Source organism: Saccoglossus kowalevskii, chromosome 2, assembly GCF_978046115.1.
Source record: "Saccoglossus kowalevskii chromosome 2, keSacKowa6.1, whole genome shotgun sequence".
Lineage (NCBI taxonomy): Eukaryota > Metazoa > Hemichordata > Enteropneusta > Harrimaniidae > Saccoglossus > Saccoglossus kowalevskii.
Genome location: NC_140642.1, coordinates 36,090,464 through 36,328,691, shown reverse-complemented (window position 1 = coordinate 36,328,691; position 238,228 = coordinate 36,090,464). Strand labels below are relative to the sequence as shown.

General features: G+C 35.3%; 4 protein-coding genes and 35 pseudogenes across 4 annotated transcripts; 37 read left to right on the top strand and 2 right to left on the bottom strand.

Annotated features, from left to right (window-relative positions):
- Positions 1-9,012: 9,012 nt before the first annotated feature.
- Positions 9,013-16,359, top strand: LOC100374906 (extracellular tyrosine-protein kinase PKDCC-like). The gene is made up of 7 exons (XM_002731208.4): positions 9,013-9,922; positions 12,683-12,796; positions 13,372-13,479; positions 13,876-14,125; positions 15,073-15,183; positions 15,493-15,669; positions 15,798-16,359. The coding sequence occupies exons 1-7, from the start codon at positions 9,248-9,250 to the stop codon at positions 15,878-15,880; spliced, it is 1,518 nt and encodes a 505-aa protein (XP_002731254.1). The 5' UTR covers positions 9,013-9,247; the 3' UTR covers positions 15,881-16,359.
- Positions 16,360-20,636: 4,277 nt separating this feature from the next.
- Positions 20,637-43,110, bottom strand: LOC100374359 (DNA-directed RNA polymerase III subunit RPC6-like). The gene is made up of 8 exons (XM_002731204.3): positions 42,963-43,110; positions 41,266-41,383; positions 27,587-27,654; positions 26,924-27,104; positions 26,178-26,321; positions 25,050-25,157; positions 22,652-22,825; positions 20,637-20,868 (listed from the first exon to the last, which is right to left on the bottom strand). The coding sequence occupies exons 1-8, from the start codon at positions 43,019-43,021 to the stop codon at positions 20,791-20,793; spliced, it is 930 nt and encodes a 309-aa protein (XP_002731250.1). The 5' UTR covers positions 43,022-43,110; the 3' UTR covers positions 20,637-20,790.
- Positions 43,111-43,130: 20 nt separating this feature from the next.
- LOC100374213 (histone acetyltransferase KAT5-like) lies at positions 43,131-63,371 on the top strand. The gene is made up of 12 exons (XM_002731203.3): positions 43,131-43,205; positions 43,315-43,372; positions 43,942-43,965; positions 44,753-44,821; positions 45,031-45,179; positions 46,952-47,080; positions 49,897-50,169; positions 55,757-55,846; positions 57,054-57,194; positions 57,610-57,703; positions 62,000-62,159; positions 62,806-63,371. The coding sequence occupies exons 1-12, from the start codon at positions 43,179-43,181 to the stop codon at positions 63,020-63,022; spliced, it is 1,431 nt and encodes a 476-aa protein (XP_002731249.2). The 5' UTR covers positions 43,131-43,178; the 3' UTR covers positions 63,023-63,371.
- Positions 63,372-68,551: 5,180 nt separating this feature from the next.
- LOC144357728 (5S ribosomal RNA) lies at positions 68,552-68,671 on the top strand (annotated as a pseudogene).
- Positions 68,672-69,122: 451 nt separating this feature from the next.
- LOC144357737 (5S ribosomal RNA) lies at positions 69,123-69,242 on the top strand (annotated as a pseudogene).
- A 5,719-nt stretch (positions 69,243-74,961) lies between these two features.
- Positions 74,962-75,081, top strand: LOC146748976 (5S ribosomal RNA; annotated as a pseudogene).
- Positions 75,082-75,177: 96 nt separating this feature from the next.
- Positions 75,178-75,297, top strand: LOC144359531 (5S ribosomal RNA; annotated as a pseudogene).
- A 96-nt stretch (positions 75,298-75,393) lies between these two features.
- Positions 75,394-75,513, top strand: LOC146748975 (5S ribosomal RNA; annotated as a pseudogene).
- A 96-nt stretch (positions 75,514-75,609) lies between these two features.
- Positions 75,610-75,729, top strand: LOC144359530 (5S ribosomal RNA; annotated as a pseudogene).
- Positions 75,730-75,826: 97 nt separating this feature from the next.
- LOC146748974 (5S ribosomal RNA) lies at positions 75,827-75,946 on the top strand (annotated as a pseudogene).
- A 96-nt stretch (positions 75,947-76,042) lies between these two features.
- LOC144350575 (5S ribosomal RNA) lies at positions 76,043-76,162 on the top strand (annotated as a pseudogene).
- A 96-nt stretch (positions 76,163-76,258) lies between these two features.
- On the top strand, positions 76,259-76,378 carry LOC144359529 (5S ribosomal RNA; annotated as a pseudogene).
- Positions 76,379-76,475: 97 nt separating this feature from the next.
- Positions 76,476-76,595, top strand: LOC146748973 (5S ribosomal RNA; annotated as a pseudogene).
- Positions 76,596-76,691: 96 nt separating this feature from the next.
- On the top strand, positions 76,692-76,811 carry LOC146748972 (5S ribosomal RNA; annotated as a pseudogene).
- Positions 76,812-76,907: 96 nt separating this feature from the next.
- On the top strand, positions 76,908-77,027 carry LOC146748971 (5S ribosomal RNA; annotated as a pseudogene).
- Positions 77,028-77,123: 96 nt separating this feature from the next.
- Positions 77,124-77,243, top strand: LOC146748970 (5S ribosomal RNA; annotated as a pseudogene).
- Positions 77,244-77,339: 96 nt separating this feature from the next.
- LOC146748969 (5S ribosomal RNA) lies at positions 77,340-77,459 on the top strand (annotated as a pseudogene).
- A 97-nt stretch (positions 77,460-77,556) lies between these two features.
- On the top strand, positions 77,557-77,676 carry LOC146748968 (5S ribosomal RNA; annotated as a pseudogene).
- Positions 77,677-77,772: 96 nt separating this feature from the next.
- LOC146748967 (5S ribosomal RNA) lies at positions 77,773-77,892 on the top strand (annotated as a pseudogene).
- Positions 77,893-77,988: 96 nt separating this feature from the next.
- Positions 77,989-78,108, top strand: LOC146748966 (5S ribosomal RNA; annotated as a pseudogene).
- Positions 78,109-78,204: 96 nt separating this feature from the next.
- Positions 78,205-78,324, top strand: LOC146748965 (5S ribosomal RNA; annotated as a pseudogene).
- A 97-nt stretch (positions 78,325-78,421) lies between these two features.
- Positions 78,422-78,541, top strand: LOC146748964 (5S ribosomal RNA; annotated as a pseudogene).
- Positions 78,542-78,637: 96 nt separating this feature from the next.
- Positions 78,638-78,757, top strand: LOC146748963 (5S ribosomal RNA; annotated as a pseudogene).
- A 96-nt stretch (positions 78,758-78,853) lies between these two features.
- LOC146748962 (5S ribosomal RNA) lies at positions 78,854-78,973 on the top strand (annotated as a pseudogene).
- A 96-nt stretch (positions 78,974-79,069) lies between these two features.
- Positions 79,070-79,189, top strand: LOC146748961 (5S ribosomal RNA; annotated as a pseudogene).
- Positions 79,190-79,285: 96 nt separating this feature from the next.
- LOC146748960 (5S ribosomal RNA) lies at positions 79,286-79,405 on the top strand (annotated as a pseudogene).
- Positions 79,406-79,501: 96 nt separating this feature from the next.
- LOC146748959 (5S ribosomal RNA) lies at positions 79,502-79,621 on the top strand (annotated as a pseudogene).
- Positions 79,622-79,717: 96 nt separating this feature from the next.
- LOC146748958 (5S ribosomal RNA) lies at positions 79,718-79,837 on the top strand (annotated as a pseudogene).
- A 96-nt stretch (positions 79,838-79,933) lies between these two features.
- LOC146748957 (5S ribosomal RNA) lies at positions 79,934-80,053 on the top strand (annotated as a pseudogene).
- Positions 80,054-80,149: 96 nt separating this feature from the next.
- LOC146748956 (5S ribosomal RNA) lies at positions 80,150-80,269 on the top strand (annotated as a pseudogene).
- Positions 80,270-80,366: 97 nt separating this feature from the next.
- LOC146748955 (5S ribosomal RNA) lies at positions 80,367-80,486 on the top strand (annotated as a pseudogene).
- Positions 80,487-86,556: 6,070 nt separating this feature from the next.
- Positions 86,557-86,676, top strand: LOC146748954 (5S ribosomal RNA; annotated as a pseudogene).
- A 96-nt stretch (positions 86,677-86,772) lies between these two features.
- On the top strand, positions 86,773-86,892 carry LOC144357751 (5S ribosomal RNA; annotated as a pseudogene).
- A 313-nt stretch (positions 86,893-87,205) lies between these two features.
- LOC144357761 (5S ribosomal RNA) lies at positions 87,206-87,325 on the top strand (annotated as a pseudogene).
- A 96-nt stretch (positions 87,326-87,421) lies between these two features.
- LOC144357723 (5S ribosomal RNA) lies at positions 87,422-87,541 on the top strand (annotated as a pseudogene).
- A 95-nt stretch (positions 87,542-87,636) lies between these two features.
- LOC144357726 (5S ribosomal RNA) lies at positions 87,637-87,756 on the top strand (annotated as a pseudogene).
- Positions 87,757-93,254: 5,498 nt separating this feature from the next.
- Positions 93,255-93,374, top strand: LOC144357744 (5S ribosomal RNA; annotated as a pseudogene).
- A 96-nt stretch (positions 93,375-93,470) lies between these two features.
- Positions 93,471-93,590, top strand: LOC144357727 (5S ribosomal RNA; annotated as a pseudogene).
- Positions 93,591-103,810: 10,220 nt separating this feature from the next.
- Positions 103,811-150,294, bottom strand: LOC100374060 (alpha-actinin-like). The gene is made up of 20 exons (XM_002731202.4): positions 150,030-150,294; positions 134,466-134,700; positions 123,930-124,016; positions 121,818-121,905; positions 120,168-120,246; positions 118,971-119,052; positions 118,212-118,297; positions 117,276-117,368; positions 115,604-115,834; positions 115,381-115,457; positions 115,062-115,191; positions 114,764-114,855; positions 114,384-114,492; positions 112,087-112,227; positions 111,663-111,821; positions 110,931-111,015; positions 110,189-110,442; positions 109,820-109,966; positions 108,650-108,889; positions 103,811-106,129 (listed from the first exon to the last, which is right to left on the bottom strand). The coding sequence occupies exons 1-20, from the start codon at positions 150,141-150,143 to the stop codon at positions 105,971-105,973; spliced, it is 2,688 nt and encodes an 895-aa protein (XP_002731248.1). The 5' UTR covers positions 150,144-150,294; the 3' UTR covers positions 103,811-105,970.
- Between the last annotated feature and the right edge of the window lie 87,934 nt (positions 150,295-238,228).

Genomic DNA, 238,228 nt, shown 5'->3' with positions numbered 1-238,228 from the left:
ATGGTGGAACTTATACGTGAGATATCTTGGTTCAACGAAAAATTACCTAAAAATGTTCGTCTATAGAGGGGATGTGGGGGAACTTTGGTTAAGGTCCGCAGGTGCTCGTGTTCGACCGGGCCTGGTTGACGCCAGGATATTGCCATATGATAGAGAACTGTCGCAGGGCATAACAACATTTAAAAAAAGGAAAACAACTATTCATTTCAAATAAAACATCGAATGAGTCCCGCTTGGAAGACTAGAGTTCTGTTAGTTATACATGTGTCATAAAATAAGGAGGTAGGGCTCAAAACGATTTTCGAGTCATTGCGTGACTTATCATACCGCGTTACCAGTCTGTTGCATTACTAGTCTGAGTCTAAATTGAGTGATAATTTCTAAAGGTCGCATCACTCTACAAACTTATTAAGACCAGTTTGCAAAGTGTGACTGTCAGTTGGAGATGTAATAGACCTATAAAGCTTGGTATCGTCAGCGTAAAGTAAGATTGGCAGAGATATCAAGGTGGGTGATGTCACTAATATACGTAACAAATTACAAAGGCCCCAGGAGTGACCCCTGAGGTACACCAGACAATGCGGGAAACCATTTAGACACGTAACCACCTAAAACTACTCTCTGCTGCCTATGACTTAGGTAAGATGATAACCAATGATGTAAACTACCACAAATACCAAGTGTAAAGGCCTTGTGGATGGCAATAGCATATGAGATGAGAATGGTTTGGCATGGATGACTGGACGATGAATACATAAGCCATAAAATAAATCACTAATAATCAAACTCATTATAATGGTATATTTTCTACTTTAGAAAAAATATTACATTAACACTGTTTGTTTGCTTTGTACACATTCCAACGATGCTACCAATGGAACTAACAGATCGACGAATGAGGGCGTGATTTAGGCACGAGCCGAGTGGGTCCCGATGTGGATTCCGACTAACGTGAACGCAGCAGATTTGTCGATCTGTTATTTTATACCCAAACATGGCAAGCAATACGCATATGATGATAATAATAACAACTTTATTGAAATCATATCCATTTGCTTTTATGGTGTTTTTTTTTATTTCAACTACATAAACCATTACATAACACAAAAGAAAAAACACACACAAGGTACATAGCTATTTGACGTCAGATAAAGAGAATTAACCAATAACTTAGTGTAAGCATATTTAATATCCTCTTAAGAGGTATGCACTATAGATTTATGAGTCTTAATTTTAATCAACAACAATTTAAATACTTAATTTCGAAAACCTTAAAAAAAATTCTAAAGTTATTCTCAACCGTTACTTATGAAATTTGCAACATGTAATAAAGTTTTTTTTAACTATATAAACAATACAAAACACAAGGTCAAAAGAATGAAGTACATACTTTATTGGCAGATAAAGAAAAATTACATTTAAGAAAATAATCAGATTTCTTTAAATTTAAATTAGTGTGCGATTTTAAAATACAATAAAGCTTTCTTCCATTTATCTATAAACTCTCCATAATGTTGGTTTGTTTTTGCCATACGTTTCTCCAGGACTATTATTTGTTTTATACTCTCAATATAAGTATTAACATTTGGTTTGAGATTGTTAAATCTTACTCTGTACAATTCATATTTTCCAAGTAGTATTAGATGCTCCCACAAGGCCTTTGATTGAATTCCTTCTATAGTATTGAAAATAACATAATTCTTTCCAAGTGCAGTGTCTATAAACGTGATTTTTGTCCATAAAGTTTTGAAAGAGTCCCAAAATGTTCTACTCTTCTTACATTCCCACAACAAATGTTGTAAATCCTCTGTCTGGTCACAGTGATTACATTTATCATCATCATTCATTTTAGAAATGAATTTGTTGCGAGAATACGATGGAGTATTTTATATTGAAAATCGCACAATTTTTCTTGAGCAGTTATTTGCTTCACCTTAAACAAATTGCCCGCCATTCAACGTGTCCCACATATCCCCTTCTGTTGAAAGTGTCTATGGCAGATGCTTTTTTCAAATTTATTAGTTTTCGGATCGTTATAAAAATGTTGACATTTATATTTGACAGTTTAGAGGTCACATTCTCTTTCTGTCGCACGGGTAAGATATCACTTTTTAAATTCTTTTTCCATTGACTGGGTATAGCAGCTATAATGCTATTGTAAGTGAGAAAATCGACTTTTATATTATATTTACTTTTAAGTTGATTGTAAGTCAGAATATTTCCGAAATTGCTCACGGATTTTACTCCTCTATTTATCCAGTTGCGGTAGAAAACAGACTTACCTCCCACGAGTATATTTTTATTATTCCAGATAATGTATTGATTAGGCCGGTCATTCACAGGATCATTACATTTTTTGGTAAATTCTGCCCAAAATGTAAGAATTTCTTTGTAAAAGCTAGGGAAATTGACTGGAAGACGATCAGCAGAATAATCACAGTTCAAAAGAAATTTCAATCCGCCCAATTTATTAAAGAAATAGTTTGGTATGTGCGTCCATGGTGCTTGTGAGTCTATGATTGTGTTAATCCAAGATAATTTTAATGCCTTGTTCATTAGTTCAAGGTCCATCATTTTTACACCACCCTGTGAATCGTCTCCAATCATAGTTGAATTTTTAACATGATTCTTTTTACCTCCCCACAGAAAATTAAATAGAAAAGAGCTGGCTTGTTTAACTACTTCAAGTTGGATTGGTACTGATAAACTATTCATAATGTAGATTAAAAAGCACTTTCCTAAAATAGCTTTTCCTTAGATGGTCAAGTCCCATGATTTCCAAATGTTTAGTTTATTTTTCATTTTTTGTAGATTATCCACAAAGTTTAGTCTTTCATTTTCTACTTTATTATGGCCCAAATAAGCACCTAGGACTCTTACCGGATTATTTGTCTTAGGCCCCGTGGAAGCTCCCATACCCCTTTCTGGTTACCAAGAAGTACAAGTTCTGTTTTATCTAAGTTAAGCGCTAAACCAGATAAGTTGGAAAAAATTGACAAAATATTCATTTAGAGAAATTTTAATGGAAGAACTATCTCTAAGAATCAGTGTTGTATCATCTGCATAAGCAGATTATTTTTGTTGATGACCAGAGGGTAAAATAATACCTTTAACAAGGTCGTTACTTCTAATATGGGATAACTAATAACTCGATCGAAATGGCAAAAAGTGCAGTTGACAGAAGGCATCCCTGTCTTACATCTTTATGCAGATTAAACCACCCAGTACTGGTACCCCTATTGATTACACAACTTTGGATGTTTGTATAAAAAGTCTTAACCCATCTAATTAATGACGGGCTAAAACGAAAAAGTTGTAAGGCTCTAAAAAGAAAGGGCCACTCTAACGATTCGAAGGCTTTTGCATAATCTAAAAACAGTAGTGCACCTTTGTTCCCTGTTTCTTCACACCATTCAATAATGTCACTTAATAAACGAATGTTTTCTGTGATCCGCCTACCCATGCAACGACTTGCTAGTTTATAATTTGTGTTTAATAATGAGATCGGCCTCCAGTTATTAATTTGAAGTAGGTCTTTTTCAGGTTTTGGTAGTAGAATTACCACAGCCTGTCATTGTGTAACTAAGAGAGAGCCATTATTATATGCATAATTTAACGAATTTAGGATCGAGTCGCCAAGATCTTCCCAAAAGAAAAGATAAAAAATACCATCACTGCCAGGAGTTTTATTTTTAGGGGTATTTTTTAAAGCCTCCAACAATTCCGTTTTAGTGATTTCACCTTCACACAAATTCAGTTTCTTAGTATTAAGAGTCGGTATAAAAGATACATTTAGAATGTTATCATAACTGTCTAAATTAACTTCTGATTTTGATGAATAAAGCTTCACGTAGAAATCGCGCAAAATGGTTGTGATTTGTCTGTGGTTTGTGGTTTCTTTACCTTCATGATTAAGTTTTGAAACAGATTTCTTATTATAATTTCGTTTTTCTAGATTCAGAAAAAATTAGTACTTTTTTCTCCTTGGTACCAATCTCTAGATCATTTTTTACTCCTTCGTACTGTGCCAAAATATTCTCGTCTAGAGTTTCATCGATCTGCTCTTCTAGTCGGTGAAGTTTTTTGTTCAGATCATTTTCCAAAGTGAGGAGCTGTTTTTTTTCTTACTATAAAGTATTGTTTTTTTCTCTAATGTAATATTTCAAATATTCAAAATTTCGATGAGCATTATATGCTGAACTTTGGCTCTCTTTCAGTACATCAGATATCAGGGCTTTCATTTCTTCAACAAAGTTTTCATCAGTCAGAAGGCTGCAGTTAAATTTCCAAAACCCAGGACCTCTTGAGGTGTCGGGGGTATCAGATATAATTGTAACCATACTATGATCTGTACGGATACTGAGAACACTGTCACATTTTTTAACGAGATTAAGCAAATATTCTGGTATCAAAAAATAATCTATCCTTGAACCAGAATTTCCCCGTCTCCATGTCAAACGAAAGTTTGTTGGATTTAGCTGTCTGTATGCGTCAATTAATTTTAAATTATTCATAAGAGTGTGGACTGCTTTCCTAGCCGGACGTTTATTGTCCAAATAAAGTCCACGTCTATCAATAATTGGGTCAAGGGGAACGTTAAAATCACCTGCAATGATTACATTTGAGTGCGGGAAATTCTGGTTCAGTATAGAACCTCAGACTAGTTATATTGTATTACTAGTCTGAGATAGAACTGAAACACGTGTAGAATATTTCTTGTTCTCTACTACCGTTTGGGGCATATACATTAGCGATGACAAATGAATAATTACCCTTACAGAGTTTTAAAATAACATATCTACCTTGCACGTCTTTAACCAGTCTACCAATCTTCAGATCATCATTATTTTTAAGCATGATAGCTGTACCAACACTGTGGGTTGTACCATGTGATAGAAATAGTTCTCCCTCCCAATCAGATTTCAATCTATTTTCGATACACTGATTAGAATACGTTTCCTGTAATAACATAATATCTGCCTTTTGCCTACGCACATATTTACAAACTTCTTTTCTTTTTTTGCTATTCTCTAATACCTCGTACATTGAGTGATATAGTTTTGACCTTTGACATTTAAGACACGATATACAAAATCAAATGGGTACAACAAAATATATTAAACACGAAAAAAAGCAACTCGTTTAGTTTTTACAAGTTGCAAACAAATGCAGCATATGTGCTCAAGATAATATGTGAATATAGATATTAATAAATATAATTGTTCCACGTGAACGCAGCAGATTTGTCGATCTGTTATTTTATACCCAAGCATGGCAGGCAATACGCATATGATGATAATAATAATAACTTTATTGAAATCATATCCATTTGCTTTTATGGTGTTTATTGTGAGTGCATATGGACGTGTAGATAAAATTATTCGAAAAACGGCCATTTTATCACGTCGATGTAGCATTTTCAAAAAGAAACCGGTTGCAGCACCACATAAATATATGTCGCCGACAACGTCCTGCTTTCCTTTGATTTCGTTCATTACATTTTTATGTTCTCTTAAGTTCAACACCGAGGGCATGATTTCGGTTCGTGCTCAGCGTCCAGACAGCAAATCTCGGCACGTGTCGAGATTCAGTCCCGACGACGTGAACGCCAATAATTAGTCGGACTTCATACATAACTTCCATGTGTACACAACTAGAATATTGAATTTTTTGTAAAATGCTCAGGTTTTGCCGCTGAAGTGTGGGAAACACGATGCAATATGGACCGTGACGAGAACATGTAACGCAACAGTTTTAGACAAAGCATAACCCGATCGTATTAATAGTATGGATTATAACAACAACAATATTAATATTAAAATGAAATATTTTTCATGATAGAGAAAAGAAGGTATGTATATAATTTTCACGCCTTTGTTTGATAAATTCTGAATCTTAACTTTTTACTAACCTCATCAGTTACACTTGGAACTTTTCGTTCATGACGTCATAAATAACTTTTATACTCGAGTAAATCACATATACAATACAAGAAACATCATATAAAAAATCTAAAACCGCCTAAAATTAGCCAAACCTCGGAAAAATCATAAAATATGCAGGGAAACACATGTTGCAGCATTCAAGTTCCAATAAAAACGAGCAGAACAGATATTCAAACACGTATTGAAAAAGTATTTGGTAAATTTGAAAGGTTATTTAATGTTAAAATTACAAAGTTTATATATAGTTTATAAAATTTTGAAATTTTTGTGTTATTTATTTAGTTTTTTTTTGTCTTTTGTGTATGCATTTATTTAATAGTATTTATCAATTAACGAAACAATGCAAATTTATTTCGTAATTATGTGGCATACCAATGTACCCATGACATACTAAGAATGATATTGTACATAAGCATGTATGTACACACTGCCAGCACTAGTTTAGATAGCCCGAGGAAAAGCACGAGAAAATGTGCGAGCCCTCCAGTTTCACTCATACTTAGTCATCAGCAAATTACGGAATTTATTTATACAGTTGAGATTTAATTGGACTTCTGTAATCAAATATAAATGATGAGTTAGGACAGAATAGACACACGGTAGTAGATGATCTCACCCAATTATATTATCGATTTCTTCAAATCGGTACCCATTGCGAGTTGAAGAGTTCCGAGTGGTGGCGCTATTGAACTCAGTGATGGCACCTTTGGGGTAAGTGGTTTATCGTGTGCCTTGCTGCACAGTGAACAACCATCTGATTAAATTCCGATGTAGGCATAGGCTCTAATTTTTGTTTATTGTTATTTTTTAATTGTTGTATTTACGGCGACCAGTGACGATAAATAACAAACTTAATAATGACAAGTAAAACCAAAAGATATTCATAAGTAACAATAAAAAAATATAATAAAAAGGTTAACTACCATTGGGAGAAGGCCGGGTCAAACAGAAGCAACTCATTTTTTAACTTCCAATGAGTACAATATGAAATTCCCATAAACGCAGTAGGGATTACTAGTACTACAGAATACTAGCTCAATATGTTATTAAATTTCTCTCCGTTTTGATTTTTTCACATGGTTTTTAAAGTTTACATAGAAATGTGGACAGAATGCATTACTGGTACATTGGACAATATTTAACATTGAATGAAATGGATGATATGAAAGAATTATGTCTATGAATCATTGCCCTTCATTATAACTTTTTCATCCAATCAGCTTCAACCTTGCACATTGTATGAAACAATTGTAACTGTAATTTTGTTCCATTAATATGTTATTATTAGCTTATCTCCTCTTCTGGGTGACAATCAACTCACTCCACTTCTCCACAAATGAAAACTTCTTCACAACATTATCACAACATATATTTATCTGTCACACACCCCAGCCTACCCCCTCCACTACCTGGGTAAAATCGCACTCATTTGGTAGCTGTTTTTTTCATCATGAACTGGGTTACTAGTTCCATGGTTTTATATTGCAAATTTATGAGAATATAATTAAACAAAGGCGAACCATTTGCATACTTCTGTCTCGCGATTTGAGGAATTTGACGTACTATCTACACAGAATTAATACTAATCTCAATTTTCCAGATTGAATATGGAACAAATACACTTTTAGAATTTCAATAGAAATCAATGGATATAAATCCAAAGTGCAGTGCACACAACGCGGGCAGTAGGGAAAGGCGAATAATTAGAATTTAGATCGACACTTTCCTTGATCGCGCCATTTATCTAAATTAATAAACGATACATAGCTTTATATGTATGTTACATTTTCCACGATTTCCACGAGACCAAATAATCACGTTTTAAATATAGTCCCTAATATATTTCATTCGAAAACATGTTATAGCGCCCCCAATGTTCACTAATAATTCTAAAACGAAGCTTATGTTCTGATATAAATGACCTTCAATACGTTCTTGTACATCAATAGCATTGAGTAATTAAATACGTACAATTAGTTTTGTCCAAGTTTACGTAAAGTAACTGCCATACAGTGTGAATTACAGTAAATTTTACTAAAACATTTTTCAAGCAAAAAAAAAAAAACGATCTTTCGCAGCTTAGAGACTACATTAATAGTTAGTTGAGTATATGAATCCATATTTATCTGAATTCAAAATTCACAAATACTTATAGTCAAAATTTAACGTCAATGCAAGCATACGTATTTCACTCATTTTGTGCAAAGTCCACCGCAATTGTGTTTTGCACTATCTGGTCACATACTAGTACTTGGTGTTGGTTAACAAGAATCGACTATTTTCTTCAAACATTTTCGCAGTAGCGTTAATTTTGTGACCATTTTAAGATTTACGCCTATTTCTGCAAGATGGTTAAAAGTTGAAAATCATAAAATTAAAAACATCGTGTCCACCATGATATCGTATAACTTGAATGTCAGACCTACACAACCGTGTATAATCACTGCAGCGCTGTAGTATTGTTAAGAAGACCTATAAATACCCGTGTAGTGAACATAACAATATAAAGATGGCTGTAATTAAGGACTGGAGTGAAAGAATAATGATTAGTCAATACTTCTTTCTGTTAACCAATTGTTCGCATTGGCCGTAAATGGGTGTTCTATATTGTTCCTTGTTTTGTGAGGATCGACAAAGGAAATGAAAGGGAAATGAATAGAGCATTTTATCGCGCAAATAGAAGCAAAGTTGTTATTATGAACGCTAGATTAGCATGGCTTTCTTCCCAGGAGTAGATTACTCTACCTGAACCAGGGATGACGCCAGAGAGAGCACGACTAACGCAGACACAGGTAAGGTCATTGAATAGCAGCCATTGACCCGAGGCTAAAGGCAACCTAGCAGTGAGAACGACACCTACTTGCACTCATTCATCACCGGCTTTGGATACTCCACCCTTACAAAGGATTTAATGGAACTTCAGCATCTTGGAGTGTTGGCATTGTGTAAGTAGTAGCGGCCAGCCTTACTGCCGGTCTATCACCAAGTCTGACAAGGCCATTGCTGCAGGTCTTTAAAACGACGCCCTCTATACGTCGTATGTTTATTTTATCAATCACCATTCACACCAAAGCTTCTTTTAATAGCCGCAATTAACGAGCGTTGATGACGAATCAATTTGTCCTTATTTGTCACGTGTGTTCATTATTTAATGTCTGATAGAAGAAGTGAAGTTATGGTATGAAAGGACTGTTCCTGTTGTTTGTCACTGCTGTTTATTATTCAGTCAATGGGAGGATCTCAGTATACCTGGTATACGCACATCATGTTCCGAGACAGTGAAAGGAAAGCCATGCACTAAGATGGCGCGATGCAATATTGGACTACCCTTGCGGGTGTTGGCTCGCCACCGTCGTCTCATCACTTTCCTGTTCATGATGGTCTCATGGTTTATGTACGCTGAGAACTATCTTGTATGGCCAACGAACAGATCTAGATTCTCTATGCACAGTTCGTTGTTCTCCGTAACGAAAAACGGCGACAGGCACTCACCGATAATGGGATTCGAGACGCGACTAACTAAACATATAAGGGAATTAGAGACAGACTTAAACAACTACCGACACCAAGTCAGTGCTTATAAAAACTCTGTGGATCAGTTACACATGGATGCTATGGAACCAAATATAAGACGCCTGATGGACATCAAACAGTTTAAACTAACGGGAGAGGACACGCTCTCATCGACGTTTCACAATGGACATGACACTGATACCCACGACGGCTATTTGGGATGTTCTCATATTTTCAACGCTAGCACCAAAGAACGACTTGGGATGGGCTATACAAAATATGTGGAAAGAGCGGAATATAATGGCAATGAAATTGCCATAAAATCTGTAGCGATGAATGGACGCGATGTGAACGAATGTGTAGCACGATATATGAGCAGCGCCGATTGTCTAAAGCTAGCCAACTATAAGCTACTGAAAGAGATCACTCTATTCAATGCGTTGAAACACACAAACGTTTTGAAGGTAATACATTGATTTATTTTTTTTCAAAAGAAATATAACTAACAGTTTGTGAGTTATCATAGTAATTGTGTCGAATATTATAATACTTTTATTGGGAAGGTTGTGAGTTTAGGGAGAATTTTGTCTTTTTTGCGTGGCGTTAACGCGTATATGTTGGTCTATACATGGCACTGCAATTGATACCCCGTCATACTAAGAGGGCAACTCGAAAGTATGGGAGCCTCTGAGGCGTGCAAAACGCCTTTATTAAGATCAACAGCTCTTTGTCAGTTTATGTTCACTCAATTTCTCAGCAATATTCAACGAAAAATATCCGTGTATAAATCGAAGGTCATCAAAGGAAGGAAATCTCGTCGCGTAGGGGAAACCTACCACTGAATTGTGTATGTGCCGTGTTTTTTTGAGGGGGTCATATTTAACATTCCGCGTTGAGACGATGACAAAGAACCCAAATCGCCGACAGATGGCTAGTACATGGTGCCGTTTTCACCTTTAACAACCACCCGATAGAACAATAAACTATGCTGATATATACCTCAATACCATTTCTAAATTTAATAAGATTCCCGATGATACACACCCGAGTTGACGACTTTTATAGAATACCTGAGATATTACAAACATACAACGGTATAAGTTGTTGACACATTTCCACAGTTTTTACTGTGCACCAATTTCCCACAAATTGCCGCAGTATGATGCAAGTTTACTTAAAATTAATGTATATTATATGTCAGAGTTGAACTCTGAATATTCAACGTATAAATTCATAGAAAAACAACAGTTTGAAACCCTTTCGTCACGGTCGACCTTCGCCCCTACATAACCACACCAGCATGCTACCTCGTAATATCATTGCTATAGTTTCAAATACTGAATTACCATTTGATATAAGTTGAATATCATTTTTCAACCGTTGTCATTTCCCCTCGCTTCAAATAACGAGCTTAATGTACATACTACATCTGAGGCAGAATGTAGTGTGGCCACCCATTATCATGGCCAGTCTTCAGTTTAAACCGCCGTGCTCGCTGACAGACAAAGGCATTACTATGATTCAGCTTACATTTTAACTAACGGCGTTTTCCGCCTCATGAATTTTTAAAACACTATCAGAAAACCATACCATGGAAGAAAATCTGATCTAAATCTTTTTAACAAGATTTTCTAGGCTGAAGACATCGCTAATAACAGTAAAACTGTATTGTATTCCTAAATTAGTCAAATTCTGCAACAAAGAAATATGCGTGCCACACAGGGCAGGCAGATGGAAACTGTCTTACATTAACGTTATTTATTTATTTTTCTTCTGGGGTGTGTTTACTACTGGGCTATGCAATGGACTACGGAGAATGAAACTTTGGTGTAAACAAAGATAAAATTTCTTGTAATTTGTTAACCCATCGCTGTCAGTGCCCCGGGCCCTATATAGACCGTGGCATCTCCAGCCCACATACGGGTTTAATTTATAAATGATTGGGTTGGTGTTTAAAACGTTATTTTTAGCTCTAGTATTTCACCAAATTGCTATCACTCACACTGGGAACAGGGATTCTCCATATTGCACCGCTTACACTGTTTACGCGCTAATCGACTTGTAATTAGACAGAGAGCAAACCGACTAGTAATACCTGATATGGCGCTTGCTATGTGATTGGGTTGCCTGTATTGAACTCATCTAACGAATCAACCTCACGTCTCGCTCTATATAACATACACGTGTAAACTTACAACATATTACTCTCCAAAAGCAACTTGAACTTAAAGAAAGAACAGCGTACACAAGTAAAACATAATAATATGGAATATATTCTGTTCGTTGTTATTATTTGTGTGAATAACGGCGTAATAAACGTATTGAATTCTTGAGGTTAAGGCGAGTGGAATGACGAAGGCAAACATACAGTGTCTATTTACTATCATTAAAATCCCATCTAAAGTGGCAATGTCAAATAAATGGTCTGACGTTTAAACAAAAACAGTACGTACAATTACAAGAAACAGTGCGTTTTTTAAGATTATATCTCCAATGCGATCGCTTTCATCTATACGCTCACCCGATTGTAGCTTGCGGATATTTAGCGTAATTATTATTTCTGCATTAGACAGCGAGGTCAAATCGTGTATTTCTGCATTGCTAATCCTGTGAGTGGCGTTTTACATTAGGGACAGTGAATTTCCTTTCTAATAGGTCAACGGATAGTAGGCTGACAGTGATCAATAATATCAGAGCGACATTCATTGTATACCGAGCAATGCATCATTCCGGATTAACTGAAATGCCACAGTTAAGCATCGAAAATATCCACGGATTTGGTTTATTTTGATTGTCAACGATTATGACATTTTAGTGGAATCATTACTTCGTGACTACTATAGGGAATCTAATGTAATTCCGAAATTGTGGGAGATTGTTGACATGGCTATCAGCATTGTATTGCTTACAAATGAAATGTACACCGCATAGTACACACAGTGATGCGACTATACTTTCAAGGGCATTCAGAAAAATCCTGAATTCCTACACGAGTACAAAGTACCCAGTGTTAAATCGGTGAATTTGCTATGCCGAAGAATATACAACTATGTGTACCGTGAATATGAAACAAAGATTAGAAGTTTTATTATATTATTATAATATCTTATATACAGAATGTCACGTTCTTTACTATGAGAACTACTATGTTCTTTCTTTTCTTTGTGAAATTTGAAATGATATAAAGAAAAAAAAAAACATTTATATTTCTCTTTGCTTACTAGGTTCTAGGCTCATGCCTGGGCGATGTCGATAATCAGGTGAAAGTAATAACGGAATTGGGAAAACCGGTGAACATTATCAATCTTCTACAGCTTTCGTGGGAGGATAGGTTCCGGGTAAGGTTTGATTCATGTACTACGATAAGATAACGAGTCGTGTCATCGAGTCTGGTGACAAACGTTCTTCTATTACTCAGTAGAACAATATTGGACATTCCCCAGGGCACGTTCGTTTATCACAGCAAACAGTATCGTATACGTATATTCACACACACTGCGTTTTTCAGATATATATATATATTATAAATGCAGATGTTATCTTTAATTCAATTACTAATTACCTAATGATAATTTCTATCGAAATTCGCAATAAAAACTGTGTTTATTGTCTTTAACAACCGTTGCCATAGCAACCCTTTGCTATCAACGGAGAAACGATTGATAAGTACGAGAAACACCGTTTTAGAATTGACGTTACATCTAACGTAGCTGTCAGCTTACATAATTTTATAAATCGTTGAATATTCAAATAACGTTGATATATTAACATATTCCGCGGGTAAATTAGTGTACTTTATTTATGCATTCTGTATAACATGATATTTATGCTAGGCGATTTCCAATCATATTTGTTCTCAAGGGAATTATATTTGTATATTAACTCGAATTCTTCCTCCTAATTCTGTCTTCAGATTGCCTTGGGGATAGCCCGGTTACTTCATCATTTAGCTCGCTCTCCCATGGGCTCATTGGCTATTCATGACTTCAAACTGGCTCAGTTTGTAACTGTTGGCGGCGAGGTAAGTCTCCTCTCAACTCTTCGCCTTATAGTCTATATTCCCCAGTGAATCGGTTGCATTTCTCAGATTTCTGATGATATCTTCAGCGAAGGCATGTCAAATGCTCGCTTTTACGCTTCGTCTGATATAGCGGAAACTCAAATCCCATGTGATTCGATGCACTTCTCACACGATTGTGCGGCTCTTCCAAGACATGTCAGTACCCTGTCAAGAATGTATACTGACGCTAAATGTTGTTTTTGGACCCTAGGTGCGGACGGAGGAAAGGAGTAAATGCCTGGACGCCAGGGGTCTCTGTCATGTGATGCATATCGAATTTCAAATCTCAATTTATTTTTTTCTGTCTTCGGGCAATTTGCGTAACTATTGTTTAAAAATTCTATTTCTAAACACCAGATCAAACTAGCCGATATAGACGATGTGGACAACGAAGAACCAGTCTGTATGACATCGGAAGACTGTGCGAAAGCAGCGACATCTGCCACTTCAAAGAGCGTACACTTGCCTTGCGTCAATATGAGGTGCCAGGCTTTCTCAGAAAAAATCAATATCTACAACAGCTATCGCTACTTCTTCAGTTATCTTTTGCCATTCGATGTCCCGAGCACCATTAAGCCAATCGTTGACCAGATACTTAATAACAGCGGTAAATACAATGATGTATATAAGCTCAGACTAGTAATTTACTAGTCTGAGCTGTAATACACCGAGTTTATGGAGGACGGTGTGAATTTGTTTTATATAAAATATTTATAAATTTCAAATGGCGATTGAAAACAACTTAACCATTCACAAGCGTTGGCGGCATTCATGATTTGAATGAAGCGCGAGGATCTTTCTTTTTTTTTTACAAATGTCCATAAAACAAATTAACGCCTTCACGAAACTCGGTGTATAAGTAAGGTTTTATTGTGAAAACAACTTGAACGGAACGGAGTTAACTGTGACATCATGTGTATTTCTAAATGTCTAAATTCGCCAGTGTATCGAGTTACACTTTAATCATACAAGCTGACCTATACAGAGACATTCCATTTTGAACCACGGCTCTTGATTAGCGAGTTAATTATAAAAGCTTTTTTCTCTCCGAAAAAAAATCACTCATCTTTCTAACCTTTGAGCCAGACTTCATGTAATCATCACCGCGGCGTAGTCGTATGCACCATGGCGCGTAATGCGCTTCTTCATCAAATTTTGATTTTGCTTCTCGGCTTCCGGTGATCAGACAGACATGCTAGTAAATACACGCCGACAGCGGCACAGATGGCTCGTCCTTGTTGTCGTTCCTACGTAACCATACACCAAGTCGGCGTGATCAAAGAAAAGGAGGACTCACAGAAGATTGTTAAATGTCAAGCACCCTATGGAGGTGGTGAGAGTGATTGATTATGGCATATCATACGTCACAGAGACGGGGTATCGTGTTACCATGCATCGATCACGTGATCCATTATGTTGAACGAGTGATGAACTCTCTCAATTCAAAGGATCTTTTGCAAGGACGTGTGCTTTAAATCTCACTTGAAATGTACACCGGAACATGACCTAAAATGTCACATACTAACCGTACGCATTTAATTTTATACTTAATAGCAAATTTCAATTGGACAGCAGCAATGTTACAGAGAAAAATGGAAGAGTGTCTGCTCTTCTACACAAGCGGAGAATACTTGGCACGGAATGAGAACGCGGACCAGACAACCGGTGAGAATCAGTTTAAAAATGAATAACTGGACAGGAAATAAAATCAATAAAGACGACCAAGACGAACAAGACGCCCACGCAACCTTATCTAAAGTTCTTGTCATAAAGTACCATACTTTGTGATGATAATATAGCAGGAAAACGTATTATCGTGGGATATGCATACTAGTATGTTTTCCTGCTATATTATCATCACAATATCACACATTTCGTGCATGAATGAAATAAACATGGACAAAATAATTCTATTTGGAAAAAATAAAGTGTTTTAACGGTGGTCTGAAATAATAGAGTTTACTTCATTCACAGTGTATCGTGCAATACCTGGCCATGATCTCCCCGGAAAACACGACTACCCTTGTCTAATATCACATTCCGGTAATGGATGTACGACATCAGCGTTTGATGTGAGAGAAGCGGAAGAGATATGTACACGTGACAAGGAATGCCAAGCAATTGTGATGACGTCACGTTTAACCTGGTCTGGTACGTATCAGTGTTTCCCCCAACATAGAAAACAATCACAGTAATTCTAATATAGTACACAATTATTTATATTAATTCTTGTGGCGGGTATTAATTCTGTTAATTTTTCGTTCTCATACTTTCACCAGGTCGTGTTGTTATTTATTTAAAAAACAATTCCACTGATCCAGAGCCGAACCCAAACACGACACTTTACGTGAGAGTCACGTAATGACTAAAGAAGCTGGGAATCGACAAGAGTCGTAGGTGACCAACATAACCAAAGACAGGAGCTGAAAAATACTATTATATGGGTTTTCCGCTGTAATGCATCCGTGTCATTAATATACAAATTACGCCATGATAAAATGTCAAATTCTCTATGCGAAAGATGCTACAGACTCTAGTTTAGCAAGCATATATACGAGGCAGAATTTGAAACACAAACTGGAAAAAAACAAGCTACTCTCTGATTGGTCCGACTGTTACGACTGGATAGCCAATCAGACACAATCTTGCAAGTAGTTTTGCAATGAGTGTACATTTCAAATACAGGGTATTGAACAGAACCAAGACCCAGTCTTGATGCATATTTAATTATTTATTTAGGGGAAATATCCCACATTGGATTGGAAATCCACAATACTATATGCTATATTATTTATAATATTTGATGCATATATGAATAAATTATTTTTATATTATTATAAATGAATCGAGCGATTATAACTACATAGAACACTAAGTGAGGGCTAAGTGAGACAGACAATCCACAACCATATCCCAATCCACAACGGGTTCCATGTGAACGTTGAAAGGGATCGGTTGTCAAAAACCGTTGTTTTATTTTGTCATCGAGAATTCATGATTACACAAACCTTATGTCTGATCAGTAGACCAGATACATCTCGTTATTTGCTGAGAACGGGGATCATTTGGGCCATAATCTGCTGTAATCCAATTAGTAAGCAGTTATTACCACTAGGCGAAGAACGCAGGTAATTGGCGACACGAAAATGTGCAGTAAATTAGATTCCCGTTCAATCGTACACTAATTGCTTGACTACTGTGTCATAGTGACTGTATATTAATGACGGTCATATATATATGGGTATTATAATAACACGCACACATACAGTTAACGAGAGAACTTGTTTTTATTAAAGACATGAGAGATTGAAAAAGCTGCGAGAATATAACAGATATTTAATAATTTTACCGTTCTATTCGTTGTTCGCTGGTGTAAGGATCGAAGTATACAGTTTAATTCTCAAAGACGGACCGGAAGAGAAGTCAGCAGAAGACAACATATTTTTTCGTTAACGCGGGGAAAGCTGGTTAGCGTGGGGGAATGAGAGCAGTGTAAGTATGTAGCCAAACTATCATTTCAGAGGCGTGGATTTAGTCGACGAGAAACTAAATAACAAAACATGATAATATTGACGCGTAATATTTCAGTAACTGTTAAATGTAACTTCACTGCTACTAGTTAGATAGGACGGTTAAAGGGCGGTGGTCGTTGCGCAACGCGTGCACGAGATATGGGTCTCATATAAAAAAAAAGATGGTGAGTTTGACTGTTGCGCAGTTCAACAAGTACAAACTGGGACGTTACCGAGCCTCAATTAGGTATTTTTTTAAGTGGAAGGTATCGAAAGTGTCACCGATGGTAATTTGTGCAACGACGACCATCTTTAATGCAATACTTATATTCAGCCCTGTACATCATACAAGTCACTGAGACTAAAAAGCATGTACAATTACAACATTCACCAACATGCATGTCCAATAATGTGACACAAAATAAAATAATAATAAACGAAACAAGAAGACAAAAACTAATAATATACCTAGCAAAGCCTATGCTAACCAAGACAACCTGAGACTATGCCAGGAGGTACATCCGGGATGTAAGCTTTTCAACAGTTGACAAGAAAAATAAAGTAGACATGTAAACTAATGTAGTCATATTTGATGGATGCATTTGTCCAATGCACGGGCATGGTGAATACACAAACTGACCTTCAAATTACTGCAATTTATGGTCAATTAGAGATTTAATAACACGGACCATTACACTGTTTTTCATCGATATTACAATTAGACTTGACCTTTAAAGGAATACAATTCTACAGGTGAATCAGTTCTCCAGACATATAGGAACATGTTTTATTGAGAAGGGTCCTATCATTCAGTCTATATGTTTGTTTAATGAGATGCAACATTCTGATTGTTCCCGCAGTTGTTTCGCGTACTTACATGATCAACGTAGCGACGGATTTGGACACGTTTAAAACAACCCAGTCGTCGTATTTGATATGGGTCTCACGCGACATATACAGTGCGCACAATGTTTGCTCGAATATATATATTATATATACCGTGCATGACAAATTGTGCGAATTTACAACGTAACTGACACAATAAACGAAATGATGACTGTAATTTGAATTATTCAAATTTAATATTCTACTACATCAAAATATTACGTAAAGCGCTATAGTATTCGGAAAAGACTATATTATCCCATTTATACGCGGGATAACGCGAACAAAATCTAAACTTGGTTATGAATCATTTTTGGCATAGTTTGTGAACAAGCTTTCTTTAAAAAAAATGTTCGTTTAGTTTCACGATGTGTTCACAGAACAATTATTTTCAGAAAGTTCGTTTAATATCTGTCAATGCTTGTAGGCGTGTTAACGAGCGACCGCTGGTGGCGCCATACACATCAACTACTCACTACTCGACTGGAACTCGGACCACTAAACCACTAATAATTATTTATAAGTGGTCTGACTGGAAGTAGAGGCAGGGTAGCATTGTCAGACTTTAACGATGGTGGAATATGTTTTGTTTACTGGCCAGATTTTTTGTGAGCAGAGTAATCGTCAATGTTATGGAGATTAGAACATGTAATTGAATATCCGATACTTATGGCTCAATGTTTGCCGATATATGTAATCTATTTATAGCTTAGTGCATCTGGTTCGTCAGAAATACAATTGTCTAAAACAGATACACTATATACATGACACACTCGAGTGAATCTAGATGATGTCGACTCGCACATTTACATATGATGTAGGTCATTATTTCAACATACATGTAGTATGGTACACGATACAAGGTATTTGTTGAGTACATTTATCTGAAAAAGGGCAAACATTGACATCCTTCAATACGAACTGCCGTCAGCTAGTAAAGCATGGTGTTTAGTTACAAAACAAATATTCAGGTGAAATAGAATGGCAGACGAACATATTAACATGCACCCAGGTGAATAGCATTCTCATATAGATCACTGTGTATAGATGTGGCAGGCCAGATGAAAATTACCATTTTTTATAATCTCCATAATTTCACACCACATAAAAAATATGTTGCAAAAATGGTTAACTAATTACCAGCAAGTCCACAAAAACGTGGTTTATTGTGCTGAACGTACAAAATATGTTAAATATTTAATAACATTTTATTTTCCAACTCAACCAAAAATCGGATTTCAACAACCAGACATGCAATTTTAACAATCAATCCAGTAATAATATGCGTGACCGATGAGGGCGCTACATTTAGTTCAAACGCAATTTTATTGTGGGGAGGGGGGGGGGTTGATTTCACCAATGACTGTATTGAAGCTTACCCTAAATCACTATAAAAAGTTTCTTGATATGGCATTTGTAGTTAAGTAATAATTTTACATTTTACCACAAAATACTATCATCACCTTGTTTGTGGTATATTTCTACAATAAAGAAATATTTCCACACCAGGGAAAGTAAAAGTTTGTGGATGAAGATATTTAGCATGGTTTATAAAAATCCTTGGCTGTTATGTGGTATATTTGTCTATAACAAGTCATATGAAAAGCCCTCGCAAAATATAAATATCACATCACAACTTGACAAAAAATCCTGATAAACTTTTTATCAGCCAACATGACATAAATAATCTGTTCAAGAAGTTTTCTGGTGTTGTATAACAAGAACGCCATCAGAGATGGCAGTTCTCTAGATAGCCTGGTGTGACTTTGTAAAGAGATTGCGTTGAGTATGTAAACATTAAATAGCATACAAGTATGCATTCAAGTTTCAGGCAGACAAGTTTACTTAGGAAGTACTTACAACTAATTAACCCAACTAATATTATAAATGTGTATTGTGTCCCAATCTAATGAGACCTATGAACTCAGTGTGTTATTAAAATGTAAGTTTTTGAGATATAGCTGAAAGTGCATAACATAATTAAGAAAGTAATTAATCTAATTATTCTGAAACTATTTGAAGTTTATGAGTTCAATAAAGCACTGATTGAATAGCTTTCTGCAATAAAGATCTTGATACAACATTTATAATGAGGTCACATAACCATATACGGTCATGACATATGTTGATCCGATATAGTGTGCACTGTCTTCAATATTACATGAAGTGAATGTTTCTATCTTCAATAGTGCTCCTGATATGAATCCAGATGGACGCTGATAACCAGTATATCTACTGCTGGCAACATACTGGCAATATTTTTTTTATTGACTGGAATCAGACTGCTTTGAAAACGAAATGATGATTTTCTTGAAACATACAAGACTTGATTTTGTGATTGAAACATACAAGACTTGATTTTGTGATTGAAAGATTGTAACAGATTGTATACAGGCACAGTTCTCAAAACTTGTAACTGATTTTATTATATTCACTATTCATATTTAATTAAACATATTGTAGATTTTTTCAGAAGAATTCAAAACTTTCATAAATCCTACCAAATATTATGCAGACTGTGAAGAAACTGTCTGTATATACAATGTGATAAGTATTTTTGAAACAAACACATGGTGTATCTTGAAAAGCAACTGTGATTCAAGACATATTCAAACTAGAAATATTACATTGTAAACCCAATAGCTTATGCTCTATGATTTCAAGTGCACTGGATTAAAACAGGGAACATCGGAACGATATAGTGGTGTAGTAGATGGTATGTACAAAAAATAACAAAATATCTTTTATTCAATAAATAAGCATTCAAGGCAGCTTTTGTGCCTACCCCGGTACATTCAAATTACACCCATGGAATCCATTCCCTGTGAGTCACTAAATAAATGTTTAGATATTGATAGTTGCATTAAAACAGAACTTAGTAATCCAACCATTCCTTCATATAAATACATGTAGTAGGTGATATAGTACCCCCTTCTTGACACTCATTAAATACCTACAGGTAGGAACAAAGTATATTAGAATATGTGAATGATAAAGACGACATGATATGTAATGAACAGTCAAACAATACTTGATATGCACATGAGACTAAACAAATGTCACATGATATTCATATGAGGACAGCACATGTCATACTATTCACATGACATTCACGAGGAAGGCACATGCTATGCTATTCACATGCAATAAAAAATGTCACTAGTATATATACAAAGAAAGCACATGCCATGCTATTCACATGACACTAAACAAATGTCACATGATTTTCATATGAGGAAAGCACATGCCATGCTATTCACATGATACTAAACAAATGTCACATGATATTCATGTGAGGAAAGCACATGGCATGCTATTCACATGATACTAAACAAATGTCACATGATATTCATGTGAGGAAAGCACATGGCATGCTATTCACATGATACTAGACAAATGTCACATGATATTCATATGAGGAAAGCACATGCCATGCTATTCACATGATACTAAACAAATGTCACATGATATTCATGTGAGGAAAGCACATGGCATGCTATTCACATGATACTAAACAAATGTCACATGATATTCATGTGAGGAAAGCACATGGCATGCTATTCACATGATACTAGACAAATGTCACATGATATTCATATGAGGAAAGCACATGCCATGCTATTCACATGATACTAAACAAATGTCACATGATATTCATGTGAGGAAAGCACATGGCATGCTATTCACATGATACTAAACAAATGTCACATGATATTCATGTGAGGAAAGCACATGGCATGCTATTCACATGACACTAGACAAATGTCACATGATATTCATACGAGGAAACCACATGCCATGCTATTCACATGATACTAAACAAAAGTCACATGATATTCATGTGAGGAAAGCACATGGCATGCTATTCACATGACACTAGACAAATGTCACATGATATTCATATGAGGAAACCACATGCCATGCTATTCACATGATACTAAACAAAAGTCACATGATATTCATATGAGGAAAGCACATGGCATGCTATTCACATGACACTAGACAAATGTCACATGATATTCATATGAGGAAAGCACTTGCCATGCTATTCACATGATACTAAACAAAAGTCACATGATATTCATATGAGGAAAGCACATGGCATGCTATTCACATGACACTAGACAAATGTCACATGATATTCATATGAGGAAAGCACTTGCCATGCTATTCACATGATACTAAACAAAAGTCACATGATATTCATATGAGGAAAGCACATGCCATGCTATTCACATGACACGAAACAAATGTCACATGATATTCATATGAGGAAAGCACATGCCATGCTATTCACATGCAATAAAAAATGTCACTAGTATTTATACAAGGAAAGCACATGTCATACTATTCACATGACACTAAACAAATGTCACATGATTTTCATATGAGGAAAGCACATGCCATGCTATTCACATGACACTAAACAAATGTCACATGATATTCATATGAGGAAAGCACATGGCATGCTATTCACATGACACTAGACAAATGTCACATGATATTCATATGAGGAAAGCACTTGCCATGCTATTCACATGATACTAAACAAAAGTCACATGATATTCATATGAGGAAAGCACATGGCATGCTATTCACATGACACTAGACAAATGTCACATGATATTCATATGATGAAAGCACATGCCATGCTATTCACATGACACTAAACAAATGTCACATGATATTATGAGGAAAGGATATTTAAATGCTACATGATTCAACATGATACTCACTGGACAAACACCACATGCTGTTCTCATGAGACCTGTTGGTTCAATCAGCAATTCAATAGATCTATATAATTTTATCTGTCCACTTTCAACACTTGCAACCACTGTTACTTCCACTTTGTTATCGTATATTAATGTATTCAATATAGTTTCTATGTCTTCTACTGAAAGCTGTACCTATAGACATCAAGAAGAGTTATATTGTTGAAAATGTTTTAAAAATTTTAGGATTTATAACAATACTGTGGAATATTTTATTTTAATTTGGAATTAATTTTCACTATTTTCGCTGAAGGAATGATTCAGTGAAGATAAAATTCAGCGAATATACATTTTTCCTATATACATTTTTCTTATTTTTCCTTCAACTTGTCAAAAATCAGTGAAAATAAATTCCATACAGAACACCAAATAGTATATTTTACAAAAATTAATTCCAGTATTTCACAGTAATGATGTACAACATTTTCATGCAAAAAATGCAAATTTTTATAACATTTTTTTTTATTTTCAGAATCCTTGTGGCATAAGGTTATATTTTTATTTATTTATTTTATTTATCTTTATTTCAGACTGTCAAACATTTGAAAGTCAGAATAAAACTAGTATGAAAAATAAATAAATAAATAAATAAATAAATAAATAAATAAATAAATAAATAAATAAATAAATAAATAAATAAATAAATAAATAAATAAATAAATAAATATATGTATATAGGTCAACAGAAATGAATGAAGAAAAAAAAAATGTCACACTTGCCAACAAGTGTGCGTATGGCAATATTAATAATACAAAATATTATTCCAATGCTGGAACATGGCAGACTTCCAACAGACAACAGACTGTTATTCGAGGTGTATATACACTTTCTAAAATTTCAAAATTTTGCAAAAAGACTTGACATGATTGTACACAAACATATGATTTTATACACTATAATAACGTGGGTAATGAAAAAAGCGGCGAAACAAGTTATTATAAAATACATGCAAAGCATTAATAATGAGAGCATCAAAGATGACAAACTCTTCAAGTCAACCCAAACCTCCTTATTTTAAATCAGTGAAAATATGTGACATGATGTATGTAAGGATTAATTGCAATCAGTAAAGGCATATCAGTGATAGCGGAACAGCATTTCATTAACACAAAATGTTTTTCAGATGGTCATTTTAAATCCGATCAAAAAAAAACAAAATGATGTGCAGCAAGGTCCCATTATGTTCAATGTGTGTACAAATTTTGAACAATAGCTGTCCATGTATGACCCAAATCTGGGTCTAAATTGCAGAAATTATTGACTTTTATTTTTGATTGAAATGGTCATCATTTAGCCATCTTGAACCTGATTATCAAAGAAATATATGTGAACATGATGGATCACCATTTTTTTTCATTAAAAAGAAGTGGTGACCAGTCAGCCATCCGATCTGAAAACCAAAATGACATGTACCAAATTGACATAATAAATCAGATCGTGAAATGAATGGATGTGCACATGTAAGATATATTGTTGATTGCGATTAGTCAAGGCATGTTCGAAAGTCGTCATTTTCAAACTTCCTTCGAGTAAATTGAAAATTGTACAAAATTGAATTGCAAAACAAAACAACAGCCGCCCACCATGTGTGACTTACCGGTATATACTACCGGTAAGTTTGATTGAAATCTGCCAATGAACTGCCGAGAAATCATTGTACACAGTTACACATGGACATGGGTATATTCCAGTATTTCATGCTATGCAAAAATGGAGGCTGATAATAAATCAGATTATGTTGTTTTTTAGGATGTTCAAAGCAAGCAGTATACAAACTAAGAAATCTCAATGACATTCAACATACATCTCTGAACTTCAAATTCAAATTCCCACATGGTTTCGTTTTAGTGGCAGGAAATGTCCAGAAACTACCTACTACTAGTAGTACTTAACATTGCAGGTACTGTATTAACATGTGATAACATAAAGGCTGAGTTTTCAAATTACTGTAAACTATTTAATTCTCACTTTTAGAAATTTGGCAATCAAGAAGAAAACATTTCCTTACAGTCATTGTTACTTCATGTTGTATAGCCCCAAAATAAGAAATGTTCGCGGCTACAAAATTTCAGGTTTCCATGGACTTGTGAAATTAAAGCAGTTTACAGTAAGTCGCATGTGAATGATCCAGCATAAACAAAAACGCAATTTTCTGTGCCTTTCTATTAGTAATAAACTTTTAATACGGTAGAACAAATATGGTATTATATACATGTATGTACATGGATATATATATATATACACACACATATGGATCCTGGTAATCTATGTGCATTTACTTAATTGATTTTGATCTCATTTACTATGCACACAATAGATGAGAACACACATACTCATGTTGGCAAAGAAAATACTCACTTTACTTATTCCTAATTCCGATATGAATTTCCAGACTTCATTGGACGATGCATATGATGCATTTCTTTTAGTAATAGGATCGTGTTTGCTATTCTCGGCATTCACTCTCTGTAGACGCAACACACAGGAAAATAGTTCAGAATATAAGAATACATTTATAAATCAGTTAAGGTGACGCTGCACTATGATTTAAAGCAATTTTAAACAACAAATTACGCTACTAACCATAGACCTTAGAAAGAGAATAAATTCTCTTTCTAAGGTCTATGTACTAACAAATACGCTAATTTTGTCATATTATGTACTATATGAAAGCTTATTTTGCCAGCTTTTCAACATTATGATGCATATTTTTTTGGTTGTTAGCGGTATCGAAAATGGGTTGAAAATGTTAAAATGACCCATAATTAACGCTATTGCCGATTGTCAATGTGGTTACTTTTTTTCTTCTCGAAACAATAAATCCACACGACACACTTTGAATGTACCAGACAGGAACAATTGTTCCTGAAAATTTCAAAGGAAATGACAAAATAGTCTAAATAGTTTTGAAGGACCTGGTTGAAGTCGAAAATGAATTTGAGATAATCGCCATTTTGTACAAGTTCACACAAAACCACGAATATTGCTTCGCCTAGCTTTTGGACACTGCCGAAACATCCCAAAAAGATTGAGTACCACAACCGGAACGACATTATTTTTAAATGAGATCGTTTAGTATTACCAGTAACTCCTTACATTACGATCCCATAATGAGTGTACGAGTAACCACGATTAAAACAAATGAACATGGTATACAGGTTTTAAAGGCTTGAGACCTGGTGAATTTTATAATAAAATGATTTTTTTTTAATTTAATAAATGATAAGAAACATTAGTTAAAGAGGTTTTTACACTTTTGCTTTCAGAAATGTCATTTTAGTGAGATGAGTGGAATAAATATGACATTTGATCTTGTCTGCTGTTTATATGGGTAGCATAGAAAGTGGTGCAAAAGATACGTTTACAAACTGGGTTTATAGGTCTACAATTATTAAGCAAATAATTTTGCATAAGTTTCCACAAAAATAAAAAAAGTGGTAAGTTATAAATGCAAAATAAGCTTCAACAATAACTTGAAATACAAACCGTTTGATGAAGAAATTTCATACATTGTTGATTTAAAACTTCTACAAATTCTGATTCAAAATCTTGATCACTGTACCAAGCACCACCGGTCACTGATCTATCTGGGTCTATGTTATATAACATATAAACTTTTTTTTTTGATGCCTGCAATCAAACATTAAGTGTGTTTGTTTAATAATAATAATAATATATTCACATGACATATTGAACAAGATTTATCGAATTGCCATAGGCATCATACTGCGTTGTGTTTGGTGTACCTCATTCCATGTGACACCATACAAGACAAGTAAAATATGGTGTTGCTTTTTTGTTTACATGAAAATTGAACAGAGGTGATGAATGTGGTGCTATGAAATATTTTAATAGTACATGTAATATTACCCTTCTTGCGACTAGAATGTTAGTTTAAATAAATGAATGACTGATTAATCATTGTGTCACTCTGCATGTTTGATGGCCTGCTGAAATAGCAGGTAATGTTAATGGAGTCAGTCCTTTGAGAATAAAGTTGTTTTCAAAAATCAGATTTATGATTACCATCAACATTTATTATGTTTCATTTACTTCTATGTAAATAACACTAAATGCACAATATGAATGATTTTCCATAAATTAACCTGGAAATATTGAATCTTGAATAAACAAGCAAAAAAAACAACAACAATAAATAAATCTGAAACGTTGGATATTTTGTTTTTATAAATATCACATATATAAATAAACAATTTACTAATTGAACTTACCCCAACAGATTTGATAGCTTTAATGAGTTTTTTACTCTCCAGATTACGAAGAATCTTGCTGACTTGTGTCATGAGTAAGTTACTTTTATAACGAATATCACGGATCCATATTCCTTTATTTCCTGCTTCTTCTATTATCTGGTATATCAACTTCTCTTGATTATCAGATCCCTTCATTTTACTAAAATATATTTTTAATTATCAGCTTTTGAGAAAAATAGTTATGAACAAAAATAGTAGATTCATGAGCCAAATAAAGTACAATAGTCTTTATATAAGAGTGGTCACTGTATAAGGTAGTCTTTATATAAGGGTGGTCACTGTTTAAGGTAGTTTTTATATACCCGGTATTAGCCTGGGTTGAAAAAAAACACCATTTTTTTGGTAGGTGTGGCTATTCCGGTTCTCACAAGACGTACAATTCCAGGCTCACTCATACCGTATCCCAAGGCTAGCTTGGTTGGTGCGATACAAGCCCAGGCAATCCTTTATATGGTTACTATATAGTTCCCATGGTAAAGGTGCAGAACTCATGACAGTATAAATTACATACCCTTAGCAAAATATGCATCACATAATTTCAATGAATTTGTATTGCATACCACCATGCACAATTACAGCCAATGCAAACCCTTATCTGATTATCTAGCTTGTTAAACATACCTAGATGTCTGTGGATCTTTTAATTTGTAAACTAATCCTGCAGTAGTTTTCAGTAAATCAATGCGACCCTAAAAACAATAAAGATACCAATGTATGTGTACTGTAATTAATTGTATTATAATAAAGTCAGAATGTGTAGTGAATACCTTCACTAAAATGGTCTTTACAGACAGGTGGTCTTTATGTAGATGTTAGAATATTTTTTTAATGATTTGTTAACTCATACAATTGACATGATATTTGTCCACAAAATAATGAGATGGTACTGTTGTAATAAAAATACATTTATTAGAGTTGATCAAAATCAAATAAGTGTGACTTGATGAAATTATTTGACAGACAGAATTCTAATTATTATTTTGGCCTGCAAAAATCTGTGCATCTACAAACTAGCAACCTGTCGGCTGAGATAGCTCCGCTGTTATCAATGCACATTTCAATTAAAAAAACTGAAGATATCATCAGAAAATGAACAATATGTATAGTATTAAAGCAATCAGACTGGCTGTTTTCAACAAAAATTTGAAAATATAACTTTTTATCAAAAATATTCATTAAAATTAGATAATTGAAGATATCACCATGAAATTAACAAATCTGAAAGAGGTACACATGTAGTACCTATATATGTAATATAAAAGCAATGGGGTTTTCAACAAGAAGTCGAAAATATCACTTTTTACCAAAAATGACAAAAATATTCATCAAAATTAGAGAATTAAAGATATCATCACGAAATGAACAAATCTGAGAGAGGTCCACATGTAGTACTTACATATGTAATATCTAAGTAATCGGACTTTGAAGTATCTATGTAATAATTTCATAGACTTTATAGAGGTCACTGTATAAGATAGTCTTTATATAGAAGTGGTCACTGTATAAGGTAGTCTTTATATAGAGGTGGTCACTGTATAAGGTAGTCTTTATATAGAGGTGGTCACTGTATAAGATAAATTTTATATAGTGGTGGGCACTGTATAAAGCAGTCTTTATATAGAGGTGGTCACTGTATAAGGAAGTCTTTATATAGAGGTGGTCACTGTATAAGGTAGTCTTTATATAGAGGTCTTCACTGTATAAGGTAGTCTTTATATAGAGGTGGTCACTGTATAAAATAGTCTTTATATAGAGGTGGTCACTGTATAAGATAATTTTTATATAGTGGTGGGCACTGTATAAAGCAGTCTTTATATAGAAGTGGTCACTGTATAAGGTAGTCTTTATATAGAGGTGGTCACTGTATAAGGTAGTATTTATATAGAGGTGGTCACTGTATAAAGTAGTCTTTATATAGTGGTGGTCACTGTATAAAGCAGTCGTTATATAGAGGTGGTCACTGTATAAGGAAGTCTTTATATAGAGGTCTTCACTGTATAAGGTAGTCTTTATATAGTGGTGGTCACTGTATAAGGTAGTCTTTATATAGTGGTGGTCACTGTATAAGGTGATCTTTATATAGAGGTGGTCACTGTATAAGGTAGTCTTTATATAGAGGTGGTCACTGTATAATGTAGTCTTTATATAGAGGTTTTCACTGTATAAGGTAGTCTTTATATAGAGGTGGTCACTGTATAAGGTAGTATTTATATAGAGGTGGTCACTGTATAAGGTAGTCTTTATATAGAGGTGGTCACTGTATGAAATAGTCTTTATATAGAGGTGGTCACTGTATAAGATAAATTTTATATAGTGGTGGGCACTGTATAAAGCAGTCTTTATATAGAGGTGGTCACTGTATAAGGAAGTCTTTATATAGAGGTGGTCACTGTATAAGGTAGTCTTTATATAGAGGTCTTCACTGTATAAAATAGTCTTTATATAGAGGTGGTCACTGTATAAGGAAGTCTTTATATAGAGGTGGTCACTGTATAAGGAAGTCTTTATATAGAGGTCTTCACTGTATAAGGTAGTCTTTATATAGTGGTGGTCACTGTATAAGGTAGTCTTTATATAGTGGTGGTCACTGTATAAGGCAGTCTTTATATAGTGGTGGTCACTGTATAAGGTGATCTTTATATAGAGGTGGTCACTGTATAAGGTAGTCTTTATATAGAGGTGGTCACTGTATAAGGTAGTCTTTATATAGTGGTGGTCACTGTATACGGTAGTCTTTATATAGAGGTGGTCACTGTATAAGATAGTCTTTTTATAGTGGTGGTCACTGTATAAGGTAGTCTTTATATAGTGGTGGTCACTGTATAAGGTAGTCTTTATATAGAGGTGGTCACTGTATAAGGTAGTTTTTATATAGAGGTGGTCACTGTATAAGGTTGTCTTATACAGTGGTCGTCCCTGATTAAGGTATTGTACTTCCCTGAGTATAAGCCCCTCCCCAAGTATAAGCCCACCCCTCTGTTTTTAGACATTTAACGAGTTGAGGGCATCTCCGAGTATAGGCCCAGGGTGTTTTTACCAGGTGTCAACAACATTTATTAAAATACGCATGTAAAAATTGTATTTCATTGCATAATAATCATGATTGGTACGGTAGTTTGGTTCCAGCTTTTACGAAAAAACTCGTATTAATTTCAGAGTGCATGGCGGGCGAACGCACAGAACATAGTTCGCACCTTTTCTATTCTGTTATTTACTCGGGATGAACCCGGGTGTAAATGAGCAAAATACTAGTATTCTTCAACATGACTTGGCAGTCGTGAAAGGTATAAATACTTCCCCCACTCTCAGTTTACCTTTCAAAAATTGCGGATCAACAGCTTTTAGGAATCAAAGAAAGCTTAGAAAGAACTCCCGTGTGCTGAGAGTATTGGAGACACATTAATTCAAAATTACTTGAACTTGAGATATTGATGGAAATGCAGAAAACTAATTATGCAAATAAGGTAACTAATATGAACACATTTAAGTGTAAAACTAATAAGGTCTGCGCAATGTAAAAGTAATAAGATCTGCATAATTTAATATCTATGTACCAAGTTTCATTGAAATGTGATTAGAACCAAAAAATTATTAATTATTGTGCTAATTAAGAGAATTAATATGAACAGATTTTAACCCAAAATTAATCAGGCTGTCTATTGTCCTAGAGCATTTATGTACCAAGTTTTATTCAAATGTGATGATCAATACTTGAGATATCAGTATTAATTAATTATGTTAATTAGGTGATTAAGAAGCATAAATATTTACCAAAACTAATATGGTGTACAGTCCTACACATGTAGGTTCATTGAAATGTGATGAGTACTCTTTAAAAGTTTCATTAAAATTCAATGAGTGGTTCTCATGACAAATTAACTAATTAAGCAAATTAGTACCGTAGTTAATATGCACAATAATTTATCCTAAAATTAATCAGGTCTCTGCATAGTTCTAGAAGATCTATGTCACAAGTCTCATTGAAATGTGATGATTAGTACTTGAGATATCAGGTGAAGGGCTGAAAATTAACTAATTATGCTAATAAGGTGATTAATATGCACAAATATTTCTCCAAAAACTAATTAGGTCTCTGCACAGTCCTCAAGTAACTATGTACCAAGTTTCATTGAAACATGATCATTACTACTTGAAATATCAAAAGCTGAAAATTAATTAATTATGCAAATTAGGTAATTAATATGTACTGATATTACCCTAAAAACTATCAAGTCTGTGCAGTCTCATATGACATCTATGTACCAAGTTTTATTGAAATGTTATGATTAGTACTTGAGATATCAGTGGAAAAGCCGAAAATTGATTAATCATTATGCAAATTAGGTAATTTATATAAACAGATTTTTACCCAAAACTAATGAAATCTGTGCATTAGATCAGAGCATCCATGTGCCAAGTTTCATCAAAATCCAATGAGTGGTTCTTCAAATATCAGTGGAACAGTCATGGAACAGCTTAAAATCAGGTAATTATCATGCAAATTAGGTATTTAATATTCATAGATTTTTACCCAAAACAAATCAAATCTGCGCATTAGTTCAGGGCATCTATGTACCAAGTTTTATCAAAATCCAATGAGTGGTTCTTCATATATCAGTGGAACAGTCATGGAACAGCTAAAAATCAGCTAATTATCATGCAAATTAGGTAATTAATATTCATAGATTTTTACCAAAACCTAATCAACTCTGCGCATTAGCCCAGAGCATCTCTGTACCAAGTTTCACCAAAATTTGATTAGTGGTTCTTGAGATAACGGTGGAACAAAAAAAGTCACACACACACACATGCGCGCGCGCGCACGCGCGCGCGCGCACGCACGCACGCGCGCGCACACACGCACACGCACACACGCACACACGCACACACGCACACACACACACACACACACACACACACACACACACACACACACACACACACACACACACACACACACACACACACACACACACACACACACACACACACACACACACCTCTTTTTTATTACTCAAGTATTAAAAGTAACAATTATTTACAGTTTAAAAACTCACACGTAGGTGAGGGGAAAGGAACAATTAAACTAATATTAAATCGAATAATAATTAACGAGTGAAGTGATGTCGATTACAATTGTGAAAGTTACTGATAAACGAATGTCTATATAAGGTAAATGCGAATGAATAAAGCGAGATTGAAATGTGCGAAAAATGATGATATGTTGAAATTAAACGGGTACATAAACGAGTTGAATTTTGCGATTGTTCCTTTGCCAATGCCTATTTTGCGTTGATCTTCTGTAGATTTGTTACGTGATAAGTAGTCTAGCCATTGTCGATGACATCCGAAATTCTTAGTGCGTCCCCATCTAGTGTAGCCACTGCACCATTAACACACCACTGTAGTTCAAATACGCCCAATGTCTTCATAAGTAGATGGTAGTTGTAATCGCACGTTTTTCTATATTTCAGGCGAGAAAAGAAGCACTGTACCACACTGACTTGAGCTGAATCTTTCAGTTTGTTGTATCTGGTTATATGTATAGCTGTTTTGAGTGATGAAAGTAAATAGCACAACAAGCGATGTGACTAAGTGGTGGTTTTCCCCCTCGGTGGACCAAGAACATAGTAGGCAAGAGGTACATTTTGCCAATCAAGTAATTTATAGATAATTGTGTTGAAAATATCAAAAAGTGGTGTAAGCCGTGGACACTCGACAAAAATGTGAGCTATATCCTCCTTTTGTTTACAGAATGGGCAATTATCAGTATTTTGGAGACCAGATTTCAGTAGGAAGCTGCCAGTGGGGTAGGCGCCATGTAAGAGCCGCCACTGGAGGTCGCCTTCCTTTTTGGTAATAGGTGAAATATAGCAGTCGTTGTAATTTGGCCGATGTTCATCTGTCAGAGAGAGTACATCTGACCATATGTTGTAACGGTAAGTAGTGTGTTTCAATAGGTAATTTGTAGAAATGATAAATTTGTAGATGGAACCTTTCTGTAACTTATAAAGTGGGCAGTTGAGTAGTATATTATTGTCATCATCACGATAAAGAAGCTCAAGATGATAAGATGACTCAGTGACTTGTGTGCTAACATTACTGTAGTTGTTGATAATTGTTTTCATTCCTACTGGTATCGCCCGGTGTGTGATGTCTAGTGCCATTTTAAGCAGCCTTTTAGAATAACATGGTACTTTGCCATATAAGCTTTCTGTGTCTAGCCATTTGTTGTTCGACAAGAGATCACCAATTTTAGTTATACCACCTTCACAAAAATGAGTAAGAACAAGTGGCACTTGTTGTATTGGATGTAGTATTAAGTTGTTGTGAAAGAGAGGTTCCTGGCAGACAGCATTGTATGATGTTGGCTGATCTTTTCGTAATGTTTTCAAAGAAGCCCATGTTTTCAGTAACTCGCAGTAGTATACTGGAATATTGTCCAGAGAAACTGGTACATTTGTAATCAGTAATTGTTTATCATATTTCAGATTATTGGCTTGACGAAGAAAGTAGCTGGTAAAGTAGAAACAAGGGTGATTAAGATTGGAGTAGAGGTAGTGTTGTATATACTGCAAATGAAACGAAGCAATTCTGGAAGGTAAGTGTATAAGTCCTTGTCCACATTGTGAGGGCGCTAGATAGATTGTCTCGGCGGGAAGCCAGTGGCGTCCTTGCCAGAAAAAATCGACAAACATTTTCTGAATTTTATTAATAAATTCACTAGGGGGACACAGGCAAACTAGCCTGTGAAGTAGTTTTGATGCTATTAACTGGTTTATGACTAGTGATCGGCCTTTGTAAGACATGGTTGGAGCGTATTTCGCCCACCATCCAATCTTAGATTCAATTTTGTCCCCGATGTCCTGCCAGTTTTTGTCCATCCAAGTGGCGGTGTTACCAAGAAATGTGCCAAGGACTTTAAGTCCTTCATTGTTCCAGTTAATATTGAGGGGTTTATCACTTCTGGTTTTCCAGCGCCCGACCCATAAACCTTGCGACTTGCCGTAATTAATGCGGGAATTACTTGATTGTTCATAAATGGAGATCCATTCTTGAAGCCTGCAGAAATCGTTGTTGTGAGTGAGAAAGAAGCTGACGTCATCAGCGTATGCCGTCAAGCTAGTCTTTTCATTTGTTGGTTCACTGACTTGGAGACCGTGTACACCACTCTCAGTTCTAACCTTGTGTAGTAAAGGTTCTATGCAGATAGCATATAGTTGTCCCGACAACGAACACCCTTGGCGAATACCTCGGGCAAATGACAATGGACTTGTGAGGGCATTGTTGACTCGAACAAGACACTGGGCTTGGGAGTAGATAAGTCTAATATAATTAATAAACTTCTCACCAAACCCAAAGGCCTGCAAAGTTTGAAACAAATAATCGTGGTGTACACGGTCAAACGCTTTTTCCTGATCTAAGCAGAGAATGCCTAGTGATATGTTGTTAGAGTTAGCATACGTGATGACATCACGCATCAGGTTAATATTGTCAAAAATCTGTCTGCCTGGAATGCAATAACTCTGATCAACATGGATTATGCTACCAAGTACTGATTTTAAACGGAGAGAGAGGGCTTTGGTGAAAATTTTGTAATCACAGCATAATAGGCTGACAGGGCGCCAATTTTTTAACATGTTATTATCCCCATTTTTAGGTAAAAGGGTTATAATAGCCCTTCTACAAGAAAGCGGCAGTTTACCATCCTTAATTGAAGCCAAGAAAACTTCATGCAAATCGGCACCAATGCTTGGCCAGAAGTGTTTATAAAACTCCCCAGGCAAGCCATCAATACCAGGGGAAGTGTCAGTTGAAATGAGTTTTACTGCTGCTGTGAGTTCTTCGTGTGTGATGTCCGCATCGCAGTTGTCTTTTAGTGTAGAATCAAGTTGAGGGAGATTGGAAAGTAGTCTTTGCTGGCAGTCTAATGAAACTGGGTTTGGCGAAAATAAGTTACAATAGAACTCCCTAGTTAGCTGACGCATTGTATTGGGATCATCAGTGATATTGCCATCATTCTGTTGTAACTGAGCTATAACTTTTTTGCTACCCTTTTGTTTTTCCATATCAAAGAAAAAAGATGTAGGGGCATCATTTTCGTTGAGTATTCTATGTCTGGAGCGGATAGCAGCTCCCTTTGTTTCGTTTTTCACTAGTTTTTCAAGTAGCGACTTTTTCTCAGTCAGTTTCGTGGCAAGATGAGGATCTGACTGCAATTGTTGCTCAATATTATTGATTTCACATTGTATAGAGTGCTTTGTTTGTTTATAGCTGTTGCGTAATTTTGTAGTGTACTGTTTAGTTAGTTCTTTGATTCTAAGTTTTCCAATCTCCCACCACATCTGTATATTGTCAAAGCGTGCCTTTTCCCGACGCCATATAATCCAGTACTCGTTGATTATTTTACAGAAATGTTCGTCCTGGAGAAGACTGGTGTTAAAACACCATACTGGATTTCGGTTATTGATGTGTTGAAAGGTAAGATTTAATTTAACTAAACAGTGATCTGAAAAGTTAAAATGTGGTTGAATAGAGACGTGTTTGATTCTGGATACAAGTGATTTTGATATATATATTTTGTCAATACGACATTTACTATCATTCCGCATCCAAGTATATTCATTGGTTGTGGTGTTAACATGGCGCCAGGCGTCAGTGAGTTTAAAACGCAAAACTGTGTTTGAGAGAAGACTAGCTGACCGTGGATGAGGTTCAGGGCTGTTGACCCTGTCAATATTGGGATTTGTAGTACAGTTAAAATCCCCACCAATGACAATTGGTTCTTGTCCAACCTCATTTAAAAAGTCTTTTAAAACCTTAAAGAAAGCCAGGCGCTCTGTCCCATCAGTTGGGGCATATACATTTATCAAGTTAACCAGAGAGCCATCCAAATTAACAAGCACATGCAACAACCGCCCTGGAACCACATTATTAACACTTAGTACTTTAGTATTTGAATTGGGTTTTATAAGAATAGACACACCAGCTGAGTGTGAGTTACCATGTGAGAAAAGAATAGGAGCTCTCCAGACTATTTGCCATTGGGGCTCATCAGAAAGAGTGGTATGGGTTTCCTGGAGGAAATAAAAGTTACTTGGGTGGTTTAGCTTGAGAAACTCAAATATTTGATACCTTTTCATAGAATCGCGGCATCCGCGAACATTCCATGAGACAACAGACAAGCATACCATAATTGCAAGAAAGTGAGACATTGTGCGCATGTCAGAAATGTCATAACAATCTATGTCACAATTTATTTACCTTATTTTGTTTTACCGTGGAGATCGGAGGGAATCCCTCGTTTTTTGTTTAACAATTCCTCCTTTGTGGTTTCTTCATTTTGGGTTGTGAGTTGCAGACGTGACCCCTTGAGTACATGCTTACCCAGCCGTAAAGTCATGCGTTGAATCCGTATTTTTTCTTTGCTAGGCAACTCATTATTTTTTCTAAAATGATTTAGAGAGTGAATCAGTAATTTTAGATCCGGACAAAACTGCTTAGATCTTTGAACCAGTTTTCGGGAATTGTAGGATTCCTCCAAAAATGTAGCCACGGATTCATGAGATAGCAATGTTTCTTTTCCTTTTTCTAATTCTGAAACCTCTTGCATGATGGTAGACAAGTCAGACATGTCAGATGCCACTGAATCCATGTCATCTTTTTCCTCTGCAGGGTTAGGTGGCTCAAAGTGCTTTCTGTCGAAGACATCCAAATGCGGCTCTATCACAGGAATGTAGGGTGAGTGGGGGGTTAGTACCCCCGCCTCGTCAATTACAGTGACGTCTGAAGGCAGGTCAAGAGAAAAGTCGCAAGTGGAAGGAGTAGCAGTTTCAGTGAGATCGTCTTTTGTTTGAGTGAGTGGTGTATTGTTGCCAATGGTTACACTGTTTTCAATGGGTTCATTAACATCACAAACTGTGACACGCGTGGCTAATTGTTTATCATTTGAAGTAGTGTTTTCATTTGAATTATCGTTTGTCTCGATTGTATCTAATGTTTTACTAATTTGATTTTCAATTAAATCGTGTGTTTCATTTGGTTTATCATTGTTTTCTGTTGCGGAAATTCTTTCGTTATTGTCAGTTGATTTGTCATTTGTCATAGGCACAAGTGGCGGAAAACTTTCGGTTTCACTTTCCATTTCTACACTAGTGCTTTGAATATTTTGATGATTAATGAAGCGTGTATTGTTGTCGTTTTTTTCACGACAGTTCCTCTGAATATGGCCTTTTTTATGGCAGTTATGACACACAATGTCATCAGTTGAAAGGTAAATCTTGTATTTCCTTTCTTCATAATCTACGGTAATTGATCCTTCAAGTTTTTCATTGGTAATCATGTAGACTTGCCTACGAAATGATTTCACGTGTTTAAAGGTAGGATGTTTCAAGCCCAAAGGAATAATGCGAATGGTTGACACCACACGACCATAAGATGCCAGTTCCCGTTCAAGTAAGTTATTCGGGATGAATGGTGGAACTCCTGATAGAACGACTTTAGTTGCCGGTTTCACAAGCGGCTCAACATAAACAAAAGAATGACCAATTGTGCTCAAACCAGCTGCACAACATTCCTCGACTGATTTTATGGAGTCCAGAAAAACAATCACGCTTCCACTAACCCTGGAAGCAGCCACAATATTTTTTGAATCGATTACCTCAGAAATTGCACGAACGTAACTTTCGATGCCAACACCATCGATGGATTCGCATTTAATGCCATGTTTGCGGGTCAAACCCGCAAATGGATTGCCACGTTGTTGACTTGTGGGGGCCGCCATCTTGGCTGCACCGCCACGTCAGTCAAACTGAAAGCGGAAAATAAAAACTGAGAAAAGCACGGCAGATTTTTGCCAGAAAACCAAAATACCACAATAAATGAAGGCAGGAAACGTTTATAAAACAAATTAAACCACAAAAAGTACTCACGAAAGTCTTTGACAGGTGAAATTCGCTCGAAAATCAGGAGCTCCGAGACAAGCGTGTGTATGCTAATTTACATACATACATACATACATACATACATACATACATACATACATACATACATACATACATACATACATACATACATTTGAATCTTTTATTCTCGAGTAATAAAAAATCAGTTAACAATCACTGTTTAAATACAAGAATTGGACATATAGCGGTAAGTATAAATCAAAGGCGAATACAAGTGATACAGTACAGAAAAGTATACAATATAATATGTTTGAATATAAAACGATGAAAATTAATACATACATACATACATACATACATACATACATACATACATACATACATACATACATACATACATACATACATACATTTCTCTTTTTTATTACTCAAGTATTAAAAGTAACAATTATTTACAGTTTAAAAACTCACACGTAGGTGAGGGGAAAGGAACAATTAAACTAATATTAAATCGAATAATAATTAACGAGTGAAGTGATGTCGATTACAATTGTGAAAGTTACTGATAAACGAATGTATATATAAGGTAAATGCGAATGAATAAAGCGAGACTGAAATGTGCGAAAAATAACATACATACATACATACATACATACATACATACATGGTTTTTGTTTATTCTCGATTATAAAAAAAAAAAAAAAAAAAAAGTTTTACATTTCATATCTTGCTATTTACAAATAAAATAATTTAAATTGAGCAACAATGGTTATAGTTATAGTACCAATGAACAACACACACACAAATAAAAAATCGAATTATGAAAGCATTAATCGTGTAGTCAATCGCGTTCATGGGATGTGCAGATTAAGTGTCAGTTATTCTATTTTGAACATCCAGTTTTTCATCAGTTGGGGTATGGCGAGTTTCAGCGTCATATGCATCTTTTTGTCTTGGCTGAGTAGTCTTCATAAAGTATTTTCCTAGCTTTGAAGTTAATCGTTGGATTCGTATTTTGTCCTTGCTTTTTATGTCAGTGTTTTTGCGTAGATTTGTTAGTGATCTTATAAGCAATCTGAGATCAGGGCAGAACTCAGTCGCATGATCAAAAATTCTTTTGGAGTTAACCGATTCTTCCACGAACAACATAAGAGATTTGTTAGATAGCAGATTGTCAGTTTCCTTAGGATAGTCATCTTGTATAATCTGTGATAAGTTCGAGACGTCTGACGCAATAGACTCCATGTCGGTCTACTTCCTCGGCGCAATTGGCAGATGTCTGATTTTTCTTGTGGAATATATCAGCTGGTGCACTGGACGCTCCTTCTAACCCCTTGGAAAAGGAGAAAGAGCTACAAGAGATCGCGGACAGCAGTGTGAAAACGGGAGGTTTCCGTATTTTCACTTTGCTAACAGTTCTTTTTGTAATTATTGGCATTGTCCCAGTCGTCGTTTGAGGTGCAGTCACTGTGGTGTCGGCGTCTGTATTTTTATTACAGGAGAAAGAACAAGAGAATCCGGAAGGCATTGAAAAGGGAGTCGGTGTTTGTAATGTTTCTTCATCAGTAGTAGGCTCGATTTGCATTTTATTAAATTTACCTGTGTTGTCGTCACTAACATCATGTTCGTCTGTTTTAGTAACCGTTGCCATAGTTTCACCGTCTTCAGCAGTGGTGTTATTTTTAGCACCTTCATTTGCATTGCTTTTTCCGGTGCACGTGGCGTCATTAGTGGCAGTATCAGTGTCGGCATGTTCATTGATCAACGGCTGTTGTTTAACTGAATTGTTTATAGTAGTTTCTTGTGAAGCGTCCCTGCAGTTGCGCCGAATATGGCCTTTCTTGTGACACTTATAACACACGACTTCATCAGTAGTTAAATAAATGCGGTATAATTGTTCCTCGTATGAAATATTAATTACGTTGTCTAGTTTACTTTCTTGGCTTAGCATGAAAACTTGTCGGCGGAAAGATTTGACATGTCTTAGTTCAGGTTGTTTACAACCAAGGGGTATGGTGCGAATATTGCTGACGATACGTCCGTAACGAGATAGTTCTGCCACGAGAATATCGTTTGGAATAAAAGGGGGGACTCCGGACAACACAACTTTTGTGGCTGGTTTAACCAGCGGCTCTGTATAAATATGGGAATTTCCGAAAACGATACCATCTGTGCACACTTTTTCAACAGATTTAACAGAGTCAAGGAAAACGATAACGCTGCCGTTAGCTCGGGAGGCAGCAACGATATTGTTTGGTTCAACAATATGAGCAATGGCTAGTACATAGTCTTCAATATTCATGCCAATAAGTGATTCACACTTTATTCCATGGTTCCGTGTTAGTCCATCAAATGGGTTGCTCCGTTGAGATCTAACCATGGCGGCCGCCATATTGGATTCAAGTAGTCGCGGGCCTGAAAAGGCCCACGAACAGAAAAACGAAGATTAGCAGGTAAAATAATGTCCGATAACGACGGTAGACCTACCAGTAACTTCACAAGGTATTCACAAACGAAGTAGTTAACAGGTTTCAGCTCAGACGATTATGAAAACGGAAAATATGCAATTTTTGCAGGAGCTCTGCTCAGTGACGTGTACGCACATACATACATACATACATACATACATACATACATACATACATACATACATACATACATACATACAGACAGGGTAACTGCAAAGACTCCCTTTTGTGCTTTGCACACGGGAGTCAAAAAATTGGGAAAACTTCGTCTGTATGACACAGCATTTTCATTGGTTAACGAAAGACGTGACCTGTTAGGTCAATGGAAGTTGTTCAGGTCAAATCATGATGAAAAACACCATGGCGGAAATAGCTTTGTATCGAGAGTTTCCGTACGATCGAAAACATTCCACAACGAAGATAAAGATCTTGCCTTTGATTGTTTTTCTACAGACCCTACCAATTTTTGCACCATAAATTCAGAGGGTATGTAAACCGTATTGTAATAAAATATGTGTATTTTTATGGACATGTTTGTTTCCTCATTGTAAAAAGTGTCCTGGAAATCAGTGACGCATTTTTCCTCAAAAAGACGTACGATAATATTTCTCGACGCTGTGAACGAAAAATGTAATTTGGTAATTTTTCGAGGTTGGGAAGATGGTTACAATTTTAAACCCACTAAAAAAATATAAGCCCACCCTCTATTTTTCCCGATTTTACATGTTCAGGCCCCTGGGCTTATATTCCGGGAAGTACGGTAGTCATTATATAGTAGTGGTCACTGTATAAGGTTGTTTCATTTCATCTGAAAATTATGACTGGCACACATGTTCAGTTAGAGTACTTGTTGCCATGACGTTACCTTCAAAACATTTAACAGAAGAATTTCTAGGAGAAAATAAAAAAACAAAGTATCAATACTTACAGCAGACAATAATCGATTAATGGCTGTAGCTCGTTGTCGCACATCAATGTGTGGCATATCTTCCTGTATAATAGCATCACCGATTCCTTTGGGATCTGACCGACATAATTCAATTATCCTGTTGATTGATCATAATAACTGACTGTATATATATATATATATGTGTGTAATGGTACTATACTAGTCTTTCTTAAAAGGATTCTGAAAATTGTAATACCTAGATGTGTTTTAACCTGCTTCATACATGTACAATGTATGCTTGTATGTACCGGGTACATGTCAGATTTTCAAACTTGCTATGTCCAAATATGCTACACATTGTATGTCCAAATTTGCTAGGTTCAAATGTGCTAGGTTCAAATGATCACAATAACTTGACCATTTAAAGTCAATCCTCATATTTTAAATTTAATTTCTTATATTTCAAACCATATTTCTCATATTTTAAATTTAAATACTGAACTTAATTGCTCATATTTTAACATCTGTTTTGTCGTATTTTAAATTTAACTGCTCATGTTTTTAATTTAAATTATCACATTGTAATAGTTTTAATTATGACCCTAATGAGACACAATAAATCTATTGAAGAAAGTAATTGGCATCACCAATCGGCTTCTAAAGCTGATGGATCTATTCTTTAGATTAAAGTTCAATGATCTTCTGGGATACATATTTTATAAATTTCCACAAAAAAAAAATTCATGCCTTCATGAAATTCAATTTACAGTGAAGGTAGAAAGCTGTACCTTAATTAGTTTATAAACATATTTGTAACAATTTGTAAATACTGATCAACAGCTTTCATTCAAATTCAAATATTTGTATTTAACAATGATTGGCTTCAAGTGATAATAATTTGCATGGTATTCCACAATGCACAGCACAACCAATCAGGGCGTTTCAATGATTTCAAATTTATAAATATTTTGTATTCATAAATACAGATATTGACTTTCCTGCAAGCTCATAGTATTGACATGAGCTCATACTATCAACAAGAGCAACCCATCCCCCTGCAATATTCATAAATATCTATAAATTTAAAGCGCGGTGGTCGGCGTGCTGCGCATGTGCGTCATTTGGGTTGATAAACATTGATTTTCCCATAATCCAATGCACTCTTCAAATGGTAATCACAAGTATGAGAGTTGACCTGGGCACGACTTGCACTGAATACTGCTGGGGACTCTTTTGATACCTTCCAATCACCTAATTAAAGCTTGGAAACGTCTCAGTTTGTACTCCCTGTTCTGCGCAATAGTCAAAGTCATCTTTGTTTATACAAGACCCATGTATCTAGTGCATGCGTGGGACGACGACTACCGCCCTTTAAATTGAAATGATTGGTTCCTACTGACAGATGAAATAACATTGGAACATTTTCAAACTCATTGATTGGCTGGTTGGATTCAACCAGCATTGAAAATTATAAATATTTATGAAGATGAAGGGAGCAGGTTCGTTGTGTTGATAGTATGAGCAGTGACTTTGGCCGTTTTAATTTATTCATGAGTGATTAACAAAATGGTCTCTTTTTCATGTGAATGATACTGATTTTAAAATGAAAACAAGTGGATTTATAAACATTTACAAAGTAAAAGTATATACCCGGTACATGGGTTTGTTGTAAGTTTGCATTTTTTTTTAAAAGTTAATTTTTTGAGGCAGCTACAGTTGGTCGATTTCATATCTACCTGTTTTCCAAATCAGTTGCATCTGTTGGTTCTTGTTTTACGGGCACATTCGAAGCCATGGCTCTATCTGAGATTGTGGGTATTTTAGGACATATGCAGCTCCTCCTCTTCCGTGCGTCGCATGCACTGACCTAACACTGAGATGACATGTGTGTAACCTTTGACCCCGAAATTGTAAAATGGGAGAGAAGAAACAACAAACACATAACATTCAAAATGGCGACTGAAAACGGTGTTGATGTGGTAAGTCTTCAAAAAATAGCAATTTTGCACAATTATTTGGCGCCTTTAATATACGAATTATACCGTATTTGATGTTTTATAATTCACTCTTCTATATTTTACCCTTCAGCTCGACATGGTGTCAGAGGGTTGTCGTCTCCCCGTCTTGATGACCAACTCAGACGAGCGTAAGTTTCATTATTTATGTTGACATTGTTCGCTGTCCTCATTGTGTGTATGTTTGGAATTCACACACATGTTTTGTTCATGGCTACCGTTCCCACATTTCTACCAACATTTGATTAGTTCATTCCTGTGTCGAAGGTAACCTCCCCCAAAATGGTATATTCAATACGGGTAATCAAATTCAGGCTACTAAGGGGTTATCCACTTGTATTCATGGGGGGGGGGTGGCAAGCTAGACACCGAAAAAAAAGGCGCAAGGTGTTGATGCAGGTACATGTTCAATGGATAATAAAAATGTACAGAGAAAAAAATGAAAAAACAAATGTATTGGTCAGATTTTCTAGCCACCCGCCATGCGTTGAAATGTTTGACCCTTAACTGGCTGTCTGTTTTTAAGTGTTAAGACAGTGCAAAACGGGACAAAAGCAAAAAAACAACAATAATAATTATTAATTTCTGATTAGAGATGTAGCATGAGAACCCTCCCACTCTACAAAAGTTTTTTCTTTCACTCTGTCTTTTTAAACTGTTTATACATATTAAACAGAAATTATTTAATTTTATATTTCAGAGTCAAGCTCACAAAGTTTCAAAGGTGAGTATACATGTTGGTGTAACCTACAATTTCACAGTTATGTCAAGTGGTATCACAATTGCTAGTCCCCGTTCGGACAGCATTTTTTTTTTTTTTATGCGTTATTTTGGACGTGCTCTGTCAGTTTACATTCAAATTTGGCACTTGCATGTACTTGATACATGTTTGGATGATTGTCCATGACAATTTGTTTCAAAATCTGGTCAAGGATGGCCGATTGACAGCCATCTGACTTTTTGGCCTTACTACTATATTTCCACAATTTATGTACCATTTTCATTTGTATTTGGCACATACATCATACATATCAGTGTGTATCATAATCAGATCAAAGATGGCCGAATAACAGCTGTTTTTATTTTTGGCCATATTACTACTACACTGAACCTGTGTTTTGATGTAAATAAATAATCTATTGAATACGCCACTTGTAACTCAAATTTCAAGGACACGCTCGCGACGACCCCTCTGCTTTAATATGACGAGCACAAAGAGATCTTTCAAAAATTTAATAGGGACTGTGTCATTTTCAATGACTTGTTCATTCACTGTCACATTCTATCAGAAGTTTGAACATCATTACCATGATTGCTCTATTAGTAGTGCATTTGATTATGTAAATTACAGAGGTGTTTATTTAATGAAAATAAGTAATATGTTAATAATTCAGTATAAAGAATAACAATTTTTGGTTTATATGTGCTTCTAACAGAGCAGATACTTTGTGTGATATGTTTACCTCAAAAATCCCACAGCTTACTCATAATGCTATTTTTTTCGTTTCCAGCTATTGCTGAAGTTCTTAGTCGAAAAGATGGACATGGTTCGCCACGATTTTATGTTCACTACATAGACTGTAAGTTTTTTTTTTTGCATTCAGTCACTAGCGTCACTTCTGTTAGATTTGTAGTGTAATATTGGTGTATGTTACAAAAAATAATTCATTCATTCATTTTGATAATATTTGAGTTATGTTTAATTCTCTTTCTTGGGATTGTAATGTTATAATAGTTTTGTGTATTTGATATATAATAAACTAATTTGTTTTCCTATGCATTCTTCCAGTTAATAAAAGACTTGATGAGTGGGTAACGCCAGATAGATTAGATTTAGAAAAACTACAATTTCCCAAAAAAGATAATAAAACCCCAGTCAAAGAAGGCAAATCTATAAGTTCAAGAGCTTCAACGCCAGAAAAAGAGATTCCATTTCAGGTAATGATGATGTAATGTGGTTTATACAACGTGTACCATAAAAACTTCATGACATTTAAATAATATATCAATTTTTACGAATTTTGGTCAAATTTCGCAAAACACTTGATAAGATGCATGATGCATCATTTGTTGTCAAAAAATCATTATTTCCATCAAAAGACAAAGTTTCATGACCAAAAAAAAGAAACAGTTGATATGATAATTGTACAGGCATTGTGCATACTGTGTGGTATTCTTGTAATAATCTTGTATTATCATACATGGAATGTTCATGTTCAGCCATTTCATTTTAGAATGAAACTTTGAAACTAGTTTCACTGTGCATTACAAAACATTACAAAATTTGTAGTTTATAGTTTAGTTTATAGTTTATTTATTGCAAAGCAAAAGGCCATTGGCCCAAAGAGCAAATACAGTTTCACTTAACAGTTGTAACAATAGAGAAAAAAACAACAACATTGGAATAGCTATAATACAGTCCATTTTGTGAACGTCAATTTTTTTACTCGCTACATGATTATGAATGTCACAGTATTATTTTTTGGCAGATTTGCATACTTTCTATCCATCAGAATGACACGTGCATATTTATGTCCTATTTAGTCCCTGTTCAGGCGAAGCCTGAAAGGGAAGTACTAATTTTACTTTCCTTCTCATTTTCAAGTTGTGCAAGTTATCTCTCACATTTTCTCAGAGACTCTGCAGCAGATGTCAATGAAACTTGGCAGGTTGATGAACAAGTCTGTGTTACATATGCACGTAATTTTTTTTCCAGATAAGAAAATCCTAAGTGGGTCTTTTCAAGATTTTCATCCAAAATTACCTCTCTCTACTACACTGACAGCAACTGAGCATGCTCAAAATAATTGATTTTGTTAAATTCAGATTCAGATTCATGAATTCCTGATTTCTGATTCACAAGTTTTACCAAATGTATTTGATCGGTAGTGTATACTTTTCAGCACTCAGTACCAACTTTGCAGAACCTCAAAACCTAATTTCAAAATAGCTTTCTTATCATCGGAAGTCATCTTTTAGGTTATTATTAATATGACCACACACTATCCAAAAAATATGCAAATTAGCTAAATCCAGTTATTTCCTTTGATCTCAGCAACCATTGAGCCGGTTTCGTTCATATTTGGTAGGATTGCACCTTGACACAATTAGATGTGCTTCTGACAGTAATGACCACGCCCTCCCAAAAATATGCAAATTAGATCAATGCAGTTATTTGCTGCTATCTCTTACCACCACCATGTCGATTTTATTCATATTTGGTATAACTCCACCTTGGCACTAGTAGATGTGCTTTTGGCAATAATGACCACACCCTCCCAAAATATGCAAATTAAAACAATGCAGTTATTTGATCTTTGATTTGACCCAGGTCCTGGTAATATACTAAGACCTTAATTAACAAAGAAGTCATGTACATCAAGGTTCACTCGATTTATAAATGCAGTTTCTTGAGCAAGTATACATGTATGACAAATAGTTTTGTTGCACTTACTTAGTAGATTCTGAACATGGGTCAGTGGAAGTTTTTAGTTGTCAGTACAAAAGTAGATTATTACCTGTTGGCAGATGTTCCTTGTACCACTTTATAATCAAATAACGGGGACTGTGACATTCATGTCTTGTAATTTGTGGTCTTGAAAAAACAATTATTTTTACTACCATGTTAGTTTTTTGGTATTTGTTTTTATAGCATCAAAAGATTATCCAGTGATTCAGATAAATACAGTAGTATCTTTATTTTCTTACAGAATGGGGGCATGGGTGGTGGCATGGGTGGTATGAGCAGTATGGGTGGAATGGGCAGTATGGGCGGTATGGGCATGATGAAGACCAAATCAAATGCAGGAAGAAAACGTAAAGTACCAATAGATAGTGAGGTATGTGTAATACAGACCAATGTGTCAGTTCTTGTATCTTTGTGATTTTAATAATGGGGTCATGATTTTTACATGTTTGTGTGAGACGGATCTACTGATAAGTTAAATGGTCCAAAAATGTCTTGATGGTGATATTTTGGTTGAATTTCACTCACAAAGAAGACAAGTCTGTACTGTAAAACCATTTATTTTCACTGATATTTAATTTCATTTAATGTTTTGAGCATATTCACTGTGTTTCAATTTAATGAATTTGGCAAGGAAACAATGAGTTTTATTGTTATTTTTACATGTTCAGATAGATTTAATTTAGCGGATTTTACTTTAAAAATGGGTCCTTGTGCGTACATTATGTTGTATGTATTATTTTAATAACAGAAATGCATATATGCAATTTTCAAATTATCAAATACTACCGAATTCTGCCACAAATTCGCCCATCATGGGGTTCAAAATTTAAAAAAAATGATCATCAAATATTTGTTGGAGACTTATATTTTCATTGAAAAATCCAGCTTCGCCGACTTTCAACGCCGGCAGTTGTAAGACCCAAAACGAAAGAAACTATAGCAGAAGCTAATCTAAATTTTATACATTTTTTTTCTCGCTGGATTAAAAAGTAGACGGCCTAAAATTTCATTACGATGTATCCCAGCGCACCTTTCTCCCAAAAAAATCACATTAATGAACCTTGTGGGCCAAATACAATTACTTTTATTTTATTAGTAACGAAAGTATATTCTAAAAGAAGTAAAATAAAAATGAACACAACTGCATTGCTTAGTAGCAAATGATCTTGGTAGCGCAATCCGGTCATGCTGCATTTCACAATTGTTGATTATTACCTAAAAGAGGTTATAATAACGTACAAAAATTAAATTTGTTGAATAATTTATGAAATGCAAATAAATTTCAACTTATTTCATCGTAAGCAGTGTTCTCCCCAAAGCGTTTTAGCGTAGCGGGGCCGCTACTCCATTATTTATGCCGCTACTCTGAGAGATTGCCCGCTACTCTGTGGCATTTCCTGTTACTCTTTCTTTTAGCTTGTTAATACACGTGCGAATCTGTTAGTCAGCGTCCGGTACTGTGAGCCAAATCAGGTGTGAATGGAAACATGTCAGTGCTTACGCAAAGACAATGGACTAATACAGCTTCGTACTTCGACAATAAACACTTTCGCCCTATTTAATTGGGGTAATAGCGAGTATTTTCTCAGTAGCATATTTGGCTGGAAGAAGCAACGATGTCAAACAGCAGAAATATTACGTTGTGGTTCCGCGTAGAACGCCCTGCTGGGCCCCTGGTTGCGAGCGATAAACCCACCAGCAACGCGGTCACCGGTACCCCTGTCGGCAGTGGTACTAAACGTGTCCAAGATGATGTTACAACGAAAAGTGCAAAAAAATAAACTCTAGATTTGATGCACAATGGACAACAAAATATACGTGGCTGAGAGAAACATCCGATGGCAAAGGTAAAAAAAGTATTTATTTGTAGCGTTTTACTTGGAAGCGAGTTTTGACCTAGTTTAGTAAATTTTTGTATGGCTTCATTTTTTGCCGATCGTCGAAAAATTTTTTTGGAAACGACCTTCTTTCTGGAAGTTCAAAAATTGTTGGCTACGATTTATCAAAGTAACTAATACTAGTATTGTGTTTTGAAATAGTTGGGTAAAGTTTATCGTGGCAATTTTTAAGTTTAGCGACTTTTCAAAATGGCGGCAATTTGTTTATTTTCGTGTTGATCGTGACGATATTTTTTAAATACAAGTATTGATTCGCTCCTATTTCTTATCTTTTAGGAATGCTGTGTCACATATGTGGAAAATTCAACTTAAAAACATCCAGAAATAGTTCTTTGGTATGGAATTCTATGCCATGTATAAATATTACGAAATATGCTATCAATAAACACGCACACTCGGAGATGCACAAGAAGGCCATGTCATTTAATAGAAGTGGGAAGCAAAGAAAATCACGGCGTTCTCAAAAGCTGCAGATCACTGGGCTTCCATGAAAGTCCGAAGAATCAACATTACATAGAAATCACACAGCAGCAGATTCATTTAATCTTCTACATAAATTTGTTAAAAAATAAAGACACATTTTCATCCATGCAAGCCTGTCATTATTGTTTTCTTTATCTTCAGACAAATGCTAATGATATGTAAATTATATGCAAATTAGCCGCCACTCTGATACATTTTTCTGGGGAGAACACTGGTAAGCAAATGATTCCGGTCGCATTTTAAACGCTTGATGCTGTAGAAATGAATATCCGCCATGTTTTGACCTTGGACAGTGTTCTTTGACCTGACAGGTCAAATCGCTAATAAACCAATCAAAATGATGGATAATGCCAACATGTTCAAATTACCATAGCTCATTTAAATATATTAATGTTATTGAAAACGCAGAACTGAAGAGATTTGCAAATGCTGTTGTACAATCTTTTGTCTTGGATTTTGATGGGAAAGCAGCGTGATTTAGTTTTTAAATAAAAAAAATTACCGGTAGTTGTTTTCAAAAGATAAACAGGGTGAATTTATGGCAGAATCCGGTAGTATTTAAGCATTCTTATGCTATGAAATAAGTAATATTTATTTGGTTTGATTGTCACAGATTTTGGGAATTTTTACTGAGTTAAAAATGTTGTCTTATATGCTTATTTTTTGTATCTGCATTCAGTTAGAGAAATCAAAACCCACTGAATAATTAAGTCTTATATTATGGATTGTGCAGATTTATCTTTGATGGGACTATATATAAAGTGTAGTTTGTGTGTTTGATATTAAATGTCTAAATTCGTTGTAGGATTCTCAAGATAGTCTACCACCACAGTCACTTGTTGCTGCTAATAATGTACCTCCCAAAGGACCCAGGCAAACTGGAAGTCTAGTTGATAAAACCCATGATGATGTTGTGACACGAATGAAAAATATTGAAATGATTGAATTAGGACGACATCGTATAAGACCGTGGTATTTTTCACCATACCCTGTGGAATTAACGAAATGCAGTGTGATCTATTTATGTGAATTTTGTCTGAAGTATATGAAGAGTGTTAAATGCTTAGAAAGACACAGGGTAAGCTGCTGTTCTTGTAAGTGCTCTTTACGACCATACACATGTACAGAGTTTGTCTATATTCATATAACCAAGCCTCATGCAAACTTCATATAGTGATTTTAGTGATTTTTTTTTGTAAGAAGGGCATTACGTGATATATTGGTACCCATCTTTGATTTCTTTGTCAGTGCAATACACTCAAATTCTTTTTTCTACTCATATTTTTGGTCTTGAGTGCCGTCCTGATTCGATCTTTAAATCATGGTTACTTAGTCGAGTTCAACTTTTTTCATTGAAATTAAGGTAGAGATGTAGGTCCGTGGGCACTCAGAGTGAATTTTTTTTTATTTGCTTGTTCTTACCCAGACAGTCTTGGCTAGATAGTGTTAAAATTTCGGAGCATTGTCAATGTTGTAACATACTCAAAAAACGATTTTAAAATACAGTGAACCGATCATGTGTATGTGATTAAAAGTCCCGAAAGTTTGTTTGTGTTGCTCTTTGATTGACAAGTCACTGTTGATGTTATGTGCAAATGATTCCTGGCCTCAGTTATGAGGCAGTGGTGTGCAACTTTCTGTCCTGGCTCTCTGTTTACATACCTCAAGAGTGATCAACTAGCAAACTACAAAAAAAACAGACAAGACATGGACGCTTCCAGCATGCAAGTGGAATGAAACAAAACATACAGTTGTAAATGATAAGTAAACTTATTCCCCCTTAAACAATTTGATTTATTTTCATGTAGGAGAAAGCCCCGATAGGGCGATTTAATTTTCGCCCAAAACAAGGCCAGAATTTTTTTTGTTTTCTTGGTGCATAGATTTCAAGCTTTTTCACATTGTGAGCGAAACTAAAACATGTTTCCACACATTTTTACTCCGAAGGCATTTTAACACTGAAGTAAACATTTTTCGGGTCGCTGTAACAATCACCGTGCTGATAGAATTGCGATGCAATGTACAAACAACACTTTTGTTGCTGTCATCGATAACTAACTTTTCAGTGTCAAAATAGACAAACGTAAAATGCTTGGATAACTAAAAATAAAAAAAATACTCTTGAAATTACCAAAAAAATCAGCAATGAGATGCTGTTTTTAAACAGGAAACAGAAAGCGGAAAAACCATACACTCTGCAATGCCATCATGGTTACCTTAAACGGAAACCTTGTCAGCTAGCATGCACCGATAGAGATGTCGCAAAGTACGTTGTATGGTTGTGCTCAGCGACCTCTGTATTAAGGTACTCTATGAATGAGGTATTTCCAGAGGGCAGGGTTAGTTTAATTTTCATCCACCTGTCTCGTCTATAGTTGAATAAAACCTGCCTCAATTTTCAATAGTTCCCCTTCCAATGACTTCATTTTGAATTTGTTTCACCGGCAAAGTATTCAAAGAGCACTGTGTAAAAACTTTTCAATGGAAATACTAATAAATAAGCCATTTTGTTCCTGGTAAACATAAATTTTAAAATTTTTTTATTAAGTGTTTTTAAATCAAAATCAGGGTATGCATTCAAAAGTTAAATAGTTTTAAGTGCACTCTAAAATGCATGATTTTAACCCCAAACCCACACCACCTAATATGGTATCATAGTACATTATTTTAAACCATAGAACTCGAAAGTTTAAGTAAAACTCTTTCGAATGATATATAACTTGATGGGTAAAAGATATATTTTACTCATGTAATTACAGTAATTAGAGCCAATTAAAAATAATGTCTCCTAACCTACATCTCTACCTTAAGGGGTTAGCATATGTTTAATGTGTTTTTTTTCAATATTTTTTTTTTATTTTAAATTATTGATGGTTATGACAGTATCTTTGACTGTGCTTTTATTCTAAACAAAAACTCCATTTTATAACGCTTATTTCGACGTTTTTTCTATTTCAAAACATTGCCACGTGTGATTGTTTATAAACACCACCAACACAAGCACAACACTCCCATGAAAGTAATCCTAATTGACACTTGATGAAAGATCTGATTTGCATATCAATACTACAAAGTTTACGTAATTACGGTACTCATTTCGCCCAGCTTTCCGCTTTTACACCCACAGCTTATTGCTTGATTTCCAACCGAACGGTCTTGTCAGACCGGAAATCGACAGTATTTTAATCGCTCTTTTTTTCGCTCGCTCGCTTATTGAAAACATTGACTGCTAGCCAAAACACTGATCACACATGAGTAGTCGAAATGGTACTTTTTCAAATCTAATAGTCGCATGACAACCAATCGTCAAAGCAACTTAACTGGGACCTCTTGTTACGTGTTTTGGGTGCTTGTTCTAAATCAGTAAATGTAATATTTTATTTTAATCAGACAGTTACGTGAAAAGAGCATAGGTAACTTCTTTCGACAGAGCAGAGAAACGAGGAAAATGTTAATGATTCATTCCAAAAATAACGATACCAAAACCACGTTGGTCCACAGGTGGGCGATCTGGTATAATTTGACATTCAATTTTCAAAATTAAGTCACGATCAGTGAATGAGCTCGATCTATACGTACCGTAAAAGTGTTCCCACAAAAAAATATTTTGACTAAAACGGCCACCGTGACATGCTCTGGAAAAATAGAACAGAGCTTGACATAAATGAATAATTCAGAAAAAAAAACGTGTCAAATTTAGTCAGAGCCATAAATATTTGGTGGCCAGATGATGAACAATTTGAAAATCAGGATTCACGCGGAAGTCCTTCAGGGCTGAAAATCATCGACCCTACTCTGGGTTACCTTATTTCACAACTAACAAAGAAAACTGATTCGCCGTGGACTCAGCTTAGTTTTTCTTCTTTCTGAACTGAGGTCAAATCCCCTCCGTTAGTCAAAATATACCGATGTTTTTCAGTGAATAATTTTGAAGCCTGTCACAGAACAAAAAAAAATATGTGAATCGAAGCCGGAGATTGGACGGTACGACGACCCTTTAATTAGCGTCAAATATGCTTTGTTACAACATCATTGATTTGCTGAAAGTCACCTGTTTGGAGCACGACCTGGGTCACAGAACCATATTTGTCCGTATTGTCAACAGGATTTTGCGAAAGAACCACACCCACATTTTTCAATCATTTTCAGAGCGGAAGTTGCCAATAAATGTCGAAAATCTTGTGCATTCCATGTGTTCGGATAAAATAAATCTAGCGATTGCTAAAAATGGTTATTAATATATTTCCCCGATGCTCTTGGAATTTTTATTTTTTTTTTTTATTTCAAGGTAATAAATGGCTAGTTGAAGTTGTATCGACTTCAAGGCGACTGTTTCACCGCGAACAACCAAGCTCTGTTGTAGTTTCGCAATGTAAAATGAAATATATAATAATAATAATACTTGTTTAATTATTTGGGTTTTCAGCCCACAAATTACGGAACATGATCCCCATGAATTACGGTCAATGTTTTGTCTCGGCTGATTGTAATGAATGCCGGACGTCGGGACCGATGCCCGTCTTCAACTCAGTATGGAGAAACCAACGGGAATCGATTTCCGGAACAAATTATTGGGGCACGGTCAACAGACATTCCAAACAATGGAAATTATCAACGAAAGAGGAGATTTTTCTAGATATACTGCCATGACAAACATGTACAATTAACAAATGCACAAAGAGGTGTAATATTAGGTTTTATTTTAGGCTTATAATAAATATTTTCTTTCACTCAGCTCATGCATGGAACTGGCATTTAGCTTCATTGTCCTTCAGCTTGTCTTCGCCTTGAGGAAAGCAACAATAATTATACAAACCGTAAACACATTGCAAAGACTCAACAATCGGGAAAGAAAACCCAGACAAACATGTCATACTTGTGTTGAAATAAATTTTGTATTTCACGTCAGAATATTGTTGAAAATAAAATATTCAATCCAAGCCAAATCAAAGTCAAAGGGTCAGATTGCGTGCATATAATTATAGATAGTTAAAACGAAAAGTATTTGATCTTTTGTCGGCTGTTCAACATTTATAAAAACCAGTAAGACAATTATAAGACAATGTGAACCTCGGAAATTTTCTGCGAGAGAGCGGGCGGTGATATTTCGGGGTTTTCACCATCGAAAATAAAGATTCCAGTGGAATTCAACAAGCGGTCACAAAAGCGAGCGGGCGGTGATATTTCGGGGTTTTCACCATCGAAAATAAAGCGGAAATTGTCCAGTGGAATTCAACAATCGGTCACAAAAGCGAGCGGAAAAAGGCAAAGTCATCGCTCTTGTTAGCACCACGGTTATTGAAAAAGAAACAGTGTTCGCACGCTTGCGACGACGTACCTCACTATCAGTTTTACAGTGAACAGTAATCAAAACAAACTTGAAGATATCTTGTGCACACGGCTTAAACCATTTTCTTTATTTGGAATAACTCCGCCTCCACACCATATTAGTAATATGCAAATCACTACGTCACTTTCGCGGGAAGTCATCACATTGTCGGTTGACACACGGTAGGGCCGTTCTGAGATTTCGAAACATATTTCATCCTGTCTTTAACGCGTATAACATTTAGCCCCGACATTAGAAGGCATTATTTATTAGTTGGTCGCTAGGCAGATATGTTTCAATAATCATAACTTCATATTTTTCAAAATTTTTAGGCCTAGTTTGAGATTCATTGACCTTGGACGTTTTTTGCGTTTATCTTGAAATTGATTTCTACGTAGTTCTACAGATTCAGTACGCAATTTCTAACAAACGAAAGGTCAGATCGTCATCATTTTTGGTCAACTTTACCGCTATATAGAGTACTGGAGGAATGTTCCTGGATTTTTTTTGTCTGCCTTCGTTTTTTGTTTATTTTTATATAGAGACATGTTGTTTTTACTCATGTATTAACGTCCAAACATTTGAAATAAGGCTACATAAAAACAAATTATAGTTGCAAAAAAACGAAGAACATTGTACATGAAGCACTTCTCTATAATATTTACATAAAAAAATATATTCAGTTGTGCTGTAAATTAATTATTAATTGCGTCATTAAACGTTTTACTCCATTTTCGCGTATTCTTGTGATCACGTGACTTGGTATTTGCATAATTTAAAAAAATTGTCATATTTCCAAAGTTTGAAACAAGATCTTTATTATGGTATATAAAATGTATGGGTAAAATGTATGTTTCAATCTGTAAATTGAGGCCAAAAAAATGGAACCATCGAACGTATGCTAACCCCTTAAGTCGGTTCCTAGTTTAGGCAGAATTTGAATTTTCTGTGATTTCTAAGTTTATTTTCATTATTAATCTCATTTAATTTCTTCATTCCAATGATCAATGAATTGTACCCGAGTAGTGGTATGTCTCACTGTGTTACCAGTATATCATTGTTAGTTTTTAGCCAAAAAATATGTCTAATTCATCAATACTCTTTGGCTCACTGAAGGCTATGACTTAATTATAGGGGAAATTTTTATATGAACCTTTCTGTTCATTAGCCATACTATAGACTTGATCATTCCTTTGTTTTTGTGAACTTTTTGTTGTATAAAAATGGTCCACAACACTGTAGTAAAATAAATTTATATGTAACCTAACATGAGTAACATAATATTTAGTAGATTTTGTACTTGACTAATATTTACTTTGTGTACATACATTTTTAGGCCAAGTGTATTTTTAGACATCCACCTGGTAATGAAATCTACAGAAAGGCTACCATATCCTTTTTTGAGATAGATGGAAGGAAAAACAAGGTAAGAAAATTCATTGTGACAAATACAAATGCATAGCATAAAATAATCTTTTTTTATCTAATATCCATACAACTTGAATAAAGATACTTCTAAAGCCATGTTGGTCAACAACTGTGATACTGATTGAAAACTTTTTGTATTATATAGTGTACATATAATAAAAAATATTTGCCTTCATACTGGGGGAGGAAATCCAAATTTTCTAATTATTATCTCGGACCTGTAGTTGTCTGGGTAAACACCCAGGGTCCTGCACATGGAAAATTGCCAAAAAATAGGAGTGGGTGTATTGAAAAAAACAAAAATTCGCGAAAATTGACAACACGCAGATCGAACTGCGGCAAGGATAGAATGGCAAATGAAAACATGCAATGGAAATAAATGAACAATATGCACAATTAGAAGTAAAACAAAAATAATTTATTGCTTATAATGTGACAAGTAAACCAGAAATAATTAAAAGCGACAATGAGGAATTATTTGAATAAGGATTTCCCCACCGCAAACATGATCAATGCGCGTGAACTAAAATGTCAGGGGGTTGAACTGCGTAAATTTATTTCCAGTTTTGACAAATACTGGACCAACTGTCATACTCAACCAATAATAATTCATGAATTTACACAGTAAAAATTACGAAAGTTCATAGTTGTTTGAATAAATTTCTCAGATTTGCACTTTCATTAATTACCATCGTCGTCAAAGTCAAAACCCTCAAAGTCCCTACAGCTTCATCCTGAAGTTTGTTGATGTCAACAATTTGGACTTAGTACTTTTAATCCATGGATTTCGCTGTCTGTCAGCTTGGCATGTCTAATCACAATGAAGAGGCAAGAAAAATGGGGTCGCAAACAAACGACTCTGCTCTATCATCTTTGACCTTTAAGCATCTGCATCTGCTTATTTCGCATTCACCCCCCGTTTTACGCAATTGACATTTATTTTTCAAGGCTTTTTTATCAGAATCACAACAGGCTGCATAGAAGTCAACTGTTAATACAACGAACAAAAATAAGATTTTTTAAAATTTTAGTGTAGAAAAAGACCCCATGGGCGTATACCCGGACATGACCTCAATTTCTTTATTGTATCAAAATTAAGGTGGCTGTTTGCCTGGGCATGGGCACTTACCCGGACAACTACGGGATTATTTTTTTTATAATATTTTATAACTAATTTATTTTCAAATCATTATATTCATTCATAGGTTTATTCGCAAAATTTGTGTTTGTTGGCCAAGCTATTTTTAGACCACAAGACCCTATACTATGATACAGATCCATTTCTCTTCTATGTTATGACTGAATTTGATTCAAGAGGCTATCATATTGTTGGATATTTCTCTAAGGTAAGAATTTATATGGCCACCACGAAATCGGTGACAAAACCATATTTTATTGCCAGCTAAAGAGTGGGCAATATCTAGATAATGGTGATACAATATCATAATAATGGGAATATTGCACTAGTGCTGGTACAATATGTGGATATTGTACTGGTACAGGTACAATATCTTGTTATTGCATTGGGTGATTATCAATATATTGATATATTGCACTGGTGCCAGTACAATATCCTGATATTGTACTGTACAAGGATCAACAAAGATGTAATTGTATGGATAATACCCCCTTCCCCCAAGAGAACAAAAGGGTCAGGAAGGCCAGAGCGTTTTAATGAAGAAGAATATCAGAAACATTATGTATTATGGTTGCATCATGTAGTTTATAAATCTCCAGGTTTATTCTTTATTATTTTTGCAGGAGAAAGAATCTACTGAAGATTACAATGTTGCTTGTATTCTAACATTACCACCATATCAAAGAAAAGGATATGGAAAATTACTTATTGAATTTAGTAAGTTGTCTTCTTTGCTGTAATTGGGAGAGCATAAAGTAATATTGATTGTATGCAGTTTTCTTGAGATGTTTAACATGTATAAATGTTCTTGCATGTATAATGGGTCAATTTTATGTCACCTGTGTTCTGCCAAGAATCATCACCCAAATGCATATGTAGGAATGTTGTATAATTTGTGGTTATTACGAAGATACCAAAATGTATGCACAAAGACAGTACAGTGGAAGTGTCAACCAACTGATGGCGTACTATTCACTACGTACAATTACCCACCATAGATTCCGGTCAGTCAAAATGACTATTTTGAACTGTAGGCACTAATCAGCGATTCTGCCGGTGACGGAGAGATAGAATCTAGGTCAGTGGAAGCCCCATGACCCCAAGATTCTTTTTCCCTTACGTCACGAACCACGTGACTGAGCCCATATGACAACGCCATAGACGGCTGTACAGACACTCTTCTTTTTCTCCGCATCGTATGGAGATCAAGTCTAGCACCCCCCTCGCAACTGCCGAATCCATGGCCACATATCCCTGTCGTACACAGATTGTGCCGGTGTAGTTCGGTTTGGAGACAGCGGGTGACGGATCCCTGGACCTTTCCAGGTGGTGACATTCTGTTACGGGATACCGCTGAAATCTCCATTTCCCCCGTCAGTGTCTCCCCTGTTGAGCACTGCCAGGGGACTCACGCAAGGCGGAAGCAATCAGACACGAAGTAGCAGTTTGCTGGGAAAAGGCGCCATACACAGGGTACATCAGCCGGAACTAAGTCCAGGCTTCTACCCAAATGTGTTCGTAATACCAAATCTACAAGTGGCGGGCGTCCAGTTCTGGACCTAGGCAGACTGAATCGGTACGTGCTCCTCGATCAATTCCACATGGAGACACCATTCAGGGTTCTTCTCTCCATCCACCGTTTCGACTGGCTAGCCCCACTAGACTTAAGCGGGGCCTACCTGCACATACCAATGCACCCAGCGAGTTGCCATCTTCTTCGAATCGTCCAGCTGGGCCAAGTAGTCGAATTTCGGGTGCCCCCCGGTTCGGGTTAGGCACAGCGCCCTACGTGTTCACCAGAGTGATGAAACAGGTAGTGCTGCTGCTTCACCAGATGTCGGTACACCTCAATCCGTACTCAGACTACTGGTTACCAACAACCCGGACAAGGGGTTAATAGCCAAACGCGTCAGGCTAACACAGGATTAACTTCACCAGTTGGGCTCGTTAGTAATGTCCCACCTCGATCCATCACGCAGTTGGTGTCCCTGGGCATGGAGTTTTGACACAGAGGTAAGCTTGGCTTAGCTACTTCAAGCGTATTGCTTAGCGCTAAGCAGCCTAGCCGAATGCCTAGTCAGCGTTACCTCGGTGTCCCTCCGTGAACTAATGCGGATCATCGGAATGATGACCTCGGTTCGAAGGGTCGTTTCCCAGGCCGCACTACGCAGCCGCCCGGTATAATGCTTGTTATAACGCCGAGCTCTCTTATGGGAACTAGATAGACGGGTTTCGATCTCGGACCAAGTGAAGGAAGCCCTGCCCTGGTGGTCGTCACTGGCCAACCTCAGGCAGAGGGGCCCCCTTGGACCCGCTCGCCGCAGGAATGACTCTGGTAACAGATGCCTCCCCCCAGGGTTGGGGAGCGCATCTATTGGACGAACAAGCCCAAGGATATGGCTCCCGCATTAGTTTCAGGACTACCATATCAACCGGCTCGAACTGAGAGCAGTGTACTAAGCACTACCACGCTTTCTACCCGTAGTTCAAGACCACAGAGTCCTGCTCCGCACAGACACCGCAGCGGTGGTCTCCTTCAAGAAGGAGGGGGACGCATTTCCCATCATTGTCAGTCTTAGTGGAGCAAAATCCTCCTTTGGTGCCTGGAATACAATGTGGAGCTAACCGCACACCACCTTCCAGGGGTGAGGAACAGTCTGGCGACGCCCTTTCAGGGTGGCTCCGTCTTCAGAACACGTATTGGCTTATACCCCAGTGGGTAGCCTCCAGGCTGTTTCGGCTGTGGACGGTCCAAGGTTAGACCGGTTTGCCTCACCCCAGAACACCAAGCTCCCAATGTATGTAACACTCCTGCTGACTCCAGCATACACTTGTTAGTGTAGCGGAAGGGAGATTGATCGATACCATCCCTCTATTGACTAGGTAGCAGGCTCCTTCGTCCACCTGTTTGACGAAGTGGGTTTGTCCTACGCAGCGATCGTTGGCTACAGGTCGGCCTTGTCCCCCACCATTCAAACATATGGGAACAAGACTAGCCGATTGTCCTATTATTAGGAGGCTATTTACTGCTTTCCAGACGCTGAGACCCCATACAAGGGAACCGCCCAACTGGGACTTGTCGGCTGTGTTGTCCGCTCTAAGCAGACCGCCCTTTGAGCCTCTCCGATCAGCACCACTCAAATTTTTGATGTGGAAAATAATCTTCCTACTGGCCCTCGCCAGAGCGTCGGCCAGAGCTGGAGGCATTGTCCTTCTCGAATGATGTACCGCCATTATGGACAATCAAGTTGTGCTAAAGACACAAATCGGGTTTCTCGCCTAGAACCAAATCCCAGGACACGATCCTCACCCGGTCGTCATCCCCGGCTGTCAAATTTTGTCTGCTTGGAGGGTCAGGACGAATTGCTTCTCTGCCCGGTCCGGGCACGGAGTCACCACCAAACTGTACCAAGGATTTGGGATGGGGTGCCAGGCACATATCTTTGTGTTATGGCCCATGCAGGCAGGATAGGCCGGCCTCCCCAACTTCCATAACCAGGTGGTCTACTGCGATTGTATTAGAGGTCTATAATACTTTGACTTCCTCGACACAGAGCTTGCAGAGACACCAAGTACGAGCGCATGAGGTATGTGCGATTGCTAACTCGGCAGTGCTAGCGTCAGCCCCCCCCCCCCTCGAGCACACATGGAGGGCAGGCTTCTGGAGAACGCAGAACGTTTTTATCAACTACCACCTAAGAGACACCGAATCCATTGAAAAGGGTCTCTCTAGGTTGGGTCCCGTCCGAGCGGGTCAGTCTTGGTTTGCTGACCCAGCCCGAACGACCGCAAGAGTCCCTGCGCATAGGCAATAAGTTAGTCTTTGCATTTCATGCGGACAGATTTCTCTACCGTCAGCACTCCCCTGGAAGCTTCCAGGTCCTGCTTTACGGCCTATGCCCCCATGCAGAACTGTTTCGGTATTCGAAAGCTTACTACCCCCCAGAATTGGGTTGGGGTCTAGCTTTCTTGGGCACACCGAATCCTGTCACCGTAGCAGCATTTTGGCTTCTTGCTCCGGGACAGCACAGGCAAGGTAAGACACAACCCTTTTTGGGCCTTAACCAGGGTGTTGAGTGATTATTGTATTTCATCCCAGACTGGGAAGAGACTTTCATCTTTGCTCGGAAAACCCGCCACCTAACGGCGTCTGACTCTGCCTACAGTTCAAAATAGTCATTTTGACTGACCGGAGTCTATGGTGGGTAATTGAACGTAGTGAATTTAGGCGAGGGTTCTCCGAAACCACCTATTCACATAGTTCATACCCACCATAGACTCCGGGTCCCCACCAACCACCCCACTCTTTCCGTAGTGTTGGTCTAAGTCCTCGATGCGGAGAAAGGAACCAGAGTGATTGTACAGCCGTCTATGGCGTTGACATTTGGGCTCGGTCACTTGGTTCGTGAAGTAAGGAAAAAAGATTCTTGGGGTCATGGAGTTTCCCCTGACCTAGATTCTATCTCTCCGTCACCGGCAGAATCACTGATTAATGCCTACAGTTCAAAATAGTCATTTTGACTGACCAGAGTCTATGGTGGGTATGAACTATGTGAATAGGCAGGTTCGGAGAACCCTCGCCTAAGTCTGAGTGCATACGGTATCCTTGTAATAACCTTATTACAAGGGAATGCAGAAATCTGGTCAAACCCTGGTGGCAGCCATGTTTGTTATTAGAGGACGCTTACGCTCGCAATCATTCCATATTTGGAATTCGCATTCCCTAATATGGTAAGATGAATATACCCTGTAAAATACCGCAAACGTGTGACATGCTGTAACTTATGGCATTACCGTGACAGATGTATAATAACACATAATAAGTTCATCACAACCACTCTCAGGATTGATTGGCATTACGTAAAAGGTATGAACCTGATTGGTTATTTTATTTTGTTATCCAAGTGTAAGAGACATCCATGCTTACAAAGTGTTAAGTTTTGTGTAAACAAACAATTCATTTTACATGTGTCAATCATATAAAGCCAACATTCACCCTTCTTGATTTTCTAGGTTATTTATTGTCAAAGTTTGAAGGTAAAACAGGCTCTCCAGAGAAACCACTGTCTGATTTAGGGTTGCTGTCATATAGAAGTTATTGGTCGCAGGCAATTCTTGAGATCTTAGTAGACCTGAAGGATGAAAATGGAGAGAGACCACAGATGACTATTAAGTGAGTAGGGTTCATTTCCAAAAATATTGAAAAATAATGTGTTCAGTTATTTGTTAAGTACCTTTTCAACTGTATAGGATACAGGCCTGCGGTTCTGTAATTGGCGATCAGAACATCTTTGTTTAAATAACAGAATGTATGCATAATTGTTGTAGCTTGTTGTCTGCTACAAGAATAAAAATATTGAATAATATAAACAGTGTGCTGCAAGGGTCATTCTCATTGGTTGATCAGTACCATAAGCTATCCAATTATCAGACGATAACTTAAGGACAACGCATGAACGCTAAAAATATGACTGCACATGAATCAACAATACCCAATGTGTGCCCACAATTGTAAGAATTGTTCTAACAAAACCATTATGATTTGTTTCTGTTAAGAGATCTTGAAAAAAATTCATTGTTAGTTTGTTAACCATCCATACATTTGTTATTTAATCTAGGTTCTAAAATGGATAAGGTTGTAATAGTTACGTTATGTTCTTGGCTCATTATAACATACTTAATGGGCAGTGCATCCCAAACTGCCAATCCAAAATGTGTGCAAGTTTCCTGTTCTTCATGTAATTAAAATCCTATTATAATTGTATCACCATCTATTTTTGATAATTCAAATATATGTCTTAACACTCTTGTCATTACAGTGAGATATGTGAGATGACTAGTGTTCGAAAAGAAGACGTGATATCAACGTTACAACATTTAAATCTTATAAACTACTATAAAGGACAATATATAGTAACACTATGCAAGGAAATTGTGGATAGTCACGAACGTGTCATGTCAAAGAGAAAAATTCGAATTGATCCGAAAAGTTTACACTGGCAGCCAAAGGATTGGTCAAAGAGAGGAAAATGGTAGTGGTTGTTACTGCACTGTGAATACACTAATACAGACACTGCCTTGTTTTGTGAGAATACAACGAAATATATAATGTTTGGATGATGCTGTATTTGACCTAATTTTCACTGTGATTAATGTTTTTACAATTTTTCCAAGAATCTAGCTTCAATGCTAGCATAATGTCTAAAGTTCTGTGATGAATACTACCCGGTACATATAATTGATTGTTTCAGTGTTTGTTCATCCTTCATATATTATCATTTTAATTATTTCATGCAACAAACTGATACAAAGTAAACTTATCAATATGAGCTTGTACTATTACTGGCTATAAATGTTATGTAATAAATGTCATGACTTCACTAGATTCGTGTACAGTTGCATGTGTTTTTTTTCTGTTGATTAATCTTCAGCTCAGAATCTTTTCTGAGAATGAGAAATACCCATGTGTTACCTATGTGTGAGATTTGTGTTTAACATAGATTTTCCAACAATCCAAAACACACTTCTAGTGGAAAGCACAAACATGAGTTTTGTTCTGGATATGATGTGCATTAAATATTTACTTTGACTTGTTTGCATATTCTTTGATGCATTCAAATTATCCTAGGAATTACCTAGTTACATCTTGGTAATGTCTTCTTCTGTATTCATTGTTTTGTGCAACATTTAAAGTCCTATTTTTGTTAGCATATGTATTCACATCTCAAGCTTGCTCAGCTTTAAGAATTTTAGTTGGATAATACACAAAGTGCTTTTTACTGCTTTTGGGTAATAAAACACAGACTCTAACAAGCTGCGTAAATTGTTTAATTTCTCTTAACTTGTTTAATCTTGTTTAATCTTATTCTTGAAAATTGGTGCAAAAAGCTACTCTATGTAACTGGACACAAGTATCCATCTGTCTGATCACCCAGATCTAATGTAGGCAAAAGTCATTGTTTCCACTACATCTGTCTTGAAAAGCAAGAAACCTACTCCATAACTAGCACCAAATCCTAAGTTAAGAGAGTTTTGAAAGTGTACTGTTGTCATTTTTTGCTTGCCAATCTTCATAAATGAATGAATGAAGGTTATTAAACAAAAGGCTTGCTTGATTGTTGATGTATTGATTTTGACATATTATTCACCCAAGCCACCTCGTGTTGAAATTGGTAAGCTCCCATTGGAAGAGCACATTGCATTTCTGCCTGAGCATGCAGTCAAAGCACTACTACCAGGGGATCTTTTTGGGGAAAATACAACAAAACTACTTCAATCTTTACCAGCTCAACTCCAAGAGTTCTCATTCAGAGTGAGAGTGATTGGTGTGTAGTTAAATTTAGTATTATTCTACCTGGCCTGCCTTCAATTCACTCTAAGTTTTCTTGCTTTTCAACGACTGTTTTCATCTGCTTGATACATACATACAAACATACATATATACTGTAATTAATAACTCGCATTACACTGATCATGCACATTTATTCAAGCAGTCTGTCAAGTGAGATGAGAAATGCTGTCTTGTCTGCCTTGTACTTTGTTGGCAGCATCACTATTGATTGAAACGAACATCTCTGATTACATAGACCCACAGCAGGGCCTATCCACTTGCTCTGTACACTTATGTTTTAACTGGGTGCATTGGCAGATCACGATTTTGAGTAATTTGTATATGTAGAGAATTAAACTTGATTCAACTGGGATTGAGTCATGTTGTCTGATGTGAATGTGCCTATCACCAGTGAATTCCAAAAGCCTTAGTATTACAGAACTTGGGTGTTTTTGTCATGTTAGGTGGTGTTACTTCTATGGAGTTGGATCGGTTATTTGCTTGTTTGTGCTTCTATCTACTCAATGTTTAAACTGTTTCATGTGGTTTTAGCAAACCAACATTATTTGATGGCACAATAAAAGCTGTAGTTAAATCACTGGTTGTACCAACAGTTTACATTAAAGTTGTATGCTTATAACAAAGACATTGTGTGAATACACACCTACGTGGAAAATTATGTACAAAGTTTGCAATCTTACATTTAAAGTCTCTATTGCTAAGTTACTCTGAAACCCTGCATTCTGTCAATGTGCATGTACAGTTGGTGAAGTTACGTGAAAAATATGTATTGCCAGTCAGTAGAGTAGCGTGCAAAGTTGGTAAATTAACATAGTAAGAGTATTAGCGAACAAAGTTATTTGGAAATTCTATAGTGCTAAGTTGCAAGTCTGCATGCAATGTTGTTGATGTTACATAGAAAATCTGCACAAACTTGCGAAATAGTTGTTAAATTTGTGCACAGTTGGTAAAATTACACTGGAAAGTCTTTATTGTTCTGATACAAATGCGAAATTTTGTGCAAAGTTATTGAATGTCTGCAAAGTTGCCACCAAATTTGGTAGTTTTGTGGAAAAACAGCAAAGTAACATGTAAAGTTAGGAAAGATATTTTGAAAGTCTGTATGACTATGTCTGCATGTTACATGTAAAGTTGGTAAATTTACGTGAAAGAACTACGTTTCAGGTTTGCGTGCAAAACAAGTAAAGTTACAGGCAAAGCATGCCAAAGTAAGTGGAGCAAAGCCTGGAAAGTTGCGTGCAAAGTTTATAAAGTTAAGTGAAAAAATGTAAATTATATATGCAAATTTAATGAGATTACGTGGAATTTCTGTAGTACTTCTTTGCAAGTTTCGTGTAAATTAAAGCTGTTAACCATCGTGCAAAGCTGGGCAAAATTGTACAAATTGCAAAGTTGCAAGGTTGGTAGATGTATTTGTATATTTGTCCTAAACCCCGCAGTTGTAAAATCGAAAAAATGAATAAAAGCCAGATGAAAGCAGCTTATATTAGCAGATTGTCACATGATCTGACTGTAAAATGTTAGAAATCAGCGTGCAAATTTGGAAAAAGCGATTGAAAAGTTGGAGGAGTTGGTTGTATATATGATGTTATATTAACAAGTCCCGTAGTTAAAAGTTCGATTGAAGAAGTTACGTGTGCATACGATATTAAGTTAAAAACATTTCCAAACATGAAATAGCGACCATTCGGATCAATTTCAAATTACTTGTGCAGCAGTGTGGTTAGGTGATTGATCGAGGTCTAAAGTAAAGCTCAATTGGGCGTGGTTAATGATTTCATACGAGACTGTACGAGTAAACACACTGTTGGAGTTTTTTCGTTTGGTTGCATCACACACATTAAAAAGATATAAGGCAACGTTTGTTCGTGCATTCTTTCTTACTGTGATGTCAATCATTTATAGTAGAGAATCATGTAATTTTCGTATTTTTTTAAAATTCATGGAAAGTTTGCATATTTCTTCTAATTTTCAAAGTACATGTTTTTGATTATGTAAAGACGTAGTGGGTTTTAAGAAACCATGCAAAGTTGAGCAAATTTTGTAGGTATATGTTTATTTGACCTACGTTGTTGGCATATAAAACCCCGCAGCTGTAAAGTCGAGAAAAAATGAATAAGTAAAAAGCTGGGCAAAATTGTACAAAGTAATTGCTAAGTTGTTCAAAGTAATTGCAAGGTTGGTAGATGTATTTGTATATTTGTCCTAAACCCCGCAGTTGTAAAATCGAAAAAATGAATAAAAGCCAGATGAAAGTAACTTATATTAGCAGATTGTCACTGGAGCTGACTAAAAAAAGTTAGAAAACAGCGTGCAAAGTTGGAAAAGAGCGATGGAAAAGTTGGTGGAGTTGATTGTATATATGACCTACGTCATTATCATACTAATCCCGCAGTTAAATTTCGAAACCATGAAGTAAATATCTAGAAAATGCCACATATATAAATTATCACAACAGCGAACCGAAAAATCGAAGACAAATTGCTTACAAAGTTATGAAAAACAATTGCAAAGTTGGTAGATTCATTTGTGTGCAAAGTGAGAAGTAGCATAATAGTGTGCAAAGTGAGGCATTAGTGTACAAAGGATGGAGTAGTGGTTCAAAGTGTGAAACTACAGTGCAAAGCATTGGAATGTTTGTGCAAAGTGAAAAATTAATGTGCAAAGTGGTGGATTAGTGGCGCAAAGTGGGAAACTAGTGTGCACAATCGTGGACTAGTGGTGCAAAGTGCGAAACAAGAGTGCAAGGCAGTGGAATAGTGTAAACAAATGCGAAAATAGGAAGCAAAAAAGTGAAATAGCGGTGAAAAAAGTGAAACTAGTGTGCAAAGTAGTTGAATAGTGGTGCAAAGTGTGAAAGTAGTGTGCAAAGTAGTTGAATAGTGGTGCAAAGTGTGAAACTAGAGTAAAAAGTAGTGGAATAGTAGTGCAAAGTGGGAAACTAGAGTGCAAAGTAGTGGAATAGTGGTGCAAAGTGGGAAACTAGAGTGCAAAGTAGTGGAATGGTGGTGCAAAGCGCGAAACTACAGTGCAAAGTAATGGAAAAGTTGTGCAAAGTGAGGACCTAGAGTGCAAAGTGGTGGAGTAGTGGTGCAAAGTGTGAAAATAGACAGGAAAGAAGTGAAATAGTGGTGAAATAGTGGTGCAAATTGTGTATCTGTAGTGCAAAGTAGTCGAATAGTGGTGCAAAGTTTGAAACTAAAGTGCAAAGCAGTGGAATATTAGTGCAAAGTGAGGAACTAGAGTGCAAAGTGGTGGAGTAGTGGTGCAAAGTGTGGACGAAAAGCAAAGTAGTGGAATAGAAGTGGAAAGTAAGGAATTAGCAGAGTAGTGGTGAAAAGTGGAAACTAGAGTGCAAAGTAGTGGAACAGTGGAGCCAATTGTTAAAAATAGAGAGGGAAGAAGTGGAATATTGGTGCAATAAGCGAAACTAGATTGTAAAGTAGTGGAATAGTAATGTAAAGTGTGCAACTACAGTGCAAAGTAGTGGAAAAGTTGTGAAAAGCGAGGAATTCGAGTGCAAAATGTAGGAGAATAGTAGTGCAAAATGAAAAATTGGAGTGCAAAGTGGTAGTAGAGTGTATAATAGTGGTGAAAAGTGGAAACAAGTGTGCAAAATAGTGGAATATTAGTGCAAAGAGAAGAATTATAGTGCAGAGATGTAGAGTAGTTGAACAAAGTGCGAAATGAGAATGCAAAGTTGCGGAATAATAGTGCAAAGTGAGAAATTTGGGTGCAAAGTGGTGGAGTAGTGGTGCAAAGTGTAAAACTAGAGAGCAAAGTAGTGGAATAGCAGTAGAAAATGAGGAATTAGAGTGCGAAGTGGTGGAGTAGTGGTTCAATGTTTGGAACTAGAGTTCAAAGTAGCGGAATAGCGATGCAAGTGTGAAACAAGAATGCAAAGTATTGAAATAATATTAAAAAGCGAGGAACTACAGTGCAAAGTGGTGAAATAGTGATCCAAAATGTAAAACTGGAGTGCGAAATAGTGGAATAGTTGTGCAAAGTGAGGAAATAGAGTGCAAGTGTGGGGGTAGCAGTGCAAAGTGTGAATACATCAGTTCACTGAAGTTAAGCTGCACCAAGCATGTTTAGTGCATGGAATACCACGTGCAGCGCATCAACATTTGTATTCCATCGTACATACCAACTTTTTCCCGGGATGTTTTGCCTAGCCGAAGCATTAAATTCCATACAATTCCGACGAATATTCAGGCTGCTGCCAAACCATTGCAGAATACACCAGTTCTCGTCTGATCACAGAAGTTAAGCTGCATTGCGCTTGGTTAGTACTTGCATGGGAGACCGGCCGGGAATACCACATGCAGCAGGCTCATCAACATTTTTATTCCACCGTACATACTAACTTTTTCCTGAGACTTTTTGCCTAGTCGAAGCATCAAATGACATCCAATTCCGACGAATATTCAGGCTACTGCCAAACTATTGCAGAATACACCAGTTCTCGCCCGATTACTGAAGTTAAGCTGCATCGGGCGTGGTTAGTACTTGCATGGGAGACCGGCTGAGAATACCACTTACAGTAAGTGCATCAACTTTTTTATTCCACCATACATGCTAAAATTTTCCCGAGATGTTTTGACTAGCCGAAGCATAAAGTTAAGCTCCACCAGGCAGAGGTTAGTACATGCATGGGAGACCGACTGGCAATACCACGTGCAGTATGCTCATCAACATTTTTTATTCCACCATGCATACTAACTTTTTCCCGGGATTTTTGCCTAGCCGAAACATTGAATGACATACAATTCCGACGAATATTCAGCCTACTGGCAAACCATTGCAGAATACGCCAGTTCTCGTCTGATCACTGAAGTTAAGCTGCATCGGGCGTGGTCAGTACTTGTATGAGAGACCGGCTGGGAATACCACGTGCAGTAGGCTCATCAACATCTTTATTCTACCGAACATACCAACTTTTTCCCGGGATGTTTTGCCCGGACGAAGCATTAAATGACATCCAATTCCGACGAATATTCAGCCTACTGCCAAACCATTGCAGAATACACCAGTACTCGTCCAAGATGGACGCTTCAGACTGGTGCTCCTGAAATCCGCTGTCATCTAGCGTTCTGTTGGACATTTATTCGCAATTTCTTCCGTATAGGAAGCCTGTCTGTCTAGCTCCTAAGCTAGACATCTATTTTTGTTTGAACTTTTGCGGACTAGTGTTTTTTCGGCGTACTTTTCCACCAACTGGGTGTGCTAGCCAATATGGCGGCCACCCAGGCTCGGCGACCTTCGCCTCGGAAAGAAAACACAGTCACAGTTATTGACGACCATTTTTCTGCTATAGATGTCATCAACGGTGTTCACGCAACTGCGGGTGATAACAGTGTTCTCGCGTGTGTAAACATAAATGGAATATGGCAAGTTTCGTTGCAAGCACAGGAGAAGGCCGACCTACTACTACTACAGGGCCTGATTATCAATGACAAGAACTATGAAGTTCGTGGCGTGAGTAGACACCTTGTAACCGTGTCATTTTTTCAGTCTTCCTGCCTATATAAGCGACGAGGACGTTAAAATAAAGCTTGAACACTTTGGATGTAAAATCCGAAGTGCTGTTATTCGCAAACATTATAGTGAGGCATCGGACATTGAGAACGGGACGCGATTCGTCCGTGTTGAACTCCCATCCACTGTAAAATCGCTCCCCTATGCCGTCAAATTTGAAGAAAATGGACCTTATACCAGATTACTACATAATAACCAACAAAAAGTATGCAACCACTGTTTAAAAGACTCACACACAATTCATGAATGTCCTGATTACGAGTGTAAAATTTGTAAAGAACAAGGGCATACTGAAAGACGTTGCCAGACACGTAAATGCTTCAGTTGTGGACAGTTTGGACACACAGCAAGGGACTGTCCTTCCGATGTTCAAGATAAACAACGCACCCGTCCCCAACCCAATGATGACACGACCCCAACCACGGAAACTGAAAATGATACGCAAAATATGACAACCGATGATTGCAAAGAAGATGATGAGTCCAAAATCACTGAGCCAAACCCCACTCTGGAAATCAGTGATATTATTACCACCGAAAATACAGCTGACGTGCCCATTTTGACAGACCCAGAAAAAGAAGATTCAAAAAGCTACACTGAGACAGCTGACATGGATACCAACTCATCAACACCTTCAAAGCGCCAACATGAATCCACAAATAGCAACACTGAAACCGAACGTGACGACAAATCCCCTCAACGACGTAAAAGAAAATCAACAAAACCAAACGTTAAACACTCTCGTAGTAACTTTACCCCCAAATCTATGAACGAAAAGAAGAAATCAGAGGACACATGTGATGACGCAACAGACATATCTAAATAAGGTTAATGGCTCTGTTATGTAACTTCTTCTATTCTTTTATTGTACTGATGGTTTCCCTGATCTCCATAAATGCGAATGGCTTACGTAATTATGACAAGATATCCAACACCCTGCAATATTTTAAAAGCCACAAAGTCGATATAATCGCCATTCAAGAAACATTTTGGCAAGACTCGACCTTTTCGAATATTAAAAACTATTGGGATGGTGAAATAATCACGAGTAATTATGGAGATCAGTGTGACAGGGGAATGCGAGGGGTTGCCCTTCTATTCTCTAAAAATTCAGGTATTTCTGTATCATCCTTCTCCGATTGCCGTAAATATCCCGGAAGGTTGATACAAGCCACTGTTGAGGCTGATGATAAGACTATAAATATAATTAACATATATGCACCCAATAATATTAATGAGCGCCGCCAGTTTTTTCAGCTTATTGGCGACTACTTAGACCCCAATAACATGAATTTAATTATTGGCGATTTTAATTGTGTGTTAGACACTAACCTTGATAAATCTCATAGTGTGGTTCACTATAGAGACCATTCAAGAAACTACCTAAGAGAATTTATTAACCACAATTCCCTAATTGATATGTGGCGTTCCCAACACCCGTCTAATCGTGAATTCACCTGGCGGCGCTCAGTCAGCAGTCGACTGTTACAGAGTCGCATCGACTATTGCTTATTATCATTAGAATATGCACACTACTGTACTGATAGCTCGATGAAAACCTTTCCTTTTAGTGATCACGACGCTATATTTTTTAGGTTCGATTTCTCTCAGATTATACGAGGACCAGTAGTCTGGAAATTTAACAATAACATGTTGAAAGATCCCAGTTACCCGTTAGAAATTAAAAAGTTGATTAATAGCGCCCGTGAGCAGCCGATTCACAGGGAAAATAAATTTACCTGGTGGGAACAATTAAAGTCCGATATTAAAAATGTTAGTATACGTATCTCGAAACGCAAGTCTAAAATTATACGAAAAAGGAAAAAAATACTAGAAAATAAAAATTAAATATGAATATGAAAAAGCAGCAACATTTTCAGATTACTGTTGTTCAAACCTCCACAGACTAAAAGATGAACTTGATTCCATAACTATTACCGAAACAAGGGGAGCCGCAATCCGCAGTAAAATCCAATTTATCGAAGAAGGAGAAAAAAATACAAAATATTTTTTAAACCTTGAAAAAATTAAACAAAATAATAAAACCATAAAAACAATAATAAATGAACGTGGCGAAACATTAGACACATCTGAAAAGATAATTCCTAACATTACCCAGTTTTATTCCAACTTATTTTCTAACGAACCGACTAACGGCAACCCAGACTATGTTCAACATTTAGTGAAAACAAAATTATCAGATAAAAATAAAAGCTATCTAGAAGAGAAACCAACGAAGGAAGAATTGAATAACGTGCTCTCTGAAATGGTGAACGGGAAATCACCAGGCTCGGACGGATTGACAGTCGAGTGGTATAAATATGTTTGGAATGACATTTCAGAGGATATTTTAGATCTTATTATTCATATTTTTAATGTGGGCATGTTACCTGATAGTCTCCGTAAGGGAATCATTGCATTAGTTCCTAAAAAGAACACTGACAAACGGTTTATTAAAAACTGGCGACCCATATCACTCCTCAATGTTGATTATAAAATTATATCCAAATATCTGGCATCGCGATTAAGATCCGTTATAGGAACGATAATATCTCAAGATCAGTCTTGCTGTGTACCCGGTAGAGACATCGCCGATAATGTGTCATTCATCCGGGATGTCGTTTCTTACACAAATGAAACAAATCAAACTGGCGTAATATTGAAATTGGACCAAATGAAGGCATTCGACAGGGTTGATCACAATTATCTATTCGATGTAATGAAAGCTTTCAATTTCGGTCCTAAATTTATAAAATGGATCACTATTCTTTATCACAATATACAAAGTGTTGTTAAATGTAATGGTTTCATTTCGGATCCATTTTCTATAACTCGAAGTGTGAGACAAGGCTGCCCTCTATCTGCCATGTTATATGTAATATCGATAGAACCTCTGAACAGCGCCATCAAGGCCAATCCACAAATAAGAGGTATTCCGCTACCAAACACGGAAGAAACATCTCTTATGTACCAACATGCGGATGACACAACTCTTACCTTGTCTGATGATAACTCAATACAAGAATGTATCACAATCTTTAAAAATTACGGAAACATATCAGGTGCCAAAATAAATATAAGCAAAACGGAAATTTTATGGATTGGAAGCAACCAAGGTCGACTCGACACTCCAATTCTAGCAAAATATCACAATGACCATATTACTATTCTTGGCGTCACTGTTGGCAACAACGAAAACACTACTATGGAATCCAACTGGAACAACAAAATAACAAAATGTGAAAAAATTCTTATCCAATGGAGACGCAGAAAACTTTCATTCAAAGGTAAAGTTATTGTTGTAAATTCCTTGGTTTCTTCCTCACTATATTATCTCCTCTCAGTCGCTCCAATTTGTGAAAATATTATAACCAGATTTAAACACATTGTCACATCCTTTTTTTGGGACAGTCGTAAACATCTTGTAAATTATGATACTATCACCAGTGCAGTCAACTTGGGTGGTCTCAACCTGGGTGATCTAAAAACAAAAAGAAATGCATTTAGACTAAAATGGATAAAAAAATTGCTAGATACAACTTTTAATCACAAGCTCAAATACATGATGTTATACTATATTAATAGTACTGCGGTCTTAATTTGGGAACAGATACATTTAAAATAGAAATCGATCCCCGAAAAATATTTCATGTACCAAGTTTTTACACTGAGTTGTTAATGTCCTGGAGCCAAATCTCACCAGTACTGGACACGACACCACAGACATTACGTGACATTTACAACAAGCCTTTATTCTGTAACAAACTTGTACTTAGAAATGGTAAGCCATTGTTCTTTCGTAATTTCATAGATGCTGGCATTCGCCAAGTCAAAGACCTATTATACGAGGTAGTTCCAGGTGTCCTTTCCGGACATGCCATTGCTGAAATACTGAGTAACGCATCTGCACCACAGGCTCGTAATGTGAATAGTCAAATTGATACTCTATTTCACTGTATACCTAACGATTGGCTACTTGAATGTAAATTACGAATCCCAGAAAACGAAGAAAATGAAAGCTCAACAATAAAAGTACAAATCAATGACGCGACATTCACTATTACTAGCCTCAGCACGAAACAATTAACACAACTCGTAAGTTCCATAAACAAATAGAGTCTTTATGCATAGCATATTGGGGCGCTATTTCTCTGATTTGGACTTCAATGAAATTTGGAGTAGAATTTATGGCGGAATTAAAAACAATTTTTTAGGCGATATCGACTACAAAATTGTTCATAATGCCGTTTTCACAAACGATATCATACACAAAATAGACCCATCTGTTACCAACATCTGTGATTTCTGCCATGTTCATATAGAAAATATTGTACATATGTTAACACTTTGCAGTACAGTCAAACCGCTCTGGGACTTTGTCTTCAGTCTTATATCTAAGATTTTAAACGGGACTACAATACACAATACTGACAAGCCTGTGTGCATGATATTTGGATATTACGAGCACGCTGAAAGAGATAAAGTGAAACTAATTAATTATTTACTTTCATTAGCACGTTTTATTATAATACATCGTCGCAGATTATATAAAAATGAGAAACAAAACATTAATATAGTTCTTACATTTACATCTTGCAAGTAAACTTGCAACAGCTTTTAATATTTGTAATTACCGCAATACTATATATATATTTAAAGAACGTTACCTTTGTCTTGTAAATGTAACTAGTGACAATTATGAGTCACTATTTTAAAGTCAAAATATATTTATAAGCTGTTAATTACATTTAATTGTTAAACTCGTATTGAGTGCATATTTTAGACACGCAAACTTTATAATTGTATGAATATTTTGAAAGTATTGTACATATTCACTGCTAATAAGGCGGGCCAGTGGGCATCGTCTTTTAATAAAAGAAAAAAAACCGAAAAAAAAACCAGTTCTCGTGCGATCACTGTAGTTAAGCTGCATCGGGCGTGGATTGTACTTGCATGGGAGACCGGCTTGGAATACCACGTGCAGTAGGCTCATCAACATTTTTATTCCACCGTACATACTAACTTTTTCCCGGGATTTTTTGCCAAGCCGAAGCATTAAATGACATCTAATTCCGATGAATATTCAGCCAACTGTCAAACCATTGCAGAATACACCAGTTCTCGTCCGATCACTGAAGTTAAGCTGCATCGGGCGTGGTTAGTACTTGTATGGGAGACCGGCTGGGAATACCACGTGCAGTAGGCTCATCAACATTTTTATTCCACCGTACATACCAACTTTTTCCCGGGACTTTTTGCCTAGCCGAAGCATTAAATGACATCCAATTCCGACAAATATTCAGTCTACTGCCAAACCATTGCAGAATACACCAGTTCTCGTCCGATCACTGAAGCTAAGCTGCATCGGGCGTGGTTAGTACATGCATGGGAGACCGGCTGGGAATACCACGTGCAGTAGGCTCATCAACATTTTTATTCCACCGTACATACTAACTTTTTCCCGGGAATTTTTGCCTAGCCGAAGCATTAAATGACATCCAATTCCGACGAATATTCAGCCTACTGTCAAACCATTGTAGAATACACCAGTTCTCGTCCGATCACTGAAGTTAAGTTGCATCGGGCGTGGTTAGTACTTGCATTGGAGACCGGCTGAGATTACCACGTGCAGTAGGCTCATCAACATTTTTATTCCACCGTACATACTAACATTTCCCGGGATTTTTTTGCCTAGCCGAAGCATTAAATGACATCCAATTCTGACGAATATTCAGCCTACTGCCAAACCATTGCAGAATACACCAGTTCTCGTCCGATCACTGAAGTTAAGTTGCATCGGGCGTGGTTAGTACTTGCATTGGAGACCGGCTGAGATTACCACGTGCAGTAGGCTCATCAACATTTTTATTCCACCGTACATACTAACATTTCCCGGGATTTCTTTTGCCTAGCCGAAGCATTAAATGACATCCAATTCTGACGAATATTCAGCCTACTGCCAAACCATTGCAGAATACACCAGTTCTCGTCCGATCACTGAAGTTAAGCTGCATCGGGCGTGGTTAGTACTTGCATGGGAAACCGTCTGCGAATACTACGTGCAGTAGGCTCATCAACATTTTTATTAAACCGTACATACCAACTTTTTCCCGGGATTTTTTGCCTAGCCGAAGCATTATATAACATCCAATTCCGACGAATATTCAGTCTACTGCCAAACCATTGCAGAATACACCAGTTCTTGTCCGATCACTGAAGTTAAGCTGCATCTGGCGTGGTTAGTACATGCATGAGAGTCCGGCTGGGAATACCACGTGCAGTAGGCTCAACAAAATTTTTATTCCACCGTACATACTAAGTTTTTTCCGGGATTATTTGCCTAGCCGAAGCATTAAATGACATCCAATTCCGACGAATATTCAGCCTACTGTCAAACAATTGCAGAATACACCAGTTCTTGTCCGATCACTGAAGTTAAGTTGCAACGGGCGTGGTTAGTACTTGTATGGGAGACCGGCTGAGAATACCACGTGCAGTAGGCTCATCAACATTTCTATTCCACCGTACAAACTAACTTTTTCCCGGGATTTTTTGTCTAGCCGAAGCAATTAAATGACATCCAAATGCGACGAATATTCAGTCTACTGCCAAACCATTGCAGAATACACCAGTTCTCGTCCGATCACTGAAGTTAAGTTGCATCGGGCGTGGTTAGTACTTGCATTGGAGACCGGCTGAGATTACCTCGTGCAGTAGGCTCATCAACATTTTTATTCCACAGTACATACTAACATTTCCCGGGATTTTTTTGCCTAGCCGAAGCATTAAATGACATCCAATTCTGACGAATATTCAGCCTACTGCCAAACCATTGCAGAATACACCAGTTCTTGTCCGATCACTGAAGTTAAGCTGCATCGGGCGTGGTTAGTACATGGATGGGAGTCCGGCTGGGAATACCACGTGCAGTAGGCTCATCAACATTTTTATTCCACCGTACATACTAACTTTTTCCCGGGATTTGTTGCCTAGCCGAAACATTAAATGATATCCAATTCCGACGAATATTCAGTCTACTGCCAAACCATTGCAGAATACACCAGTTTTCGTCCGATCATTGAAGTTAATCTGCATTGGGCGTGGTTAGTACTTGCATGGGAGTCCGGCTGGGAATACCATGTGCAGTAGGCTCATCAACATTTTTATTCCACCGTACATACTAACATTTTCCCGAGATTTTTTGCTTAGCCGAAGCATTAAATGACATCCAATTCTGACGAATATTCAGCCTACTGCCAAACCATTGCAGAATACACCAGTTCTCGTCCGATTACTGAAGTTAAGCTGCATCGGGCGTGGTTAGTACATGCATGGGAGTCCGGCTGGGAATACCACGTGCAGTAGGCTCATCAACATTTTTATTCCACCGTACATACTAACTATTTCCCGGGATTTTTTGCCTAGCCGAAGCATTAAATGACATCCAATTCCAAATAATATTCAGCCTACTGCCAAACCATTGCAGAATACACCAGTTCTCGTCCTATCACTGAAGTTAAGCTGCATCGGGCGTGGTTAGTACTAGCTTGGGAGTCCGGCTGGGAATACCACGTGCAGTAGGCTCATCAACATTTCTATTCCACCGTACATACTAACTTTTTCGCGGGATTTTTTGTCTAGCCGAAGCAATTAAATGACATCCAATTCCGACGAATATTCAGCCTACTGCCAAACCATTGCAGAATACACCAGTTCTCGTCCTATCACTGAAGTTAAGCTGCATCGGGCGTGGTTAGTACTAGCATGGGAGTCCGGCTGGGAATACCACGTGCAGTAGGCTCATCAACATTTTTATTCCACCGTACATACTAACTTTTTCCCTGGATTTTTTGCCTAGCTGAAGCATTAAATGTCATCCAATTCCGACGAATATTAAGACTACTGCCAAACCATTGCAGAATACACCAGTTCTCGTCCGATCACTGAAGCTAAGCTGCATCGGGCGTGGTTAGTTCATGCATGGGAGTCCGGCTGGGAATACCACGTGCAGTAGGCTCATCAACATTTTTATTCCACCGTACATACTAACTTTTTCCCGGGATTTTTTGCCTAGCCGAAGCATTAAATTACATCCAATTCCAAATAATGTTCAGCCTACTGCCAAACCATTGCAGAATACACCAGTTCTCGTCCGATCACTGAAGTTAAGCTGCATCGGGCGTGGTTAGTACTTGCATGGGAGACCGGCTGGGAATACCATGTGCAGTAGGCTCAAAAAAATTTTTATTCCACCATACATACTAAGTTTTTCCCGGGATTATTTGCCTAGCCGAAGCATTAAATGACATCCAATTCCGACGAATATTCAGCCTACTGTCAAACAATTGCAGAATACACCAGTTCTTGTCCGATTACTGAAGTTAAGTTGCAACGGGCGTGGTTAGTACTTGTATGGGAGACCAGCTGAGAATACCACGTGCAGTAGGCTCATCAACATTTCTATTCCACCGTACATACTAACTTTTTCCCGGGATTTTTTGTCTAGCCGAAGCAATTAAATGACATCCAAATACGACGAATATTCAGTCTACTGCCAAACCATTGCAGAATACACCAGTTCTCGTCCGATCACTGAAGCTAAGCTGCATCGGGCGTGGTTAGTTCATGCATGCGAGACCGGCTGGGAATATCACGTGCAGTAGGCTCATCAACATTTTTATTCCACCGTACATACTAACTTTTTCCTTTGATTTGTTGCCTGGCCGAAGCATTAAATGACATCCAATTCCAACGAATATTCAGCCTACTGCCAAACCATTGCAGAATACACCAGTTCTCGTCCGATCACTGAAGTTAAGCTGCAATGGGCGTGGTTAGTACTTGCATGGGAGACCGGAAGGGAATACCACGTGCAGTAGGCTCAACAAAATTTTTATTCCACCGTACATACTAAGTTTTTCCCGGGATTTTTTGCCTAGCCGAAGCATTAAATGACATCCAATTCCGACGAATATTAAGCCTACTGCCAAACCATTGCTGATTACACCAGTTCTCGTCCGATCACTGAAGTTAAGTTGCATCGGGCGTGGTTAGTACTTGAATTAAAGCTCGGCTGGGAATACCACGTGCAGTAGGCTCATCAACATTTTTATTCCACCGTACATACTAACATTTTCCCGTGATTTTTTGCCTAGCCGAAGCATAAAATGACATCCAATTCCGACGAATATTCAGCCTACTGCCAAACCATTGCAGAATACACCAGTTCTCGTCCGATCACTGAAGTTAAGCTGCAATGGGCGTGGTTAGTACTTGCATGGGAGTCCGGCTGGGAATACCATGTGCAGTAGACTCATCAACATTTTTATTCCACCGTACATACTAACTTTTTCCCGAGATTTTTTGCCTAGCCGAAGCATTAAATGACATCCAATTCTGACGAATATTCAGCCTACTGCCAAACCATTGCAGAATACACCAGTTCTCGTCCGATTACTGAAGTTAAGCTGCATCGGGCGTGGTTAGTACATGCATGGGAGTCCGGCTGGGAATACCACGTGCAGTAGGCTCATCAACATTTTTATTCCACCGTACATACTAACTTTTTCCTGGGATTTTTTGCCTAGCCGAAGCATTAAATGACATCCAATTCCAAATAATATTCAGCCTACTGCCAAACCATTGCAGAATACACCAGTTCTCGTCCGATCACTGAAGTTAAGCTGCATTTGGCGTGGTTAGTACTTGCATGGGAAACCATCTGGGAATACCACGTGCAGTAGGCTCATCAACATTTTTATTCCACTATACATACTAAATTTTTCTCGTGATTTTTTGCCTAGCCGAAGGATTAAATGACATCCAATTCCGACGAATATTCAGCCTACTGCCAAACCATTGCAGAATACACCAGTTCTCGTCTGATCACTGAAGTTAAGCTGCAATGGGCGTGGTTAGTACTTGCATGGGAGTCCGGCTGGGAATACCATGTGCAGTAGGCTCATCAACATTTTTATTCCACCGTACATACTAACTTTTTCCCTGGATTCTTTGCCAAGCCGAAGCATTAAATGTCATCCAATTCCGACGAATATTAAGCCTACTGCCAAACCATTGCAGATTACACCAGATCTCGTCCGATCACTGAAGCTAAGTTGCATCGGACGTGGTTAGTACTTGAATTGGAGCTCGGCTGGGAATACCACGTGCAGTAGGCTCATCAACATTTTTATTCCACCATACATACTAACTATTTCCCGGGATTTTTTGCCTAGCCGAAGCATTAAATGACATCCAATTCCAAATAATATTCAGCCTTCTGCCAAACCATTGCAGAATACACCAGTTCTCGTCCTATCACTGAACTTAAGCTGCATCGGGCGTGGTTAGTACTAGCTTGGGAGTCCGGCTGGGAATACCACGTGCAGTAGGCTCATCAACATTTCTATTCCACCGTACATACTAACTTTTTCGCGGGATTTTTTGTCTAGCCGAAGCAATTAAATGACATCCAATTCCGACGAATATTCAGCCTACTGCCAAACCATTGCAGAATACACCAGTTCTCGTCCTATCACTGAAGTTAAGCTGCATCGGGCGTGGTTAGTACTAGCATGGGAGTCCGGCTGGGAATACCACGTGCAGTAGGCTCATCAACATTTTTATTCCACCGTACATACTAACTTTTTCCCTGGATTTTTTGCCTAGCTGAAGCATTAAATGTCATCCAATTCCGACGAATATTAAGACTACTGCCAAACCATTGCTGAATACACCTGTTCTCGTCCGATGACTGAAGTTAAGTTGAATCGGGTGTGGTTAGTACTTGAATTGGAGCCCGGCTGGGAATACCACGTGCAGTAGGCTCATCAACATTTTTATTCCACCGCACATACTATCTTTTTCCTGGGATTTTTTGCCTAGCCGAAGCATTATATAACATCCAATTCCGACGAATATTCAGTCTACTGCCAAATCATTGCAGAATACACCAGTTCTCATCCAAGATGAACGTGTCTGACTGGTGCTCCTGAAATCGATTTGAATCCACTGCATCCTGTGTCACAGAACTGTCAAGTCCTCACATCTGCTTGATTTCTGGTTAACTGACAAACCTTGCCTATTATTTTTAAATTTGAGCTGACAAATTCGCGTTTCTGAGCTGTCTTCGCGAGTTGACTCCGCCCAGCTGGGTGGGGCCAATATGGCCGCCGCCTTTGAAAGCAACCCCAGACGTGCTGCATTGAAAAACCACAAGGTATGTATTGCGGACAATGAATACAAGGCAATCGATGTTATCGCGGTGCTGCAGAGAATTTTTGGAAATGATTCACTTGTTGCATGTGTTAAAATGAACGGATATTGGCAAGTGACCTTGTCTAATTTTGATGACGTGGAGATCTTACTTGAACAGGGGCTGTCTATCGACAGTAAAGAGGCACATGTCTACGGTCTCGTGAGGAACTTTACAACTGTCTCCTTTTTTAGCGTTCCGGCTTACCTTGACGACGATGTCATTATTAAAATGCTTGAATCATACGGATGTATTATTCGAAGTAAAATGGTCAGGAAACATTACAAAGATGCCCCTGAAATTGAAAACGGCACTCGTTTTATTCGTGTTGAAATGCCTGCACATGTAAAATCGCTGCCGTACGCAGTAAAATTGGAAGAAAATGGTCAATACGTAAGACTATTACATAGTAATCAACAAAAAGTGTGCAACAAATGCCTGAGCGATGATCATTTAATTTACGAGTGCCCCAAATACAGGTGCAAAAAATGTCAAGAACTCGGGCACACGGAACGGTATTGTCCACAGTCGCGCTGCTTCAAATGTAAAAAAACAGGTCATTATGCTCATCAATGCGAGAGTGTGGGTGCTGACTCCATTGAAAACAATGACAGTGATAGAAATGAATCAGCGCATGAGACAAACATTAACACTAGCTCACCACCTAATCATGATACAACTGAAATTGAATGCGAAACTACAACATCGCGGGATACAAGTGACGAACCTCGCGACGAACATATCACACCTGCACAGAAATCGAAGGAAGAGATTATAGAAGAAAGTACCGAAAAAATGGAAACTACAGATACACATAGCAATCTTGATCGCGCCTCCACCAATGAATCCGGCAACAGACAGAAACGGCATCTTTCAAGCGAGGAAGAACCAAGAAATAGCCAAGACGAATCTCGACAGCGAAAGAAACAACCACGGAAGCCCAACTTAAAGAACACTGCAGTAAGACAAGCGTTTACTCCAAAAAAAGGTGATAAAAAGGCGGAAAATAAAGACGGACAGAGTAACAAATGTAAACAATAAGAACAATGTTTGTGAGTATATCGTTATTTATGGTGATTTTAGTATCACTTAATGTCAACGGTTTTGTAAATAGTGAAAAGATATTGCAAACAATTAATTTGTTTAAAGCAAATCATTATGACATAATTTGTTTACAAGAAATATTTTGGTCAAATTGTAATGTAAACGATATCACAAAAAAATTAGAAAATGACTTTGAAATATTTTATTGTCTGTCGTCAGATACAGCTTCAAGGCGAGGTGTTTGTTGTCTTGTTAGGAAAAAATCGGGAATTGAGGTCATAAATACAACTTGTTGTAATAATGGAAGAATCGTTCAGCTCACATGTGACATTGATGACCAACAAGTTAATATAATCAATGTGTACGCTCCCACTGTAGTTAAGGACAGGTGTGATTTTTTCGATGGCCTGGGGCAATATCTTTTACCCGACTGCGCTAATCTGGTGATAGGCGATTTTAATTGTAAACAGAACTTTGAAATGGACAGTGGAGGTATTGCAACAGCGGGCGACAGATCACGTGCCAATCTTTTAAATTTAATGAACCAAAATTCCCTCATTGATGTTTGGCGACGACAACATAAACACGCTAAACAGTTCACTTGGCGTAGATATGATAACGTAAACAATGTTTTACGACAGAGCCGTATTGATTACCTGTTAATGCAATCCTCTCACATACATTACTGTGTATCATCAGAAATTGTAAAATATCCATTTAGTGACCATGATCTACTAAAGTATAATATAAAATTTGATAGGGTCAATAGAGGCCCGGGAATATGGAAGTTTAACAACGAATTATTACAAGATGAAGAATACACCAATAAAATCCAAGAAATAATAGAAATAATAGAAATGTCCAAAACCGCAAGTGCATACTCTGAAAATAAACTTGTCTGGTGGGATGCTCTAAAAGAGCAAATTCGGCTTTTTTCCATAAGCTACGGTATTAAGAAAAAGAAAACCCTGATAAAATTAAAAAAATCATTGGAAAAACGTATCGCCCATGAATACCACAAAGCAGCGAAATATGTCGATTATAATTTAACTAAAGTATTTGAACTCGAGAAAGAACTTGAATCAATTACTAAAAGTGAGATCAATGGTGCAATTATAAGAAGTAAAATTAAAAATTTTGAAGAAGGCGAAACTAGCTCAAAATATTTTTTTAATCTAGAAAAATCTCATCAAAACTCAAAATTAATTACGAATATAATAAGAGATGACGGAAGTACGATAAATACAAACGATGATATACTTGCTGACGGCGTTTTGTTTTACTCCGACTTGTATAAGAAAGAATATCACGATCAAACAAATATTGATAACTTCCTAAAATTTGTAAATGCTAGACTTGATGACGATGACAAAAATAATTGCGAAAGTCAATTGACAATTGATGAGCTTCATTGTGCACTCCAAAACATGACAAATGATAAAAGTCCCGGATGTGATGGGCTCACCGCTGCTTGGTATAAACGGTTTTGGGACGATGTTTCGCATGACCTGCTCGACTGTTATAATTTGGCACTTGAAACTGGTTCCCTCTCATGTAGTATGCAGCGGGCCTTTATTACGCTCATACCGAAATCAAACTGTGATAAACGTATGTGGAAAAACTGGAGACCTATTAGCCTTTTGAACGTGGATTATAAAATTCTGTCCAAAACACTGGCAAATCGCCTTCGTAGCGTTATTGGAACCATTATATCCACTGATCAGACTTGCTGCATACCCGGTCGCGATATTGTTGACAATGTTGTATGCATGAGCAATCTCATCGACTACGTCAATGAAACGAACCAGTCAGGTATGTTTTTAAAACTCGATCAAATGAAAGCATTTGATCGAGTCGATCACCAATATTTAATGAGTACCTTGAAGACCTTTAATTTCGGACACGATTTCATGAATTGGATAAATGTATTATACAATGGCGCGAATAGCAGCATTAAGTGTAATGGCTACCTGTCAAAACCATTCACTGTAACTCGCGGCATAAGACAAGGGTGCCCAATTTCTGCAATTTTGTATGTATTGTCCGCCGAACCCCTTAATGCTGCTATCAAAGCTAACTCTGGAATCACAGGCATTGGTATACCTGGCTGCCGAGATATTTCTCTTGTTTACCAACATGCTGATGACACAACGCTTAGTCTCCGGGATGACAAATCAGCACACAGGTCTTTCGAAATTCTAAGTGACTATGAGGGCGCATCAGGTGCAAAATTAAACTATGATAAAACGCAGTTGTTATGGCTCGGAACAATGCGAGGGCGCACTGACAATCCTTTCCCCATAAAACACTGTGTAAATAAGATTAACTTGCTAGGGATTACTGTTGGAAATGAAAACTGTAATTATTTGGAAGACAATTGGGAAAAAAGAATTAACAAGTGTACCAAAATTATGAAACAGTGGTCCCACCGAAAACTGACATACAGTGGTAAAATCTTAATTATCAATAGCCTAGTATCATCAACTCTATGGTACACTCTCTCCGTGTTAAGTATTCCTGATGTGTATGTAAACAAACTGAAAACAAATATTACAAACTTTTTCTGGAGCGGTAAAAAGCACCTTATTAAATATGACGTTCTAACTAGGCCAGTAAGTCACGGAGGGTTGAACCTGGTTGATATTGGTACGAAAAAGGCTGCATTTCGTTTAAAATGGGTAAAGAAAATGATGGACCCCGAATGTACTCATAAGTTTAAATATTTTATGTGGTATTGTTTAAACAAGTATAGAAATATGAAATTAGACTCCAGTATTTTCAAAATAAATATTGACATTTCAAAATGTGGGGATGTCCCCCCTTTTTATCAAGAGATACTAAAAGCTTGGAGACTGGTTGTAAATAACAGATGTGCGCCCTCTACAGTCAAATAATGAAATTTGGCATGAACCATTGTTTTTTAATTCATACATAACCAACAATGGCGTACCTCTTTTTTTCAAAGATTATATTAATGCTGATATTGTGAAGGTTAAAGACCTCTTCTATGAAGTCGTGCCTGGTATTTTAACATGTGCGGCTATTGTAGAAATAGTTTGTGGTGCGTCCCAATCTGAACTGAGTGAACGAATGATTGCCAATCAATATCAACAACTACTTAATTCGATACCTTCGGAATGGCTTAAATTTTGTGCATCAAACACCCACTCTGCCACGTGTAACGCAGTAGTTGCGTTCGAAATTGATGACACTCTCGTGAATATCTGCAAACTTTCGATAAAAGAATTAACACAATTGGTTCACTCATGCCAGGTGGATATACACCCACAACAGTTTAATCCTGTCTGTACAGAATATTGGTGTAACAAATTTAATAATTTACAGTTTAGACAAATATGGAATAATATCCGTACGGATACCAAAGAAAAATACCTCAGGGATCTAGATTATCTGATTGTTCACAATGCTGTTATTACAAATGTATCGTTATATAAGATGGAGAAAATTGATTCTCCATTGTGTAATTTCTGTAAATGTGAAAACGAAAATACACTTCATTTATTCACAGAGTGCACTACAATACAGCAACTATGGAAATACGTTTTTGACATAATTGTTAAAATGTGTCCATCTTTTAGTGGTGACAAACAACAAAGTATAATTTTTGTGTTTTTAGACAAACATGATAAATATTTTTGGAATACAATCAATTTGCTTTTATCGCTGACAAAGTATTGTATATATATTCGAAGAAAATATTATATCAACAAAGGAGATCACATTCCCCTCAAACAATATTTTAAATATCAATTAAAAAACAAAATAAAATTTGAATATGATCGCTTCCTGCGAAGGGATGACTTAGCCCACTTTGAATGTTTGTATGCTTATAATAATTCCATAGTTACAATGGTCAATGGGATAAATTATAGATTAACTATTCCTTGAAGACTTATATTATGCTACTATGTATCCATATTCCCATAGTAATTAGAAATTGCACCACAGTACCTAACTGTGATTCTAGAAACGTTTATACATTACAATCCGGAGAATTTTTAACCGGATACTTGTAAATGATAAGCAATTTGAAACGTAATATTAAGTCTTTTATTTTATTAGTTTACGCATTTGATGCAATTTATGTAATGTAAATGATCCTTTGACATGTAAATTCTTTATAATGAGGCAGACCAGTGGGTCTGTCTTTAATAAAAGAGAAAAAAAAAAAAAAACAGTTCTCGTCCGATCACTGAAGTTAAGCTGCATCGGGCGTGGTTAGTACTTGCATGGGGGACTGGCTGGGAATACCACGTGCAGTAGGCTCATCATGATTTTTATTCCACCGTACATACTGACTTCTTTCAGGGACTTTTTGCCTAGCCGAAGCATTAACTGACATCCAATTCCGACGAATATTCAGCCCACTGCGAAACCATTGCAGAGTACATCAGTTCTCGTCCGATCACTGAAGTTAAGCTGCATCGGGCGTGGTTAGTACTTGCATAGGAGACAGGCAGGGAATACTACGTGCAGTAGGCTCGTCAACATTTTTATTCCACCGAACATACTAACTTTTTCCAGGAATTTTTTGCCCAGCTGAAGCATTAAATGACATCCAATTCCGACGAATATTCAGCCTACTGCCAAACCATTGCGGAATACACCAGTTCTCGTCCGATCACTGGAGTTAATCTGCATTGGGCGTGGTTAGTATTTGCATAAGAGACCGGCTGGGAATACCACGTGCAGTAGGCTCATCAACATTTTTATTCCACCATACATACACACTTTTTCTCGGGATTTTTTGCCTAGCCGAAGCATTAAATGACATCCAATTACGACGAATATTCAGCCTATTCCCAAACCATTGCAGAATACACCAGTTGTCGTTCGATCAGTGAAATTAAGCTCCACCAGGCGTGGTTAGTACTTGTATGGGAGACCGGCTGGGAATACCACGTGCAGTAGGCTTGTCAACATTTTTATTCCACCGTACATACTAACTTTTTCCAGTTTTTTTTTTGCCTAGCCGAAGCATTAAATGACATCCAATTCCGACGAATATTCAGCCTGCTGCCAAACCATTGCAGAGTACATAAGTTCTCGTCCGATTACTGAAGTTAAGTTGAATCGGGCGTGGTTAGTACTTATATGGGTGACCGGCTGGGAATACCACGTGCAGTAGGCTTATCAAAATTTTTATTCCACCGTACACACAAACTTTTTCCCGGGATTGTTTGCCTAGCCGAAGCATTAAATGACATACAATTCTGACGAATATTCAGCTTACTGCCAAACCATTGCAGAATACACCAGTTCTCGTCCGATCACTGAAGTTAAGCTGCATCGGGTGTGGTTAGTACTTGCATGGGTGACCGGCTGGGAATACCACGTGCAGTAGGCTTATCAAAATTGTTATTCCACCGTACATACAAACTTTTTCCCCTGATTTTTTGACGAGCCGAAGCATTAAATGACATCCAATTCCGATGAATATTCAGCAACTGCCAAACCATTGCAGAATACACCAGTTCTCGTCCGATCACTGAAGTTAAGCTGCATCGGACGTGGTTAGTACATGCATGGGAGACCGGCTGGGAATACCACGTTCAGTAGGCTTGTCAACATTCTTATTCCACCGTACATACTAACTTTTTCCAGATTTTTTTTGCTTAGCCGAAGCATTAAATGACATCCAATTCCGACGAATATTCAGCCTACTGCCAAACCATTGCTGAATACACCAGTTCTCGTCCAAGATGGACGTCTCAGACCGGTGCTCCTGAAATCCGTTGCCATCCTTGCGTGTGTAAGGCATACCACGTCTATACTTTTCGGAATTTTATGCACAGCTGTTTTTCTAAATACCCAGCGCAGAATTTGGCGTAATCGTGCTCTAGGAAAGCTATTTCCAGCCTGTTCAGATATTCTGTTCAGGCTGGGTTTTCGGCCAAGATGGCCGCCTCGCCTAGTGTGAGACACGATGTGACTAAGGATAACACTGTCAGCCTGATTGTTACCTGTTACCTATCCTCCAGATGCCTAGTGGCACATAGGGCCTCCACCGAACGTCTCCATTCTGTCCTATCAGCTGCTGCAACTCTGGCTTCCGCCCATGACTTCCATCCAGCCTTGTTTCTTTCCTCTAGAAGTAATATTGTCAGTTGAATTAGCAGCATCAAAGGGATCTGTGACCGGGTACATGAATATTAATGGGATCTGGCAATTGACATTGAAATCGCCTGAGTGTACTGAGCTGCCATTGGAACAAGGTATTTGTATTAGAGATAGCGAGGTTGAGGTTCGAGGTATTTCTCGACACTTCACCACGGTCTCATTTCTAAACCTTCCACTCTATATCGACGACGACGCTGTCATTGATAAACTCAAACATTTCGGTTGTACGAAAGAAGCTCCCACTGTTGAAAATGGTATTCGTTTTGTACGAGTTGAATTTCCGGCCGGAATCAAATCTCTTCTGTATGCTGTCAAGTTTGAGGAAAATGGACATTATGTCAAATTAATTCACAACAGCCAAAGAAAGGTGTGCAACAATTGCCTCAGTGACGAGCATATAATCCAGCATATAATCGAATGTAATATATGCCATAAACAAGGCCACACTGAACGCAAATGCAAATCACAGAAATGCTACAGATGTGGTCAATTTGGCCACATTTCACGTAATTGTATTACACCACTTAATCAGAAGCGTGAAGCCCCTGTCTTGGAATCTATTGAGCCGGGATCTATTATTTCTGTTGCGGCAACGACCAGACTCCACCTGACACCATCACCGATCCAGACTGCATGACCAATGAAAATAAAGAAGACAAGACTGAAAACAATGAACATTTAGCACTTGACCTAACCTGTTTTACAACAACCCAACCCCTGGATAATAAAGCCATTGAAATATCACCACAAATGGGAGGTAAATCATGCAATAAACGGCATCACGACTCCTCATCAGACTCCACTTGCACCGATACAATAAACAGACGTAAGAAACTCACTCCAAAACCCAATACTGACAAGGCGAGGAACGCATTCAGATCAAAAGACACTGCAAAAACCATGCCACTGGATCAGAGTGAAGACGGTAACATGGAAGATTCAGGACAACCAAAATGACCTGTTACGTCATAATAATCATGGTAATTATCACCTCAATCAACGTGAACGGATTATGCAACCCTGTCAAGATAACGAACTCACTACATCTCTTCAAGATACGTCACTATGATTTAGTATGTATTCAAGAGACATTTTGGTCCGATGATAATGTAGCTAAGTTTGTATCTTGTTTTCAAAATGATTTTGATGTATATTTTAACAACTGCATAGTGCCCCATGGGAGGCGGGGTGTGTGTTGCCTAGTTAGGAAAAAATCGGGAATCAATGATCATCAAACTAATTTAGATCGTCAAAGGCGTGTTTTACAGCTCTCTTGTGATATAGATGATCGGCTTGTGAATATTATCAACGTTTACGCGCCAAATAACGTCAGAGACCGCTGTAATTTTTTCGACAGTCTTGAGCAGTATGTTGACAGAAATGCCGTAAATATATATATCGGTGATTTTAACTGCAAACAAATGCCATCAAAAGACAATTCAGTAACTATTCGTACGACAATGATTTGTCACGTAGGCACCCCCAAAAATTTATGTGCAACAATCATTTTGTAGATATATGGCGCTATCAGCATCTTCATGTGACACAGTTCACATGGAGGCGATATGATAGCATAAATGATACACTACACCAAAGTCGCATTGATTACGCCCTTTTAGAAACACATAATCTACATTACTGCATTTCAACCGAAATACTAGCTTTCCTTTACAGTGATCATGACGTTATAAAATACGCGATGAACTTTGAAAATGTTTCTCGAGGACCGGGTTCTTGGAAGTTTAACTACGCACTTCTCGATGACAGTATTTACGACTGCGAAGTCAAACAATTAATTGCTCAATCTAAAAATCACGAACTCTATGAACAAAATAAAATTGAGTGGTGGGAAACCATCAAAAATGAGATTCGAAAACACGCAATTAAATTCGCCAAAAATAAAAGCAAATTAAATAAAAAATCAAAAAAGAAGCTAGAAAAACAAATCAAGTTTGAATATAAGAAGGCAGCAAAATACACTGATTATGATATAACAAAACTAAAACAATTAGAAAATGAACTAGAATTAATACCAAGCGTGAGATCGACGGCGCTATAATTAGAGGCAAGGTGCGGTTTTCCGAGGAAGGAGAAAAAAGTACAAATTTTGTCTCCAACCTAGAAAGTATGAAAACTTTAATAACTGACAATGGTAATACACTAAATACCAGCGATGATATTATAGTAGAAACTGCATTATTCTACTCAAATCTATACCGAAAAATCCCCCCTCACCAATCGGATATTGATAATTTTATAAGATTCCTTACAGCTAAACTGACCACGGATGACAATCATGCGTGTGACAAACCCCTTTGCTTAAACGAGATTTATCAATTCCTTACTTGCATGGACAACAATAACAGCCCCGGCACTGATGGCCTCATAGCAGCCTGGTATAAGCATTTTGGGAACATAATAGGACAGGATTTCATGAATATTTACAATCTATCACTTGAATCAGGTCTTCTCCCTCCCAGTATGCAAAAAGTTGTTATCACACTCGTCCCCAAACTGGGCCGCGATAAAAGAATGTTGAAAAACTGGCGTCCAATTAGCTTAATGAACGTGGACTATAAAATTCTATCTAAAACACTGGCTTGTCGTTTGAGTAATGTAATTTCCTCAATCATATCCACTGACCAAACGTGTTGCATACCGGGAGGAGACATAGCGGATAACGTTCTTTGTATAAGCGACGTAATTAATTATGTTAATGAACAGACAAAACAGGTGTCATTCTTAAATTAGATCAGTTAACATGTATCTTAATAACGTGCTGAATGCCTTCAATTTCGGACCCGTTTTTATTAATTGGACTAATGTTCTTTATAACAATGCTGAAAGCTGTGTTAAGTCAAACGGGTTTGTTTCAGATTTGTTTCCTGTTACTCGTGGAATTAGACAAGGCTGCCCAATCTCTGCCATTCTATTTGTGCTATCCGCTGAACCGTTAAATGCTGTCATTAAAGGTTGTAGTGATATACATGGTATCAAATTTCCCGGTTCGATTGACACTTCTTTAGTATACCAACAAGAAGACGACACCACCCTCACAATTATGGATGACCGACCCGTTGACCACACACTTGACATAATGAAATAGTGCGAAAAAGCGTCGGGTGCTAAACTAAATATCTATAAGTCTGAATATCTCATGAACGACAGTGATAACAACCGTTCAGAGAGTCCCTGCCCTTTCAAGCGTTGTAACTTTAACTTTTCGCGGCAAAACACTTGTTGTTAATGCCTTGATTTCGTCGACCCTGTAGGTACACATTATCTGTTTCGAGCATGCCCGAATATTACACAGCGAAAATTAAAAACAGTATTGTAGATTTCTTTTGGAGTAACAAGAGGCCATCAAATAAAATACCAAGTGATCACGTGTCCTATCTCTGAAGGCGGGTACAATCTTGTAAATATAGAAACTAAACAAATGGCGTTTTGTTTAAAAGGGCTTAAAAAACTCATGAACGCCGATTCACAACATAAATTTAAACACTTAATGTTATTCTACTTAAATAAGTACAGAAACTTGCAACTTGGCAAAAGTATCCTGACGATTAATTTCGATAATAATGAAATATTGGATATTCTATGCTGAAATTCTCAAGGCATGGGGAATGGTCGCCAACGGCAACCGTAGTCAACCTGAACCTTCACAACTAATAATGTACGAGCCATTATTCTGTAACCCTTTTATTGTTCACAATAACAAGTCACTATTTTTTCAAGACTTTATTAAGGCCAATATTGTTCAGGTTAAGGACTTGACATATGAAGTTATACCGGGTTTTCAACCGTTTTCTCCTGTAACATCAACTTCTGAAGCGAGTGGACAAAAACAAGTTTATGATAACACCGAGTTCTTCTAAAATCATTACCACATGATTACATACGTGTTCAGTATTATCGCAAAAAATTGTAGAAAAGTAGATAATGCAAATAAGCAAGAAATAATTATTTTTGATTTCCTTGATAAATCCGACAAATACGAATGGGCGGTCATAAATTTTCTAGTAGGTCTGGGTAAAAAAAAAAAAAAAAAAAAAAAAAAAATTAATTAATGCACGGCAGGTGTTTCAGCGAAAGCACAGTCCAATATGCAGCTCATTCCATAGTTTAAGTATAAGCTAAAAGCAAAGCTTAAATTCGAATACCACCGTTTTTTTTTCATCATGATGATCTGTTCCAGTGCCTCTTTCAAGACACTCACATAGTGAAACATGTCGATACTCTAGGCTACGAAGTAAACATCACATATCTTACCCACAATGCACAAATTCAACAGGTATTATTATTGGTTACAACATGCCGATTCCACGTTCCCATCGTCGATAGGATTTGCACCACAATTTGACATTGTATTATTTATAATCCGGAAATTTATTCACCGGAATCTGTATAGAGTTGACTTATTATTTACTAATGTTATTACTAATTAAAATTATTGTAAACGCTTCGGGTTATGAAAGCAATAACACATAGTGTATCCACACTGTACTACTAGTAAAGTACAAATCAACACCTATTATTAATGATCGAAACACGCTCAGAATGATTCCACATTTCCAACGTCGATAGGATTTGCACCACAATTTGAAATAGTATTTCTATTAACGTTTATTATTAATCCATGAATTTAACCAATGGAACAAGCACTAAGGTGTGTTACTATTAATACAGTTTTTATTAAAAATCATGTCATAGTTATGTAAACTTTATATTCGCTAAGAATAACAGAATGTGCAATATATCTTTTTAATAAGGCTGTCCAGTGGGTCAGTCTTTTAATAAAAAAAAAAAAAAAATACACCGGTTCTCGTCCGATCACTGGTTAATACTTGCATGGGAGACCACCGTACATACTAACATTTTCCCCGAGATGTTTTGCCTAGCCGAAGCATTAAGTGGCATCCAATTCCGACGAATATTCTACCCACTGCCAAACCATTGAAGAATACACCAGTTCACGTCTGATCACTGAAGTTAAGCTGCATCGGGCGTGGTTAGTTCTTGCATGGGAGACCGGCTGGGAATATCACGTGCAGTAGGCTCATCAACATTTTTATTCCACCGTACATACTAACTTTTCCCCTGGATTTTTTGCATAGCCGAAGCATTAAATGACACCTAATTCCAGCGAATATTTAGCCTACTGCCAGACCATTTCAGAATACACCAGTTCTTATCTGATCACTGAAGATAAGCTGCATCGGGCATGGTTAATACTTGCATGGGAGACCAGCTGGGAATACCACGTGCAGTAGTCGCATCAATATTTTTATTCCACTGAACATACTAACTTTTTTTCGGCATGTTTTGCCTAGCCGAAGCATTAAATGGCATCCAATTCCGAGGAATAATCAGCCTACTGCCAAACCATTGCAGAATACACCAGTACTCGTCTGATCACTGAAGTTAAGCTGCATCGGAAGTGTTTAGTACTTGTATGAAAGACTAGCTGGGAATACCACAGTGGATTCTGGCAAGTAACATTGCGTCAAAATGAACATGTTGTTTTATTATTGGAACAAGGTATTGATATTGATGGATCAGCCTATGAAGTTCGAGGACCGATCATGTGTGACGTCTTTTATTGATGTTCTGGTCCTGGAAGACAAACTTTTACAATGTAACAAACGTAGCGCTGTTATTAGAAAACACTATAAAGAATTTCCGGGTATTCAAAATGACACACGTTTTGTGAGAGTCGAATTACCTTCCATACGCAGTGAAAATTGGGGAAAACGACCGTACATTAGGTTTTTGCATAATGACCAATCTAAAGTATGGGCAACGTGGACATATTTCACTTGATTGTTCATAGCAGAATTTCGAAGCCGACAGTGAGGATGGATCCAATAAGACAGCCAAACGTTTATGTGACAGCCAAACTGAAATACCGGCAACGGACATTTTTCCACATCAAAAACAAACATCAACAAGACCAGACAAATAATTGCAAAAAATGACAAGAAATGGCCAAAGATACCTGATCAAGAAACTGACACACTACTGTACTATGATTAAATTGTTTTTACGTATCTGTTGACCGACTTATTTAGTTGATTACTAGCGAATTGCTGTGCCATGTCTGTCATCGTTTAGGCAGGCGAGGTTTTGGATGGAACTCGACTCAGTGATTTGGAACTAATTACGAGATAACCGTCGCTATTCGGACTACTGTTTCTGTCAGTTGGTATTCGTAGTCATTAATGTAGTGAACGATTAATCAAAAGAAATGACGTGTTCAGTGCTTAGTGTGATTGGCTTTATGATTGAAGGTTACGCACTAGAGTCTTTTTACTGCTTTGTAATTGGTTAATGTTTTGAAAATGAATAAAAAGTTGTTTTAATTGGTCTTGGCGAGTACGCCACGACTGATGCAGTTCAGTCCTGGAGAGCCTTGGGGCAAGCCTTGAGGCAGTCCAGTCTTGGGCTAGTCTTGGGTCAGCCTTGCGATAGTCTTGGGGATTTTTCCCCAGGGCGCTGTGTCTTATAGAGTGCTCGACTGATCGACTAAAACGAAAGTTGAAATGTATTCTGGTGTATGCGTCTTATTTGACTGTAAAGCTAAAGTGACTTCCCGATCCCGTACCTCAAGGGGACGCGAAATAGAGACAGAGACGAGATTCCCCCCTGGCAAGTGTGGAGACCCCAGTGAGAAGAATTTACCCCTGATACGTGAGTGGAGATCCCGGGCAGGTGTTTAACACACATTGTGATCCTGTGAACAAAAGTGAAATGGCGAAGAAGTGTCTTTCTTGTGAACCGAACTAACTGGCTCGATGGCAGAGACGACTCGGATACCGCACTTGACGACTAACACCATTAATAGTATGGCACCGATGTACAACGCCGAAGAGATGAAGATTGCAGAACCCCTTCGGCAGGACGAATATCGAATAGGACTGAATAATTAAGACTTGAGCGACATTAAAGACAAGAAGATGATAAAGAACGACCCGGACTAACGCGACAAAAAGAGAAAAGACGCTTATAGACTTTGATTAGAACTTTAGCTATTTGTATAGAGAACCGCTCGCTGGACACTGTAACTGACACTGTGTAACTGAAAACGTTGAACTCTTTTCCAGAATCCCAACATTATTGTTCAGTATGTAATGTATTGCTTGCTTTTCCTATCGTTTTTTTTTCTTAACGTTTTTTTGTGATATCGAATTGTATGTTATGTAAGCGCCCTGATCTTTGTTTGAACTGATATTTAGTGACGTGCGAGGTCCTTTATAACGATTTAAGCACGCCTCAGTGGACAAGTATTTGCAACACAGTGTTACAATTTTTGTGAAGTTTTATAGTGTTTTAATGAGTTTATGAGTACGGAATATGATGGGGAAAGTGATGCCCCCACGAATTTTTCAGAGTTTTGAGATTTGTCGAGTACAGAGATACCGACGTTTTACGAGTTGTTTTTGTTTACGTGTTGTTCGGAATACTTTTGACGCTTTTTGAGTTGAGAGCACCTTTGTAACGTTTTTTAATGTCTTTTTGAGATGAAAGCTTGGTGCGCTTATATACATATTGTTTGATAACGCAAGCTTTTGTTCATGATTGACAGGATTATATGTAACTTAGTTGTGTCTATCGTTTTAGCCTTTTCCCTTCTTTTTGTCAGAGGAGTAATGTGTTATGATAGCTTTGTTTTTGCATTCCGTCTCCACGCTGTATGACTTTTGTTTAGATTAACGACTTATGGGTTCAGTAGAAGTTTATAAGCGTATATGACAGGAGTTTGATTAATAGTTTGTTTATTCATTGTTTATTAGTTACCGCTTTGCAATGCTTGAACCGAGAAACGCATCCCTGGTAATCACATGATCGTGCTGTCGACTGCAGCGATTGGCTGATCGCATGGTTACACCGCCACGCCTTAGTTTTTTTGACCTTTTGATATAGAGTTTGTAACCTTAGTAACGAGAGACAGTGCAGCGAAGGATTACCTCGGCGGACTGTTTGGGAAAAGCGAGTCGATTGGTAGCCTTTCGCTTGTTTTTTGATTTATAACCATTGATATTTGTGACTTTATAACCATTGGATTTAGACTTATAATCAGTTTATTAATCAGTGTGTTTTACTCTTTTTGATTTATATTTTTTTATTAGTATTGTATTTAACCCATATGACGATTAGTAGATGACGGTATCTTTGATTTATGAACATGTTATGCGGGAGGCATGGCTTAGTTTGAGTGAAGGGATGTATGATGAAATTGTTTTTGCGTATCTGTTGACCGACTTATTTAGTTGATTACTAGCGAATTGCTGTGTTATGTCTGTCATCGTTTAGGCAGGCGAGGTTTTGGACGGAACTCGACTCAGTGATTTGGAACTAATTACGAGATAACCGTCGCTATAAGGACTACTGTTTCTGACAGTTGGTATTCGTAGTCATTAATGTAGTGAACGATTAATCAAAAGATATGACGTTTAGGCAGGCGAGGTTTTGGACGGAACTCGACTCAGTGATTTGGAACTAATTACGAGATAACCGTCGCTATTCGGACTACTGTTTCTGACAGTTGGTATTCGTAGTCATTAATGTAGTGAACGATTAATCAAAAGATATGACGTTTAGGCAGGCGAGGTTTTGGACGGAACTCGACTCAGTGATTTGGAACTAATTACGAGATAACCGTCGCTATTCGGACTACTGTTTCTGACAGTTGGTATTCGTAGTCATTAATGTAGTGAACGATTAATCAAAAGATATGACGTGTTCAGTGCTTAGTGTGATTGGCTTTATGATTGAAGGTTACGCCCTAGAGTCTTTTTACTGCTTTGTAATTGGTTAATGTTTTGAAAATGAATAAAAAGTTGTTTTAGTTGGTCTTGGCGAGTACGCCACAACAGACACAGTTAAGTCCTGGAGAGTCTTAGGGCGAGCCTTGAGGCAGTCCAGTCTTGGGCTAGTCTTGGGTCAGCCTTGCGATAGTCTTGGGGATTTTTCCCCAGGGCGCTGTGTCTTATAGAGTGCTCGACTGATCGACTAAGACGAAAGTTGAAACGTATTCCGGTGTATGCGTCTTATTTGACTGTAAAGCTAAAGTGACTTCCCCGATCCCGTACCTCAAGGGGACGCTATATAGAGACAGAGACGAGATTCCCCCCTGACAAGTGTGGAAACCCCAGTAAGAAGAATTTACCCCTGATAGTTCCATTCCAGCACTAATAAAGAAATCGACAACCAAATGGATATTAACTAGGATCAAATAAACGAAACCACGAAACCTCGACGGGCGAAACGAATCATACCAAAACCTAACACTTCAATGTCGCACAGCAGCTTTGCGCCAAAAAGAAACAAAAACCTGTTTTTGGACAATAATAAACCTGGACAATAATACTTATGGTAAATCTTAAATTTATGTCTCAAAATATTAGTATCAATGCACTTTATTTTTCCTCTAACTGTCATGGTTTCTCGCGTCTCAATTAATGTTTTTGGATCACGTAAGCATGACAAGTTGAACAACACTATCCATTTTTCTAATCTGCATAAAGTCGACATTTTGTGCTTGTAAGAAACCTTCCGGAAAGATTCTTCTGTCCAGACTGTTGATCATATGTGGGATGGTGTTGCAATTATATTTGGCATATGCACCACAAGCGAAATAAAGAATTTACGTGGGCTGAGTGGTCCAAACTAAATTACTTCAAAGCCGTATCGATAATTGCTTTATGTCTGCTAACTACACTCATTTCTGTACTAATAGTTATAGTGAAACTTATCCCTGCAGACGTTGTGTGAGTGACCCTAGGTTCAGGTATATCGCATTTCAACAATAGTCTTCTCGATGCATGTTATGTTGAACGTATTCGTAAGCTTATTAAGGAATCTCGCCAAAAACCATCTTATAAAGAAAATCAGAAAACTGATATTAAGCACTTATTAATTTTTCAAAAAATAGAGCACGTCAAAAACGCAAATGTAAACAACATCTGGAGAAAAAAAATAAATATGAATATGCTAAAGCAGCCAAATACCCTGATTATTGTCTGTAAAATATTTACCAATTGAAAGTAGAACTAGATCAAATTATCATTGGTGAAATTACGGGTGCTGCCATATACAGTAAAATTCAATTTGTTGAAAGTGGGGAAAAGAATACTTTTTTTTTTACTTTTATTCGCAATTGTATACTAGACAGTGGTAAAGTCGAAAAAATGAATAAAAGCCAGATTAAAGCAGCCTATAATAACAGATTGTCACATGAGCTGAATGTGAAATGTCAGAAAACATCATGGAAAGTTGGAAAAAAGCGATTGAAAAGTTGGCGGAGTTGCTTGTATATATTACCTAAGTCATGCCAACCCCGCAGTTAAATTTCGAAAACATTAAGTAAAAGTCTAGAAAACGCCCCCTAAGCTGATTATCACAACAGCGAACGGCAAAATCGACGACAAACTGCTTACAAAGTTGTGAAAAGTGATTGCAGAGTTGGTAGAATCACCTGGGATTGTTACCAATTTATAGTAGAGAATCGTGGAACGTTTTCAAATTCCTACTAATTTCAAAAAACATGTTTGATGCTGCCGCAACGTAGTGGGTTTCAAGCTTTTAACACACCGTGCAAAGTTGGGAAAAGTTGTGAAAGTGATTGAAAAGTTGTGCAAAGAGATTGCAAACTTGTGCAAAGTGATTGCAAAGATGAAAGATGTATTTGTATGTTTAACCTAATCTAAGTTATTGTCTGCAGTTAAATTTATAAAACGTTAAGTAAATGTCTAGAACATGCCTCATATATAAGCAGATTAACCGAACAGCGAAGAGCAAAATCGAAGACAAACTACTTACAAAGTGTGTAGACTGGCCACATAACTTTTCTATGCAGTTTGTTGATATTCTAAGTACTATTATCGACTTGATACGAAACTTTGTATATTTGCCACGTACCTTTGTCATCTTTGCACGATAATTCTTACACATTCCGCGCAAATTTACAAACTTTGAATGCAACTTTCTTCACTTCCAGTGCGCGTAACATTACCAACTTTGCAATTAACAGTGTGGACTTGCTTCTAACTTTATTTGCTTTGCAGACATTCTACATGTGTCGAACATTACACGCAACTTTGCAAGCTTTCTCTGTAACTTTATCAGCTTTGCAGACTTCCTACGAAACGTTACCGTCCTTGCATGTAATTTAGCAGGCTTTTTCGTTACATTAGCAATTATGTGGCATTTCCCTGCAAATCACCATATTTATTTATTTATTTATTTGTCTGTCTGTCTGTCTGTCTGTCTGTCTGTCTGTCTGTCTGTCTGTCTGTCTGTCTGTCTGTCTGTCTGTCTGTCCGTCTGTCCGTCTGTCCGTCTGTCCGTCTGTCCGTCTGTCCGTCCGTCCGTCCGTCCGTCCGTTCGTTCGTTTGTTCGTTCGTTCGTTCGTTCGTTCGTTCGTTCGTTCGTTCGTTCCTTTGTTTGTTTGTTTGTTTGTTTGTTTGATAGATGCCTACAGGTTTCTTCCACTACGCCGCCGAAAATTTCAACGTATATCACAAGATACAATCAAATGTGCAATAAATACAATAACGTGATATTTATAAAATGTCAAAGCCTTAAAGCTGAGTGTTTAAATCACACTACTTAAAAATAAATCTGTTACGAATATCTATATTATCAAAGTTTTTAATATTGTTTAAATAGCCGAGGCACCTAGAGATGAAAAAATTATTCACGTAAGACGAAACGTGCGTGACGGTTAATGGAATTGTTATTCAGATATTCGTGGATAAAACGACGTCAAGAACCTTTCTCTGAGACTCAAGTGTTTTAAATTGCATAAAACAGCGTAGTCAGAAGATGTATATGAAATGGAAAATGTTCTTTGAACCAGTTCTATCTTCTTGTTCAATGCGGTGATCGGGTTTAATAACAATATTCTAGTTGGCTTCTGGTGAGCTACTTAAATAAAAGTAATTGGACAGGCATAACTGTTGGCTTCATCAATTTCGTTTGATCAAGCCAAGCTTTAGGAACGCATTTGACACAGTTACATTAATATGGGCGGTAAAATTTAATTTTGCTGTGAGAATGATTCCAAGGTTTTTTACTAGGGAAACGCGTTTAATTATATCGCCGTCAAATTTGTTCTTAACGAAGCTTATAATATTACATTTCTTTTGATTTAACTTTATAATCAACGCCTTGTGCCACTCATGTAATCGTTACGGGGGTTGGAACAGTTAAACAAATTTATGATACTTCTGAATACTTTTGCATTATCGGCATTTATAGAACACTGTGACGAGCTCTTGTTTTCTGGCATATGATTGATGAGCATAATAACAAGTAACGACGAAGAATAGAGCCGTAGGATTACATCGGAATACGTGTTGCCTCAGAGAAAAACTTGTTGACTACGATTGCTCAAATACGAGAACAAATTATAAACATTTCCATGGATTTCGCAGTGTTGCAGACTGTGTACCAGTAATGAATGATTTACGCTATCAATTGGCTTGGAGAAGTCAAGATATATTGAATCCACTTGTCTATCAGTTGTAATATAATAACAAGACCGAGTTTTTTGCCCGTTTAAAAGTAAAGGAAATAATGGAATGGTATGCATAAATTATTAGCCCATTTCTCGAGAATGAAACCAGATATGCCGCCAGGACCACATGTCGACCTAGCGTTTATACAAGCTTACTAGCTTGATCGGTCGTTGTTATTGTGTGATTGTGTAAATGAACGACATTTCGGAAATTGTTTGACATAATGTTTTATGAAAGTGTTTTTTTTTTGTTTTTTTTAAAAGGACATTTAAATATATCTGCGATGTCGGAGGCTAAATCAGTAGTCAAATTGCCATAAGATATATTGTTTTAATAAAAATAGATTATTGTTCTGGTGTATGGTTTGTTGAATTTCAACTATATTTTCTTTATAGGCTGATTTCTGCGGGGATTTAAATTCAGCACGAAGAACTCATTATAGTCAAAAGGATTGCCTATTTGACGACAATTACACATTGCTGCTTCCTTTGAGACGAGTAATGTATTAACGGATTTAACGGACAAGATGGTGATATTCCATGTGTTGTCATGGTAATACATGTTCAGAATATTTGTTTTATAACGTATACTGTTAACAAACTCTCGTGACCTAAATAAAACAATAGTGCTGAAAGATACACTTTGCATATCATTAACGTCATGGTAACTGCTGCCCAGGGATATCGACGAATTTTTAGTGAATGAACAGTTTACATTTCACTTACTTTGCACGCAAGTTGAGGGCTTTCCATGCAATTTTACGAGCTTCGCACGCTATTTTGCAGACGTACTAAATAATATTACCAATTTTTCACATATCTTGACATGCTTTGCACATTATTTGCATGCTTTTGCAGGATTTCAACGTAAATTTACCTGTTTTTCACGCAACTTTGCAAGCTTTCAATGTAAATTACTAATTTTGCAAGCAACTTTGCAGATTGCTGCGTGACGAAACTTTGCAGGCTTTTCATATTACAGATTCCACGTTATTTAAATTTGCAAGCTTTCACGAACATTCAACAGGTTTGCACGCAACCTTCCAAGAAACTTTCCAGACTTCCTCGTAACTTAACCAGTTTATTGCACAACGTTACCAACTATGCATCCAACTTTGCCAGGTATCTCGTAAAGTTACCACATTTTCACGTAAATTTACCAACTTTTCACACAACTTTATAGACTCGCATAATTTAGCATCTTCCCACGCGATATTGTGCACTTCCGCGAAACTTGCGAATTTTGCGCGCAACTTTCCAGGATTTCATGTAAATTTTCCAGTTTTGTACCGTAAGGCAACTTTTCAGGCTTTCCGCTTAGCGTTAGCAACTTTGCCCGCTACATCGCTGGTTTTCAAAATTACTTAACAAATTGTGCATTTCAGACTTTCCACGTAAATATATCAGTTTTGTGTACAATTCTTTAGGCTTCACACGTAAATATGCATGCAGCTTTGTTTCTGCTTGGAATTTATTTTGGCTGTATTTCACTTTCAACTTATCAAGAATCAGTGAAAATACAAAACTTACAAAAGCCTTTTTAAATAAAATAAAGATTTTACAGTACTTTAAATGTAGACTTGTCAAGTAAGTTTGCAGATTTGGTACGCAAGCAAATTTTACACTTGCCACTAAATTTTACCATCTTTGGCTAGCAATTTTGAAGACATAATACTTAATGTTATCAAATTTCACTCGGTGCGCATGTAACTTTCTATCAATAGACTATCAACTGAATGTGAATAACTTTACACGCAATTGTACAATTTCTTCTTGTAAGTTAAAAATTGTAACAAGTTTGCACGCAACTTTGTAGGTTTTCCATATTATTTTGCCAGATTTGCCCAACCTTTCGGGCTTTTCACGTAAATTACCAACTTTGAACGTAATTTTGCAAGCTTTTCGTGCAACTTTACAGACTTGCTAACACAGTGCAGGCATTCCATATTACCTTATCGGTTTCCATGCAACTATGCAGGTTTTTCGCGTAACATATTAGCTTCCCACTTTACTTTATCAACTTTGCAGACTGTTATGTAACGTTGCCAATGCACGCACGCAACTTTGTTGATTTTTCTTTTTTTCTGCTTAAAATATTATACACTAACTAAATGATCATTAGAAGGCAACTGTCAACACTCTGGAAATGGCACTACATCAAACAAGGATAGCTTTGTATTTTTTAAAAATTGTCATTGCGTTCTTTAAACTATCACGTTTCAACCTATCATTGGTACGACAAATTAAACTTTAGTAATCGCTGTATATTTTGGGAGACATTAGAAATATACAGACATTGTCTTCCATCAACAGAAACAAGGGAAAATTGATTAGAGACAAGTATGTTTTTTCCCACGTATTTATGATTCAGGTGAAAAGGAGCCCTAAAGTTTTTTTTAGCAAGGTGTAAAATATCTTGGTAAGGTGTATTTCAAAGATACGCATGAACTTCCATCAAGGTGCCTCAAACCATCGAATCTTTGTTTATATATTGAATGCGTTACATGTTTTGGAGTAGCGCCCCCTATGGCAGATTTTAAACAAGAATTGTATTTGTAATAACTCAACAACGGCTACATGATTGTGGTAAAATTATAGAATCGTCTAGCCACCTCACACTAATTTCAAGAAATAAAAAATAGAATAAGCAAACTGAATGTGAGTAGTAGTGAGTAGCTTGATTAAGAAGGAGATCCAGAGCACATCTCTAAAGCTCTGAGCTTTAATTTGAAGGGTTATGCTGGTTCCCGAGATATGAGACTCGTACAAACTGAGATGTTACTAAGCTTTATATATATAAACTAGATAATTTCTTTGAAGATTGGAGGCTATTGAAGGATTCACTGGCAATAATTAGTGCATGTTGCACCCAGGTCAAAACTCGTACAAGTGTTTTTCATTTCAAGACAATTTTCACAAACGTGTGGTATGACAACCAACGTCTTTTAAGAATAGACTACAACATGAACAAAAATGGCAAGTCTTGTCAAATGTTTTATTAATCATGTCAAGTACAGGTGAGGAAGCTTGAACACTAAGTTCCATCTCTGCTAATAGACGAATACTGCATAAATTCAATGATCATCATGATGATTAACAACAAAAATGCTATTTTGTTTATTCAAGAAACAAACATGCATCTGGTAGCAAATTTCTGTCCTTGAACTGATATAATCATTTACTGCCTATTTGGAGTATACAGGCAGGACAATACAAGGTTTTTTAAAAAAAAAAGTATAAATTATTAATATCTAGGTATGCCTGAATATACAGTAGCTGAAAAATAAACTATTCTTTTAAAAACAACCATATTCCCATGATGCATTTCCACATTTTGTCAGTCATGTCAGACATGGACAGATTTCAAGACAATGAAGAAATGCTTTATGGGGATTAGTTGAAGTTAAATGTGCAATCAAGTGAATTTTGGGTAATTTAGGTTTTCCAACAAACTAGGGAAGCTATAAATCAAAAGCATAGCTTGTACATATGCAATCCAAAAACTGAAATTAAAAAATATTTACTTTAAACGTATATCAAAAATTTAGAGCAACTTAAAATTCTATCAAATCCAGTTTATAATGAAGCTGTCTTGTATAGCTGAACATAAAAAGCAGACTATTAAGCAGACATCTGCCAGTCAGGCACAGTGAGCAGTTTTAAATATTTATCTTTTTTTTCTTACATTTTGCAGTTTGTAAAACCAAAATAATTAACTTCACACAAAAGCACCAAAATAAAATACTCTCATGCAAAACTTCCAAGCAAACCACCAGCTGAACTGGCATCAAGTAAATTAGCCAATCACACTCCTGCATTCAAATTGCATCGTATATTTCAATTGATGGGTTATTTCTATCAACTAGTTACTAAATAATAAGCTCTATTAAATGGAGCTTTTCAACTACAAACTAACAATTCTATTTAATTAAATAACATGAAATTTAAGCCTAAAAATTAGTATACACATTGGATTGGAGATTAAAAGTTCGGCTTCTAAAGTTGCCATGACAGTAGAAAGATTGTTTGCAGAAAAGAAAATCCACAAAAGCTGTTTTTTTTTTTGTAAATTGTATAAAATATGGTTGATAATGCTGAATTCTTTCTGAATATAAATGGTTGGCTCAGTCTATTATTATTATAGACTTTACCATTTTTAATGGGTAGGTAGGGTTTAATTAGTGCTGAGGGGCAACGATGTGCTTAAATTTTCACATTTGATGTTATTATATTTATTAGATTTAAACAGCATCATTACAGATGAAATATTATTTAAAGGAAAGAATTAGTTATAAAGCTTTCCCCCTCCCAGCCTCACTTCTTTCACTTTAAAATACAAAACATTCCAAAACACTCATTTCAATGGCATCATTTCTAGAAAAAAAAAAAAAAATATCAAGTATTTAAGTACAAACACCGATCTTTACTCAGCAAGAAAATGAAAGTAAACTCACTTCACTTGACGCAATGGTGGGTTTTAGTTTACACAGAAAAATAAGTAGATAAATGCCATTGATCTCTTTGCTTTCTTTCTTGCATATATGCCAGCCACCCCTATTTCACAATCCTACAGTCCACTTTTCAATGCTCTGCTTTAGTACACTCAGTTGCACAGGGGGAGTGGTCAGGTAGGGAATGTAGCTTTAGACTATCAAATCCACACTTCTGTTTTGATCACACATTTGGCTAATTCTATTGGTTTTGTTCAAATATCTAATAACAAGTTATGGTGGGAAGATTTTAAAGAAGAAATTCCAGTCGCAGCCTCAAAATGTGTCTGAGCAAAGTGTGTGGGATTGAGTGACATCGTTATCAAATCATTCTGGAAAGTTTGTTCTTTACATAAACTGGAGCAAACCAGTTATCATAAAAAGAATACAATTTTCATTATAAATTCTCACAAAAATACATTTTTATTTTGTCTTTTAAACACCACAGCAAGTTAGATAATTTTGTCAAGACAACAACAGATTAGTTTGTGGGCGGGGATGTGATAGGGAGTTTGTACGGAAGCAATGATCCACATCAATATGGTGGACATTCTGGACTTGTTCTGCCTGAGACTAACTATACTGACTGTGTGTTAACTTTGACTAACTGCTACTGGCAAAGATTTGAAAACCTCTATGTTCATTTTTAAAGATCTGACTCTCCATAGAGAGACGCTGAGAAGGACAAATAATCCAACGCTCCTGGTACAGCATCATGGCCACGGTATGGTGCCATTCTAGCAATACAGTATTCAGCCTGGTCTGGTGGCAATTCACGACGCAATTCTTCAGCTGTTATGCAGGGCTGTTGAAAAAAAATCAAATTTGTGTTATTAGCAAAAATAAAAATTAAAACCGTTGAGTGTTTATAACACAAGGAATATATTATACAGGGCTAGATGTTAACTTTTAAATCCACTTGTTTAAATACTTGAGGTATGCTAAACATGACATAGGAATTACACAATGTTTGATTTGTACTTTCTAATGGCTGTACAGCCCAAGTATCTGGCATGCATGCACCTGAGAATAATTTTAATGGCAAATGCTTTACACAGAATACTAATTTTAAAATATAGTTCAGTTTCGATCATATTCATATTCAAATTGGAATTCCATGTGCAATTTGGTGAATTGATGATGAAAACTCAATCAAAAGTGAATTTTAAGGATCCGCTCGGCTATTGGCAAGAAAGTTCTGTTGCAGATATCTTCAAACTATTTCATTATTATATTACATATATTACTTCACACCTTGTATCATTACACTTCACTTCCAACAAACACAATATTGGAAAGAATACATCTTTAAGGTCTCAGACCATCAAATAACCAATGAGCAAAGCGAAAAAATATAAACACAAGTTGTAGGCACGTTCACTTAAATTACATCCTGGGTTAGTTGTTGAATTGTTTGAAGTGAACTTTGATCTGTCAACTGTCACATCTAGTGAACAGAAAGTTTTGAGTTGTTTGTATTTTTTTTTCATACATTTTGAGCTTGGCAACACATCTTTCACCATAAACCCAATGACATTAGCAAATTAGTTAAATTTGAAAATTGCTTATTTTTTAATGTGATTCTATAAAATATTAACATTGGTCACCATAGAAACTAGTCACTGGGTGGAGAACTTCAGCTGCCTGGACTATGTCAGTAGGCGTGCATAATAAGAATTTTATTTTTGTGTTTAAAATAAGTAATATTTTTATGATATAAAAAAAATGTTGGTTTATATGCAGCTTATAATAGAACAAACAGTATTAGCATTTGTTCAAAACATTTGAGTAAACAAGCCATGCATGGCACAGTCCCAGTTAGTTGTCAAATTTAAGATATATAGTTTTGTTTATAGTAATATAGCTGGAATATAACCATGTCAGGATTATGATTTTTTTAACATTAAAAAGATTGACATATATATATAACATGATGTATAACTAATATATAAAATTTCAATATAATCAGTCAAAGCATTTATGAGATATGACTCTAGAAGCCCAATCATTAAAACAAAATAGCTGCCAGGCAGCCATTTTGAATCCAATCTGAAAAATAAAATGATGTGCATCAGGAACCTGTAATGTCTAATGTTTGTTATAAGTTTGAACAAAATCCATCCAAAAATGCAAGAAATGCTCGATATTTGAGGAAAAACCGAAATTGTCATCTAAGTGTAAGGCTGTCGCTGATTGACTGCTGAGCTGGAATGCCAATTTTTAGTTTTAAATACCCCAGGAAAGTGTTCTAGGTTCTTCGGGTAATTAGGTGTTCGTATGCAAGGGATTTTTCCACACAAAAACGGCGAATTCGGCCGAATTTTGTTATCGGTTGGCTTAATATAACCCCCACGGACCGTATTTTTTTGAAAGATTGGTATTTTTGTCCTGATTTGTAGGAATCTGAAAAAAAAAAACACGTTTCACAACTTGTCTCTTATATACATGTAGTTTTATGCGTCATTCAAGATGGTGACACCCATATAGTAAATATCGTATTTATTTTATTATCACATGTGCGTCAGCTGACTGTGTGTCTAATGTATGTACCAAGTTTGAACAAAATCCATCCATAAATGCCAGAAACGCTTGATATTTGATAATTTTTTATCACACAAATGGCCACCATTTAAATAGGATCGTCAAACCAATATATCTGTCTATCTATGACATGATGTATAATGAATACTTAAAATTTAAACATAATCAGTGAAAGCAAGTCAGACATATGGCTCTAGAAGCCCATTCATTAAAACAAAATAGCTGCCAGTCAGCCATTTTTAATCTCATCTGAACAAAATGATTTGCATTAAGGTCCTATAATGTCTAATGTATATACCACGTTTGAACAAAATCCATCTGTAAACAGCCGAGAAATCCTTGATTTTGATGATTTTTCAGTACAAAAATGGCTGCCATTCGGCCATCTTGAATCATATCGTGAAACAAATTGACGTGCATATGTATAATATCATGTATGATGTATGTGTGAAGTTTGATTGTGATTGGTCCAGGCATTTCTAAGATACAGGTCCGGACACACGCACAGACATGCACGCAAGCACGCACGGACACACAAGGGTCAAAACATCGGGGACTAACACTGTCATCAACATTAAATTATTGACGTCACATTTGAGCACTTTACTTTGTTTTATATTGAATGTAGAAATGATATAGCATGCAACGATATTAACAATTCAATCACTGAATGCGAATATTTGCTGCTCAATTTCATTATAAGGTTATAATACGTCAATTGACATAATCGCTGTAGTTTTATTATATATTATTCGCATAAGAGCATACTGAAAATATTTCTTACCTTGCCACCTGCCAACACTTTAAATGAAGCCATCACTTGATCAGCTGTATCTGAGTCAGTCATCTCTCTGGTCATGAAATCAACAAATGCTTGGAAGGTCACGTAGCCTGTATTGTTTGGATCCACTATGCACATAATTCGTGAAAATTCCTGATCACCGATCTTATCTTCACGAATGTTATAACCTAAGCTTACGAGACAAGCACGGAAGTCACGGGGCTCAAGCTGCAGTGTACGTTTCTGCAAAAAAGTACAAGAAACTTTTCTAAGTATTTCAATAATAACAGAAAACACTGGATTCTACCTGGGCTCTATTTCATGTTTTCAAATTATTTATACACCAAAATTGTTTTTGTTCAGACCAAACATAACAACCTTGTCCTTGTCTAGATTAAATAACAAATGGATGGGTGTATACAAACTAGCAATGCACAATCTTTTCCTTGCATGGGAAAGACTGACTAAAATTTTGACCTAAATTGGATAAGAACACTTAAGTTATCATAATAGCATAAAAGATAAACAAATCCCATGAATTGTAGAAAAGTTACAAATAATAATGCTATATAGAATCAAAATTAAAATACTAGCCAGATTTGAAAAAAGCCAATAATCTTTTGATTTATACTCATACATGTAATGAAAATATATCAGTTTACTATGACAGATCTTGGAGAGCATATTACTAACAATTTGAATATCATTTATTCCCTGCACTTGTTTCTAAACCTAACATATGTTTTACTTTAGTTAAATTACACCAAAATTGAACTTGGTTGACATTTCATAGCAATTCCCAAATTTGAAGATGATAAGAAGAAAATTGGTTGGGTTATTTTCACTATAAGAAGTCTATTTTTAAGTGAAATTTAACCACTATCTTGAAATATATATAGAACAAATACCTAAATCAAAGTTGGTCAAGATATCAGAACTTCTGTGTACATATTAAAAATTAATTCAAAATCGAAGATTAGCCTTCCAAACAAGAAGCTTGGCAATTAAGTCTTAATTTATTCCAGAGAACCTCTACCACAAGTTGAATTTTGGCCCTGAATTGCATTTCAATCTATTAAGCCATGAAGTAGGTTCTCTAGGGATTTCAACATATCAACCTATAATTGGGTGCTCTGATTAGTTGAACATATCATATCATACCCTGAATCTTACCTTATCAAAGTGGTTAAAGGAAGCACGGAAGTCAGACAACTGTTCTTCAGTGATACCCTTAGCATCTCTAGTAAGAATCTGGTTCTCTACTTCGTTGATGTTTCTAGAAATTGCAGTCATTAGCTGCTCCCATCCAACACGAATAGTCTATACCAAGAAAACAAAATACACATTATATAAACAGGTTCAGGTATTAATCTACAAGGACAACATTACTTGAAAGATACATAATGAAAGACTAATGTGTCAATATTTTTATCTATGATTATTCATTCATCAAATCTTTTTGTCTTTTGAGCAGTTGTCTCATTTTGCAGCATTATGTTGACACAAGACAATACGAACCCTTACAACAATTAGTAAGATTACCTCCATAGTGTACTGAGTATGTCTGTTTTCAAAGATATACGCTTCTTGACATGCTTGGTTATATGTTTCTAATTCATCCATATTTGGTTTATACTGTGTTACAGCCTGTTCATATTGTCGTAATTTACGTAATTGATCCTCCAATGTTCCTGTCATCTGAGTTCCAATTGTTGCAATAGCTTCCATTTGTCTTTCGATCCACGGCCCAACAATATTTGCTTTCTGTGCAAACTGGCGCCTTAAACGTTCATTTGCTAAGAATAACGAGAGACATAAAGGTTTCATAATATGTTGTAAAGTTTTATTTAGTTACACATTATTACAATGGCATATCATTTCATGGACCTTGGGTTTGCTGTCTATTTCAAATCATTTATGTCATATATGCATGTCAAACAAAAACAGGTGAGCCAGTTGGGGATGGCAGTCTCCAGCCTCAGTCTGCAGTTAAATCTGCCCAGTGTTAAAGAGAATTCAGGTGAGCTCAGCTAGGCTAAAGTTATCTACAATGTAGGACAAGACAACATTTGGAGGCGCTATTTGACTACTCAAGCTCAAGTCCAAGTCAAAAAGACCTACTTTATAGAAAGATGAAAATAACAGTAAATCTCAGTTCCTAACAGACCTGAACTTGACACAGGAAGAAAAAAACCAATAATAGGATGGCGTCAATAAGAAAACCCACATACAACATGTACTGGTCTAGTCACATTCTACTCTTTTTTTTTTTTTTTTATCTCACCTTGTTGTTTAGCTAATTCATCTTGTAAAGATTTGTCTCTCTGTGGTACTAATTTCTTAACATCAGCCCACTTTGTGGTTATATCCTGTAAATACCAATTAACAATGAAATTCAATTTAAAACGAATTAACGATCTATGACAAATATCTAAGACATCTGACTGTAGCTAAAAGCAGTTAATATTAAAACCAATCACTTGAGATATAATAAACAGCAAAAGCTCATAATGGGCCATTCCATTTTATATCTGCAAAATGCCAAAAAAGCCTTTTCAGTGAAAATTAATTCCAACAGAAATAAAGTATTCCACAGTATATTTGGAAATCCTACTCTGTATGGTGGCCCAACGAAACTCATCAACACCATAAGTAGGAACTATAGTTTTGGATTTCCATCACTGTATGGTGAATGGTGATTTGGAAATAAAACTTTGTATGACTTATACATCCATGGAAATTATACCCTGTATGAAGTAATCACACAAGCTCATCAACAGGGGGGGGGGTGCAGATATAAACTGGAATGGCCCAATTAGCATAGTCGTTTGACTATCCCAATTTTTGGAAATTCTGTGTATATACATTTACCCAATAACCCTAGGAAAATAGAAACATAGCATCAGTTGTTAGATACATCTTGAACAAAATAAAATAAAATTCTGAATAATTTTACAACTAGACAACTATAGCAAGCATATATATTGCATCTCAGTATAGTAGCCATCACACTTACCTTTGAAACTAGTGTAGTGTAGGGATTATTGTTGGCATTAGGGACATTGTATTGTGCACCAATACGCTGTACTTCATTGACAAGCTGTACAATAGCGTTGAATTCCTTATCAGCTTCACCCAATGTCATCTTGAACTGTTCGTGAGAATCCAACAATCCCTACAGTACAAGAGAAACCATTTTTACATCACAATTGTCATATTATACATAAATTCGGATCATTACATTAAGTAAAATCACAGTACAGTTTCACTTGACCGCCAAATGTAATTGATGCCACTAATATACCAACTTCATATTACTTTATAGAGTTTAGGATACGTAGTGCATACAATAGAAGTTACATGGGAATGATGAGCTTACTTCAAAGCACCAAACTTCATTTTAACAAAACTCAATATTTAGATAGTGTTTGGGTACATACCATAATCTCTTCCACTGTATGCACAATAAACATATCTTGAAGATCTTCTCTTGCACCATCCATCCAGTTATTGAATGGTGCTGCTCTCTTTGCAAACTCCAGATGCAGGTGATCAATTCTGTCCAAAATAGCTTCTGCTTCCTAAAAAAGTAATTTTTATTTGTTATTATTATTATAGGAAAACTCAACAATATCACCGAGTCTTGAGTATTCCCCTAATGCACAGAAGCACAGTTACTAGAAGACCGGTTAGGAAACTCTCTACATTCAACGTTTAAAACAAAGGGAATTAGCATACTGCCGAGGTTGTGGAGATTGTAGTTTGCATACAATTACATATTCGTTCAAAGACGATTCTATCGATTAGGGTTTTCTCTAATGTTATTTTTACAGTATTGTCAGGAGTTGGTATGAATATGTACAAGCAGCCTGTCGGCTGAGATAGCTCCGCTGTTAGCAATGCACATGGCAATTAAAGAACAGAAGATATCATTAGAAAATGAACAAATCTGAGAGAGGTCCACATGTAGTACATATATGTATAATATATCAAAGCAATTGGACTTGCGGTTTTCAACAAGAAGTCGAAAATATCACTTTTTACCAAAAATTACAAAAATATTCATCAAAATTAGAGAATTGAAGATATCATCATGAAATGAACAAATCTGAGAGAGGTCCACATGTAGTACCTATATATGTAATATCAAAGCAATTGGACGTGAGGTTTTTAACAAGAAGTCGAAAATATCACTTTTTACCAAAAATGACAAAAATATTCACTAAAATTAGAGAATTGAAGATATCATCATGAAATGAACAAGTCTGAGAGAGGTCTACCCAAGGTACATATACACCAAGTATCAAAGCATTCAGGCTTGTAGTTTTCAAGAAGAAGTCGAAAAAGTAAAACATTGACACAGACGACGACGACGGACAATCACTCATATGATAAGCTCCGCTCGACAAAGTCGACAGCGGAGCTAAAAAATATATTAAATATACAGATATATTAAAACTGTACTATGAAACCATACAACTTCCTGTATCACTGACACTGCCAATGACAGCGATCAGGGAAAAACTGGCTATTTTGGAGAAAAATGTCTGCAAACTTCTAGAAAAAAGAAACATTGTTTAAATTATCATAGTTCTCTAATATAAAACTCAGATTGAATGTACAAAAAAAACTTTCCGAGATACATTTTTGGGGTAAAAAATGTCGTCACAATATTGGACATCAGCAGACGCAGACTTACAATCGCCTTACTGAAACGATGAAAATTGTCTACAACAACTTAGTATCTAACTTAAAATTACAACAATGTAAACTATAAATACTAATTTAACAATGTGTTGTACTGAAACATAGTTCCTTCTGATTTTTCAACAATTTTCTCCAACTCTTATGACAAACGTAGACAAAATGGCTGACGTCACTAACAAAAAAAGTTACGATTTAAATTAGTTATGATAATCACAGTTCCACATTAAAATACCAAAACATTAATATAGTAACGAATACTAACATTTCAGAACATTCGCAGATAATAAAATGTTGGGTTTCAAATGCCATGGTTAATTTTGATTCACAGACGGCAAATTTGTCAACAAACTATCAAAATTTTTCTCGAGAACAGCGAAACCTTGAGTATCAGAAAACTTTCGCACACTAGTCAGTGATGCTTGTACGTTGATCTTTCGGCTTATTGATTTCTATTTCTTCAATTCAGTGGACACGCACCGAAAACAAATGGAGATAGCAATATAAGCGATGACGTCATAGTGGTTTGACACACATTAAACTAAAGTTAATGGATAATTAGTATATCTAATAATAGAGTTTCCTAACCATTCTTCTAGTAACCGTGACAGAAAGAACTAATCCAATAAAGGTCTATGAAAGGTACACATATATCAAGTACCAAAGCAATTGGAGGAGCGGTTATTGCAAAGATTTTGAGTTCACACAAATTAAAGGATAATCCATAAAAGTTGCTAATACACATGTTTACATAGTATCTCTCATTGTGTTTATGCACAAACAAGAACTATTGGTTCCACCACACCATCAAACACCGATAATCAATAACCATAAATTCAAGCAATCTGAACACAAAATGGCATACAATGCATATCCTATTATTGAAGATTGTCTGTTCCTAGCGACATGTAAAGGCATACAGTTGTACGTACATGTACATTGTACTCACGGAAAGACATCATGAAGCAATAGAGAATGCAGAGAAAGAAATACAGATGACAAAAGAATTGAAGCAAATGAACTGAGAACTTACATCCAAGGCACTTCTCCTTTTCTGTGTCAGTGTACCCAAGACGTCCCACTGGTCACAAATTTTCTGACAACGTGTATTTACGGAACCAATATCATGATAATCTAAGTCACTACAAAATAAGTACATCATGTGGTTAATAACTATGAGTACATCTTCATAAAAACTTGGAGGTTGGCAGAAGAATGCCATGGTAATAATACGCTCTCTATGCTGTATCTCAGCAGTTTGTTTTAACATTTAATTTTTTCTTCAAGTTTTTTCAAGTCAACATTTTAATCAATATCACAAAACGTGGACTGATCATAAAGGACCATAGTCAGACATATGAGAATATTTGGCTACAAGCTACAAGTACTGGCATACTAAACATCAAGACTTACTTGAGTTCCTGGGCAATGGCAGCAATCTGTTCTACACGGTCTTGATGAGCCGCCAAATCGCTCTCAAACGCTTCATGTTTCCTCTTCATGGCCTGCAGTGAAAAACATAAGTAATTTATGTATTGGCAAATGAGGGCGCCCTCCATAGGCCAGTAATGAAATTATGCAGGTTTATTTTGAGAAAAGAGACAAAAGACGACTGTCAACTTGGTTTGGTTCATACAAAATTACAAATTAATGATTTAATTGGATAAGTATAATATACATATACAGGCAATAAGTGTAAATGGAAACATACCTTAAGTTCATGCAGTTTACAGCCTTTGAAATCATTTGCTTGTAACATTTGTTCCTTACCACCAGACCACTCTTCATGAATATTACATTTATGTCGGAATTTCTGAGCCAAGTGATCCAAGCGTTCAAGTCTGCAGGCAATAGCAACGGGACAATTATTGGTATATTAGCATACATGATTAGAAAACTAATGTCAGTTTTGTTTAGAATAACCCAAAGAAATTACATGTGTTCAATGCATTGCATGGAACCCATAACCAAAATAATGTGTTCAATATGAATTTGCTTTAGTATAAAACGGTGAATAGAAATATTTTTACCTTCTCATTTCTGCCAGCAGCCACTCTTCAAATCCCTTCTCAACTAATTCCAGTCCCTTCCATGCCTTAGCGATATCCTACAAATATAAAAACTACTATAATACTAACATTTCCTATACAATGTTTGTGAATTACAAAAACATTAACTTTAAGTTTTCTAAACCCAAAGTTGACTTTGAGGAAAGTAGAAAAATATTGACATCATAAGACAACTGTGACTTACCGAAACCATTTTACCATCTGTGGGAAGATATGCAGGTCTGTTGCTGAGACGTAGTTTAGTTTGTAGTGTATTGAAATTGGTCTCCAGCTTTCCTTTCTCTTCAACTCTTGGGGGTTTATGATGGCGGCGGTAGTCACGGAATTCCTGTAGTTTATCCTGAATCCCGGGCAGTGTATTGTCTGTAGTTCTGTCTTCTAGCCAGGGGGTGGTACGACGAATCCACTCCAAAAGCTATAATTTCAATAAATAGATATTTAGTACCGAATGAGTGATACACAGGGTACAGAAAATGCTAAATATATGTGATACCAATTTGGAGTACTCTTATACAAGTCACAAAGTGAATGACATAATTCTGATACCACTGTGTTTTCAATCAATTAAGGAGTATTTAGGCATTCAGCTTATTTTTTTATACTACATTACAGTCAAACCTCGTTAGTGCGAATATCAAGGCCCCAGGTGAATATATTCGTTATAACCGGTGTTCGTAATAACCGATCACCACTAGAGGGCGCTTTACAGAAACAAACTAATTACCATAAGTCAGGGTAAACAAAACTATGGCGCCATTTTAAACACTAGACCAAGCATTAAAAACACACAAATAGTATTGAAATAAACGTTGTCATGTTTATTAAAATAATATTAAAATGGAAAATACAAATGTTGAATTCGGAATGCTTCATTCTCTGTCCTAAATCTTCGGCCTTTGCCTGGAGGATAGGACCGCTGATTGGGACATTCATAGAACGGGCACTGGTAAACCATTTCAGCAATGCCTGCTCAACGTCGTCGACTGCTGAAAACCGCATTCGCTTCCGGCACGGCTCAATTTTGTTGTGTTCGAACATCTTCAAAACATCAGTTTTTTTCTTTAAAATCGTTGACAGTGTACTGGGTTTAACATCAAATTTTCGACAGACATCGCCGTGACGAATGCCCGACTCAATCGCTTTGATCATTTGGACTTTACAGTCCAACGACAAGGCACGCCGTTTGACACGAGTTGACATTTTGAAGTCGGGACGGAAACTGGCATCTCACTCGTAGTCGCCGTAATTTATCTAAAATTTACAGCGTCCATGCTTCACACTTTTTTATTGTGAATCTTAAAATTAAAAACTCGAGCAGCAAGGGCGTCGAAAGTGACTAGACACTGGAAGTCACGTACACAAAAGATTTTCACGCCCAGTGAATGGCTACATTGTTTTTATTTTACGCTGCACAGCTCAAGCCCACTGCCAACAGCGGAAGCGTAACACCGTGTATTTGGCGGTTCGTTTTAGGATTTCGCAGCTGTTTGAGCGAATGAAATGTTCGCTAGAGGTGTTACAGACCATTGTTTTTCAGAGAAAATCCTTTCGTACTAAGCGGGTTTTCGTAATAAACGAGTTCGTTCTAAGCGTTGTCAATTACCATAGGGATAATGGATTTTCAAACAGGACTTCGGTGTTCGTTCGTTGTAACCGGTATTTCGTTGTAACCGAGTTCGTATTAACGAGTTTTGACTGTATATTACATTTAAAAACAAATTTGATTAAATCAGTCAATGAATAACAAGGAATAAGGAAGTTATCAGAACCCAAATTAATAGTTTCCATTTCGATAGTACTTTCTAAAAAATGCTACTACCAGTGTCGTAAAAACAAAACAAAAAAGTGATACTTACATCACTGGCCAATCTCTCATATTCTTCCATGAGACGTTCGTTATCTTGATTGACTCTCAGCACCTTGCAGATACGACCTGCAGCAGTTTCAGCCTAAAGCAAACAACATCAACACCAAAATTACTTTCCTGATACCTTTTAATATAAACATCAATAAACTAATCACCAAATACACATCCATTAATGATAAAAATAAAGAAATGTTATATTAAGCAATAGTTATTGACCTAATGAATCGGAGTACACACATTACTTGGTGCAGCAGCAAATCAAAGATACAGCATATCCAATGTATCACGTAGTGGCCACAAAATACTTTTATTACAGTATCATCTGCCTTGACTTTCATGTGCTTAATAAAGGCAAAATCATATTGAATTTGAATTACACTTCAGCGACAACCATCAGCTTTTAAAAAATCTGTGGAAGTCATATAACAATGATACTTACAACACATTTACAAGTTGTGATGATTAGCCTGAAATGTCTACATGTTTGTTGCTATAGTAGTAGCAGTTTGAGTGAGAGTAGTGTTTCACAGGTATTACAACACATGTGTTTCATATTTGTTGTACAGATATCAAGTGATAACTTCATAGTGGACATTCATTCATAGAAAAAAAGACACTCCTGTTAAGGTAGAGACACAGGTTCATGGGCATTTGGGAGTGAAAGTAATGACGGGATCTCCATATTATGCACTATATTTAACTTTTTACCAAACTATAATACATTTAAATTTGAAACTGCTACAGCCATTTTAATTGTGAGCAAGAGCAAACTTCTTACTGAGTGAATTGTTATGCAAATTAGCAATTATCTCAGCTTCTTTTTTGTGCACATCCCAGAAATTAAAAAAAATAGCATCTCTACCTTAAATACATAAACTGGGAAACATTACATTATACACAAAAACACACATCATATACTCTTTACCTTTTGGGCACCAGCAAACGCATGGTAATAAGATGAAACGTATGTCATAATGGATTTCTCATCAGGTTTTGGAGTGTTAATAATTTCTGGAAAAAAACAAACAATACAATTATGAGCTAAGTAAAGTTTGATCCTTGAGGACGGTATTTAATTTGTATTACTCTTGATTTCTACTGATCTATTTCCATATTGTAGGCATTTATTTAAACACGATTTATTAATGATATGTGATTTATGTATTTTCAATAATTTAACTTATTAATTATGAAATTAGCCCGAAAGAGTGCAAAATGTGTAACAATGGAAGTCATTTGCATATTTCCCACAATGATCTCCCCCTTTACCTCTCTGACCCTTGATTATGCACAATTTTGATACATTTTTCATTTTAAAATGGCTGCCATTCGACCATCTTCAAAAGAATCATGAACAAATGTGCATATTTCTGATCAAGTGCGAGATACAGCTTGATACAGAGAGAATGGGAACTAACTAATACTAGTAATATTTATTCTTTTCATAGTTTATTTGTCAGTACAGTTCACAAAATAGCACTCAAAGACATCCTTCAAAACAAATTAAGCATATTGTTTGTAAAGCAATAGTCAATAAACCATCATACAATTATAATAATAAAGTCCTGGTCAGTTTGGGTTTAACAGTGAATCACACTTAGACAAAGATAGAGCATTGAATGTATATTGTGTGCCATGTGACTGGTACATTTTACACAGTGGAGTCTTAGGTGCAGGTACCTACCTTCTGGGTCCAACATCCTTGGAATATCCAGATATTTTTCAGCCACATCAAAGGCAGTGTTCAAGTTGGTCAGAGGATCATCCTAGTATGTACAATATATTTAGAAACTGACAACATTATAACACCCCCCCCCCCCAATTAATCTCTCGATTCGATTCAACTCCCTCCGTTCAACCATTCATATGTAGAAAACATTACTCATCTTCTGATCTCCCTTCTTTGAAACCAACTCCATGATGAGACAGAGGGATTACATGATGCATGGTAATCAAATAAAATGAAAAACTCGTATACACAGTTTTAATAAGTGCAGTGCAGGTGTATGCTAATGTGTAATTACCTCAAAAGGAACAACTTGGTCATGTTCATAGCATGCACAAGAGCAGAAAGTGGGACAGGAAAATAGTGGGTAGACATAAAGTTATACACATGACATTAGTTTATCAGATATTCAGAGGTGCACATAAGATACTATCAGTGTCTTCCAAATCAAATCAAAGTACATATAACACTCATTATAACACTGTGATATTGCTATATATCTGCTTGATAACACACACTGTGCATGAGAAGTTTAGTATACGTGGGTGTGGTTTCTTATCATAGAATCTCAACTCATCTCGAAGATACAAAGAAGAAAGATTAAGAAACATATCATGCTGCGTAGGTTCTCCATACTTTATATTACCACCTAAGGTACAACATGCATACCATGCTGTACTGAAAACCCTAAAGAACGAATGCTAGGCTTTCCTTATCCATTATGCAGTAAAGCAGACTAAACGCGCAATACAACTGGGATCATGGTTATTCACATAAATAACAAATAAGTCATGTGATGTAAAATTGAAAGTTGTGAGTCAACTCATAAAATGGTTCAATTAATTGTTATAGATGGTGAATATGCAAGAAACAAAAAAAAAAATTGTGTTAAAACTTATATCAATACTCAAATGAAAAATAAATATTTGGTACCACATATTGAAAAGACAGAACACAGTGGCACATTTGGCACACCAGAATCAGATTCACTTTGCACATCCCATAATATGACTAGCAATACATGAGTTGAGATGTAAAGTTAACAAAGTGATATGTGATTCTAGAGTGTTCAATGTTAAGATGATAGTTAAGTGGATGGTCTCCAGTTGTTGCCTTGTCCATTTCACTGCATAATGATTAGAAAACCCAACATACCTTCTTTAGTGAATGGTAGTCTATCAGATCAGGACGATGTCTATGGATCAGGGCACAAAATGCCAAACCATCTTTGAAACTGAGGAGAAAAAAGAGAAGGAGAATACATTAGAATTTGCAAATTAATAACGATTGACAAGTTTAATTGTACTATGATCAAACTAAGTCCTATTTTAGTAGTTTACAAAAAATGCTGTTTTAAGTTCATGTAGGCCCCTATTGGAGATGTGCTGCTACTAGAGCAAATACGGTATGTGCATATAACAGCAAAGTCAATAACAAGCACACTAAATAATACCATACTCGTATGACGTACCAGGGCATTGAACATCAGTTATACTTTTCTGAATAATTGCAGTGTCCATTGTGATTAACATGAATGTGATATGAACAGGGAAACCACAATTCAACGTGACATGTTAAGTGTTCAGAGGTACCGGTATTAGATACTTCTTCTACATTCAGTTTACCTTTTTAAAATTATCACCGGGTTTTGAAGAAAAAAAAACTCTTTTTGATAGAAATTGCTGCCATAAAAAAAGCATGTTTTTAAGCTGAGAATCCTGACTGCTACCAGTCAGATGAGTATGGTAATACAAATATTCATTCCCATGATACACTTATATTAATAGAAAATAGAAGCCATCACTTTCATTGGATGACATGCACTGTGATCCTAAAAGGTTCCCAACAAATTTTTACTGTTGCATGCATCAGTATAAAATGGGCCACTCACACAATTTTTTTTCAGCACATTTTGTAGAAAAAACGAAAGAAAGAGGCCACTTGACGTACAATTCATGCCTAGAATGCATGTACTGAATATTCTTATTGGAATGTACAGGTTCACTATCAAAATGCTGATTTTTTTTACAAATAATGCATGGTTTAAATTGATAAAACAGTGTATTCAGATGGCAACAATGATGATGAAGAAGACGAAAAAATGTTTGTTTTTACCAACTAACCAGAAACATGGCCTAAGTTGGACAACCAAATTTCTATTTTCCTCTAATGATTCTACTGCATTCAGCTACATATACATGTATCTATCTTGACGTTTTTTTGTTTTGTTTTTATCTTATTGGCAATAAATAAAATTGTCAATCAAACCTTTGAATCTTTGCTACACAATTTCAGATTAAAGTCATACTACAGCTGACTAGACTAACATAATTTTATTACTCAAAACGTGTAATTAGAATTTGTCCAATGCATCACCTTCTCTTCATTCTATGAACAAATTATTAGGTGGTCTTCAGATGAGGGGACGAGTGTATAATTTGTAATAATATTACTACTTGCACTGTAAAACCATTTATTTTCACTGGCATTTAATTTCACTATTTTAATGCTTTGAAAAATGTTACAGTAGTTCTATTGTTTCTTTACATCTTTATGTGTTTTTATTTAGCAGATTTTATGGATCAGCAAAATCTGTGAAATTAAAACCCAGTGATTAATTAACGTGTCTGCAGTGAGTATGTCGTCTGCAGAGGCCGACATGGTCAAACTTATCTCATGCTTGATTAGACAATTACTACAATCCACTGAAATGGTTCACAACCATTATAAGCAAACCAAACTATGTAACACACTATGTCACACGTCACTTTGTCTGAAGAGTATTCACATCTTAATTCGTCTTACCTGATATGGAAGTTTTGAACATTGACATTTTTGTAAGGAGCCGTCTTTCTTTGACACCACAGCAATAAACCCTCTTTTGCTGACAATTCTGACATAAAATTAAAACAATACAGTAAATGACACAATTGCAAATAAGTCATATAAATGCATCATTGGATATTTAATTCCATCAATTTCATCTTCAATACAACTTTGGTTAACAATAAAGTTAAACTCTTACCGTACTAGTAAATTATTAAATTACCTCAAAACAAAAAAGAATGTTAAAAATTGAATAGCATTGAACTATTTTTTAGTTAACGCCCTGTGGCTTTCAAAAATGCAACTGTTTAACAGAAAAGAAAACATTTTAATATAACAGTATTTATGTCATACATATTACATTTCATGCACTATTTTTACCATCAACCATTCCAATGAAATACCAACCACATTCCTGACATACCCAAATGCTCCCATTTTACCAGCATGCAACACTTCATTCATTAAACCCCTTTCTTTGCAATGAATACCGCACAGTAATACAATTCAATGAAAAAAGGTAAAAAAACTCAGTAATAAGATAATACAGTGCTTCAATGGAAGTGGTTCGAGCTCATACAATATATTCCCATACGAGTTACAAGACATATCCAGGAAGGCAAACGATGGATGTAAAATTAGAACACAATTTATACCACACATGCTATGTGAGATTTGCTCAGCCTTAGTTTGAAAATTAATTTATTTTATTAGTTTTGTATTAAAAACTAACAAGTATCAATATCCAAAAATCACAAATTAGTAATTTTTTGCTACGTGATCCAGTTTCATGTAACATTAGTAAACCAAAGTTCAAAGGTAAAGGTCAACGTAAATAAATGAACAGAGTCATTGCAACAATTGAATGTTAGTAATGTAAAGATTGGACAGAGAGAGATATTGTACTAAGCATGCATGTCAGAATCACTGATTTTCACAAATTTTCAATTTTTACTAGATCTAGAACTTTAATTGAATTTCAGTTTTGCATTTCTTATGCCTTGGATTTCAACATGATTAGAGATCTTTGCACAAGTCGAGCATCTGGACAGTGTTGGCACAAGCTAAAATGTGTGTGTGAAGTTGTGACTGATTTGGCTTGATGTTGACCGCAATAGAAAGTCAGGATCAAGCTCAGCACATGCCAAAATTTCGTTGACTGAAAATTCAATACAAACCAAAAATTGCGCCCTCAGCAATGAACTGAAGAGAATATAATATTAATTCTTAAATTGTCATTATATGACAGCTATTTGTTGTTGAAAACTACCCACTAAGCATATTACCACACTAGGAATCACCACAGCGGTTTGAAAAACATCAGACATATATGCAAGCAAATAACACCGAATAAACGGCAAGGTAAAGACTATGTCTAATTATAGTAAATACGTACTGCGTGCGTGACTCGAACCGGCGCTCGCGTACGGCACCTAATCGCCTAGCTTCACGCCACTACACGTCTTCCCCTCGGCCACCGGGCATCCCCAAAAAAGGATGCTTAATAACCGAGCTTATTACGTGCAGAGAACGTGAAACCCGTCCACGCGATACGCAGAACATGCAGAACATGCTTATCATCTGCCATGTTTGGGTAATCAGAAGTAAGGGTGTGATTTTGGCACAAGCCCAGTGCATGGGTCCTGAAATGGGGTCTTATTAACATGCCATAATTGCTTTGCAAAAATGTAGAATTGCACGTGCTGAGATCTTGCAATGTGAACATAGCTAGAGTCAAAATTTTCGGTTTATGTTTACATGTGCTTATATCAGATCAAGTACCTTCTCTACCAAATGTCACAATCAATTTATCAGTTCAATAAATATGTTATATTACATAACATTTTCTTAAGCCTGAGGTGTCAGTAGACTGTCTTTCAATTGGTAGACAGACAGAATTACAGTGTTTCTATGTGTAAAGAAATACTGATTGTGTGTGGTTATTACAGTGGAGTCTGGCAACCATCAAACACACTGTGAAGATAACAATAGTCGTAGAATTGATAAATTCCTTACACCTAAACCAACAAAGGTTTTCATGCAGTGTGTAGTGAAAACTGTAAGCCAATTATAAACACACCAACCACTTACCTTCAACAGATATGTCCTGGATTGCAAATCTCAGAATGATAGTCCAGATCATACCCAATGTCATCTTCAGATTACCATCCACAATTTCTACAGATTAAAATCATATTTATTAAAATACAAATGAGTTATTAATAGTTACATTGTTTCTTGACCAGATTTCATATGCATATTATTATAATGATATGTACAACAAAACGTGTACCAGTAGCTGTTTTTGTTTATGGAGTGATCAATGTCAGATTATTAGCCATGTGCTCAGAACATGATTATACCAGACTGATAAATGACAAGTACCATGTAATTCACACCAATTACAGGTTATAACTTACTTATCAGTATTTATAAGAGTTAGTTGAAATAACTCCCAAGAGGCAGTCAGATATGGTGACTGCTATCACCAGATAGTTCTAGACTGTTATATGCAAATTACACTACCCTAGCATGCTATAAATCCTATAAGTTACATGGTACACTGCAGTTTTAAAAACTAAATATACCGTAATAGAGGGCGTTTAGAAGCAATTTCAAGTGTTAATTAATTAATGCATAATGGGAGCGAAATTTCCAATGAATATAACACAAAAAATATTATTAATCTTGCTAACTGATCAAACTTTCATCATTGTTATACTACAATCAGCCATGTCTTTCAACAAAGTTAGACGAATACAATACAAACTAAATTTTGTATTAGAATTCAGAGCATATTCTTATGTAACTCATTGGTATGGACTCCTATTGAAAACCAGTTGCTAACTTGTACACAGATTATAGAGGTAGTTACTCCAGACACGTACATTACATGCCTTGCAATACATCAATTGTTCTCCACGTATACATAGGTCAATCATAGTTACTTGGATCCCAAACAATTCCCTCTGTTCTCTTTTCAAACTCCTGCCACAATTTCTAATAAATCAATTGTATTGTTCTTCATGTGAATGCATGGCCAATAAAGTTCTTTCTCAGTTTTATTACTAGGAAGTATGTGGGGAAAATTTTTTTTTGTTAGAAGTAATGGTAAAATTATATATTGATCAATCAGAATTTCTTGCATGAATTATATTAATTCATCACAAATTAGGAACTTTTGATTATCATATTTGACTAGAATGCTGTTCAGTACCTGCAATTCCAAATAATAGCAGTGGCATTTTTTTTAAACGCAAAGTGGAAGTGAATTACTGATGTTGAAGTGTAATCTGTTGACAATAGTTTGGGGAGGGAAAAAAAACAGCAAAATGGGATTTGATGATCATTTGAATCATGTTATGATTGGCAATAAAGCATATAAATACAGGTTGTTAAATCAACCATCCTGTAAAAAGATATTCCAGTAAATTTTTTACATGACACATTGAATATTTTTTTTTTTTAGGAACAGTTAAACATCAAAAAAAATCTGTGAAGGTTTCATAACTAGTAAGATAGATTTTGACATTTTCGAAAGGATAGGTACTTTGCTGAACATCAATATATAAATTGTGTAAAAGTAGGGGTTTACCGGACATATGTGAATACAGTAAAAGCCGGTTTTACAATAGCCTAGGGTAGGAATTAAGTAATTCCATTATATGAAACAAATTACAAATGGTGTTGGTTACTACAATGTTAGGAACAGATGGTAGACCGCACAGGCTGGAGGCCCAACTGTGAATGCTCGAACAGCTGGGTTCCCTCAAAGGCAGACTGAAGGCCTGACCACAAGTGATAGAGCAGCTGGGTTTCAGAGATTGAGGGCAGAAAATATTATATATATTCCAGTTACGATGTACAAGACTCAAAAGTTTTCTACAAAAAAACCAATTATTGTTGGAAATGACTAGAATAGTATTGGTGGATTGGCAGCAGGTGAGACAACTCCAACTGTCACATACCATGATACTTTATTTCTGTTATTTGGGATATCATCTGAAATCGATGCATTATAGAAAGCCATGATGTAAACACGTCATGAATGTTGGGTTCCATATAATAGTGTTATGTGCTATTTAATCATAAAATATTAAATTCTTATGTATGCTGTTGTTTAGCCATTTATTATCACTATTTAGATATGCTAGTCAAATGTAATTTTTTATTTTTAAAATCATCGACATCACCTTAAGTCACACTGATAACATATACAATGGCTATGAACAGTGGTTTTCAATCCAAGTATTCTACTTGCTGGGTATATCACACCCATTCACATCAAATGAATGTTGTCAGCGATGATCGATATACAAGACTAATGTTCTGACATGAACAAACTTGCATATTTACATGTAAGAGTGACTCACATTACATCATATAATAATATTCAAATTGCAATAATGACTGATCTTAGTAGAGGTATTTTTAACAAAACATGAATGTCATAGTTCCCATGTTTGAAACAGTACAAAGATAATTTATACTGAGTAAAGAATATCTTCTTTATATACAGCCATCTTGTGTAACATTTAAAGTTAGTCCGCAAAGAAACAAATATATTTTTGAGTATTTTAATGAGCAGAAATCAACATGAGAGCACATGTAGTACTAGAGTGAGAATATTAAATTGCCATTATGATAGGTAGATGGTTACACTAGTCCATAAGACTCGCCAACAAAAAGTAAAGGGGTACTAATCATGGAAAGCTCTTGGTGTACTATTTTGAAAAATGTTTGCTTATTCAATATTTGGATGGATTAAAGTTTAATTATTATAAGTTCCAATTTTATTGGTTAAATCCACTTATATATTTCAATTTATGAGCATAATTATTCTACTAGAGACCTTAAACATTTTAGAATAAATAATTAAAAATAAGGCATGCATGGCACAGTCCCAGTTAGTTATTGAATTTAAGATATATAGTTTATAGTAATGTAGCTGGATTATGATGATTAGCATTAAAATGATTGACATTTGTATCTGATTGTCAAACGAGTACTTGTTCATATTGAGAGATATTGCTCTGGAACAGCATTAATTAAAACAAAACCAGCCATTTTAAATACATGTATATATCTATAACATGATGTATAATGAATATTAAAAATTCATTAAAACAAAATGGCCGCCAGTCAGCCATTTTGAATCCGATCTAAGAAATAAATGATGTGCATCAGGAACCTGTAATGTCTAATGTATGTACAAATTTTGAATGAAATCCATAAATGCCACAAATGCTCAATATTTGAAGATTTTTTTTAGCACAAAAATGCCCACCATTCGACCATTAGTCCAACAAAATAAGTGGAAATTATGGTTCCTATAACTACTATAAAATAAAACAAGTTTTTCTTTGCCAGATTTCAATTTTACAAGTCTATTGCCTTTTTATGTAGGAAGTGTCTACCATATTAATAATCTGATATTCATAGGCATGATATTTTGAAGAATTGTCAAACGTATATACACCTAGAGTTCTATTGATATGTTATATTACTTCTTAGAAATATGGGGAAGATTTGAAATCAATTTCTGTGATATTAATGGCAACGTGTAACACACAGAGAACACAATGTTGGGAAATAAGTGAATGGAATGCATAAGTTTATTGACCGAAGTAATTGTGCTCATCATTTCTCCGAGTCAAAATATATTTCAAAGATCTAATCTTAACTTTAAGCCATTTTGGATTTAAGTTGATTAAAATTTTTGAAATTGTAATGGAAATCGATCATATAGACAGATCTATCCTTAAAATAAGTCAAAATATAGCCATTTTGAACCCAATCCAAAAAATATCAAAGAAAGCTTAGAAAGAACTCCCGTGTGCTGAGAGTTTTGGAGACACATTAAAAATTAATTCAAAATTACTTATACTTGAGATATTGATGGAATAGCTGAAAACTAATTATGCAAATAAGGTAACTAATATGAACAGATTTAAGTGTAAAACTAATAAGGTCTGCACAATGTACCAAGTTTCATTGAAATGTGATTAGAACCAAAAAAATATTAATTATTATGCTAATTAGAGAATTAATATGAACAGATTTTAACCCAAAATTAATCAGACTGTTTATTGTCCTAGAGCATTTATGTACCAAGTTTTATTCAAATGTGATGATCAATACTTGAGATATCAGTATTAATTAATTATGTTAATTAGGTGATTAAGAAGCATAAATATTTACCAAAAACTAATATGGTGCATAGTCTTAGGTTCATTGAAATGTGACAGGTACTCTTTAAAAGTTTCATTGAAATCCAATGAGTGGTTTTTAGACATCATAGAACAGCAAAAAATTAATTAATTATGCAAATTAGGTAATTAATAGGCACAATTATTTATCCCAAAATTAATTAGGTCTCTGCATAGTCCTAGAATATCTATGTCGCAAGTCTCATTGAAATGTGATGATTAGTACTTGAGATACATGTATCAGGTGAAAAGCTGAAAATTAACTATTTATGCTAATAAGGTGATTAATATGCACAAATATTTACCCAAAAACTAATTAGGTCTCTGCACAGTCCTCAAGTAACTATGTACTAAGTTTCATTGAAACGTGATCATTACTACTCGAAATATCAAAAGCTGAAAATTAATTAATTATGCAAATTAGGTAATTAATATGTACTGATATTACCCTAAAAACTATCAGGTATGTGCAGTGTCAGTGTGCAGTATCACCTATGTACCAAGTTTTATTGAAATGTTATGATTAGTACTTGAGATATCAGTGGAAAAGCCGAAAATTGATTAATCATTATGTAAATTAGGTAATTAATAATATTAACAGATTTTTACATAAAACTAATCAAATCTGCGCATTAGTTCAGAGCATCCATGTGCCAAGTTTCATTGAAATCCAATGAGTGGTTCTTCAAAAATCAGTGGAACAGTCATAGAACAGCTTAAAATCAGTTAATTATCATGCAAATTAGGTAATTAATATTCATAGATTTTTACCCAAAACTAATCAAATCTGCGCACTAGTTCAGAGCATCCATGTGCCAAATTTCATCAAAATCCAATGAGTGGTTCTTCAGATATCAGTGGAACAGTCTTGGAACAGCTAAAAATCAGCTAATTATCATGCAAATTAGGTAATTAATATTCATAGATTTTTACCAAAACCTAATCAACTCTACGCATTATCCCAGAGCATCTATGTACCAAGTTTCACCAAAATTTGATTAGTGGTTCTTGAGATAACGGTGGAACAAAAAAAGTGACATACAGACATACAGACAGACAGGGTAACTGCAAAGACTCCCTTTTGTGCTTCGCACACGGGAGTCAAAAATGACATGCATCAAGTTTTCATTGTGTTTAATGTAAGTACCAAGCTTAAACCAAATCCATCTATATATGATAAAATGACGTCACAATGACAGTGAAATGAAAACAACAATACAATGTAGATAGTTTGGATAAAACATATCAAAGAAAGCTTAGAAGTCCCGTTGGCTGAGAGTATTGAAGACGCATTAAAAATTAATTAAAAATTACTTGTACAATAAGATAATGATGGAAAAGCTAAAAACTAATTATGTAAATCAGGTAACTAATGTGAACAGAACAGAACAAAAAAAATATGAATTATTATGCTAATTAGAGAATTAATATTAATCAAAATAAATCAGTCTATTGTCCTAGAGCATTTATGTACCAAATTTTATTCAAATATGATGATCAGTAATTGAGATATTGGTGTTAATTAATTATGTTAATTAGGTGATTAATAATCATAAATATTTACCAAAAACTAATTGGGTTTCTGCATAGTTCTTTTTAAAGTTTCATTAAAATCCAATTTGTGGTTCTTTATATATCAGTGGAACATTATGCAAATTAGGTAATTAATATCCAATTAAAACTGCAAATTAGGTAATTAATATGCATGGATTTTTACCAAAACCTAATCAAATCTGCGCATTGGCCCAGAGCATCTATGCACCAAGTTTCATCAAAAACTGATGTATGGTTCTTGAGATATCAGTGGAACAGACAGACACACACATATATACACACACACACACACACACACACACACACTAACTGCAAAGACTCCCTTTTTGTGCTTCGCACACGGGAGTCAAAAATGACTGAAAAAATCTGATGTTTTCTGTGCCAAAAAATGCAGCCAAATAATACTTGTAAGTATTTCTACCAAGAAAACAAAATGAATTTTGTTTTTGTATGCCTGGTTGAACTTCCTGTTTTCCAAAATTCCAAACAGTTGAAAACTTAAAAGAGTATTCAATGAGGTTTGTGACGTCACCCGGTAAATACAAACTTGCATTGAATGGTGCTCCTAAGTACTACTTTTGGTCTCTAGTTCTTCCTTTTTTTGATACCCTGATGCAAGAACTGTTTTTGCATGGTAATGACTGATGCTAGTTCAACTTCAAGTGCTAGCAGTTCCGACCAAGGAATCAAGCATAGACTCAAAAACTTTAATTTGATTATCATGAATGTACATTACTTGTGTTTATATTATGTCGGTAAAATATTTGTTGTCACAACAATATAATCATTGTTTTTCCGCAGGATGCTTGCATTCAGTTGATGTAAATTTGCTACAAAAACCAGGGCACAGCCTGTATAAAAAGAATGCATGTGTATCACATTTCTCAGGCACTCTAAGAGTTTTAAAATTAAGCCACCAATCTATGACATGACTTAGTTGATTTCAGGATAATATACCCCGGTACATTTGTACACAAGTCCATACTCGCAACAAGTATTTGTGCAAGAGAATTGTGAACATATGACCTGAGAAAAAAAAACAGAGCAGAGGGAATTTTGAAATAAAAGTCCACAGGAAAAGGTTACAAAAAACTAAATCATTTTTATTAAATTAATTTATTTACAAAATTAATGTGAAAAAAAATTGCATTCGTAAGTCACTAAACCCTATTTTTAGACATGTTTGGGCCACTTTGTTCCACACTCGGTATGATGTTTTATATATTGATTGCTAGATACATATCCTAGCTCTTTATTTTCTGATTCAAAAAGGATTGTTTTTGACCTAAAATCAACCGTTTTAGTCATTACAAATTTTGAAAATACACTTTGTACATTTATACTAAGGTATACAGCATACAAATTCACATGCAGTCACTTTGCAATAAAAGATTGCTGCTGTCACCTTTATGGTTTTTAAAATGTACTACAATTGGGGCATCATGAAGTGTCTGAAACCATGTGTAATCTTATTTTTAAAATCACTGAAAGTCTGCAAAGTTAACCAGGGAAAATGTGCTGCACATAGCTTGTGGCAAGTTAGTCATTCATACTATCCCACACACTCTGTATTATAAGCTTTTAATTCTTTTGTCTTGGCGGTCTGAATATAATAGTGTCATGACCATATATAAGGATGTAAACAAAAGAAACAATAGTGCAAGATGGCAGCATTGAGTGCCGGCGCGGCTGTCCAGCAGGAGAGAAAACCCTGACGGAATAAATTTATTTACACATGTGAATTAACAATCTAAGCAACTTATCTTTTCTCTGATATAATTTCTGCCTACTGTTTTAAAAGGCAAATCACAGAGGGACTGTGGGCAAATATTTGTTTTGTTATATAGTCACGCCATCAGATTTGTCATCATGCCTAGCCACCTGTACAATCGCATCAGTATTTTGAAATACTGACATTGTGAAAGGGTTTTGAAAACACATACTATTGTGTTCGAAAACGCACATAACTGTGCTAGGTATTGTCATGAAATTTCATAGTATCATAGAGAATTAAGCGGTCATGGACATTTTCACCAGAAGCATTCTATCAAAACAACTCAGCACACATGCATACTAAAGATGACAAGATGAAGCATTCTGTGAAACTCAGTCCTGACATGCATTTCTTAGAAGAGAGGGCGCCACAACAACAAACAATTGCTGAATTTATTTTTCAATTTAATTATTTGTACAACTTGACACTGAAACATGGCATTCTGAAGTTTGTGGTCATTATCAAAACAGAAACAGTTACTAGCTACATTTTGGTGTTCTTGTTTAGATTATTTGAAATTTTTGGGTATGACACACTCATTATTGAAATCAAGTGAAGTACAAATACAGACACTATGTTTTATTATCAATGAATAACAATGCATGTGCATTCAGGGCAAAAATTGAGAGCAGACTATATCAAAGGGTTAATATTCATAGAAGTGCTTATATCAATTATCTGACATCTTGTTTTCTGTTTCTGTTATGTTTCTGTAAAAAAGTTTATATGGTATGTTTGCAAATGTGTATTAGACTAACAATCCTTTCCATGAATCTATTGAAACCTATTCAGTCTATTCCTATGGGATTTGGGAGATAAATAATTTACTTCATTGAACACATATAGCATTGCATATTCTTACTGGGACCAGTGATCTTTGAAGGTGTCAGACCAGTATTCAGTCAAATAGAAACAGTCAAAACAAACAATTTTATCAGATTTTGACTACTACTTTCTCAATTTTTGCATGATATTTGCACACAGGACATCTGTCTTTTGAACTAAGAAAAGATGAATTTGGTGACCAAGTTTGAACAAATTTGGAATAGAATTAGTAAAGTTATTGTGCACACAATAACAATTATTGACGACAACGACAACAGGCATTTTTCCTTTGACATACCTTTCCCTTTTAATGAGTGTTAAACTACGTACTAAATTTGATAAAAATCATCTCAGAAACTTAAGAGATTTTGCTTAAATAGGTTGAAATAAGACAACATACAAATGAGCTACTAAATATGCACAAACGTGGCTCCAAAATTAATCATGTCTGTATTTACCCCTAAGGTACCTATGTATTGAATCAGCTCCAATTTTGCTTACACAGACATACATACAGACACATCAAACTCATTACCTCCCTTGTGTGCACAGGAGCTAACAAATATTACGTGCACCTGTAACCCAATATGCATCATCCTGATTAGAATACTCAGCTTCAGAAGAAAATGTCAGAGCCACCCAAACACATTATTCTAAGTCAACATGCAAAATTTGAGTTATATGCTGTAGAATACATGAGAAAATGTTGTAAGTGCACAGATGGAGTGACGGACTTCAAAACTAATAACTTAATTTTCTATCTGAATTTTTACATTGTACAATGGTATGAATACACACTATGGGTATGAAAATTTATCTTATCATTTGACAAATGAATGTCATTTATTTTTAATATCTCACAGGAGACTAATCATCTGATTGATGACTATGGGGCCATTATTCAGGTTATTATAATATAGACTTGTTATACAAGCAGTGCAAGTATTATTGACCTACGAGATGACTGATCACTTAATTATCATTATGCAATTAAAGCACTGAATCTCACTAAATCATGGTATTCAGACATAGCCCTACAGTCTTAGACATTATATGCAGATAACAAATAGCACATTTTAGACACCAAGTAAGCTATGGGAGGAGTACACTTGAAATGATGTAAGTGCTTGTCTGGGTGCATTTTTAAGTTTTAGAATTAGAAATTCAGATATTGTCTTGAAATAAAAAAAAATCTTAAGAGAACCAGTCATGTCAACTGGTGAAAGAATTGTAGTAGTAGCATTATAAGCCTTTTTTTAATATCAATGTAATCACATGATCATACAAAACTACATTACAAAGCTCGTCAAACTTACTCATCTTACCTTCATTGTTAATAAACTTTTCCTAGTACATAGGAAAACTCCATGCAATTAGGAAGAGACCATTCATTAGTAGGGATGGTGGATACATGATGCAGTACAAGGATGTGTCCATATATGCAGTTGATTTGAATGTTAGCAGACACAACACAAGTACTACATCATCTACCATTCATTACTTTAAGGTAGTTACTCATATCCAGTGGTGCTGACATGCCGTATTAGTAAAGCTTGCCATTTTACAGTGAAATGATGTCTCAGTAAGTGTCCCATCAGCAAATTAACACATTGCTGGTCTGAAAGTTCCCAACAAGCATGGGAATTTAGAACCAGTGGCCAATGATGCGATAGATTTCTCTGTTAAGTTCAAAACCTTTATTGCTATCTGGCATGGGTAACAATATTTTATACTTAAAACAATCGTAGTCAATGGTGGAAACTGGAGATCTCCACATCTACTGCCATCATTAACAGATTAGTTAAGAAGGTTCAAGTTCAATTGAATGTCACGTTCATTGTACTTTTATGCTGTCAGGTTATCAAAAATGCCAAAAAAAAGTTAAGTTCACAGACAATGTTTCAAGATACAATCATCAAAATTAGCACTTTTTTATGACAAGATTATTTCTTCATATTTTAAAATTTTGATTACTGACATGCATCCTAATATTGTGAGAACATTTCAAAAATATTGCATATAATTTAGTGAGGTTCCAGCTTTCTTATATATGCAATGGGTGTTAAGGTCCCATAATGCATTGCACATATGAGTAGCAACATGCTCAGTGGTGCAGAATTTGAACTGCATTAAGAGGTATTGAATCAAGCCAGTTAAGATCATGCAATACTACATAAATGATTAAATTGTGTAAATATAATGGGTAGCACACAAACCATATATGGGACACTTACTACATCGACTCATCATCCACCAGCACCTTACCTTCAGCACCAATGGATATCAGTTTCACGCCTTTTCTCTCAATAAATTCCAAAGCTTTGTTCACATTTGCAATCTTGTGGAACCTCATTTTCCCTCTGTCTGGTTTAGGGAGTCTTTCACCGGATATCACCTCTAAAAGTAACATTAGCTTGAGTCCATTCCGGAAATCTTCTTCCATGTCTTCTATGGCAGTGCCAGCTTTTCTTAAGTGGGAATTGCACCATGCTGTAAAGGTCTGCAAGATACCAGAAAGTAGAAATAAATACCTGGTAGATTTGTTTATATACTGCCACATCAATTCATTGTTTGCATAATGACATGCTTTAATTATTACCAATTTATCTCTGTCATCTCCATTAATTTCTCCATGACTAGGAAAATTGAGCAATACTGAAATTCTTGGTGAATAACCCAAATCAATCACGATCGTTTTATTCCAGTTTTAATTTTAGATTACATCATATTACATCATTGAGTACTTCAAGGCATAACACCATTATATCATGCATATAAAATTATTGCTGAAGGGTGAAATAAGTACTGCAATTCATCATGTTCTCTGCCAGTGCATTAGGTATACTTACCTAACCCTATGTAAATTAGACCCTCGTTATTTTGAGTCATGTAGTCATTTTGCAGGTGTATGTTGGAGACAAGCTGTGCACATTCACATATTGTTTGAAAATCTAGAAAGTACATGTTAAAAGCTGATATATTGACAAATTATAACATATTTATCTGAAAGATTGCCCATGGGCAGTTTTTCAGCACATGGGCAGTTTTTTAAAACAAAAATAAATACAGTCGTTTTTTTCAAGAATATGAATTGTAAAGTTGTATTATAGCATTTGGTGTATTAAGTAGTACATGTATGTGTTGTTCACCCAATTGCAACAGTTATGGTACTGTAAAAGGATTAATTATTCACTGGGTTTTAATTTTGCTTAATTCGCTGACTGGAAAATGCACTAAATTAAAACCCAGTGAATATGCAAGATTTAGCATAGAACACATTATCTAAATGATAAAACCGTGAATTTGACACCCACTGAATATGCCTGAAATGGTAAATCAGCAAAATTTAAACCCAGTGAAAATTAGTTGAAATATTTGGATCAGAATTAGTAAACAACCAAACATTGCTGAGCATTTATGATTGAATTTTGTGGTGAGTAAACAAGATTGCAGTTAATATTTTGTTGAAATCGTCGCTGCTATGTTGTGTTGCAATCTCCGATAGGAATCACCGAAGATGCAAGATTATCAGGATATCGCATTTTACAATATGTTTTTTTTTAAATGCTTGGCAATGATTTCCATGCTACGTATCGATTAAATGGATACAAATTTAAATCATTTTTGAACACAGCGAATAAATTTTAATAAATTGAAACAGGAGCATTTGAATAAGTAGAGTCAGCTAATTAACAGTTTTTGAGTGTGGACGTACAAACAGTTGATTGTACAATTTTTGAAAAAAGTGCCAAAACATGTTTGGTTCCAAAATATCGCCTGGGGCAATCTTTCAGATAAATACAATACTACAACAATTGAATGAATTGCTAAAAGTGCAAGCTATCATTTAATAACATGTACAACAATAAATATTTTGTCAGCTTAACTTAACCACTATATAGGTTTTAAGACTATTTACTATATAACATGGTGTAGTTGTACATCAGAAACCACAAGGTAAATAAAGATAACCCGCTACATTATGGGAAAATGTAGAATAACCATGCTGCTATTTGTGACATGTTTAGTATACATGCATAAATTCCTATGCATACACCTGGATAAGCCATTCAATTAATACTATGCTTTCATAAACAATAGCCCTGCCTATATGTTCAAGAGAAACTTAATACCAGCTGCTTTCTTTACACCTTTTTGCTTTTCCAGCAGCAGAATTTGATGTCAACGCTTTCTCTCGGCGACTATATACTAGGTTTACATAGTCTTCAAATTCCATCCATTGAAACGATTGCTTTAATCTGAGCTGGGTTCCCCCTTTACACAGTGAGTTTCACTGTTCACATAGCACATATGATTCACTCCATTACACTCTAGCATATTGTGGAGAATTACCAGGTACCGGACTGCACCAATAACAATCACAGGAAGCAGGAGCATAAACCAAGATTACTCATAATGATTACAGTCAAAATTAAAAATACTGTGGATTATGACCAAGATTAAGATTTTATAGATTTATTGAAGTTTATGAAGCTTAATTTTGGTTGGGTAATCTTTATTACCAATTGTTAAAATGCACTGGAATGACTTCTAGTAGAGAACGACAATAAACCCATCACAGCTGAAAGCCTCTACTTTCATTCCAAAATAAATGGGGAAAAAGATGTGAGCAGGTGATGTTTAAATACAAGGTTCAAAACATTACAGTCATGGTATTGGATTAACACATTTCAATTGTCCAGTGTTCTCACGAAAAAATAAATATGTGGGTGGGATAATTCTATCAGTTTCAAGTATGATACAAGCATAAGATTAATTATGAATCCTGGTAGACATAGAAATGAAGCATTATATAGTAAAGAGTGTACTTGAATATTTATAAATTGTTGATCTTTTTTGTGAGACAATTTGTCCTATGAGAGTAAAATACCCGAGATAACAAGATACCATTTGACAAAAGTCTCATGTCTAGTGAGAACACTAAGTGTCTTAGGAATTATTGTAGCCTAACTACTTAAGAATACATGTACAACACCAATAACACATTTGGTAATGCTCTAGTGTGACCAATCATGAGGAATAATAAAGTATGATGTCATCGTCCATTTAGGATTTATGCAGGCTTTACGGCAGCAAACATTATACAGTGTTTGTACTACTTCATATATAACCGTTTATTATTCACAAGGTATTCAAAAAATGCTACAGAATTTGTTGAATCTATATATCAACAAATCAACAAAACACTCCTCATTGACTAAATTTATTTCATTGCCTTATATATTATGCATTCTTGATAGCCAATCAAAATATATAAATCAAACTGGGAGATGCTCCCTAGCTCAGTTATATTTAATTAGGAATTGAATGCTGTGTTGTATGGCTGTTTATTCTGTATTATTATAGTAGATTAAAGTACATAGCAGCCCAAATAACTGGTCTGACTGAATTTACATGAACATACATCCCAAACACAAATAAAGCTTTATTTACAAATAACATAGCTCATTCTGGACTTCACAATCATGAGATTTTTGTCCCCATTTTTCACATTATCTTTGTATAAATAAATTCCAAAGCTTCGAAAGGAAATAACGATTTGGCCATTTTGAATCAGATAGTCAAACAAATATACCTGTATATCTGTGTCATGATGTTTAGTACAAAAATGGCCGCCATTTTGAATCAGAATGTGAAACAAATTGATGTGCATATGTACAAGCAGCCTGTCGGCTGAGATAGCTCCGCTGTTAGCAATGCACATTGCAATTAAATAACAACAGATATCATTAGAAAATGAACAATAAGTATAGTATCAAAGCAATCAGACTTGCTGTTTTTAACAAGAATTCAAAAATATCACTTTTCACCAAAAATGACAAAAGTATTCATCAAAATTAGATAATTGAAGATATCACTATGGAATGAACAAATCTGAGAGAGGTCCACATGTAGTAACTATATGTACAATATCAAAGCAATTAATTGGACTTGCGATTTTCAAAAAGAAATCGAAAATATCACTTTTTAGCAAAAATGACTAAAATATTCACCAAAATTAGAGAATTAAAGATATCATCACACAATAAACAAATCTAAGAGAGGTCCACATGTAGCACCTATATATGTAATATCAAAGCAATTGGACTTGTGTTTTTTTAAAAGAAGTCGAAAATATCACTTTTTACCAAAAATGACATAAATATTCACCAAAATTTGAGAATTGAAGACATCACTATGAAATGTACAAATCTAAGAGAGGTCCACCCAAGGTACATATACACCAAGTATCAAAGCATTCAGGAATGTAGTTTTCAAGAAGAAGTCGAAAGAGTTGACATGGATGCCGAATGTCAACGGACAATCACTCATATGATAAGCTCTGCTTTGTCGACAGCGGAGCTAATATTATTATGATGTACATGTATGTGTGAAGTTTGAATGTAATTGGTCTAGGCATGTCTAAAATATGGGTTCGGACGCACACACACACATGGAAACATGGACGCACAGAGGTCAATCTATAATCATTATTTGATGTTAATGCCACACACTAAATGACAAATAGTATCATCACTAAGTCACTTCATTAAATGGTTCCTTCCTCACTTGAGGTAGCACCTGCTCAATTGATATAGGCCAATACACTAGCAGGTTGACCTATGACCCCTCTGCATAATTTAGTTTAATTCCCATAAACGCCACCTGTTTCATTTTATTCTTCAAATATATATTTAACTAATAACTGGGTCCTATAATATCTTTTATGAATGAAATACTATGTAAATTAAAATATCATTGACTAGTTAAAATGATAGAACACTATTTAGAAGGTGATATGGAATATTTATAAGGTGTTAGTTTGTACACTTGTGTGATCGTTAATTCATTGCACATATACACTTTAGTTGACACTCCTTCCAAAAGCTTCACTACTAAATGGTCTCTGTCAAAATGGCTTCTGTAGAAGTGGTCACTGAAATAAAGTTCCTGTCAATTCGGGTTTCAAATATTGCATTTTTACTATTTGCTACTTTTGTACCACTTTGTTGTTGTGGTTGAGTTGACAAGCGCATGAGTACCAGGATTTATCTATCAAGTTTCAGTTTGTGAATTTACAATCTATTTCAGCAATAAACTTGCATTAACCTTCCATATCTATCCATTAATAAATATGTTTTCATATTTTAGAGAATACAGACTTATGAAATTCTTTCCAATCACAGAAAATTATAAACCATGGACCAAAGTTAAGGAAACACATCTCTCCTCACTATCACTCAGTTTTCAGGAATCAACACAGGCTGGATTGACAATTAAATTTCAAATGAACGTTTGACCTTTCAAACATTCACTGCAAGCAGCTACTGTGCAAATTCTGTGCAATAAATAAAGAAGGAATTCCATGCAGGAATATGTGACAGCACATGAACACTGTATCATTTACAGTGTTAAACAAAAACGGTGTGACACTCATTTGATATGAATTACATAATAAAGTACACCAGTGTGGTCAGTAATAAAACAATATTGCCCAAAAACCACAAGATGATATGAAAGTTTGAGGGCAAACCAAAAGAAATAGATCATTCTATTTTACTCCTACTGGCATGCAAGTGGAATTCCAGATATTGGGGTCCCAGACAGGGAGATATCTAAGAAGAGTATGTGAGAAATAATGTGATATTTGGAAAAACATAATAAAGGTTCGGTTGTTGAGTCAAAGGTAATGCCAATGTCATATTATATCATTTTAGTTTACTGACAAACACCCTGAATTCAATAATTATAATTTAACTTAAGCAAAAATTATCTAATTTGCATACACTACACAAGTAAATGTCAAAGTAAAATTGCCATTTGGACAACTGAATAGCAACTAACTTAAAGACTTTGGAAAATACGTAGGCAACATACAATTTGGACAAGCGAGTTAAAAAACAAAAAGTTAAACCATATCAAAATTAAACACTTAACTATAAATAAATTTATTTTCATTATTTTCATTTTTAACTTTCTGAAGTTTCTTACATTAATGGTAAACTGACATTATGTATGCAAGGACATGTGTGGAGAGGAGAGAAGAAATGTTATAAAATGTCGCATAAATTTTGAACCATCCCAGGGCAATGACTGTCTGTCTGGAATACGGCCACCAACAATGGAGAGTGAGAGACTGGACATCAGCCAAGTAGGCCAGACTCAATTGATGCCTACAGCAATATGTACTTTACTGTCTTGTGATGTATAAATAATGAGTCAACATAAAAATAAAACTGAACATGGTAATTGTATTCACTACTTAAAAGTGGGTGGTAGTTGAACTGTACCTTCTACACAATTATTACAAGTAGGCAAGGATTTATATACAAGTCTAATGTCTCAGAAGTACATGTAGGTAACAAGCCTGGATATTGTCAATGAAACTAAAATGTACCAGTTATTAATTTAATTTTAACAACTAACTCTTTAGTTTGAGATGATCCTTTTTTATATCTGATGTAGTCTTGTTTTTTATGTTAATTAATTTTGTTTATTCCATTTAGAGTATTACTGCTCAAACATTGCCCTCTGTTCAACAATTTAGAAACCACCATTCAAGTCAGAACATATAGTATAGTTGCATGTGTATAGTTGAATTGCAATTCCTTGACCACATCTCCTTCAATATATATATATGTATATACAGCAATACAATATCTAAACTTCTATGTCATAAATCTCCTTTTTCTCACTTTATGGATGTTAGTAAACAGTTAAATTCACATCCGATTATTAAGTCAGTTGGAATAGCATACCTATAATTCAATCCAATGCAAGAATCTACTTAATAAAATTACAAAAAATCAAGGTTAAAAATAGTTTCAAAGAGGCATGCAGTATACTAGTTTCTTGACATGACTGTGTACGTGTGGAAGAAGATCAAAGGGCAATAAATGTCAATAAAAATAGTTTTACATGTGTTAAGGATCTGCACGCTGTGAACTATTAATAACCTTGAATGTCTTGAAAAATGGTTGATCCCTATTTTTCTCCGAACACAATTAATATAACCATTGGTTCAAAGTGCTATACATATCAACATCTGAGTAATTAAATTATAGGTATTTCATGGGAGTATTCCTATGTCAATCGTACATGAATTGAACCCTATACTGTCTTTGCATTCATGTCCACAGCACCAAATAAAATGTACTCTACACATGGATCATATTGTACATTTACATATTTACTGAAAATCTGTAAGTAAATCAATCACATTTCAGAAATTTCAAATACAGAATTGAATGAATGGCTAACTCTTCACTCCTACCGGGGTACTCGATTCTGACTGATGACGTCCAACATTTGTTCAACCATTACACATTATAGCACAATTTAGCATAACTGTTTGAATGACCTTTCACCTTGGAAGGGCACTGACCCACTCCTTCCTATCAAACACATACAAGGGGACATGATACCATCCTCATCCTGTTTTGAATATTTATAATCTTGTATATAATTGTGATAAAAATATCAACTATTACTAGGCCCGATTAACTGACAAACTGAGGGGACCAGGCTCACTTACTCACTTATTTATTTATTTTTAAGTTTAAATAAACAAACACTTCTCTTTGCCTAAAGTTGTATATTCATACTATATTTTAACAACACAGGAAGTGTATCCCACATAAAGCACTTGATGAGGTAAGCACTTCCATATACTGAGTTAAGTCACATATTACCAAAATAGGCAGTTACTAGCCACACATTCCAAAAGACATTCCATTGTACAGACAATGGGTTATTGTTATTGACCACCTCCCTTCACCTTCACTATAATAGCTATGCAATAAAATAGAACTAATCAGATTCTGTCCTTCAAGTCATAACATGAGGTGCATAGGCGAGGCATTTACAACTCACTTAGTTATTTGGCAGGTGGATACGCATAGTTTAAAAGGAACAAGAGGTACAAGTAACCCTAGGCTTGGAAATTTGCCAATCCTCAATCAAAAACAAAATTATATTACCGTGTTAGCGCCCATGCTCAGTCAAGCCCCCCCCCCCGACACACACACACACACACTTTTGCACAATTTTTATATTTGGGGTCACATTCAGCCAAGCACCCACCCCTTCAAAATGCCACTAATTTAAACTTGGTCTTTGATCATTGCTTAACAAATACTGGTAATCATTTTCATATGATACAGTGTGTATATCGACCACCGAGAATATGTTGTGAATGCGTAGACCACAGTAAACGTGCATAAACTACGCTTCGACAATGACCTGTTAATAAAAGTAAAATGCGGTAAATATTACATGCCATACACAGTTTATCTATCAAAAATTACTGGTTACAAGTTTTTTTGAAAAAACCATGTCGTTTATTTGACGAAATCAATTCCAAAAGATCTTACTGCGACAGTAACAATTCACTTCCGCATTGCGTTACCGGAAAGTCTTCAGGAATATCCAAAGAATTGCGTTACTGCAGGTCAAATCATCCAAATACATCATGGCAGAAAGTGTTTGTCATTGAGAGTTTGCATACGACCCAACACATTCGTCAGTGGAGATAGACTTTAATATTTTTAATCTCGTAAATTTGGGTGATACATTATTAATATTGTAATTATGTATTGTAATTTTGTGATCATTTCTTCTTCTTCATTGTAAAAGTCAATGACGACGCAACGTAATATCCCCCTCAAGGTGACAAATGATGAATTAAAATTGTCATTTGCATTCTTTTCTGAAAGGGGTGCTCGGGTAAGCATCCACCCCTAAAAAATCATGATTTTCTGAATTGAGGACCCTGGCCGCTAACGCGGTCCAGTACCGTAATAAACAATCACATAAAGTCTTGGTTCCTCACAAAGGTTGGATAAGTGGTGAGCAAAGTTAAAGTTAAACAAAAGTTAGCAGCAAGTCGGAAATATTTTACTCACCAAATCAGATAAATGGTAAGCAAAATTTTCTCTTGGAACAGATTAAGTGTTCACCAATCTTTAAAATAGCGGACAAATCTTTGCAAACACATATGTATACTGAACAATATTTTTACACTGTTTTTTATTTAATATAATTGTACATGTATATGTACTTGCTGATTCTGAAAACATTCTGCTCACTTTTTACAACAATGATTCGGTAAGCAAAACTCTTTAAAAGTTTGCTTTAAAAGGACAACTCGCCAAATTTATACCCACTATTCACCTAACCTCTCGACCCAACTGACTTAAACACTTCATAAATATGCCTTTGCAAAGGAGGTTTAGAATTTACAGGCAAATATTCATATGATTCAATGTCAAATTCATCAAGAGTAAAGCATTATGGGCAACAAATCCCTGGTTTTACTAATACACAATCTGCAAAACTTATCAGAAACTGAGTCATCCAATTTCTACATACTTTTGATTAGGCCATGATCAGAAAATTCCAATGTATTATCATCTAATAAGAAAAGATGACTGCACACATGACAAGATGTGAAAAAATAACTATAAATAAAACAGTTACATTGTGTAATTTTTGCCTTGGTACTCTCTGGTATTCCTTATATTATTCCTGTATGCTAAGCCCATCTTATTATTTGCAAACAAAATGCATGCCCTTTAAACTTTGAAGATCGAGTCCTGAATTAATATTCCCATATCTGCTCTATGATAAGCACATATACACCTAAAATTTCATTTATTGTATTGTATTGTATTGTATTGCAGTCTTTAAAATAAGACTTATTTTGACCATAACACCTCTGTGATTTATGTAAGCACATGTGCTACTAATAGAGCAAATACAGTACTAAAAACTTTCACATGCCTGGAATGAACTTCAGAGTATATAGTTGTTACACAATGCATATATTCAAATGTTTTATTAGGAAAGGTTTGGACTTGTGCCAAAGTGTGTGGAAAGCACTCTCTTTCGTTGCGGTCTATCAACTGACAACCTCCACCAACAAGCCAGGTCTTCCATGAAACAAGACTAGTCAAATACATAGTGATTCAGACTGCTTCATGACATATCAACAGATACAAGCCTTATCTGAATACTTTCTAAACTGAAGTGGAAACCATTCACCAAAAGTTAAATTTCAACAGAATGCAAGCTTAATTATGGCATCTCTGATAACCCTTGGTGGGGTCACAGAAATGCCATGACATCAGTTCTAATTTAAATAGTCAAATATGTCAAAAATGCATTCTGAATAGAATTACTTTCAGGCAATATAATGGAAAGGTGACCCCTCTGTTTAACAAAACTATTTACAAATAAATATCTTGAAGGAAAGACTTTATTTACAGTAAATAATAATATTGTATTTTATATTTTTGGATTTTATACAGATTCATCAATTTAAACATATATCAATATTATTTTATTGACTAACACATTATTTTCTTTTTTTTTCTAGTAATCCAAGGTTAAATGTATTTTTAAAACTACAGTACTCTTATTATGCGAGCCACCTCACCTTACACAATTTCCAGAGTTTCTTTTTTAACAAAAACTACAAAACTGGAATTATTCAACTCGATCGGGAGTAGGGAAGAAGTTGAATGATTTTTAAAATCTTTTCAGTAGGATGTACTGATCATGCAGCCTAACTATCACCATACCACAGAAATTCTTGCATCCCATAATAGGTGATGGTCAATTTTTTTTAAAAAGTTGCTCATTTTTCAAACCAAATCACGTTCACATTGATTTTTTGATTGAATGAAACAGTAAATCACCCTATCACTTGGATGTAGGATGGGTAGTACCTTATCGAAACGCATTGGCTGGTTTTAGTGATTTTTTTAATTGCCACTTATTTATCACCACTTTGCCATGCTCATACATGTAGTTTATTCAAAATACCTCATAATACAGACTTGCCTGATCTCAAAAGCACATTTTGCCAGATTGACAAAATCACTTGATGCAATAATATTGACAAAGGTTCACTTGCCCAGTAGATTCTTTGCGGTATTTACGGTGCTTCCCACAAACTAGGCAAACCAACTAAAATGCATCATTATATTTTCAGCAAGGGGCAAATCAGTACTGTAAACCGTTTGAAAAGGTTTTTCAACAATCCTTTGCAAAAGGGTGATCTAATAACCCACAGACAAGACCCACTAGGATCAGAGGGCAACCTACAATACCGCCTGTCTAACTTGTGCCAATAAAGCAGAATTTATGCTATTCTGCATCGGTTTTCTAGCTAGCTTTTTGTCGCCAAAATCTGTGACACTTTTTACAATTTTGACATTTCTTAGTATCATATTTTGTGTATGAGAAATATAAATTTGGTAAGGTAAGAATTAAGACAATCAGATTACACAGGTTAATATGGATTTGAAAACATTCCATGCTCTCGCCATTCATCAAAGGTCAAACCTTATTACCTCCATGGTCAAACATACTGGCTAAGAATTAACTTATAGCTATAAGATTACACAATTACTTAATTAGAATAGACATAACATAAACATATATTCATATAACATAAACATATATTCAATTAACATATTCATAATTGACAGCATTGCTATGGTCAACCACCATGCAGTAGTTAGTGGTTAATTAATGCCAGGTCACAGCAGTACAGTGTTATTTATAAGTACTTTATTGTGCTGAACAAAACCCAACCTGGCAAACACTGACATCCCTTTCACAGAGTTTACAACATGTTTACTTATACTACCTATATCTCAACAAACAATGACTGGTATGGTGGGGTGAGAAGGTCTGCCATGTTTAACTTTATTTGAAAGCCAAAAAGATCCTTTCATACTCGAGGTGTCTATACAGTCAACAAGTAAAGAGCTAACTGACATAATGTAGAAAAAAAATATCTTACTGATCTTACAGACCAGTTTTAAACTTACTGGTTTGTGAAGAAAAAATTCACTTCAATTTTAATACCTGCTTACTGTATTAACAGTACTAGACACTGAAAACACATTCAAATTCAGACAGGAGATCTGTCTTAATACAGACTAGCCATATGCTAGTAGAAACCAGATACTGGAGATGTAATGCTACACATGGGGCAGGGTCACCCATTACCTAATATCATAGTTTTTCCAGAATGAAGCAAGTTGCACCTCAACGAAGTAGCCAGACAATTTGGCCAGTTACCGATCTCATGAAAAGCTGCACATATAGATATATTGTAGGATATCAAGACTACAAATTCAGGAGAGATATGTCACTTAAAACTGTTCAAATGTTATACAGACTAATTGAAATATCCAACTATTTTCAAATGTGTAAAGGGCAGTCAGTTAGGTGGAGTATCTGGCCAGTACGGAATCTGAATAAGTTACATTATATATGCATGAATATAAGTTACATATATATTATATATGCATGAATTAAATGGTAATATTTTCATTTCATTATTCAATAATACGTAATCTCATTATCACTCATAACCAGCTGAACAACAAATCAAAATATTTGTTCATACACAGGTTGTTCATTTGTGGTTTAAATGAGCAGTTCAATAAATGAAATGTTGGACAAATACAACACTTTAAACAGCATTCGGATAGAATTGAACATGTGAAAACAATATTCAAATTTTGTTTTCTTCTCATAAACAATTTCCTGGAGGATAATTTTTCGAATATAACATTTGTTAAAAGTAGCATTTTTTTTTATTTACCAAACAATACTTTCAAATTAGTGGGAGGTGGTATTTGTAGAAACAAGCTAATTTTACTAACAAAAATCTGTTTTTTTGTTTTGTTACCAACATTTTTTTGACTTTGCAAAAAAAATATTTGGTTAATCAGAGTACGCAGAAAAAATGTCAGGACTTCCACTGAATTCCCTATTGTAAACAACTGAAAATGTCTGATAGTTTTACAGTAAAATCTACATTATTTTTTTTAAATGAACTTGAAAACTCCCACTCGTATGCCATTTAAAACAGTTTGTAAATACCAGCATGGAAATACAATCTTTAACGCAAGGTCATGAGAGATTGTCACAATTTTGACAATTTCCCTTGACCTGGGCTAATCTAAAGTTGAACTGTAAAATTGAGTGCCATGATTGGACAAGTGGATGGAGTGTGTTTCGGAAGACCAATAACTGCCACTAACGCCACTACTTATACAAAGTCATTAACAAAAATGAAGCTTTAATTATGACAATGCCTGGAAACTAACTCAACAAGGATGTTCACTGATCAACATTATGACATGACAAGTCTCATTATAATATCCACTGGCAATCATTGTCCTTGTTTACCCTGTGGTACAATGTAGCATTATTCCAACATTTTACTTATTACAATACATCCCTAGTAATAATAGCACATGGTGCTAATACTCAACAAAAGAATCAATGGCTAATCCATTATTGACTGCAATAAGTACATTCCCAATTTAATTGTACAAGGAATACTAGTGTGACATTTGGTAAATCAATATTCTCTTTTTAAAACTATCACTGAACTTTAGTTACTTAGAAAAGTACTGCCTATAGTATTTTGACGGAATGTGCTGATATCTGAGAACCAGTAGAACAAAAATATAAGACCTATATTCTAGCAAGCATGTACATGTACTGTAGACTGCAAGTCAGTTATGATTCTTACATCAATGAGACTGATATACATATCAAAGATATTAGGATGGGCCCTCTACTAAATGTTCACAAGCTGGGAGCTTCTCTTCTGGAGGCATGTCAAAAATACAGGAAGTGCAACAACCATCCACATATCTAGACATGTTCTCTACACCCAGGCTACTCACTGTGGTGAAGGATATTTCAGATGACACCAACTTAAATACCAGATAAGGCATGCTTTTAGTTAGGTGATCTAAAGTAGTGACAGCTGATATGGACTGAAAATAGTCACAAAGCACACAATTACTGCTACAGCATGTATCAAATGGCATTTAATTATTCTGTTGCAAGGACTACATATATAAAATTACTTTTTTTATATACAAAGCTACCTTCATTTGAACCTAATTAGTGAATGGCTAATTAGTAGCAATTCATCTTGATTAATTTCTGGATATACAACAGGAAAGGCTTCTAGGTTTACAAGCAGGGGTGAGCATATTTATCATGGCGTGTAACCAGTAAAGCACACAACACAGTTATTTTAAGAATTTCCATAATAAAAACAGCTCAAACAAAATGGTGATGATTGAAAATTTCAGGAAATTGAAGGATATACATGTATTTTAATAATAAGGTTTAGAAAAAGAATAACCATCTGGACTGCTGGTCTAACGAATAAGAATACCTCCAGCTTCCACTAAGAATAAAACAGCTTCATAAACAGTGGCTAATATTAAGACACAGAGACAAATATAGCATTAGACGACAAATATTTGTCAGATGCATGTAAAAATTGTAAATACACCACCAAGATATAGAGATATAATATGTTACTGGATGTTTTGTTTGATTTACGATGTGTTTTTTAAAATGATGGCCATTTTCTCAAAATAACTCATTAAATTGGTGACATAATTTATTGGAGACAAAAACAGGAATTAATTTGCTATAGGCGACTAGTTAGCTAAAGCGTGGAATGTGATAATTCAATGAACTTTTTAGCTAACACAGAGGTTGATTATTATTTTTGCATTTACATAATGCAAGTATAAGATATTCTTCCTTGCAGGGAGCCTTCCAGAATCCTCATTCCACAGTGTTAACTTTCAACTCAATATTATGTAACATAAGCTATTGTTATTATTAAGTTCTCAACTTTCTCTTCTGTACCCCAAATGCAAATTAATGGTGATTTAAACATGTCAGTGCCTGCTTACTGTAGTTTTAACAGTACTAGACACTAAAAACACTTTCAAATTCAGGCAGGAGATCTGTCTAATACAGACTAGCCATATGCTAGTAGAAACCAGATACTGGAGATGTAATGCTACAAATGCAGGAAGATCATCCATTACTTAATATCATAAAAAGGCAAATTATAACACCATTATTTTTTTCCCCCACAGTGAACCAAGTTTTGCCTAAACAATGTGCCACCTGTGAGAAATTATGGTTTATTTAATGATTACAATGCGTTGTACGCTAAAATGACTCATCCTATTAGACTGTCAACCATTCTGTGGTTACTGCTGATTAGTCACAGGGGTTTGCTGTTAAGGTCGAGTTGCATATTTTACTTTATTAGACCATGCTTCCCTAGGCCACAATGCTAAATTAAGACAAATTCCAATATAGGTTACAATTTCAACAAGGCATTTGCCAGCAGGATTACTATTTGGGCACAGTTCACTGATTTTACTGATACTCAAAAACAAAGTTGGTTCCCAACGACCCCCCCCCCCCAAGATTCAGGCGAAATGTCATCAGATAAAATGTTTACAAATTACAAATAATGCGACGAATTCAACATTTCGAATGACAGAAAATGATATTTTCACTTTTACTGCATATTTCGATTATACTCAAGTTAAGAAAATACGTTGAAGAGAGGAGTATTCTAGCGCAAAATGGATCTAAAAGAGAGGGGGCCGCTCGGTATACAGGGATGACAACTGTGACACATGTTTGACATAGCGACGAATAAAATAGATAGTCGAAGAGGTACTTTAATATTCCAGGGGGAATGATCTCTGACCCGTCCATAGGCTCGGGAGGGATGGGTGGCAAGATGGGGGTCAGGTTAACTCTACGCTCGCCCACCTGATGACATCAAGCTTCGATCGACGAAAACCCCCAAAATCAAAGTTAAAATCAAATGCATGGTTCCGGCATACGAAATCGTTCATCGCTGGCAGGCCTAGAAGACATATGTGTACATGTCATGGCTGAGAACATGATGTTATTTGGCGTATGCAGTAGATCTCCCCCCATCAGATGGCAAGGTTTTACTAGTACCTTCTTTTGCTGTCTCTCCCAAGCTGGATCTAATAAACTATCTCGGTCCCACTCATCCTCTTGAGTCATATACTCATCCCAGTCAACGTCTGGCTCCATCATGTTGTAGTCCATGGCTGTGGTTCCTATTCCGACGGTTACGGCACGCGAAGGAAGGGACGAACGCTTGCTAAAAACTTTGGTGCAATTTTCGAGAGGCCTCCACGGTGGAAACCAACTGATTTCACTGTGTACGACCCCGCCACTGGATGACAGTCACGTGATTTCAAAGCAAGTAAGGAGAATAGCTATCTTGGTCAGCAAGATTTTTGATGATCTGTCCAGTCGGGTTCCTGTTAATCTGTTCACACCACCATAATAACTGTTTCCATGCGAAGCGTTCGTCGGAATTTAAGGCGACAGAGGGAATTTATATAGTCAATTAATTTTCTTTTCCGGTTTCGTTGTTTTAAATTTGAAACACGGTGACTCTGAGGTCACATCGGAAGGTCACTTCCGGTGGTTTCATCAGGTGTATGTCGGGTTTTAAATGACGCATAACTCATTGCATATGAGTAAAACTTGTTAACTTTTCAATGTAAGCTGTGTATTTCTGTTGTTTTTTAATTATATGAATTCATGTAAATATACAATGTTGGCTACTAAACACTCTGAGCGTAGAGATAAACTCAAAAATACGTTTTTCTTCTGTGAGCTAGGCTTACCTTTCGTGTCGATGGCGTAGGTGAAATTTGTGTTTGTTTAGAATTCTTTCTGGCATTTGTTTCTGCGCGAAAAAAAAAAAAAAAAAAACATTCTCAGGGTGTACCCTATAACATTACGATTATTAATTCACAATTTATTTAAAGTCGTTCGCGGGTTCAACCTGATGAATATGAGTGAAATATCTATCATATTGTTGTGTTTTTAAAATGTGACATATTTTATATCAACACACGTCATCGCCTTTTCGTTGTTTATCAAGCACGAACTATTTGTTATGAAGAGAAACTGCCAAAAAAATGTAAAAATGGACATTGTTGAAACAATCATTTTCTATAGCAATCCATGTTGAAGTATTATCATAAACTAATTTCATAATAATTCAATAAATGATAAGTACATATTTTATAAGGAACATATAATTTTTAAACGAACGATATTTTCAGAAATGTATAGACATTTTTATTATCGGAACCGATTTCAAATGGCTCAAAAATCACAATTTTCATTGATTTCTTGGCACGCGTTTTGTGTGAAAAGTGCTAGTTATATTCATTTTTATTTTAAGCCATACTGTAAAAGTCAAATACTTCGCCCACGACTTGATTGATCATAGACCATGCCTATCACTGGTAGCAACCCATGTACTCGCCATGGTCAATAAAATAGATTCAATTTCCAATAATATTGAAAAAAAAAACAATAAAAAATAATCATAATCATGATGTTCATATCGTTATAGTTTACACATTATATTTTTTCCCAACATGAAATTTACTTCAAATAACGAGAACATGCCGTAAAAATAACTTTGCATAGTTTCACCAATCTTGTTATAGTATATATATGATTGGTCTGTTAATATCACGAGTAAGAAATATTTGTTCATTTTGGGACTATCCACAACTATCCGAGATTGACACACATTAAGCGACGAAGAACACAAGTGACGGTAGTTGACTTAGGTGTTACGTCTTATTTATCATCACTAAAACTATAAAACAATATGCGATCAAAATAGAAATAAACAAAATAGTTATTAAACATACTGAACTACTATTGACTATCAATCGTGAAATTACTTCACGGTGTTAAGTTGATCGCTATTGCACACAGGATTTAGTGGTATCAATCTGGAGGTATTCACAAGATATTGAATAGCACTGTTTTTGTAACGAAATATAAAAACGAGTGAATTTAAAAGAAGTAAATAGTGCAGATCGAATAATCGACGTTTGGATTATTGAACTGTAGCAATCATTTAATAGATTACACAAATACTAACACGCTTTCTCTGAGTACTCAGTACTGTAAATTACTACTTTCACTTTCGCTTAATTTATTTTGGCTGAAAGGATGATTCTGGGAAAATAAAATCCAGGGAATTTAGTTTCCCCCCTATATTTTACACTCAACCCAACAAATATCAATGAAAATAAAAAACACACACAATTTTGTTTTCAGTGAAGATTAATTCCAGCTAAAATAAAGTATTTTACATCATGTCATATTTTAAATGATTCTTTCTCAGACATACTAGTAGCCAGTTTTTTTGCCTGTATGGGCCAACATCTTACATGATGAGAACACATTTCATTCACGTTAGCCTGTGATTGTATAATATTATATGGGAATTTGAGTTATTTTTAAAACCTTTCTTCTTTAGTTTTGGTAAAATCACTACGTTATCTATGTATATTAAATTATTATATCATTACTCGTCTATCCTCTGGACCAGGCGCCAAGTTTAAAATCCCCCAACCTTCACTGCCCTGTTGAATGAAGGCCCTGGCAGTCCCATATATGGCGACTAATTCAACAGTTCAATTCCGGATCTCATCACATTCCTGTACTTCCACGCATGCGTAGACAGTTTACTATGTGTAATTTGTTTCGGAAGTTGTACTTCATTGATCACCCCCATAGTCTTGGTCATATTGGAAGGAAATAAGAAAACAAAAATTCAGCGGCGCGTGCATATCAAATGGGGCATTGCTCCCTGACACATACAGTATACGTTGTTTCAAGTCATTATATAGCAGTACAAAATGCAAGGTAACCAGTTATGATTCACATACAGTGGAAGCGAAAACCGCCTTGACATTCCGCGTGATTCAGAAGTTTGTATCAAATGTGAGCGCTGCTTGAACCTCAATTTAACCGATTTAATGTATAATCGTTTCACGCGTCCATCTTCCACCACAACCTTGTGTTATTTTACCACCAACGTGGACGTCATTATCGCAGTCTTTAAGTACTTGCAAGCAGTTTCCGATGGGTAAATTGCGATCACTAGAGGGCGTTTATAGATGAACATCAAGTCAAAAGTGCTATACATTATAAACTCATATATACTAGTAATACCTTTCCAGTCACGTGAGTCTTTTCTGGAATGTGGAAATAATTATTGTCGTACAAAAAACAAACGAGCTAGTCATGTATACGTCATTAAGAAAACAGTTTAAATTTACGGTTGGTCACACTAACAAATTAGATTAAATTATGGGTTCATGAAAAAAAAAAGATATGATTAGTAGGTATTGGGAACGTGTCGATTAAATTGGTCAAGTTTTTGGAAATGTTATTGTAATTATGATTGGTTCTTTACTCGCGATTTGAAATTGTGATGCATTAAATTGCATGAACAAAAATAAAACTCCAGGCAATGATGGTCTGACTGCAGAATTTTATCTAGCTTTTTGGCCCTTATTAGGACCCTATGTAATTAAATCACTAAATTTTGCAACAATTAAAGGGAATATGTCTAACAGTCAGTCACAGGGGGTAATTACACTTAAAGAAAAGGCAGGCAAAGATAAAAGGCATATATGTAATTGGAGGCCAATAACATTACTTAATGTTGATTATAAGATTGCTGCTAGATGCATTGCTAAACGCCTGGAACATACTCTGGATAATTTAATCAATGAAGGTCAAACAGCATTTATTAAGAATAGGTCAATTGGTGACTGTGTTCGTGTCATTGGGGGAATTATGGAATACACAAAAGATTATGGAACAAATGTGGTGCTCTTAGCTATAGATTTCCAAAAAGCCTTTGATAGTCTTGAATGGGATTTCATATTCAGTTGTCTACGTAAATTCAACTTTGGCCCCTCTTTGTTAGGTTGGGTACAGGCCTTTTATTTAAATCCATCTAGTTGTTCTATGAATAGAGGGCAGTCAACAGGGTATTTTTCCCTCTCTAGGGGAGTCAGACAGGGGGATCCCCTATCACCAATTTTGTTCATTCTGTCTTTAGAAATACTTTTGATAAAGCTGCAATATGACAATGGAATCAGGGGGATTAATATTGGTGCTTTTGAAATAAAACATTCTGCGTATGCTGATGACCTCACCTGTTTTATGTGGCTAGGAAATTGGAGGCAACGGAAAGATACCCCGCTTGGGGTAAAATGGCCTATGTCACCTATCAAAATTGTGGGTGTATACTTTTCTTACAACTCTATAGCTGCATATCAGAAAAACTTAATTGCTCCTACTAAAAGTCTTGAAAAAGTTTTAAACTTCTGGAATATGCGAAACCTCACACCAATAAAATACAAATTATTAAATCTGTTGTTATACCCAAATTTCTTTATATGTTAAATCTGATTAATATTAATCAATCTGATGTCAAAAAGATTAACTCAAAAATATTCTCCTTTATTTGGGGGGGGGGGGTCGAGATAGAGTAGCGCGTAATACTATGATAGGTGACATAGGCCATGGTGGGTTAGGGATGTTGGATATTTGTGCTATGCAGAAAGCTTTTAAAATTAACGTTATTGATAAGGTATTTGTCATCATATTGTCATCCATGGAAACGGTTCCTAGATCTTTATTTAAAACCACTTGGGGGAAAATTAATTTTTAGATGTAACCTCTCAATAAACGCACTACATATTAAATTACCACCATTTTATTGGGAAATGCTAAATGTATGGAGTAATGTTATACAGTATGAGTATATTTCCCCTGCATACGAGATTATATGGAATAATAAAAACATTCTTATTCAAACTAAAAGTATATTTTATTCAGATTTACAGGATCTAGGAATTGTTTATATAGATGACATCTTTAATGAGGAGGGTACGGTTAAAAATTGGAATGACTTAAATTCATTGGGTTTAAACCGCATTCAGTTTCTAAGATGGCAGGGTCTCATTGCGGCTATCCCTAAAGACTGGAAAATATGTAGACCAGTTACTGTGCGGCCAGATCCTCCAATCTGTGTATATGGTCGAAAGCAAATGATTAATCTCTCTAACTGTACCCCAAAATTCAGCCGTAAACTCATCTCTTCTGATTTTGTTATTATTCCATCTAGTCAGTCCTTCTTTAGAGACTTGTTGGGGGTAGAAACTGGATTGGATTTTTTCTATTCAATGCCATTTCTTGTTACAATTTGCAGTACTCTTCGTGAATTTCAATGGAAATTAAACCTGTACACAAATGCTATGCTATATCACTTTCAATCACCTTTAGTTATTTCTGACATGTGTACATTTTGCCATAACTTTAGTGAAACTCTGATTCATCTCTTTTGTGACTGTCATGTGGTGCAAGATATTTGGACAAGGTTTTATGATCACTGGGGTCAACTTTTGCAGTGCCCCCGGCCACTTTCAGCAAAACATATTCTCCTAGGTGATGAAAGTTTTTCGCACCTTTTGAACCATTTAGTTATTATCTTTAAAAAATGCATATATACAAGCAAAATGAAGAAAGAATTACCATCCTTTGTTGCCATTAAAGCTGAAATTAGTTATTATTAAGGAAGATAGAAAATATGATTTCCATAAGAAGAAACACCACGATTCTGTTTCTAGAAAAATGGGCCAATTTTGCACCATAAGACAACGTCACTTTATGTTTTGGTGGTGAACCAGTTAGTGTGTACAGCCTTTTTCTTTTCTTGTCTGTGTATTTATTATTTTGAAAAGAAATAAAATTAACTTAAATATAAAAAAGAAAAGAAGATATGAATAGTAGGTATTGGGAACGTGTCGATTAAATTGGTCAAGTTTTTGGAAATGTTATTGTAATTATGATTGGTTCTTTACTCGCGATTTGAAATTGTGACGTCAACTAATCGCCTCATAAAAAGCTAAAACGCAGCTCGTTTATGATGGCTACACAAAATATTTAAAATATGATCAGTCTGCAAAAAAATAGTTGCCGTTCGATTTGTATGATTTTTACGACTCTTTCAAAACACGTAAATAAATTACAGCGACTTACACCGTCCCAAAATTTACCAAATTACCAAAATGTGACTTTTTAAAAGAAAATTGCATCGCATCTAAATATAGATAAATACATTTTCAAACATTATATTAATTGATTCATTCTAAAAAATCGTTTTCGTTCGAGCAGATTTCGAGGGCAATTCGTGAGTTTACGTAACGATAAGTATACGGCCATGGACAACGCCAGAGCGTCGCCAACGTAAAATCATATTTACGTCACGGTATATCGCGCAGCAACGCATAGCGCATCAGAAAGTTCAGTTCTGTTTTCGGCGTTGTTAATTCTTCAGTTATTTCACGCTGTTATCAGAGTTTACCTCAATATATCGCAGTAACTCAAATTCTGGGTCTAAACACAGACGCCAAGATCAGAGCAATGTATCGATCTACCTTAAATCGCATTTAAGTAGTTTGCCGTTTATAATTGTCCCAAACTTACAGTCAGAGTGGCAACGCGCGGGATTCTTTTTCTCGAATAAACTGCTGTTGCTTCTTGCCGATTTGCTGTCACTGTAAGCTGCATGAAGACCGCCGCCAGAACTAGCCATCAACTTAGTTAAAATGTTGCCAGTGTCCAGGACCATATAAGTTGATGGTTCCAAAAATGAGATGCTGAATTGTTCGAGTTACGGACATCGAGTTACGAATACATCGAGTTACAAAAATGACCACGTCAAATTTTGAAAAACAACGCCAAGTTTAAGTGTCACGTTAATTTCTACTATGGCGGTCACAAGAATGATTTGATCATCTTAAATGGGCGCACACCTTTCAGTAAAAATGAGTTCAAAACAAATATTCTAGCAAGTCTAAATAAAAGGGGGTTTCCCATAAGTACACCTCAAAGTACGATAGGCGTTTTTTTTTTTAAATTTAGACCGAAAAGAGGTTCGAGGCCCACGTCCTCAATGATTGTCCCGTAACAAATCAAAGCCTAAATTACGCAAAACATTTTATCATCGATTCTATTGCACAGACCGAAAGCTGTGACACATGTAGTCAGACTATGAGAAAGTCTTTATAACAATATTTATGTTGACTTCCTGTGAGTTATTACTGTCACTGCAAAAAACAAATATGGAACGACAGCATAAAAAACTGTTTGCTAGCAATATCGCAATACTGCTTCTCAAAATTGCGGAAAAAAATCACAAAAGAAAAGGTTTACTGTATACATGTCGAACAGAACCGAGTGAAATGGTAAGATTTAACCAGTATTTTTTAAACTGTTTACATGGCCAACATGCACTTATGCCATCGTTTGCAACACGTGCTTCCACTCCTAGAACGTCCTTTCTACTGTTAGCATAACTGTGTAAGATACACACTGATGGTAAATAAAAAAGCTGAAATGATGTCCTTCATTGTCCCGCGATGTACGAGAACTGTACCCGTGCCGCTCAGTGTATGTGATTACCCACAAGTCTATGGGATTTGTTGGTAAAAGTTGTGTAATTGTCACGAGTACAAAGCTATTTTTCAAAATATTGCTCTTTTCTTTCTTTTTTCTTCAAACTGCGGAACACACACGAAGAAACGCCTTACGAAATAATAAGCCCACACTAACTTTAGTTTGATTTGCTATCACTACATTTGATAAATCTTTATGGAAAGTGCAACGCCCACTTGCCCTACCTTCCTTTGTCCACTAACAAATCAAAAATATCAAACTTGAAACAAAATGAAATAAGGTCTTCGAAGTCTGTTTTGTCGCAAATTCATGTACATTCCGGGCCATGATGAAATCGATTTTTTCAGTTTGTGGTGTTAATGATTATGAATTGCGGATGAGCTTAGTCTTTATTTTTGATATACATGTACCATAACTTTCTGGCGGACTTCTTCATATTCAAAAACACATCTAGAATTGTTTTGTTTTTTACTGATACTCCCTGTGCTCCACGAGTTCCTGCCGTCCCATCCTCTGCGGCCTCATCTAGTTGTTGTATGATGTTCAAAGTGTTCTTCCTGTTTTTTTCCTCATCCATAAAAAGCTTTCTATGATGATGTTTATTCTGTTGATGAATTGCAGCATTTGGCTCAACATTTTCAAAATACAGTGTAAAAACACCGAGCAGAACCTAACGGTATGTCAACTGTCTCTATCCCCATTAATCACACTTCTGCAAACATCATGATTGCGACAAGAAAAAGTACTTTAGTATGGAAGCTGGGCCTCTTCATACAACGCATACACTAGGCAACACATCGTTTGCGGTTATTTTTTTTGATCTTCGGAAAATGTTGAATTCCCCAAAACATGTATCCTGTTTCTGGAATACATAACTATATGTTTTATAATTATCTTAGTTGAACTTCTATAGTCCGATTCAGACGACCAAAACGTCGTGCGTTACTGCGCCATCACCGATGGACATTGGGATCGGGTTTGAGGCTTGTCGATGAGGGCACTATAAATATAGTCTGCCATAGATGACAGCAGGAGACTCAGTTTTCTTAAAAGTATAAGAAAACATCAAATGACAATACAACTTGTTGTTTTTGTGATGACAGCTGAACGTTGATGGCGTTGTTGAAACGTGTGAAATAACGGTATAGGGTAAAAAGTCACTGGGGGGAAAATCATAACAAAAACAGGATAAGAAAAAGAATACGAATCATGAAGGTGGGGTAAATTTTATAAGTGGGGAGATAGTTCTTTTCTTCAATATTAATTTTCTACCAGGTGACAGTATCGAACAGTTACTGATATTAGTGCGAGTGATGACATATATTACATATTCATGTTTGGGACTAGCTGATAGGCCAGTGTGACCATCTATCAATCACAGCGGCAGTATAGTAATTTAATGTGCTATCTTGGTATCAACAAGGCCCGGCCAAACACCAGCACCTGCGGAGTCTAACTAAGGTGAATGGATTTGGTAGGACTACTTTTGGCCTACAATCTCAGATAGTCTACATCCCCTACGCTACCGATTACCGTTGGAAAGTTCGATATTTAGTAGTTAATCATATATATTGTATATGTGTGCGACCTTGCCTTGCCATAGGAAACGGCATTTTAAATGCATAAGACACGAGTGCAACACTTCAGATTAGAGTTTGAGCTGACAGTAGGTTAAAAGTTCGTACTAGGTTAAAAGTTTCGAAACTGGTTTGGGTCAGTTTGAAACATTGTTAAAGTGGAAATAATAAAAGTTGTTCTATACCAGCGCACTGGTTGAATTCAAAATGACTACAAATACCAAATCGAGCCCACTGACACTGTTGATTTTAATAAGAGACCAGACGTGCATTGGTTATTTTTTCTACAAGTTGGAAGTGGGTTCTGATTTTTCCCATAATACTTCTGTGACATTTTTCCTGCGATGTTTTTTTCTACGCATGGTTATAGCAACAACAACGTCGTTCTGCTGGTAAGCTTCGAATTGAATGGAAAAAACAGTAATCAAGCCATGTCAAAAATAAAACTCTAATATATTTGATACTATAGTTAGGAGTAGGTCACGTGAATTTATCTTTAATATGAACATGCGAAGAACTTTATGACGAGGGCGCTGTTGCCGACCGCACGGGGTTCTTATCGTGAACTCTCGTTGTATTCCGCCGATTTGGATATTAATTTGATTATAAAATAGTATCGACACAATTAATGTTACTAGTATGTTAATAGTTACTAATATATTGATATTTACTACTGTACAGATGTATAAACTGGCTGATGCGAAGAAATGTGCACGTATATGTGAGACTTTTTGAGCAACACGTCACTCATCATGAAGTGGACACTAATTAACAGTTATATAAACACATTGACAACGTAATATTAAGACTCATTTGCAGATGAAACACACACGTTGTTCTTTTCGGCTAGTGATTACATTGTTAGTATGTTAAAATGAATCCCTCCTTCAGGCCATACGGCCTTTGTCCAAGAAAATGAAGGACACTGCAATGGAAGCGGCATTTGCACCAGAAAACAATGCTCGGAGCTGTCAACAGCTGACGGGTAAATTAACGCAACACTGGACGATTGGCGTCGGAGGCTCCCATGTCTGTCCATGTCAAATTCATGATGACAATTGTGTTGAAATCGTGCAAAACATTATAATAATATTTTTGATTAATGACGAATGTTTATTTTAGTCTTTCTGGACGCACTGTCGCCGAGACGGCGAATTGTCTGAAGTTCATTCATATCCGATACAAAGCCTTCCCGCGACGTCGCATTTATACATAATACACAATCTCACAACAGTTACTAATGATCTTTCATTAATATTAAATCAATCGCACACAGTCCGGGCATTCATTGCTTTATTGTATTGTTTTAAAGAGTTTAAAGTGAATATTAAAGAATATATGATTCATAAAGAAATTATTTTGCTATCAGTGACTTAGCTGATTGTATGAGTTGACCTATGATCCCCCGTCGTTCTGGGAATAATCGACGTCCTTGGGAAAGTAACCACATAACTCATATTATTGTCAAATACGTTCCTAATCAGGTGGAATCGCTGAGACCACAACTAGGTGTCAGAGGGGACAGAAAAGGTAGAGCCAAACTACAATCAGTTATGTATCTAAATGCAAGAATTCTGGTAAATGAAATAAACAATACTAATGAAGTATTAATTTGTTCATGATAACTCACAGGAACAGTGGTTTGGTATCCCTCCATCTCAAATAACAACCAAATATTTGTTTTCATAATAACAAAAATATTTCGCATGTGTAACAACAACATTCTGTATTTATGTACTGAGACGAAGATGAGGTTCTTTTCTGAATTGAGCATGGTCCAGAACTTGTCAACATGTTCATGACTTGTCTGTCTCCTGTGTAAAGGGCTATGCTTATGTAAACTGCAATGTACATACTCTGTCATATCCCATTATGTGTAGATCGCTTCAATTGTCCAATCTAAACTAAATCGTTAACATGTTTTAGTATACGCGCAAGTCTATTTGCCTTTTATCATGTACGATAATGTCAACGACCTGTACATGTATGTTAGACTGTTAACCTTGCGTAATGATCTCTTTTTAATTGCCTTGTAAGGTAGCCTTGGACGCGGCATTCCCATCAAAACCATCTGACGTATAAATGGCGACATCATGTTGCTCTTTGATTGAGCTATTATCCCACTATTACAGGCTGTGCGAGTAATATTATGACATACCACAATGACAGTGATTTCCAGATACATTGAACAGATGACGAGAATTGTCAGCACACGCCGCACAAGGCCATTCATTATTGACCGTGGAAAAAGACAATTCCTTTTGAAAATTACACCATTTGGGCACTGCGCTCACAAAGCCATACCGGGACCTTGGTATCAGCCGCCAGCTAGATCCCGAAGCTCAATTTTATTCATTACTGCTAACAATTGAAAACAAAAATATTTCCGCTTACCCACGACACACCACTCCATTCAACATGTCCCTCATATATCAATGTCAAAGTTTACAACAATGGCGTAACTTCTTTCAATCACTAATAATCAATTTTAATTAATTTGCATTTGAGACATAATAGCTGATGTTAACATTCTAGATTGGTATACTCGACCAATAACATCATCTTTTTGTGACGTCGATATAGCATACACTGTTCATCATAGCACATACTTCTAAAATTGCTTCCCAACGTTAATACAGCTGTTAGTAGCATTAGTGATGTGTGAAGTCACGTGACATTTATCACCGAATACATGCGTAATTATTAAATTCATTTATAGCCTTATATGAGAAAAAAAAACTAATTTCCGTTCTTCTTATGCATGCGAACTTGAAATTGAAACAGGAAAGGCTATCATATAAGTCGTAATCATCACTAATTCATGCATCTTTGTTCACTGTTTATTTTATGAACATAGTGCATGTACTTGTAAGGAGCGGCATCAACGGTTTGGTCAATAAACGAAGCATTTACATTATTTGAACACCACTCCATCGAAGATTACGCAGAGTTTTAATCATGATGGCGCTCGTGACAGTGACTTTGACAACAGACACAAATACAGAACAGAGTTTATATATGCTCTGACACCCCTCACCTCTCTAGAAGAGTAACATCGATCATATATACCATTGACGTTCGAACACTCACGCTATTTTTCTTAATCTCGCACATATCGGACTCGATATACACATCATTCTCTTTTGTCTCACTGCATCTTAATAACTGTGGGTGTCGTGGAAATGGAGCAGAATGCACGTGTGTTTGTGGCGGCGTTGCGCCAACAAATCGCGACAAAATACGAAACAAAACGTCACATGATTGTTGCAGAGCTGGGCCATCGACTGAAAACGAGACTCGCACTACGTTAGCGACTATGTTATCTATTTAATAGAGATAACAAGTAGTTTCCTTTCACTTTTTCGATTAACATTATTTTTTCCAAATGTCCTTTGAGACCTAAATAATGAATGGCGATTTTTAAACTGTACAAAAATGGCGAAGTGTATTGTCTTTACTGGGATAGAGTCACGTGCAGATTGCCTAATCACTCACGTCGTCTTTGCCGGAATCGAACACATCATTCAATTATCGAATTCACAAAACGGTGGTAGCATGTTCGGACCAGCTTCTCTGGAAAGCACACATTATTAATTAGACGAATAATGAAGACACACAGGTGTTTTGATCAAACTCAGGCACGAGTAAGGGTGAGTCGTTTCTCAGCGTTGCCCCTTAGGAGATTTATTTCTTATGAAATACATGAGTGGATAAAATAATCTACTTAAAACGGTCCTACAATGCCATCTCTCACCTCTAGTCCAAATTTAATGTTGCTAGTTTTTGTTGAAATTAATAAATTAATAATTGATAAATTGATTAGATTATTAGTGCAAATGAAATGTATCCAAATAACCGAAAGTGATTTAAGTCTTTTTATTTCATTGTTACGGTGAATTATCACACGCTAATCACGTGACCGCCACGTCGGGCCCTCAAGGCAGTACTGCGTCAATGTCTATGCAGACCGCTTAGAAAGTGAAAGCTGTAAACTATTTCTCTCGCTTCTTGAACCTGCAATTGATCACCGATTAATGCAAGTTGAACGTAATTCAGCAGACGGAGTTCATAATTGGTTGGTTAACTGTATTCTGATCATAACGCAGCGTATTCTGCAAACACGTGTTTTTTTTTTCAATATTTCCACTGTCAACATAATCAAGAAAAAAAGGGCAGTACAATGAGGTTACTTTGAGTAGTAGGTGTAACCGGACAGACGGATGGATGGCGAGTGGGATTTTGAGTTTAGCTGCTGGCGTAATCGACGAAACCAAACTCCTGTATATTGCGCCGGATTGGTTTGAGAGAATATGATGTTTTTAATATATCTTAATAAAATATTGTATTTTGAAACTATTTTATGACTTCATAGTACTAAAGTGTAATATTTGTAATTGATTTTTAAATTAATTATACTGACTTTAATGCTGTTATATCATATTCATGTCGTGACGCCACGTAGAGTTCGATTAAGGTTCACAGTGTATCAAGTATATCTGGTAATTTAGTTTATAAACAACTATATTCCATGATCTTATAAGATAAATTCATGGATTTAAGACATTCCTTCTGAATGTCTTCGTCGAGCCAGGGCTCGGTTGTCATCGTTAAAATAGTCGTATAATGAAATAGACAGTGGGATATAATGGGACACTTCGAGTAGCTTAACGCAAAGTCCGATGTCGTCGGGAGGGCAGTCTTAAAGCAAATACACGACATCTGAACTCAGACTACCGATGTTATGGTGGATGAAACTCGCCGAAAGTTAGGGCATATTATGGATAATGTCTAACCATGCGGGGGTCATTTAGATATGTGTTGAAACAGTCGATGATCTGTGAAGTATTACCATGACAATGGTATAAATGCCATCTATGTATTGCGAGCGAGTATCGATCTAGGTAGATATAATAACTGTTTTCTCTAAAGGCCAATCGGTTGAGTCCTGGTCGTGAAAGATGATGTAAAATGCGGACAAATTTGACCTTTCAAATCAGATGATAGACATCTGTTTCTTGATACATATCGTGTGCTTGTCGATGGTTACTGAAAGATTTCCTAGTCAAAACGGGCTTTCCAAAACAGTCACGATAGCGCATGGTCACACAGCGCCGCCATCACATGTTACTGGCTTTCCACGGTGCTTGGTTTGGCAAGGAACACAATTTAATTAGAAACACTAAAAAACACGACAATTTATCGCCCCTCTCGAAATGTCTTACATATATTGATGCATAATAAGAGAAAAACCCAGACAAATATATCTCATTATGATGATGCTCTTGAATAATACAACGCATTGCAGCGTATTGTGAAGCACGACTAACCCGCGGCAATATTTCTTGAAAATTGTATCAGTTTACGAAAATTCCTCAGGCAGTGACGCTAAATGATCGTAATGATGAGCGCCGTCATCACCAGCCACTGTAATATTCTATCTACACTCTATATATTATATTGCCTGGGCTTATAATTCAAGAAGCGCGGATTCTTACTTGAAGTTTCATTTACATCAACAAAATAATTCTTACGACAAAATTTTTTATTCAATTTTGTGATTCATAGAAATTTTATTACGCTGAAGATAGAAAACATAATTAAATCCAATAATAATTAAGCTAATAAACGTATAAACGCGATCGTCTCAACAGAATCTACTGTGTAACACCACATACCGTGGCACCGACGACTAAATCGTGAGGAAATGCGTTACCCGCTGTTGCGGGCTAATTAAGATTCTGTCAGGGAGAGAATGAAATAAACCAAACAAATATTTTATATCGGCAGAGTATGAGTTTTATGAATTAATGATACCCAGTTGAAAACAAAACAATACACGTGGAGATGACAGAATGACGTGAGATCAAATATTCAACTCAATACCATCAAACATAAGTCCGTGAAAGGATCAGTTAAACAATAAACGAAAAAGGCTTAAGACACAAACGTTAACAGCCACATAGTATATGCCCATGTTATTCACGACTAAATTAATTATGCAGATGTATCAATTGATTGGTCCCGCCGTGAACAAAATATTCTTTCTCTACGGCATTACTATTTAACCACCAATTGATTATATGAACTATTCTATAGAATGTACTGCAGGGGTTTAATATAATATTTGCTTTCCAATTTGATAATATATATAAATGTACAGAAACACAGTCAGTCCAGATTGATTACAAGACTACCATGAAAGTAAATATGATAATTTGAACAAAAATGAAAAATATGTACTAGTATATCAATAATTGTCACTGGTGTCACAAATTTACAAGTGATACACTGTTTATATTGTATGTAGTTGTAGTAGTACAAATCACACGAATATGCTTCATTCTATACGTAATGCTTACACAATACCACACGCACGACGTGTATTGCCACAAAGAACATACAGTCCACTAGAAGTTAATATTCATTGTACAGGTTCACTTGTCCACATCTGGCCAGTAGGTCAATATGTTCGTAACCCATTATACAATAATGAATAAAGAGAATAAGTTTTCCCACACATCTAAACGCGCGTGGGAAAATCTGGAAAACCCAACTATTGGGAAAACCTTGAATCAATCACAGACGGCGTGCATGAAAAGAATGCATATTATAGTATTAATGTTTAATTTGAACAGGAAAAGGAATTGTACAAGGTCAGTGTATATTGGCAATGTCATTACTAAAATGAAAAACAAAAATTACATATCAGTTATAACTGAGTGAAGTAACAGACAAACACGCAGCTGTGTCATTGTCATAAATTTACAATCATACGTCCAATGCAATGTAATACCGACACCCAATCCGTTTCATTTTCCAATATCAGCAGAGCACATTCATTCAGCTTTAATTTCCTTAAATTTAATATTGTAAAATAAAACTCAAGCGCCAGTGTTTCAAAACACGTTTGGCTTTTATGAAGAAACGACTATTTTCTTTAACGTTCTTTCATAATAGTGTTTTAAATGCTGAATCATATATAGTTGTAACGTCATCAAAAATGTAGATGATATTAACTTATCAAGTCAAGCTGATACTGTTTGTACCATAATTAAAATGAATCAGGTGGCAGTTTTCCATTCACCGACAATTCAGTATGAAACTAGTAATCGCCATTTAACGTTCAACTTGTGAGGAAAGGAAAAGGTCACTGCCACTCAACGCTTCAAAGCTAACATTCATTTTATTACACCCCACGTTGAAAGATGCGTTAATCTCTTTAACGACAACAATATCTCATCTTTGGATTTAGCAAAATGATCAGGATCAGTATCTCATGGTCAATATCATCAATAATGTCGTCACATGGATCATGCCTAAGAGCCTGCTCCAATTAAAATTCAGTGCTCCCTGATACCTTTGTTAGTGACAACAAATTACGCGACGTGCCATACAGATCCCGTTCCCACTGCCAGTTCAGCTTAACTCCACCTGTGTCTCGAATTATTCCCATTCTTAAACGTTATAATCTGGAGTTATCTTTACATGTGTTGCCGATTGTTTCGGAGCTTTTTCAAATTGGTTCCTGCCATCACCGATGAATGATCCATTGTTGTGTTATTTGAATATCACCATGAATACATGACCTTCCACTGTTTACATACCACCTGTATACACTGCGTGCATTGCAAGGCAGCATAATCTGTACACGCTGCGTGCAATGCAAGGCAGCATAATCTGTACACTCATAGTTGCTGTTGACATAGGAAGTAAAGTAAGCAAATAACACCGAATAAACGCGTGGACGGGTCTCATGTTCCCTGCACGTAATAAGCTCGGTTATTAAGCATCCTTTTTGGGGATGCCCGGTGACCGAGAAGAAGACGTGTAGTGGCGTGAAGCTAGGCGATTGGGTGCCGTACACAAGCGCCGGTTCGAGTCACGCACGCAGTACGTGTTTACTATAATTCGACGTATAATCTGTGCACGCTACGTGCATTGCAAGGCAGCATAATCTGTACACGCTGCGTGCATTGCAAGGCAGCAAATTTGTACACACTGCATGCGTGCATTGTATTGCAGCAAATTTGTATACACTGCATGCGTGCATTGTATGGCAGCAAATTTGTACACACTGCGTGCGTGCATTATATGGTAGCAAATTTGTACACACTGCATGCATGCATTGTATGGCAGCAAATTTGTACACACTGCGTGCGTGCATTATATGGTAGCAAATTTGTACACACTGCATGCGTGCATTGTATTGCAGCAAATTTGTATACACTGCATGCGTGCATTGTATGGCAGCAAATTTGTACACACTGCGTGCGTGCATTATATGGTAGCAAATTTGTACACACTGCATGCATGCATTGTATGGCAGCAAATTTGTACACACTGCGTGCGTGCATTGTATGGCAGCAAATTTGTACACACTGCGCGCGTGCATTGTATGGCAGAAAATTTGTACACACTGCGCGCGTGCATTGTATGGCAGCAAATTTGTACACACTGCGCGCGTGCATTGTATGGCAGCAAATTTGTACACACTGGTGCGTGCATTGTATGGCATCAAATGTGTACACACTGCGTGCGTGCATTGTATGGCATCAAATGTGTACACACTGCGTGCGTGCATTGTATGGCAGCAAATTTGTAAACACTGCGTGCTCTACATAGCATCTTTGCACTGGTTAACTTAATCAGCATATTTTAATTATGTAATCACTCACGTCATATTGAATCATTTTTTTTTTGTAATTTTATATAACTTTAAATCTGTCGTTTTCTTACGCAACTGCCAAAATAGTATGATTTTTAGAAAAAAAAAAATACGATAATATCTGTATACATAACAATACACTTTACGATGTGTGTCTTTCGCGGTCAGTGGTATTCAAGAAAATATTTGTTGATAATTTTATAAACCTTTTTATAAATGGGTTGGCAATTCCCATCACCAGTTAGATATAATGGCACAACATTTCGGCTCATTTTTAAGAAATCAAAATTAACTGGATAATTTTGTGGATTTTGCACGTGTAAGGGGAACACAATATTTCATTGAAACATATAAAATTCCACATGGGAATTAAAATGGTTACATAAAAAATGGAAAAACATTCCACACAAATTCACATTCAAACTAAAAGCAGGCGAGAAATAATAAAGTAACATAATAGAAAATTAGTCACGAAACAATTTCCTATAACTGTCCAATAATTCAAGTTAAAAATAAAATTTTGGGGAGTCGGGTACTATTTGTACGGGAGCAATAGTTACGATTTTTCAATTGGCGTATCAAAAACCTTTATTGAAAAAGAACATGTTTTATATTAAAAAAACAACAACTATGCTATGATTCTAGATATACAAAGGGATCAAGATAAAAGTAATCGTTCAATCCAAACGACCTGCGTCTATGATAATCGAGTCATATTGATCTTACGTTTTCGAGTAAAAAAAAATCATCGAGGCCAAAAAGGACTGATTTTCGCTCAATCTTCTATGATACTTTGATAATATCATTAATTCAGTCCAGCCGCTAGACGCATAGGAGCTAAAATTTGGAATGTGAATCACTTCGGCGACAAAACAATCGATGATGATAGCCAGGTGGGCGAGGAACTTCATTTAAAAAACATATTTTATGTATAGGGTAAATAAATATAATTAAGAACAACACAGATGTGTGCACTGTGTTGGGTAATATTTGACGGCAAATTTATCTTTTTAATTTAAAGCATCTGAAAAATACTATAATGGCGCTTTTAGAAAATGACAAGTTGCATTACAAAACGTCTCAAGTCATTTCATTTACACTTCAGAAAAAAAAAAAAATATCTCTAATAATAATGACGGCGGTTTAGTGAAGTTCTTCAAAATCGATTGGGACATTTTTAACCCCACAGTTCGTTTTCGTTTTAAACACAACTATTACGCGAATTACACAGGCGGGTATAATCATATCATCTCAAGGCGGAAATCGGGGACATGTTAGAAACCACGCATGAAGATAAGAAACTTATAACATTGTGTAAATTTCAACATTCGACAATAAGGCACTGTGTTTTCCCAATATGTCAGCGACTCACTGAGATTTGTAACATACTATCCCATAATAGTTCAGACTCCCACAAGCTATCTGTATTCCAAGTCACGTACACACATAGAACCCGGAAATGAATAAGAAAATAATGATCGGAAAATGGATTCATTTATATAAGAATATATGTAGCATTGTAGTGTTCAGTTTAATAACATAACATCATTCACGCCGATATCCATATTGTCCGTAACCATGACAACTTTGGCCAATAGGATTTAGTGAGACAACCTCTACTTATTTTAAAATATATCACGAGAGTATGAACTAGTTAAAGAAAATAATATTGATTATCATGGCCTACAATATTTTGTTTGGTGAAGTATTAAATCCCCAATTTATGCTAATATATATATGACTTGAGCTATTGAAACGTAACATTAATTAAAAATATGCGTAGTTATAATTCCTCGTATGATGCACCATGTGATTTTTATTTCTCACATCATGTACCATGTGATTTTTATTCCTTATATCATGCACCATGTGATTCAAATTCCTTATATCATGCACCATGTGATTTGTATTCCTTATATTATGCACCATGTGATTTGTTTTCCTTATATCATGCACCATGTGATTTGTATTCCTTATATCATGTACCATGTGATTTGCATTCCTTATATCATGCACCATGTGATTTGTATTCTCTATATCATGCACCATGTGATTTGTATTCCTTATATCATGCACCATGTGATTTGTATTCCTTATATCATGCACCATGTGATTTGTTTTCCTTATATCATGCACCATGTGATTTGTATTCTCTATATCATGCACCATGTGATTTGTATTCTTTATATCATGCACCATGTGACTTGCATTCCTTATATCATGCACCATGTGATTTGTTTTCCTTATATCATGCACCATGTGATTTGTATTCCTTATATCATGTACCATGTGATTTGCATTCCTTATATCATGCACCATGTGATTTGTATTCTCTATATCATGCACCATGTGATTTGTATTCCTTATATCATGCACCATGTGATTTGTATTCCTTATATCATGCACCATGTGATGTTTATTCCTTATATCATGCACCATGTGATTTGTATTGCTCATATCATGCACCATGTGATTTGTATTCCTTATATCATGCACCATGTGATTTGCATTCCTTATATCATGCACCATGTGATTTGTATTCTCTATATCATGCACCATGTGATTTGTATTCCTTATATCATGCACCATGTGATTTGTATTCCTCATATCATGCACCATGTGATTTGTATTCCTCATATCATGCACCATGTGATTTGTATTCCTCATATCATGCACCATGTGATTTGTATTCCTCATATCATGCACCATGTGCGATGTGTTCCTCATATCATGCACCATGTGACTTGCATTCCTCATATCATGCACCATGTGATTTTTATTCCTCATATCATGTACCATGTGATTTGTATTCCTTATATCATGCACCATGTGATTTTTATTCCTTATATCATGCACCATATGATTTGTATTCTTTATATCATGCACCATGTGATTTTTATTCCTTATATCATGCACCATGTGATTTGCATTCCTTATATCATGCACCATGTGATTTGTATTCCTCATATCATGTACCATGTGATATTTATTCCTTATATCATGCACCATATGATTTGTATTCCTTATATCATGCACCATGTGATTTTTATTCCTTATAACATGCACCATGTGATTTGCATTCCTCATATCATGCACCATGTGTGATGTATTCCTCATATCATGCACCATGTGATTTGCATTCCTCATATCATGCACCATGTGAGATGTATTCCTCATATCATGCACCATGTGATTTGTATTCTTCATATCATGCACCATGTGATTTGTATTACTTATATCATGCACCATGTGATTTGTATTCTTCATATCATGCACCATGTGATTTGTATTCCTCATATCATGCACCATGTGATTTGTATTCTTCATATCATGCACCATATGATTTGTATTCTTTATATCATGCACCATGTGATTTGCATTCCTTATATCATGCACCATGTGATTTGCATTCCTCATATCATGCACCATGTGATTTATATTCCTCATATCATGCACCATGTGATTTGTATTCTTCATATCATGCACCATGTGATTTGTATTCCTCATATCATGCACCATGTGATTTGTATTCCTTATATCATGCACCATGTGATTTGTATTCCTCATATCATGCACCATGTGATTTGTATTCCTTATATCATGCAATATGTGACTTTTATTCCATATATCATGCACCATGTGATTTGTATTCCTTATATAACGCACCATGTGATTTGTATTCCTCATATCATGTACCATGTGATTTTTATTCCTTATATCATGCACCATGTGATTTGTATTCCTCATATCACGCACCATGTGATTTGTATTCCTTATATCATGCACCATGTGATTTGTATTCCTTATATAACGCACCATGTGATTTTTATTCCTTATATCATGCATCATGTGATTTGTATTCCACATATCATGCACCATGTGATTTGTATTCCTTATATCATGCACCATGTGATTTGTATTCCTTATATCATGCACCATGTGATTTGCATACCTTGTATCATGCACCATGTGCGATGTGTTCCTAATATCATGCACCATGTGATTTGTATTCCTTATATAACAAACCATGTGATTTGCATACCTTGTATCATGCACCATGTGCGATGTGTTCCTCATATCATGCACCATGTGATTTGTATTCCTTATACAACGCACCATGTGATTTGTATTCCTTATATCATGCACCATGTGATTCGTATTCCTTATATCATGCACTATGTGATTTTTATTCCTTATATCATGCACCATGTGATTTGTATTCCTTATGTCATGCACCATGTGATTTCTATTCCTCATATCATGTACCATGTGATTGTTATTCCTTATATAACGCACCATGTGATTTGTATTCCTTATATCATGCACCATGTGATTTGTATTCCTTATATAACGCACCATGTGATTTTTAATCCTCATATCATGTACCATGTGATATCTATTCTTTATATTGTGTACCATGTGATGTTTATTCCTTATATCATGCACCATGTGATTTTTATTCCTTATATAACGCACCATGTGATTTGTTTTCCTCGTATCATGCACCATGTGATTTGTATTCCTCATATCATGTACCATGTGATTTTTATTCCTTATATAACGCACCATGTGATTTGTATTCCTTATATCATGCACCATGTGATTTGTATTCCTTATATAACGCACCATGTGATTTTTATTCCTCATATCATGTACCATGTGATATCTATTCTTTATATTGTGTACCATGTGATGTTTATTCCTTATATCATGCACCATGTGATTTTTATTCCTTATATAACGCACCATGTGATTTGTGTTCCTCGTATCATGCACCATGTGATTTGTATTCCTTATATCATGCACCATGTGATTTGTATTCCTTATATCATGTATTATGTGATTTTTATTCCTTATATCATGCACCATGTGATTTGCATTCCTTACATCATGCACCAGGTGATTTGCATTCCTTATATCATGCACCATGTGATTTGCATTCTTCATATCATGCACCATGTGATTTGTATTCATTATATAAAGCACCATGTGATTTGTATTCCTCATATCATGCACCATGTGATTTGTATTCCTTATATCATGCACCATGTGATTTGTATTACTTATATCATGCACCATGTGATTTGCATACCTTGTATCATGCACCATGTGCGATGTGTTCCTCATATCATGCACCCTGTGACTTGTATTCCTCATATCATGCACCATGTGATTTGTATTCCTTATATAACGCACCATGTGATTTGTATTCCTTATATCATGCACCATGTGATTTTTGTTCCTTATATCATGCACCATGTGATTTGTATTCCTTATATCATGCACCATGTGATTTGTATTCCTTATATAACGAACCATGTGATTTTTATTCCTCATATCATATACCATGTGATTTTTATTTCTTATATAACGCAACATGTGATTTGTGTTCCTCATATCATACACAATGTGATTTGTATCCCTTATATCATGCACCATGTGATTTGTATTCCTCATATCATGCACCATGTGATTTGCATTCCTCATATCATGTACCATGTGATTTTTATTCCTTATATCATGCACCATGTGATTTGTATTCCTCATATCATGCACCATGTGATTTGTATTCCTTATATCATGCACCATGTGATTTGTATTCCTCATATCATGCACCATGTGATTTGTATTCCTTATATCATGCACCATGTGACTTTTATTCCTTATATCATGCACCATGTGATTTGTATTCCTTATATAACGCACCGTGTGATTTGTATTCCTCATATCATGTACCATGTGATTTTTATTCCTTATATCATGCACCATGTGATTTGTATTCCTCATATCAAGCACCATGTGATTTGTATTCCTTATATCATGCACCATGTGACTTTTATTCCTTATATCATGCACCATGTGATTTGTATTCCTTATATAACGCACCGTGTGATTTGTATTCCTCATATCATGTACCATGTGATTTTTATTCCTTATATCATGCACCATGTGATTTGTATTCCTCATATCACGCACCATGTGATTTGTATTCCTTATATCATGCACCATGTGATTTGCATTCCTTATATCATGCATCATGTGATTTGTATTCCTCATATCATGTACCATGTGATTTTCATTCCTCATATTATGTACCATGTGATTAGTATTCCTCATATCATGTACCATGTGATTTTTATTCCTTATATAACGCACCATGTGATTTGTATTCCTTATATCATGCACCATGTGATTTGTATTCCTTATATAACGCACCATGTGATTTTTATTCCTCATATCATGTACCATGTGATATCTATTCTTTATATTGTGTACCATGTGATGTTTATTCCTTATATCATGCACCATGTGATTTTTATTCCTTATATAACACACCATGTGATTTGTGTTCCTCGTATCATGCACCATGTGATTTGTATTCCTTATATCATGCACCATGTGATTTGTATTCCTTATATCATGTACTATGTGATTTTTATTCCTTATATCATGCACCATGTGATTTGCTTTCCTTACATCATGCACCATGTGATTTGCATTCTTCATATCATGCACCATGTGATTTGTATTCATTATATAACGCACCATGTGATTTGTATTCCTCATATCATGCACCATGTGATTTGTATTCCTTATATCATGCACCATGTGATTTGTATTACTTATATCATGCACCAGGTGATTTGCATTCCTTATATCATGCACCATGTGATTTGCATTCTTCATATCATGCACCATGTGATTTGTATTCATTATATAACGCACCATGTGATTTGTATTCCTCATATCATGCACCATGTGATTTGTATTCCTTATATCATGCACCATGTGATTTGTATTACTTATATCATGCACCATGTGATTTGCATACCTTGTATCATGCACCATGTGATTTGTATTCCTCATATCATGTACCATGTGATTTTTATTCCTTATATAACGCACCATGTGATTTGTATTCCTTATATCATGCACCATGTGATTTGTATTCCTTATATAACGCACCATGTGATTTTTATTCCTCATATCATGTACCATGTGATATCTATTCTTTATATTGTGTACCATGTGATGTTTATTCCTTATATCATGCACCATGTGATTTTTATTCCTTATATAACGCACCATGTGATTTGTGTTCCTCGTATCATGCACCATGTGATTTGTATTCCTTATATCATGCACCATGTGATTTGTATTCCTTATATCATGTATTATGTGATTTTTATTCCTTATATCATGCACCATGTGATTTGCATTCCTTACATCATGCACCAGGTCATTTGCATTCCTTATATCATGCACCATGTGATTTGCATTCTTCATATCATGCACCATGTGATTTGTATTCATTATATAAAGCACCATGTGATTTGTATTCCTCATATCATGCACCATGTGATTTGTATTCCTTATATCATGCACCATGTGATTTGTATTACTTATATCATGCACCATGTGATTTGCATACCTTGTATCATGCACCATGTGCGATGTGTTCCTCATATCATGCACCATGTGACTTGTATTCCTCATATCATGCACCATGTGATTTGTATTCCTTATATAACGCACCATGTGATTTGTATTCCTTATATCATGAACCATGTGATTTTTGTTCCTTATATCATGCACCATGTGATTTGTATTCCTTATATCATGCACCATGTGATTTGTATTCCTTATATAACGAACCATGTGATTTTTATTCCTCATATCATATACCATGTGATTTTTATTTCTTATATAACGCAACATGTGATTTGTGTTCCTCATATCATACACAATGTGATTTGTATCCCTTATATCATGCACCATGTGATTTGTATTCCTCATATCATGCACCATGTGATTTGTATTCCTCATATCATGTACCATGTGATTTTTATTCCTTATATCATGCACCATGTGATTTGTATTCCTCATATCATGCACCATGTGATTTTTATTGCTTATATCATGCATCATGTGATTTGTATTCCTCATATCATGCACCATGTGATTTGTATTCCTTATATCATGCACCATGTGACTTTTATTCCTTATATCATGCACCATGTGATTTGTATTCCTTATATAACGCACCGTGTGATTTGTATTCCTCATATCATGTACCATGTGATTTTTATTCCTTATATCATGCACCATGTGATTTATATTCCTCATATCACGCACCATGTGATTTGTATTCCTTATATCATGCACCATGTGATTTGTATTCCTCATATCATGCACCATGTGCTTTGTATTCCTTATATCATGCAGCATGTGATTGTTATTCCTTATATCATGCACCATGTGATTTGCATTCCTTATATCATGCATCATGTGATTTGTATTCCTCATATCATGTACCATGTGATTTTCATTCCTCATATTATGTACCATGTGATTAGTATTCCTCATATCATGTACCATGTGATTTTTATTCCTTATATAACGCACCATGTGATTTGTATTCCTTATATCATGCACCATGTGATTTGTATTCCTTATATAACGCACCATGTGATTTTTATTCCTCATATCATGTACCATGTGATATCTATTCTTTATATTGTGTACCATGTGATGTTTATTCCTCATATCATGCACCATGTGATTTTTATTCCTTATATAACACACCATGTGATTTATGTTCCTCGTATCATGCACCATGTGATTTGTATTCCTTATATCATGCACCATGTGATTTGTATTCCTTATATCATGTACTATGTGATTTTTATTCCTTATATCATGCACCATGTGATTTGCTTTCCTTACATCATGCACCAGGTGATTTGCATTCCTTATATCATGCACCATGTGATTTGCATTCTTCATATCATGCACCATGTGATTTGTATTCATTATATAACGCACCATGTGATTTGTATTCCTCATATCATGCACCATGTGATTTGTATTCCTTATATCATGCACCATGTGATTTGTATTACTTATATCATGCACCATGTGATTTGCATACCTTGTATCATGCACCATGTGCGATGTGTTCCTCATATCATGCACCCTGTGACTTGTATTCCTCATATCATGCACCATGTGATTTGTATTCCTTATATCATGCACCATGTGACTTTTATTCCTTATATCATGCACCATGTGATTTGTATTCCTTATATAACGCACCGTGTGATTTGTATTCCTCATATCATGTACCATGTGATTTTTATTCCTTATATCATGCACCATGTGATTTGTATTCCTCATATCACGCAGCATGTGATTTGTATTCCTTATATCATGCACCATGTGATTTGTATTCCTCATATCATGCACCATGTGCTTTGTATTCCTTATATCATGCACCATGTGATTGTTATTCCTTATATCATGCACCATGTGATTTTTATTCCTTATATAACGCACCATGTGATTTGTATTCCTTATATCATGCACCATGTGATTTGTATTCCTTATATAACGCACCATGTGATTTGTATTCCTCATATCATGTACCATGTGATATCTATTCTTTATATTGTGGACCATGTGATGTTTATTCCTTATATCATGCACCATGTGATTTTTATTCCTTATATAACGCACCATGTGATTTGTGTTCCTCGTATCATGCACCATGTGATTTGTATTCCTTATATCATGCACCATGTGATTTGTATTCCTTATATCATGTATTATGTGATTTTTATTCTTTATATCATGCACCATGTGATTTGCATTCCTTACATCATGCACCAGGTCATTTGCATTCCTTATATCATGCACCATGTGATTTGCATTCTTCATATCATGCACCATGTGATTTGTATTCATTATATAAAGCACCATGTGATTTGTATTCCTCATATCATGCACCATGTGATTTGTATTCCTTATATCATGCACCATGTGATTTGTATTACTTATATCATGCACCATGTGATTTGCATACCTTGTATCATGCACCATGTGCGATGTGTTCCTCATATCATGCACCATGTGATTTGTATTCCTTATATCATGCACCATGTGATTTTTGTTCCTTATATCATGCACCATGTGATTTGTATTCCTTATATCATGCACCATGTGATTTGTATTCCTTATATAACGAACCATGTGATTTTTATTCCTCATATCATATACCATGTGATTTTTATTTCTTATATAACGCAACATGTGATTTGTGTTCCTCATATCATACACAATGTGATTTGTATCCCTTATATCATGCACCATGTGATTTGTATTCCTCATATCATGCACCATGTGATTTGTATTCCTCATATCATGTACCATGTGATTTTTATTCCTTATATCATGCACCATGTGATTTGTATTCCTCATATCATGCACCATGTGATTTTTATTCCTTATATCATGCACCATGTGATTTGTATTCCTCATATCATGCACCATGTGATTTGTATTCCTTATATCATGCACCATGTGACTTTTATTCCTTATATCATGCACCATGTGATTTGTATACCTTATATAACGCACCGTGTGATTTGTATTCCTCATATCATGTACCATGTGATTTTTATTCCTTATATCATGCACCATGTGATTTGTATTCCTCATATCACGCACCATGTGATTTGTATTCCTTATATCATGCACCATGTGATTTGTATTCCTCATATCATGCACCATGTGCTTTGTATTCCTTATATCATGCAGCATGTGATTGTTATTCCTTATATCATGCACCATGTGATTTGCATTCCTTATATCATGCATCATGTGATTTGTATTCCTCATATCATGTACCATGTGATTTTCATTCCTCATATTATGTACCATGTGATTAGTATTCCTCATATCATGTACCATGTGATTTTTATTCCTTATATAACGCACCATGTGATTTGTATTCCTTATATCATGCACCATGTGATTTGTATTCCTTATATAACGCACCATGTGATTTTTATTCCTCATATCATGTACCATGTGATATCTATTCTTTATATTGTGTACCATGTGATGTTTATTCCTTATATCATGCACCATGTGATTTTTATTCCTTATATAACACACCATGTGATTTGTGTTCCTCGTATCATGCACCATGTGATTTTTATTCCTTATATCATGCACCATGTGATTTGCTTTCCTTACATCATGCACCAGGTGATTTGCATTCCTTATATCATGCACCATGTGATTTGCATTCCTCATATCATGCACCATGTGATTTGTATTCCTTATATCATGCACCATGTGATTTGTATTCCTTATATCATGCACCATGTGACTTTTATTCCTTATATCATGCACCATGTGATTTGTATTCCTTATATAACGCACCGTGTGATTTGTATTCCTCATATCATGTACCATGTGATTTTTATTCCTTATATCATGCACCATGTGATTTGTATTCCTCATATCACGCAGCATGTGATTTGTATTCCTTATATCATGCACCATGTGATTTGTATTCCTCATATCATGCACCATGTGCTTTGTATTCCTTATATCATGCACCATGTGATTGTTATTCCTTATATCATGCACCATGTGATTTGTATTCCTTATATCATGCACCATGTGATTTGTATTACTTATATAACGCACCATGTGATTTGTGTTCCTCGTATCATGCACCATGTGATTTGTATTCCTTATATCATGCACCATGTGATTTGTATTCCTTATATCATGTATTATGTGATTTTTATTCTTTATATCATGCACCATGTGATTTGCATTCCTTACATCATGCACCAGGTCATTTGCATTCCTTATATCATGCACCATGTGATTTGCATTCTTCATATCATGCACCATGTGATTTGTATTCATTATATAAAGCACCATGTGATTTGTATTCCTCATATCATGCACCATGTGATTTGTATTCCTTATATCATGCACCATGTGATTTGTATTACTTATATCATGCACCATGTGATTTGCATACCTTGTATCATGCACCATGTGCGATGTGTTCCTCATATCATGCACCATGTGATTTGTATTCCTTATATCATGCACCATGTTATTTTTGTTCCTTATATCATGCACCATGTGATTTGTATTCCTTATATCATGCACCATGTGATTTGTATTCCTTATATAACGAACCATGTGATTTTTATTCCTCATATCATATACCATGTGATTTTTATTTCTTATATAACGCAACATGTGATTTGTGTTCCTCATATCATACACAATGTGATTTGTATCCCTTATATCATGCACCATGTGATTTGTATTCCTCATATCATGCACCATGTGATTTGTATTCCTCATATCATGTACCATGTGATTTTTATTCCTTATATCATGCACCATGTGATTTGTATTCCTCATATCATGCACCATGTGATTTTTATTCCTTATATCATGCACCATGTGATTTGTATTCCTCATATCATGCACCATGTGATTTGTATTCCTTATATCATGCACCATGTGACTTTTATTCCTTATATCATGCACCATGTGATTTGTATACCTTATATAACGCACCGTGTGATTTGTATTCCTCATATCATGTACCATGTGATTTTTATTCCTTATATCATGCACCATGTGATTTGTATTCCTCATATCACGCACCATGTGATTTGTATTCCTTATATCATGCACCATGTGATTTGTATTCCTCATATCATGCACCATGTGCTTTGTATTCCTTATATCATGCAGCATGTGATTGTTATTCCTTATATCATGCACCATGTGATTTGCATTCCTTATATCATGCATCATGTGATTTGTATTCCTCATATCATGTACCATGTGATTTTCATTCCTCATATTATGTACCATGTGATTAGTATTCCTCATATCATGTACCATGTGATTTTTATTCCTTATATAACGCACCATGTGATTTGTATTCCTTATATCATGCACCATGTGATTTGTATTCCTTATATAACGCACCATGTGATTTTTATTCCTCATATCATGTACCATGTGATATCTATTCTTTATATTGTGTACCATGTGATGTTTATTCCTTATATCATGCACCATGTGATTTTTATTCCTTATATAACACACCATGTGATTTGTGTTCCTCGTATCATGCACCATGTGATTTTTATTCCTTATATCATGCACCATGTGATTTGCTTTCCTTACATCATGCACCAGGTGATTTGCATTCCTTATATCATGCACCATGTGATTTGCATTCCTCATATCATGCACCATGTGATTTGTATTCCTTATATCATGCACCATGTGATTTGTATTCCTTATATCATGCACCATGTGACTTTTATTCCTTATATCATGCACCATGTGATTTGTATTCCTTATATAACGCACCGTGTGATTTGTATTCCTCATATCATGTACCATGTGATTTTTATTCCTTATATCATGCACCATGTGATTTGTATTCCTCATATCACGCAGCATGTGATTTGTATTCCTTATATCATGCACCATGTGATTTGTATTCCTCATATCATGCACCATGTGCTTTGTATTCCTTATATCATGCACCATGTGATTGTTATTCCTTATATCATGCACCATGTGATTTGTATTCCTTATATCATGCACCATGTGATTTGTATTCCTTATATCATGCACCATGTGATTTGTATTCCTTATATAACGCACCATGTGATTTTTATTCCTCATATCATGTATCATGTGATTTTTATTCCTTATATAACGCACCATGTGATTTGTGTTCCTCGTATCATGCACCATGTGATTTGTATTCCTTATATCTTGCACCATGTGATTTGTATTCCTTATATCATGTACTATGTGATTTTTATTCCTTATATCATGCACCATGTGATTTGCATTCCTTACATCATGCACCAGGTGATTTGCATTCCTTATATATGCACCATGTGATTTGCATACCTTGTATCATGCACCATGTGATTTGTATTCTTCATATCATGCACCATGTTATTTGTATTCATTATATAACGCACCATGTAATTTTTATTCCTTATATCATGCATCATGTGATTTGTATTCCTCATATCATGCACCATGTGATTTGTATTCCTCATATCATGCACCATGTGATTTGTATTCGTTATATAACGCACCATGTGATTTGTATTCCTCATATCATGTACCATGTGATTTGTATTCCTTATATCATGCACCATGTGATTTGTATTCCTTATATCATGCACCATGTGATTTGCATACCTTGTATCATGCACCATGTGCGATGTGTTCCTCATATCATGCACCCTGTGATTTGTATTCCTCATATCATGCACCATGTGATTTGTATTCCTTATATAACGCACCATGTGATTTGTATTTCTTATATTGTGTACCATGTGATGTTTATTCCTTATATCATGCACCATGTGATTTTTATTCCTTATATAACGCACCATGTGATTTGTGTTCCTCGTATCATGCACCATGTGATTTGTATTCCTTATATCATGCACCATGTGATTTGTATTCCTTATATCATGTACTATGTGATTTTTATTCCTTATATCATGCACCATGTGATTTGCATTCCTTACATCATGCACCAGGTGATTTGCATTCCTTATATCATGCACCATGTGATTTGCATTCTTCATATCATGCACCATGTGATTTGTATTCATTATATAACGCACCATGTGATTTGTATTCCTCATATCATGCACCATGTGATTTGTATTCCTTATATCATGCACCATGTGATTTGTATTACTTATATCATGCACCATGTGATTTGCATACCTTGTATCATGCACCATGTGCGATGTGTTCCTCATATCATGCACCCTGTGACTTGTAATCCTCATATCATGCACCATGTGATTTGTATTCCTTATATAACGCACCATGTGATTTGTATTCCTTATATCATGCACCATGTGATTTTTGTTCCTTATATCATGCACCATGTGATTTGTATTCCTTATATCATGCACCATGTGATTTGTATTCCTTATGTAACGAACCATGTGATTTTTATTCCTCATATCATATACCATGTGATTTTTATTCCTTATATAACGCAACATGTGATTTGTGTTCCTCATATCATACACAATGTGATTTGTATCCCTTATATCATGCACCATGTGATTTGTATTCCTTATATCATGCACCATGTGATTGTTATTCCTTATATCATGCACCATGTGATTTGTATTCCTTATATCATGCACCATGTGATTTGTATTCCTCATATCATGTACCATGTGATTTTTATTCCTTATATCATGCACCATGTGATTTTTATTCCTCATATCATGCACCATGTGATTTGTATTCCTTATATCATGCACCATGTGATTTGTATTCCTCATATCATGCACCATGTGATTTGTATTCCTTATATCATGCACCATGTGACTTTTATTCCTTATATCATGCACCATGTGATTTGTATTCCTCATATCATGCACCATGTGATTTTTATTCCTTATATCATGCACCATGTGATTTGTATTCCTCATATCACGCACCATGTGATTTGTATTCCTTATATCATGCACCATGTGATTTGTATTCCTTATATCACGCACCATGTGATTTGTATTCCTCACATCATGCACCATGTGATTGTTATTCCTTATATCATGCACCATGTGATTTGTATTCCTTATATCATGCACCATGTGATTTGTATTCCTTATATCATGCACCATGTGATTTGTATGCCTTATATAACGCACCATGTGATTTTTATTCCTCATATCATGTATCATGTGATTTTTATTCCTTATATAACGCACCGTGTGATTTGTGTTCCTCGTATCATGCACCATGTGATTTGTATTCCTTATATCATGCACCATGTGATTTGTATTCCTTATATCATGTACTATGTGATTTTTATTCCTTATATCATGCACCATGTGATTTGCATTCCTTACATCATGCACCAGGTGATTTGCATTCCTTATATATGCACCATGTGATTTGCATACCTTGTATCATGCACCATGTGATTTGTATTCTTCATATCATGCACCATGTTATTTGTATTCATTATATAACGCACCATGTAATTTTTATTCCTTATATCATGCATCATGTGATTTGTATTCCTCATATCATGCACCATGTGATTTGTATTCCTCATATCATGCACCATGTGATTTGTATTCGTTATATAACGCACCGTGTGATTTGTATTCCTCATATCATGTACCATGTGATTTGTATTCCTTATATCATGCACCATGTGCGATGTGTTCCTCATATCATGCACCCTGTGATTTGTATTCCTCATATCATGCACCATGTGATTTGTATTCCTTATATATCGCACCATGTGATTTGTATTTCTTATATCATGCACCATGTGATTTTTGTTCCTTATATCATGCACCATGTGATTTTTATTCCTCATATAACGCACCATGTGATTTGTGTTCCTCATATCATGCACAATGTGATTTGTATCCCTTATATCATGCATCATGTGATTTGTATTCCTTATATCATGCTCCATGTGATTTTTATTCCTTATATCATGCATCATGTGATTTTTATTACTTATATAACGCACCATGTGATTTGTGTTCCTTATATCATGCACAATGTGATTTGTATTCCTCATATCATGCTGCATGTGATTTGTATTCCTTATATCATGCACCATGTGATTTGTATTCCTCATATCATGCACCATGTGATTTGTATTCCTTATATCATGCACCACGTGATTTTTATTCCTTATATCATGCACCATGTGATTTGTATTCCTTATATAACGCACCATGTGATTTGTATTCCTCATATCATGTACCATGTGATTTTTATTCCTTATATCATGCACCATGTGATTTGTATTCCTCATATCACGCACCATGAGATTTGTATTCCTCATATCATGCACCATGTGATTTGTATTCCTCATATCATGCACCATGTGATTTGTATTCCTTATATCATGCACCATGTGATTTGTATTCCTCATATCATGCACCATGTGATTTGTATTCCTCATATCATGTACCATGTGATTTTTATTCCTTATATCATGCACCATGTGATTTGTATTCCTCATATCATGCACCATGTGATTTTTATTCCTTATATCATGCACCATGTGATTTGTATTCCTCATATCATGCACCATGTGATTTGTATTCCTTATATCATGCACCATGTGACTTTTATTCCTTATATCATGCACCATGTGATTTGTATTCCTTATATAACGCACCGTGTGATTTGTATTCCTCATATCATGTACCATGTGATTTTTATTCCTTATATCATGCACCATGTGATTTGTATGCCTTATATAACGCACCATGTGATTTTTATTCCTCATATCATGTATCATGTGATTTTTATTCCTTATATAACGCACCATGTGATTTGTGTTCCTCGTATCATGCACCATGTGATTTGTATTCCTTATATCATGCACCATGTGATTTGTATTCCTTATATCATGTACTATGTGATTTTTATTCCTTATATCATGCACCATGTGATTTGCATTCCTTACATCATGCACCAGGTGATTTGCATTCCTTATATATGCACCATGTGATTTGCATACCTTGTATCATGCACCATGTGATTTGTATTCTTCATATCATGCACCATGTTATTTGTATTCATTATATAACGCACCATGTAATTTTTATTCCTTATATCATGCATCATGTGATTTGTATTCCTCATATCATGCACCATGTGATTTGTATTCCTCATATCATGCACCATGTGATTTGTATTCGTTATATAACGCACCGTGTGATTTGTATTCCTCATATCATGTACCATGTGATTTGTATTCCTTATATCATGCACCATGTGCGATGTGTTCCTCATATCATGCACCCTGTGATTTGTATTCCTCATATCATGCACCATGTGATTTGTATTCCTTATATATCGCACCATGTGATTTGTATTTCTTATATCATGCACCATGTGATTTTTGTTCCTTATATCATGCACCATGTGATTTTTATTCCTCATATAACGCACCATGTGATTTGTGTTCCTCATATCATGCATCATGTGATTTGTATTCCTTATATCATGCTCCATGTGATTTTTATTCCTTATATCATGCACCATGTGATTTTTATTACTTATATAACGCACCATGTGATTTGTGTTCCTTATATCATGCAATGTGTGATCTGTATTCCTTATATCATGCACAATGTGATTTGTATCCCTTATATCATGCACCATGTGATTTTTATTCCTCATATCATGCACCATGTGATTTGTATTCCTTATATAACGCACCATGTGATTTGTATTCCTCATATCATGCACGATGTGATTTGTATTCCTTATATAACGCACCATGTGATTTGTATTCCTCATATCATGTACCATGTGATTTCTATTCCTTATATCATGCACAATGTGATTTGTATTCCTCATATCATGCTGCATGTGATTTGTATTCCTTATATCATGCACCATGTGATTTGTATTCCTCATATCATGCACCATGTGATTTGTATTCCTTATATCATGCACCACGTGATTTTTATTCCTTATATCATGCACCATGTGATTTGTATTCCTTATATAACGCACCATGTGATTTGTATTCCTCATATCATGTACCATGTGATTTTTATTCCTTATATCATGCACCATGTGATTTGTATTCCTCATATCACGCACCATGAGATTTGTATTCCTCATATCATGCACCATGTGATTTGTATTCCTCATATCATGCACCATGTGATTTGTATTCCTTATATCATGCACCATGTGATTTGTATTCCTCATATCATGCACCATGTGATTTGTATTCCTCATATCATGTACCATGTGATTTTTATTCCTTATATCATGCACCATGTGATTTGTATTCCTCATATCATGCACCATGTGATTTTTATTCCTTATATCATGCACCATGTGATTTGTATTCCTCATATCATGCACCATGTGATTTGTATTCCTTATATCATGCACCATGTGACTTTTATTCCTTATATCATGCACCATGTGATTTGTATTCCTTATATAACGCACCGTGTGATTTGTATTCCTCATATCATGTACCATGTGATTTGTATTCCTTATATCATGCACCATGTGATTTGTATTCCTTATATCATGTACTATGTGATTTTTATTCCTTATATCATGCACCATGTGATTTGCATTCCTTACATCATGCACCAGGTGATTTGCATTCCTTATATCATGCACCATGTGATTTGCATTCTTCATATCATGCACCATGTGATTTGTATTCATTATATAACGCACCATGTGATTTGTATTCCTCATATCATGCACCATGTGATTTGTATTCCTTATATCATGCACCATGTGATTTGTATTACTTATATCATGCACCATGTGATTTGCATACCTTGTATCATGCACCATGTGCGATGTGTTCCTCATATCATGCACCCTGTGACTTGTAATCCTCATATCATGCACCATGTGATTTGTATTCCTTATATAACGCACCATGTGATTTGTATTCCTTATATCATGCACCATGTGATTTTTGTTCCTTATATCATGCACCATGTGATTTGTATTCCTTATATCATGCACCATGTGATTTGTATTCCTTATGTAACGAACCATGTGATTTTTATTCCTCATATCATATACCATGTGATTTTTATTCCTTATATAACGCAACATGTGATTTGTGTTCCTCATATCATACACAATGTGATTTGTATCCCTTATATCATGCACCATGTGATTTGTATTCCTTATATCATGCACCATGTGATTGTTATTCCTTATATCATGCACCATGTGATTTGTATTCCTTATATCATGCACCATGTGATTTGTATTCCTCATATCATGTACCATGTGATTTTTATTCCTTATATCATGCACCATGTGATTTTTATTCCTCATATCATGCACCATGTGATTTGTATTCCTTATATCATGCACCATGTGATTTGTATTCCTCATATCATGCACCATGTGATTTGTATTCCTTATATCATGCACCATGTGACTTTTATTCCTTATATCATGCACCATGTGATTTGTATTCCTCATATCATGCACCATGTGATTTTTATTCCTTATATCATGCACCATGTGATTTGTATTCCTCATATCACGCACCATGTGATTTGTATTCCTTATATCATGCACCATGTGATTTGTATTCCTTATATCACGCACCATGTGATTTGTATTCCTCACATCATGCACCATGTGATTGTTATTCCTTATATCATGCACCATGTGATTTGTATTCCTTATATCATGCACCATGTGATTTGTATTCCTTATATCATGCACCATGTGATTTGTATGCCTTATATAACGCACCATGTGATTTTTATTCCTCATATCATGTATCATGTGATTTTTATTCCTTATATAACGCACCATGTGATTTGTGTTCCTCGTATCATGCACCATGTGATTTGTATTCCTTATATCATGCACCATGTGATTTGTATTCCTTATATCATGTACTATGTGATTTTTATTCCTTATATCATGCACCATGTGATTTGCATTCCTTACATCATGCACCAGGTGATTTGCATTCCTTATATATGCACCATGTGATTTGCATACCTTGTATCATGCACCATGTGATTTGTATTCTTCATATCATGCACCATGTTATTTGTATTCATTATATAACGCACCATGTAATTTTTATTCCTTATATCATGCATCATGTGATTTGTATTCCTCATATCATGCACCATGTGATTTGTATTCCTCATATCATGCACCATGTGATTTGTATTCGTTATATAACGCACCGTGTGATTTGTATTCCTCATATCATGTACCATGTGATTTGTATTCCTTATATCATGCACCATGTGCGATGTGTTCCTCATATCATGCACCCTGTGATTTGTATTCCTCATATCATGCACCATGTGATTTGTATTCCTTATATATCGCACCATGTGATTTGTATTTCTTATATCATGCACCATGTGATTTTTGTTCCTTATATCATGCACCATGTGATTTTTATTCCTCATATAACGCACCATGTGATTTGTGTTCCTCATATCATGCACAATGTGATTTGTATCCCTTATATCATGCATCATGTGATTTGTATTCCTTATATCATGCTCCATGTGATTTTTATTCCTTATATCATGCATCATGTGATTTTTATTACTTATATAACGCACCATGTGATTTGTGTTCCTTATATCATGCACAATGTGATTTGTATTCCTCATATCATGCTGCATGTGATTTGTATTCCTTATATCATGCACCATGTGATTTGTATTCCTCATATCATGCACCATGTGATTTGTATTCCTTATATCATGCACCACGTGATTTTTATTCCTTATATCATGCACCATGTGATTTGTATTCCTTATATAACGCACCATGTGATTTGTATTCCTCATATCATGTACCATGTGATTTTTATTCCTTATATCATGCACCATGTGATTTGTATTCCTCATATCACGCACCATGAGATTTGTATTCCTCATATCATGCACCATGTGATTTGTATTCCTCATATCATGCACCATGTGATTTGTATTCCTTATATCATGCACCATGTGATTTGTATTCCTCATATCATGCACCATGTGATTTGTATTCCTCATATCATGTACCATGTGATTTTTATTCCTTATATCATGCACCATGTGATTTGTATTCCTCATATCATGCACCATGTGATTTTTATTCCTTATATCATGCACCATGTGATTTGTATTCCTCATATCATGCACCATGTGATTTGTATTCCTTATATCATGCACCATGTGACTTTTATTCCTTATATCATGCACCATGTGATTTGTATTCCTTATATAACGCACCGTGTGATTTGTATTCCTCATATCATGTACCATGTGATTTTTATTCCTTATATCATGCACCATGTGATTTGTATGCCTTATATAACGCACCATGTGATTTTTATTCCTCATATCATGTATCATGTGATTTTTATTCCTTATATAACGCACCATGTGATTTGTGTTCCTCGTATCATGCACCATGTGATTTGTATTCCTTATATCATGCACCATGTGATTTGTATTCCTTATATCATGTACTATGTGATTTTTATTCCTTATATCATGCACCATGTGATTTGCATTCCTTACATCATGCACCAGGTGATTTGCATTCCTTATATATGCACCATGTGATTTGCATACCTTGTATCATGCACCATGTGATTTGTATTCTTCATATCATGCACCATGTTATTTGTATTCATTATATAACGCACCATGTAATTTTTATTCCTTATATCATGCATCATGTGATTTGTATTCCTCATATCATGCACCATGTGATTTGTATTCCTCATATCATGCACCATGTGATTTGTATTCGTTATATAACGCACCGTGTGATTTGTATTCCTCATATCATGTACCATGTGATTTGTATTCCTTATATCATGCACCATGTGCGATGTGTTCCTCATATCATGCACCCTGTGATTTGTATTCCTCATATCATGCACCATGTGATTTGTATTCCTTATATATCGCACCATGTGATTTGTATTTCTTATATCATGCACCATGTGATTTTTGTTCCTTATATCATGCACCATGTGATTTTTATTCCTCATATAACGCACCATGTGATTTGTGTTCCTCATATCATGCATCATGTGATTTGTATTCCTTATATCATGCTCCATGTGATTTTTATTCCTTATATCATGCACCATGTGATTTTTATTACTTATATAACGCACCATGTGATTTGTGTTCCTTATATCATGCAATGTGTGATCTGTATTCCTTATATCATGCACAATGTGATTTGTATCCCTTATATCATGCACCATGTGATTTTTATTCCTCATATCATGCACCATGTGATTTGTATTCCTTATATAACGCACCATGTGATTTGTATTCCTCATATCATGCACGATGTGATTTGTATTCCTTATATAACGCACCATGTGATTTGTATTCCTCATATCATGTACCATGTGATTTCTATTCCTTATATCATGCACAATGTGATTTGTATTCCTCATATCATGCTGCATGTGATTTGTATTCCTTATATCATGCACCATGTGATTTGTATTCCTCATATCATGCACCATGTGATTTGTATTCCTTATATCATGCACCACGTGATTTTTATTCCTTATATCATGCACCATGTGATTTGTATTCCTTATATAACGCACCATGTGATTTGTATTCCTCATATCATGTACCATGTGATTTTTATTCCTTATATCATGCACCATGTGATTTGTATTCCTCATATCACGCACCATGAGATTTGTATTCCTCATATCATGCACCATGTGATTTGTATTCCTCATATCATGCACCATGTGATTTGTATTCCTTATATCATGCACCATGTGATTTGTATTCCTCATATCATGCACCATGTGATTTGTATTCCTCATATCATGTACCATGTGATTTTTATTCCTTATATCATGCACCATGTGATTTGTATTCCTCATATCATGCACCATGTGATTTTTATTCCTTATATCATGCACCATGTGATTTGTATTCCTCATATCATGCACCATGTGATTTGTATTCCTTATATCATGCACCATGTGACTTTTATTCCTTATATCATGCACCATGTGATTTGTATTCCTTATATAACGCACCGTGTGATTTGTATTCCTCATATCATGTACCATGTGATTTTTATTCCTTATATCATGCACCATGTGATTTGTATTCCTCATATCACGCACCATGTGATTTGTATTCCTTATATCATGCACCATGTGATTTGTATTCCTCATATCATGCACCATGTGATTTGTATTCCTCATATCATGTACCATGTGATTTTTATTCCTTATATCATGCACCATGTGATTTGTATTCCTCATATCATGCACCATGTGATTTTTATTCCTTATATCATGCACCATGTGATTTGTATTCCTCATATCATGCACCATGTGATTTTTATTACTTATATAACGCACCATGTGATTTGTGTTCCTTATATCATGCAATGTGTGATCTGTATTCCTTATATCATGCACAATGTGATTTGTATCCCTTATATCATGCACCATGTGATTTTTATTCCTCATATCATGCACCATGTGATTTGTATTCCTTATATAACGCACCATGTGATTTGTATTCCTCATATCATGCACGATGTGATTTGTATTCCTTATATAACGCACCATGTGATTTGTATTCCTCATATCATGTACCATGTGATTTCTATTCCTTATATCATGCACAATGTGATTTGTATTCCTCATATCATGCTGCATGTGATTTGTATTCCTTATATCATGCACCATGTGATTTGTATTCCTCATATCATGCACCATGTGATTTGTATTCCTTATATCATGCACCACGTGATTTTTATTCCTTATATCATGCACCATGTGATTTGTATTCCTTATATAACGCACCATGTGATTTGTATTCCTCATATCATGTACCATGTGATTTTTATTCCTTATATCATGCACCATGTGATTTGTATTCCTCATATCACGCACCATGAGATTTGTATTCCTCATATCATGCACCATGTGATTTGTATTCCTCATATCATGCACCATGTGATTTGTATTCCTTATATCATGCACCATGTGATTTGTATTCCTCATATCATGCACCATGTGATTTGTATTCCTCATATCATGTACCATGTGATTTTTATTCCTTATGTCATGCACCATGTGATTTGTATTCCTCATATCATGCACCATGTGATTTTTATTCCTTATATCATGCACCATGTGATTTGTATTCCTCATATCATGCACCATGTGATTTGTATTCCTTATATCATGCACCATGTGACTTTTATTCCTTATATCATGCACCATGTGATTTGTATTCCTTATATAACGCACCGTGTGATTTGTATTCCTCATATCATGTGCCATGTGATTTTTATTCCTTATATCATGCACCATGTGATTTGTATTCCTCATATCACGCACCATGTGATTTGTATTCCTTATATCATGCACCATGTGATTTGTATTCCTCATATCATGCACCATGTGCTTTGTATTCCTTATATCATGCAGCATGTGATTGTTATTCCTTATATCATGCACCATGTGATTTGCATTCCTTATATCATGCATCATGTGATTTGTATTCCTCATATCATGTACCATGTGATTTTCATTCCTCATATTATGTACCATGTGATTAGTATTCCTCATATCATGTACCATGTGATTTTTATTCCTTATATAACGCACCATGTGATTTGTATTCCTTATATCATGCACCATGTGATTTGTATTCCTTATATAACGCACCATGTGATTTTTATTCCTCATATCATGTACCATGTGATATCTATTCTTTATATTGTGTACCATGTGATGTTTATTCCTTATATCATGCACCATGTGATTTTTATTCCTTATATAACACACCATGTGATTTGTGTTCCTCGTATCATGCACCATGTGATTTGTATTCCTTATATCATGCACCATGTGATTTGTATTCCTTATATCATGTACTATGTGATTTTTATTCCTTATATCATGCACCATGTGATTTGCTTTCCTTACATCATGCACCAGGTGATTTGCATTCCTTATATCATGCACCATGTGATTTGCATTCTTCATATCATGCACCATGTGATTTGTATTCATTATATAACGCACCATGTGATTTGTATTCCTCATATCATGCACCATGTGATTTGTATTCCTTATATCATGCACCATGTGATTTGTATTACTTATATCATGCACCATGTGATTTGCATACCTTGTATCATGCACCATGTGCGATGTGTTCCTCATATCATGCACCCTGTGACTTGTATTCCTCATATCATGCACCATGTGATTTGTATTCCTTATATCATGCACCATGTGACTTTTATTCCTTATATCATGCACCATGTGATTTGTATTCCTTATATCTTGCACCATGTGATTTGTATTCCTCATATCATGCACCATGTGATTTGTATTCCTTATATCATGCACCATGTGACTTTTATTCCTTATATCATGCACCATGTGACTTTTATTCCTTATATCATGCACCATGTGATTTGTATTCCTCATATCATGCACCATGTGATTTGTATTCCTTATATCATGCACCATGTGACTTTTATTCCTTATATCATGAACCATGTGATTTGTATTCCTCATATCATGCACCATGTGATTTGTATTCCTTATATAACGCACCGTGTGATTTGTATTCCTCATATCATGTACCATGTGATTTTTATTCCTTATATCATGCACCATGTGATTTGTATTCCTCATATCACGCAGCATGTGATTTGTATTCCTTATATCATGCACCATGTGATTTGTATTCCTCATATCATGCACCATGTGCTTTGTATTCCTTATATCATGCACCATGTGATTGTTATTCCTTATATCATGCACCATGTGATTTGTATTCCTTATATCATGCACCATGTGATTTGTATTCCTTATATCATGCACCATGTGATTTGTATTCCTTATATAACGCACCATGTGATTTTTATTCCTCATATCATGTATCATGTGATTTTTATTCCTTATATAACGCACCATGTGATTTGTGTTCCTCGTATCATGCACCATGTGATTTGTATTCCTTATATCTTGCACCATGTGATTTGTATTCCTTATATCATGTACTATGTGATTTTTATTCCTTATATCATGCACCATGTGATTTGCATTCCTTACATCATGCACCAGGTGATTTGCATTCCTTATATATGCACCATGTGATTTGCATACCTTGTATCATGCACCATGTGATTTGTATTCTTCATATCATGCACCATGTTATTTGTATTCATTATATAACGCACCATGTAATTTTTATTCCTTATATCATGCATCATGTGATTTGTATTCCTCATATCATGCACCATGTGATTTGTATTCCTCATATCATGCACCATGTGATTTGTATTCGTTATATAACGCACCATGTGATTTGTATTCCTCATATCATGTACCATGTGATTTGTATTCCTTATATCATGCACCATGTGATTTGTATTCCTTATATCATGCACCATGTGATTTGCATACCTTGTATCATGCACCATGTGCGATGTGTTCCTCATATCATACACCCTGTGATTTGTATTCCTCATATCATGCACCATGTGATTTGTATTCCTTATATCATGCACCATGTGATTTGTATTCCTTATATCATGCACCATGTGATTTGTATTCCTTATATCATGCACCATGTGATTTGTATGCCTTATATAACGCACCATGTGATTTTTATTCCTCATATCATGTATCATGTGATTTTTATTCCTTATATAACGCACCATGTGATTTGTGTTCCTCGTATCATGCACCATGTGATTTGTATTCCTTATATCATGCACCATGTGATTTGTATTCCTTATATCATGTACTATGTGATTTTTATTCCTTATATCATGCACCATGTGATTTGCATTCCTTACATCATGCACCAGGTGATTTGCATTCCTTATATATGCACCATGTGATTTGCATACCTTGTATCATGCACCATGTGATTTGTATTCTTCATATCATGCACCATGTTATTTGTATTCATTATATAACGCACCATGTAATTTTTATTCCTTATATCATGCATCATGTGATTTGTATTCCTCATATCATGCACCATGTGATTTGTATTCCTCATATCATGCACCATGTGATTTGTATTCGTTATATAACGCACCGTGTGATTTGTATTCCTCATATCATGTACCATGTGATTTGTATTCCTTATATCATGCACCATGTGCGATGTGTTCCTCATATCATGCACCCTGTGATTTGTATTCCTCATATCATGCACCATGTGATTTGTATTCCTTATATCATGTACTATGTGATTTTTATTCCTTATATCATGCACCATGTGATTTGCATTCCTTACATCATGCACCATGTGATTTGTATTCCTCATATCATGCACCATGTGATTTGTATTCCTTATATCATGCACCATGTGACTTTTATTCCTTATATCATGCACCGTGTGATTTGTATTCCTCATATCATGCACCATGTGATTTTTATTCCTTATATCATGCACCATGTGATTTGTATTTCTTATATCATGCACCATGTGATTTGTATTCCTTTTATCATGTACCATGTGATTTTTATTCCTTATATAACGCACCATGTGATTTGTATTCCTTATATCACGCACCATGTGATTGTTATTCCTTATACCATGCACCATATGACTTGTATTTCTCATATCATGCACCATGTGATTTGTATTCCTTATATCATGCACCATGTGATTTGTATTACTTATATCATGCACCATGTGATTTGCATACCTTGTATTATGCACCATGTGCGATGTGTTCCTCATATCATGCACCCTGTGACTTGTATTCCTCATATCATGCACCGTGTGATTTGTATTCCTTATATCATGCACCATGTGATTTGTATTCCTTATATCATGCACCATGTGATTTGTATTCCTTATATAACGCACCATGTGATTTTTATTCCTCATATCATGTATCATGTGATTTTTATTCCTTATATAACGCACCCTGTGATTTGTATTCCTTATATCTTGCACCATGTGATTTGTATTCCTTATATCATGTACTATGTGATTTTTATTCCTTATATCATGCACCATGTGATTTGCATTCCTTACATCATGCACCAGGTGATTTGCATTCCTTATATATGCACCATGTGATTTGCATACCTTGTATCATGCACCATGTGATTTGTATTCTTCATATCATGCACCATGTTATTTGTATTCATTATATAACGCACCATGTAATTTTTATTCCTTATATCATGCATCATGTGATTTGTATTCCTCATATCATGCACCATGTGATTTGTATTCCTCATATCATGCACCATGTGATTTGTATTCGTTATATAACGCACCATGTGATTTGTATTCCTCATATCATGTACCATGTGATTTGTATTCCTTATATCATGCACCATGTGATTTGTATTCCTTATATCATGCACCATGTGATTTGCATACCTTGTATCATGCACCATGTGCGATGTGTTCCTCATATCATGCACCCTGTGATTTGTATTCCTCATATCATGCACCATGTGATTTGTATTCCTTATATAACGCACCATGTGATTTGTATTTCTTATATTGTGTACCATGTGATGTTTATTCCTTATATCATGCACCATGTGATTTTTATTCCTTATATAACGCACCATGTGATTTGTGTTCCTCGTATCATGCACCATGTGATTTGTATTCCTTATATCATGCACCATGTGATTTGTATTCCTTATATCATGTACTATGTGATTTTTATTCCTTATATCATGCACCATGTGATTTGCATTCCTTACATCATGCACCAGGTGATTTGCATTCCTTATATCATGCACCATGTGATTTGCATTCTTCATATCATGCACCATGTGATTTGTATTCATTATATAACGCACCATGTGATTTGTATTCCTCATATCATGCACCATGTGATTTGTATTCCTTATATCATGCACCATGTGATTTGTATTACTTATATCATGCACCATGTGATTTGCATACCTTGTATCATGCACCATGTGCGATGTGTTCCTCATATCATGCACCCTGTGACTTGTAATCCTCATATCATGCACCATGTGATTTGTATTCCTTATATAACGCACCATGTGATTTGTATTCCTTATATCATGCACCATGTGATTTTTGTTCCTTATATCATGCACCATGTGATTTGTATTCCTTATATCATGCACCATGTGATTTGTATTCCTTATGTAACGAACCATGTGATTTTTATTCCTCATATCATATACCATGTGATTTTTATTCCTTATATAACGCAACATGTGATTTGTGTTCCTCATATCATACACAATGTGATTTGTATCCCTTATATCATGCACCATGTGATTTGTATTCCTCATATCATGCACCATGTGATTTGTATTCCTCATATCATGTACCATGTGATTTTTATTCCTTATATCATGCACCATGTGATTTTTATTCCTCATATCATGCACCATGTGATTTGTATTCCTTATATCATGCACCATGTGATTTGTATTCCTTATATCACGCACCATGTGATTTGTATTCCTTATATAACGCACCATGTGATTTGTATTCCTTATATCATGCACCATGTGATTTTTGTTCCTTATATCATGCACCATGTGATTTGTATTCCTTATATCATGCACCATGTGATTTGTATTCCTTATGTAACGAACCATGTGATTTTTATTCCTCATATCATATACCATGTGATTTTTATTCCTTATATAACGCAACATGTGATTTGTGTTCCTCATATCATACACAATGTGATTTGTATCCCTTATATCATGCACCATGTGATTTGTATTCCTCATATCATGCACCATGTGATTTGTATTCCTCATATCATGTACCATGTGATTTTTATTCCTTATATCATGCACCATGTGATTTTTATTCCTCATATCATGCACCATGTGATTTGTATTCCTTATATCATGCACCATGTGATTTGTATTCCTTATATCACGCACCATGTGATTTGTATTCCTTATATCATGCACCATGTGATTTGTATTCCTCATATCATGCACCATGTGCTTTGTATTCCTTATATCATGCACCATGTGATTGTTATTCCTTATATCATGCACCATGTGATTTGTATTCCTTATATCATGCACCATGTGATTTGTATTCCTTATATCATGCACCATGTGATTTGTATGCCTTATATAACGCACCATGTGATTTTTATTCCTCATATCATGTATCATGTGATTTTTATTCCTTATATAACGCACCATGTGATTTGTGTTCCTCGTATCATGCACCATGTGATTTGTATTCCTTATATCATGCACCATGTGATTTGTATTCCTTATATCATGTACTATGTGATTTTTATTCCTTATATCATGCACCATGTGATTTGCATTCCTTACATCATGCACCAGGTGATTTGCATTCCTTATATATGCACCATGTGATTTGCATAAATTGTATCATGCACCATGTGATTTGTATTCTTCATATCATGCACCATGTTATTTGTATTCATTATATAACGCACCATGTAATTTTTATTCCTTATATCATGCATCATGTGATTTGTATTCCTCATATCATGCACCATGTGATTTGTATTCGTCATATCATGCACCATGTGATTTGTATTCGTTATATAACGCACCGTGTGATTTGTATTCCTCATATCATGTACCATGTGATTTGTATTCCTTATATCATGCACCATGTGCGATGTGTTCCTCATATCATGCACCCTGTGATTTGTATTCCTCATATCATGCACCATGTGATTTGTATTCCTTATATATCTCACCATGTGATTTGTATTTCTTATATCATGCACCATGTGATTTTTGTTCCTTATATCATGCACCATGTGATTTTTATTCCTCATATAACGCACCATGTGATTTGTGTTCCTCATATCATGCACAATGTGATTTGTATCCCTTATATCATGCATCATGTGATTTGTATTCCTTATATCATGCTCCATGTGATTTTTATTCCTTATATCATGCACCATGTGATTTTCATTACTTATATAACGCACCATGTGATTTGTGTTCCTTATATCATGCAATGTGTGATCTGTATTCCTTATATCATGCACAATGTGATTTGTATCCCTTATATCATGCACCATGTGATTTTTATTCCTCATATCATGCACCATGTGATTTGTATTCCTTATATAACGCACCATGTGATTTGTATTCCTCATATCATGCACGATGTGATTTGTATTCCTTATATAACGCACCATGTGATTGTATTCCTCATATCATGTACCATGTGATTTCTATTCCTTATATCATGCACAATGTGATTTGTATTCCTCATATCATGCTGCATGTGATTTGTATTCCTTATATCATGCACCATGTGATTTGTATTCCTCATATCATGCACCATGTGATTTGTATTCCTTATATCATGCACCACGTGATTGTTATTCCTTATATCATGCACCATGTGATTTGTATTCCTTATATAACGCACCATGTGATTTGTATTCCTCATATCATGTACCATGTGATTTTTATTCCTTATATCATGCACCATGTGATTTGTATTCCTCATATCACGCACCATGAGATTTGTATTCCTCATATCATGCACCATGTGATTTGTATTCCTTATATTATGCACCATGTGATTTTTATTCCTTATATCATGCACCATGTGATTTGTATTCCTCATATCATGCACCATGTGATTTGTATTCCTTATATCATGCACCATGTGATTTTTATTCCTTATATCATGCACCATGTGATTTGTATTCCTTATATAACGCACCATGTGATTTGTATTCCTCATATCATGTACCATGTGATTTTTATTCCTTATATCATGCACCATGTGATTTGTATTCCTCATATCACGCACCATGAGATTTGTATTCCTCATATCATGCACCATGTGATTTGTATTCCTTATATCATGCACCATGTGATTGTTATTCCTTATACCATGCACCATGTGATTTGTATTCCTCAAATCATGCACCATGTGATTTGTATTCTTTATATGACGCACCATGTGATTTCTATTCCTCATATCATGTACCATGTGATTTTTATTCCTTATATAACGCACCATGTGATTTGTATTCCTTATATCATGCACCATGTGATTTGTATTTCTTATATAACGCACCATGTGATTTTTATTCCTCATATCATGTACCATGTGATTTTTATTCCTTATATAACGCACCATGTGATTTGTATTCCTTATATCACGCACCATGTGATTGTTATTCCTTATACCATGCACCATATGACTTGTATTTCTCATATCATGCACCATGTGATGTGTTTTCCTCATATCATGCACCATGTGATTTGTATTCTTTATATGACGCACCATGTGATTTGTATTCCTCATATCATGCACCATGTGATTTGTATTCCTCATATCATGCACCATGTGATTTGTATTTCGTATATCACGCACCATGTGATTTTTATTTCTTATATCATGCACCATGTGATTTGTATTCCTTATATCATGGACCATGTAAATTGTATTCCTCATATCATGCACCATGTGATTTGTATTCTTCATATCATGCACCATGTGATTTGTATTCCTCATATCATGCACCATGTGAGATGTGTTCCTCAGATCATGCACCATGTGATTTGTATTCCTCATATCATGCTCCATGTGATTTGTATTCCTCATATCATGCACCATGTGATTTGCATTCCTCATATCATGCACCATGTGATTTGTATTCCTCATATCATGCTCCATGTGATTTGTATTTTTCATATCATGCACCATGTGATTTGTATTCCTTATATAACGTACCATGTGATATTTATTCCTTATATCATGCATCATGTAATTTGTATTCCTCATATCATGCACCATGTGATTTGTATTCCTTATATCATGCTCCATGTGATTTGTATTCCTTATATCATGCACCATGTGATTTGCATACCTTGTATCATGCACCATGTGCGATGTGTTCCTCATATCATGCACCCTGTGATTTGTATTCCTTATATAACAAACCATGTGATTTGTATTCCTTATATCATGCACCATGTGATTTTTATTCCTTATATCATGCACCATGTGATTTGTATTCCTTATATCATGCACCATGTGATTTCTATTCCTCATATCATGTACCATGTGATTTTTATTCCTTATATAACGCACCATGTGATTTGTATTTCTTATATCATGCACCATGTGATTTGTATTCCTTATATAACGCACCATGTGATTTTTATTCCCCATATCATGTACCATGTGATTTTTATTCCTTATATAACGCACCATGTGATTTGAGTTCCTCATATCATGCACCATGTGATTTTTATCCTTTATATCATGCACCATGTGATTTGTATTCCTCATATCATGCACCATGTGATTTGTATTCCTTATATCGTGCACCATGTGATTTGTATTCCTTATATCATGCACCATGTAATTTGTATTCCTTTTATCATGCACCATGTGATGTTTATTCCTTATATCATGCACCATGTGATTTGTATTCCTTATATCATGCACCATGTGATTTCTATTCCTCATATCATGTACCATGTGATTTTTATTCCTTATATAACGCACCATGTGATTTGTATTTCTTATATCATGCACCATGTGATTTGTATTCCTTATATAACGCACCATGTGATTTTTATTCCTCATATCATGTACCATGTGATTTTTATTCCTTATATAACGCACCATGTGATTTGAGTTCCTCATATCATGCACCATGTGATTTTTATCCTTTATATCATGCACCATGTGATTTGTATTCCTCATATCATGCACCATGTGATTTGTATTCCTTATATCGTGCACCATGTGATTTGTATTCCTTATATCATGCACCATGTGATTTGTATTCCTTTTATCATGCACCATGTGATGTTTATTCCTTATATCATGCACCATGTGATTTGTATTCCTTATATCATGCACCATGTGATTTGTATTCCTCATATCATGCACCATGTGATTTGTATTCCTCATATCATGCAACATGTGAGATGTGTTCCTCATATCATGCACCATGTGATTTGTATTCCTTATATCATGCACCATGTGATTTGTATACCTCATATTATGCGCCATGTGATTTGCATTCCTCATATCATGCACCATGTGCTTTCTATTCCTCATATCATGCACCATGTGATATTTATTCCTTATATCATGTACCATGTGATTTATATTCCTCACATCATACACTATGTGATTTGTATTCCTTATATCATGTACAGTATGTGATTTATGTTCCTCACATCATACACTATGTGATTTGTATTCCTTATATCATGCACCATGTGATTTTAATTCCTTATATTATGCACCATGTGATTTGTATTCCTTATATCATGTACCACGTGATTTTTATTCCTCATGTTATGCACCAAGTGATTTTTATTCCTTATATCATGCATCATGTGATTTGCATTAATTATATTATGCACCATGTGATTTGTATTCTTTATATCATGCACCATGTGATTATTATTCCTTATATCATGTACCATGTGATTTATATTCCACACATCATACACTATGTGATTTGTATTCCTTATATCATGTACAATATGTGATTTATGTTCCTCGCATCATGCACCATGTGATTTTTATTCCTTATATTATGCACCATGTGATTTGTATTCCTTATATCATGCACCATGTGATTTGTATTCTTTATATAATGCACCGTGTGATTGTTATTCCTCATATCATGCACCATGTGATTTGCATTCCTTATATCATGCACCATGTGATTTGTATTCCTCATATCATTCACCATATGATTCTCATTCCTCATATTATGCACCGTGTGATTTGTATTCTTTATTTCATGCACCATGTGATTTTTATTCCTCATATCATGCACCATGTGATTTGCATTCCTTATATCATGCACCATGTGATTTGTATTCCTCATATCATGCACCATATGATTCTCATTCCTCATATTATGCACCATGTGATTTGTATTCCTCATATCATGTACCATGTGATTTTCATTCCTCATATTATGTACCATGTGATTAGTATTCCTTATGTCATGCACCATGTGATTTGTATTCCTCATATTATGCATTATGCGATTTTTATTAATCATATCATGTACCATTTGATTTGTATTCCTTATATCATGCACCATGTGATTTGTATTCCTTATATCATGCACCATGTGATTTGTATTCCTTATGTCACGCACCATGTGATTTGTATTCCTTATATCAAGTACCATGTGATGTTTATTCCTTATGTCACGCACCATGTGATTTGTATTCCTTATATCATGTACCATGTGATGTTTATTCCTTATGTCATACACCATGTGATTTGTATTCCTTATATCATGTACCATGTGATTTTTATTCCTTATATTATGCACCATGTGATTTTTATTTCTTATATCATGCACCATGTGATGTTTATTCCTTATATCATGCACCATGTGATTTGTATTCCTTATATCATGCACCATGTGATTTGTATTCCTCATATCATGCACCATGTGATTTGTATTCCTCATATCATGCAACATGTGAGATGTGTTCCTCATATCATGCACCATGTGATTTGTATTCCTCATATCATGCACCATGTGATTTGCATTCCTCATATCATGCACCATGTGATTTGTATTCCTCATATCATGCACCATGTGATTTGCATTCCTCATATCATGCACCATGTGATTTGTATTCCTCATATCATGCACCATGTGGTTTGTATTCTTCATATCATGCACCATGTGATTTGTATTCCTTATATAACGCACCATGTGATTTTTATTCCTTATATCATGCATCATGTGATTTGTATTCCTCATATCATGCACCATGTGATTTGTATTCCTTATATCATGCACCATGTGATTTGTATTCCTTATATCATGCACCATGTGATTTGCATACCTTGTACCATGCATCATGTGCGATGTGTTCCTCATATCATGCACCCTGTGATTTGTATTCCTTATATAACGCTCCATGTGATTTGTATTCCTTATATCACGCACAATGTGATTTGTATTCCTTATATCATGTACCATGTGATGTTTATTCCTTATGTCATGCACCATGTGATTTGTATTCCTCATATCATGCACCATGTGATTTGTATTCCTCATATCGTGCACCATGTGAGATGTGTTCCTCATATCATGCATAATGTGATTTGTATTCCTCATATCATGCACCATGTGATTTGTATTCCTCATATCAGGCACCATATGATTCTCATTCTTCATATTATGCACCGTGTGATTTGTATTCTTTATTTCATGCACCATGTGATTTTTATTCCTCATATCATGCACCATGTGATTTGCATTCCGTATATCATGCACCATGTGATTTGTATTCCTCATATCATGCACCATATGATTCTCATTCCTCATATTATGCACCATGTGATTTGTATTCCTCATATCATGTACCATGTGATTTTCATTCCTCATATTATGTACCATGTGATTAGTATTCCTTATGTCATGCACCATGTGATTTGTATTCCTCATATTATGCATTATGCGATTTTTATTAATCATATCATGTACCATTTGATTTGTATTCCTTATATCATGCACCATGTGATTTGTATTCCTTATATCATGCACCATGTGATTTGTATTCCTTATGTAACGCACCATGTGATTTGTATTCCTTACATCATGTACCATGTGATGTTTATTCCTTATGTCATGCACCAAGTGATTTGTATTCCTTATATCATGCACCATGTGATATTTATTCCTTAAATCATGCACCATGTGATTTATATTCCTCACATCATGCACCATGTGATTTGTATTCCTCATATCATGCACCATGTGATTTGTATTCCTTATATCATGCACCATGTGATTTTTATTCCTTATATCATGCACCATGTGATTTGTATTCCTTATATAACGCACCATGTGATTTGTATTCCTCATATCATGTACCATGTGATTTTTATTCCTTATATCATGCACCATGTGATTTGTATTCCTCATATCACGCACCATGAGATTTGTATTCCTCATATCATGCACCATGTGATTTGTATTCCTTATATCATGCACCATGTGATTGTTATTCCTTATACCATGCACCATGTGATTTGTATTCCTCAAATCATGCACCATGTGATTTGTATTCTTTATATGACGCACCATGTGATTTCTATTCCTCATATCATGTACCATGTGATTTTTATTCCTTATATAACGCACCATGTGATTTGTATTCCTTATATCATGCACCATGTGATTTGTATTTCTTATATAACGCACCATGTGATTTTTATTCCTCATATCATGTACCATGTGATTTTTATTCCTTATATAACGCACCATGTGATTTGTATTCCTTATATCACGCACCATGTGATTGTTATTCCTTATACCATGCACCATATGACTTGTATTTCTCATATCATGCACCATGTGATGTGTTTTCCTCATATCATGCACCATGTGATTTGTATTCTTTATATGACGCACCATGTGATTTGTATTCCTCATATCATGCACCATGTGATTTGTATTCCTCATATCATGCACCATGTGATTTGTATTTCGTATATCACGCACCATGTGATTTTTATTTCTTATATCATGCACCATGTGATTTGTATTCCTTATATCATGGACCATGTAAATTGTATTCCTCATATCATGCACCATGTGATTTGTATTCTTCATATCATGCACCATGTGATTTGTATTCCTCATATCATGCACCATGTGAGATGTGTTCCTCAGATCATGCACCATGTGATTTGTATTCCTCATATCATGCTCCATGTGATTTGTATTCCTCATATCATGCACCATGTGATTTGCATTCCTCATATCATGCACCATGTGATTTGTATTCCTCATATCATGCTCCATGTGATTTGTATTTTTCATATCATGCACCATGTGATTTGTATTCCTTATATAACGTACCATGTGATATTTATTCCTTATATCATGCATCATGTAATTTGTATTCCTCATATCATGCACCATGTGATTTGTATTCCTTATATCATGCTCCATGTGATTTGTATTCCTTATATCATGCACCATGTGATTTGCATACCTTGTATCATGCACCATGTGCGATGTGTTCCTCATATCATGCACCCTGTGATTTGTATTCCTTATATAACAAACCATGTGATTTGTATTCCTTATATCATGCACCATGTGATTTTTATTCCTTATATCATGCACCATGTGATTTGTATTCCTTATATCATGCACCATGTGATTTCTATTCCTCATATCATGTACCATGTGATTTTTATTCCTTATATAACGCACCATGTGATTTGTATTTCTTATATCATGCACCATGTGATTTGTATTCCTTATATAACGCACCATGTGATTTTTATTCCCCATATCATGTACCATGTGATTTTTATTCCTTATATAACGCACCATGTGATTTGAGTTCCTCATATCATGCACCATGTGATTTTTATCCTTTATATCATGCACCATGTGATTTGTATTCCTCATATCATGCACCATGTGATTTGTATTCCTTATATCGTGCACCATGTGATTTGTATTCCTTATATCATGCACCATGTAATTTGTATTCCTTTTATCATGCACCATGTGATGTTTATTCCTTATATCATGCACCATGTGATTTGTATTCCTTATATCATGCACCATGTGATTTCTATTCCTCATATCATGTACCATGTGATTTTTATTCCTTATATAACGCACCATGTGATTTGTATTTCTTATATCATGCACCATGTGATTTGTATTCCTTATATAACGCACCATGTGATTTTTATTCCTCATATCATGTACCATGTGATTTTTATTCCTTATATAACGCACCATGTGATTTGAGTTCCTCATATCATGCACCATGTGATTTTTATCCTTTATATCATGCACCATGTGATTTGTATTCCTCATATCATGCACCATGTGATTTGTATTCCTTATATCGTGCACCATGTGATTTGTATTCCTTATATCATGCACCATGTGATTTGTATTCCTTTTATCATGCACCATGTGATGTTTATTCCTTATATCATGCACCATGTGATTTGTATTCCTTATATCATGCACCATGTGATTTGTATTCCTCATATCATGCACCATGTGATTTGTATTCCTCATATCATGCAACATGTGAGATGTGTTCCTCATATCATGCACCATGTGATTTGTATTCCTTATATCATGCACCATGTGATTTGTATACCTCATATTATGCGCCATGTGATTTGCATTCCTCATATCATGCACCATGTGCTTTCTATTCCTCATATCATGCACCATGTGATATTTATTCCTTATATCATGTACCATGTGATTTATATTCCTCACATCATACACTATGTGATTTGTATTCCTTATATCATGTACAGTATGTGATTTATGTTCCTCACATCATACACTATGTGATTTGTATTCCTTATATCATGCACCATGTGATTTTAATTCCTTATATTATGCACCATGTGATTTGTATTCCTTATATCATGTACCACGTGATTTTTATTCCTCATGTTATGCACCAAGTGATTTTTATTCCTTATATCATGCATCATGTGATTTGCATTAATTATATTATGCACCATGTGATTTGTATTCTTTATATCATGCACCATGTGATTATTATTCCTTATATCATGTACCATGTGATTTATATTCCACACATCATACACTATGTGATTTGTATTCCTTATATCATGTACAATATGTGATTTATGTTCCTCGCATCATGCACCATGTGATTTTTATTCCTTATATTATGCACCATGTGATTTGTATTCCTTATATCATGCACCATGTGATTTGTATTCTTTATATAATGCACCGTGTGATTGTTATTCCTCATATCATGCACCATGTGATTTGCATTCCTTATATCATGCACCATGTGATTTGTATTCCTCATATCATTCACCATATGATTCTCATTCCTCATATTATGCACCGTGTGATTTGTATTCTTTATTTCATGCACCATGTGATTTTTATTCCTCATATCATGCACCATGTGATTTGCATTCCTTATATCATGCACCATGTGATTTGTATTCCTCATATCATGCACCATATGATTCTCATTCCTCATATTATGCACCATGTGATTTGTATTCCTCATATCATGTACCATGTGATTTTCATTCCTCATATTATGTACCATGTGATTAGTATTCCTTATGTCATGCACCATGTGATTTGTATTCCTCATATTATGCATTATGCGATTTTTATTAATCATATCATGTACCATTTGATTTGTATTCCTTATATCATGCACCATGTGATTTGTATTCCTTATATCATGCACCATGTGATTTGTATTCCTTATGTCACGCACCATGTGATTTGTATTCCTTATATCAAGTACCATGTGATGTTTATTCCTTATGTCACGCACCATGTGATTTGTATTCCTTATATCATGTACCATGTGATGTTTATTCCTTATGTCATACACCATGTGATTTGTATTCCTTATATCATGTACCATGTGATTTTTATTCCTTATATTATGCACCATGTGATTTTTATTTCTTATATCATGCACCATGTGATGTTTATTCCTTATATCATGCACCATGTGATTTGTATTCCTTATATCATGCACCATGTGATTTGTATTCCTCATATCATGCACCATGTGATTTGTATTCCTCATATCATGCAACATGTGAGATGTGTTCCTCATATCATGCACCATGTGATTTGTATTCCTCATATCATGCACCATGTGATTTGCATTCCTCATATCATGCACCATGTGATTTGTATTCCTCATATCATGCACCATGTGATTTGCATTCCTCATATCATGCACCATGTGATTTGTATTCCTCATATCATGCACCATGTGGTTTGTATTCTTCATATCATGCACCATGTGATTTGTATTCCTTATATAACGCACCATGTGATTTTTATTCCTTATATCATGCATCATGTGATTTGTATTCCTCATATCATGCACCATGTGATTTGTATTCCTTATATCATGCACCATGTGATTTGTATTCCTTATATCATGCACCATGTGATTTGCATACCTTGTACCATGCATCATGTGCGATGTGTTCCTCATATCATGCACCCTGTGATTTGTATTCCTTATATAACGCTCCATGTGATTTGTATTCCTTATATCACGCACAATGTGATTTGTATTCCTTATATCATGTACCATGTGATGTTTATTCCTTATGTCATGCACCATGTGATTTGTATTCCTCATATCATGCACCATGTGATTTGTATTCCTCATATCGTGCACCATGTGAGATGTGTTCCTCATATCATGCATAATGTGATTTGTATTCCTCATATCATGCACCATGTGATTTGTATTCCTCATATCAGGCACCATATGATTCTCATTCTTCATATTATGCACCGTGTGATTTGTATTCTTTATTTCATGCACCATGTGATTTTTATTCCTCATATCATGCACCATGTGATTTGCATTCCGTATATCATGCACCATGTGATTTGTATTCCTCATATCATGCACCATATGATTCTCATTCCTCATATTATGCACCATGTGATTTGTATTCCTCATATCATGTACCATGTGATTTTCATTCCTCATATTATGTACCATGTGATTAGTATTCCTTATGTCATGCACCATGTGATTTGTATTCCTCATATTATGCATTATGCGATTTTTATTAATCATATCATGTACCATTTGATTTGTATTCCTTATATCATGCACCATGTGATTTGTATTCCTTATATCATGCACCATGTGATTTGTATTCCTTATGTAACGCACCATGTGATTTGTATTCCTTACATCATGTACCATGTGATGTTTATTCCTTATGTCATGCACCAAGTGATTTGTATTCCTTATATCATGCACCATGTGATATTTATTCCTTAAATCATGCACCATGTGATTTATATTCCTCACATCATGCACCATGTGATTTGTATTCCTTATATCATGCACCATGTGATTTGTATTCCTTATATCATGTACCATGTGATTTGTATTCCTCATATCATGCACCAAGTGATTTGTATTCCTCATATCATGCACCATGTGATTTGTATTCCTCATATCATGCACCAAGTGATTTGTATTCCTTATATCATGCACCATGTGATATTTATTCCTTATATCATGCATCATGTGATTTGTATTCCTCATATCATGCACCATGTTATTTGTATTCCTTATATCATGCACCATGTGATTTGTATTCCTTATATCATGCACCATGTGATTTGCATACCTTGTATCATGCATCATGTGCGATGTGTTCCTCATATCATGCACCCTGTGATTTGTATTCCTCATATAACGCACCATGTGATTTGTATTCCTTATATCATGTACCATGTGATTTGTATTCCTTTTATCATGCACCATGTGATTTGTATTCCTTACATCATGCACCATGTGATTTGTATTCCTTATGTCATGCACCATGTGATTTGTATTCCTTATATCATGTACCATGTGATTTGTATTCCTCATATCATGCACCAAGTGATTTGTATTCCTTATATCATGCACCATGTGATATTTATTCCTTATATCACGCACCATGTGATTTGTATTCCTTATATCATGTACCATGTGATGTTTATTCCTTATGTCATGCACCATGTGATTTGTATTCCTTATATCATGTACCATGTGATTTGTATTCCTCATATCATGCACCAAGTGATTTGTATTCCTTATATCATGCACCATGTGATATTTATTCCTTATATCATGCATCATGTGATTTGTATTCCGCATATCATGCACCATGTGATTTGTATTCCTTATATCATGCACCATGTGATTTGTATTCCTTATATCACGTACCATGTGATTTGTATTCCTTATGTCACGCACCATGTGATTTGTATTCCTTATATCATGCACCATGTGATATTTATTCCTTATATCATGCATCATGTGATTTGTATTCCTCATATCATGCACCATGTGATTTGTATTCCTTATATCATGCACCATGTGATTTGTATTCCTTATATAATGCACCGTGTGATATTTACTCCTTATATCATGCACCATGTGATTTGCATTCCTTATATCATGTACCATGTGATTTGTATTCCTTATGTCATGTTCCATGTGATTTGTATTCCTTATATCATGCACCATGTGATTTGTATTCCTTATATCATGCACCATGTGATTTGTATTCCTTATATCACGTACCATGTGATTTGTATTCCTTATGTCACGCACCATGTGATTTATATTCCTTATATCATGTACCATGTGATGTTTATTCCTTATGTCATGCACCCTGTGATTTGTATTCCTTATATCATGTACCATGTGATTTGTATTCCTCATATCATGCACCAAGTGATTTGTATTCCTTATATCATGCACCATGTGATATTTATTCCTTAAATCATGCACAATGTGATTTATATTCCTCACATCATACACCATGTGATTTGTATTCCATATATCATGTACCATGTGATTTATATTCCTCACATCATACACCATGTGATTTGTATTCCTTATATTATGCACCATGTGATTTTTATTTCTTATATCATGCACCATGTGATATTTATTCCTTATATTATGCACCATATGATTTGTATTCCTCATGTTATGCACCATGTGATTTGTATTCCTTATATCATGCACCATGTGATATTTATTCTTTATATTGTGTACCATGTGATTTGTATTCCTTATATCATGTAGCATGTGATTTTTATTCCTTATATTATGCACCATGTAATTTTTATTTCTTATATCATGCACCATGTGATGTTTATTCCTTATATCATGCACCATGTGATTTGTATTCCTTATATCATGTACCATATGATTTGTATTCCTTATATCATGCACCATGTGGTTTGTATTCCTTATATCATGCACCATGTGATTTGTATTCCTTAAATCATGCACCATGTGATTTGTAATCCTTATATCATGTACCATGTGATTTGTATTCCTTATATCACGTACCATGTGATTTGTATTCCTTATGTCACGCACCATGTGATTTGTATTCTTTATATCATGCACCATGTGATTTGAATACCTTGTATCATGCAATATGTGCGATGTGTTCCTCATATCATACACCCTGTGATTTGTATTCCTTATATAACGCACCATGTGCTTTGTATTCCTTATATCATGTACCATGTGATTTGTATTCCTTATATCATGTACGATTTAATTTGTATTCCTTATATTATGCACCATGTGATTTGTATTCCTTATATCATGCACCATGTGATTTGTATTCCTTGTATCATGCATCGTGTGATATTTATTCCTGATATCATGCTCCATGTGATTTGCATTCATTATATCATGTACCATGTGATTTGTATTCCTTATATCATGTTCCATGTGATTTGTATTCCTTAAATCATGCACCATGTGATTTGTATTCCTTATATCATGCACCATGTGATTTGTATTCCTTATATCACGTACCATGTGATTTGTATTCCTTATGTCACGCACCATGTGATTTGTATTCTTTATATCACGTAACATGTGATTTGTATTCCTTATGTCACGCACCATGTGATTTGTATTCCTTATATCATGCACCATGTGATATTTATTCCTTATATCATGCATCATGTGATTTGTATTCCTCATATCATGCACCATGTGATTTGTATTCCTTATATCATGCACCATGTGATTTGTATTCCTTATATCATGCACCGTGTGATATTTATTCCTTATATCATGCACCATGTGATTTGCATTCCTTATATCATGTACCATGTGATTTGTATTCCTCATATCATGCACCATGTGATTTCTATTCCTCATATCATGCACCATGTGATTTGCATTCCTCATATCATGCACCATGTGATTTGTATTCCTCATATCATGCACCATGTGGTTTGTATTCTTCATATCATGCACCATGTGATTTGTATTCCTTATATAACGCACCATGTGATTTGTATTCCTTATATCATGTTCCATGTGATTTGTATTCCTTATATCATGCACCATGTGATTTGTATTCCTTATATCATGCACCATGTGATTTGTATTCCTTATATCACGTACCATGTGATTTGTATTCCTTATGTCACGCACCCTGTGATTTGTATTCCTTATATCATGTACCATGTGATGTTTATTCCTTATGTCATGCACCCTGTGATTTGTAGTCCTTATGTCATGTACCATGTGATTTGTATTCCTCATATCATGCACCAAGTGATTTGTATTCCTTATATCATGCACCATGTGATATTTATTCCTTAAATCATGCACAATGTGATTTATATTCCTCACATCATACACCATGTGATTTGTATTCCATATATCATGTATCATGTGATTTATATTCCTCACATCATACACCATGTGATTTGTATTCCTTATATTATGCACCATGTGATTTTTATTTCTTATATCATGCACCATGGGATATTTATTCCTTATATCATGCACCATATGATTTGTATTCCTCATATTATGCACCATGTGATTTGTATTCCTTATATCATGCACCATGTGATATTTATTCCTTAAATCATACACAATGTGATTTATATTCCTCACATCATACACCATGTGATTTGTATTCCATATATCATGTACCATGTGATTTATATTCCTCACATCATACACCATGTGATTTGTATTCCTTATATTATGCACCATGTGATTTTTATTCTTTATATTGTGTACCATGTGATTTGTATTCCTTATATCATGTACCATGTGATTTTATTCCTTATATTATGCACCATGTAATTTTTATTTCTTATATCATGCACCATGTGATGTTTATTCCTTATATCATGCACCATGTGATTTGTATTCCTTATATCATGCACCATATGATTTGTATTCCTTATATCATGCACCATGTGATTTGTATTCCTTATATCATGCACCATGTGATATTTATTCTTTATATTGTGTACCATGTGATTGTTATTCTTTATATCATGCACCATGTGATTTGCATTCCTCATATCATGAACCATGTGATTTGTATTCCTCATATCATGCACCATGTGATTTGTATTCCTCATATCATGCACCATGTGAGATGTGTTCCTCATATCATTCACCATGTGATTTGTATTCCTCATATCATGCACCATGTGATTTCTATTCCTCATATCATGCACCATGTGATTTGCATTCCTCATATCATGCTCCATGTGATTTGTATTCCTCATATCATGCACCATGTGGTTTGTATTCTTCATATCATGCACCATGTGATTTGTATTCCTTATATAACGCACCATGTGATTTGTATTCCTTATATCATGCACCATGTGATTTGTATTCCTTATATCATGCACCATGTGATTTGAATACCTTGTATCATGCAATATGTGCGATGTGTTCCTCATATCATGCACCCTGTGATTTGTATTCCTTATATAACGCACCATGTGATTTGTATTCCTTATATCATGTACCATGTGATTTGTATTCCTTATATCATGTACCATTTAATTTGTATTCCTTATATCATGCACCATGTGATTTGTATTCCTTATATCATGCACCGTGTGATTTGTATTCCTTATATCATGCACCGTGTGATATTTATTCCTTATATCATGCACCATGTGATTTGCATTCCTTATATCATGTACCATGTGATTTGTATTCCTTATATCATGTTCCATGTGATTTGTATTCCTTATATCATGCACCATGTGATTTGTATTCCTTATATCATGCACCATGTGATTTGTATTCCTTATATCACGTACCATGTGATTTGTATTCCTTATGTCACGCACCATGTGATTTGTATTCCTTATATCATGTACCATGTGATGTTTATTCCTTATGTCATGCACCCTGTGATTTGTATTCCTTATATCATGTACCATGTGATTTGTATTCCTCATATCATGCACCAAGCGATTTGTATTCCTTATATCATGCACCATGTGATATTTATTTCTTAAATCATGCACAATGTGATTTATATTCCTCACATCATACACCATGTGATTTGTATTCCATATATCATGTACCATGTGATTTATATTCCTCACATCATACACCATGTGATTTGTATTCCATATATCATGTACCATGTGATTTATATTCCTCACATCATACACCATGTGATTTGTATTCCTTATATCATGCACCATGTGATATTTATTCTTTATATTGTCTACCATGTGATTTGTATTCCTTATATCATGTACCATGTGATTTTTATTCCTTATATTATGCACCATGTAATTTTTATTTCTTATATCATGCACCATGTGATGTTTATTCCTTATATCATGCACCATGTGATTTGTATTCCTTATATCATGCACCATATGATTTGTATTCCTTATATCATGCACCATGTGATTTGTATTCCTTATATCATGCACCATGTGATTTGCATTCCTCATATCATGCACCATGTGATTTGTATTCCTCATATCATGCACCATGTGATTTGTATTCCTCATATCATGCACCATGTGAGATGTGTTCCTCATATCATGCACCATGTGATTTGTATTTCTCATATCATGCACCATGTAATTTGCATTCCTCATATCATGCACCATGTGATTTCTATTCCTCATATCATGCACCATGTGATTTGCATTCCTCATATCATGCACCATGTGATTTGTATTCCTCATATCATGCACCATGTGGTTTGTATTCTTCATATCATGCACCATGTGATTTGTATTCCTTATATAACGCACCATGTGATTTTTATTCCTTATATCATGCATCATGTGATTTGTGTTCCTCATATCATGCACCGTGTGATTTGTATTCCTTATATCATGCACCATGTGATTTGTATTCCTTATATCATGCACCATGTGATTTGCATACCTTGTATCATGCAATATGTGCGATGTGTTCCTCATATCATTCACCCTGTGATTTGTATTCCTTATATAACGCACCATGTGATTTGTATTCCTTATATCATGTACCATGTGATTTGTATTCCTTATATCATGTACCATTTAATTTGTATTCCTTATATCATGCACCATGTGATTTGTATTCCTTATATCATGCACCATGTGATTTGTATTCCTTATATCACGTACCATGTGATTTGTATTCCTTATGTCACGCACCATGTGATTTGTATTCCTCATACCATGCACCATGTGAGATGTGTTCTTCATATCATGCATGATGTGATTTGTATTCCTCATATCATGCACCATGTGATTTTTATTCTTTATATCATGCACCATGTGATTTGCATTCCTCATATCATGCACCATGTGATTTGTATTCCTCATATCATGCACCATGTGAGATTTGTTCCTCATATCATGCACCATGTGATTTGTATTCCTCATATCATGCACCATGTGATTTCTATTCCTCATATCATGCACCATGTGATTTGTATTCCTCATATCGTGCACCATGTGATTTGTATTCCTCATATCATGCACCATGTGAGATGTGTTCTTCATATCATGCATGATGTGATTTGTAATCCTCATATCATGCACCATGTGATTTTTATTCTTTATATCATGCACCATGTGATTTGCATTCCTCATATCATGCACCATGTGATTTGTATTCCTCATATCATGCACCATGTGATTTGTATTCCTCATATCATGCACCATGTGAGATGTGTTCCTCATATCATGCACCATGTGATTTGTGTTCCTCATATTATGCACCATGTGATTTGTATTCCTTATATCATGCACCATGTGATATTTATTCTTTATATTGTGTACCATGTGATTTGTATTCCTTATATCATGTACCATGTGATTTTTATTCCTTATATTATGCACCATGTAATTTTTATTTCTTATATCATGCACCATGTGATGTTTATTCCTTATATCATGCACCATGTGATTTGTATTCTTTATATCATGCACCATATGATTTGTATTCCTTATATCATGCACCATGTGATTTTTATTCCTTATATTATGCACCATGTAATTTTTATTTCTTATATCATGCACCATGTGATGTTTATTCCTTATATCATGCACCATGTGATTTGTATTCCTTATATCATGCACCATATGATTTGTATTCCTTATATCATGCACCATGTGATTTGTATTCCTTATATCATGCACCATGTGATATTTATTCTTTATATTGTGTACCATGTGATTTTTATTCTTTATATCATGCACCATGTGATTTGCATTCCTCATATCATGCACCATGTGATTTGTATTCCTCATATCATGCACCATGTGATTTGTATTCCTCATATCATGCACCATGTGAGATGTGTTCCTCATATCATGCACCATGTGATTTGTATTCCTCATATCATGCACCATGTGATTTCTATTCCTCATATCATGCACCATGTGATTTGCTTTCCTCATATCATGCACCATGTGATTTGTATTCCTCATATCATGCACCATGTGGTTTGTATTCTTCATATCATGCACCATGTGATTTGTATTCCTTATATAACGCACCATGTGATTTGTATTCCTTATATCATGCACCATGTGATTTGTATTCCTTATATCATGCACCATGTGATTTGAATACCTTGTATCATGCAATATGTGCGATGTGTTCCTCATATCATACACCCTGTGATTTGTATTCCTTATATAACGCACCATGTGCTTTGTATTCCTTATATCATGTACCATGTGATTTGTATTCCTTATATCATGTACCATTTAATTTATATTCCTTATATCATGCACCATGTGATTTGTATTCCTTATATCATGCACCATGTGATTTGTATTCCTTATATCATGCACCGTGTGATATTTATTCCTTATATCATGCACCATGTGATTTGCATTCCTTATATCATGTACCATGTGATTTGTATTCCTTATATCATGTTCCATGTGATTTGTATTCCTTATATCATGCACCATGTGATTTGTATTCCTTATATCATGCACCATGTGATTTGTATTCCTTATATCACGTACCATGTGATTTGTATTCCTTATGTCACGCACCATGTGATTTGTATTCCTTATATCATGTAGCATGTGATGTTTATTTCTTATGTCATGCACCCTGTGATTTGTATTCCTTATATCATGTACCATGTGATTTGTATTCCTCATATCATGCACCAAGTGATTTGTATTCCATATATCATGCACCATGTGATATTTATTCCTTAAATCATGCACAATGTGATTTATATTCCTCACATCAAACACCATGTGATTTGTATTCCATATATCATGTACCATGTGATTTATTTTCCTCACATCATACACCATGTGATTTGTATTCCTTATATTATGCACCATGTGATTTTTATTTCTTATATCATGCACCATGTGATATTTATTCCTTATATCATGCACCATATGATTTGTATTCCTCATATTATGCACCATGTGATTTGTATTCCTTATATCATGCACCATGTGATATTTATTCTTTATATTGTGTACCATGTGATTTGTATTCCTTATATCATGTACCATGTGATTTTTATTCCTTATATTATGCACCATGTAATTTTTATTTCTTATATCATGCACCATGTGATGTTTATTCCTTATATCATGCACCATGTGATTTGTATTCCTTATATCATGCACCATATGATTTGTATTCCTTATATCATGCACCATGTGATTTGTATTCCTTATATCATGCACCATGTGATATTTATTCTTTATATTGTGTACCATGTGATTTTCATTCTTTATATCATGCACCATGTGATTTGCATTCCTCATATCATGCACCATGTGATTTGCATTCCTCATATCATGCACCATGTGCTTTCTATTCCTCATATCATGCACCATGTGATTTGCATTCCTCATATCATGCACCATGTGATTTGTATTCCTCATATCATGCACCATGTGGTTTGTATTCTTCATATCATGCACCATGTGATTTGTATTCCTTATATAACGCACCATGTGATTTTTATTCCTTATATCATGCATCATGTGATTTGTATTCCTCATATCATGCACCATGTGATTTGTATTCCTTATATCATGCACCATGTGATTTGTATTCCTTATATCATGCACCATGTGATTTGCATACCTTGTATCATGCAATATGTGCGATGTGTTCCTCATATCATTCACCCTGTGATTTGTATTCCTTATATAACGCACCATGTGATTTGTATTCCTTATATCATGCACCATGTGATTTGCATTCCTTATATCATGTACCATGTGATTTGTATTCCTTATATCATGCACCATGTGATTTGTATTCCTTATATCACGTACCATGTGATTTGTATTCCTTATGTCGCGCACCATGTGATTTGTATTCCTCATACCATGCACCATGTGAGATGTGTTCTTCATATCATGCATGATGTGATTTGTATTCCTCATATCATGCACCATGTGATTTTTATTCTTTATATCATGCACCATGTGATTTGCATTCCTCATATCATGCACCATGTGATTTGTATTCCTCATATCATGCACCATGTGATTTGTATTCCTCATATCATGCACCATGTGAGATTTGTTCCTCATATCATGCACCATGTGATTTGTATTCCTCATATCATGCACCATGTGATTTGTATTCCTCATATCGTGCACCATGTGATTTGTATTCCTCATATCATGCACCATGTGAGATGTGTTCTTCATATCATGCATGATGTGATTTGTATTCCTCATATCATGCACCATGTGATTTTTATTCTTTATATCATGCACCATGTGATTTGCATTCCTCATATCATGCACCATGTGATTTGTATTCCTCATATCATGCACCATGTGATTTGTATTCCTCATATCATGCACCATGTGAGATGTGTTCCTCATATCATGCACCATGTGATTTGTGTTCCTCATATTATGCACCATGTGATTTGTATTCCTTATATCATGCACCATGTGATATTTATTCTTTATATTGTGTACCATGTGATTTGTATTCCTTATATCATGTACCATGTGATTTTTATTCCTTATATTATGCACCATGTAATTTTTATTTCTTATATCATGCACCATGTGATGTTTATTCCTTATATCATGCACCATGTGATTTGTATTCCTTATATCATGCACCATATGATTTGTATTCCTTATATCATGCACCATGTGATTTTTATTCCTTATATTATGCACCATGTAATTTTTATTTCTTATATCATGCACCATGTGATGTTTATTCCTTATATCATGCACCATGTGATTTGTATTCCTTATATCATGCACCATATGATTTGTATTCCTTATATCATGCACCATGTGATTTGTATTCCTTATATCATGCACCATGTGATATTTATTCTTTATATTGTGTACCATGTGATTTTTATTCTTTATATCATGCACCATGTGATTTGCATTCCTCATATCATGCACCATGTGATTTGTATTCCTCATATCATGCACCATGTGATTTGTATTCCTCATATCATGCACCATGTGAGATGTGTTCCTCATATCATGCACCATGTGATTTGTATTCCTCATATCATGCACCATGTGATTTCTATTCCTCATATCATGCACCATGTGATTTGCTTTCCTCATATCATGCACCATGTGATTTGTATTCTTCATATCATGCTCCATGTGATTTGTATTCCTTATATAACGCACCATGTGATTTGTATTCCTTATATCATGCACCATGTGATTTGTATTCCTTATATCATGCACCATGTGATTTGAATACCTTGTATCATGCAATATGTGCGATGTGTTCCTCATATCATACACCCTGTGATTTGTATTCCTTATATAACGCACCATGTGCTTTGTATTCCTTATATCATGTACCATGTGATTTGTATTCCTTATATCATGTACCATTTAATTTATATTCCTTATATCATGCACCATGTGATTTGTATTCCTTATATCATGCACCATGTGATTTGTATTCCTTATATCATGCACCGTGTGATATTTATTCCTTATATCATGCACCATGTGATTTGCATTCCTTATATCATGTACCATGTGATTTGTATTCCTTATATCATGTTCCATGTGATTTGTATTCCTTATATCATGCACCATGTGATTTGTATTCCTTATATCATGCACCATGTGATTTGTATTCCTTATATCACGTACCATGTGATTTGTATTCCTTATGTCACGCACCATGTGATTTGTATTCCTTATATCATGTACCATGTGATGTTTATTTCTTATGTCATGCACCCTGTGATTTGTATTCCTTATATCATGTACCATGTGATTTGTATTCCTCATATCATGCACCAAGTGATTTGTATTCCATATATCATGCACCATGTGATATTTATTCCTTAAATCATGCACAATGTGATTTATATTCCTCACATCAAACACCATGTGATTTGTATTCCATATATCATGTACCATGTGATTTATTTTCCTCACATCATACACCATGTGATTTGTATTCCTTATATTATGCACCATGTGATTTTTATTTCTTATATCATGCACCATGTGATATTTATTCCTTATATCATGCACCATATGATTTGTATTCCTCATATTATGCACCATGTGATTTGTATTCCTTATATCATGCACCATGTGATATTTATTCTTTATATTGTGTACCATGTGATTTGTATTCCTTATATCATGTACCATGTGATTTTTATTCCTTATATTATGCACCATGTAATTTTTATTTCTTATATCATGCACCATGTGATGTTTATTCCTTATATCATGCACCATGTGATTTGTATTCCTTATATCATGCACCATATGATTTGTATTCCTTATATCATGCACCATGTGATTTGTATTCCTTATATCATGCACCATGTGATATTTATTCTTTATATTGTGTACCATGTGATTTTCATTCTTTATATCATGCACCATGTGATTTGCATTCCTCATATCATGCACCATGTGATTTGCATTCCTCATATCATGCACCATGTGCTTTCTATTCCTCATATCATGCACCATGTGATTTGCATTCCTCATATCATGCACCATGTGATTTGTATTCCTCATATCATGCACCATGTGGTTTGTATTCTTCATATCATGCACCATGTGATTTGTATTCCTTATATAACGCACCATGTGATTTTTATTCCTTATATCATGCATCATGTGATTTGTATTCCTCATATCATGCACCATGTGATTTGTATTCCTTATATCATGCACCATGTGATTTGTATTCCTTATATCATACACCATGTGATTTGCATACCTTGTATCATGCAATATGTGCGATGTGTTCCTCATATCATTCACCCTGTGATTTGTATTCCTTATATAACGCACCATGTGATTTGTATTCCTTATATCATGTACCATGTGATTTGTATTCCTCATATCATGCACCATGTGATTTGTATTCCTCATATCATGCACCATGTGATTTGTATTCCTCATATCATGCACCATGTGAGATTTGTTCCTCATATCATGCACCATGTGATTTGTATTCCTCATATCATGCACCATGTGATTTCTATTCCTCATATCATGCACCATGTGATTTCTATTCCTCATATCATGCACCATGTGATTTGTATTCCTCATATCGTGCACCATGTGATTTGTATTCCTCATATCATGCACCATGTGAGATGTGTTCTTCATATCATGCATGATGTGATTTGTATTCCTCATATCATGCACCATGTGATTTTTATTCTTTATATCATGCACCATGTGATTTGCATTCCTCATATCATGCACCATGTGATTTGTATTCCTCATATCATGCACCATGTGATTTGTATTCCTCATATCATGCACCATGTGAGATGTGTTCCTCATATCATGCACCATGTGATTTGTATTCCTCATATTATGCACCATGTGATTTGTATTCCTTATATCATGCACCATGTGATATTTATTCCTTATATCATGCACCATATGATTTGTATTCCTCATATTATGCACCATGTGATTTTTATTCCTTATATTATGCACCATGTAATTTTTATTTCTTATATCATGCACCATGTGATGTTTATTCCTTATATCATGCACCATGTGATGTTTATTCCTTATGTCATGCACCCTGTGATTTGTATTCCTTATATCATGTACCATGTGATTTGTATTCCTCATATCATGCACCAAGTGATTTGTATTCCATATATCATGCACCATGTGATATTTATTCCTTAAATCATGCACAATGTGATTTATATTCCTCACATCAAACACCATGTGATTTGTATTCCATATATCATGTACCATGTGATTTATTTTCCTCACATCATACACCATGTGATTTGTATTCCTTATATTATGCACCATGTGATTTTTATTTCTTATATCATGCACCATGTGATATTTATTCCTTATATCATGCACCATATGATTTGTATTCCTCATATTATGCACCATGTGATTTGTATTCCTTATATCATGCACCATGTGATATTTATTCTTTATATTGTGTACCATGTGATTTGTATTCCTTATATCATGTACCATGTGATTTTTATTCCTTATATTATGCACCATGTAATTTTTATTTCTTATATCATGCACCATGTGATGTTTATTCCTTGTATCATGCACCATGTGATTTGTATTCCTTATATCATGCACCATATGATTTGTATTCCTTATATCATGCACCATGTGATTTGTATTCCTTATATCATGCACCATGTGATATTTATTCTTTATATTGTGTACCATGTGATTTTCATTCTTTATATCATGCACCATGTGATTTGCATTCCTCATATCATGCACCATGTGATTTGCATTCCTCATATCATGCACCATGTGCTTTCTATTCCTCATATCATGCACCATGTGATTTGCATTCCTCATATCATGCACCATGTGATTTGTATTCCTCATATCATGCACCATGTGGTTTGTATTCTTCATATCATGCACCATGTGATTTGTATTCCTTATATAACGCACCATGTGATTTTTATTCCTTATATCATGCATCATGTGATTTGTATTCCTCATATCATGCACCATGTGATTTGTATTCCTTATATCATGCACCATGTGATTTGTATTCCTTATATCATGCACCATGTGATTTGCATACCTTGTATCATGCAATATGTGCGATGTGTTCCTCATATCATTCACCCTGTGATTTGTATTCCTTATATAACGCACCATGTGATTTGTATTCCTTATATCATGTACCATGTGATTTGTATTCCTCATATCATGCACCATGTGATTTGTATTCCTCATATCATGCACCATGTGATTTGTATTCCTTATATCATGCACCATGTGAGATTTGTTCCTCATATCATGCACCATGTGATTTGTATTCCTCATATCATGCACCATGTGATTTCTATTCCTCATATCATGCACCATGTGATTTCTATTCCTCATATCATGCACCATGTGATTTGTATTCCTCATATCGTGCAGCATGTGATTTGTATTCCTCATATCATGCACCATGTGAGATGTGTTCTTCATATCATGCATGATGTGATTTGTATTCCTCATATCATGCACCATGTGATTTTTATTCTTTATATCATGCACCATGTGATTTGCATTCCTCATATCATGCACCATGTGATTTGTATTCCTCATATCATGCACCATGTGATTTGTATTCCTCATATCATGCACCATGTGAGATGTGTTCCTCATATCATGCACCATGTGATTTGTATTCCTCATATTATGCACCATGTGATTTGTATTCCTTATATCATGCACCATGTGATATTTATTCTTTATATTGTGTACCATGTGATTTGTATTCCTTATATCATGTACCATGTGATTTTTATTCCTTATATTATGGACCATGTAATTTTTATTTCTTATATCATGCACCATGTGATGTTTATTCCTTATATCATGCACCATGTGATTTGTATTCCTTATATCATGCACCATATGATTTGTATTCCTTATATCATGCACCATGTGATTTTTATTCCTTATATTATGCACCATGTAATTTTTATTTCTTATATCATGCACCATGTGATGTTTATTCCTTATATCATGCACCATGTGATTTGTATTCCTTATATCATGCACCATATGATTTGTATTCCTTATATCATGCACCATGTGATTTGTATTCCTTATATCATGCACCATGTGATATTTATTCTTTATATTGTGTACCATGTGATTTTTATTCTTTATATCATGCACCATGTGATTTGCATTCCTCATATCATGCACCATGTGATTTGTATTCCTCATATCATGCACCATGTGATTTGTATTCCTCATATCATGCACCATGTGAGATGTGTTCCTCATATCATGCACCATGTGATTTGTATTCCTCATATCATGCACCATGTGATTTCTATTCCTCATATCATGCACCATGTGATTTGCATTCCTCATATCATGCACCATGTGATTTGTATTCCTCATATCATGCACCATGTGGTTTGTATTCTTCATATCATGCACCATGTGATTTGTATTCCTTATATAACGCACCATGTGATTTGTATTCCTTATATCATGCACCATGTGATTTGTATTCCTTATATCATGCACCATGTGATTTGAATACCTTGTATCATGCAATATGTGCGATGTGTTCCTCATATCATACACCCTGTGTATTGTATTCCTTATATAACGCACCATGTGCTTTGTATTCCTTATATCATGTACCATGTGATTTGTATTCCTTATATCATGTACCATTTAATTTGTATTCCTTATATCATGCACCATGTGATTTGTATTCCTTATATCATGCACCATGTGATTTGTATTCCTTATATCATGCACCGTGTGATATTTATTCCTTATATCATGCACCATGTGATTTGCATTCCTTATATCATGTACCATGTGATTTGTATTCCTTATATCATGTTCCATGTAATTTGTATTCCTTATATCATGCACCATGTGATTTGGATTCCTTATATCATGCACCATGTGATTTGTATTCCTTATATCACGTACCATGTGATTTGTATTCCTTATGTCACGCACCATGTGATTTGTATTCCTTATATCATTTACCATGTGATGTTTATTCATTATGTCATGCACCCTGTGATTTGTATTCCTTATATCATGTACCATGTGATTTGTATTCCTCATATCATGCACCAAGTGATTTGTATTCCATATATCATGCACCATGTGATATTTATTCCTTAAATCATGCACAATGTGATTTATATTCCTCACATCAAACACCATGTGATTTGTATTCCATATATCATGTACCATGTGATTTATATTCCTCACATCATACACCATGTGATTTGTATTCCTTATATTATGCACCATGTGATTTTTATTTCTTATATCATGCACCATGTGATATTTATTCCTTATATCATGCACCATATGATTTGTATTCCTCATATTATGCACCATGTGATTTGTATTCCTTATATCATGCACCATGTGATATTTATTCTTTATATTGTGTACCATGTGATTTGTATTCCTTATATCATGTACCATGTGATTTTTATTCCTTATATTATGCACCATGTAATTTTTATTTCTTACATCATGCACCATGTGATGTTTATTCCTTATATCATGCACCATGTGATTTGTATTCCTTATATCATGCACCATATGATTTGTATTCCTTATATCATGCACCATGTGATTTGTATTCCTTATATCATGCACCATGTGATATTTATTCTTTATATTGTGTACCATGTGATTGTTATTCTTTATATCATGCACCATGTGATTTGCATTCCTCATATCATGCACCATGTGATTTGTATTCCTCATATCATGCACCATGTGATTTGTATTCCTCATATCATGCACCATGTGAGATGTGTTCCTCGTATCATGCACCATGTGATTTGTTTTCCTCATATCATGCACCATGTGATTTGCATTCCTCATATCATGCACCATGTGCTTTCTATTCCTCATATCATGCACCATGTGATTTTCATTCCTCATATCATGCACCATGTGATTTGTATTCCTCATATCATGCACCATGTGGTTTGTATTCTTCATATCATGCACCATGTGATTTGTATTCCTTATATAACGCACCATGTGATTTTTATTCCTTATATCATGCATCATGTGATTTGTATTCCTCATATCATGCACCATGTGATTTGTATTCCTTATATCATGCACCATGTGATTTGTATTCCTTATATCATGCACCATGTGATTTGCATACCTTGTATCATGCAATATGTGCGATGTGTTCCTCATATCATTCACCCTGTGATTTGTATTCCTTATATAACGCACCATGTGATTTGTATTCCTTATATCATGTACCATGTGATTTGTATTCCTCATATCATGCACCATGTGATTTGTATTCCTCATATCATGCACCATGTGATTTGTATTCCTCATATCATGCACCATGTGAGATTTGTTCCTCATATCATGCGCCATGTGATTTGTATTCCTCATATCATGCACCATGTGATTTCTATTCCTCATATCATGCACCATGTGATTTGTATTCCTCATATCGTGCACCATGTGATTTGTATTCCTCATATCATGCACCATGTGAGATGTGTTCTTCATATCATGCATGATGTGATTTGTATTCCTCATATCATGCACCATGTGATTTTTATTCTTTATATCATGCACCATGTGATTTGCATTTCTCATATCATGCACCATGTGATTTGTATTCCTCATATCATGCACCATGTGATTTGTATCCTCATATCATGCACCATGTGAGATGTGTTCCTCATATCATGCACCATGTGATTTGTATTCCTCATATTATGCACCATGTGATTTGTATTCCTTATATCATGCACCATGTGATATTTATTCTTTATATTGTGTACCATGTGATTTGTATTCCTTATATCATGTACCATGTGATTTTTATTCCCTATATTATGCACCATGTAATTTTTATTTCTTATATCATGCACCATGTGATGTTTATTCCTTATATCATGCACCATGTGATTTGTATTCCTTATATCATGCACCATATGATTTGTATTCCTTATATCATGCACCATGTGATTTTTATTCCTTATATTATGCACCATGTAATTTTTATTTCTTATATCATGCACCATGTGATGTTTATTCCTTATATCATGCACCATGTGATTTGTATTCCTTATATCATGCACCATATGATTTGTATTCCTTATATCATGCACCATGTGATTTGTATTCCTTATATCATGCACCATGTGATATTTATTCATTATATTGTGTACCATGTGATTTTTATTCTTTATATCATGCACCATGTGATTTGCATTCCTCATATCATGCACCATGTGATTTGTATTCCTCATATCATGCACCATGTGATTTGTATTCCTCATATCATGCACCATGTGAGATGTGTTCCTCATATCATGCACCATGTGATTTGTATTCCTCATATCATGCACCATGTGATTTCTATTCCTCATATCATGCACCATGTGATTTGCATTCCTCATATCATGCACCATGTGATTTGTATTCCTCATATCATGCACCATGTGGTTTGTATTCTTCATATCATGCACCATGTGATTTGTATTCCTTATATAACGCACCATGTGATTTGTATTCCTTATATCATGCACCATGTGATTTGTATTCCTTATATCATGCACCATGTGATTTGAATACCTTGTATCATGCAATATGTGCGATGTGTTCCTCATATCATACACCCTGTGATTTGTATTCCTTATATAGCGCACCATGTGCTTTGTATTCATTATATCATGTACCATGTGATTTGTATTCCTTATATCATGTACCATTTAATTTGTATTCCTTATATCATGCACCATGTGATTTGTATTCCTTATATCATGCACCATGTGATTTGTATTCCTTATATCATGCACCGTGTGATATTTATTCCTTTTATCATGCACCATGTGATTTGAATACCTTGTATCATGCAATATGTGCGATGTGTTCCTCATATCATACACCCTGTGATTTGTATTCCTTATATAACGCACCATGTGCTTTGTATTCATTATATCATGTACCATGTGATTTGTATTCCTTATATCATGTACCATTTAATTTGTATTCCTTATATCATGCACCATGTGATTTGTATTCCTTATATCATGCACCATGTGATTTGTATTCCTTATATCATGCACCGTGTGATATTTATTCCTTATATCATGCACCATGTGATTTGCATTCCTTATATCATGTACCATGTGATTTGTATTCCTTATATCATGTTCCATGTGTTTTGTATTCCTTATATCATGCACCATGTGATTTGTATTCCTTATATCATGCACCATGTGATTTGTATTCCTTATATCACGTACCATGTGATTTGTATTCCTTATGTCACGCACCATGTGATTTGTATTCCTTATATCATGTACCATGTGATGTTTATTCCTTATGTCATGCACCCTGTGATTTGTATTCCTTATATCATGTACCATGTGATTTGTATTCCTCATATCATGCACCAAGTGATTTGTATTCCATATATCATGCACCATGTGATATTTATTCCTTAAATCATGCACAATGTGATTTATATTCCTCACATCAAACACCATGTGATTTGTATTCCATATATCATGTACCATGTGATTTGTATTCCATATATCATGTACCATGTGATTTGTATTCCTCACATCATACACCATGTGATTTGTATTCCATATATCATGTACCATGTGATTTGTATTCCTCATATCATGTACCATGTGATTTGTATTCCATATATCATGTACCATGTGATTTATATTCCTCATATCATACACCATGTGATTTGTATTCCTTATCATATGCACCATGTGATTTTTATTTCTTATATCATGCACCATGTGATATTTATTCCTTATATCATGCACCATATGATTTGTATTCCTCATATTATGCACCATGTGATTTGTATTCCTTATATCATGCACCATGTGATATTTATTCTTTATATTGTGTACCATGTGATTTGTATTCCTTATATCATGTACCATGTGATTTTTATTCCTTATATTATGCACCATGTAATTTTTATTTCTTATATCATGCACCATGTGATGTTTATTCCTTATATCATGCACCATGTGATTTGTATTCCTTATATCATGCACCATATGATTTGTATTCCTTATATCATGCACCATGTGATTTGTATTCCTTATATCATGCACCATGTGATATTTATTCTTTATATTGTGTACCATGTGATTTTTATTCTTTATATCATGCACCATGTGATTTGCATTCCTCATATCATGTACCATGTGATTTGTATTCCTCATATCATGCACCATGTGATTTGTATTCCTCATATCATGCACCATGTGAGATGTGTTCCTCATATCATGCACCATGTGATTTGTTTTCCTCATATCATGCACCATGTGATTTGCATTCCTCATATCATGCACCATGTGATTTGTATTCCTCATATCATGCACCATGTGGTTTGTATTCTTCATATCATGCACCATGTGATGTGTATTCCTTATATAACGCACCACGTGATTTTTATTCCTTATATCATGCATCATGTGATTTGTATTCCTCATATCATGCACCATGTGATTTGTATTCCTTATATCATGCACCATGTGATTTGTATTCCTTATATCATGCACCATGTGATTTGCATACCTTGTATCATGCAATATGTGCGATGTGTTCCTCATATCATTCACCCTGTGATTTGTATTCCTTATATAACGCACCATGTGATTTGTATTCCTTATATCATGTACCATGTGATTTGTATTCCTTATATCATGTACCATTTAATTTGTATTCCTTATATCATGCAACATGTGATTTGTATTCCTTATATCATGCACCATGTGATTTGTATTCCTTATATCACGTACCATGTGATTTGTATTCCTTATGTCACGCACCATGTGATATTTATTCTTAATATTGTGTACCATGTGATATTTATTCCTTATATCATGCACCATGTGATTTGCATTCCTCATATCATGCACCATGTGATTTGTATTCCTTATATCATGCACCATGTGATATTTATTCTTTATATTGTGTACCATGTGATTTTTATTCCTTATATCATGCACCATGTGATTTGCATTCCTCATATCATGCACCATGTGAGATGTGTTCTTCATATCATGCATGATGTGATTTGTATTCCTCATATCATGCACCATGTGATTTGCATTCCTCATATCATGCACCATATGATATTTATTCTTTATATTGTGTACCATGTGATTTGTATTCATTATATCATGCACCATATGATTTGTATTCCTTATATCATGCACCATGTGATTTGTATTCCTTATATCATGTACCATGTGATTTTTATTCCTTATATCATGCACCATGTGATTTGCATTCCTCATATCATGCACCATGTGATTTGTATTCCTCATATCGTGCACCATGTGAGATGTGTTCTTCATATCATGCATGATGTGATTTGTATTCCTCATATCATGCACCATGTGATTTGCATTCCTCATATCATGCACCATGTGATTTGTATTCCTCATATCACGCACCATGTGATTTGCATTCCTCATATCATGTACCATGTGATTTGTATTCCTCATATAACGCACCATGTGATTTTTATTCCTTATATCATGCATCATGTGATTTGTATTCCTCATATCATGCACCATGTGATTTGTATTCCTTATATAACGCACCATGTGATTTGTATTCCTTATATCATGCACCATGTGATTCTTATTCCTTATATCATGCACCATGTGATTTTTATTCCTTATATCATGCACCATGTGATTTGTATTCCTTATATCATCCTCCATGTGATTTCTATTCCTCATATCATGTACCATGTGATTTGTATTCCTTATATAACGCACCATGTGATTTGTATTCCTTATATCATGCACCATGTGATTTGTATTCCTTATATAACGCACCATGTGATTTTTATTCCTCATATCATGTACCATGTGATTTTTATTCCTTATATAACGCACCATGTGATTTGTGTTCCTCATATCATGCACGATGTGATTTGTAATCCTTTTATCATGCACCAAGTGATTTGTATTCCTTATATCATGCACCATGTGATTTGTTTTCCTCATATTATGCACCATGTAATTTTTATTCCTTATATCATGCACCATGTGATTTGTATTCCTTATGTAACGCACCATGTGATTTGTATTCTTTATATCATGTACCATGTGATGTTTATTCCTTATGTCATACACCATGTGATTTGTATTCCTTATATCATGTACCATGTGATTTGTATTCCTCATATCATGCACCAAGTGATTTGTATTCCTTATATCATGCACCATGTGATTTGTTTTCCTCATATTATGCACCATGTAATTTTTATTTCTTATATCATGCACCATGTGATGTTTATTCCTTATATCATGCACCATGTGATCTGTATTCCTTATATCATGCACCATATGATTTGTATTCCTTATATCATGCACCATGTGATTTGTATTCCTTATATCATGCACCATGTGATATTTATTCTTTATATTGTGTACCATGTGATTGTTATTCTTTATATCATGCACCATGTGATTTGCATTCCTCATATCATGCACCATGTGATTTGTATTCCTCATATCATGCACCATGTGATTTGTATTCCTCATATCATGCACCATGTGAGATGTGTTCCTCATATCATGCACCATGTGATTTGTATTCCTCATATCATGCACCATGTGATTTGTATTCCTCATATCATGCACCATGTGGTTTGTATTCTTCATATCATGCACCATGTGATTTGTATTCCTTATATAACGCACCATGTGATTTGTATTCCTTATATCATGCACCATGTGATTTGTATTCCTTATATCATGCACCATGTGATTTGAATACCTTGTATCATGCAATATGTGCGATGTGTTCCTCATATCATACACCCTGTGATTTGTATTCCTTATATAACGCACCATGTGCTTTGTATTCCTTATATCATGTACCATGTGATTTGTATTCCTTATATCATGTACCATTTAATTTGTATTCCTTATATCATGCACCATGTGATTTGTATTCCTTATATCATGCACCATGTGATTTGTATTCCTTATATCATGCACCGTGTGATATTTATTCCTTATATCATGCACCATGTGATTTGCATTGCTTATATCATGTACCATGTGATTTGTATTCCTTATATCATGTTCCATGTGATTTGTATTCCTTATATCATGCACCATGTGATTTGTATTCCTTATATCATGCACCATGTGATTTGTATACCTTATATCACGTACCATGTGATTTGTATTCCTTATGTCACGCACCATGTGATTTGTATTCCTTATATCATGTACCATGTGATGTTTATTCCTTATGTCATGCACCCTGTGATTTGTATTCCTTATATCATGTACCATGTGATTTGTATTCCTCATATCATGCACCAAGTGATTTGTATTCCATATATCATGCACCATGTGATATTTATTCCTTAAATCATGCACAATGTGATTTATATTCCTCACATCAAACACCATGTGATTTGTATTCCATATATCATGTACCATGTGATTTATATTCCTCACATCATACACCATGTGATTTGTATTCCTTATATCATGTACCATGTGATTTGTATTCCTTATATCATGTACCATTTAATTTGTATTCCTTATATCATGCACCATGTGATTTGTATTCCTTATATCATGCACCATGTGATTTGTATTCCTTATATCACGTACCATGTGATTTGTATTCCTTATGTCACGCACCATGTGATATTTATTCTTTATATTGTGTACCATGTGATTTTTATTCCTTATATCATGCACCATGTGATTTGCATTCCTCATATCATGCACCATGTGATTGGTATTCCTTATATCATGCACCATGTGATATTTATTCTTTATATTGTGTACCATGTGATTTTTATTCCTTATATCATGCACCATGTGATTTGCATTCCTCATATCATGCACCATGTGAGATGTGTTCTTCATATCATGCATGATGTGATTTGTATTCCTCATATCATGCACCATGTGATTTGCATTCCTCATATCATGCACCATGTGATATTTATTCTTTATATTGTGTACCATGTGATTTGTATTCCTTATATCATGCACCATATGATTTGTATTCCTTATATCATGCACCATGTGATTTGTATTCCTTATATCATGCACCATGTGATATTTATTCTTTATATTGTGTACCATGTGATTTTTATTCCTTATATCATGCACCATGTGATTTGCATTCCTCATATCATGCACCATGTGATTTGTATTCCTCATATCGTGCACCATGTGATTTGTATTCCTCATATCATGCACCATGTGAGATGTGTTCTTCATATCATGCATGATGTGATTTGTATTCCTCATATCATGCACCATGTGATTTGCATTCCTCATATCATGCACCATGTGATTTGTATTCCTCATATCATGCACCATGTGATTTGCATTCCTCATATCATGTACCATGTGATTTGTATTCCTCATATAACGCACCATGTGATTTTTATTCCTTATATCATGCATCATGTGATTTGTATTCCTCATATCATGCACCATGTGATTTGTATTCCTTATATAACGCACCATGTGATTTGTATTCCTTATATCATGCACCATGTGATTCTTATTCCTTATATCATGCACCATGTGATTTTTATTCCTTATATCATGCACCATGTGATTTGTATTCCTTATATCATCCACCATGTGATTTTTATTCCTCATATCATGTACCATGTGATTTTTATTCCTTATATAACGCACCATGTGATTTGTGTTCCTCATATCATGCACGATGTGATTTGTATTCCTTTTATCATGCACCCTGTGATTTGCATTCCTCATATCATGAACCATGTGATTTTTATTCCTTATATCATGCACCATGTGATTTGTATTCCTTATATCATGCACCATGTGATTTGTATTCCTCATATCATGCACCATGTGATCTGTATTCCTCATATCAGGCGCCATATGATTCTCATTCCTCATATTATGCACCGTGTGATTTGTATTCTTTATTTCATGCACCATGTGATTTTTATTCCTCATATCATGCACCATGTGATTTGCATTCCTTATATCATGCATCATGTGATTTGTATTCCTCATATCATGTACCATGTGATTTTCATTCCTCATATTATGTACCATGTGATTAGTATTCCTTATGTCATGCACCATGTGATTTGTATTCCTTATATCATGCACCATGTGATTTGTATTCCTTATATCATGCACCATGTGATTTGTATTCCTTATATCATGCACCATGTGATTTGTATTCCTTATGTAACGCACCATGTGATTTGTATTCTTTATATCATGTACCATGTGATGTTTATTCCTTATGTCATACACCATGTGATTTGTATTCCTTATATCATGTACCATGTGATTTGTATTCCTCATATCATGCACCATGTGATTTTTATTCCTTATATCATGCACCATGTGATTTGCATTCCTCATATCATGCACCATGTGATTTGCATTCCTCATATCATGCACCATGTGAGATGTGTTCTTCATATCATGCATTATGCGATTTTTATTAATCATATCATGTACCATTTGATTTGTATTCCTTATATCATGCACCATGTGATTTGTATTCCTTATATCATGCACCATGTGATTTGTATTCCTTATATCATGCACCATGTGATTTGTATTCCTTATGTAACGCACCATGTGATTTGTATTCTTTATATCATGTACCATGTGATGTTTATTCCTTATGTCATACACCATGTGATTTGTATTCCTTATATCATGTACCATGTGATTTGTATTCCTCATATCATGCACCATGTGATTTTTATTCCTTATATCATGCACCATGTGATTTGCATTCCTCATATCATGCACCATGTGAGATGTGTTCTTCATATCATGCATTATGCGATTTTTATTAATCATATCATGTACCATTTGATTTGTATTCCTTATATCATGCACCATGTGATTTGTATTCCTTATATCATGCACCATGTGATTTGTATTCCTTATATCATGCACCATGTGATTTGTATTCCTTATGTAACGCACCATGTGATTTGTATTCTTTATATCATGTACCATGTGATGTTTATTCCTTATGTCATACACCATGTGATTTGTATTCCTTATATCATGTACCATGTGATTTGTATTCCTCATATCATGCACCAAGTGATTTGTGTTCCTTATATCATGCACCATGTGATTTGTTTTCCTCATATTATGCACCAAGTGATTTGTATTCCTTATATCATGCACCATGTGATATTTATTCCTTATATCATGCATCATGTGATTTGTATTCCTCATATCATGCACCATGTGATTTGTATTCCTTATATCATGTACCATGTGATTTGTATTCCTTACATCATGCACCATGTGATTTGTATTCCTTATGTCACGCACCATGTGATTTGTATTCCTTATATCATGTGATGTTTATTTCTTTATGTCATGCACCATGTGATTTGTATTCCTTATATCATGTACCATGTGATTTGTATTCCTCATATCATGCACCAAGTGATTTGTATTCCTTATATCATGCACCATGTGATATTTATTTCTTATATCATGCACCAAGTGATTTGTATTCCTTATATCATGCATCATGTGATTTGTATTCCTCATATCATGCACCATGTGATTTGTATTCCTTATATCATGCACCATGTGATTTGTATTCCTTATATCACGTACCATGTGATTTGTATTCCTTATGTCACGCACCATGTGATTTGTATTCCTTATATCATGCACCGTGTGATATTTATTCCTTATATCATGCACCATGTGATTTGTATTCCTTATATCATGCACCGTGTGATTTGTATTCCTTATATCATGCACCGTGTGATATTTATTCCTTATATCATGCACCATGTGATTTGTATTCCTTATGTCAGGCACCATGTGAATTGTATTCCTTATATCATGCACCGTGTGATATTTATTGCTTATATCATGCACCATGTGATTTGTATTCCTTATATCATGCACCGTGTGATATTTATTCCTTATATCATGCACCATGTGATTTGCATTCCTTATATCATGTACCATGTGATTTGTATTCCTTATATCATGTTCCATGTGATTTGTATTCCTTATATCATGGACCATGTGATTTGTATTCCTTATATCATGCACCATGCGATTTGTATTCCTTATATCACGTACCATGTGATTTGTATTCTTTATGTCACGCACCATGTGATTTGTGTTTCTTATATCATGTACCATGTGATGTTTATTCCTTATGTCATGCACCCTGTGATTTGTATTCCTTATATCATGTACCATGTGATTTGTATTCCTCATATCATGCACCAAGTGATTTGTATTCCTTATATCATGCACCATGTTATATTTATTCCTTAAATCATGCACCATGTGATTTATATTCCTCACATCATACACCATGTGATTTGTATTCCATATATCATGTACCATGTGATCTATATTCCTCACATCATACACCATGTGATTTGTATTCCTTATATCATGCACCATGTGATTTGTATACCTTATATCATGCACCATGTGATATTTATTCTTTATATTGTGTACCATGTGATTTTTATTCTTTATATCATGCACCATGTGATTTGCATTCCTCATATCATGCACCATGTGATTTGTATTCCTCATATCATGCACCATGTGATTTGTATTCCTCATATCATGCACCATGTGAGATGTATTCCTCATATCATGCACCATGTGATTTGCATTCCTCATATCATGCACCATGTGATTTGTATTCCTCATACCATGCACCATGTGGTTTGTATTCTTCATATCATGCACCATGTGATTTGTATTCCTTATATAACGCACCATGTGATTTTTATTCCTTATATCATGCATCATGTGATTTGTATTCCTCATATCATGCACCATGTGATTTGTATTCCTTATATCATGCACCATGTGATTTGTATTCCTTATATCATGCACCATGTGATTTGCATACCTTGTATCATGCAATATGTGCGATGTGTTCCTCATATCATGCACCCTGTGATTTGTATTCCTTATATAACGCACCTTGTGATTTGTATTCCTTATATCATGTACCATGTGATTTGTATTTCTTATATCATGTACCATTTAATTTGTATTCCTTATATCATGCACCATGTGATTTGTATTCCTTATATCATGCACCATGTAATTTGTATTCCTTATATCACGTACCATGTGATTTGTATTCCTTATGTCACGCACCATGTGATTTGTATTCGTTATATCATGTACCATGTGATGTTTATTCCTTATGTCATGCACCATGTGATTTGTATTCCTTATGTCATGTACCATGTGATTTGTATTCCTCATATCATGCACCAAGTGATTTGTATTCCTTATATCATGCACCATGTGATATTTATTCCTTAAATCATGCACCATGTGATTTATATTCCTCACATCATACACCAT

Bases quoted from the DNA above. Each gene is read 5' to 3' on its own strand.
- LOC100374906 (XM_002731208.4), top strand. From the start codon at position 9,248: ATGGCGCGATGCAATATTGGACTACCCTTGCGGGTGTTGGCTCGCCAC. The intron at 9,923-12,682 runs GTAATACATTGA...TTTGCTTACTAG, and splicing joins AACACACAAACGTTTTGAAG to GTTCTAGGCTCATGCCTGGG. The intron at 13,480-13,875 runs GTAAGTCTCCTC...TCTAAACACCAG, and splicing joins TTGTAACTGTTGGCGGCGAG to ATCAAACTAGCCGATATAGA.
- LOC100374359 (XM_002731204.3), bottom strand. From the start codon at position 43,021: ATGGCTTCGAATGTGCCCGTAAAACAAGAACCAACAGATGCAACTGAT. The intron at 26,322-26,923 runs GTAAGTTCAATT...GTTTGATTGCAG, and splicing joins AAGCTATCAAATCTGTTGGG to GCATCAAAAAAAAAAGTTTA. The intron at 22,826-25,049 runs GTGAGTATTTTC...TGATGTCTATAG, and splicing joins CGGAATTAGGAATAAGTAAA to GTACAGCTTTCAGTAGAAGA.
- LOC100374213 (XM_002731203.3), top strand. From the start codon at position 43,179: ATGGCGACTGAAAACGGTGTTGATGTG. The intron at 43,966-44,752 runs GTGAGTATACAT...TTTCGTTTCCAG, and splicing joins AAGCTCACAAAGTTTCAAAG to CTATTGCTGAAGTTCTTAGT. The intron at 44,822-45,030 runs GTAAGTTTTTTT...GCATTCTTCCAG, and splicing joins TTATGTTCACTACATAGACT to TTAATAAAAGACTTGATGAG.
- LOC100374060 (XM_002731202.4), bottom strand. From the start codon at position 150,143: ATGGACTACAACATGATGGAGCCAGACGTTGACTGGGATGAGTATATG. The intron at 114,856-115,061 runs GTATGTTTCCAT...TTTTCACTGCAG, and splicing joins GTAAACTGCATGAACTTAAG to GCCATGAAGAGGAAACATGA. The intron at 111,822-112,086 runs GTATGTACCCAA...CTTGTACTGTAG, and splicing joins ATACAGTGGAAGAGATTATG to GGATTGTTGGATTCTCACGA.